General features: G+C 44.9%; 2 protein-coding genes across 3 annotated transcripts; one reads left to right on the top strand and one right to left on the bottom strand.

Moving 5' to 3' along the window:
* Window positions 1–61,300: 61,300 nt before the first annotated feature.
* LOC120932256 (toll-like receptor 13) lies at window positions 61,301–68,084 on the bottom strand. 2 transcript variants are annotated; one of them, XM_040344515.1, is made up of 2 exons: window positions 67,892–68,084; window positions 61,301–64,473 (listed from the first exon to the last, which is right to left on the bottom strand). In XM_040344515.1, the coding sequence occupies exon 2, from the start codon at window positions 64,285–64,287 to the stop codon at window positions 61,477–61,479; it is 2,811 nt and encodes a 936-aa protein (XP_040200449.1). In that variant the 5' UTR covers window positions 64,288–64,473; window positions 67,892–68,084; the 3' UTR covers window positions 61,301–61,476. The 2 variants fall into 2 exon arrangements, with proteins under 2 accessions (XP_040200449.1, XP_040200448.1); XM_040344514.1 differs by having other exon boundaries at window positions 67,981–68,084.
* Window positions 68,085–120,298: 52,214 nt separating this feature from the next.
* On the top strand, window positions 120,299–268,430 carry ARHGEF37 (Rho guanine nucleotide exchange factor 37). Its single transcript, XM_040344513.1, has 15 exons — window positions 120,299–120,397; window positions 168,609–168,845; window positions 175,354–175,572; window positions 184,391–184,721; window positions 188,396–188,519; window positions 190,026–190,173; window positions 194,390–194,598; window positions 203,568–203,698; window positions 214,667–214,771; window positions 218,200–218,310; window positions 229,107–229,436; window positions 232,786–232,914; window positions 237,577–237,772; window positions 248,642–248,823; window positions 267,729–268,430. The coding sequence occupies exons 1-15, from the start codon at window positions 120,348–120,350 to the stop codon at window positions 267,954–267,956; spliced, it is 2,730 nt and encodes a 909-aa protein (XP_040200447.1). The 5' UTR covers window positions 120,299–120,347; the 3' UTR covers window positions 267,957–268,430.
* The last annotated feature ends 19,928 nt before the right edge of the window (window positions 268,431–288,358 follow it).

The following is a 288,358-nucleotide window of genomic DNA, read 5'->3' as shown; positions in this document are numbered from 1 at the left end:
TACGCCAGACGCGGCGACCCATCTGAAGAGCAGAGACATATATATATACCACTTTTTCTCCAGCCTAGTAGAATTGTCTGCGGTCCCTGGGACTATATCTCTCTCATCTGATTTATCACTTGCCATTTATCTCCAATTGAGCAGTATTACTATACCACTATATAGTGGATCCTTCTCATGTCCCCATTTTTGAGCTTTTCTTTTTTGCAACTTTTCCCACTTAGACGGTGGTACTTTCACCTGTAGTTACAGGGAACCACCGCATGGTGTGGAAATCTTTAGGATTATTGATAGCAGTGGGGGTTTTATATGTGCTTGGGGTGGGGGGTCTCTTTGTGTTGTGTGGAGGGTGAATGGGTGAGTTATGGACTTGGATCTCCTTATTGGATGATCGAGCTCCAGTTTTCAATTTGTCACTGATTTTTGTCGTCTCGTTTTTGTGAGTGTATTCTCAGGTCACTTCTAGGGTACTATACCATTATTGGTTGCCTGTGTGTTTTTAATGCCTTTTATGCTCTATTTTCTGATATTTAATAAAACGTAGTAATAACTCTTAAGGGTGTGCAGCAGTCATTTTTGTTTTTTTGTTTTTTCTCTCTTGGTCCTTTTTGATTTGGAGACTAGCACCCAAAAAAAAAACCGGACGATCATTGGTCCAATAATCTTATTGTGTGTGTACTAGGCTTAAAGCATACAGGTTTAGCTTTGTTTTAATTTGATCTGCAGGATAAAAAACAAAATAGCAGATTCCTCCATCCACACTAACAGCACAGATGGAGATATCGCCTGCTGCCGGCTTGCCGCTATTATATTTTGATAGCCCCTGATTGGATGCAGCCTCTGTTCAGCCAACGATTCCCCACCAGGATCCTTTTATTTTTCAATCATGGGATTAACAGGGCCACCCACCAAGCAAATTTTGTCCGGATCCCCAGGTAGCGGGCACATTTTTATAGTTTAGGGCTAGCATGCATACACAGATGTTTAAAGAATCTGCTTGCTTTTTCCATCTAGGGCAGGGGTGCCCAACCTTTTAAAGAGTGAGGGCCACTGGTGTTTATTTCCATTTTTATCTTTGTTAGTAATTTATTTTTTATTTTTACTTTGCTATTAAGGCCCTGATCTGCTTTATCTGTAAAATATTACAGTTTTTACACTAATGTTCAGAAACATCGAAGGAATCTAATCAGGCCTTGGTACTTGCATATTGTTGAAAAACGTTTTGAAGCAATAACAAACATTATTTATCAAAATGATCATCAGTGATCATCCAGTTACATATAATGTGCATTTGTTTTATGATTTTTTTTATTTTAATGTAATGGTTCATTGTTTTTTTTTTCAGTTGTTTGCTCTATGAGCTGTAGCAGATATCTTTTAAACTGTAATTACCCTGTGCTGTAAGCAATTATTTGAATTGATAAGATTTCTCAAAGGATTGTCTGCAGAGCATGAGTAGAGCATGATTCAACAAATTGTAGAATTATTTTGAAATTGCAGTCTATCTGGGTTTACTCGGTCACCAATGAATGCTTTTGTGCCCAGAGTGTGCTGAAAGTCTTTCAGTTATGTTAGTAGAGTTTATATATATATATATATATATATATATATATATATATATATATATATATATATATATATATATATATATATATATATATACACATACACATGCACATATTTTCTTTCTGTTGATATAAACCTTGTGCAAGACCATTATAAAGAGCATTACATTTTTTTTTAAATTTGTATCAGTTTTATTAGTATGTCAAAAAGAATAAAATAAAACAATTTTAGCTAAGCTTCACAAATCCAAGCAACAAAAAAGTGTACAAAAATAAGAAAGAAATACAAGCGTAAGCAAAGTAATAAAGCAAAAGAAAAGAAAAAATATGTAATAATTGTAATTAGACCATCTTATTGATTTCTAGCAGCAGGTTAAAACTTTTATAGACTTCAATTGGATCTAAGTTCCTAGAAGCCTTCCAGACCTCGGGAGGATGCTACCTTACTCTTTATACCCCACAGCAGTTACCTGAGATGTTAAAATTTTTAGAGATCCCTTCATTGGACATTCCAGAGTGGACATCGCTGGATCTCCTACTTTTCTTAAAATTTTCAACCAATGTATTACCCAATAGTTAAGATTCAACATGTAGGAGAGAAGCCAGAGCAGGTCAGGATAAGCCGGGTCAGTAACAGGTAATCAAACAGTAGCAAGGAACACAGGATACAGAGCTGACGATAATCCAGCGATTTATGAGAGCAGTTGGAGTCCTTAGGGTTACCCTCCTTCTGTTCCCCACTTCCCCTTTTCTGTCTCTTTTTCCCTCCCCTCTTTTGCCTAAATATTGATTCATCAACATAGTTAGGTATAGTACGGTTAACCAGCCTTCAATAGAAACTGGCTGACATTCAGCCTGTGTGTACTGCCACCGGTCCAAAAGAAGCCGACTGGCTCCCGATCAGCACTCTCAGTCAATGTCTGAGAGCGATGACCAGAGCGTTCCAGTAGGGGGGGTCCGCCCCCTGTCACAACACAATAGCACAGCAGGGGAGTCAGCTGGGTTGAACTAAAAACTATTAGTGTGTACTAGGCTTTACACTGGTCCCTTTCAAGCGACATTGAAACAATGGTATGGTCAGGTCATTCTCCTATACTGTTAACCTTAAAGGAGTTGTAAAGGAAAATAAAAATGTGCCTAAAATTAATGTCTGCAAGGTAGACAGACAGAATAGTGTAATGATTCTGTTAAAAAACAAGTAAATACCTATTAAATTCCTTCATCTCTATTAACTCCAGCGTTCTAGTTTCTGTTCTCTCATTCACTTCCTGGTTTGTGGCGCTCGTTCATGTAAGAACTACATTTCCCAGTATGCATTGCGGCACGCCCAGTAATTCACACCTCCTTGAAGTCTCTAACATGTAGAGAGCGTCCTGACACACAGATGTAGTTCCCAGGAGGGGGCGAGCACGTCACTGACCACCGCAGTAAAGCCTTCCTTCACGGTGGTGAGTAACAATCAGACAAGCAGGAAGTGAACAGAACAGAGAAGAAATAGAGCAACTTCTGAGCAAAAACGAACAATGAGGAAGTGAAAAGAGGAATGTCTGCAGGTAAAGGATGCTTATTATGAAAAAAAATGTTTTCCTTTACAACCCCTTTAATAGTACCTAATTTACCAACTCGTGAGTAGATGTGGCGACTTAAAGTGAAGGTTCACCCTAAAAACAAATTTGTAACATTAGAGCCAGAATAGTAAGGGCATATACTTTCGGCAGTTTTTTTTTTTTTTTTCTCCGTACTTACCTTTATATTCTGATTTGGTCCAGGGCTTCCACGTTCTGATGACTCCCGGACTGGGCGTTCCTATCCCTGCCTCAGGGTTCCGATGACTGCGGGACTGGGCGTTCCTATCCTTCGGTTCGATGATTGACGGCTTGTGAAACAGGTGACCTGTCGCACAAGACGCGTCACCAGATTTCCGGAAATAGTGGCTTCCCATGGGGGCACTGGACAGAGGGGAGGGGCCAGAAGCACCAACAGGGGACCCGAAAAGAGGAAGTTCGGGGCCGCTCTGTGCATTTCCATTGCACAAAGCAGGTAAGAATGAATAACATGTTTGTTATTTATTTTTAATTTACCGTTGCAATCACTTTAACAAATCCCCTTTAACTGACCATGTTTTCCATCAGAAGATAACAATTGAACTTTTTTTTAGATCACTCCAATGATCCAACTTAACTACCAAACCAATGGGAAGCCCTTAAAGCAGTACTGAGATAAGTTTATATTCAACAAGAGAAAAAAAAATTAAAGAGTAGCCGCAATTACCAAAACTTTATATACGCTCCGTGAGTTGACAATCAAGCATTAAAAATTTCCATCCTCGACACTTCTTTTGTCTCAACTATGTGATCATGATTAAGAGAATGCTATGAGGCATCATTTTATATATTTGAAACTAAATTGGTCTTACATAAATATAAATTTAGTAATAAATGTGGTAAACTATTGGTCAGGATTCTCCATCCAAGGAGCTCACATGTGTTTATATCCCATCTTAAAGTGGAGGGTCACCTAAAAAAATATTAAAAGCCAGCTGCTACAAATACTGCAGCTGATGACTTTTAATATGGGGACACTTACCTGTCCAGGATGCCCGCAATGTCGGCAGCCGAAGCCGATCTGTCGCTCGGCTCTCGGCTGCTCGCGCCACCATCCTCGGCAAGGGAATCAGGAAGTGAAGCCTTGAGGCTTCACTTCCTGGTTCCCTACTGCGCATGCGCGAGTCACGCTGTCTTCTGGGACCTATGTGGGACCTGTGTGTCACCCAGAAGACAGCGGGGAAGGACAGAATAGCGCTGAAAGTGGCGTAGATCACCTCTATCGCTGAGGTGACCTATGCCCGGAAGTAGGACCAAATACCTGTATTACACAGGTATCTGCTCCCTCCCCTCCCTGAAAGGTGCCAAATGTGACACCGGAGAGGGAGGAGGATTCCAAAAAGTGAAAGTTCAATTTTTGGGTGGAAGTCCACTTTAAGGGGCCTAATTTGGAAAATATTTCCTCACCCTCAGTGATTCTACAAAAAAATGTGACCATTGCAGAGAGTTATATATCATTTCCGAGCAAACTTATCAATAGGAACTAACTCACAAGAAAAAATCATAGCAGATTATATTAACTACTTGCCGACCAGCCGCCGCAGTTATATGGCGGCAGGTCGGCTCTGCTGTGCGAGATTACATAGCTATACGTCATGTCGCTATGCAGCCAATAGGGGCGCGTGCGCTCGCCCCTGGTCCCGACGCGCGTGCCCGACGCGGTTCGCGATCGACGCCGGGCACCTGCGATCGCTCGTTACAGAGCGAGTACTGGGAGCTGTGTGTGTAAACACACAGCTCCCGGTCCTGTCAGGGGGAGAAATGACTGTTTGTTGTTCATACAATGTATGAACAGCGATCTGTCATTTCCCCAAGTCAGTCCCACCCCCCTTCAGTTAGAACACACCTAGGGAACATACTTAACCCCTTCCTCGCCCCCTAGTGTTAACCCCTTCCCTGCCAGTGGTATTTTTATAGTAATCAATGCATATTTATAGCACTGATCGCTATAAAAATGCCAATGGTCCCAAAAATGTGTCAAAAGTGTCCGAAGTGTCCACCATAAGGTCGCAGTACCGATAAAAATCGCTGATCGCCGCCATTACTAGTAAAAAAAAAAAATATTAATAAAAATGCCATAAAACTATGCCCTATTTTGTAGACGCTATAACTTTTGCGCAAACCAATCAATAAATGCTTATTGCGATTTTTTTTTACGAAAAATATGTAGAAGAATACATATTGGCCTAAACTGAGGAATTTTTTTTTTATATATATATTTTCGGGGATATTTATTACAGCAAAAAGTAAAAAATATAAATTTTTTTCAAAATTGTCGCTGTATTTTTGTTTATAGCGCAAAAAATAAAAACCGCAGAGGTGATCAAATACTACCAAAAGAAAGCTCTATTTGTGGGAAAAAAAGGACGCCAATTTTGTTTAGGAGCCACGTCGCAGGACCGCGCAATTGTCAGTTAAAGCGACACAGTGCAGAATCGCAAAAATTGACCAGGTCATTTGGCAGCCAAATGGTCCGGGGCTGAAGTGGTTAATAAATGTAGCTACTTCTACGTCTGGTTCTTCTATGTGCCTCACTCAAAGTCCCAATTTCCCTGTCTATTACCCAAATTTAGGGATGGAGGTGACTCCCTTACTGAGGTGTTTCATTTAAAGTCCCCTCCCTCTTTTGTTCATATTACAGTACCATCAACCACATATAGAAATAGAAGGGACAATGTCAATTAAACAGTGTGTGTTTAGTATCACTTTAAAGCGGTTGTAAACCCGCATATACATTTTTTTTTTTTTTTTTTTACACCTGCAAGGCAAAAGCCATAATGCGCTAGTATGCACAGCATATTAGCTTATTATGAAATACTTACCTCGGAACGAGGTGTAGGGAACTTACCTGGTCCACGGCCAGCCGAGCCGAGCGTGTCTTCCGGGTATCGCCGCTCCAGCGCTGTGATTGGCTGGAGCGGCAAAGACGTCATGCCCGCGCATGCGCGCTGGAGATTTCATTCCGGCGTGCCGGCCCTTCAGCCGAGGATCCCCCCTGCGCATGCGCCGCTGCAAAAAATCCATCGGTCCGATGAACCGATCGTGTGTACGTGGCATAACTCTGCAAAACACCTGTCATGGTTAGGTAGGATCAATATCCTAAAGTAGGATGTCTTTCTGAGGTTCCCCTATATTTTCCAGATACTACCAATCGGTATTCTGATGACATGTATTAAAACAGTACAATAACTGCTTACTGCTTTTATTTGGAATAATCGTCAGCCCTGAATACATTACAAAATACTATCGCTTCATAAGACTAAGGAAGGGTAAGTGATCCTGATGTGACATTATATTAGTACTCATCGATAATTGCAAAAGTAGTAGACTGATTTCATCATTTACATATGAAATGATGGGTTTAGCTGGAAAGAGCAATGACGTTATCAGATTTACAGGCTCCACCTTGGGTTTTCCCCAAACTTAGGAAGGATCTTAAAACATTCCCAGAACTCTTGTTACCTGGGAATGGATTATTCATAAAATTCAGGTTTCACAATACATTGGGCCTATGACACCCCTTTTTAATAATTCAGCATTTCCCACCTGCTAAATGAGCTCTGGCCTTCGGCCATGGGCCATTGGTTCCAGAGATATCAACTTTGTTTATTTCTTCAATCTTTTCCAAATGTTCAACAGACTCTGATGCAACCTACCCAACTAGGGGCCTTTTTTCTTCAAGATACCCCCACCCATACTCATCTAATGCATGTCGATTATTACATTTTACGATCTCAGTCACATACTTCTTTTCCATCATATAAGGCTACCTGGGAAAAAGAACTAAGGCTCCATTCACATTGTAACGCCGCGTACGCGGCGTATTTTGCCGCGATTAGTTTACTTTTTTTTTTTCACAAAGAATTTACATTGATGTCTATGGCCGAACGCCAATGCCGCCTGAAAAAAAGGGTCCGGGACTTGTTTTCAGGCGGGAGGCGTACAGCGTTTATGAGATGTGAACCATCTCATAGACATCAATGGAAATTCTCCCCTCCAGCGGCACGGGCGTCGCGCTTCAGGCGTTTTGTGGCCTAGGTGTGAATGCAGCCTTAGTATTAACATTACTCCAGAAGAATGGAATACATTTTTCATCTTAACTCATGCCAATTGTTTAATACACAGTGTTATAACCAACTAGGGCTCGGATCTACTTTAATGCCGCATACACACGACCATTTTTCATGTCATTAAAAAAAAAAACGACGTTTTTCTCAACGTGATTCTTGTATACACATGATCGTGGAAAAAAAATGCTTGAGCAAAGCGCAGTGACGTACAACAAGTACGACGGCACTATAAAGGGGAAGCTCTATTTGAATGGTGCCACCCTTTGGGCTGATTATGCAAATTTTCCTTCTCATAACTTGCTTCTGAGCATGCATGTTTTTTTCCCCATTGTCAAAGCCTACACACGACCGTTTTTCACGATGAGAAAAACGACGACGTGAAAAACAACGAGAAAAAATAGAGCATGTTCTAAATTTTTAATGCCCATTTTTCACATTGAGAAAAATGCTCTGAAGCCTACCCACGATCGTTTTAACGACCAATTTAAAAAATTGCATTTTTCTCGTCAAAAACTGCATAAGGGTGAACTGACATAAATGGGTGTAGTGGCAGAGTCTCCTTACAGCTCATCAACTCTACCCACCTGTACTGGTCTTCCCTGGACTTTCTCTCTTCTGGTGCCCAAACAAAATACTGGGTGTTTGTCATTAAAAGCTATCATGTAATATCCTCTCAGCATGTAGCATTTAGTCACATGATGAAGGGGGGTTATATAAACCCTGTGTAAGCGCTGACACCATTGAACAAGTAGATAAGAGTGGTCTTTAAAGAGACTCCGTCACTTTGCCCTGAACAGGCAAAATGACAGGGTCTCTTTAGGGAAATATTAAAGAGCAGATTCTGCTACTTAGTTACCTCACAAAAATGGGGGGGGGGGGGATTTAAGTCAAATAAACTGTGTACTTTAGAAGTGCAGTTGCTCCAAAACTTAGCAAAATGAGACAAAGCTTCACTTTTCAATGAATACCCAATCACATACAAGGAAAAAAAGAAACACAGTATTTTTTGCTTACATATGATTAGATAATGGAAGTCAGCAGAGCTTTCTCTCATCAAGCTCTGGAGCAATTGCAAAATTCCCCTCTGGGGGGGGGGGGGGGCTACACAGGGGCGGACTGACAACTCATGGGGCCCCCGGGCAATAAAAGATTATGGGGCCCCGGGCAATAGAAGATTATGGGGCCCCAGGCAATAGACAATTATGGGGCCCTGGGCAATAGAAGATTATGGGGCTCCGGGCTTACAGATGGCCACCACTCCAGAAGGCAGTGCAGAGGCGGGGCAGCTAAAATCTCAGGATTTTCACATCAAAAACATGTTGTTTTTACATACTGCCCCTGGTTTTACTGAGCCTGGTAACCCTGATGGGGCCCCCTAGTGGCATGGGGCCCTCAGGCAGTGCCCGAGTGACTCAATGGTCAGTCCGCCCCTGGGGCTACATAAGTGGATGCGAACCCGTAGACACCTATGTAAGACATCTGGACACTTGGAAGGTGTAGTTTAAGGTCGCAGCCATGTAATGACACAATCGACTTTCTAAACTACGGGTCCCAACCGGCTGTAGGACACAGGAGGAGCTTAGAGGCCTTAAAAAAAAATTGTCTGGGAAAAGCCTGCTTGGCACTGCAGGACACTGGGACACCTTCCACTGCTAAAAGTCCATTTTAAACAATAGGATTCTTTAGTAATTAGCCCATCCATGGGGTCATCATAACCATAACAGACCCCATATTAGAGTGACCTGTAATGTAGTATAATAAGTGATGTTAACTACATGTGCTTATTTGGAGCACTGCACCAAGCCAGTGCCACAAATGCTGGTCAAAATTAGCTTTGCTTGTAAATATCGATCAATGGTAACTGGTAACTTTTATTTAAATTTTGTATGTGTCGTTATGCATCTTTTTCTTCTTGCACGTCTTTCTTTGAGGAGCCTGCTCTGTGCTCATCTGCTATAAAATGCATGTCTTTTTAAATTATTCATGCATGCAAAAGTGTCTCTAGAAGCATTTAACCTCAAAAGCTTTGGTTGCTTTAATCAATCGAATTTTACTGCCACATCAGAAAACCTGCCATTAGACTGGTGTTCTTTCTGTAGTCTTACCAATGTTAATATCCATTAAGTACTATTATTCTCAGTAATGGTTACTTGGTTATTTGAAAAAACAAATGTGTTAAAATGCAACAGCGCATAGCCTTCAAATCTTAGAGTGGGCAATAGCTATACAATATATGTAAAGCTAGCTACTGTGCCATCTGGGCAGTACACCCAGGACTCGAGAAGGGGGCCCAACCCAAAGGTCTGCTAGATCTCCAACCTGTGGGCACTCTATTACCTTTAGTGTTGTTTTCAAAAATGCCTAGGTCTCCAATTCTATACTGCACTCTGTGTCTAATGCTTGTGCCTGTTGAGTCTTAATGCAATGGTTCGGTAAATTGTACATAAGTGAAGTGGGTGATAATCAAAGTGGTTCTAAAGCCTCAAGTTTTTTTTTACCTTAATGCATACCTCCCAACTGTCCCGGATTCCGTGGGATCCTCCCGCAATTCAAAGTGTGTCCCGGGGTCCCGCGGACTAGACAAGATTCCCGCAAAACAGGGCCTCGGGCGTGACATTTGGTGGGGCAACATTCCGTGCCTCCATGTTTGGTTTGGATTTCCCGCCGCCATGTTTGTTGTCTGGTGCCCTGTGATTGGGCGTATGGGGGTCATGTGCGGCGTGGGGCTGGCCTGTCTGCGATTGTCTCAAAGTCCCGCCTCCGCACATGACCGCTACACGCCCAATCACAGTGCGAGGTGAAATACGGAAGATGTAGGTGCAGTCATACACCACGGAGCAGGCTGCAGGCGGATGGCGTAGGCGGTGAGTCGGGACAGAGCGGTATTTGCACAGGTAGGAGAACCCCCCCCTGCTCAACAACTTTGATCCCCGCCCCCCCGCTCAACAACTTTGATCCCCGCCCCCCCCCCCCGCTCAACAAGATGTCCCGCATTGGATTATTTAAATGTTGTATGCTTAATGCATTCTATGTATGTAAAAAAAACTTCTATGCTGCAGGATCCCCACAGACCCCCCCCCCCCCCGCCTTATCCTTACCTGAGCCCAATCCGATCAAGCAATGTGCACGCAAGAACAGCAGCAGTTCTTGCCTCTGTTTCCCTTCTCACTGGCAGATTGATGCCAGTGGTAGCCATTGGCTCCCGCTGCTGTCAATCAAATGCTGTGAGGAGAGAGTGGGGGGGTGAGTCACCCGGTCTGTGTCAATAGATGCAGACTGGATGGCTCGTGAGTGAGCATGCATGGGTGCCCCAAGAGAAAGTGGCTTTCCCTGGGAGCATTTATCGAAGAAAAGGGGCCTGGAGTGCCCATGTCGTGTTGAGGGTTTATTTTTATTTTGTGTTTGATCATTTGAATATGGGCACAAATCTACGGAGTAAGTGGGATGTGCAGAAGGTTAAAGGGAGATACGAGTGCTGATGAAGGAAGTGCTGTATAGAACAGTTGTGTTACCAGGCTGGAGTCGAGGACTGTGGCATGCTGTGCTTTAGGAAGGCAGTCAAGCTCCTCAGGAACCATAGTACCCTTTTAGTGTTAGTCCAAGCCTGTAGCTAGAGAGGGTAAATTAACACATTGACCACCCTCTGCACACTCCTCCGTTTAGCAACAGTAATTCTCTCTGTGAGATCTGGGGCTGCAGAAAGTACTGTTGCCTTTCAGCAACAATTAGTGATATTTCTATTTGTCAAAATAACTCCAGTATTATGGATTGATGCTCATGTATGGCGCCTGCACTGTCCTACGAGTAAGGTCATTCAGTCAGCAGTTTATGCTAATTAAGTTTTAGGCCATGGTGGGTCTTATGCATTGGTCAAGCGCATCTCCGTTTTTTAGCTTCTTGCAGGTAATTTTCCACAAAAAGGCCAGCCAAAATAAGCAAAGTATTATATCAGGCCACTATATATAAGACCTCATTCACACTGCTGTAAAAAAAAATGACTGATGCTATTACATGCATAATGATCAGTAAAAATACTTGCATAGAAAAGTGTTTAAATGTGTAAAGATGCATTTTTTCCTCTTTATCTTCCAAGTACAGCACATGATAGAGAGGCTCCATCCACCTAAAACAGGAAACACAAATACTACTTATCCATGCTGTCCTTGAAGATTCATGGAAATCAGTGGCGGCTGGTGCTCAATTTTTTTTGGAGGGGGGCGCAAACAGACTGAAAAAAAAAAAAACTATTAGTTGCAGCCACTGTGCCCATTAAACGCAGCCACTGTGCCCGTCAAGCGCTGCCACTGTGCCCATCAAATGCTGTCACTGTGCCCATCAATTGCTGCCACTGTGCCATCAATTGCCACCACTGTGCCATCAAATGCAGCCACTGTGCCATCAAACGCAGCCACTGTGCCATCAAAAGCATACACAGTGCCATCAAACATAGCCACTGTGCCCATCAAACGCAGCCACTGTGCCCAAATTGCTGCCACTGTGCCATCAAATGCAGCTACTGTGCCCATAAACTGCTGCCAGTGTGCCCATAAACTGCTTCAGCTTTGCCTATAAACTGCAGCTACTCAGCCCATAAACTGCAGCTACTGTGCCCATAAACTACCGCTGCTGTGCCAATAAACTGCCGCTACTGTGCCCATCAATTTCCGCTACTGTGCCCATCAAATGCTGCCACTGTGCATCCCCCACCTTACCTGTCTCGGTTAGGCCCCGGTCACGGTCCTCCATGCTCATCGATATTTTCTAATCTTCCGTCCTCTCTTCCTGTCTCTGCTATGATTGGACGCCTGATAGGCGGCGTCCAATCACAGCGCCTGTTGTTTCAGCCAATCAGGTGACCGGCAACATACCCGGCAACCTGATTGGCTGAGAGGCGGATCAGTGTTGGAGCCCACAGCTACCACGCTAATCAGGAGCTTCCATACAAAAGCCGCCGCTGTAAATCATATGCCTGGAGCCCGATAAGGGGCCGGGCACATGAATAAGGGGTGACAGCGGCGGCCATAGACAGATTAATGCAATGCATGAATCTATCTATGGTGAGTGACAGGAGAGGGGGACGGTGCTCCTGCACCCTTTATGGACACACCGCCACTGATGGAAATGGAGTTATCAGGTTATTAAAGCGGTCCTCCACCCTAAAGTGGAGTCCCGCTGATCGGAACCCTCCCCCCCTCCGGTGTCACATTTGACACCTTTCAGGGGGGAGGGGGGTGCAGACACCTGTCTAAAGACAGGTATTTGCACCCACTTCCGGCCACACGATACGGGCGAAAGACGGGCATTCCGTCACATCCCGTCTGTCGCCCGTTGTGTGCTGGGAACACTCGGCTCCCAGCACACAGCGTGTGAGCCAATCGGCGGGCGCAGCGCGACTCGCGCATGCGCCGTAGGGAACCGGGCAGTGAAGCCGCAGCGCTTCACTTCCTGGTTCCCTCAGCGTGGATGGCGGGGGGAGCAGCAGAGTGACGAGCGATCGCTCGTGCTCTGCTGCGATCGGCGCTGGACTCCAGGACAGGTAAGTGTCCTAATATTAAAAGTCAGCAGCTGCAGTATTTGTAGCTGCTGACTTTTAATATTTTGTTCCCATGGCACATCCGCTTTAACTCTAGTTTTTTACGGCCATGTGAATAGATCTAGGGGACCCGGAAAATTCTGGTGACTGCCCTGACAATTTATATTTTGCAACACAGTAATTAAGGCTGCACCTTCAAAAAGCAATCAAAGGTTGGGGAAGGTCTTTGAGCAGACTCTAATGTTTACATTGCAGTAAAGAAGTTGGGGAGATCAAGGATCTCATTGGGCTATATAGCTGGGATTGGTAAATCTTGAAAATGGCTAAAAAAGGATAAAAATCCATTAGCAGGTAAAACACTTCATACATACACTACTGTGCAAAAATGTGAGGCAGGTGTGAAAAAAAAATTTGTAAATTAAGAATGCTTTCAGAAATAGAAGTATCATTTGTTTATTTTTATCAATTAACAAAATGAAAAGTAAATGAACAGAAGAAATCCAGATCAAATCAATATTTGGAGTGACCACCCTTTGCCTTCAAAATACCATCACATTTTCTAGGTACACTTGCTCACAGTTTTTAAAGGAACTCAACAGGTAGATTGTTCCATACATCTTGGATAATTAACCTCAGATCTTCTGTGGATGTAGGCTGCCTCACATCTTTCTGTCTTTTCATGTAATCGCAGACAAACTCAATAAAGTTGAGATCAGGGCTCTGTGGTGGCCAAATCATCACTTCCAAGACTCCTTGTCCTTTATGCTGAAGAAAGTTTTTTATTTTAATTGGCTATATTTTTGGGGTCATTTTCCTGCTGCAGAATAAATTTGGGGTCAATCACATGCCTCCCTGATGGTATGGCATGATGGATGCCTGTATTGCTCAACATTGAGGACACCCTTGATCTTGACCAAATCTCCAACTCCCATTTGCAGAAATGATGCCCCAAACTTAGTTCTCCAGCCCTTCGGTGGCAAACTTCCTCTTGCCACAGTCAATTATAAAAAAAATTGGACTCATCAGTCCAGAAGACCTGCTTCTATTTCTCTGCACCCCAGTTCCTATGTTTTTGTGCATAGTTGAGTTGCTTAGCCTTGTTTCCACACCCAAGGTTTGGCTTTGTGGCCATAATTCTTCCATTAGGACCACTTCTGCCCAGACTTCTCTGGAGGATAGATAGGTGTACTTGGGTCCCACTGATTTCTGCCAGTTTTGTGCTCTTAGCACTTCTGGACATTTCGAAACAAAGTAAGCATGATATGTCTTTCATCTGTTGCATTAAGTTTCCATAACCAACACTGTGTCTATGATCCTTAACTTTGCCCGTTTTTTTGTGCTTCTTCAAAAGAGATTATACAGCAGATCTTGAAATCCCAGTCTACTTTGAAGTCTTTGCCGGGGCGAGATCTTGCTGATGCACCTTGTGCCTTGTTGCTCTTGCTCAGTCTTGCCATGGTGTATGACCCGTGACATGAAACTGTCTTCTAACAATCTCACCTTACTAGAAGAGTTTGTCCATCACGAAGTTTTAAGCTTACCTATACAGCTGTTTCTGTTTCAGTTAATGACTGTGTTTCAACCTACGTATGAAATGAATGATCATTAGCACCTGCTTGGTATAATTGGGTAATCATACACCTAAATCTAATCATAAAAAATCCTTTGGGCAAGTGTACAATTGTAAAAATTGACGCTGGTTTGAAGCCAAAGGGTAGTCACACCAAATATTAAGATTTTGATTGTTCTTCTAATTGCTCACTTTGCATTTTGTAAATTGCTCAAAAGCCAATTAAAATGTATGTTTTTGAAAGCTTTCTTACTTTACAACATCTCTTCACACCTGCCTATGGCCCCGTACACACGTCCGAGGAACTCGACGTGCCAAACACATCGAGTTCCTCGTCGAGTTCAGTGTGGAAGCCGCCAAGGATCTCGGCGGGCCGACTTTCCTCATTGAACAACGAGGAAATAGAGAACATGTTCTCTTTTCGGCCCGACGAGTTCCTTGTCGGCTTCCTCGCTGAAAAGTGTACACACGACCGAGTTTCTCGGCAGAATCCAGCTCCGACCGAGTTTCTGGCTGAATTCTGCCGAGAAACTCGGTCGTGTGTACGGGGCCTAAAACTTTTGCATAGAGCTGTATGTATTGAGTATTTAGCTTTTTTCCTACAGTTGCTTGCTTGAAATACTAGTTTTAGGGTTTAAGATCTAGCCAAGAGACATTCTTCATCTGATCTCTCTGCGCTTCCTACTAAGCACTAATCAGTATTCTATAACAAAGCATAGACAAGACAATGTGGCGTTCCAGATAGTAAATGTTTTCCTATGCAGAGGAGACAACTTGTCAGTAATTCAGCTGAAGTATATGTTTAACTTCCCTTGCTAAAAATGGTTTATAATAAAAGACAATAACTGGTTGTCATCTATTAAAAGTGTATGACACATATAAAGGAAAGGGAACAATTATTAGGAAACTATGTGAAAAAACTGTCAGTGTAATTTGAAACACGCACATTGGGTTGCTCCACGTGACACACGTGAGCTCTATTTCAGTAAAGGTACACCCAAGGCGTACAAACACTGAACGTGTCAAGACGAGTTGGCTGGAAGCTTATGAGATGCAAAAGGTATAACAGAGGGTGGAAAACTACATTGCTTTATACATATATATAATCCTTTGAGTAATCCTGGCTGCTTGTCTGGGAGGCAGACTACATCACAGAATACCATCAGACTTTAAAAAATGCTGATCTGGTTTAGGTTAATTCATTAACTCTTAGGAAAATCAAACGGATAGTTGATGTAAAAATGGGAGGAAAGGAACTATCCCAGTTGCCCAATCAACTAGGACCCAGTTTTCATTTTCTACTTCCTTGATTATGACAGTTGGAGTCTCATCTGCAGTTATGGACAACACTAAAGTTATGTTTTCACTAGTGCGACTCCAAAGTTGTGTGATTTAGAGTACGACTTTGGAGTGCAACTTTGATGCAACTTTGAGTGAGACTTTGATCTGACTTTACACTTTCTCTGAGATGCATCAAAAGTCACATCAATGTAGTGCAGGCACCTTTCCAAAGTCGCTGCAACTTTAAGTCACATAGATTGGAATTTGTGCCATTGAAATCAATGGGCTGTGACTTGTAATGCAACTTCATGTGTTCAAGGTCGCATAACAAGTCGCACTAGTGGAAACAGAGCGCAATACTGACATTCCCTCCAGGTTTTATATGTGAACTGTCCTATGTTACAATGGAGCTGCTAAAATTACAACTGGTATAGTACTACAACAGGTTTTTGAAGTATATGAAAAGAGGTTGCTAGGTCACTATGATCAACATTTCGTTTTCTGCACACAGAAGGCCACAATACAATACACAATTACAAGTACGTGGTAGCCAACCATATCAACAAGGGTCTGACTGCCATTAGGTAAGATGAGCCTTAAGGTTAAGGTATCATGCTGCAAGAATGCTGACTATTCCTCCACCAGGTAGAAGTGAGAACAGAAGGCAATGACCTCATCTTCCCTGATTATGCTGAGAGTGCTGGAGGTGGCCTTCCAATGTTTTTAGAATATACATAAGAGGTGCCTAGAAAACTCAAAACTATCCTACATGTAGACCAAATAAAAACCACATGAGCATGAGGGCATCGCCCAGACCCTGGCTTAGGCAGCAACTAAACCTGAAATCTCTATTGCAATTGCTTTATATAGTACACAATGTTTAAGAAAAAAAACAAACACTATATGTAAATCGATACTCAAACAATGTTGAACAGATATACTTTGGTAACCACTACATTACCACATCCTTCCAACTATCTTGAGCTAAAAACAAAAAAACAAAAGCTTGCAGCACAATGATCAATAGGTTCCATTACTAGGAAGGCAGAAAAGTGAATATTGAGCTAGGGAGACACATTTGCTTGATGATGGAAAATGTTTGTATTGCATAACAGAGGATGGTTCAGTTTAACAAAACAAATCTGAGTTGAGAAATTGTCCCTAGCTGAGTGAACAGAACAGAAAAAAATCAGTCATAACATTGGTCTATCTATCTATCTATCTATCTATCTATCTATCTATCTATCTATCTATCTATCTATCTATCCATCTCAGGGTTTATTAGATAGGGTTCCACAGAACCCTAGGGTTCGTTCAGAGGTTGCTAGGGGTTCCTTGAGCAATGAGCAACTTCTGCCTTTCAGATAAGTTCTCACTGACACCATTGATCTTTTTAACTACTGTATCTATAAGGGGGTAGTTCTTCCCAATGTCCCAGCATTCTTCCCACTGACCGTCACACTAATGTATTATGAGTTGTAGATATAGTACATTTTAGCAGGGGTTCCCTGAGACCAGAAAGTTATGTAGCGCCCTGCTTCCAAAGATGGGGGTGCTATTTCAAATTTAGGGGATGTCTGGGCCAATAGTTGGGCCCAGACCTGTTGAATTATATACAAATTTGCCTCTGTTAGTATTTTCCCTTGTTGCCTGTGGGTGGCATTACCACTTCAGGCCCATGTTGGAACACAGGTGTACCATGGTGTATTGGGTGTCCCTCCTCGGCAGCGGTACAGTGGGAGTGGTGACCCCGCTGTGCATGCTGGGAGGGGATACTTAAGGGCAGATGCCGTTTTTCAGGGTCCTTCGCCTCATGGCCCTCCTGGCGCGAGGTGGGTGTTCGATTTCAGTCTCAGGACCAAGTTGGTCTGAGGCTGTGTTCCTGTCAAGTAGGCCCAGTTATGCTGGCTGGGGCCTATGCATTGGAGGTGAACCTGTGCTGTCTGTCCTGCGGGAAGAAGCCACTCAATAAAGGAAGCCAGGGGAGGACCTGTCCCGGAAAGAACCGAGCGAAAGGCTGGTACTTTGGGAGAGGCCTGTTAACTTATTGAAGGATGCACCATAACCTACAACACCTTACAGTCCGCCGGGTTATGTCATGTACCCGATGGTGGTGAGCCCGAGATAGCAGAGGGAGGCCTCTCTTACGGCTCCTACTCTCGGCCCCTGGTAAAGTAACAGAAGGCGCAGGAGTGAGGAGTGGAAAGAGTGCTTGGCAGGATCAACAGAGGTAGAGGTAATCCGGACATTCAGGAACTCCTTAAGGAACTGGGAAACAGGAGCTGAAGCAGCTGACAGGTTAGGCAGACAGGAACTGGATCACTGGACCGAAACCAGGAACAAACAGGCTCAGTTCAGCAGACTGGAACAGCTTGGACTGGAACCAGGACAGACAGGAATCGTGCAGCAGACTGGAGTGGAACCAGGAACAGACAGGAACTGTTCAGCAGACTGGACTGGAACAAGGAACAGACAGGAACCATTCAGCAGACTGGACTGGAACCAGGAACAGATAGGAACCGTTCAGCAGACTGGACTGGAACCAGGAACAGATAGGAACCGTTCAGCAGACTGGACTGGAACCAGGGACAGACAGGAATCGTTCAGCAGACTGAAGCAGACTGGACTGGAACCAGGAACAGACAGGAACCGTTCAGCAGACTGGACTGGAACCAGGAACAGACAGGAACGGTTCAGCAGACTGGACTGGAACCAGGGACAGACAGGAATCGTTCAGCAGACTGTAGCAGACTGGACTGGAACCAGGGACAGACAGGAATCGTTCAGCAGACTGGACTGGAACCAGGGACAGACAGGAATCATTCAGCAGACTGTAGCAGACTGGACTGGAACCAGGAACAGACAGGAACCATTCAGCAGACTGGACTGGAACCAGGAACAGACAGGAACCATTCAGCAGACTGGAGCAGACTGGACTGGAACCAGGAACAGACAGGAATCGTTCAGCAGACTGGAGCAGACTGGACTGGAACCAGGAACAGACAGGAATCGTTCAGCAGACTGGAGCAGACTGGACTGGAACCAGGACAGACAGGAATCGTTCAGCAGACTGGAGCAGACTGGACTGGAACCAGGAACAGACAGGAACCATTCAGCAGACTGGAGCAGACTGGACTGGAACCAGGACAGACAGGAATCGTTCAGCAGACTGGAGCAGACTGGACTGGAACCAGGACAGACAGGAATTGTTCAGCAGACTGGAGCAGACTGGACTGGAACCAGGAACAGACAGGAACCGTTCAGCAGACTGGACTGGAACCAGGGACAGACAGGAATCGTTCAGCAGACTGTAGCAGACTGGACTGGAACCAGGAACAGACAGGAACCATTCAGCAGACTGGACTGGAACCAGGAACAGACGGGAACCATTCAGCAGACTGGAGCAAACAGGATGGTCAGACAGGCCGGGTCGGTTATCAGGCGGTCGGCCTCAGGCTGGGTTCACACTACTACACTACTTTCATCCTACTTTGCTCTGCTACATTGGTCCTACATTTATCCTACATTGGTCCTACATCTATCCTACTTTCATGAACAGGATACTACTTTGGTCCGACTTCAATGATATTCAATGGGCCTGAAGTAGGATCAATGTAGGACCAAAAGTAGTACAGGGAGCATTTTCAAAGTCGGACCTAATTATGTAGGACACTACAAGACGCTCTCATAGGGAAACATTGAACACAGAGCAAAGTAGGATGAAAGTAGTGTAGTAGTGTGAACCCAGCCTTAGCAGGGGATCTGTGCTCCTACCATTGTGGGCAGCTGTATAAGACAGGTTTATAAAGCTCTGTGATCGATTTAGCATTGACCTTACATCAATTTTCTACGACAATGCACACTTTGGAAGTGGTCAGTGACCTGTTGTATATTAGTACAGTGCTTACTTTTGAGCAACAGGGGACAGCCATTATGAATGGATCTTTGAACTTATAATAAATCTGTCTTACTGTGTGAAGACAGAAGTTTCTGGCTGTGTACAGAATATATTTGAGTTTGATATTTTGTTGTGTTTTTACTAATGCCTAAAAGCTTAAAGAGTTAGTTCACTTTTACCACAAAAAAATGCAAATAAGGGGCGTCTGTAGATAAAAACAAACTGTGCAGCTTTGACTAAACTTGAATAATGCCCTTGCTATAGGTGTAGACCATTGACATACCTCCTGAAGCCTGGCCAATAAACTCCCACAGATGGCCTTGTTGCTAGGATCTTTCTAAAATAAGGTAGCAATGGGGTCTATGGTGCCATAAGTGTTTGTGTGTACATAAATGTCTATGTAGAACAGTAAAAAGTTCATGGCTTGATTTTAATGCACCAGATTCAGCACCTATTTATTGTGGTGAAAAGAAAAATGGCAACTCACATTCAGACCAATAGGAGTACTGGGTGGATGGATACACTCCAGGGGGCACCAAACTAAGTGCAGCATTAATAATACTAAGAAATATTTGTAAATTAGCAACTCACATGGGAAGTGAGTTACTAAATAAAACCCTTGTGAGGTTTTATTATCTTTTTGTTGTATGTGTTCCTGCTGGGAAGATTCAACCTATTTACCCTGGTGACTGGTGATGAATTTGGGTTTGGACTTGGGTTCTGTCCAAACTTGGAAGTTAGCTGTCAATGCTGGGCCAAAGAGCTGCAGGTGGGAGGTTTCCAGCCCTGCAATTGATACAAAGTAATGGGGACGCTCGTGATATCAATGACCAAATATGGGCACATTGGACTAGCAATGACAGCAAACATCTGGGTTGAGGCCAAACCTTAATGGTGACCACTGCCTTCAATGCTAAAAGTGAGGAAAGATAAAAAAATGTAAGTTGTAACCAGAAGTGCAATAGAGGTGAAATCTTCTAGTGGGGTCACTTGTTTTAGTGACTACTGTAGAAAACGGGATTTGCCTCACATTGAAGAGATTTCCTATTCCGATTGAGTCTACCGGGCAGAAATTGAAGGCTAATCTCCCCAATAGGACAGAAGGGGAAATTAAAAAAAAAAACTGACTGGGGTTTTACCCAGCCCCCACTTTTCAAAGTTAAAAAAGTTTTGGCTTTAGATATACTTTATTTATACTGTAGCATGTAATAAACTACAATGATTTTAGCTTTAGGGTCCCATTCACATCTACTGAACCAGCTGACTTTTGGTATGTGTGTACTGGGCTTAAGATCTGGTCCCCTAACCTGCTGGAGCTATGATGCGTGTCCGAGTTGTGTAAATATCAGGACTAGAGGCATAGAAAAACATATCCTTTGACAGGAAAAACAGTTCTCATCTATATATTTCATCTGTGTGTTTAAGTGTTTGCCCGGTGTTCAGCTTTTTGAATAAGTGTTTGTTAAGGCATTTATATAAGACTATGCCAGCCCCTCTATTAGAGGCTGGCATAGCACACTATGCAAGTTGTTTTGAAAAACGAGTGTTCTAAATACCAAATTTCAGCTGTCTTCAGGCTGGTCACGTGACTTGCGGACGCTTTACAGCTCCAATGGATGGCTTCTGCAGGAGGAGCCGTAATCTCTTTTTGACATGAGCCAGGGAGATCACTTGACCACTCGTCACCTCTGCAGAATCCATTCATCTGTGCTGTAAAGCCACCACGAGTCAAGTGACCGGCCTGAAGACAGCTGAAATTCAGTATTTAGAACACTTGTTTTTCAAAACAACTCACATAGTGTGCTATGCCAGCCTCTAATAGAGGATCTGGCAGTGACAATTTTAGGTTTTTCTTTTACAAGAATAGAAGCGGGGGGTGGGGGCAGGGTGGGGCAGGCAGAGAGGGAGAAGACAGGCAAGAAGGAGAAGGTGAGGGGGGAGAAAGGAGAGCTGAGAGCAGGGCAGCGTATGACAGGGTGGTCATGACCACATGACCACAGTGGTCCACAGTGGTCATGGCTCAGCGACCATGATTTTCGTGGTCAGCGCAGAAAGGGCATACAGGAAATGGCAAGTTCAGGGAGTTTTTTTTACAGTTTGGAGCGAGAACTGTGCTGTGTAATCTGCTTTAAGGAACCAGGATCTGTATATTTTTTTAACCTTAGGTTAAAAAAATGACAACTTGCTTTAAAATTTAACCGATAGATTTCTAACCGATAGGTCAAAACCAATCATTAGTAGGCACAACCATCGGTTAAAAATCCACGCATGCTCAGAATCAAGTCGACACATGCTTGGAAGCATTAAACTTCGTTTTTTTCAGCACGTCGTTGTGTTTTACGTCACCACGATCTGACACGATCAGCAGTCAGCTTCTTAGGTTAACCTAGGACAACGGTCCTTCAGACCGTTGTCCTCTGGTTAACCTATCGTGTGTACAAGGCCTTACTGAATCCAGTCTTCCTAGCCACCTGATTAAAAGTAGATCCCCCTACTTCATCTTAGATGTATACATAACTAAATCAGACAGCCGTGGATCTCCATAATGTTTACACCCTGCAGGTGAAATTTTACTTGCTACTGGCCATGCCTGCACATTGGGTCCTCTGAGGCTGGGTTCACACTGTAGTACGGAGTGGCTCAGAACAGCGGTCCGGTGCATCCCTCTTCACCGTTTTAGGTCCGATTTCGATTTGGACCTGAAACAGACCAGAAGACGCACAGGACTCCTGTGCAATTCGCTCCAGAGCCGCTCTGGAGATGTGTGAACCGACTCCATAGAGAAGCGGTCACAATCTCCTGACATGCGAATTGGATGCGGGGAAAAAAAACGCTTCCAATTCGCAATAGTGTGAACCCAGCCTAAGAGTTCCATTGAACCGCGTTCATCTATATATCTATAAATAGTAAAAAAATAAAAAAATTGTCTCCTATTAAATTGTAACTAACTTTTTATAACAAAATATGTTAAATTGCTCAGCAATACTAAATAAATATTTTTATTATCCCTAATAATAAAGACTGAGGGTCAGATTCACAGAAAACTCCGGCAGTGTATCATGTTTACGTTACACCGCCGCAAGTTTTCAGCGCAAGTGCCTGATTCACCAAGCACTTGCGTGTAAACTTACGGCGGTGTATCGTAAAGACGTCCGGCGCAAGCCCGCCTACTTCAAATGGGGCGTGTACCATTTAAATTAGGCGCGCTCCCGCGCCGGACGTACTGCGCATGCTCCGTTTTGAAATTTCCGCCGTGCTTTGCGCGAAGTGACGTCATTTTTTGAACGGCGACGTACGTAACGTACTTTCGTATTCCCGGACTTTTTACGCCAAAAAAAAAAATATTTGAAATTCGACCCGGGAACGACGGCCATACTTTAACATGGCTCATCTAAAGTTAAGCCATGTTAAAGCAGGCTTAACTTTGCAACGGGAAAAAATTACTAGCGACGACGTAACGAACGCGAAAACCGTCGTTGATCGCTGTAAAAGCTCATTTGCATACCCAACGCAGGAAAATGACGCAAACTCCACCCAGCGGCGGCCGAAGTATTGCAGCCTAAGATCCGAAGGCGTACGAAGCCGTAAGCCTGTTGGATCCTAGGGCTATCTATGCATAACTGATTCTATGAATCAGCCGCATAGATACTCTCAGAGATACGACGGCGTATCAGGAGATACGCTGTCGTATCTCTTCTGTGAATCTGGCCCTTATTTCTTTGTGCATAGCATTGATTTTGTTCTTGCCTAAGTGGTAGGTATTACACAGAGAGTGATGGGGGTATGCTATATGCTCATAACTGCTATAGTCTGGGTTTTTGGTCATATTTGGTATGCATGGTGACCCATGACTATGCTCTAGTGTCCCTGGTTTTCATTATCTAATATTTGCAGCTTTCCTGTATACTATGAAGTATAAGTTCAGGTGATTCCAGCAGTCTAGTTTTACTTTGAGGAAATAATAAAACAATCAGAAATGCCAATTACAGATGGACCAATATTTTATGTGACTACATGAATACAGGTGGAGTGCTGATGTCATTGCAATAAATCTTGCTAATGTGTTAATCTTTTCCATATGTTGTACAATGGTTAACCTGTCAGATATAAATTACCTCCTATTCCTATTGGCATTCAGAAATTCAACTTATTAGCTTTAAATCAATATTTAGTTGAGTTCCCTTTTAATAGATTCCGCAAACCTTCCTGTTATTAAAGGGTCACTAAAGGAAAACATTTTTTTTTTGCCGAAATGACCGTTTACAGGGTATAGAGACATAATAGTTAACTGATTCCTTTTAAAAATGATTAAACATATATAAAAATCAATCATATAATGTGCCTCTAGTTTCACTTTCACTTTTAAACTGGTTTCATGTTTCTGTGAAGTAAAGAGACACACAGAACAAAAACAAACAAATCCAGGGCAGTGTTTTGTTTTTAAAATGAATCTGATTGGTTCTGTTAAGTTTTAGACACACAGTAATGACAGCTTAGACCACCGTGAGAAAGCTCCCAGTACGATGGTTATAAGGAAACAGGCAACCAGGAAGTGTGGAGATCACAGCAGAATTACAGCAACTTCAAAGCAAAAACGAACAATGAGGACATGAAACCAGGACTGCAGTAAGGTAAAGGAAGCTATTTAGATTAAAAAAAAAAATCCTTTAGTGATCCTTTAATTAATTATAGGGGAATACAATAGGACCTACTGGGGCACAATTAAGAAATGGGGTTTCTACCTTGTGGCAGTTTGCTTGTCCCTTATGTAAGCTGCAGGGTATCCTTTAACACAGTGGCTGCTGGTATTTTTTGTTTGTCCCCCTGCCCGCTGTCTGCCGGTAAGTCCGGCACATATAGGTGGCGGCCTGTGGGCTGTGGGCAGCGGCTCCGGTGTTCTCTGGCTCTAATCACATGCTTCCAAAAAAACACACCCATCCAACTGGAATCCATAGTCTGGCGCCCTGTATGTAGATCAGGGGGCCGGATGCATGGATAGGAGCGGCAGTGCCCATGCGCCCCTAATGTACGGAAATGCTCATGAGTGTCCCCTAGAATGAAATTAAACTTGTTTTTTCAAATTGACCCACCAGAGCTGTTGGCCATAATATATTGACTTAGATGTCAAAAAATTCCCTCTAGCATTGTGCTGTCATAGGATCTCTCCGCTCATAAATATCCTACCTGACAGCAGTTTTTTTTTTCAGGTTCAATTACACTTTAAATATAAAGGGGCAGATCCAGAGAGAGAGTACGCCGGCGTATCTACTGATACGCCGGCGTACTTTCAAATTACCTGCGTCGTATCTTTAGTTTGAATCCTCAAACCAAGATACGACGGCATCTGGGTTCGATCCGACAGGCGTACGGCTTCGTACGCCTTCGGATCGTAGATGCAATACTTCGGCGTCCGCTGGGTGGAGTTTGCGTCGTTTTCCGCGTCGGGTATGCAAATTAGCTTTTTCCGACGATTCACGAACGTACGCGCGGCCGTCGCATTCTCTTACGTCGTCTCTAGTCGGCTTTTTCCGGCGTATAGTTAAAGCTGCTATTTTGCGGTGTATAGATAGACTTGCCATGTTAAAGTATGGCCGTCGTTCCCGCGTCGAAATTTTAATTTATTTATTTTTTTGCGTAAGTCGTCCGTGAATAGGGATGGACGTAAGTCACGTCTATGTTTAAAAAATGACGTCGTTGCGACGTCATTTCGCGCAAAGCGCGGCGGGGAAATTTCAAAACGGAGCATGCGCAGTTCAATCGGGGCGGGGACGCACTTCATTTAAATGAATCACGCCCCCTAATCGCCGATTTGAATTCCGCCGCCAGAAATACACTACGCCGCCGTAACTTACAGCGCAAAATCTTCCTGGATTCGACTTAAAGCCAGGTAAGATACAGCGGCGTAGCGTATCTCTGATACGCTGCGCCTATCCAATTCTATGTGGATCTGGCCCAAAGTGTCATGCTGACCTAATAAGAAATATAGCAGAACTCAAGGTAAACGGCTAAATACACAAACAAAATGAACAAACTGATTTGTATAAAAAAAGTACTTGCGCACGCTACGTGATGATCTATAGTGAATCACACACACCTAAGGGAGGAGCTTGCTGACGTCACAACGCAAATCTATGCATGTTGCTTTTGAGCATTTCTGAAGTGCTTTTTGCTGTGCTTTCTGCATTTTTTATCCTTTTTCTTTTTTTCAGTGGAAAATTTGTTGTTGGGCAGATTTAAAAATGCAAATCGCAGCAAAATCATGTCAAAAACATGGTAAAAACGCACTACATGCTTTTCTGCAGCTTCTCCATTGAAGTCTATTGAACCAAAAAAACAAACAAAGCACTGTTTTGCATTTAAAAAAGTCCCTGACCTTTCCAAAAATGCAGAGGTACAAAAATGCAATGATGTGAAAGTATTCCATAGGAACCCATGTTAACAAAATGTCCTTTATTTCTGCAAAAACACATTGGTGTGAATAAAACCTTAAAGCACCGCAAAAATATAGAGTGAACATACTGTACTCAGGGTTAACAAATGATTGGTTACCAGAGGAATAAAAGCTTGCCTGGTGCAGGATTCCCGTGAAATAAAACGTATCTAAACCCAAAACCAAAAAGTGATAGTGTTGCGACGCACCTCTCCTTAGTTGTGGGGGGTTCATTCACACAATTGTTTTCTTTATTTTAAAGCGGAGTTCCACCCAAAAGTGGAAATTCTGCTTTAAGGACTCCTCACCCCCTTACATGCCACATTTGGCATGTCATTTTTTTTGGTGGGGGGAGTGGGTACCTAGTTTTGACAGGTACCGGCCCTCACTTCTGCTCGGGCCACCTAGTTGACTCGAGCAGAAGTTCTCCTCTTCCCCTCCCTCCCTGCTATCTTCTGGGACATGTCACAGGTCCCAGAAGATTGCCCGGCCATTGAGGAGGCACCGCGCGACTTGCGCATGCGCAGTGTGCACTCGGCTGTAAAGCCCCAAGCTGTCATAGCCGGGTGCCAACACCTGTTAGCCGCCCCCCCCCCCCAATTTTTTTTTACCACCAGCTGCCACTGGGGACAACCATACTGAGCAGCATTGTCACCCTAGGACAGAGAGTATATTAGGACTGCAGAACACCTCCCTCTCTTCTCTATAACAGGAAGAGGTATTCTGTAGTCCACAGAGATAGCAGAAAACAGTGCTAACTGGTAACAGTCCAGAGGCAAAGAGTACAAGCGTTCAGGGGCGGACTGACAACTCATGGGGTCCCCGGGCAATAGGAGATTATGGGGCCCCCAGGCAATAGGAGATTATGGGACTCCCAGGCAATAGGAGATTATGGGGCTCCCAGGCAATGGGAGATAATGGGGACCCCGGGCAATAGGAGATTATGGGGCCCCCAGGCAATAGGAGATTATGGGGCTCCCGGGCAATGGGAGATTATGGGGACCCCGGGCAATAGGAGATTATGGGGCCCCCAGGCAATAGGAGATTATGGGGCTCCCGGGCAATGGGAGATTATGGGGACCCCGGGCAATAGGAGATTATGGGGCACCCAGGCAATAGTAGATTATGGGGGCCCCCAGGCAATAGATTATAGGGCCATACAGTATACACACACAGTATACATACACAGTATACACACACAGACACACAATATACACACACAGTATACATACACACAGAATACACATACACACACAGATTTTTACATACTGTCCCTGGTTTAACTGAGGCTGGCAACCCTGATGGGGCCCCCTATTGGCATGGGGCCCTCGGGCAGTGCCCGAGTGTCCGAATGATCAGTCCGCCGCTGCAAGAATTAACCAGCTCACAATATTTCACAATCTGTAGCTGGTTGGTTTTTAGCTATTTTTGATTTGACTTGATTAAAACATTTTCAATAGTATATTTAACAGAACAAAAGGGATCAGATAAGAGAAATGTATTTCTAAAGATTAATACTTTAAATAACAATCTAGGGATTTTCTTTTTCTTTACGAGAGATAATGATATCTCAGCACCTTCATATTCTGTGCTTAGAGGAGGCCACATGTAAGCAGAGAGTGCAGGAGGGGGAGGGTTAATTGTATCACCATTGATTCACCAGGGAAAGGAAGGGATATGTCATCTCCAAGTTGGGAAAAGCAGAGAGGTTTCCGGATGAGTCATTGTTCAGAGGTTACTCTGTGGCTCCTCCTTGGCCTCTATATTGTATCAAATAGTCCAAAAGGATGGGGTGCCCTCTGCTGGAAGTACCCGCCATTATTTATTATACAATAGCACTGATGTGTACTGTATGTGTTTGTAGTGACACGGCGATACAGAGGTCTTCCTGTGCGTCTGTAACAAGCTCCGTCCCATACAGCTGTGGTCGTAGTGGCCGAACTAACTGCTGTTGTGTAATCATGTTTTCATTTACCAAGAGTCAAATTCTTCTCTTGCCGCAGAAGCTGCTTTAAATAGGTCATTGTGCTAGTCTGCTACTGTTCTATTTGTTTTCATACAGTGACCTTGAGTGGTAACTACAAACTGTCATGATTTCCCCAGTGGATCGTATTACAGCAAATTGGTCAGTAGACATGAAAAAATAAAAATAAAGCCTATCCCCAGGGAAAGTTAATCTTGTAGTGGGGCTACCTCCGCCCAGCAAGGGTTAAATGCTCCTTTAGGTCTAAGGGATCCCAAAAAGCAGTTTTACTTAGCCGATCCTCTGCTCCCCCAGCAGCTGGCGCTCTCCCATACTCCCCTATTCTTCGGGAGTGGACTGCTCCTTAGCGTCCTCATGTCCAGTGCAGGGATATGGGGTCTGCATTGGATTTGATGCCATAAGAAGACATCCGACCACAGGGGCATAGGTGAGAAGAGGCTGCTTGGACAAGTCTTACAGCTTAGAGGAACGCAAGGATCAGGTAAGTAAAGGACAGATTTTATAATCTTTACTGAGTTGCACTAACAATGATTAGTGTCCATAATGAATCAAATAAATATAAAAAAAATAAATAAAATAAAACACAATAAAATAAAATCCACATGTGATGAAATAGTAAGGTCCTTCATTGAAATTCATCACCATCCACCACCGTAAAAATATGATCCTCAGTGACACCACCACCACCAAAAGCAGAAATGCTTGCTTAACAGCTCATATTGACCTTGTAATACAAGATGAGGTCAATCACACTTATGGCAACGATGTCATAGGGGTATCCCAGAGCACAAAAAAGTTCCACATAACGTAAAATTGTTAGCACTTTATTGTAAAAGTCATTAAAGATTACACTTACCGTATATACTCGAGTATAAGCCAAGTTTTTCAGCATATTTTTTTGTACTGAAAATGCCCCCCCCTAGGCTTATACTCGAGTCACCTTTTTGTGCCTGATCTCCTGGACTTTGGGGACCCGGTACCGGCCGGCCGTAGGTCCCCTGGACCCCAAACTTGGCACACATATAACCCCCTCTTCCTCTACAAGTGTGCAAAGTTTGTTGTCCGGGGGGCCTACGGCGCGGGAGCACCGATTTTTCAAACCCAGGCATCCCTCCTATATACTCCCATGTTAAACGTAAGTCTAGTCATGGACACAGTGAGGCATGGGCACGTGAGGCATGGGCACAGTGAGGCATGGGCACAGTGAGGCATGGGCACAGTGAGGCATGGGCACAGTGAGGCATGCACATGGACACAGTGAGGCATGCAGATGGACACCCTAGGCTTATACTCGAGTCAATGCGTTTTCCCATTTTTTTGTGGTAAAATTAGGTGCCTTGGCTTATATTCGGGTCGGCTTATACTCGAGTATATACGGTACATTGTATCAGTGTCTAAATTGCTTTAAAAACAGAAGCGCAGGCCGGCACATAAACAGCAACCTGTCCTTCTGGGTTTACACGATTGCGGTGACATCAGCACATCGCTCCATCCTACGCATTTCGTCATGCGTTCATGTTTTCGGGGGAAAGGTAAGTAAAAGTAAAGGACAGAAACATAAAAAAAAAGCATACAGCATACAGAAACATAAAAAAACACTGCAGTGGATCTCTTTTACATTAAAGAACTGTATGGCTCCAAAGACCCTGCTGTCATAAGAAAATAATGGGAGGAGAGCTACGATTTCAGTGCCTTTTTTGTGAAATTTGAGAATTAATTTTCCCACGATGCCTATAGCTACAGAGGGGAATTGGTGCTTGTTTTAAACTGCTTATGCTGCTGGTTCAGAATATGTGTATAATATATATATATATATATATATATATATATATATATATATATATATATGTATACTTTAATGTGCATAGTCTGGGCACAGGTTATTAATGCCTTGCTAATGTTGCTAATTTCAACACCTTACCTGCACTACCACTCCTGGGTTTTCTTTAGGAAGAATGGATAGTATTGAGCAATATGCTGTCTATATGCTTGCTGTCAACATTGACAGCTGTGGCACACTGAAAAGGAAGAGCTGCTATTTTTCACTTGCATTTTAACAAGCTAGAGGTAAAGTGGTCTTATAAATAGAAAGGGACCTATTTATAGAGACAGAAAATCACGATTCGATTTTTCCTGACACTATTGGGCAGATGCTTTAAACAGCTATGAATAACTGACGAGCAAATAATAATGACAACAAATTTGTGTGGACAGATGGTGAATATTTGTGATAGAATATCAACTAATCATTGGTTCTACACAGGGAACATACCAGGAAGAGGAAGAAGAATTGGTTTCCTTGTGCCTCTGAGGCCAGAAACTATAGCTGCTTTTGATTTAAAAATATTTTCATGTATGTTTCCATATTTGTTATTTACTGCTATATTGAAAATAGAGAGCATTATTTTATTATAAAAATATATATTTTGTTTACAACGTACAGTGGAACCTCGGATTATGAGCATAATCCGTTCCAGGAGAATGCTCGTAATCCAAAATACTTGCATATCAAAGCGAGTTTTCCCATTGAAGTCAATGGAAACGAAAATAATTAGTTCCGCATTGACTTCAATGGCATGTAATGCCACATGTGGCCAGAGGCGGTGGGGCGCCAGAGAGCCTCGAAGAGGCCGCAAAGGCCTGAGGACAGTTCGGCTGACCTCGGCTAAACCTCCGAAAGACTCCGTTCCTGATCCTTTCCGAGGTCAGCCAAGCTGTTGTCGGGCCTTTCTGTAAATTTCCGAACGGTGATCGGTACCCCCAACCTCAGGCCAAACACACATCGCAAGCCGAGTTAGGATTTTAGGAAATACAGTGCTCGTATTGTGAAACGCTTGTTAACCACGTTACTTGCAATCCAAGGTTCCACTGTAAAGTGAAATTATAGTCTGTCATTAAAAAAAATATGTGCTTTAGCATCATAGGTGTGTGCACAGGGTGTGCCAGGTGTGCCTGGGCACACCCTAATCACTCTGTGCTGCGCAAGTTTCCCCTGATGCTTGGCTGCAGAGAAAGGGACTGGGGAATCTCTGTCTTCAGTTCCTTTCACTGTCTCTAAAGTGAGATATCAGGGGTAGGGTTGAGCGAAACCGAACTGCAATTTGCTGTAAGTTCGGGTTCGGGTCCGGTGTTCGGCAATGTAATGGCGCGCTGCAGGGCAGCCAATCACCATTTGTTTTACTCCTGTGACCTAGAAGCCAGCACAGCCATGCCTACTAATGGCATGGCTGTGATTGGCCAGTGCAGCATGCGACCCAGCATGTGACCCAGACTCTATATAAGTTAGAGGGACATAGCACAGCTCGTCACTCTGCTTTAGATAGGGTAGGGAAATGCTGCTGCTGGTCTGATCTGAGGGAGAGAATTAGATAGGAGTCAGACTGTCCTGCTACAGAAATCATATTACACCAGCGCTGCATATGTTCCTGTGAGATACTCTGCATTAGATACTTTAGGGAAAGGTCCCTGATTGTTCTTATAGGGAGAGAAATATATAGGAGTCAGTCCTGCTTCACAAATCAAATTTCAGCAGCACTGCATATGTTCCCGTGAGATACTCTACATTAGATACTTTAGGGAAAGGTTCCTGATTGTTCTTATAGGGAGAGAAATATATAGGAGTCAGTCCTGCTTCACAAATCAAATTGCAGCAGCACTGCATATGTTCCTGTGAGATACTCTACATTAGATACTTTAGGGAAAGGTTCCTGATTGTTCTTATAGGGAGAGAAATATATAGGAGTCAGTCCTGCTTCACAAATCAAATTGCAGCAGCACTGCATACAGTATACGGTGAACTTATCATTACAGCTGGAATCCTTCAGGTTGCTTTGGAAAGGAGTGCGTGGCCTCCAGTGGTATCAATTATATTTTCACTTATCCCGTTTATTTCAGGTTTGGCCGCCTACCTCAATTTTGGTGCTACATTTAGGGGGAAATGATTTGGGGAACCTCAGGACTTTAGACCTTTTATTTTTGACTAAACAGGATCTGAACAGATTTCATGCTACTTCCCCAAATACAGTCATAGTATTTTCAGAGATAGTTCCTCGCCTTTCATGGCTCTCCTTAAACATAAGGAGGGTAATGGAGCGGATGAGGAAATGGATGAATAGGGCCATGGAGAAATACATGCCCACCCTTGGTGGTTTATCTCATCGGCATGTCGATTTGGAGGGTGGTGTTCCTGGGTTTTACAGGTCTGATGGGGTTCACCTTTCGGAGATAGGCCTGGATTTGTTTAACTTAGGCTTACAGTCCGGTATTGAAATGGCCGCGGTGGTGGGGGTGGGCCGGGCTTCAGGCAAGCCGGCTGGTGGGGACTGTTTGGTTTCAAATAAAATGGTGTGTACTGACTGCCCGAGTTCTAATAACTGGGCAGTAATCTTGGTGATTTTTGATTAGTGTTAAATGGTAAGTTTAATAATTAAAATAGTTTTTTTTTATGGTTGTAAACCAATAAAGGTACCGCGGCCAATATATTTGCCAAAAATAATCAAATGGTGTTTGTGTTTATTTATTAGTTTAAGGGGTTTGATTAAGATGTGTGCATGTGTGTGTGTGGCCTACAGTCTCATAAAAGAAATAAAGTCGTGCTAAAAACTTGTGAAAATGAATAAGAACAAATGTGTACATATACTGAAGTACAATCCAAAGAAAATATCAATCCTTATTTGCTGATTGTGAATGAATTTTTGTGGTGAAAACATTAATTTCATTCAAAAAGAAAGTCCATAAATTAAGTGAATGAGTGAATGAATTCTTATCACTGGCCACAAAAAAAATTATAATAAAATGTTCCACCACCAGTGTGAAAGTCCTTAAACGATATAATCAGATTGTATCACAGATGAAAGTGGCAACCAATCCAATGAAATCCTCCACCGATAAAGCACACAGATCTGCTTACCAGACCCCGGTGGTCCCTTATTATGGGGGACCCCAGGTAACATGTGGATAAAAGAGCTGCTGGGCTTTAATTACTCCAGGTGACTTGCTAATGATCCTCTCCTCATTCCATGGCGGAGAGTGCCAAATGACATAAGGGTATGGAAAAAGACAAAAGATGCCTCCAAAAAAAAACGTCTTAACTTTAAAATATAAAAGAAAGTACAAACATTGCACTCACAGTTTTTCAGTGACAGATATGCCTTAAGTCTGCTGTGCCGACCAGACACAAGCAGACAGACCCGTCCGTCTGGGGAATACAAGCAGTCCAGGAAGGTGACGTCAGCGCGCCGCTCGCTCCACCCTACCAGTTTCGTGAAAAATCACTTCTTCCAGGAGCTTGAGGTTATAGTTGACCGTGGTTTGAATAGTGGTAATTTAAACAACAAAGAAGGGTTATTTCTGATACCGAGTGCTCCGCGCACTCCGGTAATTTATTATCTACCCAAAATACATAAGAATCAGACTTGCCCCCCGGGACGTCCCATAGTCAGTGGAATAGATTCCATCACGTCCCGGGTGGGCAAGTACATTGATTTATTTTTACAACCACTGATACAGAAGATCCCCTCCTACATAAGGGACACCAAACAAGTCATTAATATGCTCACTAGCATCACTCCTAATCAAGGGTTATGGATGGTCACGGCTGACGTGACCTCCCTCTATACCATAATTCCACATCAGCTTGGCTTTGAGGCAGTCCTACTGTATTTAGTAAGGAGTTCGGGGTTAGTTCAGACGCAGATTGAGTTCATTATGGAGTTGCTGCAATATGCAGCTAGCCATAATTATTGTTGTTTTGGCACATTAGCGCAATTTCTTCCCCCTTTTTTCACCTCTTGTACGATGTCTGCACTCCTCAGCTTCTAAATACTTCTTGTACCATGTCCGCAGCCTCCAACCAAGTTCTGTATCTTGTCTGCAACCTCTAGCCACCTCCTGGATCATGTCCGCAGCCTCCAACCACCTCTTGTACCATGTCAGCAGCCTCTAACTACCTTCTGTACCATGTCCATAGTGTCATGTCTGCAGCCTCCAACCACCTCTCTTACCATGTCCACACTCCGCAGCCTCCAACCACCTCCTGTAGCGTGTCTGCAGCCTCCAACCACCTCCTATACCATGTCCACAGTGTCCAACCACCTCCTGTACCACATCCACAACCTCCAGCCACCTCCTGTATCATGTCTGCAGCCTCCAACAACCTCTTGTACCATGTCCGCACTCCGCAGCCTCCAACCACCTCCTGTACTGTGTCCGCAGTCTCCAACCACCTCCTGTACCGTGTCAGCAGCCTCCAACCACCTCCTGTGCCATATCTGCAGCCTCCAACCACCTTCTGTATTGTGTCCGCAGCCTCCAACCACCTCCTGAACCGTGCCCGCAGCCTCCAGCCACCTCCTGTATCATGTCCGCAGCCTCTAACTACCTCTTGTACCATGTCCACATTCTGAAGCCTCCAACATTAAAATTATGCCCCCCCCTCCCCATGAAAAAAGTTCTGTGGATGCCTATGTTGATGGTTAGTGGCAGGAGAATGGCCTGAGTAAGCAACTGGTGGGTTACAATACATCGGGAGAGTTAGTGTGCTATTTCTGAAAGTACACTTTTCATTTAGGTGTGCAGATCTCACATTATCACTTTTAAGGACAGTGGGCAGAGACACTAATGCTTTTTTATGCTCCAGCAGGCCCACCCAGAGCCACTGGTTTAAAGCATAAACTTTCATCAAGGATGGGAAATTTGTGACAGCCACCTTTTTTAAATCAACCGACAGAAACTCCTATATCCCACTGGACAGCTGCCACCAGTGAACTTGGCTGAAAGCGGTCCCACAAGGGCAATTCACACGCTTAAGACGCAACTGCACGGAAATCGAATCCTTTGAGAGCCAGGCTCATCATTTTCACAAGTTTTTAGCGAAACTTTATTTATTTTATTCTTGATCACTGTTTGATGTGGCACAGCAAATCGCAGCTTTATTTTTGCTTCACTAGCATCGTTGTAAACCCGTGGTCACACGGGTTGTTTTGGCACATTAGCGCAATTTCTTCCCTCTTTTATTCACCTCTTGTACCATGTCTGCACTCCGCAGCCTCTAAATACTTCTTGTACCATGTCCGCAGCCTCTAACCAACTCCTGTATCTTGTCTGCAACCTCTAGCCACCTCCTGTATCATGTCCGCAGCCTCCAACCACCTCTTGTACCATGTTGGCAGCCTCTAACTACCTTCTGTACCATGTCCACACTCCGCAGCCTCCAACCACCTCCTGTAGCGTGTCTGCAGCCTCCAACCACCTCCTGTACCATGTCCACAGTATCCAACCACCTCCTGTACCTTATCCACAGCCTCCAGCCACCTCCTGTATCATGTCTGCAGCCTCCAACAACCTCTTGTACCATGTCCACACTCCGCAGCCTCCAACCACTTCCTGTACAGTGTCCGCAGTCTCCAACCGCCTCCTGTCCAGGGGCGGACTGACAACTCATGGGGCCCCCGGGCAATAGAAGATTATGGGGCCCCCGGGTTTACAGATGGCTGTCACACCAGGAGTAAGTAACAAACAAAAGAACATATAGAGTACAACAGTCAGGATGAGCTCCACGCTCACATCAGAGTCCCAACATTCTCCATATACATCACAGTCCCCAGTGTGCCACCTTACGGCAGAACTGCACAAGTGAGTCGTAGAGCCAGCGGAATAGTGAACTGCTGTGGTTGGCCTCAGATTGGGCAGCGGGGCATGTGAATAAAGGCCACGCTTAAAGGTTGCCATGATGTCACTGCACAGGTGTGCACCTAGCCCTGCCCTTCTGCCTGATCCAAGGTCGAGCTCTGCAGTGCACCAATCACATGGCTCCAAATGGTAACAAGTGCATTTTTCACAAGCATGCGATTGTTAGCTCGACTCCTGTTGAGCAGCAGTGGGCATACATGGAACATACTGTATACACAAACGCATGCACAGTATACATACACACGCATACACTATACATACATACACATATACAGTATACACACACACTCAGTGCCGATCCTGACCTCCCTGGGACCCTAAGCAAAATTCTGCTAAGGGGCCCTCTACGGTGGTAAGAAATGGGCGTGTTTACGGAAAATAGTGGGCCTAGCTTACATGGGCGTGGCTCGCGGGTGTGGTTAGAGTCTGAGGGGTAGAGGGAGAGAAAAAAAGTGGAGAAAGAAAAAAAAAGAGGAGAAAGAAAAAAAGAGGAAAAAGAAAGAAAAAAAGAGGAGAAAGAAAGAAAAAAAGAGGAGAAAGAAAGAAAGCCCAGATCTTACACTACAATAGAAATATGTGTATTCCAGAAAGTTTAACAAATCAGCAGATAAAGATCCTCCAAACACCTGGTGTTAGCGCTTTAATCATCCCGGCACCATGGTTATTATGGTGTCAGGATGATTGCAGCACATTATTTCTATTATTACATTGTTATATAAAATGAAATTATTCAACTCACCCGGAGTCCCTCCTTACATCAGGCATTCCCAGCGAAGTCCCTCCTTACATCAGGTGTCCCCAGTGGAGTCCCTCCTTACATCAGGTGTCCCCAGAGGATGCCCCTCCTTACACCAAGTGTCCCCAGCGGAGCCGCTCCTTACATTGAGTATTCCCAGCAGAGTCCCCCTAACACCAGGCATTCCCAGCAGAGTCCCCCTTACACCAGGCATTCCCAGCAGAGTCCCCCTTACACCAGGCATTCCCAGCAGAGTCCCCCTTACACCAGGCATTCCCAGCGGAGCCCCCCATACATCAGGCAATCCCAGCCCCGACTTACATCATCAGGTATCAAGCCATAGCAGCAGAGATTCTCTCCGCCTCCATTACAGTACAGAGTGGACAGGAGTGTGGAGAGGCGGCCGGTTGGCTGCCAATAGGAATTGAGCTGCGGCATCGCCCACCCCCGCCCCTTTCCCACATCATTTCACAGACAGACATCAGCGGGGCAGGAGGTGGGTGGTGCCACAGCTCAATTCCTATTATTTGGTCTACAAGAAAATGGCGGCCGGCAAAGAAATTGTCTCCGCCCGGCCACGGACCGCTGGCAGCGGTGACGGCGGCTGCGGGGAAGAATCGGGGGCCCCCGAGTATTACTCGGGCCCTACGCAGCTTGTGTAGCTAGCGTATGGGGCGAATCTGCCCTGCCCACACTATACATACACACACATGCAGTATATACGCGCTCTATACATACACACACACAGTATATACGTACACTATACATACACACACATACAGTGTATGTATGTGTGTATATATATATATATATATATATATACACACACTCTCTATATATACACATACAGTATATACGCACTCTATACATACACACATAGTATATACGTACACTATACATACACACACACATACAGTATATATATATATATATATATATATATATATATATATATATACACACACACTCTCTATATATACACATACAGTATACATACTACAGCATTTTTCACCCAAAAGTGTGCTTGATTGAACACACTGCTGCCCCCATCTCCTGACATGCTGGGACTTGTAGTTCCCCAGCAGCTGACAGGCACATTAGTTGGAAATACAGGAGAGGAGAGGAGGGGGGCTGTGCCTGTGTACAGCTAATGAGTAGGGAGATGTAGTTAGTAGATATTGGGGAGACATTCAGGACATGTTCTTCCTCCAGGAGCATTGCACTTATTACACACAAAATCGATCTTATAGTCAGGAAGAGCCATGCTAGAGGTAACACATCCCCTCCCTCTCTGCTCTCCAGGGGAATCCACTGACAAGAATCCATCTTGTAAAACTCAGCCAGTTTACCTCATCAGACAGCAGTCCATCCCACACTGTAAGCTGTCCCCGCCTCCCTCTCCTCTAGCAGTCGGACTCTGTCTGCATCTCCTGCTACTGTGTCAAAATAGCCGCGCTGTGGAAGGGGGCGTGTACAACATGTTCCTATTGGCTGAGGGGGCAGTGCAGAGGCGGGGCAGCTATAATCTTAGGATTTCTACATCAAAATAGTGTCGGTGTCAGGCATTTCAGGAACAGATGTAAAAAAAACACTGTTTTTTACATTCTGTTCCTAGTTTTACCGAGGCTGGCCACCCTGATGGGGCCCCCTAGTGGCACGGGCCCTCGGTCACTGCCCGAATGACCGAATGGTCAGTCCGCCCCTGCTCCTGTCCCGTGTCAGCAGCCTCCAACCACCTCCTGTGCCATATCTGCAGCCTCCAACCACCTTCTGTACTGTGTCCGCAGCCTCCAACCACCTCCTGTACCGTGCCTGCAGCCGCCAACCACCTTCTGTACTGTGTCCGCAACCACCAACCACCTCCTGTACTATGTCCGTAGCCTCCAACCACCTCCTATACCATGTCCGCAACCTTTAACCACCTCCTGTATCATGTCCGCAGCCTCTAACCACCTCTTGTACCATGTCCGCATTCTGCAGCCTCCAACATTAAAATTATGCCCCCCCCCCCCTGAAAAAGTTCTGTGGATGCCTATGTTGGTGGATAGTGGCAGGAGAATGCCCTGAGTAAGCAACTGGTGCGTTACAATACATTAGGGGCAGGGCCGGACTTACCATTGGGCATGACTGGGCTCAAGCCCATGGGCCCCGCCCAATAGGGGGCCCCGGGCCCAATCGCTGCAACCCCCCATTCGCGGCAATCGCGGCAACCCCCTCCCGCAATTTTGCGGCAATCACGGTAACCCCCTCCCGCAATTTTGCGGCAATCCCCTCCGGCAATTTTGCGCCAATCGCGGCAACCCCCTCACGCAATTTTGCGGCAAAATCCCCTCACGCAATTTCGGAACCCCCCCCGCTCAACAACTTCGGATGGATGTAATCCTTGGCATAACCCCCCCAGGCCCCCCCTCAACAACTTCGGTGCTCCAGGGGGGCCCCTTCTCTGTGCAAGGGGCCCCAAAATGTTGCCCCCCCGCTCAACAACTTTGATCGGTTGGCGGACCCCCCCCCCCGCTCAATGATCGGCCGGCGCACTGCCCCCCCTCAACAACTTCGATAGGTCAGTCAGCGGATCCAGAAACCCCCACCCCCCCCTCAACAACTATGATCGGTCGGCGGTAACAACCCATCCCCCTGCTTCTCTTCTCCAGGGGGCCCCTTTGATTATTAAGCCCAGGGGCCCCCACCACCCTAGGTCCTGCCCTGATTAGGGGGGTTAGTTTGCTATTTCTGAAAGTACACTTTTCATTTAGGTGTGCAGATCTCACAATATCACTTTTAAGGACAGTGGGCAGAGACACTAATGCTTTTTTATGCTCCAGCGGGCCCACCCAGGGCCACTGGTTTAAAGCATAAACCAGAATAAAATTGTACAGCCATCATAGCAAACTTACAACTTGTTTAGGCTTGTTTATTTTCATCAATGCACGTTATTAAAATCATGGCTTCTATTTAGTACAGCTTTAGGAGCAACAAGACCTAACCAGCCACTTATGGGAAAGGGGCCAAAAGTATAAGACAGTATAAGAACAGTCTATACCACAGACGGTATGAGAACAAAAAATAGAGAGCCAGGAATCCTCTGCCACAGAATTTTAGTCCCGAACTTTACAGCCGATCCGGCAGACTGTAAGACGAATAGAGCTGTGGATCCCTGTATAACGAGGTCACCAGGCCTATCCCGAGACATCAGCTTGCTTTGCTTGGTCTCCTCCTGGGCAGGTCCTCCTCTGGTTTCCTTCGTTAGGCACTTGGATTGACAGCTTGGGATCCCCTTTAGAATCATAGGCCCCAGCCAGCATAGCTGAGCCTACTCAATAGAGATGCAGCCTTGGATCAACGTGGTCCCGGGATGAAATCACACAGACGTGCTTCGCGCCAGGAGGGCCACGATGCGAAGGACCCCGAAAAACTGCATCTGCCCCTTAAAGGGGAGTTCCACCCACAATTTAGCTTTATTCTAGTAAAGTTAGTCTGTAAACTAAGGTCCGTTTTGTTAGGTTGTTACAGCATTTAGATAGTTTATAATCTAGAAATAGACCGTGGCCATCTTAAGTGTGGGCATCATGAAGCCAGACTGTATGACTTCCTGGATTTCAGCTTTGCATATCTCGCACATGCTCAGTGCACAAGAAATGTAATAGGTTTCAGTCAGGTTTGCAAGGACTACTGGGAAACATGATGCCTATCCCAGAAACCCTTGCAAATAGCCTAGGCTAATAAGGAGGAGGAAGTAATGAAGGACTACAAAATAAAGGTATTTGCAAGCAACAAATTAAATAAAAATTGTCCATTCTGAACACTATGAGATTAGAGCATGCAGCACAGACAAACATAAAAAAATGGGTGGAACTCCACTTTAAGTATCCCCATTCCCAGCATGCACCGTGGGGCACCACTTCCACCGAGCTGCTGCCGAGAAGGGTCACTTAACACACCACGGTTCGCTTGTGTTCTAACATGGGCATGAGGTGGTAACGCCACCTACAGGCAACAGGAGAAAAATCCTCTCAAGCACAACCATAGCCAGAACAGAGGCAAATTTCAATAGAATTCAACAAAGTCTGAGCCCACTATTGGCTCAGACGCCCTCTAAATTTAGAATAGTGCCCCAGTCCAAAACATTTAGAAGGGAAATAGAAGTGTAGCGCTCACCCCCGAAGGAGCCGCTGATTGATTTGGGATCGGCAAAGTAAGTTACCCTGACATGGCTCCAGGGGTGCAGTGGTAGAACAAATAGTGAGCGAAGGTCCAGACAGTAATTGAAGGGTTTTCAATTCTTTATTTCCAGGCCAACACGGCCAACATCAACATCAGTTTGGAAGGACAAGGTTCATGAAAGGATAGGAGGAGAAAACCTTGCGGTATCAGGCCTGGATAACAATGGAGCAGTCAGTACTACTCTGTATAGTACCAACTTCTGCAACTTGTCGCCACTCTGCTTGGAGTGGGTAAAGTGCCCCCGGACAGACCCCTATTATAGGCCTGGCAGCTGAAGTGTCACTCTGAACCGTCTGGGAGGAACGGGTCTGTCTCACAGACCCGGCTCTAGGGCCTTGGTCACAGGCCAATTTCAATAAAGGACTAAGGTGAATAAAGAGCAACTCCTCCCAGTAGACTTTTTCCTATACAGGCCCCCGCATTGACAGCAAGCATACCTGTCAGTGATCCGAACACCCGATCCCAGACTGGGATTCTTTCAATAGGTCCTGGAATCCAGCGAAACACTGAAGTCCACCTTTTCCTCCAGATGAGGTTTGAGGCAGTATTTAGACTTGGCCAGGTAGGCCGCGCTGGCAGGGTCCATTGGTGTGCGTACCCTGAAGGTGGGTACCGCACCTGGAACGGGGACCCCGCAAAGATTTTAGAACACATGACCCCTGTCACAGATATACTCTCCCCCAGCATTCCTTGCGAGGGAAAACTCCTCTAATTGGCTGCTGGGAAAGCTTGCTCTGCCAGAACCCCTCTAGAGCCAACTGCTGGCCAGGGATGGCACTGTATCCCTGGACCACAGACTGACCCAGTGGACAATTCTGGAATGACAGACGTCCGGAATTTGAACAAATCTTGAATGGGAGCAAAGTAACTCTCCCATTCCCCACTAACTCTAGCGTAGTGCCCATGCTAAAAGCAAAGGGGGCGCTACAGAAGGAAAAGGTTAGTGAACCAACAATGCACTTTCTTAAAGGAACCTATTTAGAAAATAAAAAACAAACCTTTACAACCCCTAAGTCCTGCCTTAATCCATACCCTTTGGAGAGCGCCAAACGCTCTCTCTCGGTCACCACTTGGGCGCAGTAAGCCCAGGCCACATTTAAAAAAAACACAGTGATGAATTCGAAAAAGTATGAACTTTCCAATGTGCTCTGTTTTCTTCTGGTATCCCTTGCTGGTAGAGCATTATGAAGATGAACAGGAAGCGTAAAAAGAAAAAAAAAAAACACTGTAAGGTGAGCGCATTTTTCGTGACATGTCAAAGTCAAATGACAAGCTCTGCTCCAAACACAGAATTCTCTCTACTGTGTTATGCAAAGAGACTTTTGTGACGTACAGCAGGCTAACTACCACAACCTGCATTTTATGAATGGGCCGCAACAACTGCGGAGTAAAACGGAGGGCAAAAGGGGATAACCATTCTACATAAAAAATTGTCAACTAATGGCTAGATTCACAAAGAGTTACGCCGGCGTATCAGTAGATACGCCATCGTAACTCGGAATCTAAGCCGTCGTATGTTTAAGTGTATGCTCAAACTGAGATACACTTAAACCTAGCTAAGATACGACGGCCTGCGCCGTCGTATCTTAGCTGTCTAGTTCCGCCGGCCGCTAGGGGCGTGAACGCTGATTTACGCCTAGAATGCGTAAATCAGCGAGATACGCAGATTCACGAACGTACGCTTGCCCGTCGCAGTAAAGATACGCCGTTTACGTAAGGCGTTTTCCGGCGTAAAGTTAGTCGAACAAATAGCTGGCCTAGTCAATGTTAAGTATGAACAAACGGTGGAGTAGCGCTACTCCACCGTTTGTTCATGATTTGTATGTTTGTATAACATTTTTGAGTTAGCTGCTTCTATTTTCATTTTTTTATTTTTCGTGTTATTGGTAAGCGCACTTTCTCACTTCTTTCAATGTTAAGTATGGCCGTCGTTCCCCGCGTCGAAATTTGAAAATGTTATGTCGTTTGCGTAAGCCGTCCGTGAATGGGGCTGGACGTAATTTACGTTCACGTCGAAACCAATACATCCTTGCGGCGTACTTTGGAGCAATGCACACTGGGATATGTCCACGGACGGCGCATGCGCCGTTCGTAAAAAAACGTCAATCACGTCGGGTCACGAGTAATTTACATAAAACACGCCCCCCTGTTTGTCATTTGAATTAGGCGCGCTTACGCCGGCCCATTCACGCTACGCCGCCGCAACTTAGGAGGCAAGTGCTTTGTGAATACAGCACTTGCCTCTCTGACTTACGGCGGCGTAGCGTATATGCGATACGCTACGCCGCCGCAAAAGTAAGCCAGTCTATCTGAATCTGGCTATAAGTCTTCAACAAGAAATTACATACAACAAAACATATTTGATACATATTCATATTACGGTTTCTTTTTAATGTATGAGTGCATTTTTTATTACATGTTACTAGCTTATTTTGGTAGACTATATGGTTTTGTTTTTTGTCTTTTTACATATATTTATAGCAGCACAGTGGGTGGTCTTCAGAATGCTGTTTAGGAAACATCTGTTTCGTAAAAATCATAAAGTAATATGCTACAATGAAACACTGTACACACAACAATCTAATTAGTGCTTGTCTGTTACCATGATATCTGAAGCTGGCAGCTTGTTGAAGGTTTTTTATTTCTCCTTTTGTGGAAGGGGTGATGAGCCACGCCTGGACAAAGCTACAAGGCTAACCATATATGGTCACAGAGCCTGTGAACACGTTTACTATGGAGACACTTATTAAATGAACAACACTGACATCTTGTGGTACAATAACTGTATAACACATTGAGAGTATACCTAGCTATATTTTATGTGCTGTTCGGGTAAATGTCATGGGTATGGTACTATAACAAAACCCTCAATGCCATTGACTACTTTGCGCATCATGCTTCTTTGGAAGAAGAGACCTTTGATCATGGTTGATAGGAAATATAGGAAGTCGAATGCTTTTAGATATAACATACTTCCCAACTTTATGAGATGGGAACACAGAATATGGAATTTGAAACTCAAAATATGAAACTCAGATTATCACGTTCCATAACCCCAAGATTGTAGACACTATTCTTTTTTTTTCTGTCCTAAGGCCCCTATCACACTGGGGCATTTTTCAGGCGCTTTAGCATTAAAAAAAAGCGCCTGTAAAGCACCTGAAAAAAGCAGCATCTGCAATCCCAATGTGAAAGCCAGAGGCCCAGATTCACGTAGGAGATACGACGGCGTATCTCCAGATTCACCGTCGTATAGCTGAGGCGTCTATCTTGGCGCCTGATTCAAAGAATTAGATACGCCAGAATTTGTATAAGATACGACCAGCGTAAGTCTCCTACGCCGTCGTATCTTAACTGCATATTTACGCTGGCCGCTAGGGGTGTGTACGCTGATTTACGCCTAGAAATATGTAAATCAGCTAGATACGCCTATTCACGAAAGTACGCCCGGCCGTCGCAGTACATATACGCCGTTTACCTAAGGCTTTTTCCGGCGTAAAGTTACCCCTGCTCTATGAGGCATAGATGAGGCGTACCAATGTTAGGTATGGACGTCGGAACAGCGTCGATTTTTTCACGTTTTACGTTGTTTGGGTAAGTCGTTCGCGAATAGGGCTGGGCGTTCACGTCGAAAGCATTGGCTTTTTGCGGGTTAATTTGGAGCATGCGCACTGGGATAATTTCACTGACGGCGCATGCGCATGCGCCGTTCGTAAAAAGCGTCATTTACGTGGGGTCACATTAAATTTACATAACACACGCCCACATCTTCCATCTTTAAATTAGGCGGGCTTACGCCGGCCTATTTACGCTACGCCGCCGTGCCTGAAAGAAGCTGCATCTGCAATCCCAATGTGAAAGCCCGAGTGCTTTCACACTGAGGCGCTGTGCTGGCAGGGCATCAAAAAAAGTCCTGCTTCTTTGCAGCACTTTAGGAGCATTGAATACACCACTCCTAAAGGCCCCTTCCCATTGAGGGAGCTTTTTTTAACGCCAACGCGCCTGAAAAACGACCCAGTGTAAAAGGGGTCTTAGCGGCGCTTTACCAGCGTTTTTCGGGCACTGGCAGTGTGAAAGGGCTCTGAAAGCACTCTGGCTTTCACATTGGGATTGCAGATGAGGCTTCTTTCAGGCGTTTTACAGGCTTTTTTTTTACCGCCAAAGCGCCTGAAAAACGCCCCAGTGTGAAAGGGGTCTAAGGGGTCATACACACTATACAATTTTACTTTAGATTTTTTCCTTTAGATTTACCAAAACCATATAATATGAGGTCAAACCTTAACAGTTAAAATGTGTATGCAATCAGGCAGGCCCTTGTTCTACATAATTTTGGTGAATCTAAAGGAAATCTGACAACAAAAGTTGCATAGTGTGTATCAAGTTTAAGAAAACTGGGTCACAAATAGTGCTATTGTTTTATTATTGGTCTCAGTCACATTCTCTGTATTTTATTTAGACCCCTTTCACACTGGAGGCATTTTTCAGGCGCTTTAGCGCTAAAAATAGCATCTGTAAAAAGCCTCAGCTGCAATCCCAGTGTCCCAGTTGGGAATGTAACTGTTTTTTTTTTTTTTTTGGTGTAGCACAATTTGGAATGTTTTATTTTTCCTTGTTTATATGCTGAGATTTAGCAGAAAATGTGTGTATTTACTGAGGTGGAAATAGAAACCTCAAAGACCCGGTTCAAGAAACCTGGTAGTTTATAGGACTGTATAGAGGACTACAAATCCCAGCATTACAATAACCATGCAGAATACCACCAGCTATAGGGGGTGTATATAGAGAGCCATGCATTGTATATAGAGATATGACTGCACTGTACTGTGTTGTAAAGAGATCCATGTACTTGTAGTGCACTTGTAGTGCAAAGTGTAGTTCCCTTTCATAAATAACCCCCAAGGATTCCCTGTGTATTTGTGTATATATAATAATAATAAAAAATGGTGCATTAATTCAAGAAGCTATGCAGCAAAAAGAGACAAATATGCAGGAATGACTATCCCTAATTTCAACAAAAACAAATGCAGTAATATGCGATAATGTTGTGAACCAATGATAAAGTGTACTAATTCAAGCCCCTTTAGGGGTTGCTGTGTTTAGTGGTTCACCCGTCACCGTGCCCAGCCAGACATCCATCTCAGTTACTCGTAGACAAAAAAACAGTCCAGTGCTTGTTTTGTTTATTTGAGGGGGATTAAACTTGGATAGGGATTTGGTAATTATGGGATGCCCAGGATTTTTTTTTTTTTGCAAAGTTGCTTAGAACACCTATGTAAACGTCTCACTCTTCTCTCTCCAGCACAAACACTTGCTGCTTACCATTTCCTCCTTCAGCACTTCACTTGCTGCATACTGTTCCTCCACCAGCACTTCCCTTGCTGCAGACTGTCACTCCTCCAGACTAGCTAGCACCACATGGGTAGAAAAAAGAGGGGTAGAGAAAGGAAGTGCCACCTAAGTGCAGTATTAACCACTTAAGACCCGGACCAAAATGCAGGTAAAAGACCAGGCCCCTTTTTGCGATTCGGCACTGCATGGCTTTAACTGACAATTGCGCGGTCGTGCAACGTGGCTCCCAAACAAAATTGGCGTTCTTTTTTTCCCACAAATAGAGCTTTCTTTTTGTGGTATTTGATCACCTCTGCGGTTTTTATTTACAAAACACACTTACAAGAAGGTAAGGAAAGAAGGCTCATCTGTAACATCCTGTAGTCCTCGTCCCGGATCCATGGGCTGCTTAGAAGTGAAGATAGCAGAATGTGTGGAGTCTTCAGGTCAGGGGCGTCATTAGGCCCGGGCTTAGGGGGCTGGAGCCCCAAATGGGTCCCTGTAAAGCCCCGAGTCATGGGCATTTAGCTCTCCAATGTTAGCTCTGAGCAGCGAGCACCTTGACCACTCTGATCCCGAGCGTGGCCGAGTCCTGCCGCACTGAGTGTGGCCGAGTCCTGCCGAGTGTGACCGAGTGCCGCCGCGCCGAATGTGGCTAAGTCTTGCCGAGTTTGACCGAGTGCTGCCGCGCCGAGTGTGGCCGAGTCCTGCCGAGTGCGATAGCAGGTCCCGCCTTCTGGAGCCTGCAACGCCTATGATGGACGTCCCACTGATCCAATGCCGGGACGGCCGGACGTGTGACGTCCATCATAGGTGCTGCAAGCTCCAGAAGGCGGGAATTACAATACCGCCGCGCCACATCACTGAGATCATGATCACCACTCGGAGCTCGGGCAAGCGGCTCTCAGAGCGATCGGGAGAGATCAGGCCAGCAGAGGAGCGATTGGGCGATCGGGTGATAGCAAGGTAACAAGGCAACTAGGTCCAACAGGCAGCAAAGTAAATGCAAATGCTAACGGCAAAGAGACATCTCACCACACACACACATGCTTGTCTCTGGTGGTCCCCTAAAGTAGGGTGACCAGACATCCCCAGTTTCAGGGGACAGTCCCCTGATTGAGGACACTGTCCCCGGACCAAGTCTGTCCCTGGTTTTGTCCCCAGATTGGATTTAATAGGGGGCAGGGGCAATTTCAAAGACAGTCAGTGCAGAATTAAATTAAAAATAATAATACACCCCCGCTCCGCCGTGCCTACTAGCATAAGGGGGTTGTATTTTTCCCATTATCTGTGCCCGTTTCTGATGATCATGTGCTGGTCGGAGCGAAGGGAATATTTCTTCAGTTTCGGGCGCATGCCCATTCAGCTTCGCTCGCATGTTCTTCTGCCTTGGCTCAAATCCTGGCCAGCCACCTGCCTATCTCCTTGCCTTCCCTGGCGGAGTGATCTTCCTCCGCTCCCCATCCATTAGTAGCCGGGGGCGCGAAGAGTAAGACTTGAGAGGCTGTGAGACGGGCGATGACGGGCAGAGAGTCGATGATTGTTGCCATTACTAGTAAACAAAAAATATGTCCCCGGATTTCATTTTAAAAATATGGTCCCCTTACCCTAAAGGCCAGACGAAATGTTGTGCAATGCACATAAGACTCCTTCCATTGCCAGCATTAGCTAGAATAGAGACTTTCTTCCCCCCTCCCTGGAGTTCTCAGTCCTCTCCATGGTTCACCACGACCACCCCGGATCCCCCCCCCCATATGTCAGGTAGGTGTATGTATGTCAGGTAGGTGAGTGTATGTAGGTCAGGTAGGTGAGGTCAGTGTATGGCAGGAAGGTGTATGTAGGTCAGGTAGCTGTATGTATGTCAGGTAGGTGTATGTATGTCAGGTAGGTCAGTGTATGTCAGGTAGGTGTATGTATGTCAGGTAGGTGTATGTAGGTCAGGTAGGTGTATGTATGTCAGGTAGGTGTATGTATGTCAGGTAGGTCAGTATATGTCAGGTAGTCAGTGTGTCAGGTAGGTGAGTTTAGTGTTCAAAATTGATGGGCAATGGTAAGCCAGGCAGCAACCAGCAAGTGAGCTTACCCCCCACCACACAACCCCACCGCCCAGCCAAAAAACCCTGTGCCATGACCATCTCGGATCCAAAAACACTTAATGGTGACCTTCAGAGTCAGGGACAGCTGACACCCGTCTTTGTAGAGTGGGTTACAAGGTATGGTGGGTGTAGTGCAAGATGGAGTGATGGGCGCCAGACACTTTTTGAATGCAAAAGAGATTTATTGTCTCTTAACAGAACTATGGGAGAGGTTAGGGCCAGGACACCCTTAAGTAGATGCAATGGTAATTGACAGACTCCGAGACTTCTATATGTAGACAGCTATACAGGGGAAGGTCTCCAGCCAGATACCATTTATGTATAGGCAGGACCACTGTCTTCTATGGCAACAATTTTGTAACAGTCAATAACAGTATTGTACATAACTATTGGTAACACAGAATAGTTTTCTTCACACTCTACAGTCTCTCACTGTAGATCTTCACTCAGATCCAATCACCACTGGGTCCCTTGAGCAATTCCACTTCCATAACTCAGTATTTTCCTCAAGCGTCACCACCACTTCCCTGCTGGGTCTCTGGCTTGGCACTCACAGATACTCTTCAAGCGTCACCCCTGCTGACCTGCTAGGTCCCTGGCTTGGCACCCACTGATGCTCCTCAAGCTGGGTCCCTGGCTTGGCACTTGCTGAAGTTTTCCCACTTATTCACTGTCCCCGGCTGGTGAGAAGACTGCTCTGGTACTGGCTCCAGCTTACTCACAGTGGTCTCCGGTAACAAGGTGGATGGTCCCTTAGTGACGACGGCTTCCCCTCTACCTCCGACCACAACTGGTTCCCCGTCCAGCTGAACTGTTACTCGCGGTTGGACTCCCATCCTGCAGTCCCAACTATGTGCTGCTTCTCCTGCTTCTGGATAGGCCTCAGAAAGCCTAGCAGCCAGCATTCCCCGGGATAGGCCTCAGTATTCCAGCCTAGCAGCCCGATGCAGCATAACACACATCCACCCAAACAGTCGTCCAGGTGGCACAGAACCCTGATCACCTGACTCCACCCAAAAAAATAGGCTCTCCCAGCATGCCAAAGAGCTTAAAGAAACCCCTGCCCATTGGCTTAGACACCCCATCCATTCATAACCTGACCTTGCTTAGCCCTTGTCTATCTAATGTCACCAGCATAGTGCCACCTAGCGACAGAAGAGAGAAGGGGCAACAAGTCCAGAACTAGAGAGGAATCTGTGGATCTACAAACAATTAACCAGGAAAACAACTGGCTGGCAAACTAAATTTACTTAGCAACCCTGCCTAAACACCAGGGTGCTACATCAATTTTTTCTGCTTAGCTTCTTGAATTAGCACACTTCATCACTATTTAACCTATTATCGTGTAGCGCTCACCCCCGAAGGAGCCGCTGGATAATTTGGGGACCAGCGTATTAAGTTACCAAGTTCTCTTGTCTAGGGGTACAACTTGTGAGTGTGGATAGGGAGCAAATGTTCAGACAACAGTGTGAGTTTCCAATGCTTTATTCCAAGGCCAACATAGCCAACATCAACATGGCACACAATAGGAAAAGGGTTGATGAGCAGAGAGAAAAACTGCAGTATCAGGCCTTGGATATCAAGAACATGGGGAGCAAGCCTGCTCTCAGCATAGACAGTTCAAACGTCGCCACTCCCGCCAGAGTAGGTAAAGTGCCCCTGGACAGGTGATTAACTTGAGCCTGGCAGCAAGAAGGTCACTTGCAAATAAAGTCACTGGGAGGAAAACAGGGCCCCTGCACAGGCCTGGTATATATATTTGAATATGGTTAAATGGTAGAACTAGCGAATCCTCCCAGTAAGTCCAATTCAGGGTCACCAATAGACAGCTAAAATGTACCTGTCATGTGGCGTGGTGACCGGATCCCCGATGGCACGTCCAGACCTCGCAGACAACCTCTGTATCTAGGTTCTCCAGAGCAGACCCCCCATTGTACAGCTCCCAGCTTAGGATCTGGGACCCAGTGAGCCGCTGGGGTCCCTCTCAGCATCAAGGTGAGGTTTCGGTAGGTGCGTAGCTTCGGCCAGGCAGGCCTCGATGGCGGGGCTCATGGAATGCGCGCACTCTGAAGGTGGATGCCGCACCTGGGACTCGGGCCCCGAGTAGAACAGAACTACTCATTGCGGTCACCACAGATATACCCCCCACCAGCATGCCCGAAAAGGGAAAACCCCTCTGATTGGCTACTGAGGAAAGATATGCCTGTCAGAACCCCTCTAGCGCCAACTGTCGCCCAGGGGTGATAACACACCCCTGACACGCAGACTGACCCATGAGGCAGTACCAAACTGGCAACAGCACAAACTAAACAATTTGTGAGTGGGAGCAACTGAAATCTCCCACTCCCTACTAACTTTAGCGTAACGCCCCACTAACTAAAAGGGGAGGGCGCTACATACGCATATTACTGCATTTCTATTTTTATTTTAAATGAGGGATAGTCATTCATGCATATTTGTTTTATTTTGCTGCATAGCTTCTTGAATTGGTGCACTTTATCATTGTCAGTTCATGTGATAGCTGTGTTCTGCTCTGCTACCACTCCCATATAGCTCTCTTTAGGCCCTGCCAGCCAGCCTGGCTGCAAAAAACCCTTTTCACTGCCCTTCTCCACAGTCCTCTCTTTACTGTTTCTGCACCCATCTGTCAATCTCCCAGTTCTCTTAGGCATGCCTGCCCAGTCCCCCTGACTGTGCTCACTCACCAGCCCTCTTGGCTGCCACCGGTAGTCCTCCATGGTGTTCTCTCCTGCTGTCCTCTTTCCTGCTCTCTCATGTGCCTCTGTTTCCAGAATCTCTTCACTCCTCCCTGATGCACCCGAGCCCCAGCCTAGGGTCACCCCCCCAGACTGGGGAGCTCCCCATGGCCCAGACAGTCTCCACACTCTCTCACTCCATCTCTTCCACCCAACAACTCCTCCCCAGCTGGGCTGACCCCCAGTATTTAAGGAGGCCTGCCCCCTGCCTATCCAAGTTGAGGATTGGTCAGGGCTCCTTAAGATACCACACAGGCAGCTCCACCTCTCTTCCCTCTTTGCTTTTTTAATTAGTGCAACTTATCATTGTTTCACAACATTATCATTTTTTTTTTAAATGAGGGATAGTTATTCCTGCCTAATTGACTATTTTTGCTGCATAGCTTCTTAAACTAGCGCACTATTTTTTTGTTATTAATATTACATATACACAAATACACTGGTCATCCCATGATGGGAATCGTTTTTTCAGATCGAGGGGCAACAGATGCATTAATACAGAGATTGCAGAGAATAGCCAGCCAGGAAAAAAGCTATAGAAGGCGTTAACAGAATGGAAGAGGGAAATGATTGCACACAATGTAGGAGGCAAATCTATCCATTTATAGACCAAGTCCAATACAGCACAATTTGAAACCAGTAGTGGGGGAACCCTCCGCTCATCTCCCTAATCTACTGTTAGGGAATAAAGGCATGCCTAGACCCGAAAGGTCACGTGACCTGAGACCTCTGTAGAGTGAGGTGAGCCTGGTATAGATGGTGACAAAAGTATCCACCTTTTCCTATTTCCTATGCAGGGCCGGCCTTAGGTGTTCAGGCGCCCTGTGCGAGCTAATCTTCTGGCGCCCCCCCCCATCTTCACCCCCTTGCCCCCTGGTCACCTAAACATACACAAAGAGGAAAAAAATATTTGTAACAAATAATTTGTTTTAATAAACAAACAGACAATTTAAGTGCGCCCAGAAGCGATTCAGTTCGCATGTGCCGCACGTTTTTCATTCATTCAATGGACCCTTTCACACTGAGTCCTGCAAGCAGCATCTTTGGAGTAGCTTTTGGGCACTGAAAAAAAAACGCTCCAAAAATGCCCCTCTCCATTGAAATGAATAAAAAGCGCTGTAAAAACGCCTTACCCTTTCACACTGAGGCACTGCAAAAACGTCCTAAAACGTTAGGGTCTTAGCGGTGCTTTACCAGCACATTGGGATTGCAGATGAGGCTTTGCTTGAATAACAGTTAAGCCTTTAATTGCCCTAGATCAGGGGGTCTCCAAAATGCGGCCCAGGGGCCAGATGTGGCCCTTTACTTGCTTTTATCTGGCCCTTGGGGCAATATTTCATCTTCTGACATAAAAAATGGGGCACAATTCCTCCTAATGACACCAACAATGGGGCACAATTCCTCCTAATGACACCAACAATGGGGCACAATTCCTCCTAATGACAGCAACAATGGGGCACAATTCCTTCTAATGACAGCAACAATGGGGCACAATTCCTCCTAATGACAGCAACAATGGGCCACAATTCCTTCTAATGACAGCAACAATGGGGCACAATTCCTCCTAATGACAGCAACAATGGGGCACAATTCCTCCTAATGACACCAACAATGGGGCACAATTCCTCCTAATGACACCAACAATGGGGCACAATTCCTCCTAATGACAGCAACAATGGGGCACAATTCCTCCTAATGACAGCAACAATGGGGCACAATTCCTCCTAATGACACCAACAATGGGGCACAATTCCTCCTAATGACACCAACAATGGGGCACAATTTCCTCCTAATGACACCAACAATGGGGCACAATTTCCTTCTAATAACACCAACAATGGGGCACAATTCCTCCTCTTACTGACACCAAAAAACGTGGCATTGTTTACTCCTGCTGATACCGGAACATTTTTGCTATTTCCAGTGGCCACAGTCCGGCCCCCTAAAGTCTGAAGGACAGTAAACTGGCCCTTCGTTTAATAAGTTTGGAGACCCCTGCCCTAGATGATTAACCCCTTGCCAGCCAGTGTCATTAGTACAGTGATCACTGTATTAGTGTCACTGGTTCCCACAAAGTATCAGATTGTCAGTCACAATATCGCAGCCCTGCTATAAGTCCCTGATCTCCGCCATTACTAGAAAAAAAGAAATTCCATAAATATATCCCATAGTTTGTAGACACTTATTAGGATATTTTTATACAACAACATTGACCTAAATCAGAGGTCTCCAAACTGCGGCCAGGGGGCCAGATGTGGCCCGTTGCTTGCTTTTATTCCGGCCCTTGGGTACAATTCCTCCTACTGCCACCAATGATGGGGCACAATTCATCCAATGACACCGATAATGGGGCACAATTTTTCCCAATGACTCCAATGACGGGACACAATTTCTCCTGACAACACCGATTATGGGGCAACCATTACTCCCATTGACACCAATTACGGGACACAATTTCTCCTGACAACACCAATTATGGGGCACAATTTCTCCCATTGACACAAAAGATGGAGCATGGTTTTTTCCCCACTGACATCAGGACATGTTGTACTCCAAATGGCCAGTCTGGCCCTCCTGAAGCCTGAGGCACAGTAAACCAGCCCTTTGTTTAGAAAGCTTGGAGACCCATGGCCTAAATTTATGAAAAAATGTTAATACAATTGGATATGTTATATAGCAGAAAGTAAAACATTTTTTTTTTCAAATTTGGTCTTTTGTTAAAACAGAAAAAATAAAATAACGCAGAGGTGATCAAATACCACAGAGAAAAAAATACAACATTTATTTGTGTACAGCGTTGCATGACCGCGCAGTTGTCAGCTTAAATTATGCAGTGCACATCGCAAAAAATGGCCTGTCATGGAGGGGGGGGTAAATCTTCCAGAGCTCACGTGGTTAAACCGTGACATTTTTTTGCCCAGAGTTTATTTATACTTCAGGCAATAAACATGGGGTGTCACAAACATGAAGTGATCCTCTGTAGGAGTACAGGCCAATTACAGACTGCCTGAAGTATAAATAAACTCTGGGCAAAAAATCGGACCTCTGGAAGATTTACCCCCCCCTTTCATGATAGGCCATGTTTTGCTATGTGCGCTGCTTAAAGTGGAGGTTCACCTAAAAAAAAAAAAAAAATTATCATTGCATTAGGCTATTTAGTAGAATGAAAATCTGCGTGACATACCTTTTTCTATATAGATGATCAACGCGGCTTCCGGGTATGGTCGTCGGGGCTGGGCGTTCCTAATTGATTGACAGGCATCCCGACAACGCATACAGCGCGTCACGAGTAGCCGAAAGAAGCCAACGTCGGTGCGGCTCTATACGGCGCCTGCGCACCGACGTTCGGCTTCTTTCGGCAACTCGTGACGCGCTGTATGCGTTGTCGGGATGCCTGTCAATCAATTAGGAACGCCCAGCCCCGACGACCATACCCGGAAGCCGCGTTGATCATCTATATAGAAAAAGGTATGTCCCGCTAGCATTTTTAAAAAACAAACGCAGATTCTCATTCTACTAAATAGCCTAATGCAATGATAAAAAATGTTTTTTAGGTGAACCTCCACTTTAACTTAAGCTGACAACTGCACAGTGATATTTGATCACCTCTGCGTTTTATTTTTTTCGTTTTTTTTTCTCTAACAAAAGACCAATTTTGAAAAAAAATTATAATTTTATGTTTTGCTATAACATAAAAAAAATGTTTTACAGGCTCAAATCTGGTGTACAGGTGGGGGGGGAGAGGGAATGACAGGTGTGAGCCTGCTAGATAAGGGGGAGGGGACGGGCTGCCTTACCGTTACTTTTCTTCAGAGTTACGGCAGTCTGTCAGGCAGGTCCCGGCTTCAGTCGGTCAGTGCTCTGCTGTCTCTTGGCGCCATTAGGATTTGAAGCTCAGCGGCATGCATCACGCATGCACGCTTTACGCTACGGCGCCGCGCTACCCAGGCCAGTACCACCTGAGACAAGGAGAGGAGAGGAGGAGGGAGGGTCAAGACCCCGTGCATGAGTGTCAGCGGGCGCGACGCTCCCCCCCCCTCCGCAGCGCCGGGGTGCCGTGCTCTTGCCGAGCAGTGACACGGGCGGCGGCCGCCCCTGCTCCTGTCACATTCAACACATTATTAGTAAAGTGACTGCAAGATGTGACGGCGCCCGTATTGTCCAAGGCGCCTTGTGCGATCGCACAACTCGCACAACGCAAAGGCCGGCCCTGTTCCTATGAAAGGGATCTCTCTGTATACAGTACAATGCATGGGTCTCTCTGTATACAGCACAATCAATGGGTGTCCCTGTATACAGTACATGGATCTCTTTATAACATAGTACAGTGCAGTCATCTCTCTATATACAATGCATGGCTCTCTATATACACCCCCTATTGCTGGTGGAATTCTGCATTGTTACTGTGATGCTGGGATTTGTAGTCCTCTATACAGTGGCGGAACTACCAGTTTTTATCCACTGGGTCTTTGAAGTTTCTATTTCCACCTCTCGTTAAATACTCACTTCTTCTAAATCTCAGCATATAAACAAGGAAAAATAAAACATTCCAAATTGTGTTACACCAATGGGATATTGGGGTAAGTCACTCCTTGATTTCTACCTCTCTGAACTCCATATCAGATCTCATGATTATCACTCACCCATTGTTTCCAAAACTAAAAAAAATAAAAATTCGGGACACTTTTTTTGCATGTAGGTTTTAATTAGGGGGTGGGGCATTAATTTGTAGGTGTGGCATAGCATAACAGGAAAAGGGCGCGCGAAAAACAGGAAACAAGCGCGCAAAGCATGGGCATGGTTTACAGGGAATAGGGCAGATGGATGCAGGTTGGGCAGGTGGACACAGTGCAGGGCAGGTAGATGGACGCAGGTCGGGCAGGTGGATGCAGTGCAGGGTGGGCAGGTGGACACAGTGCAGGGCGGGCAGATGGACGTAGGTCTGGCAGGTGGATGGAGTGAAACATGGGAATTAGGGCGCAGTGCAGGACAGGCAGAAGGGTGCAGGTTGGGCAGGTGGAAGCAGTGCACGGTGGGCAGGTGGACGCAGAGCAGGGCGGGCAGATGGACGCAGGTCGCACAGGTGGACGCAGTGCAACATGGGAAGTAGGGCACAGTGCAGGACAGGCAGAAGGGTGCAGTGCAGGTTGGGCAGGTGGACGCAGGTCGGGCAGGTGGACGCAGTGCAGGGCGGGCAGATGGACGTAGGTCGGGCAGGTGGTCGCAATGCAATATGGGAAGTAGGGCGCAGTGCAGGACGGGCAGGAGGGTGCAGGTTGGGCAGGTGGACGCAGTGCACAGTGGGCAGGTGGACGCAGTGCACGGCAGGCAGATGGACGCAGGGCGGGCAGGTGGACGCAGTGCAGGGTGTACAGATGGATGTAGGTCAGGCAGGTGGACGCAGTGCAATAAGGGAAGGAGGGCGCAATGCAGGACAGGCAGGAGGGTGCAGTGCAGGATGGGCAGGTGGACGCAGTGCAATATGGGAAGGAGTCCGCAGTGCAGGATGGGCAGAAGGGTGCAGTGCAGGTTGAGCAGGTGGACATAGTGCAGGGTGGGCAGGTGGACGCAGTGCAGGGAGGGCAGATGGACGAAGGTCGGGCAGGTGGGGGATGGGCCGCCAATAGGCTTCAGTGTATAATCGAATTTTCTATTTGTACACTGAAGAGAGAAGCTGATTGGCTGCCCCTCTCCTCTGCACTGAACACAAGGGGAAACAACACTTGTGGCGGCTGTGGCCGTTGCCGTTTTTAGACAAATTGGAAAAGTGTCAACTGGAAGTTGTACTTCAAGTGCTCTGGAAGTGTACAACTTGCCAGGGAAGATGTGCAGCAAGTTAACAAGACTTACAATTCAATACTACCACAAACCTGTGGCAAGTTGTCCTTGCTATCTAGGTACTTTCCCACCTCACAAATCTCGATCGCACTGCTGCTGACATCAATGATGGGGGGGGGGGGGGGGCGAGTGGGGGATTCTACACAACCCACAGCACAACCATGTACACCCAGAGCCCAGTGGTTGGGGGTGAAGGAGAAGAGTGGGTTCAAGAGCCTACAGCTCCACCCTCCAGCTGGCAAGGCAACAACTGGCTACTCCTCTGTGAAAGTAGTTTCTTGAGAAAAGCCGGTATTTTTTTTCTACATATATAGACATATAGTAACAGTTCCCTTCATATTCTTTGTTTGTCCATCCTATCTTTTATTTTGCAATCATGCCTATTCTAGCCATGTGTTGTATGCCATCTGTTGTGTGCCAAGCCAGGCAGTTTGAAATATAGGACAAATCAAAAGAGGAACTGGTTTGTAAATTGCATTAGGCAGCAAAACAGGTTCCAAGTATTTCAAGTGAAGTGGTTTGTTACAGCTGTGTGAGGGCACAAGGACCAATGGTAATTTTGTAGATGAAAATATTTTCATTATCATTTTCATCAGCGGAATGTTTCTAGTGATGAAAACTAAACTAAAATTGTCCCAAATTTTCGTCAATTGACAAAAACTAAGTAAAAATGGAACAATGTGAGGGAGGGAAGCATACCCAAATGAACTTCCAGTTTCCCTGGAGCTCTGCCTGTAAAGCCTGTGAGTGTTTCCCCTCCCAGCAAGCAAGGAAACTACAGTAGCATGATTAGTGGTGTAGCATGCTTGGAACTGTGAAGCATTACAGGCCTCCTCAGATGACCGTCCAGAGCATTGTGTGCATTAGCCTCCTCAGACCACTGTCCAGAGCACTGTGCAGCATTTACAGGCCTCTCGACTGTGCACATCACAGGCTTCCTCGGACCACTGTCCAGAGCACTGTGCAGCATTTACAGGCCTCCCCACCATCTAGAGCAATGTGTGCATTACAGGCCTCCACTCCTCACACTGTCCAGAGCACTGTGCAGCATTTACAGGCCTCCCCACCATCTAGAGCAATGTGTGCATTACAGGCCTCCACTCCTCACACTGTCCAGAGCAGGGCTCAACATTTCAAGTCCTGAGCCACTAGCCAGGCCTTAAGAGTTACTCACCACCAGTTGCCCCACCCAACCTCTCCCCTGCCCCACCCCTAAGTCCACCCCTAATCACGCCCTTGTAAATTATCTCATGAAATTACACTGTAAAATGTTTTAAGCAGAATTAAGTTCCAAAAATAAATAACAACAACTTTAACAATATTAACATAAAGAATATCAGTACCCATGAAATGCAGCCTCACTGTGCCCATCAAATGCAGCTTTACGGTGCCCATGAATGCACACTCACTGTGCCCATGAATGCACACTTACTGTGCTCGTCAATGCACACTCACTGTGCTCATCAATACAGCCTCACTGTGCTCATCAATGCAGCCTCACTGTTCCCAGTAAATGCAGCATCACTGCACCCATCAAATGCAGCTTTATGGTGCCCAGTAATGTAGCTTTACGGGGCCCATGAATGCAGCCTCACTATGCCCATCAATGCAGCCTCACTGTGCCCATCAAATGCAGCTTTACGGTGCCAATGAATGCAGCCTCACTATGCCCATCAATGCACTCTCACTGTGCCCATCATTGCAGCCCCACTGTGTCCATGAACGCAGCCTCACTGCCCATTAATGCAGACTCACTGTGCCTGTGAACACAGCCTCACTGTGAACGCGGCCTCTCTGTGCCTGTGAACGCGGCCTCTCTGTGCCTGTGAACGCGGCCTCTCTGTGCCTGTGAACGCGGCCTCTCTGTGCCTGTGAATGCAGCCTCTGTGCCTGTGAACGCAGCCTCACTGTGCCTGCAGCCTCTCTGTGCCTGGGAATGCAGCCTCACCGTGCCCATAGCCTCTCTGTGCCCGCAGCCTCTCTGTGCATGTGAACACAGCCTCACTGTGCCCGCAGCCTCACTGTGCCCCATTAATGCAGCTTGACTGTGAACCATTAATGCAGCTTGACTGTGACCCATTAATGCAGCTTGACTATAACTCATTAATCCAGCTTTTCTGTGCCCCATCAATGTAGCTTTTCGGTGCCCCATTAATGCAGCTTTACTGTACCTTATTATCAATACAGACTCACCTGGACTCCCCTGGATGGATCACCCACACAGCGGGGATGTCCCGCTGTGTGGCACGGAGCTGGCTGGGTCTGTGTTCGGCACGCGGTGTAACAAGGTCCCGCCCCCCTAAACCGGCTTGTTTCATAGGCGTAACACTGATACTATCACACGATCTGTCTAGGGGGCGGGCCTTGTTACACCATGCACCGAACACAGACCCAGTCAGGCCCGTGACACACAGCAGGACATCCCGCTATGTGTGTGATACACATGACAAGAGGGGGAAAGAGAGAGAGAGAGGGAGGGGAGCGCTGCACCTCACCTCAGCTAAAAGCGGCGCCAGGGCAGTCCGGTCCTGCTGCTCTGTGTTCTCCGGCTGACAGTTTCCTGGCTAAAAGCTTCAGCCAGGAAACGGTCAGCCTGGTCCACCCTCGCTCCTCACTCACCCTGCATTAAATTCCACTCGCAAATTGCGAGCAGGCGAGTAGAATTTTTGAGGGCTGGTCTAGAGCATTGTGCAGCATTTACAGGCCTCATTAGACTACCGTCCAGAGTACTGTGCATTACAGGCTTCCTCAGACTGCCCACATCACTGTGCATCATTACAAACCTCCTCACTTTGACCCTTCAGAGCACAGTGTGCATTATAGGCCTCCTCAGACCACTGTCCTGGGCATGTGTGCATTACAGGCCTTCTCAGACCATACAGAGCACTGTGCATAATTTACAGGCCTCCCAACCATCCATAGCACTGTTTGCATTACAGGCCTCTGCTCCTCGGACCCTCCAGAGCAATGTGTGCAATACAGGCCTCCTCAGACCATTCAGAGCACTGTGTGCATTACAGACCCCTTCAGACCATCGCCCAGAGCACTGTGCAGCATAACAGGCCTCCTCAGATTGTCCAGAGCACTGTGCATTACAGGCCTCCTCATACCACCTTCCAGAGCACTGTGCAACATTACAGGCCTCCTCAGACCTTCCAGAGCACTGTGCAGCAATACAGGCCTCCTCAGATCACCCAGAGCACTGTGCATCATTTACAGCCCCCCTCACTCAGACCAACCAGAGCACTGTGTTCATTACAGGCCTTCTCAGATCACTGTTTACAACACTGTGTGCATTACAGGCCTCCTCAGACCATCCAGAGCACTGTGCAGCATTACAGACCACCTCAGACCACTGTCCAGAGCACTGTGCAGCATTACAGACCACCTCAGACCACTGTCCACTGACCACATGATTGGTTATAATATGAGTTCTGCCTTTTCTCCCATTACACTTGAAAAAGGAGCACGCTGGTCGTTTCCGTGCGCATGCTCTGAAACGCGTTGTGGTCCCCCTCGGCCTCCGTCCAAGCTGACGTCACGCATCAGCTGACGAACTCATTGCCTAGCAGCGGTACAACAACAAGGAAATAGCCGCTTCTCCCCGGCTCCCTCCGGACGCCGAGTCCTTCAGGCTTTTCGGACAGTCAGCAACAGACGCATACCAGCTCCCATGGCTGCAGCATATATACTATGATGTAAGTGCTGGATATTTTTATTATTTACAATTAAACACAGTATGCTCAGAGGCGCTTTTCTCTTTTGTTTTTTCTCAGACCACTGTCCAGAGCACTGTGCATTTCAGGTCTCATCTGACCACCGCCCAGTATCACTGAAGTCGACACTACTACTCCAGTGATCTCCACTTGATCTCTGGTCTCATGCTGAGTGGCTGTCCTGCTGCATCCTGAACATAGGGGATCACCCACTTGGCTCAGGAACCATTCAGAGAATGCTTTGCATTTTATGAATTAATTATATAATTAGTTATGGTCCAAATTGGATTAATGTAACTTTGTATAAAATTTTCATATCTGGAATTCCTCTTTAACTGGTTCCTGACAGGCTTATGTCTATTTACGGGGGCAGAATGTCTCCCCTGCGCGAAAACCACGTACCTGTACAAGATTTCCTTTAAGGGCCGCCAGAGGCAGTGGACCCGATGTGTGTGGCCGGCGGACTCGATTGCCACTGGCCATGCGTGATCACGTACACGGGCCCCATCACGGGGATTTCTGTGTGTAAACACACAAATCCCTGTGCTGTCAGAGGAGAGGAGACAGTAATGCAAGGCTTTCTTCCTGGTGTGGAGAAAGCCTCTTGAGGGGGGAGGGGGCAAGCAGGAGTGTCAGGATGCCCACTAACACACAGCTCCTTCCTCTATCTGCAAAGTAGATAGCGTTATGACCTTTGTGATCACCCCCTTAAAGAGGCTTTCTCCACACCAGGGAGAAAGTGTCGCATTACTGTGTTTAGTTACAGACAGAAGAACAGGAAGTGAGGATTTTTCAGAAGAAATAAGGACATTTAAAAACAAAATCGAAGGATGAGGTAAGTGAAGGAGGACTGCACTAAGGTAAAGGAAGCTATTTAGGAAAAAATTATTTACCTTTACAACCCCTTTAAGAATGATCCAAAAAACTATGTGATAATAAATGGCTTCATGTGATTGCTATCCCTAAATAAAAGACTGTTTTTTGGCATGATCAGTCATATTTTTAATATTAATGCCAATATTTCACAATTTCTGCCAGGGTATGCAAACTTTTGAGTATGACTGTACATTTATACATAATAATCGGAAAGCCCTTTACATTGCATAAGTATTATCTGGGGTGATAACTGCCTCCCTAAATATACACTTAAATATATGTAGCCTATCTAACATTTGCCTCCGCCAATACCTCATCATCTTTCAAAGCTTTATTCACCATTTGCCAGAAAACAGCTGTAGCGTTAATGTTCTTAGGCCACAGGAGATATGTCTTCTTTGTTAACATCCTTCTAAATTGATGATAGATAGAAAGTCTATGATGAGGGATATGCTCTAAAAACAGTAGAATCAAGACATCATTATTTTCATCAAAAAGACGATAACTGGCGACTTGCATTTCCTTAGAACACCATTCACTACCTAAATAGTGTCTACTGATCACACAAATTGTTTTGCGACTGTTGTAAATGTTATCTATAATATTGTCCACAATGGCTCTTCCAGGTTCAAAGTCTCGGTGATGAAGACAGAGCTTCCACTGGTAAGTTTTTTCAAGGTTTGGTATGAGCTCATGAAAAACCCATTCTTCATCATGGCAGTTGTAAGAAATGAAAGCATCATACTCATAGTTTTGTCTTACCCTTTTGTGTTTCTTATCATGTAAATAACCAAGTATAATGTAATAAAAATATAGCACTTGCCATCGCCATAATTTCCATATTGTTGAAGACAACAACCAAATGCTTATGGGCACACAAGTGGACAGAAATAGAATAAAGTCATAACTAGGCCCACAGGAATCAGTGTTGAAAGTCGACAGTCTTTGTCCTTTGTTAGATGGGGGATACGCGCATCGGTAATCATAGAAACTCAGTACTTGGGTTTTTAAATCGTCTTGGACCCACCTTATAAACCATTTGTTGTCACAGCTGCACAGCATTGGGTTATCGCTCAAATCCAGGAATTTAAGAGAAGGTAGTGACTTAAGTTGTGTTTCCTTGAAAGTGTTTATTTGGTTACCTGAAGCTCGAAGAAGATTTAAATTGGAAAGATTTAAAAAAGCCAAAAAGTCAAGTGATTCAAGCGCCATTTGTTTGAGATGAATTTCAGTCAAATTACAAACTGGCTTTAACAGTGTTGCATTCAATTTTGGTATAGGGTTATTGCTTAAATCCAATTCCTTTAGCTGAGGAATGTATGAAAGCACATTGTCATCAATGGTGGACAGGGCTAAATTTCCTAACTGAATCTTGTTTAAAGATACCAAGCCCTCGAGTAAGTTGACTGGCAAATTCCTCATTCCGTTATGACCCTGACTGTTAAGAGTAAGAAGCGTTAATTTATTCAATAAATGGAATGGTGGCACAGTTAGTTTTTTTGAGGATTCATATTCTATATAATTGCTGAAAAGTTGAAGTTCAGCAAGAGATTCAAGCCCTTGAAAAGTATTACTTTGAAAAGATTCTAGAGTTAGTTTATTGCTTCCAAGCAGTAAAATTTTCAGGTTTTGCAGACCTTTGAATGCTCCTGGTTCTATGTCTTGTATCTGATTGTCTATTAGATTTATGAAATGTAAAGAGCTTAAGTTTTGAAAAGTATTTTCAGAGAGAGAACTTAACTTATTTGTCCTCAGTATCAGGTACTGAAGATTTCTGAGATTGCTTCCAAATGAGTCAGAAATATCAAGGAGATGGTTTTGTCCTAAGTCTAAATAGTCTAGACTCCAAATCTTAGGGGAGGAGGAGTGAAAAACAGACATCTTGTTTCCAGACAGGTCTAGATTTTTCAGTTTGCTGAATGATTTTGTGTCATTTAGGTAGACTTCTGTGAGATGATTGGAACTCAGGTTCAGTCTTTTCAAGTTGGCCATCTGGGATAAGTCACTGGAAAGCACAGATAATTTGTTACCGGCCATTGTTAGCTGTTCAAGAGCAGTCAAATGTTCAAAGGCAGATGCGGGTACATGTACAAACTGGTTGTGAGATATATCTAGGAATTTTAATTCAGAACAGTTTTGAAAAGTGTTTCTTTGAAATGCACTGTAATTATTATGGTGAAGATAAAGGGTTTGAATTCTGGGGTGTTTAAGGCAAAGTTCTTGGATAATATGGTAAGAGTCAGTAAGGTTTAAATGGCCGAGGTTAACTTCCTGCAATGAACTACAGTTAAGTGTCCGAATAACCTCTAATATAGCTGTTGGGCTCAAACTTACACCTTCCATGATTATCCTCTTCAATCCCCTCAGGAAGCATGAGTCTTTAACTGTCCATGTAAGTGGGGGACCAGAAAATGAGATATTTAAGGAAGTAAGACCTTTTAGGATATCAGAAGTAAAGCTGACTGAAGCAAGTGGATTCTCAGAAATGTCAATTGTATGGAGTGAATTAGAAACATTTTCAAGGTCAGAAGATAAAAAGTTTTCAAGACTAATATTTGCAATGCCTATCACTGTCAAACTATTTATCTGAAAAACTGAACGTAGAGATCCAAGTGTCTGAAGTGGGTTAGATGACAGATCAAGCACCTTCAGATTTTCTAAAGAAGAAAAAGCCATTGGCAGTATAGAAGCAATGCTGTTATTGCTCAGTAAGAGAGTGCTTACATTCTGCAGACCTTCAAAAATACTATTATTTAGCTTCATTAAAATATTATGATTGAGGTTCAGTATTTGAAGTGCTGTTAACATCTGAAAACTTCCCCTCTCAATGACATGGATATGGTTGTTTGATACATTTAGTTGTTGCAGATGAGTGACATTGCTGAAATCTGCAGTCTTTATAACTTTGATCAGGTTAAAAGAAATATCAAGATTGGATGTTGTGTTAGGAAGGTGCTCAGGTACATGTTCCAGGCCTCGTCTATAGCACAGAAGTTTGGGGTTTTGCTGGCCATGAACATCACATCCTTGTATTGCAAAGCAGTGTCCTTGCTGGATGAAGGAAAACATAACAAGCCATGCTAGTGGCAGAAACATTTCTGTTTCCAGTAACGGTAAAGAAAAGCAGTCCAAGACAATAGGTTAAACAAGACTTTCTTGTTTAAGCTGAATTTCTTTCTACTTCATAAATATAGCGCCCATTCAGGAATAGCTTAAGTCCCTCCGCTTGATTTTAGATACTGTTAAACACATTCCAGTCATGTGACCATGTGGCCTCATTTTCTGAAACACAAAAAAGAAATAGTCTTAAGATTCTATTTTCAAACAGTTTATTCAGTATAAGTTACGTTACCCCCAACAAAAGCAAATCTATTTTGTGTATAATATGTAATTATTCATTTACCCAACTTTGGGCTGATGAACAAGAGTTCAAATAATTTCACTTTCATTACACACTGGGATATTAGCAGAAAACAAATACATTTGGTCCATATTAAAATAACCCAGTTTACGATTTGCAGAAAATAGAAAGAATGAAATCATTTATGGCTGGGAAGCTGTCTGCTGGAAACTTATAATATTACTTCTCATGTACAAATAAAATGTTTTGGATCTTTAATACTGCGGGAGAAGAGATAAGATGACTTTTAGCAGCGGCTGTGATTTTACTTTCTATCTTTCAGAATTCAGGGATGATAAAGAGGGATTCAGTATAATAATGTTGGCAAGGCTGTTGGCAGAGATGATAAAGAGGGATTCAGTATAATAATGTTGGCACTCCTGCCCCATCTCCAGTAACACAGACTATGAATAATTAATATGCAAAAAACGCTGCTTTGGGGAATAAAAAGTGAAGGTCTTTGGTTACATACATTTCCAATCAACAGTGAACCTTCCTTAAAGCCCAAATTTAGGCTGGTTTTAAATGTATCTGGTGCATTGGTTAACCACTTAAGACCCGGACCAATATGCAGGTAAAGGACCAGGCCCCTTTTTGCGATTCGGCACTGCGTCGCTTTAAATGACAATTGCGCGGTCGTGTGACATGGCTCCCAAACAAAATTGGCGTCCTTTTTTTCCCACAAATAGAGCTTTATTTTGGTGGTATTTGACCACCTCTGCGGTTTTTATTTTTTGTGCTATAAACAAAAATAGAGAGTCAATTTTGAAAAAAACTTTTTGCTATAATAAATATCCCTCAAAAATAAATATATAAAAAAAAAAACTTTCCTCAGTTTAGGTCGATACGTATTCTTCTACCTATTTTAGGTAAAAAAATCGTAATAAGCATTTATTGATTGGTTTGCGCAAAATTTATAGCATTTTGAAGGCGGTATTTTCGTACGATTTATTGATCGTGTGTATTGGCCTTAAGGGTACTTTTGGTTAAGCCAGTCCCCTTACTATAAAAGGAAGAGCACAGATCGCCATAGTGTCAGTGTATTGGAAGTTACTGTAGGGAACGTATAGGTAAAGCTGAACATCTGCAAGAGGAAAAATTAAGGTTAGTGAGTCAGCGTTAATTTGCTCGACTAAATATTTTCATCAACTAAATTAACACTATTTTAGGCTACTAAAATATGACAAAAAAAATTACTAAAACCTAAACAATTCAGATGACTAAAATACCACTAAAACTAAAGACTATTAGCTAGATTCAGGTACATTTTCTTAACTTTGCGGCGGTGTAGCTTAAGGAATTTAAGCTAGGCCGCCGTATTCTACGCCGACCGCAATGGAAGCGCCACCTAGCGGCCATCCAATATTGCTCTGTTTGAGCATACGCTTAAACATAAGTCGGCGTAGATTCTGAGTTAGGTCGGCTTATCTACTGATAAGTCGGCCTAACTCTTACTGAATCTACCTATATGACTAAAACAAAATTTAAATTTGACGTCAAAATTAACATTGCATTACCACATAAAAACAACAGGGTGCATCTACCAAGCTGCTAAAAGAAAAAGGGTTTACTTATTTTGTTCTTGATATTTAATGTTGGGAAAATATTCAGGTAATATGTGCATTGGCATTACAGCAAATAGAGTTTACAGTTTTATTTTTTATTTGTTATTTTAAAGTTGCACTTCTGTTTGTCAAAAGGCAATATATTTGTTTGTTTACGAAGCAAATTTATGGTTTTATTCATAAAGACGTTATATATCAGAACGGCTAAATGGGTATCTGTAATGCACGTTCAAACCTTAAAGCGGAGTTCCACCCATAAATGGAACTTTCGCTGATTGGATTCCTCCCCCCCTCCGGTGCCACATTTGGCACCTTTCAGGGGGGAGCAGATATCTGTCAAATCAAGGTATCTGCTCCCACTTCCAGGAAATGATCACGGCAAACTTGATGTGCAGTGAACTATGTAATGTCTGCCCCAAACCCCCCCCCCCCCCACCACTGCTTTCTGGGAGACACACAGGTCCCAGAAGGCAGCAGGGACCATTTAGAAAGTGCGGCGTGACTCGCGCATGCGCAGTAGGAAACAGGCAGTGAATAGGTAATGCTCTACTTCCTGTTCCCCTTAGTAATGATACCGGCATCTGCACCTGGAGCAGAGGTGACGGGTTAGCTTCAGGTGCCGACATTGCGGGCTCCCAGGACAGGTAAGTGTCCTTATAATAAAAGTCAGCAGCTACAGAATTTGTAGCTGCTGACTTAAATTTTTTTTTACCCAGGCGGAACTCCACTTTAATGCCACAAATAATGCCATGTTATTAGATTTTTACTCCAGGAGTACATAATTAGTTCATGTAGTTTTATTAAAGCGGAGGTCCGGTTTAAATCCCTCTGTGAGGGAATCAGGAAGTGAAGCCTTGCAGCTTCACCGCCCGATTCCCTACTGCGCATGCACGAGTCGCGCCACGTGACTTGAATGGGTGATGTCTCCTAGGACACACACAAGATCCCAGAAGACACCGCTCCCCCATTCCCCAGGAGGCAGCTAAGGAGGAGAAGAAGGAAGACGGACTGCGGATCAGGAAGTGGCAGATTAGGACGATCTGCCTAGCAACAGGCACTTCAGGTATGTATAAAAAAAATATATATATATTTTTTATTTTTTTTGCAGCATTTTTGATTTTTTTTTCCTTAGTGGAGCTCCGCTTTAAGAGAAAATAATTTAGTAAAAATATTTGGAATGGTATCAGTTATACAAAATATTCTGCACAAAAAAAAAATAAGGCCCCTTTCACATGTACGGATCCCAGGAAGTGGGAGCAGCGCACAGCTGAGAGCCAGGATCAGCTGTCAATCAGGCATCTGGATGGATCCTAACAATATGGTAAAATCCTTCCAGAGTCCGAAGCCTGCTGTCAGCTGATTCTTGATCACAAGTACGTAAGTGCACCTCTGTGACCCACAAGAGAAGTATGGGCAAAAAAGCTTTGGCGATACTTCTCTTTTACCTGCAGCACAGAAATGTCAGGTCACAGGCTGCCTCTGCTGTCTGACAGGGCTGTGCTAATCTCCAGACTGTATGACCACAAATACAATTCCTTTGACAGTTTAAAAAGTGCCTGCTTGTGTATTTCAATAGTATATTTATCTGTTTGCTAGATGTTCCCAAGGTCACAAAACAGTTACTGTTTAAGTCTGCAGCAGCTGTATGCTTAAGCAACAGGAATATTCTTATCAGCATATCAGAGCATTTATCATCAATCAAAGGCAATAAAAACATTAAGTGAAATGCTGTTACCTTTTGGCATGCATGTCCTCCTCTAATAATTAGTTATACTCAAACAGGATGAGAATACGTAAAATCTGAATGAAGAAAGTATATCTCACCAATGTCATACACCAGGCAGGAAACAGGTAGATTGCAGAGAACTTGCATCTGTGCAGAAATTGTAAAGCTTAACTGATATACTGCTGTCATTCAGGTATAATGTAAAGAGGTGCGGCACTGATATCTGATGAAAGTCACTTCCGGTATGCTTCGTGCTTAACAATGACAGTTTCTTCACTTTTTAATAATTGCAAAATTCACTCCACAGCATCCCCTTTTTGCTGTGATATATTAAACCACAAATGTAAGCAGCAAAGCTTTAATCTTACAAATAACTTATAAATAATTCTGCTTAGTAAAAAAGAATTTGAGGTATGCCATTTTTTACATACATTAGATGGATGATGGTTAGTTAATTCTCATGATTATTTATTTATTTTTTACTATGATACTTGATCCCTATGCCTGAATTGCCATATCCTTCCACTGAGTTTTTAATTTTATAGCAGAAAGAGTGAGACTCTTAGGCCCCGTACACACGACCAGTTTCCTCGGCAGAATTCAGCTTCCGACCGAGTTTCTGGCTGAATTCTGCCGAGAAACCCGGCCGTGTGTACACTTTCGGCCGAGGAAGCCGACGAGGAGCTCGGCGAGGAAATAGAGAACATGTTCTCTATTTCCTCGTTGTTCTATGGGAGCTCTCGCCCCGCCGAGCTCCTCGGCGGCTTCAGTGCTGAACTGGCCGAGGAACTCGATGTGTTTGGCACGTCGAGTTCCTCGGCCGTGTGTACGAGGCCTCATAGTTGTAAATTAAAGCGGTGTTCGGCCGGAAAAAAATAAAATAAAAAGTCAGCAGCCACAAATAATGCAGCTGCTGACTTTTAATATTAGGACACTTACCTGTCCTGGGTAGGGTTGCCACCTTTTCTTTAAGCCAAACCCGAACACTTTAGTGGCGCATGGCAATTTTTGTAGTATACGCTATAGGATTGTAAAGACATGGGTGCACTAAGGAGAGGAAAAATGCGGCACGCTTTATTGGACAGTGTTACCTCCTATAACACAGGGGTCATTGTCACCCCCCCTTCATAAAATATGGGTCAGTGTTACCCCCTCCATAATTTAGAGGTCCCCCATAGAGGATCCCCATTAGGTACCCTTATATCTGCACCCCCCCCTTATAGACCTCTATTAGATCAGGGAACCCCCCTGCCCCCCCATCAGTGTCCCCTACCCCTAAAGACCCACATTAGACTGCCTTACCGAGAGCCATTTTGCGCCAGGAAGTGTGGGAGCCGGAGTTTGGGGACGGAGCGAAGCTGCTCTACTGTAGTGCTATTGTCCTTCTTTACTTCCATTGTGTGGCGGGGCTTGGAGAGAAGGCAAAGTAGAGGCAGGTGCTGCATCGCTGTGCCCAGTGTGTCGGCAGGACACAGGAATCAAAACATCCGAACTTGTGCACTCACTCACAGGGCCGCTGTTAGTAATCATGGGGCTCTCGTCCCCTAAGGGTGAAAAGAGGTGGGGGAGGGAGGTGAGAAAGGGGGAGGTAAGGGGGTAAGAAGGCAGAAGAGAGAGGGGTGAGAAAGAGAGAGGGGGAGGGGATTAAGGGTGTGAGGGGGAGTGGGGTGAGAGAGAGAAGGGGGCTGAGAGGGAGGAGGGGTGAGAGATAAAGGTGGTAAGAGAGGGGGTGTAGTTGACAGAGGGGTGGGAGTAGCTGACAGAGGGGGGGGTACCTGACAGAGAGGGGGGGTAGCTGACAGAGAGGGGGAGTAGCTGACAGAGAGGGGAGTAACTGACAGAGAGGGGAGTAACTGACAGAGGGGGGAGTAACTGACAGAGGGGGTTAGCTGACAGAGGGGTGTAGTTGACAGAGGGGGGGGTTACTGACAGAGGTGGGTTACTGACAGAGGGGGGTTACTGACAGAGGGGGGGTTACTGACAGAGGGGGGTACTGACAGAGGGGGGGTTACTGACAGAGGGGGTAGTAGCTGACAGAGAGGGGAGTAACTGACAGAGAGGGGAGTAACTGACAGAGGGGGGGTAGCTGAGGGGGGGTTGCTGACAGAGGGGGTTCCTGACAGATGGGAAGTGGCTTACAGAGGGGGACAGCTGACAGAGGGGGGGGGGTTACTGAAAGAGGGGGAGTGGTATACAGAGGGGGGTAGCTGACAGAGGGGGAGTTACTGACAGAGGGGGGTGGCTTACAGAGGGGGGTAGCTGACAGAGGGGGAGTTACTGACAGAGGGGGGTGGCTTACAGAGGGGGGGTTACTGACAGAGGGGGAGTTACTGACAGAGGGGGGTGGCTTACAGAGGGGGATTGGCTTAAAGAGTGGGGGTTACTGACAGAGGGGGAGTGGCTTACAGAGGGGGATTGGTTTAAAGAGGGGGGGTTACTGACAGAGGGTGAGTGGCTTACAGAGGGGGATTGGCTTACAAAGGGTAGCTGACAGAGAGTGGCTGACAGAAGGGGGTGAGAGGGCAGATGAGAAAGATGAAGAGTGAGGACTCGAGGACGAGGAGACACAGCAGAGCACTCAGCACATGCCACCCAGGCAAGGAGACGGGACTTCGGACTGCCGCGATCATCCACAGTTCAGCCCCGCCTCCACATGTGACCAGGACCAGGTCCACCGGGCTAATCACAGACCCCTCTGCTGCCCACAACGTGACCTATTCAGCCAATCATAGGCTGAATAGGTACGCCTGCTGCCCATCGCTGAGCTCGGCTCGGAGGCGGAGCGTACAGGCAGACATATGTGCGTGAGGGGCAGCGTGACACTGATGGCGGTTACGGGAATCAGGATGCGCGGCGCGCCGCTCTAGGTTGAAATGCTTTATGTGCCCGGGTTTCAGGCGGCTTGAAAACCGGGCACATGTGTCCAATCCCCGACTGTCCGGGTCAAAACTGGACAGGTGGCAACCCTAGTCCTGGGCACCTGCGATGTCGGCACCTGAAGCTGATCTGTCGCTCTCGGGTCTCGAGTGCTACTACAGCCAACTTCGGTAAGGGAATCAGGAAGTAAAGCCTTGCGTCTTCAATTTCTGGTTTCCTACTGCGCATATGCGAGTTGTGCTGCGTTATCCCACTGGTCCCTGCTGTCTTCTGGGACCTGTGTGTCCCCAAAGACAGCGAAAGGGGACGAAGTAGGCGCAGGAAGTGGCGTAGGTCACCGCGATCGCCGTGGAAGTGGAAGCAAATTCCTGGATTACACAGGTATCTTCTCCCTCCTCCCCCCTGAAAGGTTCCAAATGTGACACGGGAGGGGAGGAGGATTCCAAAAAGTGGAAGTTCCATTTTTGGGTGGAACTCCACTTTAAGTAATGAGTTGTTGCCCAGGAGACCTTAAGAACCAGATTTGATTGTGGAGCCTTGAGGGCCTGGCTAGATTCCCTACTTGTTATAGCCCCGAGCTGCAATGGACATGAACAAGACCCTGAGGAACTATGGCGGGCTATGAGGGACGGTAATGCAACTGATTTTGGAGTCCTACACGCATGGCCGCAAGAGGAGCTCAGATGAGGATCACTAAAGGAAATTTTTTTTTTTGCTGAAATGACTGTTTACAGGGTATAGAGACATAATAGTTAACTGATTCCTTTTAAAAATGATTAAAAATAGATAAAAATCAATCATATAATGTGCCTCTTAGATGCAAAAACGAAACTGAAACTAGTTTAGTCTTTGCATGTTATTCTGTGCTGGACAGTGCCATAGAGAGTCATGGCTAGGAAAACGAAACTAAACTCTCCCATGACTTTTTCATAAGGAGTCAGACAACCAGGAAGTGTCCAGAACAGAGTAGTATTACAGCAACATCAGAGCAAAAAACAGGCAATGAGGACATGAAACCAGGACTGCAGTAAGGTAAAGGAAGCTATTTAGCTAAAAAAAAAAATCCTTTAGTGATCCTTTTTTAAGTTTTCTTTATTTTTCCCCCCTTTTTTGTGTGTTTTTTTTTTCTTTTCTTCCCTTTTAAAGGGTGAATAGCTCATCCACGCAGCGAATCCGCGCGTTGCTCAGTGAAAATCACTCCCATGAGACTAAGGCCGGGTACTCACGAGCAAACATGTACGGTGAAACCAGTCCGTCGGACCGTTTTCACCGTACATGCCTGCCAGAGGGCTTCTGTACGATGGTTGTACTAACCATCGTACAGAAGTCCGCGCGTAAACACTACGCGGGGCGTGTCCGCGTCGTCGCCGCGACGATGACGCGGCGACGTGGGCGGGCCTGCCATTTAAAGGCTTCCACGCATGCGTCGAAGTCATTCGACGCATGCGAGGGACGGCGGGCGCTCGGACATGTACGGTAGGTCTGTACTGACGACTGTACATGTCCGAGCGGGCAGGATTCCAGCGGAAGGTTTTAAAACACGTCCAGGAATATTTGCCCTCTGGGAAAAGGCCCGGCGGGCAAATGTTTGCTGGAATTCGGCCCGCTCGCGCCTACACACGACCGAACGTGTATGCTGAAACTGGCCCGCAGACCAGTTTCAGCATACATGTTTGGTCGTGTGTACGGGGCCTAACAGTTTATGTTGTTACATGCATATTGCTGAATTTAAGTTTTGTGCCTCCAGCCAGTTTTCATGGCTGGAAGTATTTTATTTTGAATGCTATGTTTGGGTATTTGATGCCTGCACCAGGTTCGGGGGGTGTTGGGCTGGGAGGGAGGGTTGTTGCCTTTTGGTGGGATCACCGTTGTGATTCCAACAGGTTCAAACAATACCCGGAATCATACAGACCTATATCTCTGTTGCCAGTAGACATTAAGATATTGGCCAAAATCTTATCCTCTAGGCTAAACACGTTGATACTTTCTTTAATACACCCGGATCAGACCGGATTCATGCCAGGAAAGAATACGGCAATGAATATACGTAGACTATTCATGAACATCCAGGCTCAGCATGATAATACAGGGACAAGGGTGGTGGTGGACTTGGATACGGCTAAGGCCTTCGATTCTGTCGAATGGCTGTATCTTTGGGAATGTTTAGAATGTTATGGGTTTGGCCTGAAATTCATCAGATGCCCAAGGCTAGAATTTTTGTAAATGGATGGCTATCGGACCTGATATCATTGGAGAGAGGCACGAGGCAGGGCTGCCCTCTGTTGCCGCTATTATATGCCCTGGCGGCGGAGCCTCTGGCTATGGCCATTAGGGCAAGCCCGGAGGTAGTGGGCCTCAGAAAAGGAGATACTTGGGAAAAGATAGGGTTATATGCTGATGATACGGTCCTATACTTGGCAGACCAGGGTCCATCGGAGGTTGGCCAATTTTCAGGCCTAAGGATAAATTGGGACAAATCTAAAATTCTTCCGCTGGATCAGTCCCCCCCCCCCCCCCCGGCGATGTCCCCAGAGTTACCTTTGCAGAGAGTAGCGGAAGTTAAATATCTAGGGGTGAGGGTCACTGGGAATTTACAGGATTATGTTGCCTTAAATATTGATCCCCTATTTGCAATTATTAAATCCAGGACTCAGGCATGGTCGAGGCTACCACTGGGGGTCATGGGTAGAATTAATTCAGTGAAAATGATACTGCTACCCAAAATTGTATATATGATTTGCATGCTCCATTGTATATCCTTCTGAAGGTATTTAAACAAATGGAGGCAATACTTAACTCTTTTGTCTGGGGTTCGGGGCGGCACAAATTGGCTTGGCATATACTTAAAAAAACCACATCGGAGGGGGGCTGTTCCCTTCCGGATGTGCAGGATTACTACGTTGCATCACAACTTTCTCACCTATACTACTTTAATAAAATTGAGTCACAGAGATATAGGGCTCTGGTATGTAACAGGCCTGACAGCGTCTTTCACACTCCTACACAGGCGGTTTTCCGGAGGGAACTGGGAGGGAGTAGGTCACCACAATTTGGGGCCGGAATGTTGGTACACCACCAAAATGTTTGGGAGATAGCACTTAAAAAGCAGGATAGAACACACATTCACTCTCATACTCCACTGTGGATTAATAGCGGCATGCCGGAATTGAGTACTGTGCCGGATCCGCGGATATGGGCCTCGTACGGGGTTCTATATCTATCTCAGGTCCTAACTGAGCATGGAGTTAAGTCCTTCATGATGCTGAGGGAGGAATTTTCTCTTCCACAGCACTTTATGTTTCGGTACCTACAGCTAAAGCATGCAATTAGGCATGACAGATGACCACGGTCGCGGTGGACCTCTGTACCCCACCGGTGCTAAATGTTATCTTTGGAGCGGAATCAACCAAACTTATATCAAACTACATTATCAGACAGCGTAGGATAAATAGGGTATCCCAGAAAGCAAAGGCGCAGTGGGAACAAGACGTAGGACACATTGAGGAAACAGACTGGGGACTAATACTGGAAGACTGCATCCCCTAAATTATCAGACAGACTGACGCAACTATATATACTCCACCAGGCATACCTTACACCACTAAGATTAGCGAAGTTTCAACCTACAAAGAGCCCCTTGTGCCCTATGTGCTCCCGGACGGAGGGGCACTTTCTATCACTTACTGTGGCAATGTTCTGATATGCAGGCCTACTGGCTGCAAGTGACACGATTCCTACACGATAACATGGGGTCGCCAGTGGGGATGGACCCGAAACTGTGTATACTGGGGCTGCTGCCGGTTGTGGAGGTAGACAAGTACCAGGCCATATTTATCTACGAGACAGTGGGGTGGATTCAGGTAGGGGCGCGCACTTCTACGGAGGCGCAGCGTACCGTTTTTACGATACGCCTCCGTAAATTACTTGAGCTACGCTTTATTCACGAAGCATTTGCTCCGTAATTTGCGGGGGCGTTGTGTAAAAGTGGTCGGCGTAAGCGCGCGTAATTTAAATGATCCCGTAGGGGGCGTGGATCATTTAAATTAGGCGCGTTCCCGCGCCGAACATAGTGCGCATGCTCCGTCGGGAAACTTTCCCGACGTGCATTGCGGAAAATGACGTCGCAAGGACGTCATTTGCTTTGACGGGAATGTAAATGGCGTCCAGCGCCATTCACGATCCACTTACGCAAACGATGCAAATTTCGAAAAACGCGACGCGGGAACGACGTCCATACTTAGCATTGGCTGCACCTCCTAATAGCAGGAGCAGCCTTACGACGGAAGCGCCGTACGCAAACGACGTAAAACTTGAACGCCGGGCGCGCTTACGTTTGTGAATCGGCGTGAGTATGCAATTTGCATACTCTACGCTGACCACTACGGGAACGCCACCTAGCGGCCAGCGTCAGAATGCAGCCTAAGATACGACGGCATAAGAGCCTTATGCCAGTCATATCTTAGGCTACAGTCGGCGTATCGAGCTTTCTGAATACAGAAAGTCGATACGCCGGCGCTACTTAGCAATTACGCTGCGTATCTATGGATACGCAGGTGTAATTGCTACCTGCATCTACCCCATTGTTTCTAGCAAGAAAGGCGGTGGCCAAGGCTTGGTCTCGGGAGGCAGCCCCAACACTGAGAGATTGGAAAAGGGAAGTAAATACAGTCCTTCCATATAGGAAAATGATCTATAAAGAAAATTTGCCAGTGTGTGGGATGGAGGATGGGGAGACTTGCTCTGGGTGATGTGAGGAGATATTATTTGAAATAGGCCAAGGGGACTAAAAGATTCAACCACAAAGAAATGGTGGTGTGTGGGTGTGTGTGGCTTGCTGTTTGTGTCTGCCACCGCTGTGCAGAATATGCACGGAGATATACTTGAGTTACTATGTTGGTTACTATGTTGGTTTAAGACGACAATGTCACTGTTAAAAGTATATGCGTACCGAATCTTGATGGAATTTCTGTGTTGTCATAACTGTATGCCTTGATTACATCTCAATAAACTTGTTTTTCTGGTAAAAAAAAAAAAAAAATAGGGAGAAAGGAAAAACAATACAAGATCCAAGCAGGGGTCAAGTCCTGGGGAAAAAAGTGTGGGAACTCCCACCCAAAATCCACTCCGACACCAAAAAAAATTATGATATGCTCATATGCATATATATTTCACAGAAAATACAGTGCGACATTTATTGTAAAGTGCCAGTTTACAAAAACAAAATAAGTAAACTTGTCAAACTAACAGAATAATCACCACAATGGGTGATGATCTTTCCCTCGCAGGGAATTTCTAACACATATATCCCCTTATATATTTACTTACAGTTCTGAAGACTTGCTCAACTTGAGTTGAAGACTTGGCTCATCATTGAGTGCTGTGCTGTGCTGGCCTCAGGGTGCTGGCCTGGCTGGCCTCAGGGTGCTGGCTGTGCTGGTCTCAGTACAGACAACCCCCTCAGTGCCAAACCCTCAAGTACAGAGACTCCCAGTAGTACAGACACCCCCCTTACAGACCTCAGAACAGCAATACACAGTGCGGTGTGTGTCCTGCGCTCGTGGGCTCCTCCTTCTCTGTGGTTGTAAACAGAGAGGAGGGGGAGGTAGCTTTGTTCCGCTCCGCTGAGGGACACAGACATGGCGTGAGCGAGGCACAGGGCAGCGGGCGGTGATAGTGGTGCCGCTACCCACTGTGCCCCCTGTATCCTTCAATATCTCTTTGTCACTACTGTGTACCCCCTCTCCACAACTGCATCTCTGGACCCCTTTACATTACACAGCACCCTGCATCACTGGACCCCTTACATTACACAGCACTCTGCACCACTGGACCCCTTACATTACACAGCACCCTGCATCTCTGGACCCCTTTACATTACACAGCACCCTGCATCTCTGGACCCCTTTACATTACACAGCACTCTGCATCTCTGGACCCCTTTACATTACACAGCACCCTGCACCTCTGGACCCCTTTACATTACACAGCACCCTGCATCTCTGGACCCCTTTACATTACACAGTACCCTGCACCTCTGGAACCCTTTACATTACACAGCACCCTGCACCTCTGGACCCCTTTACATTGCACAACACCCTGCACCTCTGGACCCCTTTACATTACACAGCACCCTGTACCACTGGACCCCTTTACATTACACAGCACCCTGCATCACTGGACTCCTTTACATTACACAGCACCCTGCACCCCCTTATATTACACAGCACCTTGCACTTCTGGACTCCTTTACATTACACAGCACCCTGCACCCCTTTACATTACACAGCACCCTGCATCACTGGACCCCCTTATATTACACAGCACCTTGCGCTTCTGGAAACCTTTACATTACACAGGACCTTGCACCTAAGGACCTCTTTACATTACACCTCGGCTCATATGATCAGCGCGTGCTGCGCACACAGCACTTGTAGAATACATGGAGGAGGGGGAAGCGGCTTCACTCTGCTCGGCTGTATGAGACAGTCACAGCCGAGACTTATCAGAGCCGCAGCGCAGCCACGAGAAAAGGGGATCGTTGCGGCAGATGATGGGAAGGAAGGAGTTAAAACAGGAGATAGACTGTTGTTGGCAAGGAGAGAGAAAAACAGAGTGAGGGGGTCAGAGAGAGAGAGAGAGCGAGGGGGTCAGAGAGAGAGAGAGTGAGGGGGTCATAGAGAGAGAGCGAGGGGGTCAGAGAGAGTGAGGGGGGTCAGAGAGGGAGTCAGAGAGATAGAGGGAGTCAGAGAGAGAGAGAGAGGGAGTCAGAGAGAGAGAGAGAGGAAGTCAGAGAGAGAGGGGTCAGAGAGAGAGAGAGGGGGAGGGGTGATAGAGGGGGGTCATAGAGAGAGAGGGAGGGGGGTGAGAGAGGGAGGGGGGTGAGAGAGAGAGAGGGGGTGAGAGAGAGAGGGGTCAGAGAGAGGGGGGGGGGGGGTCAGAGAGAGAGAGAGAGAGGGGGGGGCAGAGAAAGAGAAGGAGCAGGGTCTGGTCAGTAGAAGTGCCTTCTTGGAATGGTTCCCAGGGGCTGGCTCACTGGTTTATTCAGCAGCTTGTCAGCGTGGCTGCTTGTTTTTAATCTTACCGCCCACCTCCCCTTCACAAACGAGCACACAGGAGGGACGGGACTCGGGAGAAGTGAGTATTTGTTGTGACTAACGACATGATCTCAGAGCGGAAGGGGGGGGGGGTTGCTGGACAGTGAGGCCCAGATTCACAACGGAGATACGACGGCGTATCTCCAGATACGCCGTCGTATCTCTGCGTTGCGCCGTCGTATCTATGCGACTGATTTTTAGAATCAGTTACGCATAGATATCCATTAGATCCGACAGGCGTAAGTCTCTTACGCCCTTGGATCTAAACTGCATTATTTTTTTTGACCGCTAGGTGGCGCTTCTGTTGAATTCCGCGTCGAGTATGCAAATTAGCTATATACGCGAATTCCCGAACGTACGCACGGCCGACGCAGTAAAGTTACGACATTTACGTTAGGCTTTTTCCGGCGTAAAGTTGCCCCTGGGTCTATGAGGCGCAGCCAATGTTAAGTATGGCCGTCGTTCCGGCATCGAAATTTTAAAAAGTTACATCGTTTGCGTAAGTCGTCCGTGAATGGGGCTGGACGGCATTTACGTTCAATTTGAAACCAATGAAGTCCTTGCGACGTCATTTGGAGCAATGCACACTGGGATATTTTACAGACGGCGCATGCGCAGTTCGTTCGGCGCGGGGACGTGCTTAATTTAAATGATACACGCCCCCTACCCCGGAAAATTTGAATTCCGCCGGGTGATTTATGCTACGCCGCCGCAACTGTAAGTTGCGGAGGCATAACGTAAATCAGATACGTTATGCCCGCACAAAATTGCGCGGCTGTACGTGAATCTGCCCCTGAGTGTTCACACATCAGAGCGGGAGCGCCCTGCTGGGGTGGCCGGGTTTTATTCTGGAAACATGTCAGAGGCAGAGCTGAGAGCCGCAAGCGCGCGGGGGGGTGGCGCTGCCGCTGCCTGACACATAGCAGTTAGTTGCCTGTCACACGGTTCTGCTCGAGTCCTGCAAAGGGAATGACGTTCCTGCTGTGAAATAAGTGCAGGGACGTCGTTCCCACGCGTTCCCGCAGGACTCGAGCCCTGGATCCAAGCGTGTTGTTACAGCTTTGTCCATGATTTTTCTGTTTAAAGGCGTGCATTTAAAAAATAAATTTAATGATGTATTCATTATTACAGAGCTGCATAAATTATAGTATTTTATATATTTCTATAGATCCTCTTTAAAGCCCCACTATCAGGCCACATAAAAAAATGATCCTTGTATCTGATGTGTGCATGTTCCAGTGAGCCTGCAAACAATGCTAGGGTTGAATGCATGTTAGGTCCAGTGGTAAAGGAACAAACTTTAATACTTACCTTATTCCTCACACAAAGACATATATAGCCAGATTCACGTAGGAGGGCGCATCTTTAGTTCGGCGTAACGCATCCTATTTTCACTACGCCGACGTAACATAGTGAGGCAAGGCCAGTATTCACAAAGCACTTGCTCCGTAAGTTACTTTGGCGTAGCGCAAATGGGCCGGCGTAACCCCGCCTAATTCAAAGTAGGCATGTCGTGGGCGGGCTACATTTAAATTAACCGTGACCCCATGTAAATGAGGGCCGTTCGTACGGCGCATGCGCGCGCATGCTCAGAATCACGTCGCAAATACTCCCTACGTAACGACGTTGGCTCAATGCTTTCGACGTGAACGTAACCTACGCCCAGCCCCATTCACGTACGCTTACGCAAACAACGTAAAATACAACGGCTGTTCCGTCGTCCATACCTTGCATGGGCTGCGCCATCTTTTTGGTGGTTTATCTTTACGCCGGCGTATGTCTTACGTAAACGGCGTATCTTACTGCGACGGGCGTACGTACGTTCGTGAATCGGCATATCTTGCTCATTTACATATTCGACGCGTAAATCCACGTACACGCCCCTAGCGGCCAGCGTAAATATGCACATAAGATACGACGGCGTAGGAGACTTACGTCGGTCGTATCTTGGCCAAATTTAAGCGTATCTGGTTTCCAGAATAAGCTTAAATATACGACGGCGCGCATTCGGACTTACTAATTATTTTTTCGAGGGGGCCACATGAGAAACTAAAAATATTTTGGAGGGCCGGGCCAAAAGGCTAAACTCAATACTGCATAAAATCAATTGTATTTCTTTATAAAAAACAGTAAATATCATTGTTGGACAACTGGTACGAGTACTTGTTATAGACATGGCACAGGAGGGGGACAGAGGCTGGGGACATGGCACAGGAGGGGGACAGAGGCTGGGGACATGACACAGGAGGGGGACAGAGGCTGGGGACATGGCACAGGAGGGGGACAGAGGCTGGGGACATGACACAGGAGGGGGACAGAGGCTGGGGACATGACACAGGAGGGGGACAGAGGCTGGGGACATGACACAGGAGGGGGACAGAGGCTGGGGACATGGCACAGGAGGGGGACAGAGGCTGGGGACAGGCAGCCACTGTTTAATCAATAACAATTGATTAAACAGTGGCTGCATGTGATGGCACAGTGGCTGCGTGTGATGGGCACAGTGGCAACAATTGATGGCACAGTGACTGCGTGTGTTGGCACAGTGGCTGCATGTGATGGCACAGTGGCTGCGTTTGATGGGCACAGTGGCTGCGTGTGATTGGCACAGTGGCTGCGTGTGATGGGCACAGTGGCGACAATTTATGGTGGCACAGACTCATGGGCGTCCGCTGAAACTTTTTCAGGGGGGGGGCGCTTCAGCAGCGGCGATACACAGTCGCATTTTACCCTTTCATCGACTGCTAGCGGGGGTTAAAAGCTACCCCCCCACGTTAAAATTTAAAAACACCCCACTGTGCCCCCTGCATCTTTCAATATCTCTTTGTCCTACTGTGTACCCCGTCTCCACAACTGCACCTCTGGACCCCTTTACATTACACAGCACCCTGGATCACTGGACCTATTTCTATTATTACATAGTTATACAAAATTAAATGGTTCAACTCACCATAATGCAGAAACAGTTGGAGACCCGAGTGTGTCACTTGCCACCATCGCCTGCCACGTGTTGCGGATTGTCACTTGCCACGTCGCCTGCCACATGCTTATCACTTGCCACGTTGCCTGTCACATGTTGTGGATTGTCACTTGCCACGTTGCCTGCTGTCACATGTTGTGGATTGTCACTTGCCACGTTGCCTGCTGTCACATGTTGTGGATTGTCACTTGCCACGTCGCCTGTCACATGTTGTGGATTGTCACTTGCCACGTTGCCTGCTGTCACATGTTGTGGATTTTCACTTGCCACGTTGCCTGCTGTCACATGTTGTGGATTGTCACCTGCCACGTCGCCTGTCACATGTTGTGGATTGTCACTTGCCACGTTGCCTGCTGTCACATGTTGTGGATTGTCACTTGCCACGTTGCCTGCTGTCACATGTTGTGGATTGTCACTTGCCACGTTGCCTGCTGTCACATGTTGTGGATTGTCACTTGCCACAGCGCCTGTCGCACATTGTGGATTGTCACTCGCCACATCGCCTGTCACATGTTTATCACTTGCCACGTTGCCTGTCACATGTTGTGGATTGTCACTTGCCACATCGCCTGTCACATGTTTACCACTTGCCACGTTGCGGATTGTCACTTGCCACGTCGCCTGTCACATGTTGTGGATTGTCACTTGCCACGTTGCCTGTCACACATTGTGGATTGTCACTTGCCACGTTGCCTGTCACACATTGTGGATTGTCACTTGCCACGTTGCCTGTCACACATTGTGGATTGTCACATCGCCTGTCACATGTTGCGGTCCGGACTGTCACTTGCCTGCTCCAATTGTCCCTTGCTGTGTCCCAGAGTCAGGACCAGGGTTGTCAGCAATGTCAGGCAGCAGAGAAATTATTTAAACTCTCTAAATTCCCGCGGTGCCTACACAGAGAGGAAGGGGGCTGCTGGGCGGGCAGTGAGAGATGATGTAATCTCTCTGCTCCCTCCCGCTTAACAGCTCGCTGATTGGCCAGCACTCGCTCAGGCATAGACACTCACCAAGCCAATCCGCCCAGCCCACAAGTTCTCTCACCCGACACCCGTCAGCGGAGCCGCCCGCACTTTTAGCTGTCACTCGCCCGCACACTATGTCACTCGCTCCCTCACCAGCCCACCCAGCTGCCCACAGCCTGGCCTGCTAGCTCTCACCCATCCACGGCACTCACCGGCCATCCGCTGTTAGATTTCAGGGGGGGCCGTCCCGCTGACAGGGAGGGGGGGGGGGCGATCGGGGGAGATATACAGTGCAGACACCTCACGGCTCTCCTCTCACTGTCACAGCGCCACGGCTCTATTTACCAGAGAACTCTGCAGCGGCGCTGTGACAGGGAGAGGAGAGCCGTGAGCTGTCTGCACTGTAATTCTCCCCCGATCGCCCCCGTCTGTCAGTGGAGCTAGCTCTAATTTCATTCATTTCATGACATTGGCACTGGTTTCTAGGGGGGGGGGGGCGAAAGCCCTCCCTTGCCCTGTAGACACTCCCCCTTGGACGGATCTGTCCAATCGCGAGCAAGGGGGAGTGTCTATGCGACTCCCCCTTGCTCGCGATTGGACAGATCCGTCCAAGGGGGAGTGTCTATGCGCGGCGGGGAAAACAGCTGTTCAAACGAACGCTGTCTATAATGTTCCCCGCCGCGGTGATTAACGTGGCGGCGGCGATTTCGGCGGCGGGGGGGGCCGGATTAAAAGGTCCGCCGGGCCGTATACGGCCCGCGGGCCGTAGTTTGCCCAGGTCTGTCCTAGATTGTGATAGAGAAAGAGGGGGAGCAGCCAGGAGAGTGCAGACTTCTCCCTGGCACTCTCAGGTGAGAGAGCTCTGTACTGTAAATGTGTGTTTGTGTCGCCTGTATTGTGGGAAAGCTCTGTAGTGTGTGTGAGAGGGTAGGATCTTGTACTATGTGGGGGGCTCTGTACTGGGAGGGAAGTTATTTTTAGTTATACAATGGTGTTAGCTGAGTATTGAAATTATGCGCTGGAAGCTTCTTGAATACAGCAAACGGCTTTACCTTTATTGAGAAATATCATACCATATCTTTTCAGCATGGAGACAAGAACAGAAACTAAATACACACAAGTAAACACAGAGGAAAAACAGTACTTCTTCTATTACATGATATCATAGATACACACTTAAAGGGATTGTAAAGGTAATTATTTTTTTCCTAAATAGCTTCCTTTACCTTGGTGCAGTCCTCCTTCACTTACCTCATCCTTCAATTTTGCTTTTAAATGTCCTTATTTCTTCTGAGAAATCCCCACTTCTCCCTGGTGTGCAGAAAGCCTCTTGGGGGGGCGAGCAGGAGTGTCAGGACACCCACTAACTAACATCTCCTTTCTCTATCTGCAAAGTAGAGAGTGTCCTGACTTGCCTGCTCGCCCCCTCCTCCCCTCAAGAGGCTTTCTCCACACCAGGGAGAAAGCCTTGCATTACTGTGTGAAGTTACAGACAGAAGAACATGATAGTGAGGATTTCTCAGAAGAAATAAGGACATTTAAAAGCAAAATCGAAGGATGAGGTAAGTGAAGGAGGACTGCACTAAGGTAAAGGAAGCTATTTAGGGATTTTTTTTTTTTTACCTTTACAACCCCTTTAAGTACTGCGGGCCAGATTCACAAAGCAGATGCGCCGACTTAACTCGAGATGCGCGGCGTAATTGAAATTTGCACTGCGCGTATCTTTGCGCCTGATCCTCAAAACGATATACGCCTGAAATCCAGGTTTTTCCGTCCTACCTAAAAGAATTACACCGGCGCTTCTTCGCACGCAAAATACGCTAGACACGCCGCTGTTTTGATAGGCAAAGATGCAAATGAGGGAGATAAGGCGATCCACAAAATTAAGTGTGTGCGGCGTAGATTACGCCCTGTGCGCTTCTGTTAGTTTCCCGGCGGGAAGTTACACTTTATAAAAGCAGCCCTAATTTTACACCAGCCGTGTAAAGGTCAGCTAAAGCAACACCATTAAGGAAGAGCTGAGCACACACACTTGCCGGACTACAATCTGTCTGCCAACATGCCAGGGCCACCCATGCTCATAACTGCACTAGTGACTTTAGAGGCGCAAAGAAGGAGGAGGGAACGGAGGAGGAGGAGGAGGGCACAGGAGAGGGCATACCGCAGACGCCTAGATGTGTTTGGCCACCCATGCTCATAACTGCACTAGTGACTTTAGAGGCGCAAAGAAGGAGGAGGGAACGGAGGAGGAGGAGGAGGGCACAGGAGAGGGCATACCGCAGACGCCTAGATGTGTTTGCCATGACTGCTTCTGAGGTGTATCGCAACTTCAGATTCAACCGTGAAGCCATCATGGAAATAACCACATTCCTGCAGGATGATCTCACCAGCCCAACACAACGCTCACATGCAGTGCAGCCACTGATCAAGGTACTGGCAACACTCCATTTCCTGGCCACTGGCTCTTTTCAGCGCACAAGTGGAGGTGTGGCTGGAATGTCACAATCCTCCATTAGCAGATGTGTGCACCAGGTTGTCCCTGCAATCCTGAGACGCATGGCCAACCAAATCCTCAAACCCTCCCAGGAGGTCCAGCGAATGAACACAATGACCAATTTTTTCAAAATTGCAGGATTCCCACGCACCATCGGGGCCATTGATTGCACACATGTGGCACTACAGCCCCCCATGAGACAGAGCACATGTACCGCAATAGGAAGCATTGGCATTCAATTAATGTACAGGTGATAGTGGATGCCCAATGCCTCATATGGCACGTCTGTGCCAATTTCCCTGGATCCAGCCATGACAGCTACATATACCGTCACAGCAACATCTCCAGAGAATTGGAACAGAACGTGTATAGGGACAGCTGGCTGGTTGGTGAGTGACATGGGTGTCAGGTATGACTGCCCCCCCCCATGATGCAGACATCACTAGGGGCACATGCATGACTAACATCCTCCTGTCTTTTCCCTTCCAGGTGACTCTGCATATGCACTGGGACCCCATCTTATGACTCCATACCGGAACCCCCAAACCCCAGGAGAGGAAAACTACAATGCTGCACACATACGTACTCGTGGAGTGGTGGAACGCACATTTGGCCTCCTGAAGTCACGTTTCCGATGCCTGGATAAGTCTGGGGGTACCCTGTTGTATTCCCCAAACTTTGTGTGCCAGATCATCGGGGCATGTTGCATTCTGCACAACTTCGCAGTGAGAAGGGGCCTGGAGATTGACATACGTGATGACCTGACCCCTGAACCAGACATTCCCCCCCTAACCCAGGGTACCCCCTCTTCTGAGGGAACAGCAGCCAGGAGAAGCCTCGCAGAAGGCATCTTTGCACAGTAAACACACACATTAAACATGGCACAATGAGAATGCATGAATGCACACCCACTGTGGTCCCTAGCACAGACACATCACATGCACATCTAATTGGATTAGATCCAAGTACCCCCAATGGTACTTGGGAGCAGTAACGCCACGCCACGGCTCCAATTATGTCACTGTGCATTCATACACCATTCACATGGACCTGGGATCACTTCTCCCTGGTCCTGGGGATCCCTAATCCACCAAAACTGAGGGTGACACCCTTATTTAATCAGGAATGCCACCCCCACATTCACACATCATTCACACACATTAAACAAATCATAAGTACAGTATACTAAAAAAAAAAAATCAAAAGTACCCCCAAAAATTAACGGCGGCGGCGTAAGCTACGCCTGGGCCGCCCACGGGCACGGCCACCCAGAGGAGCCTCTAGGGGGGGGGGTGGTGAGCAGGGGAAGGAGGATCCTCCTGGGGGGGGGTGAGCAGGGGAAGGAGGATCCTCCTGGGGGGGGTGAGCAGGGGAAGGAGGAGACTCCCCTGGTGACTGTCCTCTTGCTGGCCTGCCCTCCAAGGCCACTGCTATCCTGGTCAGACTGAGAGTGAGGGCAGCCGTATTGGCCTGGACAGCCCGGGCGTTGTCCTGGACAGCCTGGATCAGGGCACTCACCTCCTGGGCCACGCCTGTTGTGGCGGTCTGCAGGTCACAAAGGCATTTGTGGCCACATCAGTGAGTGGCCACATCAGTGAGTGGCTCTCCTCCATCTGGGTCAGAGTCTGTTTGATCTGAGCCAGATGGCGGGTCTGCCGGGCATTGTCCCTCTGCAGACTGGCCGGCAGACGCTCGGCCACCCCCCTGGTCTCATGGGTCGCCATCCTGCCTGCAGCCGAGTCTTGTGGCCTGGGAGGAGGGGAGAGAGAGACCCTTGTGGGTTGAGGCCTGTTGGGGGAGGAGTGGCCTCAGTGGTAGCCTCAGGGGTCAACAAATCCGAGGCCAAAAGGACTTCCCTGGCAATGTCCATATCTTCATCCTCAGCCTCCACCCCCTCATCCTCCTCCCCCTCAACCTCCTCATGAGGGGAGGTGTGGCCACTCCCCTCCCCTGGGGACTCCTGCCCTTCTTGGGACTCTTCTGCAGCCTGTTGTCCAGGGGATGGTGCATCCTGGCCTGATGGCCCAGCAACCTCCTGGCCTGATGGCCCAGCAACCTCCTGGCTGATGGCCCAGCAATCTCCTGGCCATCTGTGGAGGACACAAAACAATCACAGGTTGGAGGATCCACACACTTGGCACATCTTCCCTTCCCCCACCCACACATGCTAATCACCAGATAGAAAAACCCAAAACTTACCTGTCCTCGCAGGAGAATCAGATTGATAGCCAGGCAGGCCCACCACCTGCTGTGGGTGGAAACACCGGGCCACTGCCCATTCCTCCTCACTCAGCCTGATGGGGCAGGCTGGGCCTCCTCCAGTGCCCGTGGCATGGGCATTGATCTTGGCCATCTTGTCACAGACCAGGCTCTTAAGATCGTTGATCTTCTTTTGTATCCCACTGGGGGTCCTCGTCTCCCCCCCCCCCCCCGCCGCATTGATCTGATCTGTGATTTTAGTAAAATAGTTCCTCATTGTTTGTGTCAGTAGTAGGAATGTTGTCACCGATTGTTGGTGTCAATGGGAGGAATAGTGTCTTCTCAATGGAAGAAAAAGTCTCCCAAGGGCCAAATAAAGGCAAATACAAAGGCTGCATCTGGCCCCTGGGCTGCAGTTTGGAGACCACTGTTCTAGAGTGTCAGTAGGATCAGTTTTCTTGTGGGAAGGGAGTACAGATGAGAATGCTGTCTCTAAAAAACAACTCCTCAAAAACTCCTCCCCCCTCTTATTATAGTTTTCCCAAAAAGAAACACAAAAAAAGAAACAAAGCAAAGAACACAGAGAAGATAACGCTGAAGTAGTGGGGGAAACCATGGAAGAAGCTGCCGAATGAAGATATTCCCTGTGAAAGAAAACAACCCCTTTCCACATAAAGTGGTAAACTTATCCGGAATTGCCTTGACTGATAATGAATTGTCTCTACTTTCCCACTGACTTTCTTTCTCTCCAACACATCACTTTAATGTTTTCTCTACCATTGTTAATATTAATAGATTTGTAGGGAATCTCCTTTCGCGTAAACATTTTAGTGAGGATGGACAGAAGGAACAGTTAAACACTTCTGGGTTGTTCTGATGATGACATGTATGTAAATCAATGTTCTCTCTTTTATATAATCACAAAAGCACATTACACAGAGGGCACACCACTCCGCATTACATTATGGGTACAGCGCATTACACAGAGAGCACACCACACCACATTACATGGTGGGCACAGTACATTACAGAGAGGGCACACCACTTCGAATGACATGGTGAGCATAGCATATTATATTATCTGTACGTAGCATCCTACTGAGACATGTACTCTGTACGTAGCATCCTCCTGAGACATGCACTCTGTACGTAGCATCCTACTGAGACATGCTCTCTGTACGTAGCATCCTACTGAGACATGCACTCTGTACGTAGCATCCTCCTGAGACATGCACTCTGTACATAGCATCCTACTGAGACATGCAGTATGTATGTAGCATCCTCCTGAGCCCTGCACTCCTGTACATAGCATCCTCCTGAGACATGCACTCTATACGTAGCATCCTCCTGAGACATGCACTCTATACGTAGCATCCTCCTGAGACATGCACTCTATACGTAGCATCCTCCCGAGACATGCACTCTGTACATAGCATCCTACTGAGACATGCACTCTGTACGTAGCATCCTACTGAGACATGCACTCTGTACATAGCATCCTCCTGAGCCCTGCACTCCTGTATGTAGCATCCTTCTGAGACATGCACTCTGTCTTCAAACTGGTTTATTGCGCTTCCGTTGTAGTTTTAAATAATCCTGCTTGCTGCATTTTTTGCCAGTAAAAAAAGAACGCACCAAAACCACAGCAGGACGCATCATAATCACGCCTGTTTTACATTTGTTGTGGTTTTTGTGTCACGTGACCTATGAAAAACAACCATGAGCACAGCAAAATCACACTAAAATTGTGGCAAAAGCCTGTGGGTCAGATTCAGAAAGATCAGCGGATCTTTCTGCTGGCGTAACGTATCTCATTTACGTTACGCCGCCGCAAGTTTTTCAGGCAAGTGCTTTATTCACAAAGCACTTGCCTGTAAAGTTGTGGCGGCGAAGCGAAAATCATCCGGCGGAATTCAAATTCGGCGGTAGGGGGCGTGTATCATTTAAATGAAGCGTGTCCCCGCGCCGAACGAACTGCGCATGCGCCAGCCGCGACTGAATCCCAGTGCGCATGCTCCAAATGACGCCGGGAAATCTTCATGCTTTCGATGTGAACGTAAATTACGTCCAGCCGTGTTCACGAACAACTTACGCAAACGACGTAAAAAATTCAAAACTCGGCGCGGGAATGACGGCCATACTTAACATTAGCTACGCCTCATATAGCAGGGGTAACTATACGCCGGAAAAAGCCGAACGCAAACAACGTAAAAAAAAAGCGCCGGCCGGTTGTTCGTTTCTGAATCTACGTAAATACTAATTTGCATATTCCTTACGTAAAAAAACGGAAGCGCCACCTAGCGGCCAGCGTGGAATTGCAGCCTAAGATCCGACGGCGTAAGACACCTGTCGGATCTTAGGGATATCTATGCGTAACTGATTCTCTGAATCAGTCGCATAGATACGACCGGCCGGACTCAGAGATACGACGGCGTATCAGGAGATACACCATCATATCTCTTTCTGAATCCGGCCCTGTGAGTTTTTGGTGGCCTTATGGCTCCTTTTTCTCAAAATGCAGAAAACACAATTTTCGGTCGATATATTTCCGCCACCAAAATTTCAGTGCATCTCTACTCATGTTTAGGTATAACAGTCATCAATACAAAAGCAAACTTTTAGCGCTAGGTAGTCTCCATCAGTGTCAAAACACAAGGACAACGGTAATCCCACAAAACTAGGTGAATGCTGCCTTCTTTAGACGTGGTGGTCTGGTGGTACTACAAAGACATACAAAAATAGAAGGCGCGCACACCTGGTGCACTACCATAAGTATTTAATCGGAAAGTAAAATTTATAAAATGGATGCTCACAAGATGTCAGTTGGACATGAGCCATAAAAACACAGTGCTGAACAGGAGGGACATAGATGTGCCATATAACAACATGGGGTGTACAACTGATGCATTTTGGGGGTGCATCACCTTCTTCAGAGCTAGGCTACTCCAAACACCTATCCCGGGCTCATCTGGCTGCTAGGCTGTCTGAGGGCTTATCCAGAAGCAAGAGAGCAGGGTTGGGATTGCGGCTTGCAGTCCAACCAGAAGTGACAGTTCTGCCAGCTGGAAAACCTGTCATGGTTAGAGGTAGAAGGGAATACATACAGGAGCTGACAGGCAGGGAAGGAGGGGGAGAGGGAGAGAGGAGAGAAGCAGGATGGTGGAGGCACGTAAACTGACCACAGTAATCATGGATCAGCAGCTATGATTATCATGGTCGGTACACAGAGGAGAACACAGGAACAGGCAAGATCAACCAGATTTTTTATACAGCTTAGAAAGGGGCAGATTAGACAGCACTAGCACTGTGTCGTTTATTCTGCTAAAAAGGGAACACAAGCTCTTCTTCTTTTTTTTTTTATGGCTACAACAACTTTAATTAAAAAATGTTACAAAAAAAAAAAAGCCACCTAACTGCTCTTTTTACTCTAACATCATACACAGATTAAAATTCATACATAAAGGAAAAACAACAAAGCCCCATTTCATTGTAGTGGACTGAGGGAGCATTGTAAACCGGAGCTGCAGAGTCGGTTTCAAGGTGACACCATTGTCTCAACACATAAGGGCACTGCATTTTTAAGGCTTGGTTTTATTTGTGAAATGTGAGTGGAAATGATATATGTTTTGATGAATAAACTTCCCATAAAAAGATAAAGCACTCTTTATTGCTTTGCATGTGGATGATGAGAGTGGAGGCAAAGGGTAACTATGAGGAAGGTGTATATCATATGGTGAAAGATTGCCATATTATGAAACAAACAAAAAAAAAAAAAAGAAAGATTGCCTGAATATAAGGAGAAATATTAGGCGCTAACCAGAGGATGTATTATTACCAAAAGCACATATATTCAGCCTATAAAGGTGAGGGCACAACTGGTGGAGGGCACATCATTTTTTTTGTATATGCACAAAAGGTAGGACAGTGTGGGGTTATTTTTCCTAATTAAAATGGGGTAGATTCAGAGAGCAATTGCGTCTGCGTAACCATAGTTACGCAGCGCAATTGCTTACTTGCCCCGGCGTATCGAATGCTCCTGATTCAGGAACCTCGATACGCCGACTGCAGCCTAAGATATGCCTGGCATAAGGCTCTTATGCCGTCATATCTTAGGCTGCATTCTTACGCAGGCCGCTAGGTGGCGTTCCCGTAGTGGTCAGCGTAGAGGATGCAAATTGCATACTAACGACGATTCACAACCGTACGCGCGCCCTGCGTACGCAGTTTACGTCGTTTGCGTACGTCGGTTTTTGCGTAAGGCTGCCCATGCTATTAGCAGGGGCAGCCAATGCTACGTATACCCGTCGTTCCCGCGTCGCGTTTTTGAAAAATCACGTCGTTTGCGTAAGTGAATCGTGAATGGCGCTGGACGCCATTCACGTTCACTTTGAAGCAAATGACGTCCTTGCGACGTCATTTACCGCAATGCACGTCAGGAAAGTTTCCCGACGGAGCATGCGCACTATGTTCGGCGCGGGAACGCACCTAATTTAAATGATCCACGCCCCCTATGGGATCATTTAAATTGCGCGCTCTTACGCCGGGCATTTTTCAGGAGCGGCCACGCAATTTACGGAGCTACTGCTCCGTGAATCAAGCGTAGCGCAGGAAATTTACGGAGGCGCAGCAGCAAAACGGTACGCTGCGCCTCCGTAAGAAATGGGCAAATGTACCTGAATCTACCCCAATGTCTTCAAAAAACACAGAATGGACTGTCACACTGTTTGCACTACAGATTGAATACTACTGTGTGGTGTATTGAGCACATTGCACTTTATTGCCATCTTGTGGTTGTTTTTGGCATTTTTTCATTTGCAAACCACATTTCTTTTTCTGGATATTGTTTATTTTGTGATTTTTTTCTTTTGGATTATTTCAACTACTGTTGTACTCTATATTTATATGTATATTTGAAGTTCACAATGTTTATTTAGCACTGCACTCAATTAACTTTATTTGTTATATCACACACTTAGGAAGTGTGGGGAGTGCCGGCAGCTTCTTCTAGGATTAGCATAGCAGTTCTCAAGGCTTTTTTACATATACACAGGAATAGGATAGCTAGCACCGAAGACCTATCTTTTTGCTACACCACTATAGGGGCCCACGATCCCTGCCTGCAAAGGGCATTCTCTTGGATCTAACTGAGATTGTGTTGAATCAAACAGTCAGTGCTAGCTGGTCCTGGGAGTTGTAGTACTACAAGCAAGTCTGTTCTGGAGGTAGAAGAGGAGCAGTGTATATGCATCAGAATGTATGCCTCCTCTATATGAGGCTACCACTAGAAACCCTTTCAAACTCACATGGGACAATGAATTGCAGATGAAGGAGCTTATTAAAATTTTGTCTGAAGCTCCCGCCATTGGATTTCTTGACTATACTAAGACTTTCTCATTTTTCTGTCATTAAGTCAATGGATTTGCTGCAGGTGTACTCACCCAGCTACATGGAGACAAACAGAGGCCTGTGATGTATGTATCAGCCTCATTAGACCCTGTCATCAAAGGCTCCCCCAGTTGCATGCGAGCCATAGCAGCCTGCATTTTGCTGCTAGACAAAGTAACTGAGCTTGTACTGGATTCTGCTCTGATCCTGTATATGCCACATGCAGTACACAAAATCATGAATCAAGTAAATACCAAACATGTGTCTGCCAGTAAATTTGACAAGTACCAGTCTGATCTTTTTGCTCCATCTAATTTAACAAGCAAACAATCTTTTACTTTAAATCTGACCTCTCTTCTTCCTATAACTGATGAGGAAAATGCAGCAAATGGTAATGATGTAGAACCTGAGAGTATTTCTCATGATTGTTTGGCTCTGATGGAGGAAGAAAGGCCCTCTGTCATGCCAGCAAAAAGATTAGCCTTTATCAGATTGTGACACACACTTATGCCCCGTACACACAATCAGGTTTTTGCCCGGCCAAACTAACATCGGAATTCCAACAGAATTCCATCAAAGTAAAAGAGAACATGTTCTCTATCTAAACTCCGATGTAATTCCTCGGAAAAAAGTCAGATGGGGCATACACACGGTCGGAATTTCCGATGGAAAAAGTCCGTCTGACTTTTTCCATCGGAAATTCCGATCGTACGTACAGGGCTTTATTCGTAGACGGTTCCAGATCTTACACTGATGTTGGACAGCCACATACAGGGTTTGCTGTAACCACTACAGACACTAATTTACATCAGGAAGCATTGCTGTAGTCAAAGCATGTCATCTCCTAGAGCAGTGGTTCTCAACCTGGGGGTTGGGACCCCCTGGGGGGTCAAATGATGATTTGCCAGGGGTCCCCGAATCCTGGGCAGTTCCTGAAGCCCGCATCTACCAGCCTTTTTGCAGCTGCCCAGCAGAGCTGTCCCTGGAGTCTGTGGCCGTCCAGCTTGGCTGTTCCTGGAGCACGCGGCCGCCCACTCAGCCTCATCGCAGCTGCCCATTCAGTTCACGGCATGGCTGGGGGGCAGAGACTAGAGTTCAGCTGACTGGTCAGGAATGTGAAGTGGGAGGGGCTGGAGGAGACCCTATCTGCTGATTTCGGCATAGGTGTCACTGCTATGAGACACCACAAAGTCAAAGACACAGCGAGTAACACTACCTGTGATTATAGTTGCCATTAAAAGCCCCCACTACAGTTCTCAGATCAGCAGATGACCTTGATCAAGAGCACCAAAGTTGGCTGATGAGAACCCCCCCCCCCCGCTGCACTGCCACTCATCCAACCCCCCCCCCCCCCCCCACCCCCACCAAAGAGTAAGAGAAGGAATAAAAAATAAAGAATACATGAAAAGAGGGGGAGGAACAAAGAAAAAGGGAGAGAAAGAATACGAGAAAGAACAAAAAAGACAGCTAGAGAGCGAGGGATGGGGAGGGGGGGGGGGGGAATAGGAGAACAAAGTACCATAAGGGGTTTTAATCTTGTACGAGTGGAAGGGACACAGGGAGCAATAAATGTCCATGGGTTAGGGGCACAAATTACTTGTCTTGTCTTGGATGCCGAACCTACGCTACAAAAATAATTTTACTTTTAGGGGTCCCCACAACTTGGGAAATTTTATCAAGGGGTCACGGCACTAGAGGGTTGAGAACCACTGTCCTAGAGAATCAAAGGGGAAATGTTTACACTGACAGCAGATATGCATTTGAAATAGCTCACTTTTTTGGGCCTATTTGGAAAGCACAGAACTTTTTGACTAGTGCAGGGAAACCAGTGAGACATGGAAAAATAGAGCGGCTATTTGAGGCCTTTTAGAAACCAGCAGAAGTTGCCATCTTGAAGGTAAAAGGACATACAAGGTGAAATGACATGACAGCCAGAGGAAATGCTTTAGTGGACCAAGTGGCAAAGGATGCTGCCCTTATGGCATTTGTAATCACACCCACTGTAGGGATCGCCCAGGTAGTGGAGACAGATTCACCTCGTCAAGAGTAGTGGGATGTAGAAACTTTAATTCAGTAGCAGAACCGGGTCCCTGATGAAGAGAAGGATAAGTGGATAAGTGGATCAAATGTATGCAGCGTCCCACTCAGGACATGTGGGAACTGCAAAAGTATTACTTCTTTGTCATTGCTATATTGCATGTCATTTTGCATTGTATACCTGTGGTATCCCTGTTCATAGGCTGGTCAGGTGTGCTTCATACTTCCCACCACAAGATGGGGATAGCACCACTCTGGGAAATCTATCCCAGCTCAGGCTTATCTGTGGTCAGTTGTTCAGTACAGGAAGCAGTGTGGAGAGAGAAAGGAGAATGTGAAGGTCAGTCCAGAGAAGGGACACATTTAAACTGCTAAAATCAAAGGATAAAAGCCATTAATCGGCAGCAAAGACCTTTGAGTATAAAGGTGAAGGATTTATTAGCCTCCGGCAACCTCACCCATGTCACTGGATTCAAAAAGGACCAGACACAAGTAAGCATTATTACTGAACCACAGCCTGAGTCCAGGCCTACTAAAGCCTATTAGCAGTGGATCAGCAGAATTCCTCTATTTACTCAGAGACTGTATTCTAACTGGATGTTTGTACTGCAACCAAAACCAGACACAGTAAAAGTTGTGAGTTGTATTCTGCCACTGTCTACCTCATTCTTTAACATTGTTACTACAACTGGTTGTACCACCATTAACGGTACTGGCGTCACGACAAATATCATCAAGGGACCCAGCCGCCACAAGCACTCTAAACACCCCTGTCATCACGGGCACCTCAACCACCATCTCGGCTGGCGTTTCCCTATCGCAGAGCGTGCCCCGGAGGATTTCGTGCTATCTTCCCTTTCACTGTGCGACCGGCCCAGGGAGGCTTTCTGCTAACCGTGAGTAAACCGATGAACTGTATTATTGCTGTCTCTCATCGGCCCACCGTGCACCTCACGTGTTCCCCTGCGGTTCTGGCTCGTCGCATGTAATGCTAACCAAAATCAGGGCCTGTGGAGTGCTGACAACAGGAGTTTGTACCCTGTTTTAGCACAACTGGCACATGGCATCTTTCATCTAGCTAAGGGCGCAATGGTGGACAATGACTGACTGCTATTGAATCGCACCTGGATTTAGTGCATTTGCAGCCAGGTTTTGTGCTTCATGTCTAACTTGTGCTCTGTACACTGCAGGGAGGCCTGTCCATGTTCCCCCAAAGCATTCTTCTAAGCCAGATTTTCCTTTCCAAATAATTTAAATAGACTACATTCAGATGCCCAGAATAGGCACCTATGAGTACACTCTAGTGTGTGTTGACATGTTTTCAATTTGGCCTAAGTGCTGGATGGTAGCTAAAGCAAATGCAAAAACAACAGCAAAGAAAATTTTTAATTAAATAGTTTGTAGATATGGAGTTCCTGAAACTATTGAGAGTGACAGAGGAACCTACTGTATATACTCGAGTATAAGCCGACCCGAGTATAAGCCGAGGGACCTAATTTTACCACAAAAAAAGTGTATGGCCTCAATTAGGAAATTATAATAAACATAGTAAAGTACCATCATCCGGGTATTGATGAACAAGTAAGGGGGAGGGTGGGAATGGAGAACTAGTTGCTGAGGCTAATTCCAGGACAAACCCGCTCAATTGAATTATGGACTATTATGATACTTGATAAGTAGAGGTAAACAGTGATAATAAAAAATATAATTTTATTAAATTAACATGTTACATTAAAACAATAATGCACATCAAAAGATTGGTCGATTCTCGACTAGTTTTGCGGGGTATCTGCTTCCTCAGGAGAACCAATCTAAGGAACAATAATGCAATTATATTATTAAATAATTTTTTTTTTTTTTTTTATTATCACTTTCACCTCTCACTTAATTAAGGTATTAATGCCTTTGCCCGTAACAACGCCCCTTTCCGTAACCTTCCCTGTTGTCTTGCAGTGCCAATGGAAGTTTCTATGTCATATGCTACCACAGTATAGTAATCATCCTGTGGGACTTACCCTCCCACTATCTTTCAGATTGTAACTTATGTTTTAATTATGTTTTAATTATGTTATTTCTATTTTTCTTCCCTTGTATCTGTAATACCCTTTACTGTACGATGCATGACTGCCCTTGGTGTCCCCCCTCCCCTCAGCGGCGGACCTGTGCTTCCCCTGGCGGGGATGCTCGGTTAGTCCATCCCCTCTTGCTCGTCAATGGCTCGGGGCCTCCTGCCCCTTGGCCTGGTTGACCGCACATGTGCAGTATCGCTCGCCGCGCACCTGCGCAGTGTGGGGAAGCAGACCCCGGAGACGCCAGACGCCGCCGCCTTGACGGTGTCGGGGCGTGTCCTGGTTGGGGAGCTCATTTAACGGGCCTCGGCCCGTGGATGAGCCAGCGCGGATCTTGCATAGGCTAAGCTCCAGTGAGACACTTCAGTCAGGCCAGTACCGGTGCTCTAGTGGGGATTCTACGGGAGCTTCACCGTTAGTCCCCGCATTACTATGCATACCCTGTCACAGATATGGATACCTCCATGGATGACAGTTTACTGGTCACCCACCAGCTATATTAGACCCCGCTCCCTAACTTATCCCTCAATGTCCGGAACAGCTCCTGCCTGCACACTGCCAGCCCACCTGTCCACTCACCATTGGGAATCCCTGTTCTCAGTCTCGGCCCCCTATGCATCCGTGGATGCTATTGCTGTGGTGAGTTCTACCTTAATCACCCTTTGGGGTAGTTCTGTCTCTCCCTCCCTTCTCTCCCCCCTTCCTTCCCTTCCTCACTATCCTTCCCTCCCTCACCTTTCCTTCCTCTCCTAATCCCCCTTTCTTTCCTTTCTTTCCCCTCCCCTTCCTTCATCCCTCCCCCCATTCCTTACCCTTTTTACCCCTCTTCCTTCCCCTTCTTCCTTCCCTATCCCCCCCCTTCCACCCTCATTATATTCACGTACTGGACCCCTTCTAACCTAGTGTATGCCATTTATTTAGAGATCAATGCACCATCCCCCAGGTCCGCCACGGGGGGATAATCACATGGGCAGACTTGGCTCCGCGCCTGCTTCGCTACACATTGGGTAAAATTTCAATTGTTATGTATTTTAATTTATTGCTGAACTGTATTATTTGGGTTATATTTTTCTCATTGCATTATTGTTCCTTAGATTGGTTCTCCTGAGGAAGCGGATAGCCCGCGAAACTAGTCGAGAATCGACCAATCTTTTGATGTACATTATTGTTTTAATGCAACATTTTAATTTAATAAAATTATCTTTTTTATTATCACTGTTTACCTCTACTTATCAAGTACCGAGATAGTCCATAATTCAATTGGGCGGGTTTGTCTTGGAATTAGCCTCAGCAATTAGTTCTCCATTCCCACCCTCCCCTTACTTGGACTTGAGTATAAGCCTAGGGTGAGAATGCAGCAGCTACTGTAAGCCAAAAAGTGGGTCAACAATGCCCATTTGCAGCTTCACTGTGCCCATTTGCACGCCTCACTGTGCCCATTTGCACGCCTCACTGTGCCCAACATCACTGTGCCCATTGCAACCTCACTGTGCCCATTACAACATTACTTTGCCCATTACAACATTACTGTGCCCATTGCAACATCAATGTGCCCAATATCACTCTGCCCATTGCAACCTTACTGTGCCACTCACCTGGAGGATGCAGGAAGCATGCGTAGGCCTGAGTGCAGAAGCCAGGAAAGGGAGGATGCAGTGCTGGTGGAGAGGACGGGAGTACCAAGATGGCCACCCGAGCCCGGGACTAGGCTGAACCCGCGGTCTGGATTTGGGGCTGCCTCGTGCGGGAGGGCACAGCTCCATTCAGACCCCCGCCTGGTCGAAAGCCCGTAGAGCAGGATCTGCGAGCGGCGAGGGAGCCAGATACCAGGGAGGCCAGGATACAGTGCTGGTGGAGGGGCCTGGGAGGAGCAAGATGGCCACCAAATCCGAAGACTAGACCTATTGTAGTGGCTGCCGCCGTGCGGAGGAGCGTTGCATCGTTCAGGTACACTGATTCGAGTATAAGCCGAGGGAGGCATTTTCACCCTAAAAAAAGGACTGAAAAACTTGGCTTATACTCGAGTATATACAGTATTTTACTGGGGAAGTAATGAAATAAGTAATGGAAGCAAGCTTTCTATACTCCTTATCATCCACAAAGTAGTGGTAAAGTTGAGAGACTTAATGGAATTTTGAAAAACAGATGTGCAAAAATTAAAGCAGATACAGGAAAAGAATGGGTGGAAGCTTTGCAATTAGCCCTATATTCTGTATGAACTACCCCTAAACAACAACATGGGCGGTCCCCCTATGAGATTTTATTTGGAGGGCCACCCAAAACAGGGCTATATGTTTCCCAACAGTTGCAGTCTTCTCACTTCAGTCTGTTAGAATATGTTCAGAATTTGCAAAGAACATTGAATAAAATACATGAAGGTGTTTATGGGAGACAACCATATTTACCAGCGGCAGCGGCTCCTATGGGGGGTAGCGCTACATTTGGGGGCTCGTTCTGGATATCTGCCCACGGTAAACCTGACGGCTTTTGCTGCTAGCAACCAGAGTTTTTCATTGAGCTGGGAAACTGTGCCTTGTTCCAAAAGACCACCATAGGGGTTAAACCAGGGAAGGACTTATGTGCTCTGTCTATTTGTGACTGTCCCTTCAAAAACCCAAGTGCCATTGTTTATAGCAAACCAGCAGGAGCTGCCTTTTAAGTTATTGCTGCCCTGCTTACCCAGTTGCCCTAACCGTGGCTGGGATGGACACTTGTGCTAAAATCTGCTATTCAGTAGATTTATGTGCTGTCAGCCATGGCAACCATGGTGGGAAAGCGTGCCCATGGATTACAAATATGTCCATTGATCTGCTAATGTTGGACATAGTGACTTCATAGAAACCCACACTGTGGATTGGTCAGCCAAACACGTGTTGCATACATTTTACTATGCTGCAACCAAAATAGTCACTGGCCACCTTAACTAAAATGTTTGTCTATAAAGTGACAGGGCTGTGGCAATAATGTTACAACACAATGAATAACTAAACTTAAACAATGTATCAGATATGTGTGTGAAAACAATACAATTTTCCACAAAAAAATACTAAAATGAGTGCACGGAATCATTATGATGTACAATGAAGAACATCGAAAATAAATAAATAAAGTATAGACTCCTTAAAAAATTCTGAAAAAATAAGATATGCTAACAAAATACAAAACATTGTCTCACAAATACAGTAAATAAAGTCTTCTTGTCAACGTGATAGATTAATATATGTAACGGGAGGGCTTGTGGAACCCAGAAGCTCATACAAACTATGAGCCAGAACATAATGGACATTCAGAATATCTTGAAATATTACTGTTTTTTTATTCTGAACCCAACAGGTCAATTGAAATAGTGACTCATTCAATGTGGGAACATAGACTGTTAGGGGTTAATATTGTCTGCTACTGTGATGTGAATGAACCTTAGTATGGCTCCTAAGAACCTTTCATTGTGTTATGCTAATTGACACTGTATTGTGTGAAAGTTCTATTGATGATAGATGTGTGTTGTGAGTTAACACAGTCTAAAGGTCAGATGTCTGACTTGTCAGCTGTAGTTAATTAGCTCATGTAGATTATTGTCAGAGCTGGTGCCAGAAAGTCTGACTAAAAGATGTGTATTGAGGGGGGCTCGTTAGGAACCATTGTATAATGTTGTGGGTGGAGTGTGTCATTGTCCATTTAATTACTGCAGTATTTTTTTTGGTGTATATAAGAGCCTGCCTTCTCAATAAAGATTGTCTATTCGTTTGAATCAGAGAACAGAGCCGTGTGTCTCGTTTCTGGGGGAAATCCGTATGGGTCGTGGTCGCCGGATTGTGGAGTGTCGATAAGCTGTCTTGGGTTCGGAATGGAATATCTTAAACGGCATTAACCCCTGTCCCATTTGGGGTTTCGTTACAATATATTTGACCAGCATGAACTCCTCCAATCAAGTGAATCTTCTTATATAGTTCCAAATACTTATGTCTAAATAAACTCACCAGGTGGCAATGTTATGAATAAAAAACAAACTTGCGCCACCAATGCAACTTAATGCAGCTGCTGTTCCAAACCAATTAGGTTAAAGCGGGGGTTCACCCTAAAAAAAAAAAATTCTTTGTCTACCATGCCATCCAGCATACTAGCGTCAGCTACAGTATGCCTTTATTTTTTATTTTTTTCACTGTACTCACAGTGTAATCCATTAGTTAAGTTTCAGACTCCCGCGGGGAGTAGGCGTTCCTATGAAGAGGGGAACATGATTGACGGCCGGCTATGGCGCGTCACGCTTCCCGAAAATAGCCGAAATAGGACTTGGCTCTTCACGGCGCTTGCGCAGTCAGCTCCTAGTCTGTGCGCAGGCGCCGTATAGCGCCGTGAAGAGCCGAGTCTTACTCTGGCTATTTTCGGGAAGCGTGACGCGCCATAGCCGGCCGTCAATCATGTTCCCCTCTTCATTGGAACGCCTACTCCCTGCGGGAGTCTGAAACGAAACGAATGGATTAAACTGTGAGTACAGCGCAAAAAAATAAAATAAAGGCATACTGTAGCTGACGCTAGTATGCTGGATGGCATGGTAGAAAGTTGTTTTTTAGGGTGAACCTCCGCTTTAAATGATCCTCAAAATGAACCCACAGGAGTGTTAGCTCTGTGTGTTAGAAGAGCGCTTGCAAATGCAAATGCAAATCAAATGAGTGAAATATAATATAATTCACTATAGTGCAAATATACAACTCTCAGACAAAAAAACATAGATACAAAGAGCGAAAAAGCAATAAAAGTGCTTTCATCAAGTCCTTTCAACATGTGATAAAGTGCCATATTGATTTCTTCAGCTTCAATGTCCACTTTAGTGCCACCAATTCATTAGACATGTGCGTTCCCATTCGTAACAAATGGATTTTCGTACAAATTTGTTAGTATTCGTACATTCTGATCAATTCGAACATCCGAAAAGCTGAAAGAACCAAAATACGAAAATTACGGAATTACGAACAAGCAAAATAACGAACAAGCGAATGTATGATTGGACAATTTTACTAAAATACGAAACACTGAAACAGCAAAAGAACAAAAATGACATCTGTAACAAACGATTTGCATTCCGTATTTTAAATCATTTCTGTTCGTATTTTCATTCGTATGTTCGTATTTTCATTTGTGTGTTTTGTAATTCCATTTCTTTGTCTGTTCGTTAATTTGTTTACTCGTATCGTTCTTTCGAATGGGCACTGGGCAGTGTAGTTAGTGAGTGATTTATCTTACTTAATATCTTAGCCAATCAGCTTATCTCTTTTGTGCTGAGTCACATTGGACAGTGTAAAGCCTCGTAAACATGATCGGACTTTTCAACAAACTTTTCTGTGGATTTTTGTCCAAAGGGAGTTGGCTAGACTTTTGAAACCAAAAAAGTTTGTCTGCCGGAGCATACACATGGTCGGATTTTTTGGAAAACGCTCATTTTGAAGTTTGTTGGCGAAAAGTCCGACCGGGGCTTAAAGCGGTTGTATACCCGCAGCAGTTTTTTTTTTTACACCTGAAAGGCAAAAGGCATAATCAGCTAGTATGCACCGCATACTAGCTCATTATGAAATACTTACCTTGGAACGAGGTGTGGAGAACTGACCTGGTCCACGCCGAGGGAGATGTCATCTTGCCTCGGCGTGTCTTCCGGGTATCGCCGCTCCAGCGCTGTGATTGGCTGGAGCGGCGTTGTCGTCACTCCCGCACATGCGCAGGAGACTTCATTCCGGCAAGGTCCGGCGGCTGCCGGGCCTTTAGCCGAGGATCCCCACTGCGCATGCGCCGCTGCAATTAGCGGCACATTGCGAGGGGAATATCTCCTAAACCGTACAGGTTTAGGAGATATTCTTTATACCTACAGGTAAGCCTTATTTTAGGCTTACCTGTAGGTAAAAGTGGTAGTAAAGAGTTTACTACCACTTTAAGAGAAAGTCTATCTTAATATTAGCCGCGTGTTGCGATGTATTTACGAAAATTACGAATCCATTAAATGAAAATTATTATCTAACAAAATTACGAATTTCGAATCAACGAAAATAAATTAGACAGAATTACGAATCATTCAGTATAAACAAAAAAATAAATGTTACAAAATACGAACGGGTCCGAATAGGAAAACTTGCGTCTTACGAAATTACGAATCTTTACGATTCTACGGAACGAGACGAAACAAAACAAAAAAAACATTGTGCACATGTCTACAATTCATCACATGTACAGTATGATGTAGGTCGGAGGTCCCCACTCACCAAATGGAGTTGACCCTCTTCTTGTGTAACAAAAAGAGTCAAGATCACTGAGGCCTCGTACACACCATCGAACATGTCCGATGAAAACGGTCCGCGGACCGTTTTCATCGGACATGTCCGCTCGGAGATTTCGGTCTGATGGCTGTACACACCATCAAACTGAAATCCCCGCGGACAGACAGCGCGGTGACGTGGCGGTGACGTTGACGCCGCCACGTCACCAAACCAGGAAGTAAAATACTTCCACGCATGCGTCGAATCCATTCGACGCATGCGGGAGATATCTGTTCGCTGGTTAGGTGTACTAACCAGCGGACATGTCGGACGGACGGGTTTCCAGCCGACAAGTTTTAAAGCATGCTTTAAAACTTGTCTGCTGGAAAAACCTGTCTGCTAGGCTGTACACACGGTCGGATCAGTCCGCTGAAACTGGTCCGCGGACCAGTTTCAGCAGACATGTTCGATCGTGTGCACAGGGCCTAAGGCAGTCACCCAGAGACCAGGGGTATCCTCTGGCCGCTCTCTGGTAACCTTTCCTTGTGGTGGTATCACCAGTAACTCTGGAAGCAAGATTGTTAGTGTAGGAGAAAGAAAGCGAAGGATCGGCTTCTCATAGCATACAATTGCTTTAGATTTATTGTAAAAACATCCGTTGTTGATGTACATACCTGTACATAACAATGTAAAAACATGGGCATCTCATTAATGCAAAGGAAGCCGTGGGCCGCTAGACTCCAATTTGCATTCCACCTGCATAGAAAGTTACGCACCTTGCGTTCAAACTTGATGCATTTTGTCACTACGTAACATATTCAGAAGTCGGAAGTCCAGGTGCGTTCCCCCCCTTTATACAATCCCCGATCACTAGAACAACGCCACTTTCCCTTTACATAAATAATTTTATGCATATCATGTGGCAAACCTCGAGTCTTTCCACTCATCTCCTAACTTGGATGTTGTGTTTGTGATTCCTCAAATATAATGGAAATGGACTTTACCATATAGTATATACAGTATTCTAGGTTGCCATGTATAACTATCCCAGTGTGTAGTGGTCATCTAGTGGCTAAAAAGTAAATTACATGTGAATGGTTAGCACTGGACATTATTACCCAATACCAACCTATAATCATGATTGTTGCAGTGAGGTGTAAGTTTCAGGGGAGTGCCTGAAAATGTATACTGATGAAATTAGCATTACAAGTGCCTTTGAATTAATTAAGAAATAAAGAATAATACATAAAAAATGTATATATATGAGTGAAAAACCTTGGTTAACCACTTGACCACTGGGCACTTAAACACCCTTAATAACCAGACCAATTTTCAGCTTTCTTTGTTCTCACATTTTGAATGACAATTACTCAGTCATACAACACTGTACCCAAATGAATTTTTTGTGCTTTTTTCCCACAAATGGAGCTTTCTTTTGGTGGTATTTAATCACCGTTGTGTTTTTTATTTTTTTGCGCTATAAAAGAAAAAAGACTGAAAATTCGGTAAAAAAATGAATTTTTCTTTGTTTCTGTTATAACATTTAGCAAATTTGTAATTTTTCTTCATAAATTTTGGCCAAATTTTATACTGCTACATATCTTTGGTAAAAATAAGTACAAATTGGTGGATATTATTTGGTCTTTGTGAAAGTTATAGCGTCCACAAGCTATGGTGCCAATATCTGAAAACTGATCACACCTGAAGTACTGACTGCCTATCTCATTTCTTGAGACCCTAACATGCCAGAAAAGTACAAATACTCCCCCAAATGACCCCTTTTTGGAAATAAGACATTCCAAGGGATTTAGAAAGAGGCATGGTGAGTTTTTTGAAGTTGTAATTTTTCCCCACAATTCTTTGCAAAATCAAGATTTTTTTTTAATTTTTTTTAATTTTAATTTCATATTCGCAGGTTATTTCTCACACACAGCATATGCATACCACAAAATACACCCCAAAACACATTCTGCTATTCCTCCTGAGTATGGCAATACCACATGTGTAAGACTTTTACACAGCGTGGCCACATACAGAGGCCCAACATGCAGAGAGCACCTTCAGGCGTTCTGGAGCACCCAGACCAATTCTGACATTCCTCTCCTACATATAAAAATCATCATTTATTTGCTAGAAAATTACATAGAACCCCAAAACATTATATATGCTTTTTAGCAAAGACCCTAGAGAATACAATGGCGGTCGTTGCAACTTTTTATCGTGCACAGTATTTGCACAGCAATTTTTCGAACGCGCTATCTTTGGAAATAAAACTGTTTTGTGCCTTTAAAAAAAATAAAAAAACATTAAAGTTAGCCCAATGTTTTTGCATAATATGAAAGATGAAGTTACGCCGAGTAAATAGATATCCAACATGTCACCCTTCAAAATTGAACACGCTTGTGGAATGGCGCCAAACTCCGCTACTTAAAAATCCCCATAGGTGACGCTTTAAATATTTTTAACCACTTAACCACCAGCCGCCGTCAAATAACGGCGGCAAGGTGGTTGCTTAACTCTGGGAGGACGTTATATAAAGTCCTCCCAGAATCGCGCTCCCGCGCGCCCCCTGGGGCGCGCACACAGATCACGGATCACGGTAAATTGCCGCTGATAGCGGCCGTTTACCACGTGATCGCTCCATCCAATGATGGAGCGATCACATGTAAACAAACGGGCGTCATTTGATGACGCCGGTTCCTCCCTCTCTCTGTACCGATCGGTACAGTGTGAGAGGAGAGCGCGGATGGCAGCAGCACTGTGGGATGGATCTATGACTATTGCAGTCACAGATCCATCTATCCCTGCTCAGCCATCCCTGCATTAACCCCTGCAATACTCTTCCTTCCCTGTGCAATACTCTGCAATAACCCCTGCAATACTCTTCCTCCCCTGCGCAATACTCTGCAATACCCCCTGCGCAATACTCTGCAATACCCCCTGCGCAATACTCTGCAATACCCCCGCGCAATACTCTGCAAAACCCCCGCGCAATACTCTGCAATACCCCCGCGCAATACTCTGAAATACCCTCGCGCAATACTCTGCAATACCCCCGCGCAATACTCTGCAATACCCCCGCGCAATACTCTGCAATACCCCCCACAATACTCTGCAGTACCCCCTGCGCAATACTCTGCAATACCCCCTGCCAGTACTGTGCAGTACCCCTTGCGCAATACTCTGCAGTACCCCTTGCGCAATACTCTGCAGTACCCTCTGCGCAATACTCTGCAGTACCCTCTGCACAATACTCTGCAATACCCCCGCACAATACTCTGCAATACACCCCGCACAATACTCTGCAATACCCCCGCACAATACTCTGCAATACCCCCGCACAATACTCTGCAATACCCGACCAATACTCTGCAATACCCAGAAAATACTCTGGGGAAAAAAATGCGTTTTAACCAATTCAGATATCATTTTTTTCAGCCGGCAATTCTCTACACCATAAGAACGATCATGGCGGCTGTTCCGCCTCTTGACCGTTCTTATGGGAGGCAAAAGGGGACGTCCCCACTCCCTTTGCCCTCCGGTGCTTCTTCCGACTCACCGCTGCGATCGAAACCAGGATCGTTTTTTTTTCAGGCTTCCCAGCCTAGAGGTGAAATGTGGGGTCTTATTGACCCCATATCTCACTGTAAAGAGGACCTGTCATGCTATATTCCTATTATAAGGGATGTTTACATTCCTTGTAATAGGAATAAAAGTAATCAAAACATTTATTTTTGGGGAAAAACATGTCAAACTAAAATAAATAAAGTAAAATGAACAATAAAAATAAAATAAAAATTTAAAGCGCCCCTGTTCCCGCGTGCTCGTATACAGAAGCGAACGTGCACGTAAGTCCCGCCCACATACGGTGTTCAAACCACACATGTGAGGTACCGCTGCGAACGTTAGAGCGAGAGCAATAATTTTGGCCCTCTTCTCCAACTAAAAAGATGTAACCAGTAAAAACATTTAAAGCGTCACCTATGGGGATTTTTAAGTAGCGAAGTTTGGCGCCATTCCACAAGCGTGTGCAATATTGAAGGGTGACATGTTGGGTATCTATTTACTCGGCGTAACTTCATCTTTCATATTATGCAAAAACATTGGGCTAACTTTAATGTTTTTTTTTTAAAAAGCACAAAACTGTTTTATTTCCAAAAAAATGCGTTCGAAAAATTTCTGTGCAAGTACCATGCGCGATAAAAAGTTGCAACGACCGCCATTGTATTCTCTAGGGTCTTTGCTAAAAAAGCATATATAATGTTTTGGGGTTCTATGTAATTTTCTAGCAAATAAATGATTTTTCCATGTAGGAGAGAAATGTCAGAATTGGCCTGGGTGCTCCAGAACGCCTGATGGTGCTCTCTGCATGTTGGGCCTCTGTATGTGGCCACGCTGTGTAAAAGTCTCACACATGTGGTATCGCCATACTCGGGAGGAATAGCAGAATGTGTTTTGGGGTGTAATTTGTGGTATGCATATGCTGTGTGTGAGAAATAACCTGCTAATATGAAACTTTTGTGGACAAAAAATAAAAATAAAGCAAAACTTGATTTTGCAAAGAATTGTGGGAAAAAATGACAACTTCAAAAAACTCACAATGCCTCTTTCTAAATACCTTGGAATGTCTTCTTTCCAAAAAAGGGTCATTTGGGGGAGTATTTGTACTTTTCTGGCATGTTAGGGTCTCAAGAAAAGAGATAGGCCGTCAGTACTTCAGGTGTGATCAAATTGTTCAATTTTCAGTAATTGGTACCATAGCTTGTAGACCCTATAACTTTCACCCAGACTAAATAATATCCAAAAATGTTTTTGTTTTGTTACCAAACATATGTAGCAGTATACATTTTAGGCCAAATTTATGAAGAAAAATTACTTTTTTGCAAAATGTTATAATAGAAATGAAGAATAATTCATTTTTTTACAAAATTTTCGTTCTTTTTTTATTTATAGCGAAAAAAATAAAAACCGCAGAGGTGATCAAATACCACCAAAAGAAGGCTCTATTTGTGGGAAAAAAGGACAAACATTTCATTTGGTTACAGTGTTGTATGACTGAGTTATTGTCATTTAAAATGTGAGAGCACCGAAAGCTAAAAATTGGTCTGGTTATTAAGGGTGTTTAAGTGCCCAGTGGTCAAGTGGTTAAAGGTCAAAATTATTGCTCTCACTCTAACGTTTGCAGCGATACCTCACATGTGTGGTTTGAACACCGTTTTCATATGTGGGCGGGACTTACGTGTGCATTCGCTTCTATATATGAGCACATGGGAACAGAGGCGCTTTAACCACTTAACGACGACGATATACGTTGGCAGAATGGCACGGCTGGGCAGATGGACGTACCGGTACGTCCTTTACATCTACCCAGCCATGGGTCGCGGGCCGAAGCTCCGGGACCGCGAGACCCGCAGACCCGATTGGCGCTGGGGTCCCACGATCGGTCCCCGGAACTGAAGAACGGGGAGAGCCGCGTGTAAACACGGCTTCCCCGTGCTTCACTGTGGCGGCTGCATCGATCGTGTCATCCCCTTTAAAAAATATAGAATTTTTTTCAAAATTGTCGCTCTATTTTTGTTTATAGCACAAAAAATAAAAATAAAAATCGCAAAGGCAATCAAATACCATCAAAAGAAAGCTCTATTTGTGGGAAGAAACGGACGCAAATTTCGTTTTGGTACAACATTGCATGACCGCGCAATTACCAGTTAAAACAGCGCAGTGCCAAATTGTAAAAACACCTCTGGGCATTTAGCTGCATATTGGTCCAGGGCTTAAGTGGTTAAAAAAAATGTTTTTATTGTTCATTTTACTTTATTTATTTTAGTTTGACACGTATTTCCCCAAAAATAAATGTTTTGATCACTTTTATTCCTATTACAAGGGATGGTAAACATCCCTTGTAATAGGAATATAGCATGACAGGTCCTCTTTACAGTGAGATATGGGGTCAATAAGACCCCACATCTCACCTCTAGGCTGGGAAGCCTGAAATAAAAAAAAACAAAAAAAAACGATCCTGGCTTCGATCGTAGCAGTAAGTTGAAAGAAGCACCGGAGGGCAACAGGAGGGGGGACGTCCCCTTTCGCCTCCCGTAAGAAAGATCAAGAGGCAGAACAGCCGCCATGATTGTTCTTATGGTGTAGAGAATCGCCGGCTGAAAAAGATGATATCTGAATGATGCCTGTAGCTGCAGGCATCATTCAGATACCCCTGCACAAATTCAAGGACGTTATATGACGGTCGGCGGGCGGGAAGTGGTTAAAACGCATTTATTTTCCAGAGTATTGGCCGGGTATTGCAGAGTATTTCCTGGGTATTGCAGAGTATTGGCCGGGTATTGCAGAGTATTGTGCGGGGGTATTGCAGAGTATTGTGCGGGGGTGCGCAGGGGGTATTGCAGAGTATTGTGCGGGGGGTATTGCAGAGTATTGTGCAGGGGGTATTGCAGAGTATTGTGCAGGGGGTATTGCAGAGTATCGATCGTAGCGGTGAGTCGGGGGGTGTGGCTGTAGGTGTGACGTCATTGATTGTGATTCCCTATATAAGGGAACACACGATCGATGACGGCGCCACAGTGAAGAACGGGGAAGCTGTGTTTACACACAGCTCTCCCCGTTCTTCAGCTCCGGGGACCTATCGCTGGACTCCAACAGCGATCGGGTCCGCGGGTCCCACGGTCACGGCCACGGAGCTTTGGACCGGGTCGCGCCCGCGACCCACGGCTGGGCACTAAGGCTGCATTCACACCTTAGCATGGCATTTTGTACCGCGATTTTCTGCGACAAATTGCGGCGTTTTGTACCGCGATTTGCCGCGACAAAACGCGTCGTTGTTTAACCTTGTTTTCGCTGGAGGGGTGATTTACACATTGTCGGCTATGCCAAACGCCGAAGCCGCCTGAAAAAAAGGGTCAGGGACTTGTTTTAAACTTCAGGGTTACAGCGTTTCGGCGTTCAGCGTGGAGATGTGAACCATCTCCATAGAGAACAATGTTAAATCACCCCTCCAGCGTATTTTAGGCTGCAATAGCGTCGGGCTTCAGGCGTTAAAACGCCTAGGTGTGAATGGAGCCTTAAAGAGGACGTACCTGTACGTGCTTGTGACCAGCTGTGCCATTCTGCCGACGTATATGTGCAGGAGGCGGTCCTTAAGCGGTTAAATGACGTTTTTAAAAACATCGTTTTTTTTTCATGACGAAAAATGATTGTGTGTACGTGGCATCATTCCTTTTCAACTTTGTAGGTAAATTTCAGCTAATCCTATTGATCTATAATCAAATGGATTATTAACATGGGTTAAAGTGAGAAACTCTACAATAGGGATATGGACAGCAATATAAAGCTTCTCCATTTAAGAAATGCATTTCTGTCTATGTTGCAGTTGCACATTTTCTAATTTCCTGCCTGGTAAAACTGGTGTCTCTTGTCAGTAAGAGACAACTTTGGGATAGGTACAAGACTTTTTAGAACTAGACTTTTTAGGCAAAAGACAAAACACAACCCTGATCATACTTCCCATTATTTCAGATGGACATTATCAGACAACCAATACTTATGTGCTGAAGACCAGTTATTCATTTGTATATGTAGCGCTACCCCCGCAGGAGCCGCTGGTTATAGATTGGAATGGCGTGTTACCTCTATGGCTCTGACGTCTAGGGTAGTTGATGAGAGTAGCAATGACGGAATGTCCAAACAGCAGGGTGTCTTTCTTGTGCTTTTATTACTGCCCAACACGACAAACAGTAAACTGGAGGTAGATAGATCAAAGATGGGTGAGGAGGAAGAAGAGCAGACTCAGGCCCAACAGAACAGAAGCAGCCCTGCTTCAAAATGACACTTTACTTTCCTCGCCTCTCCAGCCAGTGGGGGTATGGTGTACCTGGACAGGCCTCACACACAGACCTGGCAGCCAGGGTATCACTCTGAGCACTGGGAAGAAAGAAACAAGTCTCTGCCACAGACCTGGTGAAAATGAATATCAGGAAAGAACCTCTGCCACAGGCCCTTCCCCCGAATGTAGAATTATGAAGTGAATCTTCCCAGTGAATTTAGTGCCTGAATCTCCCTCAGGTAGCTTTCACTTGGTCACCGACTGACAGGTTGCTGACATCCAACCTCTCAGTGTACGGTCACCTTGATCCCCGATGGATTGTTTAGGCCCTGTTGGATTGCCTGCCTCTCTGGCTCTCCTCAGACTGACTCCCCACCGAACAGCACAACTCGCTTGGGATCTCTTCTCAGAATTTGGGGACCCAGCCGATTGCTGGGGCCCCACCATAGCTTCAGTTGCTCCGGGCCATCAGGGTCCCGGAACTAAGAACACCGCGTAGCACGTGCGCTCCGGCCTGGTAGGCCATATCGCCGGGGCCCGTGATGTGTGGTCACCCTGAAGGTGGGTGCCACACCCAGAACCAGAGATCCTCTCCCAGCATGCCCCGTGAGGGAAAACCCCTCCTAATTGGCTGCTGGCAAGAGGCACTCCCACCTAGACTCCACTGGCGCCACTGGGAAAAGCACCTCAGGAACACAGAATGAACACTCAATAGAGCCCAGCTGAAACAAAAGGCCAATTTGCATGAATTACCTGAATGAGAGTTAACTAACTCTCTCATCCCCCGTGTAAATTTAGGATAGCACCTGTACTGAAAGTACACAGGCCCTACATATACTTATAAAAATGCATGCTAATAGCTACCTCTCTGTGTAACTCAGAGGGCAGGTTACAGTGGCACATACAGGTAGATCAGTAGCATATATTGATTGATTAGAAGAATATACAAGTATACAGCGGCTTATGGGGAAGGTTGGGGGGGGGGGGTTAACCAAAATATTCATCCACCTATGTGAAAGAAGCGAAAGAGCTTGTACCCGGTTCCTCAATCTATACCACTTGTGAATCCCTATTTATAAGGCAACGTATTATGAAACTATTTCTGATTTGGGCTTACTGTAACTTAAAGCGGAGTTCCACCCTAAAAATAAACTTTCTGTTAACAGCTTGCCTATCTGGCTGTTACTAGGCAGATTTCTTAATCTGCCTAGTTCCTGGCCCTAGGTGGTTCAACTTCCTGTCCTAAGACCCCATTGCCTCCTGGAAAATTATGACACTCATTTCCCAGGAGTCTCTGGGCATTACTGTGCCTAAAAATCACCCAGCATGCACCTCTCCCTGAAAACCAGGAAGAAAAAGAAACTGGGCTTCACATGCCCACATATATGATGGATACGACCACAACATGAGCTGGAGGATATAAGGCAAGTATTTGCAATGATTTCTGGAATGATTGGGGAGCTATTAATATGTTTTAGGGACTATTTAATGTAATTAATTTTAGCTTGCAAAAAAAAAATTATGCCCGGAACCCTGCTTTAAAAGACCCACGCCAGGTAGTGTCTGATAAAAGAGCAGTGTTGCCAACCTACCAGATTGGAATTTACTTAAAGACCACTTTACTGGCACAGCCAAGTTTTTACTGGCATTTTCAAAAGTTACAAAATTACAGTTTTAAGTGCAAATTTCAGTATTTAGGCTACAAACACGTACAATGCGCAATTGGCACTTTGATTTAGGGTTGATATTAGGGCAAAAAAATGTTCCTATTTTATTTTATTTTCGATACAGTAAGTAGCTCAGGACAGGACTTGGGAGGGCAAGAAATTAGAATGGATAGGTGCACACACGCATGAAATTGACTCTCACACTGACAGCAGTGTGCAGTAGCACTGATGATGATGATACCACACCGACACATCCCCTCCTGAGTCACAGCAAAAAAATTCTGTCACTGGGGCATTTACTGGCAGGAGAAAAGTGCCCGTTTTTTACTGGCTGACAGAAAAAATACTGACGGTTGGCAATACTGTACAAGAATCACTTTGTATGTTTAAGAACATACTTATTTGTTGAAGTATTTTGACTGTGATCTGAGTAAAGAGTGAAGAAGAGACACACCCAAACACATACAGTAAGCAATATACACGCAACTAGAGGTCCTGAAATGTTACAGATCAGTACAAACATTTAAATTATCACATTTAAAACAAAAAAATGTCTAGTGGTAATGGTTTCATATAACCAGGGCTTTTTTTTCCGCGAGCACGCAGAAAAAGCAGTTCCGGTACCTCCAGCACTAAATGTATGAAATAGCAAGGGGTGCTGGGGTGTGCTACAGCGTCTATTAATGCTGGCTGCTGGGGGATCTGTTGTTGCATGGAGGGTATATATTTTTGAGGGGGAGTTGTCTCTGGGGAGGTCTATTGTTGCTGGCGAATGATCTATTGTTGCTGGGGGGTCAGTTGTTGCTGGGAGGGATTTACTGTTGAGGGAGCAGTCTATTGTAGCTGGCTGCTGAAGGGTCTATTGATGCTGTCTGTCGGGAGATTTGTTGTTGCTGTTGGTTGTCTATTGTTGCGGGGGGGGGGGGGGGGGTATTTTTTGCGGGTGGTCCATTTTTTCTAGAGAAGTCTATTGTTGTTTGCTGCAGGGGATCTATTTTATTGGTTTTCTTGTTATCATTAACAAATTCTATACAAATTACTTAGTACCACAAAACAGCTGATCCGACACTCCACAATTCAGCAGACACGATCCATAAGAATTCCCCAGAAGGACGAGACACACAGCTCTGTCTCTGGTTCCAAAACGAATGAATGCTTTAATGGTAACTCAGCCTTGTTATATACAGTTACAAGCATGCTACAGTAATCACAGGGACAATGAAACTCTCCACCCAAAACATCACACAATGGGTGCTTAACGAGTTCCCCCTCAATCCACATCCCAGACAGACATTCTGGCACTAAATCTATAGAAGTTAATTACTACAGCTGACAAGTCACATTCCACATCTATTTTCAATAGTATCTTCACACAAAACAGTGTCATTAGCATACACAATGAAATATCTTAGGAGCAGACATAATTAGCACAATGGACAATAGAATGCAATCACAGCAAGCCCCATCCCTACAGCCAGGTGGACTTAATTAGCATCTCAACAGTCTATGTTACACATTGAATGAGACTCTATTGACCTGTTGTGGTCAGAATAAACAACCTGTAATATTCCAAGATCCTGCAATACATGAATTATCATTAATGTCCCATCTCATGTAATCCGAGATATCAGTTCTCAGTCATCCTATGCCCCTAAGGGACATAGGATGACCCTAGACCCAAGAGTAATTTGTGAATCTGGCACAGGAGTACCCCGCATGCTTCAAAAGTCTCTGGGTGTCACGAGCCATTCCGTTACAATGGGTAACTCCTAAAGGGGGAATTCCTGCACCTATTCTCACAGAAAAAAAGCCCTGCATATAACCAATCTTAACTCTTAAAGTTCTCCTTTTACTATACATCCAACAGAGTACCATATGCCATAACTGGGGAGAACATTTCATTCACACTAAATCACGGGTCTTCAAACTATGGCCCTACAGTTGTTCAGGAACTACAATTCCCATCATGCCTAGTCATGTCTGGGAATGTCAGATTTTTACAATGCCTCATGGGAAGTGTAGTTCCACCACAGCTGGAGGGCCGTAGTTTGAAGATCCCTGCACTAAATAATACGGGCAAACAGTCACCTATAACCAGAAAATAAAAATGTGTACTTAAAGAGGACCTTCAGTGTACCCCCCTATTTTCTTTTTCTCTGGTCCAGCTTACCTGATGTTGTTCTAGGCACAGTTCAGATATTCACCAGCCACTGAATCCAGCATTGTCCCACTGACATCCTTCTGTCAACACAGGTCCAACATCCACTGGGTCTCACTCTGCCATCTTACGACTCATTAAGACTCCTGACGGATCTTCCGGGTTTGTCCAGCAGGGCCTCGAGATGATGTGCCGCTAGGCTCGCCCCCCTCCCCCCTTAATTCTGAATAATTGACTAAAGGCCTCCTGAAATATGTTACGTCTCAGGAGGCCTAGCAAGTATTATGCATGTCATTCGTCTAGAACGTGCATGAAGGGTCAGGCCCGTGCTGTTTAAAAAAAAAAAAGGTAAATTAAAAAACAAAAAAACAAACAAACACTGTCCGATATGTGCAGATGAGGGGAGGAGGGGTAGAGAGGGAGGATGGGGCTTTGAGCTCTAAAGCAGGCCATACACGGTCGAATTTCGAACAAATTTTCTTTTCAAAATCAGAAAGTTCGTTTTTTTTTGTGATCCAATGATGCCACCATTGATTTTCGAAATTCGGCCGACCAAGCCTTCATGTTGTCGGGAATATTCATTTCTCTCCGGGAATATTCTTTTCTCTCCAGGAATATTCTTTTCTTGCACATACGCATTTTTTTTTCTATTACATTTCTCGCACGATTCTCCCATCATTGATCAGAAAAACATTTGTTTTTCAAAAAATTTCCAACATGTCGGATTCCTCAAATTTGTTTGCTGTACGAAAACCGGCTGTTGCTGCAGCCCACTAACGGTGCGAAATTCATACGAAAATTCTGTGATACGATTTTTCGAAAGAAAATTATTTCGAAATTTGAACCGTGTATGGCCACCTTTACTCTGGCTCTCATATGAAGCCAGCACACACCTGTGCCATTAACCTCTTGACAACCGAGGACGTCCCTGGGACGTCCTCGAATTTGTGCGTGATATCTGAATGATGCCTGCAGCTACAGGCATCATTCAGATATCACTGTCTTCAGCCGCCGATTCTCTGCACGATAAGAATGATCAAAGCGGCAGTTCCGCCGCTTGTTTGTTCTTATAGGCAGCGGGAGGGGACGTCCCCCTCCTCCCACCACCATCCGGTGCTTCTCCGGGCTCTCCCGTGCCAACGGGGGCCCGGAGAGCGAATCGGTCGGCGCTGCCTGGAAAGCATAGAGATGACTGGTGACCAGATGGTCACCAGTCATCTCTATGACCGTCGGACGTTATAATGTCACCGACCGACGTTATAATGTCACGCCCGGTATCCGGAAGTACAGTACCTGCCACCGAGAATGTGTTTTTAGCACGACGGCATCGCGCTGATTCTCGGCGACAGGGTGCCGACATCTCGCGCTTGCTGGAATAGTACAAGCACATTCCAGCAAGCGCGTCATAGAAGCGACAATAGATCCGACTTGGATTCCCGCCAATTCTACACGTGTGCAGCGTTTGTTATGAATCCTGAGGGGGACCTCCCCGCCGGATTTTAAATAAAAATCTGGCATGGGTTCCCCCCTCAGGAGCATACCGGGCCCTTAGGTCTGGTATGGGTTGTAAGGAGACCCCCCCTACGCCGAAAAAACGGCGTAGGGGGTCCCCCTACAATCCATACCAGACCCGTATCCAAAGCACGCTACCCGGCCGGCCAGGAAAGGAGTGGGGACGAGCGAGCGCCCCCCCCTCCTGAGCCGTACCGGGCTGCATGCCCTCAACATGGGGGGTTGGGTGCTCTGGGGCAGGGGGGCGCACTGCGGCCCCCCCACCCCAGAGCACCCTGTCCCCATGTTGATGAGGACAGGGCCTCTTCCCGACAACCCTGGCCGTTGGTTGTCGGGGTATGCGGGCGGGAGGCTTATCGGAATCTGGGAGCCCCCTTTAATAAGGGGGCCCCCAGATACTGGCCCCCCACCCTAAGTGAATGAATATGGGGTACATCGTACCCCTACCCATTCACCTGGAGGAAACATGTTAAAGTTAATAAACACGACAAAAGGGTTTTTAAAATAATTTATTAATCTGCTCCGGAGGCACCCCCTGTCTTCTTTAGCTCTTTTCACCAGGGGGGGCTTCTTCTTTGACGTCTTCGGGTGGGGGCCGCTCTTCTTCGCCGCCGTCTGGTTCTCTTCCACCGCTGGGGGGGGTCGCTTTTATAAAAGCGCCCACCCCCCAGCGGGTTTCCTCGGGGGGTGGTGTGCTTCTCAGGGGGGGGGCTTCTTCCGCTATCCGGGAGGGTCTTCTCCGCTATCCGGGGGGTCTTCTCCACTCTCCGGGGGTCTTCTTCTATGTTCGCCGCTCTCCGCTGTTGACTCGGCGCACCCCGGTTCTTCCTCCCGCTGTCCGGTGCCTTCTCCTTCAGGGCTGAACTTCTTCTTCTTCTTCCGTGCTGTGACGTCTTCTTCTTCTTCTGTGCTGTGACGTCTTCTTCTTCTCTCCTTCAGCCTTCTCCCGATGTTGACACGTCGCCTCTTCTCGCTGCAATGACGGGTGCGCGGCTTGCATCTGACTTATATAGGCCTCACAGTCCCATCATGCTCTGGTACCTACCCATGTGATACCTACCCATGTGGGTAGGTACCGGAGCATGATGGGACGGTGAGGCCCTTTTAAGTCAGATGCAAGCCGCGCACCCGTCATTGCAGCGAGAAGAGGCGACGTGTCAACATCGGGAGAAGGCTGAAGGAGAGAAGAAGAAGACGTCACCCCCGGCAGTGGAAGAGAACCAGACGGCGGCGAAGAAGAGCGGCCCCCACCCGAAGACGTCAAAGAAGAAGCCCCCCTGGTGAAAAGAGCTAAAGAAGACAGGGGGTACCTCCGGAGCAGATTAATAAATTATTTTAAAAACCCTTTTGTCATGTTTATTAACTTTAACATGTTTCCTCCAGGTGAATGGGTAGGGGTACGATGTACCCCATATCCATTCACTTAGGGTGGGGGGCCGGTATTTGGGGGCCCCCTTATTAAAGGGGGCTCCCAGATTCCGATAAGCCTCCCGCCCGCATACCCCGACAACCAACGGCCAGGGTTGTCGGGAAGGGGCCCTGTCCTCATCAACATGGGGACAGGGTGCTCTGGGGTGGGGGGGCCGCAGTGCGCCCCCCTGCCCCAGAGCACCCAACCCCCCCATGTTGAGGGCATGCAGCGCGGTATGGCTCAGGAGGGGGGGCGCTCGCTCGTCCCCACTCCTTTCCTGGCCGGCCGGGTAGCGTGCTTTGGATACGGGTCTGGTATGGATTGTAGGGGGACCCCCTACGCAGTTTTTTCAGCGTAGGGGGGGTCTCCTTACAACCCATACCAGACCTAAGGGCCGGTATGCTCCTGAGGGGGGAACCCATGCCGGATTTTTATTTAAAATCCGGCGGGGAGGTCCCCCTCAGGATTCATAACAAACGCCGCACACGTGTAGAATTGGCGGGAATCCAAGTCGGATCTCCCGTCGCTTCTATGACGGCTTTGTCTCCATCGCGGCAAGCCAGCTCGGCGCTGGCTCCCGTGATGGGGCTCGTAGGTGGTCAATCTCGCCGAGAAAGGGAGCGAGATTGACACAATATCGCGGTCACCTACTGTAAACAAAGCCGCATCTCTCCATAAATAGGACCTGCCACACTGATTCCTATTACAAGGGATGTTTACATTCCTTGTAATAGGAATAAAAGTGATCAAAAAAAAATGTAAAAAAAAGTGTAAAAATAAAATAAATTAAGTCAAATAAAAATAAAATTAAAAACATTTTTGTTTTAAAACACCCCTATCCCCGTTATCTCGCACGCAGAAGTGAACACGCATGCAAGTCCCGCCCACATATGTAAACGCTGTTCAAACCCCACATGTAAGGTATCGTCACGTGCGTTAGAGCGTGTGCAACAATTCTAGCACTAGACCTCCTCTGTAACTCGAAAATAGTAACCTGTAAAAACTTTTAAAGCGTCGCCTATGGAGATTTTTAAGTACTGAAGTTTGGCGCCATTCCATGAGTGTGCACAATTTGAAAGCGTGACATGTTAGGTATCTATTTACTCGGCGTAACCTCCTCTTTCACATTATACAAAAAAATTGGGCTAACTTTACTGTTTTGTTATTTTTTTAATTCATGAAACCGTTTTTTCCCCAAAAAAGGCGCTTGAAAAATTATTGCGCAAATACCGTGCGAGAAGAAAAGTTGTAATGACCGCCATTTTATTCCCTAGGGTGTCTGCTAAAAAAAATATATAATGTTTGGGGGTTCTGATTAATTTTCTAGCAAAAAAAATTAGATTTTTACATGAAGGAGAGAAGTGCCAAAATAGGCCCGGTTGTCAAGTGGTTAATGTGCTTACTTCTTACAAAATCTGGTGTAAACCAACACATTAAAAAGTGTCACGGGCTTGCCTTGTCACATTTTTTCTTTATTTGCACCAGGTAAATTTGTCAGTAAATCTGTTACTTTAAGGCCGGGTACACACGAACAAACATGTACGGTGAAAGCGGTCCGTCGGACCGTTTTCACCGTACATGTCTGCCAGAGGGCTTCTGTACGATGGTTGTACACACCATCGTACAGAAGTCCGCGCGTAAACAATACGCGGGGCGTGTCCGCGTCGTCGCCGCGGCGATGACGCGGAGATGTGGGCGGGCCTGCCATTTAAAGGCTTCCACGCATGCGTCGAAGTCATTCGACGCATGCGAGGGACGGCGGGCGCCTGGACATGTACGGTAGGTCTGTACTGACGACCGTACATGTCCGAGCGGGCAGGATTCCAGCGGACGGTTTTAAAACACGTCCAGGAATATTTGTCTGCTGGGAAAAGGCCCGGCGGGCAAATGTTTGCTGGAATTCGGCCCGCTCGCGCCCACACACGACCGAACATGTATGCTGAAACTGGCCCGCGGACCAGTTTCAGCATACATGTTTGGTCGTGTGTACGGGGCCTTAGGCTTCATTTCCATGGACGTTTTTGGACATTTTTACAGCCACTTTTTTTTTAAGCCTAAAAACAGCTCTCCGTGTTAGTCTATGGCCTCATGCCCACTATGACGTTTTTGAGCTGTAGATGGCTGAGCCATTTTTAAGCTGCAAAAAAAAACCAGGACCAGTGCGTTCTGAAGCTCCAGAGTTAGAGCTGTAAACACGCCAGACGTTAAAAAACGCTCAAAAACGCTACCGCAGCATTTTTGAGCTCCAGCTCAAATAAAAAAAAAAACATGGACAGGCGTTTTTAAGCTGCAAAAAAGGCTAAAAAAGTGGCTGTAAAAACGTCCATGGAAATGAAGCCTTAAACTTATTTTTAGAGATTAAACTGTCCAGCAAAACTGGAGGGTTAAGACAAACCATTTAACATTGACAAGGGTACTTACAATAGTCAGGTTTTCTAATTTATGGAAAAAGTGTTGTTGCAAAGGCTTAAAAAATGAGTTTCAGCTTTGATTTATTATTAGTCAATAAACTGCTCTATCCACTAAATTTGGATTGTCCCCCTGACTCTTACTCGGATATAGTTGTATTGGGACCTCTTAGTAGTGATGTGGCCCTTCAATTTCTATGTTTGTTACATTATACTTCAAGCCAAGGAGACTATGGAGATCATCTGGGGCATGGGTCTTCAAACTACGGCCCTCCAGTTGTTCAGGAACTACAATTCCCATCATGCCTAGTCATGTCTGTGAATGTCAGAGCTTTACAATGCCTCATGGGATGTGTAGTTTTCGCAACAGCTGGAGGGCCGCAGTTTGAGGGTCCCTGCTCTGGGGTGTGGAAGCTGCCTCCCCATTAACCAGATCATTTACATCAGCATTAAAACTTTAAGATAGCAGTACCAGCGAGATAACCCTGCGGCTCCAATGCTATTCTTCCACTTTCCCCAACTCTCCACCGATTGACAATACTGCTGTCCAAAGGTGTCTCTGTTGCTCTTCTATTTAAGACAATACTTGTGTCATTGGCTGGATCGCCAGGTGAAAATAAAGGAAAAAAGTCCAAAAACAGAAACCTAATGCAGCCACCACATTTAAGGATTACATTTTTTTATTTGGGTTTAATGTATGTGGCTGTGACCTGAACCCAAAGCACTTATTTTTTTTTTATTATTGAACAATTTACATTTTAAACATATTCCTGCAGGTTATAAGGCAATACTGTAGAAATAAATGAACCCAAAGAACTTTTAAATTAGTGGGACAAATGAAAATCTAAAATGAATAACGTACATGATCTTCTCAGTATAACTGGACCAAGGGATTTGCATATTTCTGAATATTGTATTCAATGTATTCAATACTTGTGATGTTTTGTTTCACTGTGTTCATGAGCATGTGCAGGAAGTATACTTAAAAACAGGTCAACTAACTCCCAACTCAGGTACCCAGAAAATGCAGCACAGCTGGTTGTGCAAGCCCAATAGAATGAGGAAGACATTTCTATTACCCAAGCTGGCTCAAGAATATTTTACAAACATAATTCAGATGTAACTTGGCCATGGCTGCTAACAGAAGGATAAGCATTCAGAGACCTCTAACAAGTGGGATGTAAGTATCCATAAACAGTTGTGTTTTATAGTTATTGTCATTCAATACATACTGTATATGCAGTTTATTATGTGAATATCATTTTTTTAAAAGCAGGTGTAATTATAAAGTAGTGGTTTCACTATGTAGAGGCACCATTATTTGTAATCTGTGTTATTTATTCTATGTTGTATTTTATTTGTATGAAGGGTTTAGTAGGGTGTACTTTTCATTTGTTTTATTGGTGCTAATGGCTGTTATTGGTTATTTTGTTGTGTCTTGTTCTGTTCATTGTTGTGATCTTGTCTTGTCTTTGTTGAGTGTGGCTGTGTCGCAACAATTTCCCCTTGGGATTAATAAAGTATTCAGATTCTCTATGTCATAAGGACTTGTATTGCCCTGTACACATGACCGGAAATTCCGACAGCAAAAGTCTGATGTGAGCTTTTGAATGGAAATTCCGACCGAGGAGTTCCAAGCCTATGGAACTCCTTACCCCAATCTGTCCGTCTATCTCCTTCTCTGTTGGCTTTTAGAGGATCCCTGAAAACCCTCCTCTTCAGAGAAGCCTACCCTTCCCACACCTAACAACTGTATTTTCATTTGAGTCCATCTGATCATCCCCCACAGCTAACTACCCTTTGTTCCACTTGACCCTCCCTTCTAGATTGTAAGCTCTAACGAGCCACTGATCCCTCCTGTATTGATTTGTGATGTGCCTGTACTGTCTTCCCTGATGTAAAGCGCTGCGCAAACTGTTAGCGCTATATAAATCCTGTATAATAATAATAATACTCCATCTGACTTTTGCTGTCGCAATTTCCGCCAACAAAAGATTGAGAGCTGGTTCTCAAATTTTCAGATGGGAAAAATTCCTATCGTCTGTAGCAATTCCATCGCGCAAAATTCCGGCGCATGCTCGGAAACAATTCTACGTATGCTCGGAAGCATTGAACTTAATTTTCTCGGCTCGCCGTAGTGTTGTACATCACCGCATTCTTGACGGATGAAAGTTAAGAGAACTTTTGTGTGACTGTGTGTATGCAAGCCAAGCTTGAGCGAAATTCCGTCGGAAAATCCATCCAAGGTTTTTCAGACTGAAAATCCGATCGTGTGTACGGGGCATAAGGGATAGAAGGACGGAGGGAGTATTGTGTTTCGGCATGTGTTTGGGTGCGTGTGTGTTCTTGAAATTGCTCTGGTACACAGTTATCTTACTGAGTCTGTTTGGTTTTTCTCAAGATAAAGATTACCAGTCATATACTATACATACACAATGGGGTTGATCTCCCAAAACTGGAGAATGCTAACTCTGGTGCAGCTCTGCATAGAAACCAATCAGTTTCCAGTTTTTATAATGAAAACGTATTCGAACAAGCTAAAGTTAGAAGCTGATTGGCTTCCATGCGCAGCTGCACCAGATTTTGCACTCTCCAGTTTTAGGAAATCAACCCCAATATGTATGATAGCAACATTACGCATTGCTTATGTCTTTTGTTTAACATTTAAAATGTAAGTAAAATTTACATAAATTTGCAGTGTACATTAAGGAACCTTGGGCCAGATTCACAGAATAGATACGACGGCGTATCTCCCTCCTGATACACCGTCGTATCTCTTGTCCTATCTATGCGACTGATTCATAGAATCAGTTCCGCATAGATAGCCCTAAGATCCGACAGGTGTAATTGACTTACACCGTCGGATCTTAGGATGCAATACTTTGGCCGCCGCTGGGGGGATTTTGCGTCGTATTCCAGCGTCGGGTATGCAAATGAGGATTTACGGCGATCCACGAAGGTTTTCGCGTTCGTTACGTCGTCGCTAGTAATTTTTTCCTGTCGCAAAGTTACACCTGCTTTAACATGGCTTAACTTTATTTGAGCCATGTTAAAGTATGGCCGTCGTTCCAGGGTTGAATTTAATTTTTTTTTTGTTTTGGCGTAAGACGTCCGGGAATACGAATGGACGCTACGCACGTGGCCGTTCTAAAAAATTACGTCACATCGCGCAAAGCATGGCGGGAATTTCTAAACTGAGCATGCGCAGCACGTCCGACGCGGGAGCGCGCCTAATTTAAATGGTACACGCCCCATTTGAATTGGGCGGGCTTGTGCCGGACGTGTTTACGATACACCACCGCAAGTTTACAGGTAAGTGCTTTGTGGATCAGGCACTTACACTGAAAACTTGCGGCGGTGTAACGTAAACGGGTTACGTTGCGCCGCCGCAATTGTACGAGAATCTGGCCCATAGAACATAGTTCTTCATGGTGACGGGCCATTGCCCTGCTGGAAGGCGAACCTCTGTTTCAGTTTCAAGTCTCTGGCAGAGTGAAACAGGTTTTCTTCAGGAATTTCCCTGTATTTAGTGCCACCAAACTTTCTTTTAACACCGACCTGTTTTCCAGCCCCTGCAGATAAAAAAAACATCCCCACAGCATGATGTTTTAACCACCATGCTTCACTCTGGGGATGGCGTTCTTCCATGTGTCTGGGGAGTCTGCCACATGCTGTTTGGTGAGCTTCAAATGTGTACTTTTTTTTACGCAGTGGCTTTTTCCTGGCCGCTATTCTATAAAGCTTTGCTCTGTAGAGTGTACTGCTTAATCTGGTCCTATAGACAGTTATACTCAAATCTCCACTGTTGATCTTTGCTTCTCCTTCAGTGTTATCTTTGGTGTTTTTGTTGCAGCTCTTATTACTACCCTTTTAGCCCGGTCTGTGAGTATTGCTGGGTAGCCTTCTCTTGTCAGATTTTTAGTGGTGCCATATTCTTTCCATTTTTTTTAAAATGGATTTATAGTGGCTCTAAAGTCAGAAGTTTTTTTTGTCAAATTTGTTCATTAAAGTTTAACCAATCACAAAGATGAGTTCAAAAACAGTATCGGAATGTAACATGTCAAGGTACAATAAATGACTATTGCTCCACAAAATAACTGAAAATAGCCTATATTGCATAGTCTGTTCTAAGATTAGTGATGCAAATAATATTTTCTAGCTTGGCCAGTAGAGGTTGGAGCCTAAAAAGGATAATAAGGCTCCATGCACACTGGAGCTCAAAAACAGCAGTTTTGAACACTGGATTGCTGTCAGGAAAACACTGCTTTAAAAACACGATTTTATCAGCGTTTTGCATTACTGTCAATGCACGTTTAGCGGCGCTACCTTTCAGCCGCGTTTCTCTGGCTCTATTCAAAATCAATGGTTCCCTATGGGAGCCCATTGATTTGAATAGAAGTCGCACCGCAAGTCAGAACATCGTGATCCGACTTGCGTGCTGATGAAGGGGAATCCCTCTAAAAAAATGAAAAAAATTGGCGTAAGATTCCCGGACAATACCAGGCCCTTCGGTCTGGTATGGATTTTAAGGGGAACCCCCTACGTCGAAAAAATGGCGTGGGGGTCCCCCCAAAATCCATACCAGACCTTTATCCGAGCACGCAGCCTGGCCGGCCAGGAAAGGGGTGGGGACGAGTGAGCGCTCCCCCGTCCTGAACCGTACCAGGCTGCATGCCCTCAACATGGGGTGTGGGTGCTTCGGGGTAGAGGGGGCCCCCTGCGGCCCCCCACCCCAAAGCACCTTGTCCCCATGTTGACATGTTGATGAGGACAAGGGCCTCTTCCCGACAACCCTGGCCATTGGTTGTCGGGGTCTGCGGGTGGGGGGCTTATCGTAATCTGGGAGCCCCCTTTAATAAGGGGGCCCCCAGATCCCCACCCCCCCACCCTATGTGAATGAGTATGGGGTACATCGTACCCCTATCCATTCACCTGGAGGAAAAGTGCCAATAAAAAAAAAAACACACTACACAGGTTGTTAAAGTAATTAGGCAGCTCCGGGGGTCTTCTTCCGAATTTGGGGGTCTTCTTCCGACTTCGGGGGTGTCTTCCGACTTCGGGGTGTCTTCCGACTCTCTGGCCTCTTCTCCCTCTCTCCGGTGCCTTCTCCGCGCTCTCCGGTGCTTTCTGCCTTCTGCCGGGCTTCTCCGCTATCTTCTTTCAGCTCCTTTACTAGCAGGGGCCCGGTCTTCTTCGTCGTCTTCTTCCCTCTTCTCTTCTTGAGATGTTGACACAACGATCTCTCCCGCTGTAATGCCGTGTGCGTGGTGCGCAATGATTTATATAGGCATGGGGTGTGGTCACCGGGTATTGTCACCCGGTGACCCATCCCCTTATGGCGTCACAGATTGTGTGCCGAGTGCACTCCTGCATCCGGGACCGTCACCTCCCGGCTCTCTTTCCTCTCTGCTGCAGCCTGTTTACTCCCACTATGAAGGAGACTCTTGGTCCCTTCCAGCGGCGTGACTCGGAGTGATGCGCAGGAGCTGTGTGTCGGCGCTGCCTGTGACGAGCTAGAGAGGCAAGGACTAGTCTCGAGGAGTCTGCCTGACTAGTGGAATTTGAACCTAGCAGACATTGTGCTAAAAAAGACTACTGAACTTGTTTAAAAGTAAGTAGAACCTGTTAAGAGCATATAATTAAATGGCTGGATTGAGGGGAGGGGAAGAGGCTGACTGAGGTGAGGTGACCAGCACTTTATTAATATAAAATGGCAGAATTTTTTTTGTGTTATTTTAAAAGAGCCTTCTCTGACTAGCAAAAAAAAAAAATATATATATATATATATATAAATTGCAGCCTCACTATGCCATCACATGCAGCCTCTGTGCCATCAATTGTCGCCACTGTGCCCATCACATGCAGCCACTGTGCCCATCACACGCAGCCACTGTGCCAATCACACGCAGCCACTGTGCCCATCAAACGCAGCCACTTTGCCCATCAAACGCAGCCACTGTGCCCATCAAATGCAGCCACTGTGCCCATCACACGCAAAATCATATTTTATTTTTCCAATTAAGAAGGGTTTGTGAATGCGCATATGAAACTGGTCGGGTACAGTACCTCCAACAAGGTTAGGAACCACTGGTCTAGAGGTTGTGCCAAGAAATTTCATAAAGTGTGAAACATTTGGGTGGAATTCGCTTATACTAATGCTGATTCTTCAGATGACTAGTTACCAGTTGGATAGGTAATTAACGGTATATATTGTTGTATATATTGTACAACACTACATTTATACTTCATTAGAGGGAGCCTTTCCTGACACATAGGGCCAGATTCACAGAAGAAGTACGCCAGCGTATCTACTGATACACCGCCGTACTTTCAAATTACCCGCGTCGTATCTTTAGTTTGAATCCTCAAACCAAGATATGACGGCTTCTGGCTTCGATCCGACAGGCGTACGGCTTCGTACGCCTTCGGATCGTAGGTGCAATACTTTGGCGCCCGCTGGGTGGAGTTTGCGTCGTTTTCCGCGTCGGGTATGCTAATTAGCATTTTTCCGGCGATCCACGAAGGTACGTGCGGCCGTCGCATTCTCTTACGTCGTCACTAGTCGGCTTTTCCCGGCGTATAGTTAAAGCTGCTATTCTGTGGCGTATAGATAGACTTGCCATGTTAAAGTATGGCCGTCGTTCCTGCGTCGAATTTAAAAAATTTTTTTTTGCGTAAGTCGTCCGTGAATAGTAAAGGACGTAACGCACGTCGAAGTTCAAAAAATGACGTCGGTGCGACGTCATTTCGCGCAAAGCACGGCGGGAAATTTCAAAACGGAGCATGCGCATTTCAATCGGCGCGGAGACGCGCTTCATTTAAATGAATCACGCCCCCTACCCGCCCAATTTGAAATACGCGCCGAGAAATACACTACGCCAACGTAACTTACGGCGCGAAATCTTCCTGGATTCGAAATTCCGCCAGGTAATATACGGCGGCGTAGCGTATCTCTGATACGCTGCGCCAGGGCAAATGTCTGTGAATCTGGCCCAGAAGGTATAAGAGAGTGCGTATTTTCATAAATCTCATGCCGCGTACACACGGTCATTTTTTGTGATGAAAAAAAAACATAATTTTTTTGCATGAACACACCATTCCTACACACCATCGTTTTTTCAAAATGCTCTAGCAAAGCGTGGTTACGTTCAGCACGTACGGCGGCACTCAAGCTTTTCCATTCAAGCTCGCGTCATAACTTGCTTCTGAGCATGCGCTGGTCTAAAAACGTTGTTTTAAACGTCGTTTTAGCATACACACGGTCATTTTTTATAACACAAAAAACAACGTTTTGAAAAACGACATAAAAAATTGAAGCATGCTCGAATTTTTTTATTGTCGTTTTTTAGAAGACATAAAACGACGTTTTCCCCACACACGGTCATTTTAAATGACGTTTTTAAAATGTCATTTTTTTTTTCATCACAAAAAACGACCGTGTGTACGCGGCATTAGAGTTAGCTCTGTAGGATGTTCGGGAGGGAGAGTGGCCAATAAGAATCCTAGGGCCAGATTCCGGTACAAATGCGGCGGCGTAACGTATGTCATTTACGTTACACCGCCGCAAGTTTTCAGCGCAAGTGCTTGATTCACAAAGCACTTGCCTGTAAACTTGCGGCGGCGTAGCGTAAAGCCGTCCGGCGCAAGCCCGCCTAATTCAAATGGGGCGTGTATCATTTAAATTAGGCGCGTTCCCGCGCCGGACGTACTGTGCATGCTCCGTTTTGAAATTTCCCGCCGTGCTTTGCGCGAAATGACGTCGCACCGTCGTAATTTTTTGAATGGCGACGTGCGTTACGTCCTTTCCTATTCCCGGACGTCAATTTAAAATTCGATGCGGGAACGACGGCCATACTTTAACATGGGCTGTCTATTTTTACACCACCTAAATAGCAATCGCAACTTTACGACGGGAAAAGCCGACTAGCGACGACGTAAGAGAATGCGACGAACGCGCGTACCTTCGTGGATCGCCGTAAACAGCTAATTAGCATACCTGACGCGGAAAACGACGCAAACTCCACTCAGCGGGCGCCGAAGTATTGCATCCTAAGATCCGAAGGCGTACGAAGCCGTACGCCTGTCGGATCTTAGCCAAATGCCGTCGTATCTTTGTTTGAGAATTCAAAATAAAGATACGACGCGGCAAATTTGAAAGTACGCCGGAGTATCAACAGATACTCCGGCGTACTTTTTCTGTGAATCTGGCCCCTAATGTTTCAGCGGCGGTTAGAGCGTAATAACTTTTCAATGGTTTAGAGTGGCTTGAGTTTAGCTAGGTTGTTTTTATTGTGTTTTTTATTGTGCTTTTGTTTGTTTTTTTGTTTTATGTACTGTTAATTTCGAAACCTGCAATAAAAATAATAATAATAATAATAATATAAAAAAAAAGAAAATGTTTATATTTTATGGTTTTGGTAAATCTAAAGGAAAATTGAATGAGAAAATTGTATAATGTATGGCCAGCCTTAACTGCCCTCTTCTGTAAAAAGCAATGCTGTAACTGCCACATCTAAATGAAAGCACAGAGCTAATAAAGCGATACAAAAACAAAGAAAAATGGTAGTAATGCAACAATATTTTGTGAAGCTAGAAGAAATGTTGCGAATTGATCTTTGCAGCATTGTGCTAGGCGTGTAACGCATTCCCTAGAGATGTAAGGAATAGGAAGAACTCAGTGAGGCTGTGATTGCAGAGTACATGCTGTGTACAGTCCCTCCCTCTTCCCTCTACAGTCCCAGTATGATCAGAGCTGGGCTGGCTGATAATAGCTGAACACACAGCACATTGCTGGGAAGGCTGGCCTTGGATCCGTTTATTATTAACCTTCCCTGACAACTAGAGGAAAAACAGTCTTCACTGGAACACCAGCTATTTAAAGGTAGGAATGTCTAGACCACCGGGCTGTAGGCTGGGCCAGAATAGCACAAGGCTAGGATGACAATCAGCTTGTTACAGGTGTAGCATTCATTCCTGATACATGGAGGATACATGTAAATCTATGCAGATTCATCTCCATTCTAGTGCTATACAGGAAAGAATGACAGCTGTGTGTTAGGAATGTAGTGTAGGAAGTGTTCATAATGGGAAGGGTAGAGCTCAGCGTAACAGTCTTCCATGTGACGTAGGAAGAACAGGTGCATTGTTGCTGTGCTGCACATGGATGTGTTCCTTGCCTGCTTTCTTCTGCGCAGATTTTTCTCTTCAGATTTACCAAAACCATCTAAGGCTGGGTTCACACTACGGTTTTCCCGTCCGTCAGCCGCATACGATTTATATGAAAAAACGTATGCGGCTGAAACGGACGGGAACGTATGGCACCGCACATATGTGCGTTTTCCATTAACATTAATGTTAAAGGAAAACGTATGCGGTTGCCATACTGTTTTAAAAACGACCGCAAAACCGTGGTTGAACACGGTTTTGCGTACGTTTAAAAAACGTTTTGCCAGCAAATCGTACGCACCCGGATGCATCCGAGTGCATACGATTTGCAATGCATTCTCTATCTCTACGTTTTCCCGTCCGTGCCCGTACGTTTTCAATACTGAAATCGTATGCGGCTGACGGACGGGAAAACCGTAGTGTGAACCCAGCCTAATATGAGGTCAAACCTTTAAGCTGCATTCACATCTAGGCGGACGAAATCGCGGCGTTTTGTCGCCGCAAATCGCGGTAAAAATAGCGGCGTTTTGTACCGCGATTTGCGGCGACAAAACGCCGGTATTGTCCGCCTAGATGTGCCCCAAGATGACCCCCTCTATGGAGATGATTCCCATCTCCTAGCCGAACGCTCGAAGACGCCTGAAAAAAAGGTCCGGGACCTTTTTTCACGCGGCAGGCGACAGGCGTCCGGCGTTCGGCGTGGAGATGTGAACCATCTCCATAGAGGGACATCTGTTTTCAGCCCTCTGGCGGCAGCGGCGTAGCGCTACAGGCGTAAAAACGCCTAGGTGTGAATGGGGTCTAAGAGTTTCAATTTGTATGCAATCAGGCAGGCCCTTGCACTAGGTGGTTTTGGTAAATCTAAAGGAAATCTGACAACAAAAGTTGTATGGGGTCTAAAGCCTCGTACACAGGATACGATTGTTGGCCAACCGAGAATCTGATTTTGTCAAAAGGGCGTGTGCCAGGATCTTGTCTTGAATACATACACAATTGTCGTGCGCCCTTAATGGGATACAGGGATATACAGTATAATACTGACATATAATCACACACTTGTAGCTAGATTCAGAGAGACTTAGGCTGGCGTTTCAGTAGATACGCCAGCCTAAGTCAGAATTTGCGTCTGCGCTAATTTAAGCGTATTCTGGTAACCAGATACGCTTAAATTAGGCTCAGATACGAGCGGCGTAGGTGTCTTACACCCTTGTATCCTAAAGTGTAATTTTTAGGCTGACCGCTAGGTGGCGCTTCCATTGCGGTCGGCGTAGAATATGTAAATCAGTAGATACGCCTATTCACGAACGTACGCCCGGCCGACGCAGTACAGATACGCCGTTTACGTAACGCAGGCCTAAAGTTATTCCATCAAATAGATGGAATAGTAATGTTAAGTATGGCCGCCGTTCCCGCGTCGAAATGCGAAAATTTTACGTCGTTTGCGTAAGTCGTCCGTGAATAGGGATTTACGTCATTTACGTCCACGTCAAAATCAATAGGCCCGTGCGGCGTACTTAGCCACAATGCACACTGGGAAATGTAGGCGGACGGTGCATGCTCCGTTCCAAAAAAACGCTTGCGCCCGCCGCATTTACGCTACGCCGCCGTAAGTTAGAAGGCAAGTACTTTGAGAATACAGTACTTGCCTCACTGACTTAAGGCGGCGTAGCGTAAATACGATACGCTACGCCGCCTTAAAGTTGCGGCGATCTCTGTGAATCTACCTATTGGACTTGATGGACTTGTGTCCCTTTTCAACCTCACCTACTATGTAACTGTGTAATGGACGGGCCGCCCCTGGACTCAGCATTTGTGAAGCCTTTCCTTTTTTTGGACATAAAAGTGGCAGATTGGCAGTAAAAGGATGTTAACAGACACACATCTGTTTACATCCACCAACCTATAGAGACATCATAGGGGTGCGCAGCCTATTGCATTAGGGTGTGCACTCCAAAAGCTCAAACACGTGTGTGTGTGTGTGTGTGTGTGTGTATATATATATATACACTCTCTCTCTTATAAATAAATGTAAACAAACATTTTACAATGTATTAAAACATTGATGGTGTCAATAGGGCAGTGGACTTTGTTAGTAGGGCAGAGATTGTTGTAAGTACCGTATTTATCGCGGTATAACGCGCTCCCGCGTATACTGCGCACCCCTAAAGTGGCCCCCGAATCCTGTGGAAAAAAAGTTTTTTTTGTACTTACAGTTTTGGTGTCTTGCACGGCGTCCATCGACGGCCTCGTCGGGTCCGGCGTCCATCTGCGGCTTCGGGTGTCCTCTTCGTCGGGTCCGGCGTCCTTCTGCGGCTTCGGGTGTCCTCTTCGTCGGGTCCGGGGTCCATCTGCGGGCTTCTGGTGTCCTCTTCGTCGGGTCCGGCATCCTTCTGCGGCGTCCTCCCCGCTCGTTTCCCGCGCCGAGTTTGAATACTGCGCCGACATATACAGAGCGCAGTACACTCGTGTATTGTCGGGCAGGCTCGGCAACACTCGCGCTCACGTCCTGTACGTCCAGGACGTGAGCGCGGAAGGAGCCGAGACTGGCCGACTATACCCGAGTGTACTGCGCTCGGTATATGTCGGCGCAGTATTCAAAACTCGGCGCGGGAAAGCGGGTATCGGCGTATGCCGCGCACCCAAGATTTTGCCCTGATTTTCACGGCAAAAAAGTGCGCGGTAAATACGGTAGTTTTGTTTATTTGCATTATTGTTTTTATTTTTTTTATTTTACAATTCTATTTTGTACAATATTTTGAGGAGCACTTTTGGGGGGCTTTGGTTTAATATCAGGAGTCTAAACAGACCCCTGGTGTCTCATTTTTGAGATAGAGAAAGTAAACACAGTGATCAGTAAATGACATATTTACCAGCCTCCTACCCCACTCTCCATCCTCAAACATCCCCCTGTGTGCCCCCATCAGCAGCTGGCAGTGCTGTAGGGGAGGTGGGGGCAAGGGCAGCAGGGGAAACCTGCACTGCACAGGGTGATTAGGGTGTGCCCAGGCACACCCAGCACGCCCTGTGCACACGTCTATGAGAGACCCCATGGCTGGAAAAGAAAGTGACCGGAGGCAGATGATACAGAAGTGACATCCTTACTTGTTAAGTCTGATTCTGCAGAGGATCGGTTCATGGAACCCCTGCTGATCAGAATGAGGGACAGTCATGTGAAAGCTGGGATAGGTTCTCTTGGGAAAAAGACAGTTGTGTCGATATGAAGATTAACAATGGAATGTATATGTTGTAAGCAATAAAATAAATAAAAGCAGAGGTATTTGTTGACTCAACAAGGAGCACCAGACTTGTTTAGCAAGGATGTAAAATGATCCATGGCACTGTTAAGGGGCAGGGTCAGTTTTAGGACACGGTGTATACTGTATGTGCTGCTTACCAGCATTTTGCATGTTGTCACCTGTCAGCATAAGTCAGTGACATGCAGCTTATCCATGTGTGTAATTTAAAAGCATGTAAAACACCAAAAGTTTGCACGTGTCAATGTGCAATACTTTGTCATAACTCCCATATACTTTTTTGAGATGGGAACGAAAGACACACGCCCCTTAAAGCAGAATTAAACAAAAAACAAAAATTAGTTAAACCACTTCAAGCCTGCGTAGAGTATATATACTGTATGTTGCGGCTTTGAAGTGCTTTACCAGGATTATGGCTGAAGATATCAGTCATAACCCCCAGTATCGTTTTTTACAGCCGGCAGCTTGCTTTCTCATGAAAGTGTTCAGAGCGGCTCATGAGCCAGTGGATCGCTTTCAGAAGCAGTGGGAGGGGACGTAACCCCCTTCCGCCACTCGCTGGTGTTTCTTGGGGCTTACTGTTCCTGCCGGATCGCCTGAGAAATGATCCGACAATGCGGCCAGCTAGTCCCAGAGGCATTTAAAGAGTAGATCCTATCTATGGCCTTGGATGACTAGAGCGACTTCATGGCGTCACTTCCGGTCTAAGCTGGAAGTAAATTGTTTTTTTTTTATCTTTCGCTTTTAACGGTAAAGAATAGATTTGCGGTCTTTTTTACCTCTATAAGGAGGACCCGTCATCCTTATTTCTATTACAAGGTATGTTAACATTCCTTGTAATAAAAAATAAAAGCGATCAAAAAATAAAAAATAAATAAAGGGACAGTGTTAAAATAAAAAGTTAAATATATAAGGAAAAACAAGTGCCCCCATCCTTCCGTGCTCGCACGCAGAACCCATACGTAAGTCGCACACGCATATGTAAATGGTATTCACACCACATATGTGAGGTATCACCATGAACGTTCGAGCAAGAGCAATAATTCTAGCACAAGACCTCCTCTGTAACTCTAAACAGGTAGTCTATAAAGGTGTATATAAAGCATTGCGTGCACAATTTTGAAGCGTGACAGGTTAGGTATCTACTTAGGGCTCGTACACACTATAAGAAAATCTGACGAACATTTTCGTCTAAAGAATTTTCGTAGGATTTTCGTAAAGCATGTATACAATTTTTGACAGCCGATTCCTAATTTTCATACGAAAATCCCAGAAGTGTCAAACTCCCAAATGTTTCTCGTACAGGAACAGAACGAACAATTTTTGTTTAATGTGTATCATTTTCATACGATTTTCGTACAAGAAAAATCAGAAAAGAAAGATTGTGCATGATCAGAAACAATAAACAACCTTTACAAGAAGCCTTTGCCGTACGAGAATTTTTGTATGAATTTTCATTCATAGGTTCCGATTTCCTAATGCATGCATTATTTTTTCAATGGACCACAGCCCACATACAGATGGCTCATATTTGTGCATTTTGGTGGGCCTGGGTTCACTGGTAAGGTGCCCACCACAAACTTTGTGGTCGATAGGGAAGATGAGTGAAAGGGTTTGATTGGCTACTGCAGCTGTCTATAATGAGCTAGGATGAGACAGCAGGGGCGTAACTTGCCGGGCGATGTGTTCTTCAGCCCTGGATGGGAGCCCGCACAAACCAGTGTCTCCTTTGCAGTTGGCTATGCAAGGGAGACCTAATAAAAAGCTAGTGTAGCTCAACTCCCACACTAGCTTTTTATTAGGTTTACTTAATAGGTTTGGTTGAATCAAATATTTGTGTTGGCAAGCAACCCGTTTAGCACATTTGTTTATTTTAATCAGCTGATTGCGCTATTGATCACGGTTGGTTACATTATGCAAAAGGAGACACCTGAAGACAGGGAGGTGCAGGGAGCTATGAAGCAATATTTTTTAAGAAAGCGGACAATATATTACATGTGTGCCTTGGCTTCCTGAAGTAAAATAAAACAAGGGTTTTAGTATGACTTTTAAAGGAGTCTCACTTCCTTTAGTTTTTTTGCTCTGGTTCCCCAGGGTACAATGTGTAAATAGCACTTTGCATCATCCTTCTATGTGGCATAATGTAGAAGCCGCAACCTCCTAGTTGACTTTGTGCCTCCCACTGATTTCTGACCACAGAATATCAAGGAGACAAATACTGTATGTAATGCGGCATCATTCTCTCCAGCTCTATGTGCTTACCTAAGACAAGCGTCATCGCTAAGAAAGTAGGGGAATGGGGGCATGTTGAATAAACCGTAGACATCCGAGCACAGCACAACTCGCATACCTCTTCTGCTCTAACACTCCCAAAACACCCCAAAACCGAGGCCTAACCCAACCATTATCTTCCAGCTGTTTTGTTCTGGGGAAGAGAGACTAGTGTAGTAGCTGGCCTGTCTCCAGAATGATGTCATAGCAACAGAAGCTGACAGCCACTACTCTAGTCTCTCTTCCCCAGAATAGCAGGCGATTAGTGGGAGGGTCTGGCTCACCCTTTTAGTAAAAAAAAAATTTCACTATGTCTTTTAGGTTGTATGTTTACATGAGCATTGTATTTTAACTGTACAGACTTTTTTATACTGTAAAGTGGTGCACAAAATTTGGTGCTATACAAATCCTATATAATAATAATAACATGGAAGATAGCAAAGAAAAATAAAAAAATAAACCTTTTTTTTGCAAACCACTGCACAGATATTAATAGGGCCAAGTGCTATGCGTAATCTGGCCCTGGGTAGGGGGGAGGGGTAAGGGGATTAAAAAAAAAGTGTCACCTTCCGGTGATAACTCTTATTTAAAGCTTTAAATGCCATTGAGATGCAACACAAGTGGTTGATCCAGACACCCCTGCCAAGAAGCGCACAATGGCCAATGAATGAACGGCAACTCAAGGATGAGTCATCTCTTATGTTCACTTTGCTTTCTACTAATGACAGCATTTTCTTTCTAGTCTAATGCCTATTACAAATGATGAGAAAATCGGACAAAAAATACCGCTTTTGGAAAATTCATCCGATAATCTGATTGTTAGTACACAGCTTTTGAGGCCCGATCACGCAAAAATATCCAAACGGACAATCACAAAAAAAATTCTCGGACGATAACAGAACAAACGATTTTCGTGTAATTAGTATGGTATTTGTACATAAAAATAAACATTCCTGTGCTTGTCCCATCGGAGAATTTCACATGAATTGTTGTGATCGGCTCTCAAAAGCTGTGTACTAACGATCATATTATAGTACGATCACTTCAAAAGTGGTATTTTTCCTACAATTTTCTGATCGTGTGTGCTAGCCTTTAGCAGAAGTAGTGTGTACTGGCCTTTAGCAAGAAGTAAGAGGCAAAGGCTCACAGAAGCTGTACAGTGCTGAAGTTCACAGGCTGCCAATGGTGCAGAAAGGAGAGAATATCAGGGAGATAAGATAAGACACTATCCTTGTAAGTTTAACTCTTTTGTGTCTCCCTGACAGCACAGTTTGTACTGTCACCCCTCCTGCTTTTCCTTTCTCCCTCCCTAAGCTGTGTTCCCTCCACACTATCTTGTCATTCCTGTTGCTTTTTTCCCCCTTCAGCAACAGTAAATCTTAGGCCCCTTTCACACTGGGGCGTTTTTCGAGCGTGTTTCGAGCGTTATTCGAGCGAAGCCTCATCTGCAATCCCAATGTGCTGGTAAAGCACCACTAAGACCCTAACGTTTTAGGGCATTTTTGCAGTGTGAAAGGGTAAGGCGTTTTTACAGCGCTTTCAATTCATTTCAATTGAGGGGGGCGTTTTTGGATCGTTTTTTTCAGTGCCCAAAAGCTGCTCCAAAGATGCTGCTTGCAGGACTCAATGTGAAAGGGTCCATTGAGATGCATGGAGAGCGTTTTATAAGCGTTTTAATAGCGCTATTTTTAATGCTAAAACACTGTAAAAACACTTCAGTGTGAAAGGGGTCTTAAACTTTTTTTTTTTTTTCAAATAAAATAACAAACATGCCTATTCCTCTTTGTAATGCTTTTGCACAGAGCAGCCCCGATCTTCTTCTTCTGGGGCCCTTCGCTGGCGCTCCAGGCCCCTCCTCTGCAGTGAGTGCCCTCACGAAAAGCAGCTTTCCCTGGGGTCACCTGTGCATGCTCGCTCCCAAGTCCCGCTGCTGCGTTCATTGACACAGACAATAAGATTCGGCCCTGCCCTCCTCTCCTGTGTCACAGCTTTTGATTGACAGGAGCGAGAGCCAGTGGCTCTTGCTGCTATTAATCTGTCCAATGAGGAGTGTGACAGCGGCTGGAGCCGCTGTGCTTGTGCACATCGCTGGATCGGATTGGGCTCAGGTAAGAAAAAGGGGGGGTTGAGCTGCAGCACAATTTTTTTTTCACTTTAATGCATAGAATACATTAAGGAGAAAAATGTGGATCTAAACCATCTCCTATACCCAGTGAAGTGAACAGCCTCAGATGAGAGGAAAGAGATCTCACTACATAAGTTTTACATGTATATCTGCTGTCTTTCCATTTCCATCTGTTCGAAATCATTCAACAGTAAGTGTGGAGTCTGGCTTATACTGTGTGAGAGTTGATTGGAGGAAAGGCACACATGCCCCTCCACATACGCAGAGGAATGAAGGAACATGCAGAGCTGTACACTGAATAAACAAGCTCTCTGCTAATCTCCCTTCCGACACAACTTTTTTAGCTGCTGTTATCTCATGTCTTGTCAGAAGTGACTCTGCTGATACCAGAGGAACGATGCAGCAGAAAGACATAGACTTATGCCGCGTACACACGACCGTTTTTCGGGTTGTAAAAAATGATGTTTTTTTTTATTGTCATTAAAAACGGCCGTGTGTGGGCTCCAGAGCATTTTTCACGATGTAAAAAATGGCCATTAAAAATTTAGAACATGCTCTAATTTTTCACTACGTTTCTAACGTTGTCGTTTTTAACTTCGGGAAAAATGGTTGTGTGTGGGCTTTAATGACGTGAAAAAAACGCGCATGCTCAGAAGCAAATTATGAGACGGGAGCACTCGTTCTGGTAAAACTAGCGTTCGTAAAGGAGTAAGCACATTCATCACGCTGTAACAGACTGAAAAGCGCGAATCGTCTTTTACTAACCCAAAATCAGCAAAAGCAGCCCCAAGGGTGGCGCCATCCGAATGGAACTTCCCCTTTATAGTGCCGTTGTACGTGTTGTACGTCACGGTGCTTTGCTAGAGCATTTTTTTTTCACGATTGTGTGTAGGCAAGGCTATTTTAACGATCGTGTTGAAAAAAACGTCATTTTGTCTAGACCATTAAAAATGTCATTTTTCACAACCCCAAAAACGGTCGTGTGTACGCGGCATTAGAGCTTTGGAGAGAAAAAAGTAAACATTACAGATATATGTCCCTAGGTCAAATTTCATGAATGGGGTCTACATCCACTCTTATGCCGCGTACACACGATCATTTTTCAGGTTGTAAAAAACACAGTTTTTCATGCTCTAGAAAAAACAAAGCTTTTTTCCACTTGATCATTAAAACGGCCTTGCCTACACACGATAGTGAAAAATAAAATGCTCTAGCAAAGCGCGGTGACGTACAACACGTACGACGGGACTATAAAAGGGGAGTTCCATTCCGATGGCGCCACCCTTTGGGCTGCTTTAGCTGATTTTGTGTTAGTAAAAGACAATTCCCGCTTTTCTGTCTGTTAGGCCCCGTACACACGTCTGAGAAACTCGACGGGTAAAACACATAGTTTTGCTCGTCGAGTTCCTTGTGAAGCCGCCGAGGATCTCGGCGAGCCAAGTTTCCTCATTGACTAACGAGGAAATAGAGAACATGTTCTCTATTTGGCCCGACGAGATCCTCATCGGTTTCCTCGGACAAAAGTGTACAGACGACCGGGTTTCTCGGCAGAATACGGCTCCGATCGAGTTTCTGGCTGAATTCTGACGAGAAACTCGGTCGTGTGTATGGGGCCTTACAGCGTGATGCTTACTCCATTACGAACGGTAGTTTTACCAGAACGAGCGCTCCTGTCTTATAACTTGCTTCTGAGCATGCACGGATTTCTCACGTCGTTAAAGCCAACACACGACCATTTTTTACAACCCGAAAAATGACAGCGTTAAAAACGGCGTGAATGTTCCAAAAAAAAATTGCCCGTTTTTCAGAACCCGAAAAATGCTCTGAAGCCGACACACAATCATTTTTAATGACATTTTAAAAAACGTAATTTTGTAGTACCCGAAAAACGGTCGTGTGTACGTGGCATTACGCTTTAGAACCACTTTAAAGCTGTTAGCTGATCAACCTAGTGGCTCTGATTTTAGGAACATTTCTCAGAATAGAGAGCAATTGAACATGTGTAGAGCAGGGTAAGACAGAGCCTTACTGGATTTTAAACTGCATAGGCACTTATTTTTAATGTTTTATATACTGTAGCATGAAATGATCAGGACATTATACCTGACTAAAGTTCCACTTACACAAGGGGTTTGATATAAAAAAAAAGAAATAAATATTGTAATTAAAGCGGAGTTCCACCTAAAAAAGTCAGCAGCTACAAATACTACTTTTAAAATAGGGACACTTACCTGTCCAGGGTGCCCGCAGTGTCCTCGCCCAAAACCAACCTGTCCCTCAGCTCCGGGTGGAGACGTCAGCATTGTAAGTAAGGGAGTCAGGTCCCTGCTGTCTTCTGGGACCTGTGTGTCTCCCAGGAGACAGCGGGGGGGGGGGGGGGGGATAGAGGAGGGGCCGGACATGGCGTAGATCGCTGTGGATGCTGCAGCGACTTTTTTGCCAGAAATGGAAGCAAATACCTGTATTAGACTGGTATCTGCTCCCCCCTCCCCCCTGAAAGGTGCCAAATGTGACACCAGAGGGGGGAAGGAATACGGACAGCGGAAGTTCCATATTTGGATGGAACTCCGCTTTAAAAAACTGCCACAGTTACAATAAAACTACAGAATATGTCTGTTATTTGATGTAACAAGCTATACTTCAAAGTGTTGCTTTCAGCAATGTATGTAATACAATGTAACATTAATGGGGATAGCATGCGCTGCTGTCTCCAAAAAGACTATTGTACATGACCCAGTCCCAGCGAGAACACTAGGCCCCACTAGGCATCTTTTGGGACCTGCGTTAGATACCTGCAGCAGTTTGTCCCCCATCACTTTGTGACAGAGTATCACATGATAAACATGACATAACCACAAAAGAACCATAGTTGTGTATTGTGTAAAACACAAGGTACAAGTTGCCTATTATAGAAAAAGAAACAAGAAATAATAACCTTAGAATATTTTTCATAAGACTTTCCATCGTGTAAGGTTTTTCTATAAAAATTCCATACACAGATGATCGTGGAGTGTATGAGGGTTCTGCTCCCACCGTATATCGATTTGCTATATATATATATATGTATATATATATATATATATATATATATATATATATATATATACACTCTTTTTGAACATTGACTGATAATACATTTGTTTCCTTTATTCAGTCACTTTTTTCGAAAAATGTGAAGAAATGTGCGGATGTTTCTTTTAATAAGATTCAGTTAAACTATGTACAGTATATATACGACAATAAAGTTGCGTTTTTTGATATTATAACAACTTACATCAAAATGATATTTTAAATATAATATTATAATTTTATTTATGGTGTTTTGTATATTTGTTTTGTTGATCACATGTACAGTATATTCCTGATGATATACATAATTCAGCATCTTCTGGCTAATGTGTTGCATTAAATATAGGTGTTCATCATAGAAACACTTATTTCACTCTTTTATGTCAGAAAAATAATGTACACTTCCATATTTATATTTACAATTATTTTTACATTTATATGTCATTCACTATCACAATATATAGTTTATATATTTTGCATTTTTAAACTTTTTCACTATATTGTTGTTTCATTCCATGTTGGGTGTGTGCCTTCTTTGGGACAATTGTCACAGTAGAAACCCTATATGTATATAGGTTTTTCTCTTTTTGGCTCATTATAGCCGTTTTCTATAAAGTAGGTTTCTGTTCTGATCTGCCTTCCAAACAGGTGCACCCTATCTGTGGAAATAACGATAGGTAGGGAGACCGCCGCTCCAGGTGAGCACAGGCAGATAATCAATGTCCACTCAGGAATCACACGGGTGCTGGCAATGCATAGAATTAAGCAGGTGGGAGAATGGATGGACAGCCGCACTCCAAAAAGTCTTGTTGAAAAAAGACGTGCTCTTTATTGTAAAAAGGAAAAAATGCACAGCACACAACAGCATACAGTGGGATAGACAGCTGACGCGTTTCGCATTAACAACTAATGCTTAGTCATAGCTACAAATGAAATACAAAATTCTCAATATATACATATGAGGGTGTAAACTTTCCAGGTCCCACCCAGCCTCTGATTAGCTCCAGTAATTAGCTGGATGCAAACCACATGCAGGGGGGGAGGGAAAGAAAAGAAAAACCCAAAGTCCAAAACATATGTGCAAGATGTAAAGCTCATAGACAAACAAGATACAATATATGTAAAATATATAAAAAAGGATTATATATATAGATGAAGGGCATAAAAGTGAATATGAACACACAAAACCACAAGAAGGCCGACAACCTATTAATAAACCCTACAAGTGAGGTTGCATATTAGATAAAAAGTCAAATATGGTAAACCTGTATAGAAATAAAGTAAAGTGAAATGAACAGAAGTAAAGGTGATGAACAGTGATGTGTGTAAACCATAAAGACCATGGGAAGTGTCAAAATATATGCAATTATGCAGTGAATGTAAAAAGTATAGCTGTATTCAATGCGTGTCAAAAAATGACAGTGGTGATAGTAATCGTGGTCATGAAGACCACCAAGTAAATGAGCATTGGAGTACATCGTGAAAAAAATAAGTAAAAAAGACTGAACTACTGTGACGGCGCTGGGCATGAGAAATAGAAATAAAACGTCTGTGTATATATAACCAATGAAAAGTTCCAAGAAGAGAGAACAATATCAAAGCGATGATATGTGCGGGAGGATTCCCAGCACAGAGCGTGTGGCTAATTGCCGGTAAATAAAATATATATACATGTGGTGAATGAAGTGTGTCCTGTGATATGTTTCATGGTCAGAAAACAAAGAACAAGTTAGTTCAAAGTGACCGACAGTATCGTTTGAAAGAACTAATAAGTGAGATGCCTACAATATGTAGGCATAATGAAAGTGGAGTAAAAAATGCACCGTGATGATGAACATAAGAAGTATGAGTCCAACCAATGGTGGTATACATATGTGATATTGTGTATGAAATAGTGAAAAACACAGTAAAAAGTCAATAATAATAAAGCAAAAAGTAACAGGGTTTGAAACAATTTATATCACTGTAGCAGTGTAACATCCCACAGATATGCTTATGTGTATCTCAATAGAGATGATTATTTGGTTGTGCAAGCTAGTAAAAATAAAACCAATAAGGCTGTTATGTTACGGCATGGGGAATATGTATGGTATGCATAAAAGTTTTTGTTGGGAAGAGTAAAATATCTTAAAACCCTGAAACTGATGGGATTGCCATGAGTATTCAAAAATTAAAATCTTGTTTATATATCATTTTATATTTGTGGGTAAAACAAAGTAAAAAGGTTTAATAAAGCAGAAGCCTCAAACCAGGGGACAATATACAGGCTCTATAAGTGTTCATGCAAAAAGCCTCAAAGTGTAAAAAATGGGCTATGTGGACACATATAGAGACAAAGTATACCTGAGAGAATATATATAAGCAATGAAGTGGGACATATCAAGAGATGAGGACCTGAGAATATATACTTGTCGAAGATGGTGAAAAATTAGTGTGTGAGGTCTAGTGGTGTCTGTAAAGACCACATAGACCTTATCATGTATAAGGCATCATATAAATAGATGATCACGTGCACATATGAACATGTTCACACACAGTTATTATATGTAAGAATTGTAAGAATAAGACAAGTATATTGGTAGATCAAAGACATGTGTGTGGTGTCTATCCACCTCATGCATACATAATTATGTGCGTGCTGCTGGAGGAGACATACCAACACACATGGTATGCACAAATGTGCATCAAAGAAAATACCAGTCCAGATCGCAAAATATGAGAAATGGGTGGGTGAAACAAGGAAAAAAGGAAACAAAAACTTTTATGCATACCATACATATTCCCCATGCCGTAACATAACAGCCTTATTGGTTTTATTTTTACTAGCTTGCACAACCGAATAATCATCTCTATTGAGATACACATAAGCATATCTGTGGGATGTTACACTGCTACAGTGATATAAATTGTTTCAAACCCTGTTACTTTTTGCTTTATTATTATTGACTTTTTACTGTGTTTTTCACTATTTCATACACAATATCACATATGTATACCACCATTGGTTGGACTCATACTTCTTATGTTCATCATCACGGTGCATTTTTTACTCCACTTTCATTATGCCTACATATTGTAGGCATCTCACTTATTAGTTCTTTCAAACGATACTGTCGGTCACTTTGAACTAACTTGTTCTTTGTTTTCTGACCATGAAACATATCACAGGACACACTTCATTCACCACATGTATATATATTTTATTTACCGGTAATTAGCCACACGCTCTGTGCTGGGAATCCTCCCGCACATATCATTGCTTTGATATTGTTCTCTCTTCTTGGAACCTTTCATTGGTTATATATACACAGACGTTTTACTTCCATTTCTCATGCCCACCGCCGTCACAGTAGTTCAGTCTTTTTTACTTCTTTTTTTCACGATGTACTCCAATGCTCATTTACTTGGTGGTCTTTATGACCACGATTACTATCACCACTGTCATTTTTTGACACGCATTGAATACAGTTATACTTTTCACATTCACTGCATCATTGCATATATTTTGACACTTCCCATGGTCTTTATGGTTTACACACATCACTGTTCATCACCTTTACTTCTGTTCATTTTACTTTACTTTATTTCTATACAGGTGTACCATATTTGACTTTTTATCTAATATGCAACCTCACTTGTAGGGTTTATTAATAGGTTGTCGGCCTTCTTGTGGTTTTGTGTGTTCATATTCACTTGTATGCCCTTCATCTATATATATAATCCTTTTTTATATATTTTACATATATTGTATCTTGTTTGTCTATGAGCTTTACATCTTGCACATATGTTTTGGACTTTGGGTTTTTCTTTTCTTTCCCTCCCCCCCTGCATGTGGTTTGCATCCAGCTAATTACTGGAGCTAATCAGAGGCTGGGTGGGACCTGGAAAGTTTACACCCTCATATGTATATATTGAGAATTTTGTATTTCATTTGTAGCTATGACTAAGCATTAGTTGTTAATGCGAAACGCGTCAGCTGTCTATCCCACTGTATGCTGTTGTGTGCTGTGCATTTTTTCCTTTTTACAATAAAGAGCACGTCTTTTTTCAACAAGACTTTTTGGAGTGCGGCTGTCCATCCATTCTCCCACCTGCTTAATTCTATGCATTGCCAGCACCCATGTGATTCCTGAGTGGACATTGATTACCTGCCTGTGCTCACCTGGAGCGGCGGTCTCCCTACCTATCGTTATTTCCACAGATAGGGTGCACCTTTTTGGAGTGCGGCTGTCCATCCATTCTCCCACCTGCTATCTGTGGAAATAACAAGATCCAATTATGTGTGTAATTTATTCACGGTCAGTTTCAAGCTTTGATTGGTGGTAGGGTTTTTTTACTCGTCCTTATAAACACATTTGTTGCTCTTGTGCCCTTAACTATGAGTAAGCATCTCAAGATGTGAAATACGTTAGCCATTTTTGTCCTTGTTTTGTCCACTTTTTGACTGTATAATGCTGGATCACATTTGATTTTATACAATACAAGACGCCATTGAATAGAGTGCGGCAGTCCAAAATGTGTTCTTACTTTAACCTTTATATGGTGTAGTGGCAGGAGAGCCACATCTCTGCAGGAAGAAAGCTATTCAGCTCCGACTTTGTGTGGTACAGTAGATACATTGATGAAGTCCTTGTTATTGTGTGTGTACTGTAGGGTGACCACGTGTCCCGGATTGCCCGGGACAGTCCCGCATTTTGCAGGTCTGTCCCGGCAGCTTCATTCCAGGACAATACAGTGTCCCAGAATGAAACTGACACAGCTACCCCCCGGGCCAATCTGATGCCCCCAAAAAAGACCGCCACATCACCGCTTTACTCACTGACAGTATTTGTCCTGGCCAGGAATGCCTGGAGGAGCACAATCCCCGCCCCCTGCTTGTGATTGGAGAAATCATAAATCCTGCCTCGTGTCCAATCACTGTGATGTGATTCGTTACAGCACAAGCTGATTTTTGGGAAGGGAGGGTGTCCCGGAATGGTAGTTTGGAAATGTGGTCACCCTAGTGTACTGGGTTGTGGAAATATTTCCACTACTACATATCAAAAACCTTTTGTTGGTAAGTCTATTTCAAAGCACTCAGCTGTCCTTCATACTATACAGTTAAAGAGCAAATAAAAAGAAATAGAAAAGTTAGTTCTCCACCAATGTTCATGATGGCTTTCTCTAAGGCCTCTTTCACACTAGCGGACCGTTCGTCCGTTTATGGACTTGTAATGCATCCCTATGGTTAGCGCATGGAGCATCCGCTAACGTCCGCAACCATCCGCGTCCGTCAGGATCCGCTTTTGCGGACGGAAGAAAACCCTATTTTTCTTCCGTCCGGCGGAACGGATCGGATGCAGACGGACAGACGCTCCGTCTGCATCCGATTCCCCATAGGGGAGAGCAGAGGAGAGACAGGGCGGTCTCTGCACTGTGTGCGGGGACCGCCCTGTCCGCCGACAGCTCAGCGGGGATCCCCACTGAGCCGACGGACACACACGGAGCGGACACAAAAACGGTCCGCTCCGTGTGAAAGAGGCCTAAGGAATATAGCCAGGTGCCTAGGTTTGTCAGAAGACGCTTTGGATAAACAATTACATTGCATTCTCAAGCAGGGTTGCAGATTTTCCAACTTTGCATTGTATGTTATCTTCCATCTGCGTAGAGAAGAGTCTGGTAAGACTGGATAGACTTGGGTAGTGTGAAAGACTCCTTTAAAATGTGGAAATAAAACTTACAGGTATTGTGCTGTTCACACAAAGACCAGTTATGTCAGCTCTTTAATTACTGGTGAAGCATTCATTACTAGGCAGTTCTTTATCTGCAATACGAAGAACATAGCATATATGATCTTTTGTTTACCTGTTCCAGATAATATGTGGTGTGTTAGTAGGCTATTGGTGAGCTTTTTTTGTGGTGGCCAGAATTTTTTTACTTTGTATCCAACAAAATGTGTCTAGACTGTTTTAGAAGGAGCAAAAGGGAGATTGTCCTCATATGTCCTCTTTTCAATCTCATGGCATAGAGAAATTTCTTCTCATAAGAGTGGAGACTTATGTCGTGTACACACAATCGTTTTTTTTTTTTTGATGAAAAAAGTCAGATGGACTTTTTTCATTGGAGAAACCGATCGTGTGTGGGCCCCATTGGACATTTTTTCCATCGGTGTAAAAAAATAGAACATGTTATAAAAATTTTCGATGGAAAAAAAAATCATTAATAAATTCCGATCGTCTGTGTGGAAATCCTTAGGAGAAAAATCCACGCATGCTCAGAATCAAAATAGACGCATGCTCGGAAGCATTGAACTTAATAGTGTGAATAGTGAATGAATAGTGTTTTACGCCACCGTGTTTTGGCACGGTTGGAATTTAGTCTGATAGTGTGTATGCAAGACTGAAGGAATTCCGACGAAAAATTCCATCGGATTTTGTTCCACCAGAAATCCGATCGTGTGTACGCGGCATTACGCGGCATTTTCTGTGTTTTTTAGTTCCCCGCGGTCTTAATTTTAGATGGAGAATCTATACACAAAGTAAACTGTTTTCTTTATTTTTTTATTATATTAAACAAAAAAACTGCAGTACAGAGCAAGAGCAAGCACTGGCAGCCCCCGGCCCTGACTACCACCAGTTTATCAATCCATTAATCTAGGTTTGTGTGCTAGCAGACGTCTTGACACCCCTTACTCCAGGTTTGCAATAACCAGACATTTTGCTGTGAGTAAGCCAGCTAGCATACCTACCTTCCAATAAAGGCCAGTGGAAAAAGATGAAAAACGCATCATTGGCTACAAAAAAATTAATATGGCACCAAGCTTGACCCCACTAATGGCTCCAGAAATTAAAACCCCCTGTAGGCGGAGCTTAAGGCACCCTAACCAGGACATTGTGGAGCTGCGTTCGCTAATGGCTAAACTGTAGGCAGAAGCTGTGGTTATGTGAAATCAGCATTAGGGCGGTACTCCGGACTTAGAAGCGAGCAGTACACTTGCACAGTTAACACTTTGTAATCCATGTCCATGCATCTTACATTGTTGACACTAAGCATTTCTGACACCACTTCTGTTAGAGAACACTTCTCCCTAGGTATACAGCATTTCTGAGCTGGCACCATGGTGCATGCAACAGTCCCCACCAACTCTGCAGTCTCGTCACCTCACTCACAGTGACATTGTTCTGCATGTTATTAATAAATACAGGAAACACATCTCTCCATAACTCCATGCATGTTCTCTTTCCCGGGTTCACTCTACATCTCTCTTCATGATGCCAGGCTAGGTCCCAAGGCAATGTGTGCAGGGAGTTCAGTCCCAGTATGTGGGGAAAAATTTGCTAGTGAAGTTGCCAAGCATAACACCCCTTCACCAGTATATGTCACCTCCACCATGTCACTTGTCACCTGGCTGGTTGGCTTCTCTGACACAAATACATGTAGTCATTAGCTACAGCAATATAGCCTCCTTTTGACTGCATTTTGCTCATTAGATCCTGTGCTGTATTTTCTCTAACCTTTCCAGTCCCCTTGTTGTAAGCCCCGTTATTATTGATACGTCTTACATGCACCCCTTTAGAGACTTCAGACCAGGCAATTAGATGAACAGTAAAGACCTTTAACTGAGGTAGTTGAGATAACAAAAGAACAGTTCACAAAGGATTCTTCCATGAAGTACTCATACCACGTAGTTAAATCAATAAAGAATACATATTAGGCAGTAAATCCACAAGAGGTGGCAATAATCTATAGCCGAGTCAAAAGGTAATGCAAGTCCTTAGGTTCCAGACCCCACTGGGAACCCTTACAGGGCTCCCCCAAAGGGTTTTTTAGACTGACAACATAAGGGCTACATTTTGTCAGTCTTTCACCAGGACACCCCTGTAATGGATTTTCCCTGGCTCAATTCCAGGACACATGTTCTATTCTGCCGCTGAGCCAAATTCATGACGATCTGAGCATGCAGACACAAGAAATCTCACACTACAGTCTCCATCGTCGTTTCCCACAGAAGAGAAAAAGCTTTATTCAAATCACAGTTTTATAGCCAAAGTGACATAAGCAAGCATCATCTCATATGGGTGTATCTGATTGGCTCATCCACATGTGGTGTTCTCTCGTTACATCTCCTCCTTGCCACGAGGGAACATTCCAGGACTTTCAGTCGCTATATTCTTTTGGTTGATGGGAGGGGGGAGGAGTAGTGAAGGAAACATGGCTTTCATTCTTGCTCTGGGAGGATTTTAACTCTGTCATGACTTTTATTCAAGGAAAATATTACTGTCTTGTCCCAGAATACTGAAATACACATATACATATATGTACACATCGCAACAAGAAATAAAAGAAACAAAACAATAAAATAAAGGAAAGCAATATTTGAGTGGTTAGGAGAAAGATAACATAAACACAAAATAATCATTTTATCAACTCCATCACATTCCACAAGTGGAATAATGAGCCCTTATTTATATGCTATGACATTGAGGGGGCAGTAACCTTCCTGAAAAGAGCTGGAAAACCTGTCCAGCAACATTCCCTTTCTTCTCAGAAACCACCAGTTTAGCAGAGCAACCCAAGGACAAAGTGAAAAAAATTATAAATTGGGGTTGATTTACTAAAACGGGAGTGTGCAAAATCTGCTGCAGCTGTGCAATGAAACCAGGTTTCCGGGTTTCTTTGTCAAAGCTTAAAGTGGATGCAAAACCTCACATATATCCAGTGAAGTGAACAGCCTCAGATGATACATGGAGGTGAAACAAATCTCCCTAAATAGGTTTCACATGTATATCTGCTGTCAACTTGCTATATTCTTTAGAATTCTTACATTGGGTTGGAATGTTCCCTTCCTCAATCAGCATAGCAGTGTAGTCTTGGCTTACACTGAGAGACAGCTGATTGGAGGAAAGATACCCTCCCCTCCACATAGGCATAAGAAGGAATATACTTTTAGAGCTGTGCTGTGACAAGACAAGCTCTCTGCTAATCTATTTAGAGCAGCCTCCCTCAACACAAATTTTCAGCTGCTTTTATGTCCCGTTTAGAAGAACTTGTCAGAAGTTATCGTGCTGATAACAGAAGAACGAAGCAGCATAAAGACACGGGCCTTAGTGCTTTGGAGAGAGATAAGAAAACACTATAAATATATGTCCCCTGGTCAAACTTCAGGAATCGGGTTTACATTCACTTTAATCGAACAAGCTGAAGTTAGAAGCTGATGCATGTACCAGCTGAAGATGATACCATACACAGCTGTACCAGATTTTGCACTCCCCAGTTTTAGGAAATCAACCCCATTGTAACAATTAACTTTGACACATAAACATAGGTAAGAGAGCTGCCGCTCCAGGTGAGCTCACTAGGGTAATTGATGTCCACTCAGAAGCAGATGGGTGCTGGCAATGCACAGGATGTGCAAAAACAATGAGGATATGGACAGCCGCACTCCAGTAACTTGAAAAAAGACGTGCCCTTTATTGGGTACAGGAAAAAATGCACTACAGGTATCAGCACACAGTGGGATAAACAGCTGACGCGTTTCGCATTGAGTGTCAATGCTTAATCATAGTTGACTTGATTATCCTCAGAGCATGATGAACACAGTAGAAGAAAACCTTTAACACTCAGGATCCTCTTGATATATATGCTTACACCCATATCACCATATTTAAAACAGCCACTTTGATGGAAATGATCAGTCTGGAAACCTTGCTTGCAGAATTCTGCAATGACGCAACATTGTAGCATTTACAGACTGATGACCCACAGCCGTCTGAATGTAAGGGCCGATTCACACTACTGCGATGCGAGAACTGTGCAAATCCACTGCGGGTTCCCGCATCGCATGTCTCCCAGCGGCAGTTCACACTGCCCTATGCGAACTGCTGGGAGTGTCAGTTAAAAGTTAATGACACCCCCAAATCAGTTTGCAGATCGCAGTGCGATCTGCAAACTCAGACACTCACACCCATGCGATCCGATTCTGCTGCGGACAAAAAAAAGGGTCCTGTGCGAGTTTGATGCAAATTCAGCCATACAATTTGTATGGCTGAAATCGCAGTGCGGTGCGAATCACATCCGAACTCTGACATCGCAGCAGTGTGAACCGGCCTTAAAAGCATACCTAAAGCCAAAACCTTTTAGTTTAGAGTAGAATATTATTAAAACCATTCACATTGAGGAGTTTTCCTTCCACATCCTGCCCTGAACACACAACATTCATTTGTTGGGAGCTTCAGGTACAGGAAACATATGAGGGGAAAGGACACCCTCCTTCTTCAAGGCTTGGGAAATAATTGTTTTGATATTCTCAGGAAGAAATAATATAATCAGCCTAAACTGAGACTTTATTGAAGCTAGCCTGTCCCAACAGCTAAATAAACACTAGCTTCAACCCAGCCCCAAATCGGGCCCCCTATATCACAAAATCAGTGCTTGGGTCCCTTTCTCCTAAAACAAGCTGGCTGTATCTAATGCTTTCGACAAAAGAAAGGTTTCAAGTGGGATGAAAGTTTGTACTAGGTGCCGCTAACCACATCCACAGGAGTTGTCCATCCTTTGAGTGGTTTAAATATTTGTGATCAGAGAGGACGCAGCCTAGGCCCAGGACCAAGTCCTTACTTGCGCCACAAGCAGGGATTTTTCACAAAAATTATTTTCTACTCTCATCAGTCCAGTGCTTTTATACAACCATCAGACAGAGACACAACAGGTATTTAGAGTAAATCTCCAAAGTGAAGGTACATTCTCCCCTTTTAACAGTTGTCACTGGAACAGTTGTCAACATTACAAGATTTCCCCTTTATTTGTGCTTCGTTGACAACTGTAACATCTTGATTGCCACGTCACTTTCTGTTCTGGTGACATTGGACTTATGTGTAGTGTAGAGAGGTGAGGCTGTGCCACTGTTTATTTTGGCAGTTTTGTCCAGGTTTTGCAGAAAACAGGCACACTAATTAGAGGTTAGTGGCCCAATCCTCTCAAAGGGGTCAGTTTGTGCAAGGGCGCACATTGCTCCTTACTGTCCATGCTGGGACAATGAAAGGCCAAGACTGTAGCAGCAGGGAGCTGCAGGAGAAGTAGTCAGGGCTGAGGAAGGTTCAGTGTTTCGTGCACAATCACTGGGGATTGTGTGTTTGATGGTCTGGATCGCCAAGGCAGGATGCTTATGCCGAGATACTGCAGAGAAGGGCCACAAGGTGGAGTACTGTTTGTTTTTACATACTGTTAATGAGAACCCATGCAAGGGAAACTATTCAGCTGTGAATCTTTACTTTCTTCAATAAAAGTGGTCAGAAAAAGCCCTAAAACAAACTTTGTGGAGTCACCAACAATTTGTTTGGAGCTACCAACAATCTAAAATGCCCCAAATCATCACAGTTGGTGGAGGAATGCTATGGGCAAGCTGATGGTGAAGTTCCAGTGCCTCGCATGCCAAAAACAGTGAGTGCCAGACATCGTTTGTGTTGCTATATCTGTGTGAGAAAAGAGATGTGTATTGTCTCGCAGCCTTAGACCCCTTTCACACTGGGGTGGTTTTCAGGCACTATTGTGCTAAAAACAGCGCCTGCAAACCGACCTAAAACAGCGGCTGCTGTTACTCCAGTGTATAAACCCAGAGGGCTTTCACACTGGAGTGGTGTGCTAGCAGGACCACTCCAAAATTTCTGCTAGCCGCATCTTTGGAGCGGTAAAGGAGCGTTGTGTTTACCGCTCCTCCACCGCTCCTTCCCATTAAAAGCAATGGTAAACAAACCGTGGCTATACCGCCTGCAATGCGCCTCTGCAGAGGCGCATTGTTGGCGGTATTAACCCTTTTTCAGCTGCTAGCGGGAGGTGAAACCACACCACTAGTGGCCGAATACCGCCGTAATTCCAACGGTAAAGCGCCACTAAAAATAGCGGAGCTTTGCCGCCACTGCACCTCCTACCCCAGTGTGAAAGGGGCCTTTAAGAAAACAGTACGGCAAAGATTTTTTCTTCTGGAGAACTGTATGTCCATGACTGCAAAGATGAATTGTTGCACATAGCAACAAAGTCAAGGTCAATTGTGAGACCTGTGGTGGATGGTGGAGTGTTCCTTATAAGAGTCATGGCTGGTGGGCTCAAGAGGAATCGTTACAGCCAGTTGGAGAATGCTGAAAAAGTTCTGCTGTATGGTCTCACATAGCAACAAGAGAGGAAATGTCATCTGGATGATGGAGCTGCAGTCAAGAGGTGGCTCACCATTCCCACAAGGAGGGCTAGGATGCCCGAGAGTCTGTGATGCCTAGGAGGGCATCTGTTGTTTCACCCTGTGGTTGCATAGGGAAATGCGCCAGTAAAAGTGCCCCAGAGGAATGGTTAATGAATCGACGCATGCAAAATGCAACACCTGCCAAGTGGAGTGGTAAGACTGTTGCTGATAAAAATTTGCAAAGGACTGAGCATGTGTCTAATGCTGGCGAAGTGGTGGCAAGTCCGTTGGGGAGATCTGCTTCCAAGAAAGACTTGCTACTGTGTAGTACCCTGCATAGTGGGAAAACAGGGGTTAATGCTGAATCCGCAGCAAGAATGGGAACTGATGAGAACTTATCTTCATGCTGTTTTGTGTGTAGCATGTGGTAAAACTAAGTATAATGTTTTGCTTTGAAAAAGGTTGAAAATATTCAAGGGAATAATGGGTTTGCGATTCCGTACTGCGTTGCTTTAACTGACAATTGCGCGGTCGTGGCGTGGCTCCCAAACAAAATTGGCATCCTTTTTTCCCACAAATAGAGCTTTATTTTGGTTGTATTTGATCACCTCTGAGGTTTTAATTTTTTGGACTATAAACAAAAATAGAGTGACAACTTATAAAAAAACATATTTTTTCCTCAGTTTAGGCCGATACGTATTCTTCTACTTATTTTTGATTAAAAAAAATCGCAATAAGCGTTTATTGATTGGTTTTCGCAAAAGTTATAGCATTTACAAATAAGGGGAACGTTTTTTATTATTTTTTTTTTACTAGTAATGGTGGCGATCAGCGATGTTTTTTCGTCACTGCGACATTATGGCGGACACATCGGACACTTTTGACAGATTTTTGCGACCATTGTCTTTTTTTTACAGCGAAAAGTGGTATAAAAATGCACTGATTACTGTGAAAATGACAATGGCAGTGAAGAGGTTAACCACTAGGGGGCGCCAAGGGAGTGATTCTTACTGTAGGGGGTCGTGGCTGTAGGTGTGATGTCACTGATCGCCATTCCCTATAACAGGGAACATACGATCTGTGACATTGCCACACAGAAGAACGGGGAAGGTGTGTTTACACACACCTCTCCCTGTTCTTCAGCTCCTGTGACCCGATCGCGGGAAACCGTCAGCGATCGGGTCCCGCGGGCGCGGTCACGGAGCTTCGGACCGGGTCTTGCGCACACCCAACACTGGGCTCTTAAAGGCGACATACAGGTACATGCCTGTGCCCAGCCATGCCATTCTGCCATCATATTTGTGCAGGAGGCGGTCCTTAAGTGGTTAAAACTGGAGAGTGCAAAATCTGGTGCAGCTGTGCATAGAAATCAATCGGCTTCCAGTTTTTTTTTTTTGTCAAAGCTTAAAGTGGCTGTTAAGCCACTATCGTCCGATCATATAATCCCCTCTGTTGAATATGTGCCCCACTGCATGTGTTTTATAAAAAAGATGGCGATTAATACCTGATTTCAGAGTGTTTCCTGGCGCTCACATGACTCCTCGCCTCTCTCCTCTCCTGGGCTGACAGCTCCAGCAGGAGAGGCAGGGCCGGATTAACAATGGGGCTGATGGAGCTGCAGCTCCAGGCCCCTTTCTCAAGATAGGCCCATTTGCCCAAAAAAAAAAAAAAAAATTATTATTTTTTTTTTTTTAAGATTTTTTTTTTCTAAGATCGAATTTGGGGGGTTGTAGCTCGATGACCAGAGGTCACAGAAACCCCACATTTGGGGGTAGGCATGGGAAGAGCTACCCCACAACTGGTGAAAATATGGGACGGCTATCATTTATTGTTCCAGAGATACGGGCCTGCTTGCACAGCCTGTCAGAAGCTACATTCAGAGCGGCCAATATAAATACAAGCTGACACACTACAGCAGACTGATAGGATCACAGTGCTTATAATAATTATTTGTATATTACTCATGGTAATAAAACCCCTTGCCACCCAGGCCAATTCTGACACTTCTCTACTACATGTAAAAATCATCATTTGTTTTTTTGCTAGAAAATGACTCTATGGTGGTCTTTGCACTTTTTATGTTGCACGGTATAGAGCTGCACGACTCTGGCTAAAATGAGAATTGCAATTTTTTTGCTTAGAAGATAGATCACGATTCTCTCACGATTGTTGCCGCGTAACATCATCTTTCACATTAAAAAAAAAAAAAAATGGGCTAACTTCACGGTTTTGTTTTTATGGTTTTTATTATTCATTGAAGTGGGAAAATGCAGTGTGACATAAAATATTGCAGCAATAGCCATTGTATTCCCTAGAGTCTCTGCTAAAATATATATAATGTTTGGCAGTTCCAAGTAATTTTCTAGCAAATAATATTGCTTTCTAACTTAAGAAACAAGTGTTGGATTTTAAGTGGTTAAATTTAGTTACAATGTTAGTTAGTTACAATGTTTCATTTTGTTTACAAACTTCGCAGACTGCCCAGATTTGTTCTTTACACACAGAAGTGTATCCCTTTGATCTAAGAAGGAAGTGTCAGTTACAATGTTTCCTGTTAAAAACTTGGCAGACTGCCCAGATATTTTCTTTTGACAGCTGAAAGTCTCTCCACTTGTTATATGAAAGAATCAGCAAACTCTGCATTGAAGATCGTCAGGGGGGTTGAATCGAGATTTTTTTAACGATTAATTGTGCAGCTCTAGCACGGTATTTGCGCAGCAATTTTTCAAACATGTTTTTTTTGTTGTTTCATTCATTAAAAAAACAGTTAGTTAAGTTAGCACAATTTTTTTTGGTATCCTAAGCGATGCTTTACATTTTTTTAGGTTACATGTTTAGAGTTACAGAGGAGGTCTAGTACTAGAATTATTGTTCTCGCTCTAACGATCGTGGCGTATGTAACCTGTGTGTATCTGGCTCTGATACTACCAGTGCCTACCCAGCCACTGACTAGTATCTCTCCATAGCCTGTCCCCACACACCCTCTCACCTGCTGACCTGTGGATGGGGGAATCACTCCTGCAGTGTTATTGTGTTCTGCCAGTGCGTACAATGATCAGTGTTGCTAACTATAGCTAGCAGCACTGATTGTTTTAAGAAAAAAAAAACAGGCTGGTTGTACTCAAGTTGATTAATAGATTGACTTGTGTAAAACCAGCTAGCCCATACATAGATTGACTATGGCTGGTCTCTGCATAATTGGCGTAATTTCAATCCATGTATGACCCGCTTAACCACTACGCAGTCCCTAAATATCCTTCCACTCCTGTACATAGTGCTCACTGTCATACTCTCCACACTCCTCTCCTGTACATAGTGCCCACTGTCATACTCTCCACACTTCTCTCCTATACATAGTACTCACTGTCATACCCTACACACTCCTCTCCTGTACATAGTGCCCACTGTCATACCCTCCACACTCCTCTCCTATACATAGCGCCCACTGTCATACCCTTTACACTCCTCTCCTGTACATAGTGCCTGCTGTCATACACTTCTCTCCTGTACTTAGTGCCCACTGTCGCACCCTCCACACTCCTCTCCTGTACATACTGCTCACTGTCATACCCTCCACACTCCTCTCCTATACATAGTGCCCACTGTCATACCCTCCACACTCCTCTCCTATACATAGAGCCCACTATCATACCGTCTACATTCCTCTCCTATACATAGAGCCCACTATCATACTGTCTACATTCCTCTCCTGTACATACTGCCCACTGTCATACCCTCCACACTCCTCTCCTATACATAGAGCCCACTATCATACCGTCTACATTCCTCTCCTGTACATACTGCCCACTGTCATACCCTCCACACTCCTCTCCTGTACATACTGCCCCATCATACCCTCTACACTTCTCTCTGGTACGTACTACCCTCTGTCATACCCCCTCACTCTTCCTGTACATACTGCCCATTGTCATACCCTTCACACTCCTCTCCTGTACATAGTGCTTTTTTCCGTACCCTTTGTACTCCTCTCCTGTACATAGTGCCCACTGTTAGACTCTCCACATTCCTCTCCCTCACCTGCACATACTTCCCACTTATATACCGTCCATACTCCTCCCCTATGTCGCTTACCCACAAAAACAGTTCTTTAAAATTATACTGAATATCCTCAATGTTACCAGCTCTAGAATGGACACACTTTTGTTAGTTCAACTAAAGGAAATATCAGTTCTCATATTTGTTCTGCCCCATTATTAGTACTCCTTTAATTTTGTGATTACTACTATGATGTATAGAGGAACATCGGGGATCTCAGCTACTCTAAATATAGCACTTATATAAAAAAGTGGCCCTGAAAATATTTTTTAAATGTTGGCAACTGTGCACTTAGGCACTGCCCAAGGGCCACCGTCCACCGGGTCAGTAGGGGGCCCCATGAGAGGCTCCTGGGATCCTGTGATAATAAAGCGGTAGTAAACTTTCCTGACATTACTACTTTTTAGAGGCCCTGGGGTAGGTTATGCCACAATGTATAAGTATGCACAGCATATTAGCACATTAGTGTACACTTCAATTTTCAGACTGAGCCCTCCAGTGCTGCGATGAATCAGGCGGGGCCTGGACACTTCCATCTTCACCCGGTCTTCCTTCTGGGTTCTGTGCCTTTGGTCACTTGCCTTGGCTGGGCTGCGTTCATGTCATTCCCACGCATTTATTTATTATTTATTACACCCCATTCACACCTCCGCAACATGCCCGTGCCGCTGGAGGGGAGAATTCCCATTGCTGTCTATGAGATGGTTCACATCTCATAGACGCCGTACACCTGCGGCATGAAAAAAAGTCCCGGACCCTTTTTTTCAGGCAGCATTGGCGTTCGGCCATACAAAGCAATAGGAAGGATTTGTAAAAAAAAAGTTACACTATTCGCGGCAAAATACGCCGCGTACGTGGCGTTACTTGTTGCGGAGGTGTGAATGCAGCCTAAAAGGCCCCACCAAAATCCTCAGCACCAGGCCCATGATGTTCTTAATCTGGCCCTGAGGAGAGGCCAAGAACTCCCACTGACATCAGCTGGGAGAAGGGGAGGAGAGGAGGAGTCACTTGAGCGCTGGGAGATGCTCTGAAATCAGGTAGAAATCGCCATTTTTTTTTTAAGAGCCCTCAGGAGGTGTTGACCATAGTGTGCTAGTACACACAGCATATTAGACTATTATGGCAGACTTACCTTCCCAGTTTTCCTTCTGGGTTCAGACTTTCGCGCTAAATGATTGGCTGGGCGGCAATGATGTCACTCCTGCGCATGTATGCAGGAGTCACACTATCACCGCTCAGAGGGATAGTATAAGGATATGCTGAGCTGTGTGGCTCAGTGTACATTAATAATGACAGGCAGATAGAAACATTTATGACTGAAGGTCAAAGTCCCTAGTCAATCTTGGGTACAGAAAGGGTGGCTACATTCATAAATACAGCAGGACCATGGAGAAGAACCCTCTAACATAAAGTCGGGTCACAGCATTAAAAAAATAGGGCTGAGAGCAATACATTTTTTTTTTTTTTGAGCTGAGACTACATACTTGAACAGAATTTTCTTAGTTTTAAACCAAAGTTTAGTGTCACCTGCTGGTGCTTAGAGCCAGCTCAATTGCAGATCAGGGGCTCTCTGTCTGTTACAAATATCTGCAACACATCAGGGATCGAACAGATCGCTGAGGTTTCCTTAAAAAGAGCTCATCACTACTGACTGACCAGTAATGGGTACCAATGTGTTACAGAACAGGAACAATTCAGCCTAAATTAACCTGTTCATGAGTACCCCATACTCATTTACATGGGGGGGTGCAGAATCTGGGGGCCACCTTCTTAAAGGGGGCTTCCAGATTCCGATAAGCCCCCCGCCTGCAGACCCATACAACCACCGACCAGGGCGGTGGGGAATTGGCCCTTTCCTCCCCTGATCAACATGTTAGCCTGGTATGGTTCGGAGGGGGGTTGGCGAGCCAGAGTGAGCCCCCCTTTCCTGACCTGCCGGGGCTGCATGCTCAGATAAGGGTCTAGTATGGATCTTGGGGGGAACCCCATCCTGTGTTGTTTTTTGTTTTGGAGTAGGGTTCCCCTTAAAAGCCATACCAGGCCCAATGGACCCCACACTGTTTGTTTTCTTTAGCTTTCATTGCCGGAATTCTTTTGTTTACACTCAGCTGTCAGTGGGGAAACCTGCTGATACCTGATGAGTGGTTGTTTGGGACGGGGTTGCCGGCTTCCATGCCTTTTCATTAACAACCAGCTATTCTTCACACAGAATTCAGATTCAGATCAATAGATTTGTGACCCATTAAAATTCGAGTCGTTCTGAAAATTTGGAATTCGTTAGAAGACAAATAAACAAAACAAAACTTAATGAATTTTAACAAAATGCATTACTGTTATTCGGAAATTCGAATACATCCGAATCTCCAAATGACCCCAAATTTGTCCGAATTTATATTTGAACTGAAACGAATTGCACATGTACAGTCCATCGAAAGAGCGTAGGGGAGCAGGAAATGAGTAGATGCAGTGTGGATGCATCCTCAAAGCAAGGAAGAACTTTTACTTTAACCACTTAAGCCCCGTAAGATTTGGCCCCTTAATGACCAGGCCATGTTTTGTGATACGGCACTGTGTCGTTTTAACGACAATTGTGTGGTCATGCAACATTGTACAACAACAAATTTGACGTCCTTTTTCCCCCCACAAATAGAGCTTTCTTTTAGTGGTATTTGATCACCTCTGCATTTTGCTATAATAAATATCCCCCAAATTAAAAAAAAAAAAATAATAAAATTTCTTCCTCGGTTTAGACCCATATGTATTCTTCTACATATTTTTGGTAAAAATAAAAATAAAATTGCAATAAAGTGTATATTGATTGGTTTGCACACAAGTTATAGTGTCTACAAACTAGGGGATAGATTAATGGCATTTTTATCTGTAGCACTAACCCTGGAGGGGCTGCTGGATTGTTTTGGGTGGCATGTTACCTCATGTTCCTCCGCTGTCTAGGGGTATTTGGTAAAAGTTGCAGTAACGGAATGTCTTTTTCTGTGCTCTTTATTACCCAGCCGGGTAAAAACAAAAAACTTGGTAAAGAACAGAGGGATAGTAGAAATGGGAATGGCAGATTCAGGTGTATGTAAAAAGGAAACAGTCCTGCTCCCAACGACAAACTTTCACTTCGCCACTCCAGCCAGAATGGGCATAGCGCACCTGGACAGGCCTCTTACACAGACCTGGCAGCAAAAATAACACACAAACTTGGGGCAAAGTCTTTGCCACAGACCCTCACAATGGTTGCAGAAAATAATAGTCCGGAGTCCTCTTGACTGGACTTGACACCTGGATCTCCTTCAGGTAGTTTTAAATTAGGGTACCAACTGACAGGTGGCCAACATCCAGCCTCTCAGTGTCCAGTTCCCCTGGTCCCCGATGGATGGTCAGGCCCCTATTGGAACACCAGCCTCTCTTGGTACTCCTCAGGCAGACTCTCCACTGTACGGCCTCCTCCAACAGGACGGACAGCTCAGGACCTCCTAAAGTGGGACCCAGTCGATTACTGAGCCCCCGAGCGGCAGGTCAGTTGCTCCGGGACAACATGGTCCCGAAACCAGGATCACTGCGTTGCACACGCACCCTGGCCCAGAAGGCCATTTGCCTGGGCGGCGTGGAGTGGCTACCCTAAAGGTGGGCGCCACACGAGGAGAAGACCCAGGAAAATGGTGTCTGCCTCATAAATACCTTCTCCCAGCATGCACAGCTAGGGAAACTCCTCCTGATAGGCTGCTGGGAAAAGTATCCAAAACATTGACTCCACTGCTGCCACCTGCTGACCTGGGGTGTGATCAGCACCCCAGGAACAACAGCATGAACCCACAGTTCAGCCAAAGCTGAGACAGAGGCTTAAAAATTTGAACAAATTAACCTGGTCAGAGTTACTTAACTCTCTGACCCCCTCTAAATTTACTATAGCACTGGTTCTGGAAGTAACCAGGCGCTACATATCATTATTTTTTTTTTTACTAGTAATGGCAGTGATTTTTATCGGGACTGACATTGTGGCGGGCAGATTGGACACTTTTGACACCTTTTGGCACCATTGACAGTTATACAGCGATCAGCGAACTAAAAATAGCTACTGATTACTGTATAAATTTCACTGGCAGGGAAAGGGTTAACACTAGGGGGCGATCAAGGGGTAAACTGTGTTCCCTAGATGTGTTCTAACTGTGGGAGGAATGTGGCTGACTAGAGGAGGAGACATATTGACGGGGGCAAGGCGCAGATACTGTGGCTCTTTCCTGAGTGGCTCTGTCACGAGTGATGCGCAGTTTCACCGCCGCAGTTTACTGAATGCAGGATAACTAATGCTGGATGAGGAATACAGCAAGAACTCTGCTCCATTCTGAGACTACAAGCAAGCTAGCATTTGACATTTTATATGAAGTCAGATTCCCACTCTCTATCAAATATCATGCTCCTTCTCCTCCTTCTCACATTGGTGTCTTCTATCCTGAAATTATCTTTACTCTACCCCTCCTCTCTACCCTGCAGCATGCACATATCACCCTCACTCCTAGCCTCCCCCTACTACAGCACCCATCATCTCCTGCATTTGCTGCACCCACATACTGACATAAACGCCAGGGCCATTAGACACGTGCGCTTATGCACATCCCACTCCCATCGTGCCTACATCCCCCTCCTCCTTCTCCTAGTCTCAGGTGACATTTCTCCTAATCCTGGTCCACCATTTTCAAACAGTAAGCCACATGTCCAATACCCCTCATCTGGCAACCACCGCAACCCACTCAGTTTAATTTCTATCCCCCTGCTTCCTCAAAGCAGCCCACCATTCTCATGCGCCCTTTGGAATGCCCGTTCCATCTGTAACAAGCTAACATCGGTACATGACCTCTTCATCTCTCATGGCTTTAACATACTTGCCATAACCGAAACTTGGCTTCAAAATTTGGACTCCGCTTCTCCTGCTGCCCTATCCCATGGAGGCCTCCATTGGACTCACTCCCCCAGACTTAACGGACAGAAAGGAGGTGGAGTTGGATTTCTCCTATCCCCACCAAGCACCTTTCAAGTCCTTCCTATTCCTCCCTCTCTATCCCTCTCTTCTTTCGAGATGCACTGTATCCGTCTGTTTTCTCCTATTTCTTTGAGGATTGCAGCAATTTATCGGCCTCCCGGACCAGTATTGCGCTTTCTTGATGACTTCGCTGCCTGGCTACCCTACTTTCTCTCCTCTGAAATACCCACTATCATTGTTGGTGACTTCAACATTCCTGTCAATGTTAACAGCCCAACTTCTCAACTTAACCTCTTCTTTTGACCTAACCCAATGGACACATACTTCCACCCACTCCAATGGTAATACCCTTGACCTTGTATTCTCCCATCTCTGCAATCCTGCCAACATCACCAACACCCCCTTTACTCTCTCTGATCACAACCTCATCAGTTTCACTGTATCCTTGCCTCCAACCAACTATCCCTCCAAGCAGCAAACAATTACTTGTAGGAACCTTCGCAACTTTAACCCTTCTCTTCTCCATTCTGCTACTGACCACCTATACGACATAATCTCTCCCCTGTCCTGTCCTGACCTGGCCACCTCTGTCTACAACAGTTCACTCTCATCATCACTAGATACACTTGCTCCTCTAACCACACGCAGAATCAGGCCCCGGCCGCTACAACCCTGGCAAACTGACAACACTAAAAATCTCAAGAGACATTGCCGTGCTCTTGAACGACTGTGGCGTAAAATCAAATGCCTGCAGGACTTCACCCTATATAAATCTGCCCTTCTAAAATACAATTCCTGCCTCCATGCTGCCAAACAACACTTTTGTGTCTCTTATTACTACCTTGTCATCCAGTCCCCGTCGGCTCTTCTCAACCTTTAACTCTCTGCTTCGTCCCCCACCCCCTCTACCCACTAACTCACTCACTGCCCAAGAGATTGCCAATCACTTCAAAGACAAGATTGATGCAATTCATGAGGACACCTCCACCGTCCGTACATCTTTACCACCCAACATAACTTGCCTAACGGCACTTTCAACACTCTCCTCTTTTGAATTGGCTACTATTGAAGAGGTTACAAAACTTTTCTCAGATGCCCACCTAACCAATTGTCCCTTGGACCCTGTTCCCTCACATCTACTACGGTAACCCTCTTCTTCTATCCTATGCTCCCTCACTCACATCTTCAATCTCTCCCTCTCTAGTGGTATCTTCCCCTCCCCTCTAAAACATGCACAGATAACTCCAATACTTAAAAAGCCCTCACTGGACCCCACCAACCTGAACAACTTAAGGCCCATCTCATTGCTCCCATTTACCTCTAAACTTCTAGAACGCCTAGTCTACAACCGTCTTGGCTCCTACCTCAGTGAAAATAACCTTCTTGACCCCTTACAGTCTGGCTTTCGCTCGCAGCACTCCACGGAAACTGCCTTACTAAAAATCACTAACGATTTACTAACTGCTAAATGCAACAGCCAGTACTCCATACTCCTTCTACTCAACCTCTCTGCAGCCTTTGATACCGTTGACCACCCACTCCTTCTCAATAAACTCCATTCCCTTGGCCTCCAAGATACTGCTCTATCCTGGTTCTCTGCCTATCTATCACAGCGCTCCTTCAGTGTTACCTACAACTCTGTCTCCTCCTCTCCATTGCCCCTTTCTGTGGGGGTCCCTCAAGGCTCTGTTCTTGGACCACTTCTCTTCTCTATCTACACCTCCTCCCTTGGTCACTTGATAACCGCCCACGGCTTTCAATACCACCTATACGCCGATGACACCCAAATCTATCTGTCTACTCCTCACCTCACTCCTTCAGTCTCCTCTCGCATTACTAACTTACTAACTGACATCTCAGCATGGATGTCGCACCACTTCCTTAAACTAAATCTCTCTAAAACTGAGTTACTAATATTCCCCCCTGCCCGTGCCCCCCTCCATGACTTTTCCATCAAAATCCACAATGCAACCATCAGTCCCTCCCCTCAGGCCAGGGTACTCGGTGTAATCCTAGACTCTGACTTGTCATTTCAGCCTCAAGTCCAATCGTTGTCAAAAGTTTGTAGAATTCACCCTCGTAACATCTCTAAAATTCACCCCTTTCTAACAAATGAAACCACCAAACTCCTCATTCACTACCTTGTTATCTCTCGCCTTGACTATTGCAACTCCCTTCTTATTGGCCTGCCTCTCTATAGGCTATCCCCTCTTCAGTCTATTATGAATGCTGCTGCCAGACTTATCCACCTTACAAACCGCTCAGTATCTGCCAAACCTCTCCTGCAATCCCTACACTGGCTTCCTATCACCCAGCGAATTAAATTCAAAATACTAACCACAACCTACAAAGCCATCCACAACTCTGCCCCAAGCTACATCACCAATCTTGTCTCTAAACATATCCCAAACCGTCCTCTCCGCTCTTCTCAAGACCTCCTACTGTCAAGCTGTCTTGTCTCATCCTCCCATGCTCATCTCCAGGATTTCTCCAGAGCCTCTCCCATCCTCTGGAACTCACTACCTCAACCTGTCCGGCTATCCCCTACTCTTGCTACCTTCAGGCGATCCCTGAAAACTCACCTCTTCAGGGAAGCCTATCACGTCTCCAACTAATCTTTTACCACTTCCATCAGCTCATTCCCCACAGTTACAACCTTTTGTACCACCTGCCCCACCCTATTAGATTGTAAGCTCTTCTGAGCAGGGCCCTCTTTATCCTCTTGTATTTTATTGTATTGTAACTGTTTTGTCTCCCTTTATATTGTAAAGTGCTGCGTAAACTGTTGGCGCTATATAAATCCTGTATAATAATAATAATAATAATAATATTGCTGTCCCTACTTAGTAGGAACACAGAATTTGTCTCCTCTCCCCTGACAGAACTGGGATTTGTGTGTTTACACGCACAGATCCTGATTCTCGCTCTGTCATGACGATCGCAGGTGCCCGACGATCATCACGCCCGCCGGGCACACGCGTCGGGTCCGGTGACACGCTACAGGTGCTTGTGCCTTCGCCTGCTACAGAGTCTTAAAGAATGTGACGTAAAGCTATGATGGCTTGCCCAGGGGAGCCAACTTGCCGAAGTATAACTGCGGCAGCTGGTCAGGAAACCTACAGTAATCCAAAAATGACAACGCGTTTCAGCCTTGGTAGGCTTTAGTTATAAGAACTTTTCCTGAAGTTGGGGTTTAAGTTAGTGTTGAGGTATATGTGTGCGCCACCCTCTCCAGTGAACCAACAGAAACAACTGGCAAAGCAGACACGTTTATGGCTACAGACACAGATGCCGGAAGCAGCCAGTAATGTAACAGAAGACATTTCTCGTACATTAGAGCATTTTTTTTTTAAGCAGGGACATTTCCAAAGATAAAAAATACAAAGAACAAATAGGAACAAAGGATGAAATCCTGTCCCTGGAATCAAGGATGCTGAGTATATATCAGACTGCAGCAGGAAAATTGTTCTCAGTCAGTAGTTACTATAATTATGGAGAATTTGATCATCTTAAAAGCAGCATTATTTTCCACTGCTGTGCAGAGAATGGCATTTCATTGAATTGCTAGGAAAGCGTATTCTATTATTCCTCCTAACAGACCCGTAGGCTGTTTGCTGGATGTCAGTGTATTGTTTGTTGTTACTGGCCATTGTGCAACAATGTCCTGTTGTGTAGAGCAGATGACTCAAAATCATAAGGCCTTATCATGGGTGGAGACTGAGCGGCTGCGGCAGGCTGCACCAGCTAATTCATGAGCCCTACCCGTAATAAAAATAGCAGTCCCAAAGCACAGGCCTACTCATCTACTGCAGCTAATGAAGCCACCGTATCACTGATAATCACGTCTGCAGGCATTCCATTCAGCCTTACATAAAGATAATTGCATTCCAATGCTATGATTTTTTTTTTATTATTAATTAGGATCATTAGAGATCTACATGTTTGGCCTCATTATTCAGTCATTATAATGGGAAATTCAGTGACTCAGAAAGTATTTCATTAGCATGACAGCCAAGCAACTAGTCATTTCAGAGGAAAATGGCAGCCTCCACATATACAGTATTTTACGGCAAGTGTAGTTGAAAGGGAACAGTTTATATACTTTATTAAAAAAAAATTATTATGTTCAAAACAATTTTTTTTTTTTAAATACTACCTTTTTTAGTTGAGTAAATAGGAACTATTTTGTATGAAAATTTCATACTGTATGTCCAGCCAGCGAGTGGCGCTTTCTGCTAATTTTGCATCTTTTCCAGGCTATTCTTATCTCCATTATTGATAATAGTTTAAAGTGGAACTTCATGCCCCTTTTCACACGTTAAGCCCACTCGGATCCACCTGTCTGTTTTTTAGGTGGATCCGAGCAGGCCGCTCATTGACTCCTATGGGCAGGCGGATGTCAGCCTGACACCCGTCTGCCATCCGATCCGACCAGATCCGCTCAAAACAGGATCGGAAAAACTTGCTGATTGGATGGGATCACGGGCACGAGCGCCAGCACAGGGATTGGTGTGTACTAAGTAGGAACAACAATATATCTCCTCCTACAGTCAGTCACATCCCCATACAGTTATAACACATCTAGGGAACACAAATTTGGTGAGCCTGTGTGAATTGTAGCCTCAGTTTTATGTCACCCGGTGTGGTCTTCTGCTGCTGTCTGCCTATTCTTCTTGGACCTTTGTTTTCAACAAGGCATTTTTGTGCACAAAGCTGACACTTACTGGATATTTTCTCTTTTTTGGACCATTCTCTGTAATCCCTAGAGATGATTGTGTGTGAAAATCCCAGTAGATCAGCAGTTTATGAAATTCTCAGACCAGCCCATCTGGCACAAACAACAATGCCATGTTCAAAGTCACTTAGGGCCAGATTCACAAAAGAGATACGACGGCCTATCTCCTGATACGCCGTCGTATCTCTGTTTTAGGGGCTTCCTAACTATGCGACTGATTCATAGAATCAGTTACACATAGATTGTCCTAAGATCCGACAGGTTTAATTGTTTTACACTGTCGGATCTTAGGATGCAATACCGCGGCCGCCGCTGGGGGGAGTTTGCGTCGTAATCCAGCGTTGGGTATGCAAATTAGTACTTACGGCGATCCACGACGGTTTTTCGCGTTCGCTACGTCGCTGCTAGTCTAGTTTCCCGTCGCAAAGTTAGTCGTCGTTTTAGCTGCCCTGACTTTACACAGCCCATGTTAAAGTATGGCCGTCGTTCCCGCGTCGAATTTCAAAAAAAAAATTCTTGCGTAAGACGTCCGGGAATACGGAAGTACGCTACGCACGTCGCCGTTCGAAAAAATGACATCACTTCGCGCAAAGCACGGCGGGAATTTCGAAATGAAGCATGCGCAGTAGGTCCGGTGCGGGAGCGCGCCTAATTTAAATGGCACACGCCCCTTTGAATTACGCGGGCTTACGCCGGAGGCCGCCGGCGTAGGTTTTCATTGCAAGTGCTTTGTGAATCAGGCACTTGCGATGAAAACTTGCGGCGGTGTAACGTATCTAGGATACGTTACGCCGCCGCACTTCTATGTGAATCTGGCCCTTAATTCCCCTTTCTTCCCCATGCTGCTGCTCGGTTTGAACTTCAGCATGTCATCTTCGCCACATCTACATTGCTAAATGCATTGAGCTGCTACCACGTGATTGGCCAATTTGTGTTACCAAGCAATTGAACAGGTGTTCCTAATAAAGTGGCTGGTGAATGTGTTCCTTGCTAAAGAACAATATTTTTTATGGCTAAAGTTCCACTTTAACCGCTTTCGGACCGGCCGCTGCAGTTATACTGCGGCAGGTTGGCTCCGCTGGGCGAACCATTGTAGCTGTACGTCGGTCGCTTTAAGCTGGCTAGCAGGCGCGCACACCCGCTGCATCATGGGAGTGCCGATGCTCGTGACCGGCTGTCGCGATGACCGCTGGCCGGGAGCGATCCCTGGGCACGAAAGGCAGAACAGGGATGTGGGTGTGTAAACACCCACATCCCTGTTCTGTGGGCTGAGGAAATGCAGATCGTGAGTTCCTAATAGCTAGAGACAACGATCTATAATTTCCTCTAGGTCAGTCCCATCCCCCTTCAGTTGAAACACACATTAGGGAACACAATAAACCCCTTGATCGCCCCCTAGTGTAAACCCCTTCCCTGCCAGTGACATTTTTACAGTAATCAGTGCATTTTTATAGCACTGATCGCTGTAAAAAATGCCAATGGTCCCAAAAATGTGTCAAAAGTGTCCGATGTGTCCACCATAGTGTCGCAGTTCCAATAAAAATCGCAGATCGCCGCCATTACTAGTTAAAAAAAGAATAATAATAAAAATGCTATAAATCTATCCCCTATATTTTAGATGCTATAACTTTTGCGCAAATGAATCAATATACGCTTATTGCGATTTTTATTACCAAAAATATGTAGAATAATACATATCGGCCTAAACTGAGAAAAAATTCACCCTTTTTTTTTTTAAAAAATGGGGATATTTAGTATACAAATTTAGTACAAAATATTGTGTTTTTTCTCTCTTTTTTTGTTTATAGCACAAAAAAAAAATCGCAGAGATGATCACATATCACCAAAAGAAAGTTCTATTTGTTGGAAAAAAAGGAAGTCAATTTTGTTTGGGTTTGCACGACCGAGCAATTGTCAGTTAAAGCGCCGCAGTGCCAAATAGCGAAAAAATGGCCCGGTCATTGGGTAGCCAAATCTTCCGGGGCTTTAGTGGTTAAAGTAGACCCTAAAGCCGGCCACACCTGGATTGAAATTCGGCTGGTTCAGGAGGGACTTGCCAAATTTTGATTTTGATGTATGGGCACTTTGGTTGTAGAGAATTCAATTTACCAATCAACTTTGTAGAACCACCCTTTTTCTGAATCCAAATTCCACACAGAAGGATATATGCAATTTAATTTAGAGAGGGCGAGTGTCTGAAAGAAAGCAGCATCTGCTTTGGAAAACCCATAATGGGGTCCTTTAGATTCTCTATTGACTACACAGTTGTGGATACATTAATAACCCATTGCTATGTACTATATTGTTAAGACTGTGGGTTGACTCATCCACTAACAATTATTCCACTTGTATGCATTTGTTTATAGTACACTTTGCAGGATATACTGTATAATATCAACATTTGGCTGGCTATTAGCCAATAGCCATGACAGTTGGACAAACCTAGTATTGTATATCTCTTAAGTTTAGTAAAAGTAAAACTTCAGTCAAGTGGTTGACTCACCTGTGAACTTTTTATAATTTTTAGACGTGAATGTCTGTTGGCAAATCTCTATACCATGGGGGTGTAAAAAAAAGGTCCAGTTACTGTCCTTCAAACTTTAGGGGGGGTCGGACTGTGGCCAGTTGGTGTAGAAGATGTCCTCATGTCAGTGGGAGGAATAATGCCCCATCATTGGTGTCAATGGAAGGAATAGTACCCTATCATTGGTGTCAACGAGAGGAATAATGCCCCATCATTGGTATTAGTGAGAGGAATAGTACTCCATCATTGGTTTCAGTGGAAGAAATCGTGCCCCACCATTAGTGTCAATGGGAGGATTATTGCCCCATCATTGGTGTCAGTGGGGGGAAATGGTGCCCCATTATCAGTTTCAGTGGCAGGAACTATGCCACATTGTTGTTGACAGTGGGGATTGGAGCTGCCAGAAGACAGGGCAAGGGGGGGAAGGGTTCAAAGGAGGATTTTGAAACAACCACAGGGTTAAAAGATAAAAAAAAGACCTGTAATCAAGGTACATGCTGATATCTATAGCACTATGAGGTTGATTTACTAAAGACATTTAGCAAAGACATCCAGAGCTTAATAAATGAGGGGAAGCTCTGCCGACTTCCATCATCCAGTCAGGTGCAAGGAAAAATTCAGTTTTTTTATTTTCCTTGCATGTGATTGGGTATTCTTTGCAAAGTCAAACTGTACCTCATTTACTAAGCTCTGGAGCAACTGCACTTGCAGAGGGCAACTGCACTATTTGCCTTTAGTAGATCAACCCCATGTGTATTTCCTAATATAGAGTTTAGTATTAATGTAGGCCTGCCCACCACTGTGGTGATTACAGGGCAGGTCTCACTTGTTTTGTTGGATTCTTGATATTGTAATTTATTGAGATTGCAGCAGGAGGAATGAAACTGCATGAGTCAAAGTCAACATGCAGCTTCTCATATTTTTGTAAATGCATGCAACTAAAACCCCTCTTTGTGAAAAACATGTTCAGTGTGATCTAGATTATCCTGCTATTTTTTTCCATAATATACTAAATCCCTCTCATCTTGCTCTATTTCTTCCATTGTGTGCACTCCAGGTCGGACAGATATAGTGAAAGATATGCTGCTGCAAGCGATAAGCATTCTGAAATAACTAAGCCTTCTGGTTGGCACCATCATGATTTATATCACAGATCATACCAGAATGCTGAGGAACAGAATTGTCAATCCAATGATGCATTTCCTTTATCAAATGTGAAAAATAATAGCAGATCTGAAGATTTTAGTAGACGTCTAGAAAACCTCCTGACATCAATAAACAACCCATCTAAAAGGTAAGTTGAGTTTGACTTTGACCACATTCCCCATCACTTTAAGGCTTCATGCACATGGCCATACATGGGCCATACAGCATGCAGAGCCTGCCCAATCACTCTGCCAGGACCCACAGCTGCCACAAACAGTCGCCCCATTCAGATGAATTAGAAGATGTGACTGTACGCGGTCGTGCACCAGGAATGGTATAAGCTTCATGCTCACGGCCATACAGCATACAGGACCTGCAGCTGCCACCTACAGCTGTCCATTAAGATGAATTAGACAATGTGGCTGTGCGCAGTTATATGCTGGGGGTTGGGTAAAACATGAGCGCATGCCCCAATCACAGATAGTGAAGCATCGTACACACAACCGAGAAACTCGACGGGCGAAACACATCGTTTTGCTCGTCGAGTTCCTTGTTAGGCTGTCGAGGATCTCAGCGAGCCAAATTTCTCCATTCCCGCTGAGGAAAAAGAAGATATGCTCGCTTTTTGGCTCGACAGGATCCTCGACAGTTTCCTTGTCGAAAAGTGTACACACGACCGGTTTCCTCGGCAAAAAAAAAAAAAAAACAGCAAGTTTCTTGCTGGTTTTTGCCGAGAAACTCGGTCGTGTGTATGAGGCCTGAGAGTTCAGAGCAACCCAAAACCCGGACATATAGCTGCATTTTCTAATTCAACTCAATAAAAGGTCACTGATCTGAAATGCATGGAAGCAAGCTCTGCCTTCTGTAAAGCCCCAGGTCAGCCACTCCCCAAAAACAAGTTAAGCCCAAAGCACGCTCATAGACGTTTGCTCCAAAACACACACTATCTGTGTTTGAACTATACAACTGTGCAGCACAACTGTTTTAATCAAAACTTGTAACTGTATACAGCCACGTCTTCTTATGCTAGAAAAAAAAAATACTGCGCTCATCCAACAAAATTTAAATTAATCAACAAGCAACTATAAGTGTTATATTACACTAAAAACAGAAATGGATGCAAAAAAAGCTGCGCTATAACAAGTGACTATATAGAGATCCCTTTCCTATATAAAAAATTTGTAAAAAAAAACTAATCGTGAAAAAAATTTAATATATATAAGGGTTAGAGCTAAAAAATAGCCCGGTGATGAGTGTAAATACTAATAAGTCCAGATATTGGCAATCCAGATAGGTGAAAACCCAATGAATGGGTTTAAACTTATTAATAAAGTGCAAAAAGGAAAACGTTCCACAACCTATAAATAAATGAACATGAAAAAACAACAGCCCAGTGACAAGTGTGTTTCACAAAGTCCAAAAATTGAACAATCCACAAAGTGACAGTGGAATCCCAGAACTGAATTATTCGGTGCAAAAAGAAACTCCCAACATCCAGAAGAACGTGAGGAAAGAAAAGCCTTCACCATAGATATTACTGCCTCTTACCAGATGGAATTGATCTCTGATTAGGAGATCGCAAACGCATGAGACAGATAACTTCCCAACAGCTCTCCACCAGGGGACTCCTTATTGTAGACTTTCACATGTGAAGATGTACCATGAAAAGGAAAACTTGCATAGTATAAAATCCAAGATAAATGTAATGATAGATAAAAAATGCACACTTACAATTAGTCAATTGTTTGGAGCATAGAATAACATTATCGAGCCGGCCGGCTCCTCGATGTGTTTGCCCGTGTCTTCCGGGTTCAGCTGGTGTCGCGGCGACGTCAGAACGTCGCCTGCCCAACGTTTCGTCGCAAGGGGACGTGGTCACGGGACGCACGCACGCTCAAAAGCATTGAACTTAATTTTTCTAGGCTCGTCGTAGTGTTATACGTCACCGCGTTTTTTACGGTCGGAATTTGGTGTGTCCGTGTATATGCAAGACAGATTGAGCGGAATTCTGTCTGAAAAACCCGTCAGAGTTTATTTAGATGGAAAAAACGATCGTGTGTACAGGGCATTAGGCTTGACTGTTCTCCGTTTCAGGGATGAAACAGGGCAGAATCTTTGCCTAAATTCGGCCCTGAAATGGAGACAAAGGCACACAGCATTTCTGTGCAGGGCGCCCCGCAGCTGCCCCGGAGATATGTGAACCCACTCCATAGAGCACCAGTCACATTCTCTTGCTATGTGAATTGGATGCAGAGAAATCCAATTGGCATAGGTGTGAACCCAGCCTTAAAGTGACTATTAACAGAGTAACCCTGGGAATTGTACCTATTGGAGGTGGAGAGCGGCATACCAGTTTATTGAATATTATTCAAAGGCTTGTTTTACTTTATATGAGGTGAGAGTTCTGTGAGCACGGGAATGGTGGAAGTTTACTGCTATTCATTTATGAAACACACATACCATTTGAGAAGAAGGAGGTGGTTGTTATATATCACATTTGAAGCATGGACTTTATTTCAACTTATTTATGATCTCACTGAAGTCCCTATGAGCACTTGCACTTTATATTGGACTTTTATGAAAAATTGATACTTGCACTCATGTTGTTCATTTATTTATGTAATGCATTGATTTTAACGTATTTGTTTTAGTCTGCGCAATCCCACTTTACATAATTATTTGATTACATTGTGGGAACACAATTCAGGGTTGCAGCAACCCACATACCTATATTGGAATACATTTTTGTTTGAACCGATACACAGTTTCATAACACAATCCCATACACACAGCGCAGGGGTTCACAACACCGATTTTATTTCTTAAAGTGGAGGTTCACCTGAAAAGTTAATTGTTAACATTAGATTGATGCTCATTTTGTCAAGGGGAATCGGGTATTTTTTTTTAAAATCGAAGCAGTACTTACCGTTTTAGAGAGCGATCTTCTACGCCGCTTCCGGGTATGGGCTGCGGGACTGGGCGTTCCTATTTGATTGACAGGCTTCCGACGGTCGCATACATCGCGTCACGATTTTCCGAAAGTAGCCAAACATCGGTGTGCAGGCGCCGTATAGAGCCGCACCGACGTTCGGCTTCTTTCGGCTACTCGTGACGCGATGTATGCGACTGTCCGAAGCCTGTCGGAAGCCTGTCAATTAAATAGGAAAGCCCAGTCCCGAAGACCATACCCGGAAGCGGCGGAGAAGATCGCTCTCTAAAACGGTAAGTACTGCTTCGATTTAAAAAAAATTCCGATTCCCCTTTTAAAAAAAAATTTCGGGTGAACTCCCGCTTTAAGCCTCGTACACACGGCCGGTTTTCCTGGCGGGAAAACTGCGAGGAGAGCTTTTGGCCGGGAACTCCGGCCGTGTTTTTCTGACGAGAAAACTGCCCAAAAACCACTGGACAAAAAAAAAAGAGAGCCAGTTCTCTTTTTTCCCGCCGGAAAAAACGGCGGACTTTTGCCCGAAAGTTTTTGGCAGTTTTTCTATGGAAAAAACTGCAATGGAGCATACACACGGCCGGGATTCCAAACCAAAGCTCCATCCTGTCGGGAAAACCTCTTGTGTGTAGGGGGAAAGACTGACTGAGCAGGTTCTTGGCTTTCCCCTCGGATTTTTGACGGGAACTTTTCCCGTTGGAAATCCAGCATGTGTGTACGGGGCATGGTGATTAACCTGCCATATAAGAGAAATGGGGGATGCTAAAGTCCTTGCCTAAATGTATGCTGACTCTTACTTTCAATACTCCTAAAATTTAACCTGGGGCAAACCAACAAATCAGAAAAGTCAAAGAAATGTCAGAAGTCGTTACTTGCATATTCTGGGTCATCTACTCAAAGTATTGAAGCAAGAAGATCCACGTGACAGTCTCTAGCATTTCCATAAGAGGTCAACAAACGCAGCCTCCACATTTCAGAACCAGATTTCTTCTAAAGACAGGTATGAATGACCTGCAATCTTCCAGCTGTGTAAAGTTTGACATAAATAGAATAGTAGCTGAATATTACAAAATGATCTGGCTCAGAAAAGGTCTTTCCACAATCTGGCATGCATGCATGCACATATAATTATATCCTATGAGCATGCCTCTTTATGTGAATAGGCATCTGTCTTGTGGGGAATAATAGTTTATTAGTAAAAAATAAATCTGTCTTATTAGGTTTTTGTATGGTGGTCCAATGTTTTAAGGAGTTGTTTAACCTCCCTGGCGGTAAGCCCGAGTCTGGCTCGGGGTAGAATTTCAGTACTAATAGCGGTATCCCTGAGCCAGACTCAGGATCGCATCACAGTATCCAGGCAGGGAGTTACTTACCTTGTCCCCTGGATCCTGCGATGTCTCCCCACTGTGTGAGTGAGCTGTCTCCTCACTCAATGCCGCCGAGCTCCGTTCCCTGCGACGTTACGACGTACGGCGGCGGAGATCGGCGCCAAATTCAAAAAATTTAAAACACAGTACAAATACAGTATACAAATATATGTGATTGTCACCGGCGCAAAAAACAGGTTATATTATATTGACCTGCTGCGGTACTGTGTAAACCTCCAAAAAGGTTTATGAGTGAAAGCAGAAGAATGTGGTTACTGCGCTGGTCTAAATACGCAATGACACAAAATGGTAAATTAAATCTAATACAATAAAGTGCTGAATCCAGTGCAGTGATATGCGTTATAAAACACAATAAATAACTATACAAATAAATAAATAAGTAAATAAATTGCAATATCCAGCTGTCACAAGCGTGTACTATTGCGTAGTGCTAAGTGCAACTACTGTGCCACCAAACAAGATTTAAATAAGTAAATAAATAACAGTAAAAAATCTCACAAGCATGTGACTAAATAAATATCAAAATTTCATTCTGTTAAACATATGAGATATATACGTGATACTGTGTGCAACTAGTTTACCAACAAACAGATCTGAATTAATATAAATATATATATAAATATGGATATAAAGTGCAAAGTCATAACATATGTGCAAAAAGCTTTTTAAAGTTCATGTGCCTGTATAACACAACTCCAAGATTGCCTGGAAAACCAGCAACTTGTCAGTTTGGAATCCAGTAAAGGGAAAACGTTTTTATGTGGTAATTTGTCCTTGAGTTATATCTCATACATCTAGGGTGCAGCTATCTCTTCCACCCGACGGAAACAAGTGCTACCACCACCAACTGCTGAAATACACACTCACCAGACCCCAGCTGGTAATAAGCCCAAAGCCTTATTCCGTTATGATCGATCGTGTCCTCTTTTCCTCTCTCACAAGATTTTCCTTTGTGCCTCAAAAAACAGGGGGCTCATCATAGTATAGTATGTTTTAAAAAGGTTTATTTCTTTAAAAATATTTAAAATCAAACTACTCACAAAGGAGGTGCTTTAACCAGCACCTGGTGTATTTGGCAGTATCGGGTTTGGACAGCCGCTCACCAGCTTGTCTTTGGGTTGCGCGCCCGGCTCCTGCTACACTTGTGGTTCCGCTGGTCAGATGTACCCCCTCTGTGCATTGTCCACCTGGCTTCTACGCGTTTCGCAAGTCTGCGTCATCAGGATTACTGTATATTATATTAATATACAGTAATGACAGCATCAATTCTGCAACTGAGCAAATTTCAATGTTTTTGATATGATTACATTATTGAATAATTTTTATTATATTATTATTTGTTATAGTTATTTATTATATTATAATTTATGATTTTGTGTTTCAAACTTTATCATACCTGAGATGTCTACTAGACTCTTGTTTGGTCAGATTTAAGTGAGTTATTCCTAAGAATTACAGGCCTACAATATAAAACGCCAAATTTCCATGCAAAATAATTGTACCTAAAATCTGACATAATCATACTGCCAGGGAGGTTAAGGTGCCTCAAGACAGCTAGATTGTCATCTGATCCTTGTGAAATCACAGGTTTCAAGCCTCGTACACACGACCGAGGAACTCGACGGGCGAAACACATCGTTTTCCTCGTCGAGTTCCTTGTTAGGCTGTCGAGGAACTCGTCAAGGCAAGTTTCTCCATTCCCGTCGAGGAAATAGAGAACTTGCTCTCTTTTTGGCTCGTCGAGTTTCTCGACAGTTTCCTCAATGAAAATGTACACACGACCGGTTTCCTCAGCAAAAAAATATCTCCCACCAAGTTTGGTCGTGTGTACGAGGTCTGAGACTGTAATCAAGTAATGAAAGTCCAAAGTTGCCTCAAATTTTCTGCCATCTTTTCTTGAAGTAATTTGTTGCGATGAGTGCAGTGAAGAAATTAGCAAGTTTGTTAGTGTTTTCTGATTTTTCACCCACATTTGGTGGTAAATAAAACTTTGCTCATACATAGTAATACGCATAAATACTTCAGAGTGGACACACATTGACACCTTTCTAACCAAGGGAGACCGAGCTACAATGAATACAGTATGTGGTAAAACCATTGATTCCTTTTTAAGGAGAAAATGAAATAATGGTTCATTATTTACTGAGAATTTCTAACGTGTTTACTTGTTGCTTACTGAAACCTTGAGTTATTACAAATATTTATTATCCCTTTCATTTTTACCTGTACATTTTTTTTCCCACTAGTTACAGATATTACATTTGTACGGTATGGTCTCCATTCTTTGTATTTGTCTCATCAAAGTTTATGATTTGCTATGTACCCAGGTCTTTTGCTGCTGCTGACAACTACCCATTAAGTGACCGGAGAGAAATTTCATCCTATGATCAGGGTTGCTCTTCAGAGCTTGAAAACGCTGAAGATGAAGAGCGGATATATGACACAATTATCAATGAAGAAGAATATTATGACTTCTCAGAATTTAGCGATACGGAAAGTGTGAGTGACACTGAAAATCAGCTGACCCAGAGTCATTCATCCAGCAAGTAAGTAAACCAGATCAATATATATAGCTAGATTCAGAAAGAGTTAAGCTGGCGTATCAGTAGATACGCCGTCGTAACTCTGAATCTGCACTGTCGTACATTTAAGTGTATTCTCAAATTTAAATACACTTAAATGTAGCTAAGATACGACAGCCTGCGCCGTCGTATCTTAGCTGTCTAGTTCCGCCGGGCGCTAGGGGCGTGAACGCTGATTTACGCCTAGAATGCGTAAATCAGCGAGATACGCCTATTCAGGAACATACGCTTGCCCGTCGCAGTAAAAGTACGCCGTTTACGTAAGGCTTTTTCAGGCGTAAAGTTAGTCCAACAAAAAGCTGGCCTAGCCAATGTTAAGTATGGACGTCGTTCCTGTGTCGAATTTTATGTCGTTTGCGTAAGTCGTCCGTGAATGGGGCTGGACATAATTTCCGTTCACGTCAAAACCAATAAGTCCTTGCGGCGTACTTTGGAGCAATGCACACTGGGATATGTCCACAGACGGCGCATGCGCCGTTCGTTAAAAAAGTCAATCACGTTGGGTCATGGTTTATTTACATAAAACACGCCCACCTCTTCACAATTTGAATTAGGCTCGCTTACGCCGGCCCATTTACGCTATGCCGACGTAACTTAGGAGGCAAGTGCTTTGTGAATACAGCACTTGCCTCTCTGACTTACAGCGGCGTAGCGTAAATACAATACGCTACGCCGGCTGAAACATACGCCGCCCTACATGAATCCAGCTAACAGACTAGTGAAAGAAGATTTGGCAATAACTTTTTAACAGCCAACAGTGCTTCTTTTTGGTTACCTGTTCCTCTCATGAGGATGTGATTTTGGGAGGACAACGGGTGTTCTATCCTTCCCACCACCTTTCATCAGTATCTAGATCTGAGGAAGTAATGTGTTGATGCAATTATTTATACAATTGCTATAAGATGTCAGGAAGGACTTGCAACTCTATGGTAGGAATTTTGACCATGTTTTACATTTTTTCATTTTTTTTTCCTTCATTCAAATCAATTGGGGTTTTTAAAGTTATATTTTTCTTTCTAGAAGGTCAAGTCGAACATAGTTCACCTATATGCAGTATGGTCGTTCAACCTGTACTAGTAGGGATATTGATGATTTAGATGATTTTTGCTCTGGCTGTTTCTTTATACTCTATTGTGTCACTAAATTTTTAACCACCTGCCCTCCGGAAAGTTTTTACCCCCTTTGTGGCCAGAGCGTTTTTTGCTATTCAGCACTGCACTACTTTAACTGGCAATCGTGCAATCATGAAAATGAAATGTACCGTATTTATCGAGGTATTGCGCACTCCGGCGTATAGCGCGCACCCCTAATGTGGACCCGCATTCCTGTAAAAAAAAAAACATTTTAGTACTTACAGTTTTGGTGTCTTGCGCGGCGGCCTCATCGGGTCCGGCGTCCGTCTGCGGCTTCGGTGGTGTCCTCCCGCGCTGTTACCCATCGAATCGCCGCTTCCCGCGCTCAGTTTGAATGCCTGCGCCGACATATACCGTCGTGCAGTACACTCGGCTGCATTCGGCCAGGCTCGGCTTCGCTCGTGCTCACGCTCTGTGACGTTTATGCGTGAGCACGAGCGAAGCCGAGCCTGGCCGAATGTAGCAGAGTGTACTGCACTCGGTATATGTCGGCGCAGGCATTCAAACTGAGCGCGGGAAGCGGGTATCGGCGTATAACGCGCACCCACGTTTTTCCCCTTATTTTAAGGGGAAAAAAGTGCGCGGTATACGCCGATAAATACGGTATATAATTTATTTCATACAAATAGAGCTTGCTTTTGGTGGTATTTGATCACCACTGGGTTTTATTTTTATTATATAATTGAAAAATTACCGAAAACGTTGAAAAAAAACAAAACAAAAACAATATTTTCTACTTTCTTATAAAACATATAAAAATAATTTTTCTTCATAAATTTTGGACAAAATGTTTTCTGCTACATGTTTTTGGTAAAAACAAAAATCCCAGTAAGTTTATCTCAATTGGTTTGTGTGAAAGGTATACCGTCTAACCCAGCTAATGAGGCTATACTGTAATGGCAGTGATCATCAACCTATAATGTGACCTTTCTGGCACTAAAATACACTGTCTGAAAGGGTCTCTAAATGAAACTGACATCGCTAGTGACACTAATACAGTGATCAGTGATAATGCTGTACACTGTCACTGTACTAATGGCACTGGCAGAGAATGGGTTAACAATTGAAGCCTGGACTTTATGACTGGCATTGGGATTGATGCCCCACTAAATGCTGATGACTTTTTCTAGCAAAATAGAAAAGGGTAAATATTGCACACCAACACTAAATTATCATAGCTCCCAACTGTCCCTGATTTGGAACAAAATCCCTCTATCCCTCTTTCCTCCTCATTTGTCCCTTATTTTGATCTGATCTCTATAGCTGTATATACAGTGTCTTAAAAAAGTATTCATACCCCCTGACATTTTCCACATTTTGTCATGATACAACCAAAAATGTAAATGTATTTTTTTGGGATTTTATGTGATCGATCAACACAAAGTGGCACATAATTGTGAAGTGAAAGGAAAATAATAAATGGTTCTCAAAATGTTTTACAAATAAATATGTGAAAAGTGTGACATGCATTTGTATTCAGCCCCCCTGAGTCAATATTTTGTAGAACCACCTTTCGCTGCAATTACAGCAGAAAGTCTTTTTGGGGATGTCTCTACCAGCTTTGCACATCTAGAGAGTGGCAGGTTTGCCCATTCTTCTTTGCAAAATAGCTCACGCTCTGTCAGATTGGATTGAGAGCGTCTGTGAACAGCAATTTTCAAGTCTTGCCACAGATTCTCAATTGGATTTAGGTCTGGACTTTGACTGGGCCATTCTTTTTTTTTATATCAAAAGATGTTTTTATTGTGCCAATTGTTATACATCAAGTTACATAAAGATAAAAAAAAAAATATCACCAGGAGGTATGTACAATACAACTGAAAGTAATAAGATCACAGCACGACATACAATTTAACGACATACCTTATAAAAAGGAAAAATAAAAGTTGTTCCGGTATTAATATCATACTTCTATAAACTCGTGACCTAGTGCTTAGGTGTTTTTAACCACTTGAGACCCGCGCTATTGACAAAAGACGTCAACAGCGCGGCTCTCAAGTGCCAACTGGACCTTTGGACGTCATTTAAAAGCATTACCCGCGCGCGCCAATGGGGAGCGCGCAGCGGGTAAACACTGTCCCGGCGCATCGCTCGGGAGCCGATGCGTGTACCTGGTGGCCGCGATGTCCGCCGGGTACACGCGATTGTCGGGAACACAGCAGGGACGTGGAGCTCTGTGTGTAAACACAGAGCTCCACGTGCTGTCAGAGGAGAGGAAACCGATCTGTGTCCCTTGTACATAGAGACACAGCATCGGTCACCTCCCCCAGTCACCCCCCTCCCCCCACACAGTTAGAACACACCCAGGCTACACATTTAACCCCTTCCTCACCCCCTAGTGTTAACCCCTTCACTGCCAGTCACATTTATACAGTAATTAGTGCATTTTTATAGCACTGATCGCTGTATAAATGTGAATGGCGCCAAATTTGTGTCAAAAGTGTCCGATGTGTCTGCCATAACGTCGCAGTCCCAATAAAAATCGCAGATCGCCGCCATTACTAGTAAAAAAAAAAATAATAAAAAAAAATCATAATTCTGTCCCCTATTTTGTAGGCGCTATAACTTTTGCGCAAACCAGTCGCTTATTGCGTTTTTTTTTTTTTTTACAAAAATACGTCGAAAAATACGTATCGGCCTTAACTGAGAATTTTTTTTTTTTTTTTTTTTTTTAAATTGGGATATTTATTATAGCAACAAGTAAAAAAATATATATATTTTTTTTTAAATTGTCGCTCTTTTTTTGTTTATAGCGCAAAAAATAAAAACCGCAGAGGTGATCAAATACCACTAAAATAAAGCTCTATTTGTGGGGAAAAAAGGACGTCACTGTTGTTTGGGAGCCACGTCGCATGACCGCGCAAATGTCAGTTAAAGCGACACAGTGCCGTAAGCTGAAATTTCGCCTGGGAACGAAGCGGGTTTATGTGCCCAGTAAGCAAGTGGTTAAAGAATTATACTTTCACAAAAGGCAAATCAGTACAAAATAACCCAGAAAACTTTGAAAAGAATAGCAACCATCCATGCTAAGTAGGCTGGATCTAAACTGGCCCAATCTAACACAAAAATATGTTTTGATCTAAAGCATGGGTCTATATACTGTCGTCCTCCAGTGGTCCAGGAACTAAAATTCCCATTATGCCTAGTCATGTCTGTGAATGTCTTGAGTTTTACAATGCCTCATGGGATGTGTAGTTCCGCAACAGCTGGAGGGCCATAGTTTGGAGATCCCTGATCTAAACCATTCCATTGTAGCTCTAGCTGTATGTTTAGGGTCGTTGTCATGCTGGAAGGTGATCCTCTGTAATCCCGAGTGTGGCTCTGTGTTACTGCTAATGGTACGGGATGGCACGTGTTAAATTACACACGGGTGGATTCTATTTACTAATTAGGTGACTTCTGAAGGCAATTGGTTCCACTAGATTTTAGTTAGAGGTATCAGAGTAAGGGGGACTGAAAACAAATGCACTCCACACTTTTCACATATTTATTTGTAAAAGGTTTTGAAAACCACTTATCATTTTCCTTCCAATTCTCAATTATGTGCCACTTTGTATTGGTCTAAGACATTAAAGCGGAGGACCCCCCCCCCCCAATTTTTTTTTAAAAGCCAGAAGCTACAAATACTGCAGCTGCTGACTTTTAAAAAAAGAACACTTACCTGTCCAGCACGCCCGCAAAGTCGGCAGACGAGGACGAGCAATTGCTCGGTCCTCGGATGCTACCGCGAAGGGGCATGACTCCTGCGGGAGTCAATACCCGGAAGTGGTGCAAATACCTGTTTTATACAGGTATCTGCACCCCCACCCCCTGAAAGTTGTCAAATGTGACACCGGAGGGGGGGAGGGTTCCGAAAAGCTGAAGTTCCACTTTTGGGTGGAGAACCGCATTTCAAGCGGTATGCATACTTTTTCAAGGCACTGTAAGTGCACTTTTTATTTTTCAAAAAGTGTTTCCTAGTGCTAAACCTTTCATCCAATTTCTAAATTGCTGCATTTGTAAATTTCAAAAGCAGTATAAAGGAATAGTAGTGGTACAAAAAAGCACTTGTGGGTTTAACCACTTGCCGACCGGCCAGTTCTGAGATTGTGGCGTGGGAGGCATGCTCTGTGATCACAGTGTCCTCCGGAGACTGCTGACCACAGATTGAGGTAAAGAGCCAATCAGTGGCTCTTTACCAAGTGATCATCTGTGTCCAATCACAACGGATCACAATGTAAACAGAAGCTGGTTATTGGCATTGCTTTCCTCATGCGGACAGCGTTAGTAAAAGAGAGTTGATAACTGACTTATGTAAAAGGGACATGCACACTGATAATCAGAGCACTGATTATCAGTGCAGTCCCAACAGTGCCCACCACTGCTGACAATCAGTGCCCACCAGTGCCTCCTTATCCAGTGTCACCTATTAGGGCCACTTATTAGTGCCGCATATCAGTGTCCATCAGTGCTGCCTATTAGTGCAGCCTCATCAGTACCCAACAGTGCCACCTATCAGTGCCCCATCATCAGTGCTGCCTCATTAGTGCTCATCGGTGCCATCTCATCAGTGCCCCATCATCAGTGCTGCCTCATTAGTGCTCATCGGTGCCATCTCATCAGTGCCCACCAAAGCCAGCTCATCAGTGCAGCCAATCCGTGCCCACCAGTGCTGTCTATCAGTGCCCATTAGTGCCGCCCACCAGCGTCGACTCATTAGTGCCCACCAGTGTCGACTCATCAGTGCCCATCAGAGCCACCTCATCAGTGCCTATCAGAGCTCCCCATCAGTGCAGCCACATCAGCTCACATCAGTGAAGAAGAAAAATTACCTATTTGCAGCATTTTATAACAAACTATGAAAGTTGTCTTTGGCCTCTTTCACACGGGACGGATCAGTGATGATCCGCCCCGTGAACCTCTGCTTGCTCAGCGTGGATCGCTCCACTGATCCCCGCTGAGCCGGCGGATGAGAGGGCGGTCCCTGCGCACTGTGCAGGGACCGCCCTGTCTTTTCTCCGCTCTCCCCTATGGGGGGATCGGATGAACACAGACTGTCTGTCCGTGTTCACCTGATCCGATCCACAGACGGATGGAAAAATAGGGTTTTCCTCCGTCTAAAGAATCGGAGAATTGCAGAACCGGGTGAGATCGGGTGTCAGCGGATGTTCAACACTGATGGATTAAAAAGCAGACATACAGTCCGCCCGTGTGAAAGAGCCATTTCTTTATTTATTTTTTTGTTTATTTTTTTAGCAAAGTGTTACAGTGTTGCATGACCATACAATTGTCCTTCAAAGTGTGAGAGCTCTGAAAGCTGAAAATTTGCCCGGGCAGGAAGGGGGTGAAAGTGCCCTGTAGTACCAGGGATTAGACCTCAAGTTTGATGAGGCTGTGAGCCCTGACAATTCTTCTTTTGTTCATTGATTTGCACTATTACATACACATTTCTTATCTAGATGGTTACTGGTTGGATTTAATTTTTTTGCATGTAAGCCAATATGTTGTCTTTACTTTCTATTGGTTGTTATAATATGCAACAGGGCTGTAGCTATTGTATTGTTTAATGTTACCTCTTGACATATAACTTTTCAATAAAAAAGATTAAAAGTAGAAGTGCCCAGTAGGCAAGTGGTTAACTAATCTTTTTTTGTATAATTCTACTTTAACCACTAGCCCACCACCCACCATCATATGACGGCGGGAAGATGAGCCTCTTGTTCTGGGCGGACGTCATATGAGGTTGCGCCTTCCTGAGCCACCAGGGGGGGGGGGGGGGGGGCGCTCGCGTCCGCCACGTCACTGGGAACCCGATGTGTGTGCATCCGCCGGGCACCCGCGATTGCCCAGTAACTGAGCAGGACCGTGGATGTGTGTGTTTGTAAATACACAGATATACTTCCTGTCAGGGAGAGGAGACCGATGGGGTGTCCCTTGTACATAGGGACACCGATCGGTCACCTCCCCCAGTCAGTCCCCTCCCCCCACAGTAAGAATCACTCCCTAGGGAACACATTAACCCCCTTGATCACTGCCTAGTGTTAACCCCTTCCCCGCCAGTCATATTTATACAGTAATCAATGCATTTTTATAGCACGTATCGCTGTATAAGTGTGAACGGTCCCAAAAATGTGTCAAAAGTGTCCAATGTGTCTGCCGCAATATCGCAGTCACAATAAAAACCGCAGATCGCCACCATTAATAATAAAAAATAAATAAATAATAAAAATGCTATAAATCTATCCCCTATTTTGTAGCCGCTATAACTTTTGCGCAAACCAATCAATATACGCTTATTGCTTTTTTTTTTTTTATACCAAAAATATGTAGAAGAATACGAATCGGCAAAACCTGAGGAAAAAATTTGGTTAAAAAAAAAAAAATATTGGATATTTATTATAGCAAAAAGTAAAAAATATTGTTTTTTTTTTCAAACTTGTCCCTCTTCTTTTGTTTATAGCGCAATAAATAAAAAATGCAGAGGTGATCAAATACCACCAAAAGAAAGCTCTATTTGTGGAGAAAAATTATAAACATTTCATTTGGGTACAGTGTTGCATGACCGCGCAATTGTCATTCAAAGTTTGCCAGCGCTGAAAGCTGAAAAATGGCTTGGGCAGGAAGGGGGTGAAAATGCCCTGTATTGAAGTGGTTAATGGGGCGTGGCAGGGGGTATGGCCTATGCCTACATACTTTTCCCATGTCAAAAAATTAGGAGGTATGAGTTAGTAGATGCAATGGGATTTTTCAGTACTAAAAATTACCCCAGTTTCTGTACATACTAGATCAAGGGTGTCAGCCCTGGTTCACACTGATGCTACTTTGAAATCGTGCAACTTTAGCTGAAGTAGCGTGATTTCAAAGTAGCAAGGTCAGCGCGATTTCAGGTGCTACTTGATAGACATTTGTGTGGCTTCATACACAGAAATCGCACCTGAAATCGGCAAAAGTAGTGCAGGAACTACTTTTGAAAATCGGTGCTGCGCCACAAAATCGGTGTCGCACCGATTGGAACAGTGCCATTGCCGCCAATAGGCTGCAACTTGTCATGCGATTTGATCTCTCAAATCGCATGACAAAATGCTGCAATGTGAACCTAGGCTTAAACTCGATTTCCTCACGGGCCGCATCAGCATTGTGGTCGTCCTGAGAGGGCCGATTGTATCTGTAAGGCTAGATATTCAGAGAACCCCACTCCCCCTTACATCAGATGTCAGTGCCCCTCCCACTATCAGAAGTTAAGAGTCCCCCACCCTTCCTTACACCAAGTGAGGCAGAAGTGGAGTGGTTTGGGTTGCTTTTAGCTACATGGGGGAAATCCCTTGAAAATGGTGCGTGACCTATATCCATCTGAACATATTATCATTCAAGTGGAATGGGTAGTATACAGTAGATGGTATTGTTTAAGACCTGGTTCATGTGTCATCTACAGTAAGACAAACGTGATACTGAACTGACTTTACCTCCAGTAATGAAGGTTTTCTTTGTGCCATTTTTGTTGTGATTGAAATTTGAGAAACATGACCAACATGACAATACTTTCAAGGAAGTTAGTTACATTTTAAAGGAAAGTACCTTGCATGTGACAATCTGACCTAAATAGATTTGTTTTGCGTCTGCATTTTGTACATTATTTATATTCCAGTAAATACAATGTAATTCCTTTGCAGTTATTCTGACTACATGGACAGCAGTGCCACAAAAGGAAATGTTCCACTGCCACGCTATGGATCTGATGACCGGGAACCCTTTTCCCAAATTGGTTGTAATACACATGATATGTCACCTACCCATGGCAGCCCCTCTAGTGTGGACACACAAGCAGTTAAAAATGATGAGATTTATGTTAATATTCCTCAGATAGAAGAAGAGCCTGTGTATGATGACATTGCCAATTTTAAGACCGAGGCACCTGAAGTAAATGAACTTATTAGCACAGAGACAGAATATGTTCGCTCACTACAGCTTCTGATTTTCCATATTCAGCCCAGGCTGGAGGAGGTAAAAATACATTTTTTATTGTAATAATGATTTGCACAGCCTTTTGTCTAAACATATTTTTACTTTACATATTTATTGTGTTTTTCAATGAGCTCCTAACTCCAGGCAGGTATGAAAAAAACAAAAAAACAAAAAAACAAAAAACACAAATTAATGCGGTTAATGCATTCATTATAAAATCTTATAAATGGAGGCATTTTAATATTTGATCACAAACAACCTTTTGATTAATTGTGGGGTTATACAGTACTGTGCAAAAGTTTTAGGCAGGTGTGAAAACATACTGTAAATTAAAGGAGTTCTAAATAAAAAAAAAAAAATTCACCTTAATGCAATCTATACATTAAGGTGAAAAAACATCTGGTGTTGCCGCCCCTCCCCCCAAGCCCCCATTTTACTTACCTGACCCGTCGAATGTACCGCGCGGTCCCGAGATCCTCTTCGCCGCTCAGCCTGGCCGCTGATTGGCTAGAGCGGATGGATTGAGAGCAGTGCAGCCATTGGCTGGTGCTGCTGTCAATCACATCCAGTGACACGGTGCACCGAGGGGCGGGGCCGAGTGATACAGTGAGCGGTTATGGCCAAATGCTGTATCACGGGAGCGCACCCGCAATTACTGACCCCCATGCGAGCTCTCGCATGACTGTGGTGAGTAATTGCGGGGAGGACAAGAGACAGCCACCGAGGGACCCCAGAAGACGTGGATCGGGGCCACGCTGTGCAAAACGAACTGCACAGTGGAGGTAAGTATGACATGTTTGTTATTTTAAAGGAATCTTTTTTTTTTCCTTTACAAACGCTTTAAAGTGGAGGTTCACCCGCAAAGTTAATTTTTAACCTTAGATTGATGCTCATTTTGTCAAGGGGAATCGGGTAGTTTTTTTTAAATCGAAGCCGTACTTACCGTTTTAGAGATGCATCTTCTCCGCCGCTTCCGGGTATGGGCTGCGGGACTGGGCTTTCCTACTTGATTGACAGGCTTTCGACAGGCTTCCGACGGTCGCATCTATCACGTCACGATTTTCCGAAAGTGGCCGAACGTCGGTGCGCAGGCGCCGTATAGAGCCTTACCGACGTTCGGCTTCTTTCGGCTACTCGTGACGCGATGTATGCGACCGTCGGAAGCCTGTCGGAATCCTGTCAATCAAATAGGAATGCCCAGTCCCGAAGACCATACCCAGATCGCTCTCTAAAACGGTAAGTACGGCTTTGATTTTAAAAAACTACCCGATTCCCCTTGACCAAATGAGCATCAATGTAAGGTTAAAAAAAAAATTTCGGGTGAACTCCCGCTTTAAGAATGCTTTCAGAAATAGAAGTGTGTTTATTTTTTATCAAATAACAAAAAGAACATTTAATGAACAGGAGAGAAATCAAAATCAAATCAAATATTTGGTGTAACCACTAAATATGGTGTTTGGTGTGTGGTTCGGAGCAGAACTCCAGAAGAGGGAAAAAGTTTGAACCCGAACGGCGATCCCCTTTGAAGTCTTTGGGAGCCAAACAGGAAAAATCAAAAGTGCCCATTTTGTAGGCTTATATGCAAGTAATTGGCCATAAATGGGGCGTCCTGATACGGCCCCGGGGGACATGTATCAATGCAAATTTTTTAAACAATAATTTTTTCAGGAACAGTGATTTTAATGATGCTTAAGCCTAGGTTCACATTGCTGCAAATTAGAAAACATGCGAATTTAGCTGAACTCACATGATTTCAACCCAGCCATGCAGTCCGACTTTGGGGGCGATTTGATAGACATCTGTGCGGATTCCTGCACAGATGTCTATTGAAATTGCCCCCGAAGTCACAAAAAGTAGTGCAGGAACTGCTTTTGGGAATCGGTGCTGTGCAGAAAAGTCAGTGTCGCGCCGATTAGGAGGGTGCTATTGCGATTTGACATGCCACCGTCCATGAAGGCTGGGTGCCTACAGCAGACTAAGCCGCTTGACAGTTCTTATATAGGTAAGGGGTGGGGCCACCTGACTACATCACCTGGTGGCCGCGCTCTCTTCTGAAATCATGCACCGGTGCATGCTGGGTCAGTGACGTCAGAAGGGTGTGGTGCCACCAGGTGACGTAGCCAGGTGGCCCATCCCTTACCTATATAATAACTGTCAAATGGTTTAGCCTGCAGTAGGCGGCCAGCCTTCATGGACGGCGGGAGCGTTTTTTTTGGGTGTGGCGGGCGGCGTGATTGATGATGGATGTACATCGGGGGACACTTTTTAAAAAAATTAATGAAGGAATTGTCAAAACCTGTCTGTGTTTTTATAATTTTTTGACACTTTTTGGGTGAATGGGTAGAGGTACAATGTACCCCATACTCATTCACATGGGGGGCTGGGATCTACAAGCCCCCTTGATAAAGATTCCAATAAGCCCCCTGCCTGCAGACCCCGCAACCACCAGCCAGAGTTGTGAGTATGAGGCCCTTGTTCCCCATGCCAGACTGTGGGGGCACATAATTATTTTTACCTGCAATTTTTATATATTTTATTCAGCTGGGGAAGTCCATTGACAGTTGTTGACTCATTGGTTGTTAAGGATGCTGCAGCCAACTTCCTGGCCCCTCTCTTTAACCAGCTTATACTGTACCCTGATGGGGCAAAGCATTGCCCACCAGGGTGCAAAATGCATTTTGCATTGCAAGGCATTCAACAGAGCGAACACCCGCCAAACACCCTGCAAATTTGGGTGTTCCCTGAACTGGGAAAACAGCCAATGTTCGGCCCGAACTAATGCTCAAGCTGAACTGTTCACCCAACTCTAGTAAGCACCCTTTGCCTTCAAAACAGTGTCAATGCTTTAATTATTCTAGGTACGCTTGCACACAGTTTTTGAAGGAATTTGGCAGGTAGGTTGTTCTTGGAGAACTAACCATAGATCTCCTCTGGATGTAGGTTGCCTCAAATCTTTCTGTCTCTTCATGTAATCCCAGACAGACTCAGTGATGTTGAGATCAGGGCTCTGTGGGGGCCAAAACATCACTTCTAGGACTCCTTGTTCTTCTTTACACTAAAGGTAGTTCTTAATGACATTGGCTGTATGTTTGGAGTCATTGTTCTGCTGCAGAATAAATTTGGGGCCAATCACACTCTTCCCTTATGGTATGGCATGGTGGGTAATTATCTGCCAATATTTCTGAGCGTTGAGGACACCATTGATCCTGATCAAATCTCCAACTCCATTTGCAAACATGCATCCCCAAAGGTGCAAGGAACCTCCACCATGTTTCTATGTGTCCGGCAGACACTTATTATTGTATCGCTCTCTAGACCTTCCTACTCAAACTGCCTCCTGCTACAGCAAAATATTTCAAATTTTGACTCATCAGTCCAGAGCACCTGCTGCCATTTTTTTGCACCCCAGTTCTTATGTTTTCATGCATAGGACGTGGAAAGAAGGCTAGGTGACTCAACTATGCAGAAGTATTTCTCCGGGCAATAAGTAAGCTAGTAATGCTGGTAAATAATTCAATTGTGCTCAATTAAAAAAAATCCTTAAATTTTTCATCAAGCACACAGAGCGCTGTAGACAATCAGAGGATCATGCCTAAAACTTTTGCATAGTACTGTTCTTTGCAGTTATTTTTATTTGTGGGCTACAGGTATTGATGGATTTTTTGTCTGCTCTAAATATGAAAAACAATCTGTGAAATATATGATTTTTTTAGATCCCACAAATTGATGTCAGAAGTCTCCTTTGTAATGCTGAAGAACTTCTTTCAGTCCATGAGTCATTTCTCAGTGAATTAAAAGATACAAAAAATGATGACCAAAACCAACTCTATCAGATCGGTAAGTAGGGTTGTAAAATATTGAGGAAAAAAAAATGTAGAAACCCCTAAGATACAACTAGATACCTCTCTTAATATTTATTAAAGCTACTGTGCAAGTTCACAACTCACAATGGTTTCCACTGCATTAAGAGTATGTGTCTGCATGTATATGTGTATAGTACATACACATATGTTTGAGGCCAGAATCACACTAGTGCGTTGCGTTTTGGAGCTCTGTTGTCTTTGCGAATTTCTCTATAAGGTGTTCTGCAGATCAACTGCGTTTTAGTTGCAGATCAGGTGCGAATTTGGAGACCTGGGAGAGGGGAGGGGGAGGGGGGAAGTGTATTGAACTGAATGAGACAAATACTGAAGAGAAATGAACAGATCTGCGAATTCAGCTGCGTACCCATAGAAGATAATGGGACTGAATTCGCACCTGAACCGCACCGCAAGACATAAAAACCGCACGCGGTTTGGAGGCAATACGCAGTGCGGATGCATCGCACATATGTGAACCAGCCTCATTGAAAACAATGTATTTTGAAATGTCCTGCGAATTAGATGCGGTTTAAGCCGCACTCAATTCGCATAGGTGTGAACCTGGCCTAAGGGTTAGCCGACCGCCCTATAGCACCTTTACTGCTACAGGACGGCCACGCTGCGCAGGATCATGAACTGTATATATACGTGATCCTGCACTTCTGGGTATTGGGCCTGAGTGTGTGCCAGCGGCGGCTCACTCTTGCTGTGATTTTACACAACGGAAGCAGATCAGAGTGTCCGACATCGCGGGCACCCTGGACAGGTAAGTGTCAATTTATTAAAAGTCAGCAGCTGCAGTATTTGTAGCTGCTGGCTTTTATTAATTGTTTTCTTTTTAGGCGGACCTTTGCTTTAACAAACAAGGGAAATTGAAAACAAGCATCTGAAGGTACTTTGAACCGTGTACCCTGTAAAGCTGTTTGGGAACCCCCACACCCAGGGGTAATCTGTTGTTTAAAAGTTAGCCTGCTTCTGAAGCTTGGACCTACCTACTCTCACTCCTGACTATTGATTCCAAACTATAATGGATGTCTTATTGGCCAATTATGATGAGTGAGTGAGTGAAAAACTTATATAGCGCAGCACATACAAACCGAATCACCTCTGGGCGCTGTCACATGATGCGTGGGAAGGGTTGGCCCTAGCTCTTGATCACAAAAGGTGATGGTTATATGTATGTTTAGAGGGGATCCTAAATGAAACAAGTATTTGTGAATTATTTTAAAAACACCTCCACTCACAGCAGACCCCATTGTTTTTAGAGGCAAGAATTGATCTGTTGGGTCTTTCCTGCATTCTAGGCTACAAGAAGGGACATCTCTAGCACACCTTTTAACTATGCTACATATGCATATGTAAAAAGAGCTAAGGTTGGTGACCCTCCAAGTTGCATTCACCACATTTCGCCATTTTTGGGGTGGAGGGAGATCAACCTATCAGGCCCTGAAACAACTTTTTTTTTCTTTTCTTTGCTTTTCAGGAAGCCTTTTTCAGGAATACAGCCGAGATATGGAAAATGCATACGCTGTTTATTGTAATGGATATACAAGATCTGCATCACTACTTCAGAGTTACCAAGAAACACCACCTATAAATGAAAAGATCCAGGAAGTACTGCAAATTTTACAGTGAGTGCCACTACTTGCTCTGTATGCTGCAAAATACATAGCAATGGTAGAGCTGAAAGATGTTAACGTTCACTGTTGCTTTCTAAACATTCAAATATTCAAAGCTGGGGCTCCTCTGCCTCCCAGGCCATCTTTGCCTAAACCCTGATTATAGGTCTACTCCATATAACAACGTTTTTTTTTATAGAACGCCTCCTTACTGCCTGTGAAATGTCTTCTGAAAAGCGATCCACCACAGATCACTTTCCAAAGGGTAACGCTAGTGTGAACAAACCCAAAGAGTGTAGATAGAGTGATGTTTTGGTTGAGGTGCTAAAAGGACTAGGATAGCGTATAATTAATAGTTGTAAGTATACTAAAATAGAGCTGAAAGGCCAATCAGATTAGGAATGTTTTGTGACAGGTAATCAGATGCAAATGCAAATAGATACAAAAAGATACACTGGGTGCGATTTACAAAAACTAGAGCACTCTGATTCTGGTGCAGCTGTACATGGTAGCCAATCAGCTCCTAAAGTCAGCTTGTTCAATTAAACTTTGACAATACAACCTGGAAGCTGATTGATTTCTCTGAGGAGCTGCACCAGATTTTGCACGCTCCAGTGAAGATAAGTGAACCGATCAAAATCTGGTCAAAATCTCCTGCTATTGCGAATTGGATGCAGTTAACCTGCATCCAATTTGGAATGGTGTGAACCCAGCCTCAAACTGGAGCACTCAGAATCTTCAGCTGTGCTTGGTAGCCAATCTGCTTTCAACTTCAGCTTGTTCAATTAAAGGATCACTAAAGGAATTTTTTTTAAGCTAAATAGCTTCCTTTACCTTACTGCAGTACTGGTTTCATGTCCTTATTGTTCGTTTTTGCTTTGAAGTGGCTGTAATTCTGCTGTGATCTCCACACTTCCTGGTTGCCTGTTTCCTTATAACCATCATACAGGGAGCTTTTCACGGTGGTCTAAGCTGTCATTACTGTGTGTCTAAAACTTAACAGAACCAATCAGATTCATTTTAAAAACAAAACACTGCCCTGGATTTGTTTGTTTTTGTTCTGTGTGTCTCTCTAGTTCACAAGAACATGAAACCAGATTAAAAGTGAAACTAACCTGCAGGCACATTATATGATTGATTTTTATCAATTTGTAATCATTTTTAAAAGGAATCAGTTAACTTTTATGTCTCTATACCCTGTAAACAGTCAACAGTGACCCTTTAAGCTTTGACAATAAAACCTGGAAGCGGATTGGTTTCTATGCAGAGCTGCACCAGATCTTACACGCTCTGGTTTTAGTAAATTGCCCCCAGACTGTTTGTACAACTGGCTTTCCTGTGGTCAATGGGTCAACACAAGCTTTTGTTAGATTCAAGTTTGAAAACTAATGAAAAGAACTGTCGATCCCTGAAACTGGTAGATGAATGAGAGATGAGAGACAAAATCACACATGTGTATGATCTCTCACAGATGCCTATGCTGTCCCGTCGGCCACTCGGAAGGCAGCATCCTGCAAACAGTATACTTTCCAACTGTTGATTATACTCCATCCTTGGCCACTTGGCCTCTCGATCCAGATGTCACTCTGTGAACACCTTTACGTTACAATGTTTGGTAAGCACTGTTTCAAACTGCTTTATTAAAATAAACCAGTGGTGATTCACTTTAAAGGGGAGTTCCACCCACAATTTCACTTTTTAAATATAAATACCCCTGTAATACACAAGCTTAATGTAGTCTAGTAAAGTTAGTCTGTAAACTAAGGTCCGTTTTGTTAGGTTGTTAGAGCATTTAGTTAGTTTGTAATCTAGAAATATACCGTGGCCATCTTAAGTGTGGGCATCATGAAGCCAGACTGTATGACTTCCTGGATTTCAGCCTTGCAGATCTTGCACATGCTTAGTGCTGCACAAGCGATGTAATAGGTTTCAGTCAGGTTTCCATAGCAACGGGAGTGTCAGAGGAAGTTGCCGCCCCTTCTCTATGCAAATAGGCTATTTGCAAGGACTACTGGGATACATGATGCCTATCCCAGAAACCCTTGCGAATAGTCTTGTGACTTAATAGCCTAGGCTAATAAGGAGGAAGTAATGAAGGACTACACAATAAGGGTATTTACAAGCAACAAAATAAATAAAAATTGTCAATTCTGAACAGAACACTATGAGATTAGGGCATGTAGCACAGACAAACATAAAAAAATGGGTGGAACTCCACTTTAATTCATCTTTAAGTTGCCCATGACTCACCCATTTGTGCCCTACCACAATGTTCTGGTTGATGGAGTACTTGGTTAAATCTGGAGTACTTGAATCTGAGTCCTCTGATACAACCATGATATGCCATTTCAGATATTCACTTTCTGCTTGGATATTTAATGGCTCACTACTGTTGGATGATGACTTTATCAGTATCCATTTAGGGCTAGTTCTGTGCAAACATCATATTATAGAAGTAGCGCTTGGTCGCTAAAGAGATAGATCAGAAAGATCTAATCATTCTAGTGCAGGGTTTCTCAACCAAGCACCTTAAGGCCGTGTACACACCAGCAAACATGTACGGTGAAACCGGTCCGCCGGACCGTTTTCACCGTACATGTCTGCCCGGGGCTTTCTGTACGATGGCTGTACTAACCATCGTACAGAAAGCCGCGCGTAAACAATACGCGGGGCGTGTCCGGAGTGTCGCCGCGTCGATGACGCGGTGTCGCCGCGACAATGATGCGGCGACGTGGGCGTGCCTGCCAGTTAAATGCTTCCACGCATGCGTCAAAGTCATTCGACGCATGCGAGGGATGGCGGGCGCTCGGACATGTACGGTAGGTCTGTACAGACGACCGAACATGTCCGAGCGGGCAGGATTCCAGCGGACTGTTTTAAAACAAGTCCAGGAATATTTGTCCGCTGGGAAAAGGCCCGGCGGGCAAATGTTTGCTGGAATCCTGCACGCTCGGGCCTACACGCGACCGAACATGTCTGCTGAAACTGGACCAGTTTCAGCAGACATGTTTGGTCGTCTGTACGGGGCCTAAGCCTCGTACACACGACCGGTTATCCTGCCGGGAAAATAGGCCGTGTGTATGCTTCCTCGCAGTTTTCCCGACAGGAAAACTGCCGGTAAACCCGGCGGAAAAACAGAGAACCCGGCAGTTTTCCTATAGGGTAAACACTGCGAGGGAGCATACACACGACCAGGATTCACATCCAAAACTCTCCCCGCAGTTTTTCCAATGGGAAAACCTCTCGTGTGTACACGGGGAAAGTTACCGAGCAGGTTCGGTTTTCCCGTCAGGATTCCTGGCGGACTTTATACCGCAGGGAATCCCGGTCGTGTGTACAGTGCTTTAGGGTTCCTCCAGAGGTTGCTAGGAGTTCCTTGATCAATGAGCAATTTCTGTCTCTCAGGTAAGTTCCCACTGACTCCACAGATTTTTTTTAGCTATCTGTAAGGTACCATCTTCCTAATGACCAGAAGTGCAGGAGCATTCTTCCAACTGACCATCATACTAAAATATCAAGAGTTGTAGCTATAGTAATTTTTAGCAGGTGTTTACTGAGCCCAGAAAGATATTTCAAGGGTTTTCGTCTGTATTAAAAAGGTTGAGAAATGCTGTTCTAGAGTATGGCAATGTCAATGTGAATATGGGCTATCTAGATCAATCCTTACATAAGTAACCGTCAGTCTGGTTGTTTTGTACAAGTTTGAACCCTAAGAGCCGGTTCACACAGGGGTGACTTGGGATCCGACTTGAAGTCGTCCCAAGTCGCGCTGTTGAGAAAAGTAATGGAAGTGAATGGAGCCGTCTTAATGTACACTACTGAAGTCGCTCCGACTTCAGACTTCAGAAAAGGTTCCTGTACTACTTCAATCCGACTTCTAGGCGACTTGTATTTATTGATTTCAATGGAAGTCGCCTCCAAAGTCGGATCGTGTCTTAACTGAAGCAACAATGCAGGAAGAGAAAATTGTTTTCTCAGGCAAACCCCTCCCTCCCACAGAGCTGATTGTTGTTTGATTGGCCACCTGAAAGCCTCCTGTCCTGGAGGTGACTTGAAGTCGCCTTGTAAGTCGCCCCAAGTCGCGCTGTGGTGCGCGCTCAGGTCGCCTCGCAAAGTCGCGGCCAGAGTCGTGTCGCCCCTGTGTGAACGGGCTCTTATTGCTTGTGGTTATATAATTGTAAATTAATAATATAATAATAATATTACTAGTATCTCTTATCTTTGACAGAGACATGGATAGCGTTAAACAATTCAAAGACCTTTCCTTCTACCTGATACAGCCCGTACAGCGTATCACCAGGTACCCCCTTTTATTGCGCAGCATCCTGAAAAATGTACCGCAAGAACGACATTCACAAGAGATGCTTCAGAGAGCTCTTGACACCATGAATGAGGCAAATGTCAGCATCAATGAAAACAAGAGGCGTAAAGAAATCGGTGAGATAAGTGTGAATTCATGAAACCATTTTAATAGCGCAACTTTGCTTTATATTCTAATATTTGAAGCTACTTCAGAAGCTTTAATATGAATATACATCATTATTCCATTGTTTAGTTGGAATGGCATTAAAATAGGATTCAGGGCTTGTTCACAAAAACGTGCACAAAAACCGATGCAAAAAACACGCAGATTTCACTTTCAGAGACATCGGTTTGGCATCAGTTTACATCAGTTATCTTTCGCATCAGTTATGTGCCCTGTTCACACAAATGATGATGTCACGTCAGTTTTTTTTTCCATGCAGAAAACTGCATACACATTTGAAAGTCTTTTAGAATGCCCAGACTGCCTAATCGTAATGGTGCCACATCCCAAAAAGAAATACAAAACTAGAACTATGGGTGGGACTTTAGTAGCAGCACCAGTACAAACAAAGATTATAATAAAATACACATATAGTTATTGAATATAAAATTTAAAATAATATCCAGATAGAAATTCATACAAACAGGTGCAGGTCAGATAATGAACAAAGTAGAAGAATCTCCATTCATGAAAGAAGCACTGGAACCCGGAAAAGTGGGCTCCCTACGTGTTTCAACTGAGTCTTCATCAGGGGGTTCTTTTAACCACTTTTCGCCCAGCCTAAAGCAGAATGACGGGCGGTCGGCGGTTCAGTTATCCTGACTGGGAATCAAATGATAACTGCCGACGCACGGATGTGGGGGTGCGCATCGAGGCGATCGGTGGTGTGGCGTGTCATTGTGACACACGGCTACACCAATCTCGGTAAAGAGCCTCCGACAGAGGCTCTTTACCATGTGATCAGCTGTGTCAATCACAGCTGATCATGATGTAAACAGGAAGAGCTGTTTATCGGCTTTTCCTCACTCACGCGTAGAGGAGAGCCGATCAGCAGCTCTCCTGATGGGGGGGGGTCTGTGCTAAATGTTTATTAGTGCAGCCCCCCCGGAGATGCCCGCCCAGGACCACCAGGGATGCCGCCAGGATGGATCATTAGGGATGCCCACAAAGGTACCCCAAAAGGTATGCCACCCTGGTCCAGGGAGATGGCAATCAGTGCCCAGGCAGATGGCAATCAGTGCCCATCAGCAAATGCCTGCCAGTGCCATCTATCAGTGCCCATCAGTGCTGTGTATCAGTGCCCAGTAGTGCCGCCTATCAGTGCCACCCATAAGTACCCATCAGTGCAGCCTTTCAGTGCCCACCAGTGCCACCCATGAGTGCCCATTAGTGCCACCTATCAATGCCCATCCATGCTGCACATCAGTACCACCCATCAGTGCCCATCAGTGCCACCTCATTGTTGTCACTTCATCGGTGCCAACTTATCAGTGTTCGTCAGTGAAGGGGAACACTTACTTATTAACAAAAGAAACACATTTATTTTTTCAAAATTTTCAGTCTTTTTTTATTTGTTTAGCAAAAAAACAAAACAAAAAAAAAACTGAGGTGATCAAATACCACCAAAAGAAAGCTCTATTTATGGGAACAAAATGATAAAAAAATTAGTTTGGGTACAGTGTAGCATGACCACGCAATTGTCATTTAAACAGCGACAGCGCTGAAAGCTGAAAATTGGCCTGGGCAGGAAGGGGATGTAAGTGCCTGGTATTGAAGTGGTAAACAATGCAATGAACACATTTTATATGTAGATTGCAGTATAGATACAGTGGGCCAGATTCACATAGAGATACGACGGTGTATCTCCTGATACACCATCGTATCTCAGAGTTGCGTCGGTCGTATCTATGCGACTGATTCATAGAATCAGTTACGCATAGATATGCCTAAGATCCGACAGGTGTAACTGTGTTACATCGTCGGATCTTAACTGCAATTTTAAAATGGCCGCTGGGGGCGTTCTCGCTGATTTACGGCGAGAATATGTAAATCAGAGAGATACGCCAATTCACGAACGTACGCGGGCCCGACGCAGTCACTTTACGCCATTTACGTAAGGGTTTTCCCGGCGTATAGTTACCCCTGCTTCTATGAGGCGCAGCCAATGTTAAGTATGGCCGTCGTTCCCGCGACGAAATTTGAATTTTTTACGTTGTTTTCCTAAGTCGTTCGCGAATAGGGATTTGTGGAAATGACGCTCACGTCGGCTTCATTGACGTTTTCCGACGTGAGTTGGAGCATGCGCACTGGGCTATTTTTACGGCCGGCGCATGCGCAGTTCGATCGGCACGCTTAATTTTAATACAAGCCGCCCCCTTTGAATTAAGCGGCCTTACGCCGGGTCATTTACACTACGCCGCGGCAAATTATGGAGCAAGTGCTTTGAGAATACGGCACTTGCTCCAGTAAGTTGCGGCGGCGTAGTGTAAATGGCTTACGCTACGCCACAGCGGATTCTATGTGAATCTGGCCCAGTATGTGCAGACACCAGCATATCTCCAGAGGTTCCAAAAGACAGAGAACAATTCAAGGGATGGTAACTTGGTAATGGATGAAAATGAAATATATCCACGCGTGTAATTATAAATACTACTAAAAAGTAGGGAGACGGAGGGGGGCCAGTGGAAGAAGCCACAAAATTCCTTGCAGTCACAGGATCCTTCTCCTTAATGGACAAAGGTCCATGTAGAGGTTGCAAATAAAAGGCAACCCCAATAAAGCACTCAAATCATATGTCTCAAACAGGTTGGAAGGTCCCAGAGAGGGACCTCTAAAGAGCAATCCATGGCGCATTGCTTTTTGGAGGGCATTTCACAGACGTGAGGAGGCATTATATGGTGCTAATATCATTAAAAGGGGTAACTAAAAATGTCTCATCATTTGCACAAAAGTCACATATAATATACATACAGTAATGTTTGTAATCTGTGTGATATGCCAGTTTTTATATGTTGTCCTTTGTAGGGCGAATGTAAGATTCGCTAACATTCAAGCATAATGGAAAAAAGGAGAGTTAAAAAACATTCCATCAATAGGAAAAATAGCCTATAGATATAGGCTAAAAACATTCTACCAGAAGAGGAAAGAATATGAGGCATGCTTCTGCACTGTGTACAAAGTGTATAAATATTCCCACCACTGACAGTGTTATGAATCGGATACTTCAGTGGATGAACTGCTACACAGAATTGATACAATATTTCATTGTTTGACAAGTTTACCAGACTGCAACCCTTCACAGATGAACAGGGCAAACAACATAGTTTGGTCTCTGTAACATTGTATCAATCCTATATAGTCCACTTTCTGCAGAAGCTGTTCCATTACGCAATCAGTGGTAAGCACACGCATTTCCATACACTTTGTACACAGTGCGAAAGGCTCCCTTAAAGTGTTACTGAACCCACAAAAGTAAAATCAGCCTGTATATGCAGTAAAGTATGCTTGTTATACTCACTGTGAAACCTACGGGGTATATGCTCCGCATTGTGTAAAAAGGCTGCGTGATCCTCCCCTTCTTTTACTGTCCAAATAATAATGGGCTAGATTCAGTAAGCAATTGCGTCTGCATATCCATAGATACGCAGCGCAATTGCTTAGTTGCGCCGGCGTATTGACTGCTCCTGATTCAGAAAGCTTGATACGCCGACTGCAGCCTAAGATATGACTGGCATAAGGCTCTTATGCCGTCATATCGTAGGCTGCATTCTTACGCAGGCCGCTAGGTGGCGTTCCCGTAGTGGTCAGCGTAGAGTATGCAAATTGCATACTCACGCCGATTCACAACCGTATGCGCGCCCTGCGTACGCATGTTACGTCGTTTGCGTTCGTCGGTTTCTGCGTAAGGCTGCCCTTGCTATTAGCAGGGGCAGCCAATGCTACGTATACCCGTCGTTCCCGCGTCGCGATTTTAAAAAATTACGTTGTTTGCGTAAGTGAATCGTGAATGGCGCTGGACACCATTTACGTTCACGTTGAAGCAAATGACGTCCTTGCGACGTCATTTACCGCAATGCACGTCGGGAAAGTTTCCCGACGGAGCATGCGCACTACGTTCGGCGTGGGAACGCGCCTAATTTAAATGATCCACGCCCCCTACGGGATCATTTAAATTACGCGCGCTTACGCTGGCCATTTTTACGGAGCGCCCGCGCAAATTACGGAGCTACTGCTTCGTGAATGAAGCGTAGCGCACGTAATTTACGGAGGCGTAGCGTAAAAACGGTACGCTGCGCCTCCGTAAGAGGGCACAAATCTACTTGAATCCACCCCCTTGGAGGCACTCTGCACATGCTCAGTTTGGTGTTTACTGCTAGAGAGTTTTTTTTTTGTTTTTGTTTTTTTTGGGAGGCTGCATGTGATCAGCACAGGGCCAATTAGCACTGTCCAGACAGAGGAGAATGAAAACTCCTCCTACAAGCTTTAACCAGTGCTTGGTCAGACACTGATAGAAGTCCCAAGACTGTTCTATATTGCTGATGAGAAAAGGTATTTAGCTTTTTATATTTACTAAAATAATTGCATTTTTGTGTACTGTCAGGGACCAGATACTGTATAGTGAATGCAGGGTCCTGTTTAGTAACACTTTCATTTTTATTTTTTCTGGTCAAGTGTTTTTAGCCTACAGTACTAATCTATTTTATCTTTTTGGCGGAATGTTTTTTAACTGTTCTGGTTGAGACCCCATTTAAACTTCGAGTAGCAGGAACTCGCAATTCCGTTCGCTTTTTTGTGTGGGCGACTTTAACTACTTGGTGAACCGCAATACGTATATATAAGTTCTGGTCTGCAAGTGGTTTACCAGAATTATGGCTGGAGAGATCAGCCATAACCCCAGTACTGATTTTTTTCAGCAGGTGCCAGCTTTGAGCTGCTGGAACGGTTTCCGAAGTGGCGGAAAGGGTGTCTTTCGCTGGTTTTCTCTGGCTTCCCATTTCCGCCGGTTCACTTGAGGAATGATTCGACAATGTGACCAGCTGCTTCCACAAGCAATGAAAGAGTTAACACTCTTTGATTGACTCTATGGCCTTGTAGGACTGGAGTGACGTCATGATGTCATTTTCGGTCCAGGCTGAAAAAAAATAAAATGTAAACTAAAGATCAAAACTTCCTTTTTATCTTTTGCTTTAAAGGTAAAGAAGAGATTTGGGGTCAAAAAGTGGACCCGTCATTCTTATTTCTATTACAAGAGATGTTTACATTCCTTGCAATAGGAATAAAGTGATCAAAAAAAAAAAAAAGAATTAAAGGGACAGTGTAAAAATAGTAAAATAATAATAATACAAATTTTTTAAAGCGCCCCCATCCCTCCGTTCTTGCGTAAGGCCTCATTCACACTACGGGCCGTTCGGGTCCGTCTGTCACGGACCTGAATGGCCGCTCCATGCATTCCTATGGAGCGTCGGATGTCAGCAGAGACATGTCCGCTGACATCCAACCCGATCCGATAAAAACAGACATATGGGGGCCACGTCCCCATCCGTCCATGCGGATCGGATCGGGTAAGATCTGATGAAAACGGACATGCTGTCCGTTTTCATCAGATCGCTCCATAGGACACAGCGGTGCCCGACAAGCCCCTCCCCGCTCAGTGAGCTGAGAGGAGCTTGTCATCCGTCGGCTCAGCGGAGATCTGCGGACTGATCTCCGTAGGAACGGAGTCCGCCAAGTGTGAATGAGGCCTAACACATATGTAGGTCGTGTACGCAAATTAAACGGTATTCAAACTACACATGTAAGGTATTGCCACGAATGTTACAGCGAGAGCAATAATTCTAGCCCGCCTCTGTAACGCTGAACAGATAACCTGTAAAGACATTTAAAGCATTGCCTATGGAGTTTTTTAGGTACCGTAGTTTGTCACCATTGCACAATTTTAAAACATGACATGTTTGGTATCTATTTACTCAGTGTAACATAATCTTTCACATTATACAAAAGAAATTGGGGTAATTAATGCATTTTTTCAAAATTCGTTAAAGTGTATTTTTCCCCCCAAAATTGCATTTGCAAAACTGCTGCACAAATACTGTGTGACATAAAAAATTGCAACGATTGCAATGTTACATATATGCCATTGATACATATAGCCCAATCGAACGGGATTGTTCTTAGTTATTAACCCATGCGGTATTACAAAATGTTGTTCCCTTCATCAAGTCTTTCCTTTGTTCTCTGTAAAGTATTATGCAACTTTGTTGAAACGGATATTTGCTGTTTGGATGTATATTTTGCATTAAAAAATTTCAATAAAACTTTTTCAATGAAAAATTTGATAACCAAACCAGTGCAACCAGATATTATATATACAAAAATTACGTACAAATATGTTTCATAAATTCATGTGCATTACTAAAATTCATAAATGTGCAAAATATTTGATCTAATGGTTATATAAAGTCGATGATTATTGAATTCATATTAAATCATGATATATCCAAGTGCTTCCAAAGTGCTCAGTGCTCCAAAAGTATATAAAGTGCTCCAGTGCCAATAAGATGCTCTTCCAAAAATTATATTTATTCACCTCCTACCAGACAAGGGAGATTTTAAAGTATAGCGATCAAACAACGATTAACATATCTCCTGTATAGCCAACCCTCTCACTATCGGGCATTTGGTTAACCGAATGACCCTCTCAGTAAGATATAGCTTCAGTGTCCCCACTTCTGGAATGTACTCTATATCAGGTATCTTATGCCATGACCATGCAATCAGTAGCCATGCATATAACATATAAGAAGGATAAGCCACATAATGTAATAGCACTAAAAGTATCTCCTTTAACCTCCCTGGCGGTAAAATTATTTCAGATTTTAGGTGCTGAAAGCGGTACAATTATTTTGCATGGAAATTTGGCGTTTTATATTGTAGGCCTGCAATTCTTAGGAATAACTCACTTAAATCTGTCCAAACAAGAGTCTAGTAGACATCCCGGGTATGATAAAGTTTGAAAAACAAAATCATAAATTATAATATAATAAATAATTATAACAAATAATAATGTAATTATAATAAAAAATTATCAATAATGTAATCAAATCAAAATCACTGAAATTTGCTCAGTTGCAGAATTGTCGCTGTCATTACTTTCAGTATTTGATGATGAATTTCTCCACAAATTGCTATCGCTCAATTCTGAAAGTGAATCTAATTTATTATCGCTGTTTTCTAGCTGGTCTAAAACCACTTTTGATGTAAAGGGACACTTTTTGGTTGCTATGGACAATCTCCAGTTTCCAGGCAGAAAGAACAGTGTTTATTATACAAAAGTGCATGTAGGGCACTGGGCAGACCACTAGGGACAAAGGGGGTGTGTATTTATATCTAAAAGATTACAGTATACTGTATGTATTGTGTGTATTTACTTTTTTGAATTTGGCGCCGATCTCTGCCCCTGTGCGTCGTAACGTCGTAGGGAACGGAGCTCGGCGGCACATGGGCACTGTGTGAATCGAGCCAGGAGACACCGCTCGATCACACAGCAGGGAGGCATCGCAGGATCCAGGGACAAGGTAAGTAATTCCCTGCCTGTGGACACTGCAATGCGATCCAGAGTCTGGCTTGAGGTTACCGCTTTTGGTTTGGAAATTCCACCCCGAGCCAGACTCGGGAATACCGCTGAGGGGGTTAATTAAAAGATAAACATGCGATTACATATATCAAGCAATACAATCGCAATATAACAAAGCATGGCCGTGGAACCATGCTACGGCTCGTGCGCAATGATGTCACACACTCCACACTGCACAGAAATGTCTTGTTTAATTAGGTCTTTTGAGCTGGACACCATTTACAGGTGGCAGGCGTTAGCAATGTTCACTGGATGCTCTATTTTATTAGCTGCTTGTGGAACCTTACCATTGCATTAAACTGAGCATTTTGTAGCTTAAAGCTAGCTACAAAACACTCAAACCAACAACATAAAAAATCTATTATTCTTTATGGGGTTTGTTCACACCTGATCGCTCAAGCGCCTATAGCTCAAAAAAGTTTTGGAACTTCTGTTGAAGCTCAAATCAGGCAGATATCAGCACTATATGTGCTATATACTTATTTTTAAGCTATGTACAATATAAAATTACATAATTTTATACAGGATATTACCAGATAGCTCTTTTATATACAAATTTCTGGCAAAATGGAGGAGTCTAGAGGAGGAAAATGTAAAAAAAATGAAATAAGTGTGTTTAAAATAAGACTATTAGGAACAAATGGGTATATCAAAGTTTTTATTTAGGTCCCTGTCAGGATTTTTTCTATTGTCAAGGTTGGGGGTCAACAATTAGGGATGAACCCTAACCCCCTAATCCCAATTTGTTTTTTATAAACTTAAAATAGGTATCAGTGTCAGTAGTGTTGGTGTAGGTAGGATAACAAAATCAGGTATCAGAAGAATAAGAATTCTACAGCAAGACGTGAGGTCACAGATGATATTGCTCCCTATTGGCTAATAAAAAAAAGGCCTGAGTACTGAAAACACTGTAATAAAATACATGCAAAAATGTGACGCTCAGGTGTGAATGCAGCCTAAAAATTAACCTATCGTAAATCTGGATTATTCAGATTAATGTTAAAGCACCACGTTTCAAGCTTCAATGAAAGCAAAAATGTCTAGATGATTAATTATTCCAGAAATGTAGGCTGCTGAGGTTGTCTATGAATATTCTTGTTTTATTAAAAGCTGATCTGAACCTTGCCTTCAGCTACTCCCCAAGCCCCTTATTGGTCAGTGATGCTATCCATCATATTTTAGGGCCAACAGGGAAGCTCGGAAGATGGGAAGAGATGAAGCAAACCAGGAATAATCTAGGAAAAGTCAGAATTGAAAATAAAAATAAAAATTCAGCTGCTTATACCTCTGGATCTAGTGATCCTTTTGCCATGTGTTTTTTTTCACAGCAGGTTACCTCTGCATATGCATTGTGTTCATCATGTATTCAGTTTAAATTGCTTAGGCTTATCACAAGTTTTAAGTTGCATTAAAAAAAAATATATATATTTACATTAAAAAATATATATTTGTATTGTTTTTGCACAGCGACCAAGTATCTGCAGTCAGACCAGAGGTCGTTGAGGGAAAAACTATCAAAGCTGAATACCCACACTATCAGTAAGAAGACTAACAGGTTAAGCACGTTTTTAAGACAACAGGCAGGCATGTCTCCCAAGGTATGTCAATTTGGCTGTGCTGTATTGTCACCATAAAAACTAATTTCAGGGTGTTTAGCATCAGTGCTTATATTTATAGACAGAAAATATAGTTATATGTCAATAAAATATGCATTAAGGCCTGGTTCACACCTATGCATTTTTTATTGCATTTTCAGTTTTGCAGAAACACACTACAGTCCATTTCACATGGTTTCCTATGGATGTAGTTCACATCTGTGCATTTTATGGAAAGAGTCAGGTTTTTTTTTCTGGTTTTTAGTTCCATAGACTTCAATGGTTTAAAGATGTGTATTAAGGCTGGATTCACACCTATGCATTTTTAGTGCTTTTTGCATTTTGCAGATTTGCACTACAGTCCGTTTAACATTGTTTCCTATGGAACACGTTCTGTAGTGCAAATCTTCAAAATGCAAAAAGCACTAAAAATGCATAGGTGTGAATCCAGCCTTAAAAAACACAAAATGCACCTGCAATATGTAAACTTCAACCTGCACAAGTGTGAATTAGACCTAACACATTGAATAAAAAAAAAATTTCCCTGCTTCCCTGAACTTCCAGTCTTCACAGGAAATTCTTAAAGTGGCAGTAAGGCTGGATTCACATTGTCTCATCCATCGGGTGATGAATTTATGAGGCCTCGTACACACGGCCGAGGAACTCGACGTGCCAAACACGTCGAGTTCCTCGTCGAGTTCAGGGATGAAGCCGCCGAGGAGCTCGGCGGGCCGCCTTCTCCCATAGAACAACGAGAAAATAGAGAACATGTTCTCTATTTTCTCGACGAGTTCCTCGGCGGCTCCATCGGGCCAAAAGTGTACAGACGACAGAGTTTCTCGGCAGAATCCGGCTCTGACCGAGTTTCTCGCCGAATTCGGCCGAGAAACTCTGTCGTGTGTACGAGGCCTGAAGGTTTGCTTTGCCTTGTTTGCATAGCAAACAGTGCAAAAGATTTTACATTGTTTAAAAAGACATTATTAAAACTCACATATATCAGTTTATAAGCCTTTAATGCAGGGATCCTCAAACTACGGCCCTACAGCTATTGTAGAACTACACATCCCATGAGGCATTGTAAGGCCCCGTACACACGTCCGAGGAACTCGACGGGCAAAACACATCGTTTTGCCCTTAGAGTTCCTTGTGAAGCCGCTGAGGATCTCGGCGAGCCGAAATTTGCCATTGAACAACGATGAAATAGAGAACATGTTCTCTATTTCCTCGCCGAGGTCCTCGTCGGCTTCCTCGGCCGAAAGTGTACACACGGCCGGGTTTCTCGGCAGAATTCAGCTCTGAACCGAGTTTCTGGCTGAATTCTGCCGAGAAACTCGGTCTTGTGTACGGGGCCTAACACACTGACATTCACAGACATGACCAGGCATGATGGGAAATGTAGTTCCTGAACAACTGGAGGGCCGTAGTTTGAAGACCCATGCTTTAATGTGTGTGCTGGTTTGTCTGGGTTGCAATTTCCTAATCTAGAAATTTCTAGAATTAGGCCCCATGCACACGAGACGCTGCTAAACTCGAGTTCAGAGGCATTTGGGCATTTTTTTCAACTGCCCCTGAACACATTTAATGTTATCCTATGTGTCCATGCACACGATCACGTTTTTTGGCGTTTCAAAGCAGTTGGGTTCAGGGCCGTTTTTCCAAACCCCAAATTTTGGGTTCAGAAGCTTTCAGCTTTTGCGTTTTAGACGCAAATCGCGGCAAAACGCCGCTAAACGTGGCGAAACGCCGCTAAACGCAGCAAAACACGGCACAAATAGTTTGATTCTGAGCTTGGGGAGGGTCTACAGTGTTTTGGGGATAAACGCTGACAGCCGCAAATCGCGGTAAAACTCCGCAAATAGCAGCAAAACGCCGCGCAATTTGCGGCAAAAACGGGCGTTTTAAATGCCGGTTTTTGCCTTTGAAAAGCTGAGATTAGAGGCGTTTGTAATAGCGTCTCGTGTGCATGGGGCATTAGAGAAAGGGAGCAAATATTGCATCTGTCAATCTCCTGTAATACACACATCAAAACCCATGCATGCTCAGCTTGTGCAAATGAAACCATTCTGTTTATCTGCCCTCTACTAGTGCCATTTCTTTATAACTGAGGGTACAACAACTTGGAAGGAATGGTGAAGATACATGTTTAGCACTTAGGAGCATGACATGTTAAGGGCCGACTTAGAATTCTGACCACCCACCTTTTACCTGCTACCCACTTTACCCCCTTTACCAAAATTAACGACTGACACCGGTGTGGAGTAAAGTTGGCCTTACGGCCGATTTTATTTAACAAAACTAATATTAACATAAATAACCATTTTCTATAAACAACGTATTTCACAACTTTAAACCATCTGGTGGTCTAAAGACCACAACTTCAACTGGCCACTGGGACAATAACTGTTTTTTAACTTCGGCCTCAGTCGCAAACCCCAGACTCGGAGGCAGTACACCTGTCCACAGTGACCTACACATGAACTCCTTCCTGGTCAACCTTGTTGACCGAAAGGTACCCGTATCCCCATATACCTATGGGTACAACCGTTTGCAAGCAAACGTCCTGCCTTTACCCTCTCCAGAAACCCCAAACACCGCCTTCCCCTTACTACCCGCCTACCACATGGGAGGGTGGGTGGGACGTTTTCCTGCTGTGTTAAGATGGAGGAGTGACGCTACGTCACTTCCTCCCTACAGTACAGAGCCAGCCAGCCCCTCCTTCCTCCCCCAGCCTGCTACACTCTCTTAAAGCAGCGCTGCACTGATTCCCCACACGGACCCTCCTTACTTAAAACGGCCACAGCCACTGTCTATCTTGCGGTCCCCCCCCTGTCATGCCGTCCCTCCTCCTACCGCTGCACTCCCGGCTCTGGGACTCTCTTGACATGTTAAGGGCCGACTTAGAATTCTGACCACCCACCTTTTACCTGCTACCCACTTTACCCCCTTTACCAAAATTAACGACTGACACCGGTGTGGAGTAAAGTTGGCCTTACGGTCGATTTTATTTAACAAAACTAATATTAACATAAATAACCATTTTCTATAAACAACGTATTTCACAACTTTAAACCATCTGGTGGTCTAAAGACCACAACTTCAACTGGCCACTGGGACAATAACTGTTTTTTAACTTCGGCCTCAGTCGCAAACCCCAGACTCGGAGGCAGTACACCTGTCCACAGTGACCTACACATGAACTCCTTCCTGGTCAACCTTGTTGACCGAAAGGTACCCGTATCCCCATATACCTATGGGTACAACCGTTTGCAAGCAAACGTCCTGCCTTTACCCTCTCCAGAAACCCCAAACACCGCCACCGCACGCAAGGGCAAAACCTTACCCATGCGTGCACCTCCACACCGAAAGGGCCCTACGTACTCCTTCCTCCAGACCCAAGGCCCACAAATCAATGCCTATCGGATTGAGGTGGACCCCATCACTCCTCAGAAAACGCCAAGTCTCCTCCTCCAACTCCCTGTGTCTCATGACCAACCCCCCATTCCTGACCATGAAACGCCCCACCTCCTTGTTCACTTTCACACGGGCCTTGTTAACTTTGTCTACTGACCAGGCCCACCGCCAATTTGACCTACCCACCATCTCCGACCAAATTATCACCATGCCGGGAAACAAAGCGCGCAATCTCAAGAAATCACACTTTATGTCCCTAATAAGTTGGTGCATGGACCTGGCCCCCATATCATTACCCCCAACATGTAGCAGCAGAATGTCAGGGGCCCTGTCCAAACGGGTGAATTTTAGCACCTCCGGCAAAACCCTGCCCCACATCATTCCCGGAAACCCAATCCACCGAACCTTCGCGTCCTGAGTGGGAATCCCCAGCTGTCTACCCGTAGGCCTCACCTCGGCCCGCCTGGCCCCCCAAGACACATAAGAATGCCCAAAGATCCAGACCAGACAGGGCTCACCATCTGAAAAACAAGAACACAAACAACCCCCATAAAATTTGCTCACCTATACCCCAATGCCCAACCTCCACCAACGTCCCTATGTCCACCCCCTTACTCATGCAACAACTGCGGGCGAACATAAATCCTAAACCTGTCCGAATCCCACCGCCCAATCCGTTTTACCGCGGCCGCATCCAATCCCGCCCTCGCTGCTTCCGTGGCGGCCCCTATGCGAAATGAATGCGTAGCATACTCCCTGGGATTATACTCCGCCGCCACCACGCACTTCCTGAATACCGCCAAAAACTGAAAGCGGGATAGCGCAGACCCATCCTGATGTACCAAAAAGGAACCCCCTAGTCCAGGACGCACGGAACAAAAGTGTTCCACCGCCCGTACAGGACAAATTGTCGCATCCGGAACGCGAAACAGCGATAGGCGCATGCCCTTACCTTCCTGATCCGTTTTCGACCTGCGTACCCAAACCCTCACCTCGTCTCCCCACAACTCCACATCTCCTTCCAAGAGGCCCCCATGGGCCGTCCTGGACGCACTGACCAACTCCCCGATACGCAAAGCCCCGAAAAAGGCAAGCGCAAACGCTGCCTGGAAAAGCGCAATCTCGTAAGCCGAGTTGCACACTGACTGTAAGTGGCGAAACAAACTTTGCAACATCAAAAATGAAACTGGGCGACGGCCGTCCGGCGTCCGACGCCCTTTTCTGTACCCCTTAACTGCCTGCTTCACCCAAAAATCTTTGGTGAAATCCCTGCCGCCATGCCATTTGAAAAGAAAAGCTAAACCGGCCAAGAGCCGATCAATTGCTGACGCCGATACCCCCTCCTCCATCTTCAGATTAAGAAAGTGTAGCAACGCCAGGCCAGCTTCCTGACCCGCCGGTGGAATTCCCAGACCATCCGTGAAAGCCTGCCATTCCCGCCATACCTTGGAGTAGGCATTCCATGTAGCCCCACTCACCGACCGCCGAATCCACTTTGCCGCTTGCTCAAAGCAATGTCCCACATCCATACGGGGCAGGGGACTCCGTGCTGCTCCGCTGCTGGTGCCAACTCCCGGAATTTGTCCCACTGGAATCGAGACAAAGCGTCAGCTAAAGTGTTCTCCACCCCAGGCAGGTGCACAGCATAAACAAACACGTTCAAGGACATGCAACGTAAAACCAAATGCCGAAGCAACCGCACCACCAGCTGCGAAGCAGCCGACACTCGGTTCACCACTTGAGCGACGCCTAAATTGTCGCAGTTAAAGCGAACTTTCAAGTTCCGAAACGACTCGCCCCACAACTCCAACGCCACCACAATCGGGAATAGCTCGAGGAGTGCAAGGTTCTTCAAGAAACCCGCCTCCTCCCATGACTTCGGCCATTCGCCCACACTCCACTTACCCTGACAAAAGGCCCCGTAGCCAGTGGAGCCGGCGGCGTCCGTAAACAATTCCAGGTCAAAATTGCTAACGGGCCCAGACATCCACAATGCCCGTCCATTAAAGGACCCTAAGAATTCGTGCCACATCTCCAAATCCTCCCTGTGTTCCCCCGTCAAAGTCACCAAATGAGTCGGCGCCCTCACCCCAGCAGTCGCTGCGGACAGCCTGCGGCAAAAGACCCTGCCCATGGGAATTATCCTGCATGCGAAGTTCAACTTCCCCAGCAGGGACTGCAATTTTCGCAGCTGAATCTTCCGCATCCCAATAGTTCCCCGCAATTCTTCCCTAAGCGCCTCCAACTTATCGACGGGTAACCTGCACTCCATCCTCACTGAGTCCAGCACAATGCCCAAAAAGACGATGGACGACGTGGGGCCTTCCGGGTGCCAACGGGACCCCGAAACGCTCCGCCACGTACTGCAACGTCCCCAATAGGACCGAACACACGTTCGACTTCGGGGGGCCCACACACAAGAAGTCATCTAGGTAGTGGACCACCGAGCTGAGCCCTGACGAATCCCGCACCACCCATTCCAAAAAGGAACTGAAGGTTTCGAATAAGGCACAAGAGATGGAACAACCCATGGGCAAACAGCGATCCACATAGTATGCTCCATCCCAAGCGCAACCCAAAAAACGAAAGCTCTCCGGGTGAACCGGAAGCAACCGAAACGCCGATTCCACGTCAGCCTTCGCCATGAGAGCACCCTGTCCACATTTTCGTACCCACGACACCGCCGCGTCAAAAGAAGTGTATGACACGGAACATGCCTCCGGCGCAATCGCTTCATTCACCGAATCACCCTTCGGGAAGGAAAGGTGATGGATCAAGCGGAACTTAAGCGGCTCCTTCTTCGGGACTACCCCCAAAGGAGAAACCACCAAGTCCTTAAGCGGAATCACCGGAAAAGGCCCGGCCATCTGCCCCAATTGCACCTCCTTAGCCAGCTTTTCAGCCACCACCGAGGGGTGCAAGAAGGCGGACCTCAAATTCTTTGCCTCAGGGGGGACCACCGAAAGGGAACACGGAATTCTGAAGCCGTCAGTAAAACCGTCCTCCAACAACCTGGCGGCTCGTCTGTCAGGGTACCTATTGAGAAAGGGGCGCATCCTTTCCACCCGGACCGGAGTCAACCCCCTTTCCCGCAGAATCACCGGGACGCCCCTTTCCGCGCTTAAAACACTTGGAAAGGGAATGGGAGCCCCCGCACCCTGAACAAGTGTGCTTGAAACGGCAGTTCGCGCCGTACTTGCACGTACTGTCATTAAATTGCCAGCAATAGCCCCATCGTTTTTCGGTCGGCTGTCCCGAGGCCGAGGCACCTCCGACCCCCCCCTGAAAAAACTGACCCGGCACCCTCGCCGCCGTCATAATCTTCATCCACAGCGCTATGTCTTTGTGGTCCCAGCGCAGCGACGGTCTCACGGCCATCCTCTGCCTGAACTGCTCATCGTAACGGAGCCACGCCGTGCCCCCATATGTCCGCTGAGCCTCGCAAATCGACTCCTGGTAGATAAACAAACCCCGAACAATGCTCCGGGTGTTTTTCCCCAATCACGCACGCCATAATCGAAAAGGCCTGCAGCCAATTGTTAAACGTGCGAGGAATCAAGCGATAACGCCGCTTTTCCTCATCCTCCTTCTTACTCTCCTCCGGCTTCAATCTATCCAGATTGAATTTCTCCAGGGGCAGCAACGTGAAGATCTCCACGTACTCCCCCTTCCAGATCTTCTCCTTCACCTCTGCCTTGAGATGCATTCCCAGAGGGGCTTCAAAGCAAAAATACATTTCGCTTTTCGCCGCATCCGCCAACCTAACCGCATCCTTCTTCTTGTCCCCCGCCTCAGCTACCCCTTCGCCCATAGAACCACCCGCCAGCGTATCTCCCGCCGGGGGCACAGTGCTTGGGGACGCTGCCACCGGTGCAGGAGCCACCGGAGCAGCAGCCACCGCGGGCACCACCGGTGCAGCCACCGCAGGCACCATAGGTGCCGCCGCCGGCTCCACCCTCGACCCCCAAGCCACCGCCGGTGATCGAACCCCCTCGCTGTCGGGCCCAAAACGCTGCACCAAATTTAGCAGGCCCAACCACAAGTCCTGACTCTGATCCTCCGCCCCTTGCCCCGCCAAGGCCCCCTCGCCTGCCGTATGTGTCTGCACTGAGTTAGCACCCACCCCCTGCCGGCCTTGACCTAACAAATCGTGTAAGAGTGCACAAATAGTAGTAGATGTAGTCGACTTACCGGGCTGCCGAGGACTGGGTCCCCGAGCCGCTGTACCGCCATCCACCGCTGACCGATGTCCCGAGTCCTCTCCGCTTTCCGACCCGGACAGCTCCCCCTCCGACCTGACCGCGCTCCGTGCTGGCGAGGCGTCCTCTGATCTCGTTCCCGTCTCCCGTGACCTGGATGCGGAGGGCCCCGGCTGCTGCTCGCTCCTTCCTCCACGACCCGAACCGGACCCGCTAGCAACTGCCACCGACGGACTCCTGGCCCTTCCCCGGGGGCCAGACTCGCTCACTCCAACGCCGACATCCCCAACCGACCTTCCTGCTGCGCCGCTTCCGGATGAGTTGGGACCCCTGGCCGCCATCGCTGATTGGCCTCCGGCCCGTTGACAAGGTCTTCCCCGCCGGGCCACGGAACTGCCCTGGACCCCTCTGGCAGCCCCGACCGCATCGTCCTGGCACCTCCTCCGCGCAGGTGGGGAGGATCCCGCAGACCTGCTCGCTGTCCCCGCCGTCGCACTCCGTCCACGCCGCGGATTCCTCACGGCCCCCCCCCCACAGACTCAGGTGGAGAGCGCTGTGAAGATGAGGCCTGAGGGCCCCCATCGGGTCTCCGATCATGCCTCCCAGCCCCCGGGGAGTTGTCCGGGCTGTACCGCTCCGGAGGCCTAGACCTCCGAGCACGTGCTGTTGCTGCCGCCCCCCCCCCGCCGGGCGCCGCCGCCGAGCCATCCAGTGCTGCTGCCATCTGTGCTCTTACCCACTCTGTACCCTGGACGGACACCGCCGCCCGCAATTGCGCCAAAAAATCTGCCCCGGCCGCCATGATGCAGAGCCGAGCAGACACACACGTTTTCCTGCTGTGTTAAGATGGAGGAGTGACGCTACGTCACTTCCTCCCTACAGTACAGAGCCAGCCAGCCCCTCCTTCCTCCCCCAGCCTGCTACACTCTCTTAAAGCAGCGCTGCACTGATTCCCCACACGGACCCTCCTATCTTAAAACGGCCACAGCCACTGTCTATCTTGCGGTCCCCCCCCTGTCATGCCGTCCCTCCTCCTACCGCTGCACTCCCGGCTCTGGGACTCTCTGTAAGCTTATACAGGGAGATTTTAATTTGTTCTGTCAAAAACATATATATTGTGACAGGGCGAGCCTGTGCCACTGTTTAATATGGAGGTCTGGGCCAGGATTTTTCCGGAAAACAAGCACACAAATGGCACAAATGTGTGCTGACTTCATGTTAGAGAAAGAGTTAGAGGTCAGGGCTCCCTGGGGGGGTCAGTGTGTGAAGGGAGCAGAGAGAGAGGGGTGCACATCGCAACATACTGTGCAGGTCAGGACAGACAAAGGTCTGAGCCTGTGATGATGTAACAGCTGAGAGCTGCAGGACAAGATGTCAAGCTAAGAAAGTTACAGCGTTTTGTGCACGAGCACTGGGAAGTATGTTTGATGGTCAGGAGGACTGAGGCACAAGGCCTGGGCTGCAGGGCTGATAAAGAGCTGGGAGGCTGAATTCTATGTTTGTCATATTAATGGTGAGGCCCCCCTGCGTGGGTGGGAAGACATTCAGTTGTGAATTTATATGCTTTGTTTTTTAAATAAAAAAAGTGGTCAGAAAAAGCCCTGAAAAAACACTTCTGGCATGGATTAAACTCTCTGTTTGCACTACCAGTGAGCTAAACAACCCCCAAAGTGTCTATATATCAGTGGCGGCCCATCCATAGGGGCCGCACAGGCACTGCCCTCCCCCCCATTCGTGCATCTGACTCCTTAATCTACATACAAGGACGCTGGATCATGGATTCCAATGGGGGGGCGGGGGGTGGGGTGTTTGAAGCACGTCATAAGAGCTTCAAAATAGGGTGGGCTCGGGGGGCAGAGCACTGCGATTCTGAGCCCACCCAGTTGTGTGACGATAGTAAATGAATATTCGCTATTTTTACATGGATTCTCCTACCAGCCAATGGGAAAGCGGGTCTTGAAACCTGTTTCCTGATTGGCTGAAAGGAGAAGCTAAACTGGCCACTGGGAGGAGGGAGGAGATGCTAGGAGAGGAGACGCAAAGAAGCTGGCGGGCTGCCGGGAGGAGACCCGCCACTGGAGGAGACGCAAGGGGAGGAGATATAGAAGCCAGTCGCCCAGAGGTAAGCCCACGGTTGTTGCGGCCGCCGAAGGGGGTTGTCTGGCCGTGCGCTGTTCGATGCCCCCTCCAAAAAAAAAAAAATACCACCGGCTGCCACTGTGCCACTGCTATATATATATATATATATATATATATATATATTTCTTTTTTTTTTTGTATCTGAACTTGAATCCCAATTAAAAGGAATTAAAAAAAAATAATAATAATTCAATGATAACTGCAATCTTTTGAGTGAGTGAGTAAGTAACTTGTATAGCGCAACAAATGTGAACTTAATCGCCTCAAGGCGGCAAGGATTTAATTCAATGAACATGTACGTATCAGGTTCTACTGACTAGATGCCAGAAAGTTATAGTTATGAAGAATTGCTTCTTGAGTAAAATCAGCTGCTTTGGATTTATGTATATTTATAATCTATGTTCCAGATAATGTGTGCAATCATGCACTCTATAGAATGCCTAGGCAATGTATATTAATTCATATTAATGATGATTCTTATTACCGTATATACCCGAGTATAAGCTGAGGACCTAATTTTACCACAAAAAAATGGGAAAACTTATTGACTCGAGTATAAGCCTAGGGTGAGAATGCAGCAGTTACTGTAAGCAGAAAAGAGGGTCAAAAATGCCCATTTGTACGTCTCACTGTGCCCATTGCAACCTCACTGTGCTCATTGCAACCTCACTGTGCCCATTGCAGCCTCACTGTGCCCGAGTCAGTGTACCTGAAATTGACAGGCTGTGGGCGTCCATTCATTGTTTAAAAGTCACAGTCTCCTCCTGGTCCCTTCCGTGATGGGCGTTTTTCAGCAGACACAGTTCCGCCTATCACAGACATTCTCTCATCCTCGGACTCAGTTTCCCAGCAGACATTGTCTTCAGTGTTCCGCCAATCACGAACGTCCTCTTATCAAAGGATGAAAAGACGTCTGTGATTGGCGGAACACTGAACACAGTGTCTGCTGGGAAACCGAGTTCAGGATCAGAGAACGTCCGTGATAGGTGGAACTGTGTCTGCTGAGAAACGCCTATCACGGAAGGGACCAAAAGGAGACATCGCTTTTTAAACAATGGCCGCCCGCAGCCTGTCAATAATTTCAGGTACACTGACTCGTGTATAAGCCGAGGGGGGTATTTTTAGTCTTAAAAAAAGGGCTGAAAAACGTATACTCGAGTATATACGGTATTAATAATAATTTTTGTAAGGATTCCATTAAAGATGCTATTTTTGCTTGTAGAAAGAAGACAAAGAATTTGATAGCTTGGCTGAAAAGTTTCACAGAATGGCAAATTTTGTTTCCCAGCTGGAAGAAAACTTAATAATATATGTAAGGAATGTGGAGGTAAGCAAAGGCATGTAAGGTGGTGTTTCCTTGGTAGAATTTAAATCATTAAGGTTGGTTCACAACAAGTGCATTGTCATGGATTTTGTGGCTTTAAAAAAAAAAAAAAAATGACATAAAATAAAGCAATGCACAGTTTTGCAGTGTATTAGAAAAAAAGGTATTTTAAAGATATAAAGTTGTGTGCCTAAAACTCATGCCAGCCCATGTACCCTGGAATGAATGAACCCTTAAACTAACATAAGCTACTAGAGACAGGATCATTATGGATTTTGATATTGCCCATAGGTGGATTTGATAAATGAACTGTGTCAGGGGTGGATCATGATCCCATAGCAATGTTTTAGAGAGACTGACCTCTCTGTATGGCACTTTGCAATGTCAACTATTAACCTCAGAAAAAAGGTGCTGAAAGCGGTACCATTATTTGCAAGGAAATTTGGCGTTTTATACTGTAGGCCTGTAATTCTTAGGAATAACTCACTTAAATCTGACCAAACAAGAGTCTAGTAGGCATCCGAGTATGACATTTTTTTAAAAACAAAATTATAAATTATAATATAATAAATAATTATAAATAATTATAACAAATAGTAATATAATTATAATAAAAATTATTCAATAATGTAATCAACTCAAAATCACTGAAATTTGCTCAGTTGCAGAATTGTCGCTGTCATTACTTTTATTTTTTTATGACGAATTTCCCCACAAATCGCTATCGCACAATTCTGCAAGTGATTATAATTTATTATCGCTGTTTTCTAGCTGCTCTGAAACCATTTTTGACATAAAGGGACACTTTTGGTTGCTATGGACAATCTACAGTTTGCAGGCAGACAAAACAGTTTTTATTATATAAAAGTACATGTAGGGCACTGGGCAGACCACTAGGGACAAGGGGGGTGTGTATTTTTTACATACAGTACTGTAATCTATAAGATTACAGTATACTGTATGTATTGTGTTTGTTTACCTTTTTGAATTTGGCGCCGTTCTCCACTCCCGTGCGTCCTAACGTCGCAGGGAACGGAGATCCACGGGACACAGAAGCACTGTGTGAATCTCGCTCACACAACGCGGTGGCATCGCTGGATCCAGGGACAAGGTAAGTAAACCAAGCCTGTGGATTCAGCGAGGCGAGCCCGAGTCTGACTCGGGGTTACCGATCGTAGTCCAAAAATCTCACCCCGAGTCAAACTCGGGAATACCACCAGGGGGGTTAAAATATGCATGTCAATCTTAACACAGGGTATGCCTATACCAAGACTTGTAGTAGAAATAATAATAATCATAATAATAACCATGAGGACCATTTTAAAATGTTGGCATAATTTGTCTTACACATACTTTTCTCTATATCCCCAAAACAAACTCTTTAAACCGTCTTATCTGATTTTAGCTGGGAATACATGCTGGGATTTCTGGCTTACACGGTTAAGCTTAAAGGTGGCTGGGCTGTTGCTGGAGTTTTAGAGGGGGGGGGGGGGGGGAAAAAATTTACACTGCAAAGACACTTAAAGCAGGGTTTCGGGCATCATATATATTTTTTTTTTTTTTGCAAGCTAATATTTATCACATTAAATAGTCCCTAAAACATATTAATAGCTCCCCAATCATTCCAGAAATCATTTCAAACACTTGCCTTATATTCTCCAGCTCATGTTGTGGCCATATCCATCATATGTGTGGGCATGTAAAGCCCAGTTCCCTTTTCTTCCTGGTTTTCAGGGAGAGGTGCATGCTGGGCGATTTTTAGGCACAGTAATGCCCAGAGGCAATGGGGTCTTAGGACAGGAAGTTGAACCACCTAGGACCAGGAACTAGGCAGATTAGATTTTTTTTTGTTTACATTAAAGGCAAGCTGTTAAAGGAGTTCTCTGACCTAAAAGTTTTAACCCCCGCTGTGCCCGGGCTGTAAAAAAATAGAAAATAAACTGTCACTTACCTGCCTACGATCCCCCGTTGTTCCGATATCGCCGTCCCGTTCTCCGGTCCCGGTCTCTTCCACTTCCTGGGGGTCGGTGACTCATAGTGCGCTCAGCCTATCAGTGGCCGCGACGGGACATTGCTGCGGCCGCTGATAGGCTGAGCGCACTATGAGTCACCGACACACAGGAAGCGGAAGGGGCCCGGGACCGGAGAACGGGACGGCGATATCGTTACAACGGGGGATCGTAGGCAGGTAAGTGACAGTTTATTTTCTATTTTTTTACAGCCCGGGCACAGCGGGGGTTAAAACTTTTAGGTCAGAGAACTCCTTTAATAGAAAGTTCATTTTTAGGGTGGAATTCCACTTTAACAAATACTCCCTACTGCAGACAATGGGATCTGTGACTAGTGCATTATCCTAATGGCTTTTCCTGTGTGTGTGTGTGTATGTGACTTCAGCAGTTCTAGTCCAAGGACTTTACAGTTTAAGTTGCCTTAACAGCAAAGGGGCCCCTTCCTATCCCAGGCCCCATAGCACCTTCATGAGCATGGCCATGGGCTGCTATGCCTGTAATTACACCACTGGTCTTTCTGTTGACCACTTAGTAAGCCAAAGTTCAGGATATCAGCCTTTTATTGATGTGTCTGAGATTTACATGTCATAATCAGCAGTAAGTGGAACCTAAGGCTAGACAACCCCCTGGCCCCTGCAACCTACACATGGGGGTTATTTACGAAAGGCAAATCCACTTTGCACTATAAGTACACTGAAAGTGCACTTGGAAGTGCAGTCACTGTAGATCTGAGGGGTAGATCTGAAATGAGGGGAAGCTCTGCTGATTTTATCATCCAATCATGTGCAAGCTAAACGGCTGTTTTTTATTTTCCTTGCATGTCCCCCTCGGATCTACAGCATCTGCACTTCCAAGTGCACTTGTAGTGCAAAGTGGATTTGCCTTTAGTAAATCAACACCATAGTTTTCATTACCAGGTTTTGTTATGTAGTACATGCAAAACTGTAGCATCCACACTTATTGCTCAATTGCCTACTTCAGTCTGTCTGTAGGTATAAACTGTACTTGTAATTTTAAATAGCTATACAGTCAGCAGAAATGCCCACAGATGATTGTGCAACCCTGCAACTGCTTCCAAAATGCTGAGGCATACTGTTAAGGGAAACCACATAGTCACATGTATTTGCAGTTACCCACCATTGATTACCCCTGCCCAGGACTGTACAAAGCCCTGGTTGTATATGACCAATTGCCACTAATCATATGTTTATATTTGCACTGTTTAGCTTACTTTATGTATAACATGCATTCATCAGCTATTATTAATTAGGTGGGTGGGGCAACTAAAAATGACCCATGTAATCACTCATACACTGTAATCGTGTATTTTAGTATCGAAAAGTGTTACCTGCAGTGATTACTACACACTTTTTGTTAATATGTCATATTTATTAATTAACCTGTCTTTTTTGTATTTTGCAGACATTTATTAACATTCAGCCTCAGACATATCCGCTGGAGCTCTTGCAAGGAACAATGCATCCTTTCCAGGCCTTCTCACAGGAACTCTGTAACAGGACATATCCGGTGTTTGTAAGTACTACGATGTTTGCTTTATTTAGAATCTGCCAGATTTGTAAAACTCACATTGCAAAATCTAGCCTTCTGGATCCTCTACATATATACATTTCTCTTCAAGTAGACGGAGCAAAGTATCTCCTTTCCTGCTAGCACTAAATTACAACTTTTTAGGAAAACACATTTTAACAATGCAAAAAAAATATTAAGGCGGAGATGTGTAAAGTCTAATATCTAATGCAAGCCAATCATAGATTTGTTTTCACAAATTGCAAGAGAAACAATGTTTTTCAACAATTGTGCAGTTTGGGGGTCCTCCTAAACATATTTTGATTAGATTGTATGGGTAAAACCTACAATAGTTGTACAAAATGTATTATCTGGCAGGGGCAATCTGAAAAACAAAATATAATCTGTCTGTAGTCTGATGATTTTTACTTTAAAGCGGTAGTTCACCCTCCTTTCAATCATTAGACCATTAAATTCGGCATCGTAGCGCGAGCTACGGTATGCCGGTCTTAAATTTTTAATCCCCGTACTCACTGTGGTATCGCTGATTGAAGAAATCGACTCCCGCGGGGAATGGGCGTGCCTATGGAGAGGGAGGATGATTGACGGCCGGCTCTAACACGTCACGCTCCCCGAAGACAGCCGGAGTAGGTCTCGGCTATTCACGACGCCTGCGCACAGGCTATGCGCAGGCGCCGTGAATAGCCAAGCCTATTTCGGCTATTTCCGGAGAAGCGTGACGTGCCAGAGCCGGCCGTCAATCACCTTCTCTCACCATAGGAACGCCCATTCCCCGGATTCTTCAATCAGCGATACCGCAGTGAGTACGGGCATAAAAAATGTAACACCGGCATACCGTAGCTCGCGCTACGATGCCGAATTTAATGGTCTAATAAAAAAAAACTTTTTTTTTTTTTTTAACAGGGCGAACCCCGAGACCTTATCACCAATACCCTATGTAGGCAACATGTTGTGCATGTACATATTGAAGTAATATCTATTGCAGTTAATTGAGCTACCAAAGTAGAGATATCAGCAGCTTTATCATGATTGAAAATCAAAACTGCAGATTGTCATACCTTCAGACTTTTGAGTCACTTACAGCCCAGCCCCTACCCTAGTCATCACAATACTTCTACAGCAAGTACAAAATCTTCCAAGAAAAGCAGTGAAAGTCACTGCATGGTAACTAGTGTCAGCTGGAACACGATGCAACAGCTTTTGCTTCTGAATTTGAGAGATTTTTGTACTTGGTGCAGGATCACTGTGATGACATAGGGGCCAAGGCTGGGGGCAACGGGCGCCAGAGTCTGATGATCCAACACTTTTTTGAAGTGTCAGTTTTCATCCAGATTAGCAGTGGTGCAGAAAATAGCAGCTTAACTTGCTGTAGCAGAGAGTGCTTGTAAGCAGGTGTCCTCAGACGACATCTATGACGAAACGCGTAAGGGGAAGCCACGCACATTACGTCACTTCCGGGAAAGCATCGAGTGGGGCAGATTTGCTTTGGACTGTGCCATACGAGTCCACCTTTGTATCTTATTGTAACCAGTCTGGGATCTGGTGTTTTGTACTAGAATTTTTAAACTGCTGTTTTTTTATAAATATGTTTTTTGGTACTACAATATGGGAGACCATTTTTTCTTTGTTTGAGGACGCTGAGATATTGACTATTGCCTTTATAAACATTTGGACATTGAGAGAGGATCTGGAGTCTGCTGTTCCTAGGTGTGGGGTGACCGATCGTTGGAAACCACTTGGAGTTGATTCTATATGCCAATTACCCCTGTAGGGGTGACGCGAGCTGGTGAGTGGGGACCCATGTGGGGAGCACAAAAGTTGCCTCAACATTTTTATCGTAACCGAAAAGCATCAAGTCAACAACTTTTTTACTGGAATAGAGCATTAACCACTGAGGAACTATTTAAAGACTCTGTTTTATACTCTGTTTTTATTTTCTGGAAATTGGTCGCATTTGGATAGTGGTTGGAATATATCACTTTGGACATTACTGAATATTATTATTTACGTATACGCGTATCTAGTATTAATAATTTTCTGTGGTGCATTTTTTTTTTATATATACATTTTTTGCATTGTTTTTCTTTTTTTCCCCCTTTTTTGCACAGGAATTTTTTTGATTGGTAATTTAATACATTTCTATGTGCACAACAGAGCACATAATACTCATGGTATATATGGTAGTAGGATTGTTATCACTTACAATCTAGCACTAATTTGCCACTGCACAGAAAGGGTGGAGGACAAGGGGTAACTCAGGTTCCTCTGAGGCCTCTGTTGGTGTCATCAAAGGAGCAGAGGTAGTGCTAATAAATAGCACTGTTCTCCTTGAGTTAGCGCGCATTCTGTATAATGGGTAGGTCAGGGACAGAGTCCCTGCTGGTTAGGGACAGCTTGATTAGCATAGTGACAGGTTCCTGAGGTGTGGTAACAGAGTAGGGACCGTCACTGTGTCTCCCATAATAGTCTTTCCTATTCAGGGTCCCAATTACTGGTCTGCCTTCCAGCCGCCTCCTCTGTTGAATGCTGTGAGGTGTCTACAATGTGCACAGATATCCTTTGCCTGGTTCATTGTAAGTGCTTTGGGCTGGTTAGGTCACATCTTGAGAATTTGTACTTTCTCAGCATTATCACGTTAATACACTTTACGGCATCAACAGTCTCTGTGAGTTTCCTTCCACTGTGGACAGTGAATCTGGGCCCTATCTACATGCTTTGATAAATACATGTAATACAAATTGTCTGCATACATTTAGTTGTCAGGTTAGGGCAGGGGTGGGCAATTATTTTTTCGATGGGGCCACATGAGAAACTAAAAATATTTTGGAGGGCCGGGCCAAAAGGCTAAACTCAATACTGCATAAAATCAATTGTATTTCTTTATAAAAAGCAGTAAATATCATTGTTGGACAACTGGTACGAGTACTTGTTATAGACATGGCACAGGAGGGGGACAGAGGCTGGGGACATGGCACAGGAGGGGGACAGAGGCTGGGGACATGGCACAGGAGGGGGGCAGACGCTGGGGACATGGCACAGGAGGGGGACAGAGGCTGGGGACATGGCACAGGAGGGGGACAGAGGCTGGGGACATGACACAGGAGGGGGACAGACGCTGGGGACATGACACAGGAGGGGGACAGACGCTGGGGACATGGCACAGGAGGGGGACAGACGCTGGGGACATGACACAGGAGGGGGACAGAGGCTGGGGACATGACACAGGAGGGGGACAGAGGCTGGGGACATGACACAGGAGGGGGACAGAGGCTGGGGACATGACACAGGAGGGGGACAGAGGCTGGGGACATGACACAGGAGGGGGACAGAGGCTGGGGACATGACACAGGAGGGGGACAGAGGCTGGGGACATGACACAGGAGGGGGACAGAGGCTGGGGACATGACACAGGAGGGGGACAGAGGCTGGGGACATGACACAGGAGGGGGACAGAGGCTGGGGACATGACACAGGAGGGGGACAGAGGCTGGGGACATGACACAAGAGGGGGACAGAGGCTGGGGACATGACACAAGAGGGGGACAGACGCTGGGGACATGACACAGGAGGGGGACAGACGCTGGGGACATGACACAGGAGGGGGACAGACGCTGGGGACATGACACAGGAGGGGGACAGACGCTGGGTACATGACACAGGAGGGGGACAGACGCTGGGGACATGACACAGGAGGGGGACAGACGCTGGGGACATGACACAGGAGGGGGACAGACGCTGGGGACATGACACAGGAGGGGGACAGACGCTGGGGACATGACACAGGAGGGGGACAGACTCTGGGGACATGACACAGGAGGGGGACAGATGCTGGGGACATGACACAGGAGGGGGACAGACGCTGGGGACATGACACAGGAGGGGGACAGACGCTGGGGACATGACACAGGAGGGGGACAGACGCTGGGGACATGACACAGGAGGGGGACAGACGCTGGGGACATGACACAGGAGGGGGACAGACGCTGGGGACATGACACAGGAGGGGGACAGACGCTGGGGACATGACACAGGAGGGGGACAGAGGCTGGGGACATGACACAGGAGGGGGACAGAGGCTGGGGACATGACACAGGAGGGGGACAGAGGCTGGGGACATGGCACAGGAGGGGGACAGAGGCTGGGGACATGGCACAGGAGGGGGACAGAGGCTGGGGACATGACACAGGAGGGGGACAGAGGCTGGGGACATGACACAGGAGGGGGACAGAGGCTGGGGACATGACACAGAGGCTGGGGACATGACACAGGAGGGGGACAGAGGCTGGGGACATGGCACAGGAGGGGGACAGAGGCTGGGGACATGGCACAGGAGGGGGACAGAGGCTGGGGACATGGCACAGGAGGGGGACAGACGCTGGGGACATGGCACATGAGGGGGACAGAGGCTGGGGACATGACACAGGAGGGGGACAGAGGCTGGGGACATGACACAGGAGGGGGACAGAGGCTGGGGACATGACACAGGAGGGGGACAGACGCTGGGGACATGACACAGGAGGGGGACAGACGCTGGGGACATGACACAGGAGGGGGACAGACGCTGGGGACATGACACAGGAGGGGGACAGACGCTGGGGACATGGCACAGGAGGGGGACAGACGCTGGGGACATGACACAGGAGGGGGACAGACGCTGGGGACATGACCTAGGAGGGGGACAGAGGCTGGGGACAAGACACAGGAGGGGGACAGACGCTGGGGACATGACACAGGAGGGGGACAGACGCTAGGGACATGACACAGGAGGGGGACAGACGCTGGGGACATGACACAGGAGGGGGACAGACGCTGGGGACATGACACAGGAGGGGGACAGACGCTGGGGACATGACACAGGAGGGGGACAGACGCTGGGGACATGACACAGGAGGGGGACAGACGCTGGGGACATGGCACAGGAGGGGGACAGACGCTGGGGACATGACACAGGAGGGGGACAGACGCTGGGGACATGACCTAGGAGGGGGACAGAGGCTGGGGACAAGACACAGGAGGGGGACAGACGCTGGGGACATGACACAGGAGGGGGACAGACGCTAGGGACATGACACAGGAGGGGGACAGACGCTGGGGACATGACACAGGAGGGGGACAGACGCTGGGGACATGACACAGGAGGGGGACAGACGCTGGGGACATGGCACAGGAGGGGGACAGACGCTGGGGACATGACACAGGAGGGGGACAGACGCTGGGGACATGACACAGGAGGGGGACAGAGGCTGGGGACAGGCAGCCACTGTTTAATCAATAACAATTGATTAAACAGTGGCTGCGTGTGATGGCACAGTGGCTGCGTGTGATGGCACAGTGGTTGCGTTTGATGGGCACAGTGGCGACAATTGATGGCACAGTGGCTGCGTGTGATGGGCACAGTGGCAACAATTGATGGCACAGTGACTGCGTGTGTTGGCACAGTGGCTGCATGTGATGGCACTGTGGCTGCGTTTGATGGGCACAGTGGCTGCGTGTGATTGGCACAGTGGCTGCGTTTGATGGGCAGAGTGGCTGCGTGTTATTGGCACAGTGGCTGCGTGTTATTGGCACAGTGGCTGCGTGTGATTGGCACAGTGGCTGCGTTTGATGGGCACAGTGGCTGCGTGTGATTGGCACAGTGGCTGCGTGTGATTGGCACAGTGGCTGCGTGTGATTGGCACAGTGGCTGCGTTTGGGAACAGTGGCGACAATTGATTGCACAGTGGCTGCGTGTGATTGGCACAGTGGCTGCGTTTGATGGGCACAGTGGCTGCATTTGATGGGCACAGTGGCTGCGTGTGATTGGCACAGTGGCTGCGTGTGATTGGCACAGTGGCTGCGTGTGATTGGCACAGTGGCTGCGTTTGGGAACAGTGGCAACAATTGATTGCACAGTGGCTGCGTATGATTGGCACAGTGGCTGCGTGTGATTGGCACAGTGGCTGCGTGTGATTGGCACAGTGGCTGCGTGTGATTGGCACAGTGGCTGCGTTTGATGGGCACAGTGGCGACAATTTATGGTGGCACAGTGGCTGCGTGTGTTGGCACAAGTGGCTGCATGTGTTAGCACAGTGGCTGCGTGTGATGGGCACAGTGGCGACAATTGATGGCACAGTGGCTGCGATTAATGTTAATTCACGCCACTGAAATGAACTGGCACGACCAACTGAATAGGGGGGGGGGGAGCGACGAGCACACAAAGTGACAGGAGGAAAGGGAGCCAGGAGCGCACTCGGCAGCCAGGCAGTCGGCACACAATGTGTAAAGTGCCGCTGCCCGTGGCCCCGCGCTGTGACAGCGAGTGACACACTGGCTGGTTGCGCCCCCCTCCTGCACTAAATGGTAGCGCCCGGCCCTGCCTACTGTTATCACCGCGGCGGGGAACATTACAGACAGCGTTCGTTTGAACAGCTGTTTTCCCCGCCGCGCATAGACACTCCCCCTTGGACGGATCTGTCCAATCGCGAGCAAGGGGGAGTGTCTATGTGACTCCCCTTTGCTCGCGATTGGACAGATCCGTCCAAGGGGGAGTGTCTATGCGCGGCGGGGAAAACAGCTGTTCAAATGAACGCTGTCTGTAATGTTCCCCGCCGCGGTGATTAACGTGGCAGCGGCGGCGACGGCGATTTCGGCGGCGGGGGGGGGGCTGGATTAAAAGGTCCGCCGGGCCGTATACGGCCCGCGGGCCGTAGTTTGCCCAGGTCTGGGTTAGGGTGTGGTGACAGGGTCTCTTTTTAACTTATTTTCCTCTGCCATGTAACTTGTATCCAATCTGTAAATCTTGAGTATAAGCTAACAGCATCTGTGTAATAATGCACATTGCAAACACTGCCTGCAGGTTACAGAGGGGGTAAAATTTGCATCATCATAAATTATGAATGCAACATAAACTATCTTTTCCTTACAGAATACAAATGGTTAACCCTTGGTGGGAGAATGGGATATGCACATAAGATTTGAAATGTCTGCATATTTATTTGGTGGAATGGCTATACATTGTACAAAACACAGCCATATTAGTTTGCCAATAATCATGTGCGTGTCTCCTAGTACTAAGAACATATAAACAGTGGCATGAAAAAGACATCACAAAGCATACAAGAGATCATCCTAATAGCTGTTTCTGGCACAGTGTGAAAAATGGCAGACAAAAAAAAAAACAGCAGACACGGGCAGTGAAGTGGCTAAGTGGTTAGCACTTCTGCCTAGCAGCATTAGGGTTCGAATCCCAACCATGGCACTACCTGCCTTGAGTTTGTATGTCCTCCCTGTGCCTGTGTAGGTTTCCTCTGGGTACTCTGGTTTCCTCTCCAAAGACATGCTGGCAGGTTAATTGGCTCCTGTCTAAATTGGCCCTAGTATGTATATATATTTATGAATGTGAGTTAGGGACCTTAGATTGTAAGTTCCTTGACAGAAGGGACCGATGCAAATTTAGAAAACGTATGTAAAATTAATATTTACTTTTTGCTGTAATAAATATCCCCCAAAAATATATATTAAAAAAAAAATTCCTCAGTTTAGGCCGATACGTATTCTTCTACATATTTTTCATAAAAAAAAACAAAAGACCGCAAAAAGCGTTTATTGATTGGTTTGTGCAAAAATTATAGCGTCTACAAAGTAGGGGATAGTTTAATGGCATTTTTATTAATATTTTTTTTTTTACTAGTAATGGCGGCGATCAGCGATTTTTATCGGTGCTGCAAAATCATGGCGGACACTTTTGACACATTTTTGGGACCATTGGCATTTTTATAGCGATCAGTGCTATAAAAATGCATTGATTACTGTAAAAATGCCACTGGCAGGGAAGGGGTTAACACTAGGGGGGCGAGGAAGGGGTTAATTATGTTCCCTAGGTGTGTTCTAACTGAAAGGGGGTGGGACTGACTAGGGAAAATGACAGATCGCTGTTCATGAACATACGATCAGTCATTTCTCCCCCTGACAGGACCGGGAACTGTGTGTTTACACACACAGCTCCCAGTTCTCGCGGGTGCCGGGCGCGTGCGCGCCCCTAATGGCTGGAATGTGAAATGACGTATAGCTACGTGATTTCGCGCAGCCGAGCCGACCTGCCGCCGTATAACTACGGCTGGTCGGCTAGTGGTTAAAGCGGAATTCCACCCAAAAAACAACTTTGCATAAGTCAACAGCATTATGCATCAGAAAAAACATTTGGAATTTATTTAATTTTTGTACTCACCCCTTCAGCACTGTTGTTATGTTGTCCTGTGTATTCTGCCACTTCCTCTCTGTGGCGCCTGTCGTCATTTCCCTCAGCGTCCGTGCTCGCTGGTGCTCCTGGGAGATGTGTGTCTTCATTTCCCAGGAGTGAGTGGGCAGCGCCGAGGGCTTTGTTGCCATGACAATGGGGCGGGCACTTCTGCCACCATCCGTTGTAATGGCAATGTCTAAAGTGTATGCCGCTGTGAGCCGTTGATACTGCGCAATGCGCGAGAATGGCCAGTGCATGCTGGTCGCTCAGCTGCACCGTGTCCCGGAAGATAGTGCTTGTGGGCTTCACATGCCCACAAGCAATATGGAAAATGCCAGCAAGACATAATAAATGTTATATATACAGAGCGGCGATCAATATGTAAAACGTGAGTAATATCACCATGATTAATAAAAAAACGATGTTCATGAAAAAAAATCAAAAATTAAAAAGTAGGAACTCCGCTTTAAATGGACTGTAGTGTGTTTCTACAAAACTGGGAACGCACTAAAAAAATGCATAGGTGTGAACCAGGCCTTATGCCGCGTACACACGACCATTTTTAATGGTCTAGAAAAAACTTTTTTTTCAACCCGATTATTGTAAAGCCAGCCTTGCCTACACACAATCGTGAAAATTAAAAATGCTCTAGCAAAGCGTGGTGACATACAACGGCAATATAAAGAGGAAGTTCCGTTTGGATGGTGCCACCCTTGGAGCTGCTTTTGCTGATTTCGTGTTAGTAAAAGTTTGGTGAGAGACGGATCGCGCTTTTCAGTCTGTTACAGCGTGATGAATGTGCTCCATTACGAACGTTAGTTTTACCAGAACGAGCGCTCTCGTCTCATAACTTGCTTCTGAGCATGCGCGTTTTTTTCACGTCGCTAAAGCCCACACACAACCATTTTTTACGACGTTAAAAAACGACGTGAAAATTTCGAGCATGTTCGAATTTTTAATGCCCATTTTTTATGTCGTGAAAAATGCTCTGGAGCCCACACACGATCGTTTTTAATGACATAAAAAAAAAAAGTCATTTTTTACATCCCGAAAAACTGTCGTGTGTACGCGGCATTAGGCTTTATTCACATCTGTTCATTTTTAGTGCTTTTTGCATTTTGCAGATTTGAACTGCAGACCATTTAACATCGTTTCCTATCTAACAAGTTCTGTAGTGCAAATCTGCAAAATGCAAAAAGCACTAAAAATGCATAGGTGTGAATCCAACCCTGAGGACAGCTGTGGAAGCAGACAATCGCTGTAGTAGTCGGCACAACTACAGTGGTAGTCATTATCTACAGTAACTGTCAGCTTCCCCAGGTATGAAATCCATATACTTATATTACTCCAAGGTAGACCAGTATAAGCGTGCAATACAACACATACCTGGGGCCGGATTCAGAAAGAAGATACGACGGCGTATCTCCTGATACGCCGTTGTATCTCTGAGTCCGGCCGTCGTATCTATGCGCCTGATTCATAGAATCAGGTTATGCATAGATATCCCTAAGATCCGACAGGTGTAAGGATCTTAGGCCGCAATTCCAGGCCGGCCGCTAGGTGGTGCTTCCGTATCTTTTACGCGTCGAATATGCAAATGAGCATTTACGCCGATTCAGAAACGAACGACTGCCCGGCGCATTTTTTTACAACGTTTGCGTTCGGCTTTTTCCGGCGGAACGTTACCCCTGCTATACGAGGGGTAAGTGCGGCGTATCCTATGTTAAGTATGCCCGTCGTTCCCACGCGAGTTTTGAATTTTTTACGTTGTTTGCGTAAGTCGTTCACGAATACGGCCGGACGTAATTTACGTTAACGTCGAAACCAATGACGTCCTTGCGACGTCATTTGGAGCAATGCACACTGGGAAATTTTGCGGTCGGCGCATGCGCAGTTCGTTCGGGGCGGGGACGCGCCTGATTTAAATTTTACACGCCCCCTAGCCGCGGAATTTGAATTCTGCCGGGGGATTTACGATACGCCGCCCCAACTTTAGAGGCAAGTGCTTTCTGAATAAAGCACTTGCCTCAAAAACTTGCGGGGGCGTAACGTAAATCAGATCCGCTGACCTATCTGAATCTGGCCCCTGGAGTTCAGCTTTAGGAGCCAGAATAATTACACCAAGCAACCAATGGAGAGTTCGCCCTCTGCTGGCAAATACACACATTTCTATTTTCAATATAGTAAAAATCTGAAACTTTTTGAAAAATATTATGAATGTATCATTAAAACTTTTTTTTTTTTTAGGTAAACAGTGCAGTAACCCAAAATATGCACTCCTTGAAAATACACTATTATTTTGCTTTAAATTGAATATACATTAAAATAGGTTGAATTAAGTAGTAGTTTAAGGCAAATTACAGTGCAGCAGCATGTGGTTAAATGCTGGTTTATTGGTGCGGTAATGATTAAGCCAATAGCAACAATAACCTTTTGTGGGGAAGGGGCCTTTGATTCAAAGTCCTAGCACTGGGCTGTTATTGGCATCAGTGACAAGAGAAAAAGGTATGCCTATGGTATAAACATATAGATAACTGAAATCATTTTTATTTTCTGATTGCAGAAGAGGAGGTTGCAGTTACTGGTCCTTCAACCTATATGTAACCTTTCAGAATGCTTAAAGGGACCAAAGAATCTGATCAAGAAAAGAGCAGACAAACTTTTGGACTATGAAAACCTTGAGGAGAAGTATAGCGAGACTGGTAAAATGACATGGGAAGAGGAGGATATTATCAACAACTATAAGGGCATCCATTCCATGCTCATGTCTGAACTGCCACAGTGTATCTCCCTGTCCTGGCAGTGGCTTCATAACATCTTGCTTACCTTTATGGCCTTGCAGAAAGAATTGTCAGAGCAAGGACAGCATGTAGCAGAAACACAAGCTTCAGAGGTAACAAAGTATCTTCTAAACTGCTGTTTGGCTACGCTGATCATAATAAATAAGCAAAGCGTATTATATTATATCATAAAAAACGTAATTTACCATTTTATGTCTTTTTTTATCACACCTCACAGAACCTAATATGTTCGAAAACTTACTAACTATTGAGTTAGGCATTAAAGAAAAACTATAAGCAATTTTTTTTTGCTATCTTTGTCCCATTGGGGAGATAGAAACATAGAAAAGTCACGGCAGAAAAAGACAGAGTAGTCCATCGAGTCTGCCCATTTTTTTTAAAGTATTTTTTTTGGGTGCTTTTTTTTTCATCTTAACTTCCTGTTCCATAGCCAAAACAGGAAGCGAGAGGAAATTTGTGCAAATTAAGAGAATCCATTGGGGGTCACCAGAACTAGTGTCAACATTGAATGATTCCCCTCTATTACTGACCTGGAGACCAGGGGCAGACTGGGACAGGTGGAAAAGTGAAGATTTCCCCCCAGGCCGCTTTGGCTGGCTGCTGCTGCACAGACTGCGCTGCATTGTGGGAGTTATAGTTTGGCCGCGCTAAAGTTAAGGAACTTATCAGCGAAGCAAACTACAACTCCCATCTCTCATGAGTCTCAGAGGCTACCAGGCAGGCAGGTCATGTGGCACGTCAGGGGAGGAACACGGTACGAGCGGGCTGGGGCTGAGACATGACAGAGAGAGAGACTGAAAGGCTGCAAAAGTAAGATGTGATGACCTGCCTCTGTCAAAACTTTATTACTGTATGGTCTGTATCCCCTTCAGTAGTATGCAGATCATAGAAGCCAGCCAACACCCCCCCCCACCGCTAGCAGGCTCAGCCAGCACCCCCCGCCAGCAGACTCAGCCAGCACCCCCCCACCCCCGCCAGCAGACTGCCTGCACCCCCCCGGCCAGCGGACTCAGCCAGAATCCCCCCGGCCAGCGGACTTAACCAGCAACCCCCCCGCTAGACTAGCGGATTCAGCCACCACCCCCGCCAGCGGACTCATCTAGTAGCCCCCCGCCAGTGGACTTATCCAGCAGCCCCCCCGCCAGCGGACTCATCCAGCAGCCCCCCCCCTCATCTAGCAACCCCTCCTCCAGTAGACTCTTCAAGCAACACACACCCCCCCATGCACAGACGCACATAGCCACCCCGACCACCCCATCTGGTTAGCAGAGCCAACAGATCCAGGAGGACCCCCGCCCACTGTCTGCCCGGCACTTACCCCATCACCTAGCTCTAATCAGGTTATTAAAAAAAAAACTGGCCGCTGTAATTCATTTGCCCAGTGACCCGAAAGGTGCCAGATGCATGAATATGGGGCAGCAGTGGATAGATTCATTCTATGCATGAATCTATCCACTGCATATAGGGGGTGGAGAGGAGAGAGTGGGCGGCACCCTGGCACCCCTAATGGGCCGCCACTGCATTTTGGTTTTGCTGTTTTGAACGGAGTCCTCAGTGCTTCTTGTGAATGTAACACAGTCACACATCAAAATGTATTTGGACTCTGGGCAGTGGGCACTGAGGGCTAGGACAGACGTGCAGAGATTTGCTATACTAAATAGAACTGTGAGTTTGCTATTTCACAAGAATGCATTGGCTGGAGAGATTTCGAGCTCCCAGTTCTGTATAGAGGGCTGTGAGACAGACCCAGGCCCTGACACCCTGGGCCCCAGCTGACCCCCACATCCCATTGGCACTGATCAGGCTGCACTGATAGGCACTGTTTGCACTGGTGACCGTAAGGCTGCATTGATGGACACTGATCAGGCTGCACTGATAGTCTGGTTTGGATTTTAAGGGAAACCCTGCACCAAAAAAATAAGAAAAGGCATGGGTCCCCCCAAAAATCCATACCAGACCCTTAGCCAAGCACAAAACCTGGCAGGCCACAGGAAAAGAGGGGGGGGATGAGAGAGCGTGAGGGGGGGGGGATGAGACATGCCCTCAACATGGGGAGGATGTCCCCATGTTTATGGGAACAAGGGCCTCATCCCCACAACCCTTGCACGGTGGTTGTGGGGGTCTGCGGGCGGGGGGCTTATTGAAATCTAGAAGCCCTCTTTAACAAAGGGAAACTCCAGATCCAAGTCCCCCCCTATGTGAATTGGTAATGGGGTACATTTTACCCCTACCATTTTACAAAGAAAGTGTAAAATAAAATAAAAAACACACAGACACAGTTGGACAAATCTTCTGTAGAATGTCCGATTTATTGGAGGCAAGTACGTGTCAGTCTTGTACAACTATAAAAGTGGTGGCTTCTCCTTCTTCCAGGGTCAGGTAATATGTCACATGACAAGGGGAGACAGGAAGCAGGCCAGTCTGCCATCACTCCCCAGTGCTGCCACTCTGAAGCCTCGTACACACAACCGAGTTTCTCGGCAAAAACCAGCAAGAAACTTGCTGGGAGATATTTTTTTGCCGAGGAAACCGGTCGTGTGTACATTTTCGTCGAGGAAACTGTCGAGAAACTCGACGAGCCAAAAAGAGAGCAAGTTCTCTATTTCCTCAACGGGAATGGAGAAACTTGCCTTGTCGAGTTCCTCGACAGCCTAACAAGGAACTCGACAAGGAAAACGATGGGTTTCGCCCATCGAGTTCCTCGGTCGTGTGTACGAGGCTTCAGGCGGAGGTGCATACCAATGCCAGTTAGTTATCAGCAAGTGTTGAGACAATGAACACTTTGGTGAAATGCATATAATGTACAATATAGTGAATAGTGCAGGAGTCTGTAACACAAGGGTCAGGGGTGTGCAGTACACATAGTGCAAGGCTCAGGAGTACAAAAAACAGAGTGCTGTAGTCAGAGCTGGGTTTAGGAGTACATAACAGAGGATAGAGAGCTGGGGTCAGTAATATGTAATGCACAGAATGCAGGGGACAAGAGTGTGTCATGCGCAGTAAGGGTCAGGAATTCTAAATTAAAAGAGTGCAGGTCAAACTTTTTACTAATTTGCCATTTACTTAGTAACTCCAGCACCTTGAGCTATTGGGCCTTGCTCCAAATGTTTTATCACTGAAGATACAAGCCACCATTCTTTTTTTTTTACTTTTTGTATTATTTTGTGTAGTTGCTGAAGGCAACTTCAAACTGACATCTTTATATGATAAATGGCTAGCACTGATCCATGAAATATGTGAAATTTTAGGATTCTACCATCTGTCACGCTCTAAGAACATCACTTATGTAAAAATATTTGACAACTAATTTTGTATCAAGAGCAATACTTGTGTTCATTGTAATATTCATAAAAGGAAACAGATATTGTTACATTGTTTTCATTCTAACATTCATGGAAACTTTAGTGAATCACTACATAAAGCGTTTGCATGTATTTATAGATGCAATGTAGCATGGCCGCAGAGGCAAACTTCAAGAGATGGGTAGATGATGGTATCTGTCAAATGGTTTCTCAGCTCGGTGAATTCATCAAAAAATTTGAGGAGGAATCATTACCACCACCAGAACAGGTAAGCATCTTTTTTTTAAAAACATTTAGATAAAATTCAGAATTGATTAAGATGTTGTTACCTATGATGCCTTCCTTATTGTCACATCTTTAGACGCATCTTAGTTGTTTAGCACACATGCACAACAATGCCATGACCTTCCCTCTAGTGATGTCACTCTCCACGCCTTACGTACCGTAAAGTTGTTTACTTCTCAAGAGAATATACAGTAGAGCTCTGAGTGGAGAAAATAATAATAATAATAATAATCACATTAATCGTAATCAAACTAATCATGGAGTATTAATCAGGATGAGCTTTGAAAATAGGCTTACTCAAGTATTTATTGACGCTAGCAGTTCTAGAAGCATCTATCTATCTATCTATCTATCTATCTATCTATCTATCTATCTATCTATCTATCTATCTATCCATACATCCATCAGGGCTCAAGTCCTACGGGAACGCGTGGGAACGGCGTTCCTGCACTTTTTTCACAGCAGGAACGCAGTTCCCTTTGCAGACTGGAGCAGCTGAGAGCAGCCGAGCCAATCCTTCACTAAGCGGCGATGCCCAGCTCGAGTCACTGCTTAAAGTTCTTTCTAAATCCCGCGGCAGACCTCCGCAATATCTCCTGGGAAAAATGACAAAAGCTCCCAGGAGACATTGCGGCATCAAGGAAGTGACGGAATACCCGCACACTACCTGATGAATCCATATACAGGAAACATAACGATTACAGTAACATAAAGGATTACTAAGGTACAGTGGATCGGAAAAAAAAAAGAGCTAAAAAGAGTTTAGTAATTATGCATATGAGCGTATCATTTTTTTTTTTTGATGGGGGAGTGGATCTTGGGTGAGAGTTCCCACACTTTTTTCCCCAGGACTTGACCCCTGCCACCCATCCATCTTTATATGCATTTAACAAATGCAATAAAGTATTATGTCTGTGTCCTTTCTGTTTTGTGCAAGCAGAAATGTTAGGTAGTTAAACACACAAACCTCAGTATAGGTTCTGATGAGCTGGATATTAACGACATCTAGCTTTTGCTTAGTATAGCTTTTGTCCTGGTGTTCACAGATGCAGCTGTAGAACACATCAACCGATGGTATGAAACAGCGTATCTCAAATAGATAGTAAAAATAATGGTTTAGATGGCAATTTTGATTTGACTTAAAGCAGAACTTCCCCCTTCCTCTACCACATTTGGCATATTCACATTTTTTTGGGGGAGCGGGTACCCACTTCTGCTCGGATTGCCTAGGTGATCCAAGAATAAGTTCAGCCTTCCCTCTGCAGCCTTCTGTGAGGCCATTCACAATGCCCATTACAGCCTGCACATGCACAGTGGAAAGCCAGCTGTGAAAATCCACAAGGCATGAAGCCGGCTTCCCACAGTAAACATACTGTTGTCGGGAACCCTGAAGACCGTCAAGAACCGGCCCAGATGAGGACAGCACTGGATCCCTGGACAGATAAATGTCCTTTTGTAAAAAGTCAGCTTCCACAGTATTTGTAGCTGCTGTCTTTTTGTTTTCTCTCTAGGATGTAGATGCTCTTTAAAAGTACAGAATGACCCACTGTTTGATCTGTAACCCCCACCTCAACAAATCTGTAAATTAAAAAAAGTGTACTCATACCTCACATCACATTCCTCCTCTGCCAAAAGGTATCACCGTCTTGTATAGCCTCCTACAAAGCAAAACGACTTTTAAAAAACTACCCCCTATGGCCAAATGGGAAAAGATATAGGCGATACCTTCAGTGATCCGTAAAGGGAAGCAGCTTTATCCTCTACCCTTCGCTTAACTAAGTCCTCTAATGCGTGGGATCTCACGTTCAAATACAACTTTAGATGGCATATCAATCCCACCCAGATCCACATTTTTGATCCTTCCACATTGCCTATGTGCTGGAGAAAGAATGTAAAGATAGGAAACATACTCCACCTACTATGGTCATGCGACAAGATCACTACGTACTGGAAGGCTACCTTCCAACTACTCTCTGATATTACTAACCTCACCATTCCACCTTCCCCAGAATTGGCGCTCAACATCGGAGTTGACAACTATCGTCTCATTCTACGACCCTCGATAGTAAATATCCTTTTAGCTGCCAAACTAGCTTTGGTCATCACTGGAGATCCCCAGATCACATTCCCCTGACTGAGGTGATCCACTTGACTCACACCCACAGTACATATGAACTTATGTTTGCTGTATCTAAAGGCTGTATGCAATCTACACATCTATAAGCTCTCTCTCTGCATTTAGTCTCCATCTGAAAGGCAAGTTTACAACTGATATGGCTTGAATCATACTTGAGTGAATCTGTGGATATTAAATAAGTGAGAAAAAGCAGCAACTGTAGCAAATAGTGGACAGCATGAAATGCTGGCTTATACATTTTTGTTTTATGATTCCTTAACTCCAGCAAAGACCAGAGTCCTTGCAAAGTGCCTATACAAATATTGGTTTTCTCAAAGTTAGTAATTGTAAAGGCACATCTCCCATCCTGTAATACCTGGGCCTGCTAATGGGTTGCTCAGACATTGCATTAAAGCCCAATAGAAGCTTCACATTTTAGTCAGGCTGCATAACAAAAAGAATGTGGCATTATTTTATTTTAAATTTTTACTATGTGTTTTCTTAGAACTGTAAAGACTGCCCTGTGACTAAGCACATTGGAGTGCCAGACCTCTATTCTCACACAGCATAGCAGTCTATGCCTCGAGCAGTCTGAGTGTCACCTGCACAGTGCTCCAATCATTACTGCTGCTGATTATGCATGGAAATTGTTGATGGGAGCATTAAACTGCTGAAAACTTGGACAGCTGCGCTTTACGTGAGAGCAGCGGTCTGACTCTTCAATGTGCTGCTGACAGAAGGCACCTTTCACAGTTCTAGGCCCACATGCATATAAAATAAGCACAAACGACATTATTTACATCCAGTGAAAGGTGTTCGTTGTGCTTTAGCTACTATGAAAGGAGTAGCTAGGCAGAAATGCCAGGCAGAGTTGGGCACTCTTGAGAGCCTGGGACAGCTTCTCAGTTCTATTAAAGGAGTAGTCTGAAGCTATCTTTTTCTGTGGGAAAAAGAGCATCACAAAAAGTTATAACACATTTAAATATACTCACGTTTTCCTTATGGTCTTCTTCCCGGTCTTCTCCTCGTTTTTGTCTCCGGCCGGAAGCTGGGTCTATTGATGACGCTCGACATCGATTTCCTCTTCATCCGTCGCCATCTTCGCCCGGTGACTCAGCGATCCCAGGAGTCACCGCGGGCTGCGCCTGCCTCCCCGCCCGGAGTCGAACACTCCCCCTGAAATAATTAATTCCTGTATGTGCTGAGCTGAGCTGCCATAGGCTCAGCTCAGCAAAGGCCTATTGGAGCGCTGTCCTCCAATCAGCGGTTACGTACCGCGCATGCGCACGGCTGCCAATCGAAAATCGAGGGATATTCTATTTCTCAATGCGCCCATTGTTTTGCTAGATGCACGCTGAGGGTGCCAAAATCTCATTGGAGCTCGGCAATCCAATCCAAGAGGACGTTTTTTAAGAGGCGGCAATAGGGAAATAGGTGAGAGAGGAGGGGGCGTGAAATATTATAATTTAGGGAGGGGGCCGAGCGGGGGAGTTACAGGGGGAGGGAAGGAGATTACAGGAAGAGAGGAGCAGGCATGCTGGGAGAGCTAGTATTATCATGGTGGCCGTGGAAGAGAACCAGCAAGTGAAGAAAACTGCAGAAGGGAATAAAAGAAGAACTGCTGGGCCGAGTTTCATGGAAGTAACGTCTTTTAAAAGGTATTTTCATTGGCTACATTGTGGAATGTTGTGTAATGTGGCTTCAGAGTACTCCTTTAACTGCCACTGCACTGGATGTTTACAGTGATTGGGGTAAAGAGGGGCAGTGGAAGAGCAAGATTATTACTGAACTAGAAGACAGAAGCAAAAGGAACACATTGAAGGTAAGTAACGTCCCTTGTACTTATTTTGTTTTTTAGGTAAATGTAGGCTTTCATTTTATTATGGTTTCTTAAAGTCCATAAGTGTAATCCCACTTTTCCCCTAGGTAATTCATAATTACTATAAAGCCCCGTACACACGATCAGACTTTTGTCCGGCCAAAATCACATCGGAATTCCGATGGAATTCCATCAGAGTAAAAGAGAACATGTTCTCTATCTAAACTCCGACGGAATTCCTTGAGGGAAAAAAATCAGATGGGGCATACACATGGTCGAAATTTCCAATGGAAAAAGTCCTTAGGAAATTCCGATTATGTGTACACGGCTTAACTCCGACATGGCCAGGTAGAGAAGGCATTATTTCTATCTGTGTTATGCCCACTATGCTTCTGGGCCCTATAGCAGTCCTACTATCTGGTATGTATGAAGAAGAGTATGCCTTTTTTTATATAGACTTAGCCAGTTACTTTCATGCTGCTCTCCTACTGACTATGGATCCATGTGTGCTTATACTGCTGGAGATTACACAAAAGTCGGTGACTTATCTGTCTGTTGCTGTGTCACTTGAGTATTAGTAGCTTACCAAATGCTTTCATATGATTTCTAGAATTGCTTATTACATTCTGAAATGTACCAATTTTGCAAATGTTTAGAGTTGTATGATCAGTGTCTAATGTATCCTACTTCTACTTCCTTTCATGTATTAGGAGTACACTCCAGCAACGGAACGCCAAATCCAACAGTTATTGCAACGCTACAAGGCTGAAAAGCTCTACCAAGTAGTGAGCAGTTTTGCAAGCAGTAGGGAAATGGAGCTAAGCCTCAGTCGTGGTGATGTGGTGGCAGTCATCCAGCTTGCTGATACAAGAGGAAACAGAAACCGATGGCTGGTCGACACAGGAGGTATATACTATATTATGAACAAACATAAGTCATAGTGTAGCGCCCCCTTACTTTCAGTATGGGCGCTACGCTAAAGTTAGTGGGGAATGGGAGAGTTACTTTGCTCCCATTCTGAATTTGTTAAAATTGGGACTTCTGTCACTCCAGAAACGTCCACTGGGTCAGTCTGTGCTCCAGGGATGCAATACCATCCCTGGCCAGCAGTTGGCACCAGAGGGGTTCTGGCAGAGCAACTTTCCCCTATCTGTGACAGGTGTCATGTGCTAACCGAGTTTTCGCGGGGTCCCAGTTCCAGGTGTGGCATCCACCTTCGGGGTGTGCGCATCCATGGACCCTACCAGCGAGGCCCACCAGGCCAGAATTGCAGTCTACATAAACCCTCACCCTGAGGTAAAAAGGGACTCCAGTGACTTGCTGGGTTCCCGGTTCTATTGAATGGATCCCAGTCTGGGTGCCGTTCGGTTGGGGAGTCGGCTTGAGGGGAACCCGGAGGCAGGTTGTCCAACAGGGCTTGAGCGAATAAATCGGGGATCTGGTGACCGGAAAGGTGACAGGTACATGCTGCTGTCATCCGGTGACTTATGCTACAAACCTACTGGGAGGATTCGCTCAATCTATCCATCTAGCTCACCTAAAAGTAATTGGCCTGTGGCAGAGGCCCTAGAGCCGGGTCTGTGAGAGAGATCTGTTCCTCCCAGAAATTCCTAAGTGACACTTCGGCTGCCAGGCTTGTGAGAGGGGTCTGTCTAGGGGCACTTTACCCACACCAACTAGAGTGGCGACGAATAACAGTTGTTACTATATTGAGCAAGTACTGCTCAATTAATATCCGGGTCTGATACTGCAAGGTTCTTCTTTCTTCTTCATCAACCTGCTCTTCCCACTCAATGTTGATGTTGGCCGTGTTTGGGCCTGGAATAAAGCATTGGAAAACTCTTTATTCACTGTCTGGACTTTCGCTCACTGCTTTGTTCTTCAACTGCACCCTTACGCCACATTAAGGTAACTCAATATGCCGACCCCAAAAACAAATCAGCGGCTCCTGCGGGGGTTAGCGCTACAATAGTAAAACCTTTCACTCATAGACGGTGGAAAAAACTTGGTTGACTGTACAAATCTTATAAATTCACAAAGATGTAGGGTCATCATTGCAAAAAAGGGACTTATTTTCTACAGATAAGATGATGGTTCAGCCCAAGAAATGTGCATCACTTTGGAATTTGGAAAAGCAATCTATAAATGTTCTGAAATTGGTCTTTTACACAAAACTTTGTTCTGTTAGCAAGGTTTTGTGGTTAGTATCAGTGGTGTCACTAGGGTTGGTGTAACCCGGTGTGAAAAAAAATAGTGTCACCCCCCCACCAACTATAGTCCCCCCTTAGTACAGACCCCCCTCCCGCAGTACAGACCCCCCTCCACTAACTACAGACCCCCCTCTCGCAGTACAGACCCCCCTCCACTAACTTCATACCCCCCTCCACTAACTACAGACCCCCCCCTCCCTCATTACAGGCCCCTCTCACCAAGTACAGACGCCCTCCCTCAGTACAGACCCCCCACTAAGTACAAACCCCTCCATCAATATAGACCCTCCCCCTCAGTATAGACCCCCATCAGTATAGACACCCCACCTAAGTGCAGACACCCCCACCTAAGTGCAGACACCCCCAGCAGTACAGACACCCCACTCAGTACAGACACCCCCCTCAGTGCAGAACCCCCTCAGTACAGACACCCCCAGCAGTGCAGACCCCCCTCAGTACAGACACCCCCCTAGTGCAGACCCCCAGCATTACAGACCCCCCTTAGTACAGACAACCTCCCTAGTGCAGACCCCCCTGTATTACAGACCCCCCTCAGTAGTACAGAACCCATTAGCAGTATAGGCGCCCCCCTTACATACCTCAGAACAGCGCTGACAGATACACACACTGTGTGTCCCTCGAGCGCAGGCTCCTCCTCCTCTGTGGATTTAAAAAGAGAGGAGGAGGTGGCATCGGTCCATGCCGCTGGGGTACATAGCGGTGTCAGGCACAGATAATCAGAGCAGCGGGTGGTGTTAGTGCTGCTGCTACCACGGCCCGCACCCCCCGCACCTACCTAGCAATGCCTCTGGTTAGTATCCAACCTCAACATAAAAGTTGCAGCTTGCATTCTAAGTGACAAGGTAGGAATTCAGATTTACACATGGGCTTCAATATTAGAGAAAACATATGATTTTAAAAAGGAATGTGACTATCAAACATAACTGATGGACAGTTGAGTAACTAATGACGTTTCCTTGTATAAATACACAACATAATCATTTTTATCAGGAAACTTCATTAGTTATTTCATTATCACATAATTAAAGGTATTTTTATTATGTGTGTGGACACATTGACTGTGTTATCAAATTCTGCATCCTGTTTCCAAGTCCATTGAGCGTATCAGACATGGTGCTAAGAGTCAAATGTGATATGACAGATATGTATATACATACATAGGATAGTCAAAATGTACATGACATTCTGTGTGATGTACATGAAGATCTAACAGAAGGATCTCAGTAAAGTTTGGAGGAGAGCTTGATTGGATTGTGTAAAGGTGAACTGGCACAAACAGCTGAAGAAAAATAGTGAGAATTGCTTTGGGATAGCTGACCAATTATAGCAAATACCATTCTCCTGAAAATGGAGTGAATCATTTTGAGAATTTGTTGAGCACAGACTATGTAAGTAGCGAGTACTGCGTGAGCAATGGTTTACTTGTTTGTGTTCACTATTAAAGGCCACTGACAGTGGGGCTGGGGCTAGCTCTGACATTTTAAGTCCTTTCCAACTGTTATGGTTGACCTCTATTTTTCACAGTGATTCTTGTATATGATCTTGACTAGTATAATCAATGTACAGTATACAACGCATAGTTCATTTCCTTAGTCCAAAACCACATATGATTTATACCTTTCAATTATGAACAAAATAAACAGACGTTGTTACCTTTTTAACCATTATTAATAGTACATCTCAGTTCAAGTGTATTTTTATGCCGTTGTCCGTGGCTGCCTGCCCCTAACAGATACCTGTCAGATGACACAAAGAGCAGACACAAGAGAAGGTCAGGCAGATCTGGCACTGGGGTCTAATTTTTAAGCCAGTTATATTGATAAAGGTCAGAGTAAGTGCTGAGTGTGACAGGAACTTTAGTGTGACCCACAGTGTCAACACTGTCACTTTTAACACCCCCGAGAAACAAGCAATACTGAAAGCTCGGAATTGAATCTTTATAGTAAAGATAATAGGATTTTTGACCAACCTGTAAAATTATTCCAGCGGACAGTCTTATTCCAGGGGACGATTGGGTTATGCAGCTCCCATCAGGTGCTTGAACACTGGCAAACCAACTGTGAACACATCCCTAACATAACCACTCTCAGCAACCCTCAGTTTTATTTTCCTAACTGTACATTACAGTACACAGGAATATGATGTACAGCCGTGGCCAAAAGTTTTGAGAATGACATAAATATTAATTTTCATGATGACAATTTGCATATACAGTACTCCAAAATGTTATGAAGATTGATCTGCTGAATTGCAATTAATTGCAAAATCCCTCTTTACCATGAAAATGAACTTAATCCTATAAAAAAAAAAACTTTTTCACTGCATTTGTGAAGAAGGCTTCAGGGCATCCAAGAAAGTCCAACAAGCGCTAGGAACGTCTCCTAGAGTTGATTCAGCTGCGGGATCGGGGCACCACCAGTGCAGAGCTTGCTCAGGAATGGCAGCAGGCAGGTGTGAGTGCATCTGCATGCACAGTGAGGCGAAGACTTTTGAAGGATGGCCTACTGTCAAAAAGGGCAGCAAAGAAGCCACTTCTCTCCAAGATAAACATCAGGGACAGACTGATATTCTGCAATGGGCACAGGGATTGGAATTGCTAATGACTGGGGTAAGTCATTTTCTCTGATGGCAGGAATGGCAGCAGGCCCTTTGCGATTGTTTGGGGCATCTGGAAAAAAACCTTGTCCAGAGAAGCAAAGGTGAGCGCTATCCTTAAGTCCCTTGTTGGGCCAACAGTAAAGCATTCTGAGACCATTCAGATGTGGGGTTGCTTCTCAGCCAAGGGAATGGGCTCACTCACAAACACGGCCATAAATAAAGAATTGTAGAAAAATATCCTCAGAGAGCAACTTCTCCCAACCATCCAAGAACAGTTTGGCGATGAACAATGCCTTTTCCAGCATGATGCAGCACCTTGCCATAAGGAAAAAGTGATAACTAAGTGGCTTGGGGAACACAACATTCACATTTTGGGTCCATGGCTAGAAAACTACCCAGACCTTAATTCCACTGAGAACTTGTGCTCAATCCTCAAGAGGTGGGTGAACAAAACCCCCCCCCCCCCCACAAATTCTGACAAATTCCAAGCATTGATTATGCAGGAATGGGCTGCCATCAGTCAGGATGTGGTCCAGAAGTTGATTGACAGCATGCCAGGGTAAATTGCAGAGGTCTTGAAAAAGAAGGGTCAACACTGCAAAAATTGACTCTTTGCATAAACTTAATGTAGTTGTCATTAAAAGCCTTTGACACAAAATGCTTGTATTTATACTTCAGTAAACCATAGTAACATCTGACAAAAAGATCTAAAAAACACTGAAGCAGCAGACTTTGTGAAAATTTATATTTGTGTCATTCTCAAAACTTTTGGCTACAGCTGTAGATAATTGGGATGTCCAAAAGCGATGCAACCTGGGGGGGGGGGGGGGGGGTGGACAACACAACAACGAACATAAAACAGATGAGCAAACGGGGTAGCAGGCAGCCACTGAAACTCAGAGAGCAGCATGGAGCACCTTACACAGCAAACTGGCCTCGGAAGACACGATTGGAACACGGTGACGTAAAACACTACGACGAGCCGAGAAGAATGAAGTTCAATGCTTCCGAGCATGCGTCGACTTGATTCTAAACATGCACGTTTTTCCACACAGACCATTGGAATTTCCAATAGGATTTGTTTCCATCGGAAAAAAATAAAACATGTTCTATTTCTAAACTCTGATGGAAAAAAAGTCTGATGGGGCCCACACACGGTTGGAATATCTGAAAAAAAATTCCATCTGACTTTTTTCAAACGACGCGATACCCCCTGAGCAAGTGAATATTAACCACTTGGGATCCGCGCTATGGACGAAAGACGTCCACAGCGTGGCTCTCAAGTGCCGGGTGGACGTCCCTGGACGTCCTGTTGTTGTCATTCCCCGTGCGCGCCGCTGGGGGCGCGCAGCGGGGGAACAGCGTGCGCCCGGCGCATCGCTGGGAAGCCGATGCATGTGCCTGGCGGCCGCGATGTCCGCCAGGTACCCGTGATCGGCGGTGACAGCAGGGACGTGGAGCTCTGTGTGTAAACACAGAGCTCCACGTCCTGTCAGGGAGAGAGGAGACCGATCTGTGTCCCTTGTACATAGGGACACAGCATCGGTCACCTCCCCCAGTCAGTCCCCTCCACCACACATTTAGAACACACCCAGGATACACATTTAACCCCTTCCTCACCCCCTAGTGTTAACCCTTTCCCTGCCAGTCATATTTATACAGTAATTAGTGCATTTTTATAGCACTGATCGCTGTAAAAATGTGAATGGTCCCAAAATTATGTCAAAAGTGTCCAATATGTCCGCCGCAATATCACAGGCCTAAAAAAAAAAAAAAAAAAAAATCGCAGATTGCCGCCATTACTAGTAAAAAAAAAAAATCATAAATCTATCCCCTATTTTGTAGGCGCTATGGGCCAGATTCACAGAAAAAGTACGCCGGAGTATCTACTGATACACCGGCGTACTTTCAAATTTGCCGCGTCGTATCTTTAGTTTGAATTCTCAAACCAAGATACGACGGCTTCTGGCTGCGATCCGACAGGCGTATGGCTTCGTACGCCTTCGGATCGTAGGTGTAATATTTCGGCGCCCGCTGGGTGGAGTTTGCGTCGTTTTCCGCGTCGGGTATGCTAATTAGCTGTTTACGGCGATTCACGAAGGTACGCGCGGTCGTCGCATTCTCTTACGTCGTTGCTAGTCGGCTTTTCCCGGCGTAAAGTTACGGCTGCTATTTTGTGGCTTATATTTAGACTTGTTAAAGTATGGCCGTCGTTCCCGCAACGAATGTTAATTTTTTTCTTTTTTTTGCATAAGTCGTCCGTGAATAGGAAAGGACGTAACGCACGTCGCCGTTCAAAAGATTACGTCGGTGCAACGTCATTTCGCGCAAAGCACGGCGGGAAATTTAAAAACGGAGCATGCGCAGTACGTTCGGCGCGGGAACGCGCCTAATTTAAATGATATACGCCCCATTTGAATTAGGTGGGCTTGTGCTGGACGGATTTACGCTACGCCGCCGCAAGTTTACAGGCAAGTGCTTTGTGAATCAAGCACTTGCCCGTAAAACTTGCGGCGGTGTAACGTAAATGCGATACGTTACGCCGCCGCAATTCTATGTGAATCTGGCCCTATAACTTTTGCGCAAACCAATCAATAAACGCTTATTGCGATTTTTTTTAACAAAAATATCAGCCTAAACCAAGGGAATTTTTTTTTTTTAAATTGGGATATTATTATAACAAAAAGTAAAAAATAGTGTTTTTTTGTCTTTTTATGTTTATAGCGCAAAAAATAAAAAATCGCAGAGATGATCAAATACCACCAAAAGAAAGCTCTCTTTGTGGGAAAATGATAAAAATATAATTTGGGTACAGTGTTGTATGACCGCGCAATTGTCATTCAAAATGCGTCAGCGCTGAAAGCTGAAAATTGGTCTGGGCACAAAGGGGGTTTAAGTGCCCAGTAATGAAGTGGTTAAAGGAACAGGTCCTCACGGATCCGTTAGTGTAAAAGGGCCCTAATATTGCCTAAAAGGACCCTCAGGAAGACAAAGAGGGAACCTAATCGTCCAAATAAAGCTGTGGCTCAGAGAAAAACTCACATCTATACAGTGGGAAGAAATCTCCCTGAAATGTTATGGTACAGGACATAAAGAGGAAAGTGAAATGCCCTGGTTAAGGTGGAAAATAGAAACCACCTTGGGGGGAAAAAAGGATTTAGGCTGCAGAATAATCTTATTTCTGTGAAACACTAGGAAGGGTTCCTCCCAGGAAAGGCCACTAACTCCAAGACACATCAGACAGAGGTGACAGCCACAAAGGAAAGCAACCTAATAAGGGAGGGAATATACCTGATAGGCGCAAGGGAAGGTTTCTCAAGAAAAAATAAAACCAAGGTTAGTTCCCAAGACGTAAATAGAAAGTGTACAGAGGGGAGCATGTGTGCAACAACCTGCACAAACACTTTCCCCAATGAATACAATGCAAACGGTGTCTGGATAAAAATGGCAAGTTCTGAAATTTGACTCTTTACAGTGCTTAAAGCCAAACACTGATCCAAACAAAACTGGGGGAAGGTAGGATTTGTCCCACATTCCTGAGATGGATGTTTTTACCCTTGCTGGGGGGGTTGCAGGAACAGGGTCACACCAGCAGGTAGTGCCACGGCAGTGGACCTGTAAAGCACCCTGCAGCTAACACAATGGGTTGCTGCATACCCAGGTGAGTGCCTGATTTAGGATCCAGTGCCCAAAACAATACAGGCTGGCCACACATTGCCAGAAGCTTATCCCAGGCTCACCTGAAGATGCTGCAGATAGGTAGCCATCTTCCTGAGTTTCCAGATCCTTAGCCCTCGCAAAAAAACTCTCCCTTTAGTGACATCCTTTCCATGAAAAAGATTGGAAGGGAAGACCCTCCTAGCAGGTTGCTTCAAATATTTATTCTCTCCTCAGCTCACTTTGCTGGAATAAAACCCTTTGTGATTGGCCACGGCAAATAAAGTTTTGAATTCTATACATTGTTACTTCTCAGAGGCGGCTTTAGGCTTTGTGAGGCCTTAGGCAAAACTTGACATGGGACCCCACTCACACCCATGATGAGAAAAATAATTCAAGGACAAGAGGTCTGTATGGTCTTGGCCACCATGCTGCATCTCAGTTTCAGGTTCTTGGCAATCTTCTTATAGCCCAGGCTAGGGGTCTCCAAACTATGGCCCTCCATTTGTTCAGGAACTACAATTCCCATCATGCCTAGTCATGTCTGCAAATGTCAGAGTTTTACAATGCCTCATGGCACGTGTAGTTCCGCAACAGCTGGAGGGCCGTAGTTTGGAGATTCCTGGCCTAGGCCATCTTTATGTAGAGCAACAATCATTTTTTTCAGATCCTCAGAGAGCTCTTTGCCATGAGGTACCATGTTGAACTTCCAGTGACCAGTATGAGAGAGTGAGAGCGATAACACCAAATTTAACACACCTGCTCCCCATTCACACCTGAGGCTGGGTTCACACTACTGCAAATTGGATGCGGTTAATTCACATCCAATTTTCAATAGCAGGAAATTTTGACCGGCTCTCTTTGGAGCCGATTTACATATCTCTGTTGCGGCTCCAGTACGAATTTGCACAAAAATTCAGGCTGAAATTGGACCTGAAATAGTGAATGAGGACGCATCATACCCCTGCTGTGAGTCACATGTAAAGATAGTGTGAACCCAGCCTAAGACCTTATAACACTAACTAGTCACATGACATCGGGGAGAGAAAATGGCTAATTGAGCCCAATTTGTACATTTTCACTAAGGGGTCTACTAACTTTTGTTGCCAGCGGTTTACACATTGATGGCTGTGTGTTGAGTTATTTTGAGGGGACAGTAAATGTACACTGTTATGCAAGCTGTACACTCACTACTTTACATTGTAGCAAAGTGTAATTTCTTCAGTGTTGCCACATTAAAAGATATAATAATTTGCTCCTTTGCATGGCTGTAAATCAGGGGTTAAATTTTTTTTACTTCTACCACATTCAGCATAACAGTAACATATAACCATAGAAATCCTAAAGGAGTATTACTATTATTTTTAGGTCATCCCTATTTGCACATTCATGACAGCCGGAGCAAATTCTGCCAATACTAAGCACCACTATAATAAAAACTATTTCTAATATTCTTCATGAATACATGCCAACCAGGATGGCCAGAAAAAGTGACAGGGACTACTGTGCCTTGAAAAAGTATTCATACCCCTTGAAATTTTCCACATTTTGTCAAGTTACAACCTAAAACGTAAATGTATTTTATTGGGATTTTATTTGATAGACCAACACAAAGTGGCACATAATTGTGAAGTGGAAGGAAAATAATAAATGGTTTTCATTTATTTTTTTACAAATATGTGAAAAGTGTGGGGTGCACTTTGTATTCAGCAAAAGTCAATACTTTGTAGAACCACCTTTCACTACAAGTCTTTTGGGGATGTCTCTACCAGCTTAGCACATCTAGAGAGTGACATTGTTGCCCATTCTTCTTAGCAAAATAGCTCACGCTCTGTCAGATTGGATTGAGAGCGTCTGTGAACAGCAATTTTCAAGTCTTGCCACAGATTCTCAATTGGACTTTGACTGGGCCTGTCTAACACCTGAATATGCTTTGATCTAAACCATTCCATTGTAGCTCCGGCTATATGTTTAGGGTCATTGTTCTGTTGGAAAGGGGAACCTCTGCCCCAGTCTCAAGTCATTTGCAGACTCTGGTGTGTTCCTTGGCTTTCATGATGGTGTTTGTTCTCTAAGGTTCTCTAACAAACCTCAGAGGGCTTCGCAGAACAGCTGTATTTATACCGAGATAAAATTACACACAGGTGGACTCTATTTACTAATTAGAAGGCAATTGGTTCCACTAAATTTTAGTTAGGGGTATCAGAGTAAAGGGGGCTGAATAAAAATGCACACCACACTTTTCAGATCATTATTTGTAAATAATTTTGAAAGCCATTTATCATTTTCCTTTCAGTTCACAATTATGTGCCACTTTGTGTTGGTCTATCACATACAATCCCAATAAAATACATTTACGTTTTTGGTTGTAAGATGACAAAATGTGAAAAATGTCAAGGGGTATGAATACTATTTCAAGGCACTGTATGCAATCTGTTTGCATCATAGTTAGATAAAGATTGGAATTTTGGGTCCCAAACCAAAAAAACAGGGGGATTGTGGGCGATTGGACTATGGCGGTACGGTAAGCAAATGTAAAAGATGCACATAAATAAAGATACAATTTTTATTAATATTGATATAAAACAATCAAGTACAGACAAGATACAATTAAAAAAAAGTGACACTCAATGTGTATCACCACAATAAACGACCCCAAGAGGGGGGGAGGGTCATGGTGGGAGTAGAGGTCACTAGGGGTTTCTCTACTAGTTGTGCGGCCCTTGCCGCTTCTTCAGGAGAACAATCTGGAATAAATTGACAGACAAAACAATAACTAAACAGATAGCCCTTTACCTAACTGTACATCAGGCTTGACTGTATTGCTATGCCTGCTATCTGTTTAGTTATTGTTTTGTCTGTCAATTTATTCCAGATTGTTCTCCTGAAGAAGCGGCAAGGGCCACGAAACCCCTAGTGACCTCTACTCCCACCATGACCCTCCCCCCCTCTTGGGGTCGTTTATTGTGGTGATACACATTGAGTGTCACTTTTTTTAATTGTATCTTGTCTGTACTTGATTGTTTTATATCAATATTAATAAAAATTGTATCTTTATTTATGTGCATCTTTTACATTTGCTTACCGTACCGCCATAGTCCAATCGCCCACAATCCCCCTGGTTTTTTGGTTTGGGACCCAAAATTCCAATCTTTATCTAACTTAGAATCCTGGATGAGGTACTTTTAACTAATCTTACATTATATGTATCCTGTAGAGGCCAAATTTATATCTGTTTGCATCATAGCTCATTTAAATTTTGTCTCTTGTTTAATTTTATTTCTAACAGCATCTCGTGGATATGTACCAAGCAGCAAACTGCAGCCCTACCAGGTGGAACAGAGTCCATCTCGCTTAAGTGTTTCACCTGAGCCAAACACGACTGTTGAAGGGAGGAGACATTCACTTACATCTCAAGTATGTCCCTATCCAACCTCTCCTGAGTACATGGACACCACTGAAACATTTCAGGTAAGAATTGAAAGCACATACCACAACAATTTTGTAAAAATCCAGATGAGAATCTCTGCAAAAAAATGATGTGGAGCTGTAGGAATTGCATTACCACATTTTATCAGCAGGTGGAATGTGTAATCCAGAATACAGTAGAGCGCTATAGGTCCTAGTTAAAAAATGCTGCTGTGGCAGAACAGTATACCATTTTTGGCTTTGGATGATATATTTTATTGTTTGTATTGCATAGGTCTCCTTCCTGGACTTTCAATATATGTGACATTTACATATTTAGTATCCATCCAAAGTGATTACTTATCCTAGGTCCATACTAGTGCTATTACATATTTATGTGTTTTTCAGTGATTTTCTGTAGTGCCTTTTTTCACACGCGATTATGATGCATTTTCATGCTTAATGCTGCGTACACACGATCGGTCAATCCGATGAGAACGGTCTGATGGACCGTTTTCATCAGACCAAACCGATGGAGACCTAACCGATAGAAAAAAAAAAACAACGATTGCTTGTAGGCACGTCCATCGGTTAAAATCCACGCATGCTCAGAATCAAGTCGACGCATGCTTGGAAGCATTGAACTTCGTTTTTTTCAGCACGTCGTTGTGTTTTACGTCACCGCCAGTGGCGGCCCGTCCATAGGGGGCCCCCCCCTCCTGTAGTCATTAACCACGTATGCATATGTATAGCACTGTTCACTGTATAAATGTGAATGGTCCCAAAAATGTGTCAAAAGTGTCCGATGTGTCCGCTATAATGTCGCAGTCCCGGAAAAAAAAAAAAACGCAGATCGTCGCCATTCCTAGTAAAAAAAAAAAAAAAAAAATCATAATTATGTCTCCCTATTTTGTAGGCAATATAACAAACCAGTCACTATACGGTTATTGCGATTTTTTTTTTTACCAAAAATATGTAGAAGAATACGTATCGGCCTAAATGGAGCTAAAAAAATATTTTTTTTTAAAAAAATTGGATATTTATTATAGCAAAAAGTAAAAAATATTGTGTTTTTTTTTTCAAAATTTTGTTTATAGCGCAAAAACTAAACCACACAGGCGATCAAATACCACCAAAAGAAAGCTCTATTTGTGGAAAAAAAAAATACGTAAATTTTGTTTGGGAGCCATGTCGCACGACCGCGCAATTGTCAGTTAAAGTGACGCAGTGCCGGAAGCTAAAATTTAGTCTGGGCAGGAAGGGGGTGTATGTGCACAGTAGGCAAGTGGTTAATATAGAGAGACATTTTTTGAAAACACTGAGAAATTGAAACCTCAAGTAATGAACCATCCACATGTAAAAACAAAAACTGCCCTGAATGAGGCCTTATTTGTAAATAATCTGCCAATAGTCTGACTGGGCAGATGGAGGATCCACTATAGGCATACAGATTAACCCGCCTCCCTTTACCCAACTGATCTGTTTTAAAATGTTTAATGAAAAAATGTGAAAAAATGTAAAACCTCAACCGTAATAATTATGTCTGCCAATTGTAAACCATACTTACCCGCTTTACAATGCGGAACCAACTCAGAAACTGTGAGTGCTGCAAAGAAATTAATTGAAAAGACTGCTTTAAACAGCACCACTTCAAAATTAGAAAAACACACTTGAATTGCCAAATCACACAGCATTTTCAAAATATCTGGAGTTAATAGGCTTCCGCCTAGCCACACTAAAATTACCTTTCTTATAACACTTCAGGGCTTGCTTAACTGAGAAAAAACTTTAACAAGAAGTTAAGCTGTGTAATTTTAAAAAGAAAGGCACTTCAGACATAACTTTATTCATGTGAGACCATGACTAATTCTGTAGAAACAAATGATTTAAAAATAAAAGTATTAAATTCTCAGAAAAAGTATTATGATTCTTGTTTAATGAATCCAAAAAAGCTAACCACACAAACCAGGCCTACTGATATCCATCCCAGGTTGCAGGTGCTATGGAGTGCTTTATATTATCCCTAAATCAGTCTTAGATCAAATCCCATAGATGGGATGGGCACTCCATTCCCACTGCATCTGCTTTTGGCAATAGGCAGAAAAAAACGGTCCATCTGTAAGCAAGATAATGAAACCGCCAGGTCATTATTTTTCCCCACCACACATTTAGCCTTGATCCATATGTTCAGGCTTAAAGACTTAGGGCCAGATCCACAACGAGCGGGCGTAACCTTTCCTATTTAAGTTACACCGCCGCAAAATCTCTACCCAAGTGCCCGATCCACAAAGCACTTACCTAGAAATTTTCAGCGGTGTAACTTCTAATGGGGCCCATTTAAATTAGGCGCGCTCCCGCGCCGGACGTACATGCGCATGCTCCCGACGCGATTTTCCCGACGTGCTTTGCGCGAAGTTACGTTGCGCCGAGTTTTGTGAATCACGCCAGGTAAAAAAAGTTGCGTCGGGAAAAAAAAAGAGATGCGGCGGGAAATTTAAAAAAAAATAAAAAATTTGACAGGGTCGCGGGAAAGAAGGGTATACTTTTACAAGGTGTACTAACTTTACACTTTGTAAAAGGTACCCTATCTTTGCGTTTGCAAACTAACAATTTACGGAGACTTCACAAAGGGAAACCGCTTCGTGGATCTCCGTAAGTGCTAATTTGCATACCCGAAGAATTTCGACGAGAAATGCCCCCAGCGGTGGCCGCGGTACTGCATCCTAAGATCCGACAGTGTAAAACTATTACACCTGCCGGATCTTAGGAATATCTATGCGTAATTGATTCTGTGAATCAGTCGCATAGATAGAAACAGGGATACGACGGTGTATCAGTAGATACGCCGGCGTATCCCTTTTGTGGATCTGGCCCTTTAAGATTAAGAAGTGAAGAAAAATAATGACCGACGTAGACTTGGATGACAAGCAATTAATTGCTTACACTACCCCACTTTTGTCTGTACTGACAATAATTTTGCTGTTGCTAAATTCATAGCCCCAGACCTCAAGGGCTACAACTATAGGAAAGAGCTCCAGCAAGACTATACTTATCAAATAACCTCTTACCTGCCATCGAGAATTCCAACTGCCTGCGCACCAGTGATTTTGACAGATGGCTGCAAAACCAATAGAACTTGCTGCATCAGTAAATAGGTTGAAATCAGAGTCCAGAACAAAATCGGGTTGCCATACTGCTTTTCCAAGTTTTCAAGAAATTGTACCCATACTAAAAGGTCTTCTCTCATGTCATGTGTAACTCTTAGGCCTCGTACAGACGAGGGGTTATCCGCTGGAAACGGTCCGCCGGACCGTTTCCAGCGGACATTCCTCCTCCGGATTTTGATCCGATGGCTTGTACAGACCATCGGATCAAAATCCGCGCGGAAAACATCCGCGGTCACGTGTCGTGCCGTCGCCACGACGATGACGCGGTGACGTGCGCGACGCTGGAAGGTAAAGACTTCCACGCATGTGTCGAATCATTACGACGCATGCGAGGGATAGGAGCGGACGGACTGATCCGGTGAGTCTGTACAGACGACCGGATCAGTCCGCTGGACTGGATCCCAGCGGATAGATTTTGTAGCATGCTACAAAATTTTCATCCGCTGGGAATCCGTCGGCTGGATTTTTATCCGCCGGGAAATGTCCGCTCGGACGTACAGACGACCGGATCTATCTGCTGGAACTGATCCGCGGATCAATCCCAGCGGATAGATCCGGTCGTCTGTACGAGGCCTAATGTGTGAAAATGGGGATTTCAAACCGGAGATTGACATATATAATCTCCTGGAAAAAATCCTACCTACCGGCATAACCCTGGTAGCAAAAGCTAGTAAGCCTAAAAGGGACTGCATGTCTTTTTAAACAAACCTTATTTTTTCTAATAATCAAATACAACTGTATTTTAATCTGTTCTATTTTTCACTCTGGCAACCTGAATTCCATTCTCACTTATTGTTATTCCTAAAAAATCCGGGCAGGTAGAAGGCCAAGAAGTTTGTTCCAATAGAACTCCAAATTGGTTACAAACCTCAAAAAAGGATTTCAAGAGAAAAAGAATATCAGAAGAACCTAAAAATAAAAAATCATCCAAGTAACGAATCATTAAGGAAGAACCAGTTACTGAAAAAACTACCCATTCTAAAACGGTGGAAAAACAAGATAAAGAGCAGTCAATTGCCAAATATGTATCAAAGAAAAAACCTAGAGAACTAAAACATTCCAAATGGATTGGGAGAAGCCTAAATACAGATTGAATATCTGCTTTTGCTAACAGAGTATGTAACTGTAGTCATAGCTTCAGAAATGTGGTCATTTAGGGAATAACCTGCTGGATATGAAAGGTGATGAATCAATTTAAATGAATTTGGTTCCTTTTTCAGAACTATTCCTAAATGCTGAATAAATGGCGGGGAATAAAATGGACCCTCAAACCTTCCTTTTTTTTTCAATTCTTTAAAAATCTTATCCCTGACCACTTATTTCATATTATCCACTGAGTTATTCACCAATTTACACCCTTGCTCCAAAAAAGATTGGCAAAAAAGTCCTTAAAACCATTAATGAGCACGTGGGCCTTCTGCCTATCTGTATATTCCAGAAGCCAAGGAATAATTCTTTGCCACTTCACTGGGGTGACTGCTTTTTTGAAATGCCTCGCTGCCATGTTGTAGGTTGGCTGAGGAAATTTTTTTGAAACACTTGTTGACTGGGTGGCCTCTTGCACAAAAGGCACATTCGTGCCTGAATTTGCTAGAATTTGGCCATTTGCAATGTCCTTCATTAAAGTTCAGATATATACCTTTTCTGTATTCTGCTGTTGATGGGGGTACCATATTAGTTGTTTGTTTAATGAAGGATACTCTTTGGGGAGAGAAAAAAGTTCACCGATAAGCTGACATCTTTCGCTCCACATTTTAAAGTAGGATGAACCGCATGTTTTTGTCCTTCCAAAGTTCTTGTATGCTTCTACGATTATTAGAGACAAGGGCTTTTACCTGGGCATTTTTCGCACAACACAGATATAGATACAAAAAGTCTTTAGCTAATTATTAAAGACCTGGCTACTGGTCTTCTCCTGTCCTCCTCTACTTTATCATCCTTTTTCTCAGTCCCAGATAAAAATTATTTAAAAGATAGAAGAGTTAAAACCTCTAAACTCCCCTCTCCAAATGTTTTTCTTTAATGCTGAGAGCAAGATGATAGTCCAACGGAGATAATTCACAAGGCAATATTTCTTTAAGACATGCTTCCGGTATGTTTTGTAATTGTTACGGAACCATGAACCAGACGTACAACAAGAGATAAGTGAAAATAAGAAGGCTTTATTGAAAATCAAGCTGTAAAGCAAAAGTCCACACGGATGGTGAAACCAGAGGTCAGGAACCAGAAGGGTAGTCAGACGAAGCCAGGATCAGGAACCAGCAGGGAAGTCAGACGAAGCCAGGATCAGGAACCAGCAGGGAAGTCAGACGAAGCCAGGATCAGGAACCAGCAGAGAAGTCAGACGAAGCCAGGATCAGAACCAGAAGCAGCAGCAGTCTTAGAAGCATGTGCACACAGGAGGACCAAGCAAGGAACTGAAGTCACAGACCTCCTATATATGTGAGTCAGGCATCCAGCTCCTCCCAGTGGGAAGGAGGAGCCGCAGGGTGGGAGGCTACAAGAGACCTAGAAACCAAGATGGCCGCCAGCACATGTCAAACGAAGGAGACAGGAGAGAGGTAAGACCATGACAGTACCTCCCCCTCAAGGGCCCCTCCTCCGCGGTGCAAAAAACGGTTTCTGAGGGAAGCGTGCGTCGGAGCAAGGCAGGAGCATGGACATCTGCGGAGGGAACCCAGGAACGCTCCTCTGGACCATAACCACGCCAGTGGACCAAAAACTGCACCCGACCGCAGACCAGGCGTGAGTCCAGGATGTTGCTCACCTCATACTCCTCGTGATTGCCCACTTGGACCGGACGAGGCCGAGGAACCGAGGAAGTGAAGCGATTGCACACCAGTGGCTTCAACAGGGAGACATGAAACACGTTGGAGATCCGCATGCCAGGTGGAAGCGCAAGGGCATAGGCTACCGGGTTTACCCTGCGAAGCACTCGGAAGGGACCAACAAAGCGAGGAGCCAGCTTGGGAGTGGGCACTCGAAGGTTGAGGTTGCGGGTGGACAACCATACACGGTCTCCGACCTGGTAGGAAGGAGCAGGCGCTCGTCTGCGATCAGCCTGGAGTTTCTGGCGTTGCGCAGAGACCTCAAGGGACTTCTGGATCTGTACCCAAGAAGCACGTAGGACGGAAAGGTGATCCTCCACAGCCGGAATATCCTGGGGAAGAGAATGCCTCCGGTAACACGGCAGGTTGGAACCCATAATTGGCCATGAAGGGAGACGTACCAGAGGAAGAGTTCACCGCCGTGTTCCTGGCAAACTCAGCCCAAGGCAGGAGGTCAACCCAGTTGTCTTGGTGATCGGAGACATAGCAACGAAGGAATTGCTCCAAGGCCTGATTGGATCGTTCTGCGGCCCCATTGGACTGAGGGTGGTAGGCCGAGGAGAAGGAGAGATGAATCCCCAACTGGGAGCAAAAGGCGCGCCAGAACCTGGACACAAACTGACTCCCCCGATCCGACACAATCTCCTTGGGCAAACCGTGCAACCGGAAGACCTCCCTGGCAAAAATCGTGGCCAACTCTTGTGCAGAGGGTAACTTCTTGAGAGGAACACAGTGGCACATTTTGGAAAACCGATCCACAATCATGAGAATGACCGTATGGCCCAATCATAGGGGCGGTGCGGAGGTAGGGCAACTGCGCGTACCTTATCAAATACATCCCGGTACTCCTCGTATTCAGGAGGCAACAGAGAGTCCGAGGAAGTACACAGCAACTTGACAGGCCCATGGATGCACTTAGCCCCACACTGTGGTGACCATGAGAGGATCTCGGCCGATCTCCAGTCGAAAGTCGGATTATGCTTCTGGAGCCAGGGGTACCCCAAGACCACCGAGTAGTGTGGAGACGAAATAACTTGGAAGCAGACCGACTCTCTGTGAGCGACACCAATGGCTATCCCCACTGGAAGGGTCTCATGAGTCACGTGTGACGGCTGGAGGGGTCTGCCGTCTATCGCCTCTAGAGCCAGCGGGGAACCTCGAGCCTGTAGAGGAATGGAATTGGCGGCAGCGAACTCACCATCAATGAAAAAACCACCAGCACCAGAGTCCACCAACGCCTGGGTCGTCACCGAGCCCCCGACCCAGGAGAGGACAACAGTGATCAGTGGTTTATCAACACGGGAAACCGGGGACGAGGAGACTCCACCCAAGATCTGCCCCCGACAGGATCTCAGGTGCGAGCGTTTCCCGGACGGCTCGGACATGCCAACCGAAAATGCCCACCGAGACCACAGTACATGCATCGGCCCTCGCGTCTCCGGAGTACCCTCTCCCCCTCGGACAGGCGAGCAAACCCCAGCTGCATGGGTTCACCCCCAGACAAGTCAACACCAGGAGGCGTGGGAGGAGAGGGAGGCACGGGTGGGACAGCAAAAGTAGGCGCCAAACTGTTAGGAGGCCTCCGCAGGCGCTCCTTAAAGGAAGGTCTCTCCCTGAGTCTGGTGTCAATCAAAATCAGGAAAGAAATAAGAGCCTCGAGCTCCACTGGTAGGTCCTTAGCTGCAACCTCATCCTTCAAGGCATCCGAGAGACCATGAGAGAAAGCAGCGACCAGAGCCTCATTATTCCAACCTACCTCTGCTGCCAGGGTATGAAACTCAATGGCGTATTCGGCTACGGATCGTGAACCCTGTCTGACGGACATAAGGAGCTTCGCAGCAGAGGCGGCGCGAGCCGGCACATCGAATACCTTCCGAAGAGAAGCAACAAAACCGGAAAACTCGGCAACCACCGGATTGTTGTTCTCCCATAAAGGGCTGGCCCAGGCCAAGGCCTTGTCCGAGAGCAGCGAGATCAAGAAGCCCACCTTTGATCTCTCAGTGGGAAAGGCATGTGGCAGCAACTCGAAATAAATGCCCACTTGGTTAAGGAAACCTCGGCACTGAGTTGGCTCTCCCCCAAATCGTTGTGGAAGGGGGGCAGAACCGGTCATACCCCGAAACACCGCAGGCGCAACAACAGGTGTCGGGGTAGACTCTGGCGCAACAACCGGAGCGGCAGTAGGAGCAGGCCCAGGAGCGACAACCGACCCATCGGCAACGGGAGCGACATGAGCCGTGCGTTCAAGCAGGGTTTGCAACGCCACGGCGAACTGACCCAACAGGGACTCCAGCTGATCAAGTCTGGCCACCAGCGTGGGTAGCGAGGATGGCTCTGTACCGTCAAAATTCATGGCTTGGTCCTAATGTTACGGAACCATGAACCAGACGTACAACAAGAGATAAGTGAAAATAAGAAGGCTTTATTGAAAATCAAGCTGTAAAGCAAAAGTCCACACGGATGGTGAAACCAGAGGTCAGGAACCAGAAGGGTAGTCAGACGAAGCCAGGATCAGGAACCAGCAGGGAAGTCAGACGAAGCCAGGATCAGGAACCAGCAGGGAAGTCAGACGAAGCCAGGATCAGGAACCAGCAGAGAAGTCAGACGAAGCCAGGATCAGAACCAGAAGCAGCAGCAGTCTTAGAAGCATGTGCACACAGGAGGACCAAGCAAGGAACTGAAGTCACAGACCTCCTATATATGTGAGTCAGGCATCCAGCTCCTCCCAGTGGGAAGGAGGAGCTGCAGGGTGGGAGGCTACAAGAGACCTAGAAACCAAGATGGCCGCCAGCACATGTCAAACGAAGGAGACAGGAGAGAGGTAAGACCATGACAGTAATCTAGCATTGTTTATCTTAGCTAGTAAAGCTGAACAAACCCCTTCCGAGCTTAATAATGACGATTGGGTGCAATTAACTGATGTAACAGTAGGTGGCGCCCAAACTGAAGCAATAGAATTATCTGTATTAAAATCACTCCTTGTATCCTCACTATTTAGGTTTCTACTATCTAAATCCAGAGATTTTAGTTACTAAGCTAGTTAAATTAGTTAGCAATCGTACAGATGTTAACTCGCCAGTTCCTAGATTCACAGGTACATCAGCCTGTTGTTGCAGATGGGCACAGACCACTGGAATGCTGTGACCCCCTCACTGATCCTCTTGCACTGTGGGTGCCACAGTAAGCAGGGGTCTGGATGGACCAGCGACCGATCTACTGTTTATCCTTGGTTGCCTCCTCCTGTTGCTTGGTGCCTGCGACTCTTAGCATTTACATCCACTGACCCACGAGGTGGGGACGGGGTGTGTCTTCTGTGAGGGACACGTCTCCTTTTTGCTGGCTCTTCAGCCCTGCCGGAGATGACACTGCCTAACTCCCTGCACTCCAGATCTGCTTGCCGAGGGTCTTCCTCCACTTCCTCTTGCCACGATGAGATGTGCCAGTCTTCATCTTCAGTCTGCGATCCTCCCATGACGGCGACGAAATCCACTTCACCTGGAGCCTCTTGACCCGGGGCTCTCGGTAGGTCCAGACAGAGGTGGACCAAATCTTCGCCACAGTCTTCGCCCGCCCACTCGATAAGCCTTCTCAGAAGGCTCATTCTTCTGCCCCAGACAGCGCCGTTTTCCCAATGGAGAGAACGCCTAGAGCACCACGGCTGTGCCTTCTAAGGAGATTGAGCTCCCCCTCACGGAACCCCCTTTTTATAGGCAGGCTCAGGGGTTTCTTAAAAATTCTGAGGTAAGGTTTACATTGTCTAACCCATATAGGCCATGCGACCTCACCTCAGGCCACTAAACCTAAAAAAGGCTCCCTGTGCCTCAGGCACACAAGGGGGAGCCTTAAAACTGTCTCCTGCTGTAATCTTATGAGGAAATGGGGGTTCCTAGAAACCTATTCCCCTTTTCTTTCATTCCATGCATTTGCAGCATTGGCAATTTACTGGTTAGTCTTATTATTACTCTTAGTATTTGAGAACCAATGTGTTATTTAGCCAGTATTTCAGATATGCTGGAAAGGTGTGATGTGTACTGGGAACGACTGTGTTGTTCAGGAACAATTATTTTACTGCAGTCCTGTGAGCAGCTTTTCCAGCAGCTGTCACGACTATGACTCACATCCCTTATTATTAGAAAGACAGCATATGTCAGAAAATAAGCTGACTGTGCCAGCTTTTCACTGATGACTGGGCATGCATGCTTTCAGAGGTTTATATAGGGAGATTCCAGCACTGACCTGCTTCCTCTGCAGCTGGATGCATAGTAGAGTGGATGGAGGATGCCAGATTAGCCATTTCAAACCAGCATGCAGTAAGCAGACTGGATGACTTCAGGGCTATTAGTGCTGGCTGAACATCACTTTGTGGCTTCATTTATCCATTGTGAAGAGGTCTTTCTATGCATTAAGGTGAAAAAACATCTGTTTATTAGCGGTCCCCCCGAGCCCCCCTTTACTTACCTGACCCTTCGAAAGTCCCGCGCCGTGAAAGTCCCGTGCCGTGAAAATAAAATAAATGGATGGAATCTTCCATCCACACAATAGAGGTGGGTGGAGGAATCCTTCCCACTGAGACATTGTATTCCAATAGCAGGGATTCTCAGGCTCCATTCACACTTGTGCGACTTGTCATGCAACTTTGGACATAAAAGTTGCATGACAAGTTGTTCCCCATGTTTTCCAATGATAACCATTCATATATGCAAGACTTGAAGTTGCAGCACCTTCAAAGTAGTTCATGCACTACTTTGGTCTGACTTTCATGCAACTTGAAGGACATAGACTTCAATGTTAACCCTCAGAAGTTGCATGAAAGTCAACCTGAATGTTATACAATGCAACTTGTGTACAACAGTTGTCCATTATAACTGGTCAAAGCCAAAGTCGTATTCGAGTTGCACCCATCCAAAGTTGCACTCCAAAGTCGGCGCAACTTTGGAGTCATACAAGTGTGTATGGAGCCTCAGTGGCTACATATGGATTGTAATTCGGCAGGTTCAGCAGGGACTGGACGAATTGTTGTCCATTTGCGGTCACTAAGATCCATTTTGATCCATCTATGACTGCTTGAGTTTTGAGTACAGCTTCTGCTTAGGATGATAAGCACCTCCAGGCAGTTGGAGTGCTTATAAGCATACAGAGATATTTTTCAGCATTTTGGAAGACCTCCATGTGAGCTGACCCAGTCCTTCCCTCTGTTATAAACACTATATTACCAACAGTATTGGAACGCCTGCCTTCACACATACATGAACTTTAACCCCTTCTGGATATACCTGTATGTGATTTTGTGCACTGGGTCTGGGGTGTGCGCTGCCGGTGACCCGCTCCAGCTGTGATTGGAGAGAGCGGGAGCCAATCAGCTGACCCAATGTTCGCCGCCAACCCGTGATCGTTCTCAGGAGATGCAGAATTGTGGTCTGCCTATGTAAACAAGGCAGTTGCCATTCTGTGAGTGGGGAAGATGGAGATCTTGTGTTTCTGCTAAGCAGGGACACAGATCTCTGGCTTCCTCCAGTCAAGGCACCCCCACACAGTTAGAAAGCACTCCCTAGGAGCACATTTAACCCTTTGATTGCCCCGAATGTTAACCTCTCTCCTGCCAGTGTCCTTAGTACAGGGACAGTGCATTTTTTTTAGCACTGATTACTGTATTGGTGTATCTGGTCCCCAAAATGCGTCGCTTAGTGTCATATTTATCTGCCGAAATGTGGCAGTACCGCTAAAAAATCGCTTATTTCTGCCATTACTAGTAAAGAAATAAATAAAAATCCATAAATATAGTCCATTATAGCGCATACACTATAACTTTTGCGCAAACCAATCAATATACGCTTACTGGGATTTGTTTACCAAATACATATAGCAGAATACATATTGGCCTAAATTTATGAATAAATTCGATTTTTTTTATTTAGATTTTTTTATTCGGAATGTTTTATCGCATAAAATAAAAAATATTGTTTTTTTTTTACCGCAAAAAATGTGTGAGCTGTATACCCTGATCTGTGAGGTTGAGCTGTATACCCTGATCTGTAAGGCTGAGCTACATAACCTGTTATGTGATGTGGAGCTGTATACCCCGATCTGTGATGTGGAGCTGTATACCCTTATCTGCAGGTACATCTCAGACAGGCATGTTGGAAAAAGATGTGTCACTGTATAAACAAAGCAGGAGAAAATCCACATAGTATAAACGTAATAAAGGATATTTATTGATGCAATAAAGTACAGGGTACGCACAATGTAGTATGATAAAACAACGCTGTGTATAAGTATAAAAAGATCCAAATCACTGGGGAAGACATTGAATTTGATAGTGCTCAGATTCACTTGCTATCAGATTTATTCAAGTAGAAAGCTGGCCCTTTGAAGAGCTTTAAGGGCTTCTCTTCCTAGCGTTCCCATGTTGCACACCACGTGTGCTGTCTGCTAGTTGCTCCAGTCCAGACCCACCCACCTGCAAATTATTAACACTGATCAATGTATTCGTTGCACTGGTGAGGTCAGTGGCAGTCAGTTTCCCCCCAGCACCAGTCAGTGTCAGATTGCCTGCTGCACTATCACAGTCCCATTATAAAAGTCATTGATCACCGTCAGTAGTAGTATATAACTTTCAAAGCAGAATGCAATTTGGCCAAAATTTATGAAGAAATTATTATTATTTTTTTAGATATGATTTATAGCAGAAAGTAAAACATATTATTACTTTTTAAAAAAAAAAATAATTTCTTATTGAAAAAAACAGAAAAAAACTGTGGTCATCAAATACCACCAGAAGAAAGCTCTATTTTTGTGAAAAAAATTATATAAATTTTGTTTGGGTACAGCGTTGCATGACTGCGCAATTACCAGTTAAAGTAGCGCAGTGGCGAATAGTAAAAAAATGGCCTGGTCATGAAGGGGGTAAAATCTTCCGGAGCGGAAGTGGCTAGACTGTGTTTACTTTAAGATATACTTCTCTTACAAGCTCAGATGAGGAATGTGTCTTCCAGCTATCTTTGAACAATACATATTTAATGAAAAGAACATAATGTACCTGCTATACAATTTATAGAGAAGCTGAGTCATGCAAAGCTAAGCTTGGTTATTTCTTCCGGTTTTCTAAATCAAAGATGCTTCCAATGCTAAAGCTAGAGGCTGTGAAATGCCTACCAACTGCCAGCAAAACACAAGATGTTTTTAGAGCTATTTAAAGTAGCCTATAGCACAGTTATGGCGTACATAATGCAATAACAGTGCAATGGTAATGCCCAAGGTGCAGGTATCTACAGCAAACAATCAGAAATTACCTCAACTAAAGTGTATATACAGTGGGTAAAATACTTATTTGATCCCCTGCAAATTTTGTAAGTTTGTACACTTACAAAGAAATGAAGGTTCTACGAGTTTGATCGTAGGTGTATTTTAAATGATAGAGGCAGAATATCAAGCAAAAATCCTGAAAAAACCCATGATACAAATGCAAAACATGACTTGGTACTTGGTGGAGAAACGTTTCTTATAGTTGTAAAACAGGGAGTGTAATGGCGCTTGCTAGTGGGAAGTTGCAATAATAAATAATAAATAATAAAGTGCAATAGACGACGCACAGCAACGTGTGAATACTAATCAATATGCAATATAAACGTGTTCCACTCTTGAAGGCCCTTAAAAACATCCACAACTGGGATGTAAAAAGTAGGAAAAGTGGGGATAATGGGTGAAATAAAAGCTACAATGAAATTATCAAAATCATTGAACGGGTAAGGATTAAATCCAATCCTAATAAACTCTAGTACTGTCACCAAAAACAAACAAAAATAGGTGAAAAAGTGAATAGTGATGACCTTAAAATGATCCAAACAACACAAAATGAGACTCCTCTGTGTCTGGAGGTAAAAATATGCACCGAAAAATGATGTGCAAGATGAGCATTAATTAATAAATAAATAATATTCAAGCATTAATCGATAAATAAATAGTTCAAATTAATATAGTGTTCAAAGTGAATAAACACTCAATATAAGTAGTTCAAAATAAGATGAAGTGTTCAAAGTGAATTCCAAAACTTGCTGAAAAAAATATTCCAAGCGTGCAAAACAAACAGTGTGTAAAGGGTGAACTTATTAGGGTGATTAATTCCACAGTTTCCCAAAGGTGTAAAAAGTTGCTGATACCTATGATTAAGTAGCGTTGTACTGCTACGCAACGCGTCAGGTGACCGGGAAGTGCCGCTGGTGACGTCATCTCTGCTCGCGGCCGAGAGCGGAGATCTGCTGCTTATCTTTTAAAATCCGCTGGAACAATCTGCATGCTGTTCACAGCCTACTATAAATGTGAGTGCTACTATTTGTTCTATTAAATATATTTTGATATACTGCACTATGGAGCCTGCCTTTTACTTTTATTGAGAGGGATCTGGATGTAACGGAGATCTGGAGGATTGGAGCAAACAGAGCTCTCCTGGACTCAGAGTGTGTGCTGCTGGGCTGCATCCATATACTAACAGGCTTGCTTGACCTGTTCTGAGGTGAGAGGCTAGCATTTCCTATCTTGTGCCTGCACAGCTACACTGGAAGAGAGTGTGGTGTTTACAGCAACTTTTTACACCTTTGGGAAACTGTGGAATTAAGCACCCTAATAAGTTCACCCTTTACACACTGTTTGTTTTGCACGTTTGGAATATTTTTTTCAGCAAGTTTTGGAATTCACTTTGAACACTTCATCTTATTTTGAACTACTTATATTGAGTGTTTATTCACTTTGAACACTATATTAATTTGAACTATTTATTTATCGATTAATGCTTGAATATTATTTATTTATTAATTAATGCTCATCTTGCACATCATTTTTCGGTGCATATTTTTACCTCCAGACACAGAGGAGTCTCATTTTGTGTTGTTTGGATCATTTTAAGGTCATCACTATTCACTTTTTCACCAATTTTTGTTTGTTTTTGGTGACAGCACTGGAGTTTATTAGGATTGGATTTAATCCTTACCCGTTCAATGATTTTGATAATTTCATTGTAGCTTTTATTTCACCCATTATCCCCACTTTTCCTACCCTTTACATCCCAGTTGTGGATGTTATTAAGGGCCTTCAAGAGTGGAACACGTTTATATTGCATATTGATTAGTATTCACACGTTGCTGTGCGTCGTCTATTGCACTTTATTATTTATTATTTATTAGTGCAACTTCCCACTAGCAAGCGCCATTACACTCCCTGTTTTACATACAGTATGTCATTGGGTGCGTGAGCACCGTTTTAGTAGTGGCTGCTGCTATATTAACATTTTATTAATTTTAATCTATTTAGTATAGTTGCCCATAGTCAGTTTGGTTAGTTTGGTTTTGCGCATTAGTTCCCCCCTGTTTACAGTTTCTTATAGTTGGTCATCAGGTTTGCACACATCTCAGGAGGGATTTTGGTCCACTCTTCTTTACAGATCTTCTCTAAATCCTTAAAGGGATTGTAAAGGTACATTTTTTTTTCCTAAATAGCTTCCTTTCCCCTAGTGCAGTCCTCCTTCACTTACCTCACCCTTCCATTTTGCTTTTAAATGTCCTTATTTCTTCTGAGAAATCCGCACTTCCTGTTGTTCTGTCTGTAACTACACACAGTGATGCAAGGCTTTCTCCCTTGTGGAGTGTCGTGCTCGCCCCCCTCCCTTTGACTACAGGAGAGTCAGGATGCTCTCTACGTTGCAAATAGAGAAAGGAGCTGTGTGTTAGTGGGCGTCACGAACGTCGCCGCGTCATAATCGCGGCGACGGCGCGACACGTCATCGCTCATCTGAAATTCAAATTTGATTTGAAAACGATTGAATTCAAATTTTGTCCAACATTTTAGTTTCGTCCTTTTGGATTTGTTTTAAATTCGTTATTTGAAGCCCCAGAGATAACATTCTGGAAGGGGCTGGTGAATGCTATGCTCCCGTATTACAAGGCAACATACTTATCTCGGGGGTGTGTGGGAAAATTTGAAAATTTGAAAAAGTATGGAGGGCCTGGTATGAATCTGATCAGACGGTTGGGTAGCGAAGAATGGTAAATAATTTCTGAATTTTCCTACATTGTGTATTGCATTGATTTACTCCAGGTGCATCGGGACTGGGATCTGGGACGGTCATTAAGCGAGGTGGAGATCCTTCTTCAGAGGAGCCCCGCGCTAGGTTTTTCGCAGAGGGAAGGGAACTGAGTAGAGGGGGAGGGAGGGTGGGCGTTCTGTTGGTTATTGCCATCTGCGATGGCTCTGTTTTTATGTACATGGTCATGTTGACCAATGGTATACTTGGTGCTATACCAAGGAATGTGTGTTTTGTTATGCCAAAAAACTTTCAATAAACAGAAATTTTCAAAAAAATAAAAAAATTCGTTATTTGAAGATACAACCGAATAAGGAAAAATGTGTCAGAATTTCGATTCGGAACAAAACGAACCGCACATGTCTAGTGGATGTGTATGGATTACATTTGTAGAAAAAGCATATTGTTTAGTATCACTAAATTGTCAAATTGCGCGATTGTCGGTTAAAGTAACAAAGTGCCGTTTTGCAAAAAATGGCCTGGTCCGAAAGGGGGGTGAACCTTCCGGATGCCGACCACGCTATAGACAAAATACGTCTACAGCGTGGTCGAGTTATTCTGGGAGGATGTCCCTGGGACGTCCTCCCAGAATCTTGCTCGCGCCCGCCCCCTGTGGCGCTTTTCCGGAATCATCCGTGACCGCCGGGTCTAGAAGACCCGGCGCATCATGGATTGCGTCAAATTGCCGCTGATAGCGGCCGTTTACCACGTGATCGCTCCGTCAAATAATGGAGCGATCACTTGTAAACAAACCTGGTTCCTCCCTCTCCTCTCTGTACTGATCGGTACAGTGTGAGAGGAAAGCGAAGGGATCGGATGGCAGCAGTGCTGTGGGCTGGATCTGTGACAATTGCAGTCACAGATCCAGCCATCCCTGCGCAATACTCCGCAATACCCTGTGCAATACTCCGCAATACCCTGTGCAATACTCTGCAATACCCTGCCATTACTCCGCAATACCCTGCCATTACTCTGCAATACCCTGCCATTACTCTGCAATACCCTGCCATTACTCTGCAATACCCTGCCATTACTCCGCAATACCCTGCAATACTCCAATACCCTGCAATACCCCGCAATACCCGCAGTCCCCCTCCCGCCACCCTCCGATGCTTCTACTGACTCACCGCTACGATCAAAGCCAGGATAATTTTTTTATTTCAGGCTACCCAGCCTAGAGGTGAGATGTGGGGTCTTATTGACCGCACATCTTACTGTAAAGAGGACCTGTCATGCTATATTCCTATTACAAGGGATGTTTACATGTATTACAAGGGATGCTATGTGTTTTGGGGTGTAATATGTGGTATGCATATGCTATGCGGGAGAAATAACCTGCTAATATGAAAATGTTGTAAAAAAAAAGGAAAAAAAAAACTTGATTTTGCAAAGGATTGTGGGGAAAAAATGACAACTTAAAAAAACTCACTATGCATCTTTCTAAATACTGTGGAATGTCTTCTTTCCAAAAAGGGGTCATTTGGGGGTATTTGTACTTTTCTGGCTTGTTAGGGTCTCAAGAAACGATATAGGTCGTCATTACTTCCGGTGTGATCAATTTTCAGATATTGGCACCATAGTTTGTGGACTTATTTTTACCAAAGATATGTAGCAGTATACATTTTGGCCAAAATTTATGAAGAAAAATTACAAATGTTCTACATTTTATAACAGAAAGAGAAAAAATCATTTTACAGAATTTTCAGTATTTTTTCTTTTATAGCGCAAAAAATAAAAAGCCAAATGATAAATACATTTCACCAAAAGAGAGCTCTATTTGTGTGAAAAAAAGGACAAAAATTTATTAAAAAGTAATTGTCATTCAAATTGTGAGATCACCGAAAGCTGAAAATTTATCTTGTTAGGAAGGGCGTTTAAGTGCCCAGTGGTTAACGTGAGAAGATTGGATGATACAACTGACAGTTGCTTATTGATCCAATATTGGTGTGTCCATATTTAATCAATAACCTAATTTGTGGTCTCTGAATGCTTTGTTTACATATAGATATGACTACTTTGTTCAGCAAATCGTTGAACCACAAACGGACTTGGTTTGGGTTATACATGAACCCAAAGCTCATCCCCAATTGTTAAAGGTATTTTGGAATCTTAGACAGTAAACAAGCTTTGCATTTTCCTTTAGACCCCTTTCAGACTGAGGAGTTTTTCAGCCAGTTTACCGCTAAAAATATCGCCTAAATACCACCTGAAAAACTCCTGCCCTGCAGTCTCAGTGTAAAAGCCTGAGTGCTTTCACACTGAGGCAAAGCTCTGGGGGGACCGCTCCAAAAGTGCTGCCAGCAGCATCTTTGGAGCGGTGAGAGGAGCGGTGTGCTTACCGCTCCTCCACCGCTCCTTACCATTGAAAACAATGGGACACCGCGGCTATACCACCAGCAATACGCCTCTGCAGAGGCGCATTGCGGGCGGTATTAACCCTTTTTCGGCCGCTAGCGGGAGTTAAAACCTCACCGCTAACGGCCAAATACCGCTGCACTTCTGACGGTATAGCGGCGCTAAACCGCCACTGCACCTCCCGCCCCAGTGTATTCTTTTTATATATCTGCAGTAACAGAGTGTGTTTACTTCACTGATAAAGCACAGCATGTGTTATTTGCTATCTCCACTAACGCCTTGGACATGCTGCATTTTTTTAAATGAGAGAAATGAAAGGGGAATAGTGTTATAGGTGTATTTATGGCATTTACAACTAAATATTATAAAGTAGTATTAACTGTTCACTAAATCAGAAATTACATTTAAATTTCCCTGTGTCAATACATATACACACACACAAATGTGAAGGAAAATAAATCTATATATACATTTTTTTAGTTGTTGTTTAGACGTTGTCCAAGCCTAAAGTATGTAATAAAATGTGTAATATTTCTTTCCTTACAGATTGTTGCTGGATACTCATTTACAGCTCGTAGTAATTATGAGGTCAGCATCATGGCTGGAGAGCCTGTAACAGTTCTGGAGCCACATGACAAAGAAGGACGCCCAGAATGGAGCTTAGTGGAAGTGAGTGGACAAAGGGGCTACGTACCTTCTAGCTACCTAGTTAGAGTACCTGTGAAGGCCAACAGCCACAGGCCATCGCTGGGTAATTACGCGCAGATAAGCTAATACTACTGTGAATCCTGGAAAAGAAGAGGAACACTTGTATAACTTCATCCCACCTCCCCAAACCATGGCTACTTGAATAGTGCTTACCATGACCCCTTTTACTGTGAATTCCTAAACTCACCAAACTACTGTATACAAATGTTTAAGCATGAAAGTACCATGCATTTGGCCGACAAGTAAAATCTTATCAGTGCAATGCTGGCATCTTTACCAGAATACACAAGAGACTTCATACATGCCAACCAAGCAAGCTTCATTTGTTGCAGACTCCATGTATTTAAATAGCTGGACTTTGACCCGCACTGTATGAAAACTGCTACATATTAACTCCTTAACATGCTGATTTACATAAACTGAATGCTCCTAGGATTGCACAATGTGAGTTTGAAAGATTTTGCAATGTTGGTTTACATAATATTTATATTAATAAAATAAAATGTCACTCCTCGTCCTCCATAGAGGATCATGACTGTATTCAGTTTGTTGGCTGTAAATTTTTCAGCACTGTAAATTCATTTGAAGGTCTATTATAGGATGGAAGACAGGGATTGTCTGGTCATTGGGACTACAGGGAGTTTCCCGGTGGGCCGGCTTCAGTGACAACGCCCCCCCCCCCCGCCATTGTCTCTCCTTTCCCGCAGCGCTCACCTCCTCTCCTCTCCCTCCCCGCAGCGCTCACCTGGGGGGAACAGAGAAGCAAGGGGAGGACCAGAGGAGCAGGGGACAACAACAGAGGAGCATGGGGGAGGGGACAGACTGCTATGGCCTGGGAGTTTCTCACTTCTGCCTCATCTTGTCCCATAAGGGGGGGGGCACCAAACTGATTCTTTTCCCCCGGTGAAATAATGTCTAGCTTCCCCACTGGTACTGCCTATAAGAGTACCGGCCGCCATGGGAGAGACCTGTCAAAGTGGGCCAGTCTGGATGAAGTCCAGGGCCAAAGTTTTGTCCCAGTCCAGCCCTGATGGAAGATAATAAAAAATGTGTTAACAGTCATGGAAGAAGTACTTTCATAAAGTAGATTATCTATTTCGTTTTTATAGCGAAGTAGCTCATAGCATGAGGTTTAAGTTTAGAGTAATCAAGTTCGTTAGATGATTCTAATTAGCTGCCCACAGATTATGATTATGGTGTGTCTTTGCAAGGCCATGTTCTCAAAAAGCCTCCAACATTTTTTAATTAGTCAGAAGAGAAAGAAAGATTTACAATATCTGTATGGTTGATTAGAACTAACCTGAGATCAAGTTTGAAAGAATGTGCTGGGGTATGCATAATATGGGAATATAGCTTTTCACCAATCTTCTTTTCACCAATCTCCTGTGCCAAGTTAGGCCAGAATAATACATGTAGGATCAACCTTAAAGTGGATGTAAACCCCCCCCCCCCTTTTTTTTCTTTTTTAATTGGGACTCATATCTGTTACAGCAGAGGATGTCATTGCATCTGTGCCCAGTCTTACCACGAGGGGTAAATCCAGCTCTGAGCAATCCTCTTATCTTCCTTTAGCAAGATAAAAACAGACAGAGAAATAGGTGTCTGTTTCTTCCCCCCTTGCTGTGACTGGCAGGTGATTTCCTTATCTCATGCACAAGCCTGAGAGAGGCATTCTGTGTACTTCACATCCCCCTCCTTTCTTCTCCAGCTCTCCCAGGATTGGCTGCTCCACACCTCAGCGTGATTGTGCATGTTGAAGTCATGTGGTGACTTTCCTGGTTTTTGACTGGATGTTAGTGATCATGGGGCATAATCCATGAGATCAGCAGAAGTTCAGTGTAAGAAATATCGATGCCTGGCCAAGGGGAGTGTAGAGGTGGGCGGAAAGTCTAATGACATCATGACTCCACCCACCAAACCCTGGACAACAGACCCGCCCACAGAATCCACAGTATTGCAGGCCTCCAAACAGCTAAAGGGGAGATTTTTGACAGCTAAGGATACATGCAGGAGGATTGTATATCTCTATAGATCAGCACTATGGAAGTAATTTAGAAATGATGAGAGTGGGTTTATATCCACTTTAAAGTTATTTTAAAACCTTACTTTTTAATTTTATCTGCCAAGGTGAATACTTACCATACATATTGCCTCTTTATGCTCAAAAGTCATTCATCCTCCTGCTTCAGCCAGTTCCTTCAGCTCTTTTAGGTTGGCTCCTTTCCCTTGTCAGATCCTATGGAGTCACCCCTGCATGTGTGGTCCTGCCAATGAACTAGAACTGAATTGATGTGTCAATAAAAACACAAAGCTTGTGCAAGCCACTTCCCTCCTTCTGCCTTCAAGCTAATTGGATGTTGCTGTACTGTTCCTTGCCTCCAAAAGACTTATTGCGTGCTTAGAAAGGAAGCTCAGGGAAGCTGTGCTGATGTAACTGAGCTGGTAGCAGTGAATAGAAGAAACTGTAAGGCCCCTTTCACACAGGCTCTCTGATCAGGCCTGCCTGTCAGTTTTTCAGGCAGACCTGATCGGATCCTCCAGTCTCTTCTATAGAGTGACGGATGTCAGCGGACACCACTGCCATATAATCTAATCCTTTCCACCAAAAACAGATGGATAGTGGTCCTATTCCCCATCTGTCAAGGGGATCGGATCAGATCGTATGGCATCAGATGGAAATGGACAGGCGGTTCATTTCTATCCATTTGGGTATGTGAGGGGCTTTGGGACTTTAAATGAGACCCATGACACACTATAGTCATAAAGAATATTGAATTGTGAATGAATATAGTAGATGGTGCTGTGTGCTTGAATAACAAAACCTATGACTATTAATTGGATGTGAAAAAATAGAGAGCATATGGGGAAAATAAGAAGTAGACCACAATCCAAGTGTGTAATTTAAGCATTGCATTGAACCCACCATAAAAGATCTCCAGCAGGGAACTGATAGAGTAAAGGAAGACACGATACTCAAGGAACCCATATAAAGGAAGAGAATCTCCCAGACTGATTACCTGGTGATCCCACATGTTGGCAACCTAATCCGGGTGTGGTGTGCAATGTCCTAAGGGGGGGAAAGAAAAAAAAAAGACTGTTTAATCCAAATGGAGGTGACATATACACCAAAGGCACCACCCCGGTGCCTCTCAGCATCGGGGGAGGCATCATCGCCTGAGCGGCATCTGATTGCCCCATAGAGGAGAGACTGTGTCCATGTCCACTCTGCATAGCGGAGCAGACATGGACCTGTCATCCGCCTGCTCAACAGCGATTCCCCCTCTGAGCAAGCAGATTCCGCTTAGAGGAGGTGCCCATGTGAAAGGGACCTTAGCGTTTTAGCCACCTGCTTAGCATGCAGTCATCCAAAAAAAATGTAAATATTAAATTCTACGTTAAAGCTAGATCCCAGGCAGATAAAACATGCAAATGCAATACATTTAAAAAAAAAACACATACCACTTGCATAAGTACTTGGATCTGTTTTGATATCAGCCTCTGTCATCCCTTGCAAAGCAGCACTGGAACCAGTGGCGGTGCGTCCATAAAGGGCGCAGGAGAGCCGCCCCCCTCTCTCCTGCACCGCTCTATTACCATAGATATATTCATGCATTGCATGAATCTATGGTCGCTGCTTACACCCCCTATTCAGGTGTCCGGCCCCTTGTCGGGGCACCTGAATTACAGCGGCGGGGGAGTTTTTTGGAAGCACCTGATTAGAGCCGAAGGTTCTAATAGGCGCCCAGAAATGTGAACAGCTATGCAGCTGATTTAATCACTTACTCAGTATGCAGCTTCTTTATTTTTAATCCTTGCTATGTTCCAGTTTAAGCTGATGCCATGACCACTGCCCCTGTGAGATGGCTGTGATCAATATGTAGATTGCGATTGATGGGTTGATGTTCTCTGCTACAGAGCCACTCCTGCATACAGGGACAAGAGCTATGTCTGCTTAGACTTTGTTCATCAATAGAAACACACAGCCCCTTAGTTTATGGTGCAAAGGCACTCCCTGTTTTCCTCCTCCTCATTTCTCCAAGCTATGATACTGATTCTAAACTGCACTGTCCACTGATGACTCTTTCCTGTGAAGACAATAAATTCAGGAAAGTAGCACCGAGAGAGCATGAGCCACAAGCATTGAAAACTGTAAACTGCAAGTGCTGCGGTAAGAATTTTAACAACCAGTTTAACGACCTAACCCCCGAACCATATTGCTGGTCAAAGACCAGAGCACTTTTTGCGATTCGGCACTGCGTCGCTTTAACTTACAATTGCGCGGTCGTGCGACGTGGCTCCCAAACAAAATTGGCGTCCTTTTTTTCCCACAAATAGAGCTTACTTTTGGTGGTATTTGATCACCCCTGCGGTTTTTAGTTTTTGCGCTATAAACAAAAATAGAGCGACAATTTAAAAAAAATTTAATATTTTTTACTTTTTGCTATAATAAATATCCCCCAAAAATATATATATATAAAAAAAAAAAAAATTCCTCAGTTTAGGCCGATACGTATTCTTCTACATATTTTTCGTAAAAAAAAAAAAAAATCGTAATAAACGTTTATCGATTGGTTTGCGCAAAATTTATAGGGCTAGATTCAGAGAGAGTTACGCCGGCGTATCAGTAGATACGCCGTCGTAACTCTGAATCTACGCCGTCGTAAATTTAAGCGTATTCTGGAAACCAGATACGCTTAAATTAGGCTAAGATACGAGCGGCGTAAGTCTCCTACGCCGTCGTATCTTAGGGTGCATATTTACGCTGGCCGCTAGGTGGCACTTCTGTTGATTTCGGCGTAGAATATGCAAATGAGCTAGATACGCCGATTCAGAAACGTATGTCCACCCGGTGCATTTTTTTACGTCGTTTACGTTAGGCTTTTTCCGGCGTAAGGTTACTCCTGCTATATGAGGCGTATCCAATGTTAAGTATGGACATCGGGACAGCGTCCAATTTTGTGTTGTTTACGTCGTTTGCGTATGTCGTTCGCGAATAGGGCTTTGCGTAAATTACGTTCACGTCGAAAGCATTGACTATTTGTGTTGTGATTAGGAGCATGCGGACTGGGATACGTTCACGGACGGCGCATGCGCCGTTCGTTAGAGACGTCATTTACGTGGGGACATGTTTTATTTTCATAAAACACCCCCACCTCTTCAAAATTTGAATTTGGCACGCTTACGCCGGCAGATTTACGCTACGCCACCGTAACTTAGGGCGCAGGTTCTTTGTGAATCCAGCCCCTGCCTCACTAAGTTACGGCGGTGCCCGCACAAAGTTACACCGCGTTCTTAACGCTCGAAAGTTCAGAGAGCTTTTGTGTGACCATGTGTATGCAAGACAAGCTTGAGTGGAATTCCGTCGACAAAACCATCCAACTTTTTTCCGACGGGAAATCCGGTCGCGTGTACGGGGCATACCAGTTTATCTCCATCCACTGGGAACAGTTTAACTATGCTCCTTTATTACCTACTGGTCCTTGGTGCACTGGAGGCTCAGAAGAGAACAGTGCCCATTAGCCCCAGTCTGGTGTTTTTAGAGAGGGGACCCTTGGATTCACATTAGTATCCATGTGATGTTGTAGTACATAAAGGGGGGGGGTGTCAGCATATTAGAGGGTCTGTCTTCTTTAAATGAATTTTGCCCTGTATGTGGGGGGGGATACTTTATTTTTATTAAAGCGGGATTTACCCTAAAATACAACTTTCTACCATGCCATTCAGCATACTAGCGTGAGCTACAGTATTCCTTTATTTTATTTTTTTGGGCTGTACTCACAGTTTAATCCGTTAGTTTCGTTTCAGACTCCCCGCGGGGAGTAGGTGTTCCTATGCAGAGGAGAACATGATTGACGGCCGGCTATGGCCGTCAGGCTTCCCGAAAATAGCCGGAGTAGGACTCGGCTCTTCACGGCGCTATACGGCGCCTGCGCACAGACTAGGAGCTGACTGCGCAGGCGCCGTGAAGAGCCAAGTCCTATTTCGGCTATTTTCGGGAAGCATGACGCGCCATAGCCGGCCGTCAATCATGTTCCCCCCTACTGAAACTTAACTAACGGATTAAACTGTGAGTACAGCCCCCAAAAATAAAAATAAAGGCATACTGTAGCTCACGCTAGTATGCTGAATGGCATGGTAGACAAACATTTTTTTTTTTTTTTAGGGGGAACCCCCGCTTTTAGCAATTACAGGAAATCATTTGTATTATTTACGTTTTAGCTAGAAAAAAAACAATAATAATAATAGTGTGTGTATATATATAAATAAAACATTAATACTGGGGGAGGTTTGTATATAGAAACATAAGCTGTAGCAGCCACTTGCCAGTTGTGGTAAAACTTGCAATAAACTGTCCTTGCATACCAAACTAGACTGTTCTGTCTCCCATTATCCGAGTTGTAACAAGCATAGATTCACTGTTTACCTGTAACTGTGTATAACAGTGTAATAACCATTGCTACTGTAGACTTTTATTTAGATAAGCTATATTCTTACGGCAAACAATGATTTCTGTGCCTTATACAACAACAATGAGCAGCGCAGAGTACGCTTATGTGGGTTGTTAGTAAGTTCACAAAGAGGCGTTGTGTCTGCTGAGCACAAAGATGTTTACCAGTCACACATAAACATTGTCTGGTATTAACATTTTCCTCAATTCCTACTCTGGGTTAGTGACTCGAGATTAGAACATTCCTACAAGTATAGACCTTTTTCGCTATCCTACAGTTAACACAGCTCAGTGCACCCAAAAATACACCAATGTTTATTAAATTGTCGGTTTTGCAGTGTGTTAAACTTCCATGAATGCATCGTCGGGCCCATGCTGGTCAGTGAAGACCAGTTGAGTTTCAAGCCTTCCTTCAGCTTTTCGACTATATTATTAGTGGCTTTGGTTGGTATTTTAGTTTAGGGAAGCATGGAGTGGGGACTTATTATTTAATTCTAAATTTTATTAATGAAATAAAGTTTTAACTTCCCCAAAATTTCAGAAACCGTTGGGACAAATGTGTTGGTTTTAATAGGGAAGGTGAAATGAAATCCCAACTCCAGGTTTCTCGCTCTCCACCATTTCTATCCCCTACCCCCCTGCCCCCCTTTTTTTCTATTGCCATACATACCTTTTATTTAAGGGTCTTTGGGCCAGTTATGGGATGTTCAGGGTCCTCCTCTTCTTCTAGGCAGGTGCAAAGTTCCTGTGAGTTCAGGGTGGCTTCATGCCTTGTCTCCAGGAGTATTGTCCTTGACATACTAGGCTCACAGGAAGTTGGTTGTATGAAACAGGAAGAGGACAGGCACTGGAACACTAAATGTTGAGCCCTACTGAGGGTTTTGAAATCTTACGCGATCGGATTTTACATGGACAATAACTGAAAGCAAAACCTTTTTTTTTTAGTTTTGGATAGAGTAGCGAGGGATTAGAATCCGTATCAGGTATTTATTGGCATCTCTGTTAGGAAGGTTCACTATCTCTATTTGGCCTGTTTACTTTCACCGACAGTGTAAATTTTAGCCTCATACACACGATTGGATTTTCTGCTGACAAAGCTTAGGATTTTTGTTCATTGGCCATGAAATTGTCTTGCATACAAACGGCACACAATTGTCGGGCAACAAACACAAAACAATGTGGTTTTTGAGCTACCCTTTGAGCACCTTCTGCTAATGTAGTGATTGGTGAGCATTGCTTCTGAGCATGCGTGTTTGTACTTTGGACTTGTGTACACACGCTCAGAAAATCTGACAACAGACCTTTGTTGGCGGAAAATTTTAAAGCATGCCATCCAACATTTGTCCGCGGAAAATCCGACAACAATTGTCCGATGTCCAATACAAATGGTCGTATTTTCCGCCAACAAACTGTCATCCCACAATTCCCGTCGGAAAATCTGATGGTGTGTATGAGGCTTTACTCTCATTTCTTTACATTTATTTCACAGAAAGATGCCACCATTAAAAAATAAAAAAATAATGGTTGAATGCACATAAAGGAAAAAAAAATATACAAATACATAACCATGAAAGTTACTATTAGCCAGATTCAGAGAGAGTTAGGCCGGCGTATCAGTAGGTACGCCGACCTAACTCGGAATCTGCGCCGTCCTAAGTTTAGGTGTATGCTCAAACTGAGATACACTTAAACCTAGCTAAGATACGATGGCCTGCGCCGTCGTATCTTAGGGTTCCATTTTTTTCTTTTGCCCGCTAGGTGGCACTTCCGTTGAGTTTGGCGTAGAATATGTAAATGCCTAGATATGCCGATTCACGAACGTACGTGCGCCCGTCGCAGTAGAGATACGCCGTTTACGTAAGGCATTTTTCGGCGTAAAGTTATTCCATCAAATAGCTAGTCAATGTTAAGTATGGCCGTCGTTCCCACGTTGAAATTTGAAAATTTTACGTCGTTTGCGTAAGTCGTCCGTGAATAGGGCTGGACGTAATTTAAGTTCACGTCGAAACCAATACGTCCTTGCGGCGTACTTTGGAGCAATGCACACTGGGATATGTACACGGACGGCGCATGCGCCGTTCGTAAAAAACGTCAATCACGTCGGGTCACAAGTAATATACAAAAAACACGCCCCCCTCATCCTCATTTGAATTAGGCGCGCTTACGCCGGCCAATTCACGCTACGCCGCCGTAACTTAGGAGGCAAGTGCTTTGTGAATACAGCACTTGCCTCTCTAACTTACAGCGGCGTAGTGTAAATGCCATACGCTACGCCGCCTTAAAGATGCGCGCCCCTACCTGAATCCAGCTATATAAGTACAATCACAACCCAAATTGCACACAAACTCTGAATATAAAGAAAAAGAGTAAAGATTTTTGAAGCAAATTTTTTGCCTAAGCGGCTCAATGAGTTTCCGCGAAATCACTCCAGGTTTGCTACTTGTCGCCTATTAAACCAATGACACAAACATGTTATGTGGAGCATTTGTTGTTGGTGTTAGTGTTGAAGTGATGTCATTGAACCTCACATTTTGTTTCAAGGGCCAGAGGAGTGCTGCTCCGTACAATATGAACATATACAAGTATTTTATAAACAGCTTCATCTCTTATATTTAGCTTCAAGCACTGAACCTAGTGAAATTTAGATGTCAAAATATTTTTTGAAGCAGCTGTTGAAATAACAGGCAGTGATTTCCTACAAGCTGCTTCCTAATCAAGTCCAGATTGCTAATTACTATGAAGCAGTGCTTCCTGCTGGAGCTTCTCTGAACAAGCGCCGCTTGGATGTTCTGGGTTATTGGCAAACATGTTTCTTTTTCCAGCAGAGGTGCACTGTAAAACACTCATTATGGGAGATGCCCAAAGCGAGTTATGTTCACACACACTGACAATTCACAGCTTCATTGATCGAAAAGTCTCACTTAAAGACTGCTTGAATAGCCCAAAAGTATTTTATAATTGTATTCCCCAGCTGTCATTTTTCACTGCAGAATTAATGAGATTGGTTGTTACGGGTAAATATACAGAGATTTGGTTTACAACAGAATTAAAGGCATTTTGAATAGAGTAGGGGAGGGTTATAAACCCTGTTGTGTTGTTTTTTGTTTTGTTTTTTTCGTCATCTGTGTCCCATTGGGAAAATTTCTCCTTCACTTCCTGTTCCATACCCAAACCAGGAAGTGGGAAAATCCCTTCAAAGATAAATCTCTGAACTAGTCAGAAACAGGGGCGGACTGACAACTCATGGGGCCCTCGGGCAATAGGAGATTATGGGGCCTCCAGGCAATAGATTATGGGGCCACACAGTACTGTACACACACACATACAGTATATATACACAGTATACACACACAGACACACAATATACACACACAGTATACATACACATACACACACACATACACACACTGAGAAGGTACTGGAGTCTTGGGATTTTTAGAATAAAAGGATGTCGGTAAGGGACATTTCAGGGACAGATGTAAAAAAACAACAAAGATTTTTACATACTGTCCCTGGTTTTACTGAGGCTGGCAACCCTGAAGGGGCCCCCTAGTGGCATGGGGCCCTCGGCAGTGCCCGAGTGCCTGAATGGTCAGCCCGCCCCTGGTCAGAAGATTTCTCCTCTAATTCTGGTGACAATCCAACATTTTTGATCCTCTTTAGGCCCGTACACACGATCAGGTTTTCCGATGGGAATTGTGTGATGGCAGGCTGTTGACGGAAAATCTGACCATTTGTACGCTTCATCGGACAATTGTTGTCAGATTTTCCACCAACAAATGTTGGATAGCATGCTTTAAAATTTTCCGACAACAAGTGTGTGTTGTCGGAAGATCCGATTATGTGTACACAAGTCCTTCGGACAAAACTCCAAAGTACAAACGCCAATGCTCATCAGCAATGCTAACCATAACACAACATTAGCAGAAGTTGCCCAAAGGGTGGCACTAAAGAGCTGAAAAAACATGTAGTTTTGTGTTTGTTGGTTGACAAAACTTTGCCGTTTGTATGCAAGACAAAATCATGGCCAATGCCCTTTGGACAAAAGTCCTACACTTTGTCCGCAGAAAATCCGATCGTGTGTATGAGGCTTTGCACTGTCGGTGAAAGTAAACAGGCCAAATAGAGATGGTGAACCTTCATGACAGAGATGCCAATAAAAACCTGATACGCATTCTAATCCCTCGCCGCTCTATCCAAAACTCCAAAAAAAAAAAAAAAGTTTTTCCTTCAGTTATACTTTAACCACACAGAAAAAATAAACGAATACTGTAAAACAAATAACCTCAAATTATCCGTGATGAAAATATATAAATAAATTTACCCCATGCCCCTTGTATGTCCAGCCATGCCCCCTGTATGTCCAGCCATGCCCCCGTATGTCCAGCCATGTGCCCTGTATGTCCAGCCATGTGCCCTGTATGTCCAGCCATGCCCCTTGTATGTCCAGCCATGCCCCCGTATGTCCAGCCATGTGCCCTTACCTTTAATCACGCGGCGCGCGGGAACATTACAGACAGCGTTCGTTTGAACAGCTGTTTTCCCTGCCATGCATAGACACTCCCCCTTGCTCGCGATTGGACAGATCCGTCCAAGGGGGAGTGTCTACGCGCGGCAGGGAAAACAGCTATTCAAACGAAAGCTGTCTAATGTTCCCCCGCGCCGCGTGATTAACGTTGTAGCGGCTTCGGTAGCAGCGGCGTGTGCGGCGGCGGTAGCAGTGGCGTGTGCGGCGTGTGCGGCGGCGGCAGCAGCGGCGGCGGCAGCGGCGGGGGGGATAAAGTCCTCGAGTATAACGCGCACCCAAACTTTGATCTTTTTTTGGGGTATAAAATTTTGCGCGTTATACTCGAATAAATACGGTAAGCCAAACTCCAGCTTACACTGCAGTTACACAAGCAATTACAACAACAGTTTCTTTTTTTTTTGGTGGAGAGGGGGATAAAGGTTTTACATGAATAAATAAGATGATCATCATAATTACCCTTTTTGCAAAAATGCTCTCTGTCCTCAAACGCTCAATTCTTTACCCTTCCTCTCCTTGGAGAAGCCACATTTTGAACCAATTTCGAGAAACTCTGTAATGCCCTGTACACACGATCGGAAATTCAGACAGCAAAAGTTTGATGTGAGCTTTTGAACGGAATTTCCGACCGTGTGTATGCTCCATCGGACTTTTGCTGTCGGAATTTCCGCAAAGAAAAGATTGAGAGCTGGTTCTCAAATTTTTCGACGAAAAAAAATTGTCTGTAGCAATTCCGACGTGCAAAATTCCGCTTGGAAACAATTTGACGCATGCTCGGAAGCATTGAACTTAATTTTCTCCGGTCATCGTAGTGTTGTACGTCACCGTGTTCTTGACAGACAAACGTTCAGAGAACGTCTGTGTGACAGTGTGTATGTAAGCCAAGCTTGAGTGGAATTCCGTCTGAAAAACCATCCAAGGTTTTTCCGACGGAAAATCCGACCATGTGTAAGCGGCATTAGTCCTTTGACTCGGAAGGTGGTTTCTTGGTTACTATCGCTTCGACAAGAAGAGTGTCTGAGCTGGCAGCTCTTTTATGTAAGGAGCCGTTCTTGGTCTTGCATCACGATAAGGGATGCTACGTCGACATTCCTAATTTTTGCCTAGAGTAGTTCCTTGTTTTCACTTGAATTAGGTCAAGTTTTGCTTTTTTTTTCCTTGTCCACAGTTGGCAGGGAAAATATCGCTGCATGCTCTGGATGTTTTTCAGGCAGTCAGGATTTACTTGTGTTGTAAGCACAGGTCTGGAATCCTGCTTTGTGCTGACAGAAGAGCTCAGGGAATGCAGGCAGCATCCAGATCAACTATTTCCCATTGGATTCACCATTATTCATTCAAGCTTATGGTTTGAAAGGGCAAAATCTCACCCCTTCTGGGGAGAGCTTCTCTACCAGGTGTGTGGATGCATCTTGGGCATCAAGCGTCAGTGGCTCAGGTTTACAAGGCCACTACTTGGTCTTTGGTTTATACATTCACAGTGTTTTTTACCGGGTCGATGTCAGAACCACAGAGGATACTGCCTTTGGCCGCAGCGTATTACAAACAGTTTTCTGTGATGGTGTCTCCCTCCCCTCAAGAGTATTGCTCTGAGATGTCCCAGATAAGATTATAACCTGCTCTGTGTCCTGTGATGTTTGATAAAGAAAATTAGATTATTTTTCTACATACTTACCTGTACAATCTATTTATTGGAGTGCATCACAGGATACGGAGGTCCCTCCCCTTCTTTTTGGGAATTTATTGCTTGCTACTGTAGTGGGGTCACCCTTTTAGAGCCTAATGACAGGCCATCCCAGCCAGGACTTTGCTCACGCTTGTAAATATCTTTTATACCTTTAAGAAAGTTATGCATTGTGGGACTTCAAGTAGCAGGAGATATGGACTCCATTGACTCTTAGGAGAAACAGACTACGCTTCCCACAATGCCTTGCATCATTTGAACATGTGACACCTCCGCACAGACTTATGGGGGAGGTTACTTAAGGAAAGGGAGTGGCTGCTCTCTCTCTCTCGGGACCAGCATCTTCACCTCTGCGGAGCTGCCGAGCACAGCACAGCCGTGCTGCTAGGCCTGAAGCCTGGGCCTAAATCCACCGAGAGACCAGCCATCCAGAAGGAAGCAAGACTCCAGTATCCAGCCTGTGTTCCCGGAGATCGGAGAGATGACCCAGCTGACAACTGAAACAGTGGAGGATCCTCGTCCGGGATCCTTGTGCTTTGGAGCAGTGATTTATCAACGCGCCCTCTGAGGAGGAGAACTCAGGCTGATCGGCCTGTCGGGTGAGAGAGCACATGCTCAACTTGAAACTCTCCCTTTAGACAGTTAACCTAGTGCCACCCCACAGGCCGGAGACACGCGTTGGGCCTCCAGCTGAAGTTTAGAGGCCCCTTTTACTGTTCATAGTTAATATACTGAAGTGACTGATGCTGGCTAGCGATCAGCTCACCAATGTTGCTGTTCAGGATACTTTGTTTAATCGACTTTCCCTTATCGTTTACCACTTGGGTATTATAAATCTAATGTGCACCAACCGGCCGCAACGTGAACATTAACTGTTTGCAGGATAGCCCGCTAGCGGGCGCTCGCGGAGCACAGACTGTTCACTTTAGTTTAGCTGAATGGTACCATTCTTTAGTCTAGATTTTTCTTTCATTAATGTCATTTGCTGATTCCCGCAAGGGCCCTTGCGAAATCATATTGTGCTAATGTGTGACAGTTGCTCATTTATGATTTAAACTTATGCTGATCTTCTTTGAGTTCATATAAAGTAAACACATTCTTTTGGTTTAAATATACTACTGTGTGAAGTGTATTTTCTCGTCTGGAGGGACCATCCGTAAAGCTGTTACATTGTCATTGAATATTGAATGCCTGCTATTGTGACCCCAGCCCAGCAGAGGTCACAATACTCCCACCAGACTTCTGATGTGTCAAGGGAGGGTTCGAGCCAGTTAAATAGGGGTGAGCCAAGTAAAAGAGTAAGTAGATCCCAAAACAATCAGCGGCTCCTCAGAGGGTAGCGCTGCACTACAAAACTGAAGTACTTCCTGTATAGGAGGGGTTATATAGGGGAGGACTTCCTGTTTGATTGATCTGCCAGTGTCCTTTCACCTATAGATGGTGCATAACCCAGATGGTCAAGATTATAACCTGCTCTGTATTCTGTGATGTACTCCAAGAAATGGTTTTAACAGGTACGTATGCAGAAAAAAAAAATCAAATTCTCAAGCTTTTCTTTATTTTATTTTGATGATTATGGCTTATAACTAGTGAAAACCAAACCAAATTCAGTATCTCAGAAAATAGGAATATTACATAAGACCAATAAAAAAAGGATTTTTCATACAGAAATGTTGGCTTACTGAAAAGTATGTCCATGTACAGTAAAGTATGCACTCAATACTTGGTTGGGGCTTCTTTTGCATGAATTACTGCATCGTTGCAGTGTGGCATGGAGGATATCAGCTGTGACACTGCTGAGGTGTTATGGAAATCCATTGTTGGGTCTGGTGTCTCATCTTCCTCTTGACCATACCCCACAGATCCTCTATGGGGTTTAGGTCAGGCGAGTTTGCTGGCCAATCAAGCACAGTAATACCATGATCGTTAATCCAGGTATTGGTACTTTCGGCAGTGTGGGCAGGTGCCAAGTCCTGCTGAAAAAAGATATCAGCATCTCCATAAAGCTGGTTAGCAGAGGGAAGCATGAAGTTCTCTAGAATTTCCTGGTAGAGGGCTGTGCAGACTTTGGACTTGATAAAACACAGTGGACCAACACCAGCAGATGATATGGCTCCCCCAAATCATCACAGACTGTGAAAAATGTGCATTTCATTTGGAAATCAAGGTCCCAGAGTCTGCTGGAGGAAAAGTGGAGAAGCACAGAATCTAATGCCGCGTACACACCATCACTTTATGTGATGAAAAAAAACGACACTTTCTGTGAAGTAAAAAATGACGTTTTTGAAACTTCAATTTTCAAAGACGAAGTTGCCTACACACCATCGTTTTCTCACAATGATCTTGCAAAGTGAGGTTACGTTCCACCACGTTTTACCATTGAAGCTAGCTTCTGGGCATGCGTGGATGAAAAAACGTCTTACAAAACGACGTTTTTTGCTACACACGGTCAATTTCTGTGAAGTAAAAAGTGCACTTTTGAAAAACGACACATAAAATTGAAGCATGCTTCAATTTTTTTTGGTCGTTTTTTACAAGACATAAAACGACGTTTTCCCCCACACACAGTCAATTAAAGTGACGTTTTTAAAAACGTCATTTTTTTTCATCACATAAAGTGATGGTGTGTACGGGGCATAAGTTGCATGAGGTTCAGTAAGCCAACATTTTTGTATTAAAATTCTTTTTTTTTTTGGCCTTTGGAATACTGAATTTTAGGTTTTCACTAGCTGTAAGCCATAATCATTAAAATTAAAAGAAAGAAATGCTTAAAATCTATCACTCTGTGTGTAACATATCTATATAAAATATATGAATTTCACTTTTTGAATTGAATTACTGAAATAAATTAACTTTTTGAGGATATTCTAATTTTATGAGATGCACCTGTACATACAATCAGAATCTGTTGTTACATCCTATTGGCATACACAGTTTAGCTGTTAAAGTGTGAGCCAAGCATGGGTTATGTACCTAACAGTAGGTTTTTGTCTGCTCTGAAGTCAGTTCTTGCAGCAATCATACCCCACTGTTTGTCAGACTAATATGATGAAATCACTAGTGCTGTTTCAAAGACAATCAAATGTCTCTAAATACCTTTCGAGTGACGATAGTGGACTTTGCAGTGGAAATATTATTGGTACTGTGGGTGCAGCTGCTCCTGACCTGGCTGGGCACTGGAATGACGGCAGAGAATTAGGGACTTCTATATATTATTTTATTTGTTCATGGAATGTTCATGGAGCCAAGTCTTGTGTAAAGGCTTCTGACAAAAACAAAAATCAATAACATCAAAGCATGACTTTTGCTACCCTATGTTGCCCTACTTTATGCTAACCTAGAATGCTAGAGCATTGGTATGTGTCTTATGACTGGTAAGGACAAAACACTAATTGTCCTGCTATGTTGAAAACAAACATGTGGGCTATCATCACCTCTGTGGGGAAATTCACATTATCTGTCCTGGTGACCGTTGCCACTGGGACAGAATGCAGGGGGAGATCCAAAAACTTCAGTTGTCACCAGAAAGCATTAAAGTTGATATCATCAATTGGAGGCACCTCTTCTGGTTACAACTGTCAAAACTTGATTTTACCTTCTGCTTTCTACTGTGCCTGTGGTTCAAGGAAATGTTTTAATAAGGAACTAAGGAAGGCAATTAAACCTAATAAAATAACCCTTCCGCATTTCCATGTCTACCTGTCCTGAGGACAAGTGTACCTGCCATTTTCTTTGTACAGGTGTCACAGAGACAAGAAAAAGCTCTCCAATGGGGTCACAGATGGAAATGAAAACTTGTTGGTTGGAGTTGGCCTTAAAAAATTTACACATCATCTGCCCATTATATTCATATAGACTAACATATAGTTAATACCATATATATACTCGAGTATAAGCCATGTTTTTCAGCCCTTTTTTTTGGGCTGAAAGAGACCCACTCGGCTTATACCCGAGAAAGTGTACCGTGACATGCAGATGGCGGCGGGCAGTGTTAAAAAGTCACGCTCCTCCATGTCCTGTTCCGTGATAGGCAGAAGACTCAGTTTCCCAGCAGACACTGTGTTCAGTGTTCCGGCTATCACGGATGCCGTGATAGACGAGAGGACGAGAGGGCGTTTGTGATAGGCAGAACACTGAACACAGTGTCTGCTGGGAAACTGAGTGTTCCGCCTATCATGGAACAGGACATGGAGGAGCGCGACTTTTTAACACTGCCCGGCCGCTTTTTGAATCTGCATGTCACGGACTCAGGTACACGTCAAAGTGATTCTGCAATAGGCACAGTGATGTCTGGCTGCAATGGGCACGGTGAGGTCTGGCTGCAATGGGCACAGTGAGGTCTGGCTGCAATGGGCACAGTGAGGTCTGGCTGCAATGGGCACAGTGAGGTCTGGCTGCAATTGGCACAGTGAGGTCTGGCTGCAAATGGGCATCGTTGACCCTCTTTTCCACTTACAGTAGCTGCTGCATTCTCACCCTAGGCTTATACTTGAGTCAATATGTTTTCCCATTTTTTTCTGGTAAAAGTAGGTAGCTTGTGATTATGCAAGAAGGAAAATTTTAATCTGCAAAGAAACTCACGGTAAAATTGCATTATCTGAAACAGTACTAGGTGTAACAAATTATTACAACCAAGTTTGTTTGCATACACAAATTTCAATGTAACTGGTATTTAGCGCAGTGGTTAACACTTCCGCCTAGCAGCACTTGGGTCTCTGGTTAAAATCCTAACCATGACACTACCTGTCTGGGTTTTCTCTGGGTTCTCCGGTTTCCTGCCACACTCCGAAGACATGCTGGTAGGTTAATTGGCTCTTGTCCAAATTGGCCCCAGGATGTGTATGTATGAATGTGATGTAGTGATATAGACTATAATTGCCACAAACAGCTATTCTCTGCCCTCGCTTATATCATATTATCCCTCTACTGCCCAGTGTTATCAAACTGACATCATATTTGTGAGCCCAACCAAAGGCACTGTGGGATTCCAACAGATGTCTGTTCCCCTGCATGACTATGCATCCGGATTACATATCCCAGGGATCTTTGCTACCACCAGGGAGATTGCTGGAAAGAACTATAAAAGAAACCAGAGACCCGCCTCGCGCTCTCTTCCTCCAGGGGCCTTGTGTATGAAGGACCTCTCCACGCAGGGGGAGTGAGGCCACGACCCACCATGCGGCCCACAGCATTCCTAACTGACTGAGAAGGGATCCATCGCTGGCTGCTGTTTATCGGACTTCTGATCAGTACCATCTCTACAGTGAAGCTACCCACGCTTCATGCTCTGTAATAAGGGATCATCACAAGCGAATTTGCATCCAGAACGTCCATTCGGAGTCCCTAGCTGGAAGGTGCTGAATTGGCCTGGTCATTGGTGAGAGGATCATTGCCCAACTTTTCAAAACGTTCCTTTGTTTCATTGGAACACTATGCACAGACAGCTTTACAGACTACCACTCTGTTACTACACCCTATTGTATACAATTAATGAGCTCCGACTGCCAGTGCAGACCATCAGATCTGCAACGGGGACATTCTGTCATTGTTGCCTAAAGGGCCCTTACACCATCCATATTTAGCTGCATCTCTCATTAGAATCAGAGGTTAAACATACCAGCCTGGGTTTCTCTTTGTAGAAGTACTGTCAGCATTGCTGCTAAACTTGTTTATCCTTTCAGGTTATGTCCAAGTGGTATTCTACTGTACATAGGTGTATATAATATTCTGTTGTTGTCTTCTGTCTCAACTGACATTTCTGGAGTAGTCATTCGACTGAGCCTGTGCTGTTGTGGAAATTTTATTAAGATGTATTTAATATGTATTGTCACAGTGTCTCCCAGTATTAGTTTTGCTGCAGCTCAGTCTAAAGAGCGAGTTGGGGCAGACTGACACCAGTTAAGACTCGTTTTGGTAGTGAAAAGCTTCCTGTAAGTTGCGGAGAACTGTTTCAGAGTGGGGATATATCCGCCAGCGAAGGGCCCCTGTGCAATGCACAGACGATCGTCTGGGGGGATGTGTTCACTCTGCGAAGATATTATCGGTTATGGGGGATGTACGCTTGTGTGTCTGATCAGCATATGGGGAGACTATGGCATGTCCCTGCAGATAATCTCCCATCGACAGAAATGGTAGGATAGTCTGGGTATGCTTTGCTCTCTGAACAATACAGAATAAGGATTTACGCCAACGGAAAAAACAGGAGTCGTTGTGTGCATTTTGGTCGGGGACAGCGTTCATGAATTCTAAAGCCAGCCATGTGGTTTCTATCTGTAGCTAAAGAGCACAAACAGGGGGCAGATAATCATACACACTCCCCCTACATAGACACGCCCATACACTCCCCTAGTCATTGTTCATTGGTTGAGATTTGTATAACCTTCCTGTTTGAAGGAATGCCTGTGCTTGATTAGCTGATTGTGAAGCCATCAAGCTCTACTGTCATCACTATTATAAATAAAGAAAAGACAGGTATCTGCTCCCCCCTGGGGGGGGGGGGGGGGTCGGAGCAATCTGGACAGCGGAAGTTCCATTTTTGGGTGGAACTTCGCTTTAATCCCCTCTATGCATTAAGATGAAAAAACCTTCTGTGTGCAGCAGCCCCCCTCAGCCCCGCAACACTTACCTGAGCCCATCTTTTTCCAGCAGTGTTGCAAGAGTTTCTCAGCTGCCAGGGACTCCCCTCCTCAGTGGCTAAAACAGCAGCTGCTGTCAAAATCAGTCAGCCAATCAGGAGAGAGAGGGGGCAGGCCGGGTCACGGCTCCATGTTGGAATGGACAGAGGGATCTGTGACTCCGCTCGGGTGCCCCCACAGCAAGCTGCTTGCTGTGGGGGCACTCAACAGGAAGGAAAGGCCAGGAGCACAGAAGAGGGACCCAAAAGGAGGAGGATCCTGGCTGCTCTGTGCAAATCCACTGCAACAGGGCAGGTAGTATGACATGTTTGTTATTTAAAAAAAACAAAGACTTTACAATCACTTTAAATATATATTGTAGACATATAGAGGAGCATCATCCTATTAATGAAAAGTTTTTTTAATGTTGTTTACTCTACAGCCCCTTGAGTTGTAGATTAGTACAAAAACAGAAGGGTTAACAATGCTGCATGTGCCCTTGTGTCTTGATAACCGGCATACCTTCATTGCTTAGCACACATTTCTGTAAAGGCATCTGGAACCAAGCCAGCCTCATGCCGTCAGCAGACATTAACTTTTGTTAACTTAGGATACAAGGCTGTAGCACGTGAGAGGAGACAAGCTTTACACACTGCCTTGTACTGTACTAGAATAGCCAGATATGGGCTTCATAGATCGTCTGCAGGAAAATGCCATTGCTGATTTAACTGAAATGGAAAACAGATCCCTTAATACTTTACAATCATGGCAAAAGAAAATTCTTCTTCACCCCAGTGCAGAGTAACAACACTTCTGGTCATTAGGTTAATGACTATTTTGCATCTCTGGACTATTTATGGCTTTATCTTTTTAACCACTTCCCGCCCCCGCCCCCGCCCGGTGGGTTTTTACGGGCACAATGTGGCTCTTAATTGCCGGGAGGCCATCTATATACGGCCACCAGCCACTGGAGGGCGCGCAAGAGCGTACGCCCTGACGCGTCACTGAGATGCTGATGCGCGTGCCTGGCGGCCGCGATGTCTGCCAGGTGCCCGCGATTGGCAGTGACAGAGCAGGGACGTGGAGCTCTGTGTGTAAACACAGAGCTCCACGTCCTGTCAGGGAGAGGAGACTGATGCTGTGTCCCTTGTACATAGGGACACAGCATCGTTCACCTCCCCCAGTCAGTCCTCTCCCCCC

Source organism: Rana temporaria, chromosome 3 (genome assembly GCF_905171775.1).
Source record: "Rana temporaria chromosome 3, aRanTem1.1, whole genome shotgun sequence".
NCBI classification, from domain to species: domain Eukaryota; kingdom Metazoa; phylum Chordata; class Amphibia; order Anura; family Ranidae; genus Rana; species Rana temporaria.
Note: the sequence above shows the minus strand (reverse complement) of the source record. Positions and strands in the feature narration are given on the sequence as shown.

Coding starts and splice junctions, on each gene's coding strand:
- LOC120932256 (XM_040344515.1), bottom strand. CDS start 64,287: ATGTTTCTGCCACTAGCATGGCTTGTTATGTTTTCCTTCATCCAGCAA.
- ARHGEF37 (XM_040344513.1), top strand. CDS start 120,348: ATGGCTGCTAACAGAAGGATAAGCATTCAGAGACCTCTAACAAGTGGG. Junction 120,398..168,608: donor AGACCTCTAACAAGTGGGAT/GTAAGTATCCAT, acceptor TGTGCACTCCAG/GTCGGACAGATATAGTGAAA. Junction 232,915..237,576: donor CATTACCACCACCAGAACAG/GTAAGCATCTTT, acceptor TTCATGTATTAG/GAGTACACTCCAGCAACGGA.